This window comes from Leuciscus leuciscus, assembly GCF_965113295.1.
Source record: "Leuciscus leuciscus genome assembly, chromosome: 8".
In the NCBI taxonomy this organism is placed as follows: domain Eukaryota; kingdom Metazoa; phylum Chordata; class Actinopteri; order Cypriniformes; family Leuciscidae; genus Leuciscus; species Leuciscus leuciscus.
Window position 1 is genome coordinate 38053281 of NC_138732.1, and position 246656 is coordinate 38299936.

The 246656-nt window shown below is 38.6% G+C and overlaps 6 protein-coding genes and 1 long non-coding RNA gene across 7 annotated transcripts; 2 read left to right on the forward strand and 5 right to left on the reverse strand.

Annotated features, from left to right (window-relative positions):
- Positions 1-49504: 49504 nt before the first annotated feature.
- LOC309504987 (uncharacterized protein) lies at positions 49505-55164 on the reverse strand. Its single transcript, XM_082178325.1, has 11 exons — positions 55051-55164; positions 53799-53981; positions 52155-53627; positions 51983-52075; positions 51784-51888; positions 51582-51691; positions 51283-51474; positions 51011-51173; positions 50667-50832; positions 50174-50268; positions 49505-50089 (listed from the first exon to the last, which is right to left on the reverse strand). Exons 2-11 carry the CDS (start codon positions 53953-53955, stop codon positions 50004-50006), a joined length of 2640 nt encoding a protein of 879 aa, XP_082034451.1. The 5' UTR covers positions 53956-53981; positions 55051-55164; the 3' UTR covers positions 49505-50003.
- Positions 55165-55302: 138 nt separating this feature from the next.
- Positions 55303-59392, forward strand: irg1l (immunoresponsive gene 1, like). The gene is made up of 6 exons (XM_082178355.1): positions 55303-55518; positions 55904-55967; positions 56211-56398; positions 56646-56738; positions 57302-57507; positions 58150-59392. Exons 1-6 carry the CDS (start codon positions 55501-55503, stop codon positions 59075-59077), a joined length of 1497 nt encoding a protein of 498 aa, XP_082034481.1. The 5' UTR covers positions 55303-55500; the 3' UTR covers positions 59078-59392.
- A 3003-nt stretch (positions 59393-62395) lies between these two features.
- Positions 62396-70459, reverse strand: glod5 (glyoxalase domain containing 5). Its single transcript, XM_082178480.1, has 4 exons — positions 70126-70459; positions 64197-64349; positions 63944-64099; positions 62396-63049 (listed from the first exon to the last, which is right to left on the reverse strand). The coding sequence occupies exons 1-4, from the start codon at positions 70177-70179 to the stop codon at positions 62927-62929; spliced, it is 486 nt and encodes a 161-aa protein (XP_082034606.1). The 5' UTR covers positions 70180-70459; the 3' UTR covers positions 62396-62926.
- Positions 70460-71388: 929 nt separating this feature from the next.
- rlim (ring finger protein, LIM domain interacting) lies at positions 71389-91447 on the reverse strand. The gene is made up of 4 exons (XM_082178318.1): positions 91307-91447; positions 90340-90534; positions 75578-75682; positions 71389-75478 (listed from the first exon to the last, which is right to left on the reverse strand). The coding sequence occupies exons 2-4, from the start codon at positions 90506-90508 to the stop codon at positions 73278-73280; spliced, it is 2475 nt and encodes an 824-aa protein (XP_082034444.1). The 5' UTR covers positions 90509-90534; positions 91307-91447; the 3' UTR covers positions 71389-73277.
- A 5939-nt stretch (positions 91448-97386) lies between these two features.
- On the reverse strand, positions 97387-168980 carry nexmifb (neurite extension and migration factor b). Its single transcript, XM_082178264.1, has 3 exons — positions 168642-168980; positions 120405-120526; positions 97387-104026 (listed from the first exon to the last, which is right to left on the reverse strand). Exon 3 carries the CDS (start codon positions 103732-103734, stop codon positions 100039-100041), a length of 3696 nt encoding a protein of 1231 aa, XP_082034390.1. The 5' UTR covers positions 103735-104026; positions 120405-120526; positions 168642-168980; the 3' UTR covers positions 97387-100038.
- Positions 168981-181209: 12229 nt separating this feature from the next.
- On the reverse strand, positions 181210-220792 carry abcb7 (ATP-binding cassette, sub-family B (MDR/TAP), member 7). Its single transcript, XM_082178322.1, has 16 exons — positions 220609-220792; positions 217817-217897; positions 217611-217685; positions 215040-215159; positions 210103-210235; positions 205256-205524; positions 203589-203677; positions 203417-203504; positions 197253-197427; positions 196079-196236; positions 195326-195489; positions 194529-194658; positions 189159-189330; positions 188934-189037; positions 187268-187375; positions 181210-181758 (listed from the first exon to the last, which is right to left on the reverse strand). Exons 1-16 carry the CDS (start codon positions 220756-220758, stop codon positions 181543-181545), a joined length of 2232 nt encoding a protein of 743 aa, XP_082034448.1. The 5' UTR covers positions 220759-220792; the 3' UTR covers positions 181210-181542.
- A 10598-nt stretch (positions 220793-231390) lies between these two features.
- LOC309505158 lies at positions 231391-238641 on the forward strand. Its single transcript, XR_014208336.1, has 3 exons — positions 231391-231524; positions 236514-236616; positions 238519-238641. It is a non-coding gene; the product is annotated as an uncharacterized lncRNA (long non-coding RNA).
- The last annotated feature ends 8015 nt before the right edge of the window (positions 238642-246656 follow it).

The window sequence follows — 246656 nt, forward strand, 5'->3', positions numbered from 1 at the left end:
AAAGTGCATCTAATTCGGTAACACTTTATTTTGATAGTCCACTTAAGACATTCTACTAACTATAAGTAACTTTGCAACTACATGTCAACCATTTTATTTTGATGTTCCCCCAAAAGACTACAAGTAACTTGACAACTACAAGTCAACTTATTCTACTAACCCTAACACCTAACCCTAACCTTACAGTCTACTGACAGTCTACTAATACTCTAATGAGAGTTAGTTGACATGTAGTTGCAAAGTTACTTGTAGTTAGTAGAATGGACTATCGAAATAAAGTGGAACTTCTAATTCATTGTATTATTGAATAATAAACCCACTAATTATATCACTTCAAAATATGTCCATCCATTGTTCAAACCTCTTTATCCTTATTAGAGTCTCCTCAGGTGGGAAGTGAGGTTGTAGCTTATGCTTTGGCATATTAAAATGAATAACTTGAGACCTTGAGAATACTGCCTGAGAGTACCATAAACGTTTACAGAAGTCACTTACTGGTCAAAACCTCTGCACATAATGTATTGGCATAATTTTTTTTTACAATATGTTTGTCATTGAATGCTAATAATGTTCAAGCATATATGTTATTCTTTAATTCTGATGAACGTATTCAAGCATCTGAAATGATTTTGGATTTTATAAATGCCTTAAACAGAAGAAGAATATCGTGACCATGTGTGTCTGAAAACAATTGAGAATAATACTTTCCCAACAAGTGATTGATACTGTTTTTGTTTTTTTGCTGCAATTAGTTATATTTGTTGAGATAACTGAAATATCCAGTTGAATTACCCTAAACGGTAAACCTTTACTTGAAGGGGTGTGCATAAGACTGACATGACACCTTCATTATCATGACACGTCATGAATATGAAGGAGGTTTTATGCATGTTTATGACAACTGTCATTCGCTCAATTATGACATTTTTATGCAAACATGACATTGTTTGAGATGACTTTGTTGACATACAAAGTCAGTTGACACGAACCAATACATCATAAACTGTCAGTGTCTTTGTCATGACATAGCAGATAAATTATCAAACTTACATTACATTAAACTGTCATGTGGTTGGTTTTGACATTGGCTGTCATGAGGCCATTATAACTGTGTCATGAATATATTTCTGACCACTTTTTTCCCCCCAGTATTCCAGTATTAGTTATAAAATAATTTGACAGAGTATTAACACTTAATGACATTTTAATGACAAATTAAATTTGTACCACTGGGGGAAAAAAAAGTAGTCAGAAATATAATGTAATGTTAACCCATAAAGCCAAGTAGTTTCTTAAGTGTGATGATTAATCTGCATGTCATGTTTATGACATATTTCTTGGTAATGTCAAGTTGTCATGAAAAAGACACTGACAGGTTATGATGTATTGGTAGACATCACATCATAACAAAGATATCTCAAACAATGTCATATTTGCATAAAAAATGTCATAATTGAGCAAATGACACTTCATGACAGTTGTCATAAACATGCATTAAACCTCCTTAATATTCTTGACATGTGTCATGTCATGATTATGAAGGTGTCATGTCAGTCTTATGCACCCCTTCAAGTAAAGTGTTACAAACTAGACTAAAGTTAAGTGCACTTAATATTTTAAGTCAAGCACAAACACATACTTTTTCATTGTATGTTGTAAGTTGAAACAACACATTATTTCTTATTCTAATGTTGAATTTTAAGTTGCGATAAATAATCAGAGTAATAATGTTTTACAGTGTAGATACACACACACACACACACACACACACACACACACACATACACACACACACACATATATATGTATATGTATATATTTAAAAAAAACAGTCATCATCTGCAGTTTGTCAGTTTACATTGTTTTTATTTTAAATATATGGTTCTGAGCATTATGAGAGTCTGTCTGTGCTCTGAATTAATTTGGCAGTGATGACTGAAGTAAATCCAGTGAATATTTGATCAGGTTTGCTTCATTAGACATAATGTGAAAGTTATATAAAGCAGGTAGTTTATTTCAGCACCTTGGGATTTGTACCTGTCTTTTTTCTTTTTTTTCTTCCTTTTTGTTAGAAAAATGGTGTGATTACTCAACACTGAAGCAGAACAAAACAAAGTTACATAAATGAAAAATGAAAGAAATGAATTTGAATGTAGAAGAATGCGGTCATGCCACACAATGGAAAGAATGCATGAATTGTCTTCCTGGGTGAGCTGAGTAATTGCTTCCTTGTTACTAAATAAGAGCAAGTAGATTTCAAAGAACCAATGGGCAATCAGAGAAAAACTACATAAAAATGTTTTTAAAAAAAATGTTTTTTTTTATTATAATTTTTTTTACTTACTATTATGAATGTTTTTTGTTTTTTTTTTAGTTCTTTTTTTTATAATTTTCAAACAGCTTAGGTAAGATGAGGAAGTAATATTGAAGTTAATTATAGACATCGGTCCCAAACAAATAGGTTCCTCGTCGACTTTTAGTTTTTGGATTTGTTTAGTTCTGATTTAAAGGTTTATTGTCAGGAAGTACAAATTAACCTGGGTCAGATTTCACCTAAAGGAAGTACAATAAGGGGGATTTTTTCAAGTAAAACATTAAAAGGATTTAAAAAGACAACTAAAAGACGTATTGTTTCCTAATGGACTAATACATGAACTAGTCATTATGGGCATGACCTCCAACCGCATCTCTTACAAGAAGAGGTTTCTTTCCAGGAAATCGCAACGAAAATAAAACGTTGATGCATATCAGAGTCAGATGAGTTTGTTTTTGGGTGTATAGCTGAGGTAATGACCCTGCCCTGTCAGTTTATTTGCCTGCCTGTCTATGAATGGCCTCCATTCTATAATGGCTCCTTGAATTCTCAGACTGTGTCATGATGTCTCATGCAGCTGGAAAAACATCCCAGAGCATCATGTTTAAAGTCGCATGAATCTGAGAGTGTGTTCAGTTCGGATGGTACATTCCTGTAGTTCAGTATTGTGTGCTGTATTGCTGTACAGTATGGCCATTTTCTCAGTTGACCAATTTCCTTCATGACTTTTGTTGTAAAGGTTGAGAGAACAGGCACACATGCCCTCTATAACCCAAGCTTCACTGTCTGCCAGTTGCTGAGGCAGGTGTGTAAGGGGCCGTTCACACAGAACACACATTTCCGTTCCAATGCGCTACTTTTCCAATGTTTTTCTATGTAAACACGCGCTAGACGGACGTCTTGAACCGCATTCTAAAATTGGGGCGCTCAAGTTAAAATAAGTTCAACTTTTTTAAAAACGCATCTCTGGATCTTGTGTTTTTCACAGCAAAAACGCGTTCTGAGTGAACCAGCCCCACACAAGCACAGGGTGTGTTTATAGTAACAGGAGGCATCAAAAGCGGCATGTAAATTGAAACTTTGCTTTTATTCAGTCTGAATGGATTTAGGGACATTTTTTACATTTTTAACAATAAGTAAAGTTTCTATTAAACTTTTTCAATGAAGAATACTTTCTGGGAGGAGGAAATGGTACAAAAAAAGCCATGCAAAGTTTCCGCAAGACAGGTTTTGGACATTGTACCTTAGTATCATGGTTTTCTTTGAGTATAAACATAAAACACTCACACACTCCTCTGTGGAAAAATACCTAACACTTCACGTAGCCTGATGCATCATTCTTTCATATTGTAGGAGGTACTGTCTTGTTTAATGACTGAGAGTTTAGGAGTGACTTCATTGTTAGTAAAGTAAAATGAAATGGAAAAATCTAAATGGAAAACTTCAATATGATCTCATTGGTATTTGTTTGTGAATTCTATCAGTCGTCCCTAATCAGTCTATTTGAGTATTAGCTTTTGAAAGCTGTGTTCTACAGTCTTAACATAATCCTACAAATGACAAACAGTCAACATCAACTAACATAAATGATTAGGGCTGTTGATAAATAATAATAATAATAATAATAATAATAAAGCTAATCAATTAATCTAATCAATTTCTGTAACTGATTGTGATTAATTGCACATAACATTCAAATTTGTAATCATAAAATTGTTTTCACATCGACTCTCCAAATGTAAAATATTTGATATTTGAAATATTTGTTTAGTGGCATCTTGATGAAATGAAATAATTATTATTATTTATTTTTTTCTATTTTTTTACAATTAGTAATTATAGCCATTCGACATTACATTATGATCAAAAGCCAGGGTTTAATTTTGTTTTTGTTTTTATCTTTCTTTAACAATTACTGAACATTAAAAATATTTGGTAACACTTTATTTTACAGTGTCCTTGTTACATTTGTTACATGTACTTACCATAGTAATAGCAATACATTATGCATAATTACATGCAACTAACCCTCAACCAAATCCTAATCCTACCCTAACGCTATAGAAAGTACATGTAGTTGCTTAATATTACTCAGTATTTAAATATATAATTACACTGTAACAATGACACCTTAAAATAAAATGTAACCAAATATTCTAACAACTTTTAATTAGACTCTGTTACAGGGATACCTTAAAATGAAGTGTAACACATTTTTTTTTATTTTTTTTTTTATGGAAGCATCGATTCTCTCAATACAATGTCACACCGCACACAGATAGCGTGATCATATCCTGTAGCGCAAAGGATGTGGGGAAACCCCATCACCTAAGCTACTGCAGGAAGTGAAAAAAGCTATGTTGTTTTATGTGCGTTAATTAAAAAAATGTTAACACATTAAACAACATATATTAATCACAGAAATATTTTTTTTCCAGTCCTATAAATTATTCACAATTAAACATCTGCAAACTGCACCACAATGCAGAGGAAACCACAAAGTTACAGGAAAAAGCTCAAAAGCTATTGATGACAATCAATTATGTTGCAGAACAATACAGTTTTAAACTATAGCAATTATAGTAGGCCTACATAACATGACATTGCTAAATTCTGACTCATTTTCAAATAAGACTTAAAATCATCATCAGTAAAAAAAAGAAAAAAAAGACTACCATGAAAGTGTAATGTTTTTTTGTTTTTTTATGTTTTTTTTTTAAACAGTGAGGATGAATGATGTATGAAACATGTATCACATGTATGAAAACAGACACAACACAATAGCAGGATTGTTCTGTTTTATTACTGTGAGTTTTGGAGTGATTTAGTGAGGAAAAAGAAAATAGATTTTTCTGACATATTTTTGGTTGGATGCTAAAGAGCCATGGCTCTAAAGAGCTTATTAAGTATCAATGGGATCTCATTGTTCAAATGTTTCACTCAGAGAAGGGATACAACAACATTTCCCAGGCATTATATGTACATGGAACCCAGAAAAGATAGTAATCAACAAGAGGAGGAAATTTGGAAACATTATCAAGAACAGGGTGTCCTTCTGAAATTAACGATAAGACAAAGAGAAAACTGGTCAGGGAGGTTGTCAAGGCTGTCATCTGTCTGGGCTTTGAGACAAAAGCCTTTCTGACAAAAAAAACACCCAGGCCTGACTAATCTTAGCAAATATATATATATATAGTTTCCCAAAACCATGTAGAAAAAAAAAAAACGTGTCATGGTCTGATCATTTGAATTTTCTGGCCCAAACTGTAAAAGGTAAGGGTTGGCGTAAAGTCAGCTGTAGTCTGTGATCTAGGTTCTTGTTTGTTCCCCTGGTTGTTAATTAGTACCACACCCTTTCTGTTTTTCCTTGATTGTGCCCTTGTGTATTTAAGGTCAAATGTTCAGTATTGTTTATGTTACTGTGGAAACCTGAAGAGATTTCATAGTGTTCTTGATAATGTCAGTACGTGCCATACTTTCTCTACTTGTTGATGACAATCTTGACTGTTCCAAGAAAATCTAATACCTTGGAAATGGTTTTGTAGTGCTTATCTGTGTGAAACCTTTTAACAATGAGATCCGGTTGATACTTCCTAAGTTATTTGTGGCCCGTGGCTCTTGTAGTAGCATCTAACCAAGAAGTTATATGAAAAATCGTACAAAATCAGCTGAGATTTATTTGGAGTTAATCAGAGTCACTTCAGGTCAAGATAGGTATGTAACATTTCACATGAGCTCCGCGATTAGTTCATTCTAATTCTTTGTGATTAGTTTTTTCAGAAAAAAAAAGAAGAAAACTGCTCAGGGAGGCTGCCAAGAGGCCTACAGCAACATAATAGAGTTGCAGCTCCTTCCAGCAAGTACTGGTTGCTCCCTACATGTGACAACTATTTCCTGTATTCTTCATCGGTCTGGGCTTTGAGACGCAAGCCTTTTCTGACTGGAACTTTTTTGCAAAGAAGAGTGAGAAAACAAGTCAAGAAGTGCCAAGCAGTCAGATGTCAGTGCCAAATGTCAGTTTGGTTTTTAATGGCATTGCATACATTGTAATTGTACATGAATTTTACTTAGTGTAATGTTACTTGTTGTCAACAGAATTTGTTTAGGGGGCCATCAAAATAAAGCTAAGCCACAACTTTTAGTATGCATACAAATTGGATGAAATACACACACAAAAAAAAACTGAAGTATATGTAAATGAACAATGGAAAAAGTTAATGTGACAGTGAAAATAGTTGACTCTCTTTGTGGTGGTTCCCGTGTGCCCTGCACACTCATCAGCAGACACAAGTAGAGGAGACCACCGAAAGAAAACTGTCATTGGCCTCACTGTTTTAATTGATCCAGCTATCCAGCTGCTAAACACTTCCACAATAAACTCCACGAAGGGGCAATTTATGAAGTTTAATCATGAAAAGTGTGAAACTACAAAGAAAAGAAAATGCACAAGCATGAATTTCACAAAATAGATAAATCATCAAATAAATGAGCATTCTCAAACACACAAGGCAAAGAACCAACAACAATACAGTTGTATATCAACAGCATAGATTAATACTTTGCAAACTTGAGTATAAAAAGGTAACAAACATGCTGAATTAAATGCTACATTACATAGCACAGCAATAAAGTACTCATTATGCTCACTAAACAAAATCAAACAGTCACTTACAGATATTGCATTTCAAAGGGCTTTGATAGGCAAGATGAAGCTGGATGTCTGCAACCACATGGAGCACCTTGCACAGCTAAAGCACTGAAGGAATATGGCCTACTTCCTCTTTAAAACACCATTGGAAAACTAAGGAAAACCAAAAATAAAAGTCCTTGTTTAAATCGAAGTTTAAAGTCCACCACACTCCCCTCCTGAGGTATGTAAAGACCTCACTTCTTTTTACTTTTTACACTTTTTTTACTCCAATATCTTATAGGGAGAGTAAAGCAGAACCACTTCTGATATAGGGCGAATAAAGTTTTTCTGCACGCCTTCTCTGATAAATTTCAGCTCAACTTTCCTCACAAGACTATCTTTACTAGGTAGTGTTTTTGCAATGATAGCCATAGGCCACTCATTTCTCTCGGCTTGGCTATCTTTCATCAACACAATGTCTCCTTCCTTGAGACAAGGCTTCTTGTCTTGCCACTTCTGCCTAATCTGGTGAGTGTAGTGAGTGAGTGAATCTTGGTAAAGTGGTAAGATACTCACGGCACCATCTTGTCCAAAATGTTTCTGCAAGATTTTGAACTCTTTTCCACTCAGCCTTGAAAATATCTTTATCTGTAAACTCGCCAAGTGGCGGAGGGATCGAACAGGTTTTCTGGGTCAACAGAATAGCAGGGGTGAGTATTAAAGGAACTTCAGGATCTGAAGATACTGGCACGAAAGGGCGTGCATTAATGATAGCAGACACTTCAGCCATGAGGGTTACAGAGATTCCATCCACTACATCTTGGCTCCTTTGTTAAATGGGAGAATGACTGGGCGATGTGGCTTAAATGAGCAATCGCTCTGATTAGCCTACTCAAGCTGAAGAAGCGTTCAAAACGCTCAGGAGTCAGGAACTTATTAGGCACTGCAGATAGACATGAAATAACTTGTGGTCGGATTTCTGGATCTACTTCAAGATCAATAAGCTCATAGTCCTCTTGAAGCAAGGCGTTTAACCCTCTGGGGTCTAAGGTGTTTTTGAGGTCCTTGAGATGTTCTGACATGCTCTGACATTTGTGCTTTTTTCAGTTACTTATAAACATATTAATGGCAAAGGTGTAATTACACTCTATTTAGCACAAACAGGGTACCATAATATGTGAGCAACATGTATGTACATGTTTGTATTTTTGAGAGAATAATGTTTATGCATGGTTATTGAAAAAACAAAAAATGAAAGTTTCTGAAATAAGGCCACAAAACACATACTAAATATGTGGCCATAAGACTTCTGAATAATGCATTTTGTCGCCTAGAGTTTTTTTCTTCAAAATGATGTGAAAATCATCCTGCTTAATCATTCACATAAAACAATACATTGATTTAAATTTTGTAAGACACTTTTTGTTTGGAAAGGCAATATGCGGGTGGGCGTAAACGATCCAACACCATCATGAATATTGAGTGGTTCACACCTGAGAAGTTCACACCCATAATTAGCCTTTCATTCAGGTGTGTCACTGAGCCACAAGAAAGAATGCAAGGACAAAATAAATAAGTATATATACTTCATATATATATATATAATTGGTTCACAGTTGGAAACACAGTTGTTGTTGTTGTTGTTTTGTTTTTTTTTACAAATTGTGCTTGCAAATTGTATAATATCCAAGGTAAACATTTCTAGTAATAGTGCAGTTAATTGTTCTCACTGTATTTTCAGAAAGTTTTGGAATATATTATCTACCCAAATGTGTCAATAATAAAGCACAATAAAAATAATTTAAAGAGAAGGCTTATATTGACCTTTTAAAATTTTGTTTACATCTATCCTTGTATATATATATATATATATATATATTTAGCTATTTTATTAAAAAAGGTTATACAATTACAACAACAATTAAAATGTTAACAATATTTCCAGTGTAATCTTTCTTTGTAAAAACTAAAGTATACATTTTATCATACGTATTTCAAAGTTAAGGATTCATTAGTTTGAATATAGCCTACATTGGAACAAGCACTAGGCCTACAATAACATCTTAGTTGATTAACATAAATAACATTGAATAACATCTTTTACAGTATTTTAGTAAAAACGTTATAATCTATCCGATTTTTACTCATCTCTGTATAGCAAAAGAGTTTGGTAAAAGCTGTTCATTCATTCACACACAAAAATCCGATTCATATTTAAACAGTATTTTTGCCAGCTGTAGCTACACAACAGCGCGCGCATCTGTGCATTCATTCATTCACACACAGAAACGCGATTCATATTTAAACAGTCTTTTTGCGTGTACAGACACTTGCGATTAGAACAAAGGAAATATTGAACTGACCTATTCCTCATCGGGATACGTTGATCCTCGAAATGAAACTTCCAGCACTTCTGAGGTAAATTTTCCAGGATTATTATTAAGATAGTATTATTCCTCACAGCGTCGTAAAGTACACGAGTCTGAAAGTGAACTCGCGGTGTGTGTTATCCAGCTGATGTGGGTGTTTCACAGGTTTGTATGGGATCGCCTCAGATAATTTGCGTTTGAATAGCGCGCACTCTCCGTGGGCGGAGTCACATTAAAACTTAATGAGATGAGATGAGAACGACTGACATCTCTCTCTTTTCATACATATTACATAAACTGTGAATATTTGTTTTTTATAAAAAAATACTTCATTTAAAAGAAGAGAATTCAAGCTTCATGCCTGTGTGTCTGTATGCCTGTTTGACTGAGTATTCGCTGAGTTACAGTTCATTTTCGGACGCGTTTCAGAATGGACTACACTGACAGAGAGTAGGCAGAACTCGCATCATGTTTATTTTTCTTTCTTTAAGCACAACACTTTGTTTTTATTGTGAGTATACACACAAAAAAAATGCACACTTAACAGGATCGATTGATGTATGAAACTTTTTTGTAAGATCAAACTCAACAGAGTATTTTGAGTCTCTCTTGCACTGATAAGAAAAAAAAAGCGAGCCTATCGCGCCGGCGTGATAGCCGACCTCAGGGGGTTAAGGTGGAGAGTTCAAAGGAAATCTGGCCCTGTAAGCCAAGTTGTACTACTGAGATAATCAGCTGATACAGATCTAGGGCCCTATCTTGCACCCAGCGCAAGTGACTTTGTACACCGACGCATGTATCATTCCTATTTTGCACCTGCGCAAAGAGGACTTTTCCCTCCACAGACGCACGTCGGTAAGTTAGGAAATACTAAGAAGAGGTCAACATCTTTGATATCCACATTCCGAACTTCAGGATGAAATGCCTCAATCACTGCAGGTCAATTAGAGATTATTTTATGTAGCCTAAGGTTTGCTATTGCAAGCATGTCTTGAGTTCGTTTCAGAGCACTAATTGCTGCGGTTTCATTGGGAAAGGATTTCAGAGCATCATCAACATAGAAATCGTGTTCAACAAACTCTTCAACTTCACTGTCGAAGTTCTTTTCTTCCTCTTATATGGATCTTATAAACCATATATGGCAACAGCAGGAGAAGGACAACTGCCAAACACATGTACACACATTCTGTATTCCACTATTTCTTTACCAGGGTCATTGTCTTGATACCAGAGAAAGCGCAGGAAATCTCTATGATCCTTTCTGACTAAAAAACAGTGGAACATATGCTGAATGTCAGTGGTAATCGCCACTGGCTCTCTACGAAATATTAGCAACACTCCCAGGAGGGTATTGAGATCTGGCCCCTTAAGTAGGATATCATTCAATGAGACTCCATCAATAGGTGCACTGGAGTTGAAGACCACACGGATCTTGCTTGGCTTCTTCGGATGATAAACACCAAACAAAGGCAGATACCAGCAGCACTCTTGGTCTTTCTTGAGTGGGGGAGCAATTTCTGCATGTCTGTTAGAGAACATGTTCTCCATAAACTCAAGAAAATTAGCTTTCATCTGAGGACGTTTGTCCAAAGCATGACGAAGTAAGGACAGACGGTTATAAGCATACTCTTTGTTATTTGGAAGCCTTCTTCTGAGAACTTGAAATGTCAAAGGAGCCACCCAGCCATTGGATTCATCCTGGTAGAACTCTTTGTCCATTATGCGTAGAAACCTGTCATCATCCACTGACAGTGCAAGCTTGTGATCTCTGGATGTACGAACAAAGATTGATTGGCCTAGCTTCTCACTTGCACATGTTGCTAAAGCACTTACACCTTTTGATGTAAGATGATCTTGAAACTGAAGTTTGGTGCCATACTGCTCTTTTACATGGAACTGACTTTCACAGGGCCAGGAAAAGCTGGGGCGGCCACTTTCAAGTATGGAGGTCTTAAAAACATCTAGTTTTGAGCAGGTCGATGAGCACCTCCAAGACACACGTCTCCAATAACTACCCATCCAAGATCTAACTTTTGAGCAAATGGAGCGTTGTGTGGACCATTAATCTGTTGACGGACCTTGTGGACCCTAATGAGGTCCCTACCAAGGAGGAGGAGTATGTTAGCATCTGGGTCTAGGGCTGGTATTTCATCAGCAATATCCCTGAGGTGACTGAAATGACGTGCTGCATCTGGGGTAGGAATTTCAGAACGAATGTTTGGAATCTGATTGATTTCTAGCAGTGTAGGAAGATGAAGGCTTACACTCTTATCCAATGATTCCAAAATGTAGCCACTTGCTCTCCTTCCTGTTGTCTCTTTTAATCCAGCACATGTCTTGAGTGAATATGGAAAAGAAGATCCTTTGATTTGAAACTCTTCAAAGAATTCTGTTCTTGCCAATGAGCGGTTGCTCTGTTCATCCAGAATTGCTTACATTATTCTGGATTCTGTTTTGTTACCCACAGGATAGAAATTAACCAAACAAATCTTGGAACATGCTCTAGCACTCTTTCCAGCTCCACACACTTCAGTACACTTTGATGTTACCTCCTGGTTGGTTAATTCACTTTCCTCCCCGCCATCTTCTAAGACAGGAGAGATGGTTTTCCTCCAGGGTGCTGGACCAGGATGTAGAGCTGACACATGACGATCACTATCACATTCGGTGCAATAGATTTCAGCTTTGCAGTTTTTTGCCCTATGATCTATAGAAGAACAGCACCTGAAGCATACTGAATATTCCTTAAGAAACTGTTTGCGATCTTCAAGACTTTTTGCTCTAAAGCCTCTACATATTTTTAGTGGATGAGGCTTGTCATGGATGAGATAATATCGTTGAGGATCAACAGTCCGTATCCTGTCCGTAGCGTCTCTTGTTTCAGACATGTTAACTTGGGTTTTTAATGAACAGCTATAGAAGCTTGCCTGAATTTATCTGATCTTTCTCTTTTTTCTTGTGGCGGTGCTGAAGGAAAAATGGCAAAGCTGGGATCTGTTCTTGTTTTAGCTTCTGAACAAATAAAGTCAGCAAACACAGAAAATGGTGGGAAGGCCACAGAATGTTCTCTCTTGTACTTCGATCCATACAATATCCATTTTTCTTGGATATTATAAGGAAATTTTCCTACAATCGGGCTCACTCCATGAGCGGTGTCCAGGTAGGACAACCCAGGAAGATAGCCATCCAGCTTGGCTGCCTCTAGCTCTGCAAGCAGGTCTCCAAGATCACGCAGCCTATACAGATCTTTACCTGATATTTTAGGGAAGCTTTTCAATTTGGAGAAGAGAGCTCTTTCAATTGCCTCTGATGAACCATACATTTGCTCTGGCCTCTCCCAAGTAATTTGTAGACCTTCAAAAGGGTGCCTAATATGAACTGATTTTAGTCTTCGTTCCTGTTCAGGTGATTCTCTTCCGATATATTTGATGAGCAAATCCATCTCTTCCTGTGGCTTAAGGTCAAGGTCTGCAATGGAACTTTTGAAAGATGATCACCAAGCCCAATCATTTACAGGTTTATCATCAAAAGAATTCAGTCCAGAAGTTACCAACTGACTGCGTGCAATGTATTTGGCCAGGCTATAAGTGTCTGACATATGCTTAGGACTACGTTGTAAATTACAGCTAGAAGCTTGCTGTCTTGCATAGTCTGCCGTGCGTTGGAGGCTGATCTCTTTGGAAAACTCTGATGCTGATACATGTTCTACTTCTGTAAAGGCTGCTGCTAGAATTGCTGCTTCTGCTATGGCCACATATTTTGCTTTCTTTTCCTGCAGTGCCTCTAGTGTTGCTTGAAGTCAGGCTTGTTCCACTTTAATCTCAATTTCTTTCTTTGCATGAACCGCTCTTGCCTTGGCTGCCTCTGCCCTTGCACAAGCTTCCGTGACGGCTAAATTGGCCGTAGAACTTCTTGATGAAGTAGAAGATTGAGAACTTGAGCAAGCATCATCACTTTCTCTGTGCATGCGATGACGCAGTGATGATTTAGATTCTCTTGAATGCATGATCTCTGTGCAGGCTTACAAACAGAGATATTCCTTTATCTCTCTGATAGATGCAGTTGTTAGACAGGCATCCCCTCCATCTTTCCAATTTTCTGCTTATCTTTTCACTGTCACTGGCCTCACTGTTTTAATTGATCCAGCTATCCAGCCGCTAAACACTTCCAAAATAAACTCCACGAAGGTGCAATTTATGAAGTTTAATCATGAAAAGCGTGAAAATGAAAGCTTTTGCATAAGTTCTGCCAGGAAGACTCAATTGTTACGTCACTTTACCTTCTCATCTTTCCAATCATATTCTAATACTCGTGGTATAAAAGATTGGTACTTACACACGTTTGAGTTCGCAGGTGCTGACGCTTCCATTCACCTCCATCCTCCCCACCACCTCCAAGACGGATCCTTCTCTCCATCCTCCCCACCACCACCACCAGGATGGTCCCTTCCCATACCTCACAGGGGGTCGGCTGCGCCCCTGCGTTCGTCTTCAGGCAGGATATGCAGAGTCCGGACCCTCGGATTGCAAGCTACGGACGGGGCCTACGCCAAAGAACTTTATTGCTAGTTGGGCTGTTAATAAATGTATAATTGTCACAGTATTTATTCTCCCGAGTATTTCTGGTAGAACTACAAAGAAGAGAAAATACACAAGCATGAATTTCACAAAATAGATAAATCATCAAATAAATGAGCATTCTCAAACACACAAGGCAAAGAACCAACAACAATACAGTTGTATATCAACAGCATAGATTAATACTTTGCAAACTTGAGTATAAAAAGGTAACAAACATGCTGAATTAAATGCTACATTACATAGCCCAGCAATAAAGTACTCATTATGCTCACTAAACAAAATCAAACAGTCACTTACAGATATTGCATTTCAAAGGGCTTTAAGGGCAAGATGAAGCTGGATGTCTGCAACCACATGGAGCACCTTGCACAACTAAAGCACTTGAAGGAATATGGCCTACTTATGGCCTACGTATAAAAATAAAAGTCCTTGTTTAAACCGAAGTTTAAAGTCCAGCACAGAAACAAACACAAGACGACAAACTGAATGACGAGCATGTTCTCTGAAGTCTGCCAATTCTCCCAAGCACCTATCAATCAATTAAAGCTTTATAACGGACACACACGATCCAAAAACACATGCAATAGAACAGACCAATTATTATTTGTATTTTTTTTTAGAACAGAAGAGTCCACAATATCACATATTTACATTCTAAAAAGTGTAGTCTTGACAGATCCTGAGCGCATACTAAATTTGAAAATCAACATAGTATCTTGTGCATACATCATCCGACAATGTCTGTAAACTGACACTATATGGACAGAAAATCACCAAATCGTCGCGTACATAAAGTGGTTGACGATAGTGTTACCAACCATACAAACAGTTACACAGCCGTTTAGCAGCTTCGATAAATCACTGTCACTATTAACTGCCGCCTGTCACTGTAAACTCTGGGTCTTGTGAGCCTCAAAATAACGGTGGACATAAGGCTCTGAGGGCCTTTGTGCTTTAAGCATGTTGTAGTCATGCACATTTCAAACAACAGTTGCTTGAGCTGCATTTCCTGAAACCTTCGTAACGCTACGTCATTCTTAAGTTATACCTTAAGCTGTACCTTATCGTTAATACGTGTTTCCCGAAATGTTCTTAGTTAAGTATACCTTCTGTAAGTCATACGTTCGGAAGGTTGGTCTGGGGTGCGTTCTCCGATAACGTTGTCTCTTAGCGCGCTACGAAGACTCAAAAGGTACACCTTAACTACAGGTATACCTTTCCTACGTGTGTTCTCCGAACTATACCTTAGGATGTTGCTTAAGGTAAACCTTCTTAAGTTCGACCTTAGCAGGTGCTGTCCATGGTGGAGGCGCTGAATAGGTTGATATCGATGCCTCGATGATCGATTGTGCGCTCTTTCCTTCACAGCGGTATAGGTAAAGTATTGAGAAAACAATGTTCTTAATAAAGAAGCGTTTTAGAAATAGTACAAACTGCATTTATCGGGGTTCATTGAAATATGTACATGCAGAAATAAATATGAGTATGTGTTTAGCAAGTGTGCAATCCCAAACCCTCACGGCCATAAGTGTGTTAATGTTCTCCACAACGTATGCTGATTATCCACCAGCCATGTAGTTGACATACACTAACTGGCTCCGCGGACGGCGCCGTCTTTGATTTAAAACAAGTACTCGCTGTCTCGCTGCCATAGCTATAAAGTTTGTGTAAACTCATCTTTCTTTATATAGACTCCTAAGCCTTTTCTGTCAAATGGTTCGCCAGCTGATGTGCCTTAGGATAGTAGCCTAATTAAAAAAAGCTAACAACCATTAGTGTATGGAAACTTTATTAATGAAAACACTTCCATACACTGGGTGTAGGCTATAACAACATAAAAAACATAAAAGTATTTTATGTGTAAATTTTTTAAGTACAGTAAAAATGTAATTTTAATACTAAATCAGATTTTATATTAAATGTTCATATAAAATTTTCTATGTGTAATTAAACTGCGATGTAAAAAACCTTTTTGCGTAGTGGTGGCCACTAGCGGTATGAACCGTCAGCAGCGATAAGGTATAGCTAAGAGCGCTCCAGACCAACCTTACGAACGTATGACTTACAGAAGGTATACTTAACTAAGAAGGTTTCGGAAACCACGTATTAACGATAAGGTACTTCTTAAGGTACAACTTAAGAACGACGTAGCGTTAAGGTAGTTTCGGAGAACGCACCCCTGGACCCTTAGCTTTACCTTATCACTGTTTACACGTGGCCACCACAAAAAAAAAACAAAAAAAAAAACATCTTTACATCTCAGTATACGAATATAATTCTGAATTTAATACTCCCAGTATTCAATTAGGCGAATTCAAGTGTTTTCATGCACAGAATAAAATTGTAATTACACTGATTGTTGTTAACTTTTTTAATTATATTAACCAAAGGTACATCAGCTGGTGTAGCAGCGGCAGTAATGTAATTCGACTACGCCACCCCGAGATCTAACCCGGGGAACTGTAAGTAACCACCAAGGCTTCTATAGAATTAAGCAATCAGGTTCGGGCACTGAACAAACAGAGAAATGTTTCCATACAAAAAAAATAAAATTGTATTGATCAAATTCACAGCAAATTCACAGCAAAAATAGTAAACACTCTGAAAGCTGACGTCAGCATATTCCTAAAACACTACACTCTGGGTAGAGTCAATACCATATCACAATATATCGAAATTCACAGCAATCCAATGGAGATTGAACAATTCATCATCATCAATAAAACACAATAATAAATAGCAGGATGTGTGAATTAGTGTACTGACATGGAGTCTCTCTCACACACACACACACACACACACACTCACGAGACCGAGCTTGAGGCTTACTGGTGGGCGTCCAGCGACTCGGGCATGAGTATCCAAATAATCCAACCCAACGCACGTGCGCAACCACACAACCAGCACAGCAACAATCACACTGTGAAGGTACCAACACTGCACACCAAAGAGGGCCCAGCACCTCGAGCACGCCGTCCCCACCGTCAGCACTCAGCTCCTCCACATATAACAAGGACAGAATAAACAAAAATTAACTACAGGTCATAATTTCACACCAGAAATCAGACTAACATCACAATAACAAAAACAAAATAACTTTACCAACAACAGCAGGGGCCTGTACCATGAAGGTAGCTGAACAAACTCGGGGTTACAGGATTAGTTTTGAGTTGACAAAACCAAACCGATGCAATCAGGCTTTATTGGTACCATGATGCAGCTCATCAACTTTCTCTGTCAACTCAGGCTTTGATCCTTAAGCTATGATTACTCCACGCGCGTGCACATAAAAGAGTGACGTCGACACTGAACAACCAATCGCGGGTAGAGCGTGAGCGATATATTTTCCCGCGGAGGAGCAAGAGATAATCATTCAGAATTACGATGAATTTAAATATGTATTTCAAGCTCGAAACAATACGGTCTCTGCTGCCAAAGCAAGAGAATTCTGTTGGAGAAAGATTGCTGATTGTTAATGTGTAAGTTAAACAAATACGTTCTATATTTATGTAAAATGATGTATGTATGTGTAGCCTATATGTGTAATGTAGCCTATAGCCTATTTTTATAATATATAAAAAATGATACATGCACATTTTTTATATATTATAAAAATAGGCTATAGGCTATATTACACATAGGCTAGACATATACATAATTTTACATAAATATAGAACGTATTTGTACTACTAAGAAAGCTAGGGAATCCTATCATAAGATTAACAGAATAATAATAAAGATTTAAAATAATTCTTAACATGTATTATATTGTATATTACATTTGTGCAATTTGCTTTTTGAAAAAAATAAATAAAATGTGTTCATGTGATGTCACCCTATCAATATATCTTACCGGCAATTTTATAAAAGCCCTCTTTATGGACATGGCCGATTAATGTCCGGGGAACACTATTAATGAAACTATTCATGTACTCCTGCAGAGCGAGGACCACCTTACGAATGGTTAGACAAACCGTGTTTTCCCCTATAGCTTCTGTGCATCACCCACCGTGCAGGAATGTACCACTTGCAAAAAAAAAAAAACGCAACGCAATATTTGCAGTACAGTAAGTGCATGAATTCGACGTGTTAAATTCTTTATGTGCGGCTCAAGAAGTTCGCAAAGATAAGACATTCCTTCCGCGGAAAAGCTGTATCTTTCATACAAGTAACTATCAGGAAAGGCAAGGGGATTTTGTCTGGCTAAAAACTCTTTCTCTACGAAGTGCTAGTCAAACAATTTGCGCTGAGATGTCACAGGATTTGGAAGAAAAGGTGAAGTCATTGCAACAGACACTGGGAATAAGTTACGTCACCTATATGTTTCTTTGCTCTCAGCTGATTGGTCAAACTTCAGTCTGAGATCTTGAATCCAGAACATAACCTGCCCCGGAGCAGGTTAGCCGTGCAGCGTAAGATACCATGGCGACGAACACCGATTAAAGCCAAGCTACTTTCATAGTACCTAAAACCCAGGGTTGGCGGAAACTAAACTGAAACATAGCTGGCTAGCCACCTAATCCGGCTTCATGGTACAGGCCCCAGCAGTACTGATAAAGTAAACAAACAACAACAAAGAAAACGAAATATTACAAAACAACAGTAATGCTAATCAATGAAATAAAACAAACAAAGGGACAATGAAATAACATTGCAAAACGACAATAATGCTAATAAATGAAATAAACAAAAAAGGCAAATGAAATAACGTTACAAACACAGTAACACTGATAAATAAAATAAACAAACGAGGCAAATGAAAGCAAAACAATAATACTGGTAAATGAAATAAAAAGGCGAATTAAATAAACTTTACAAAACAACAGTAGGCCTAACTGATAAATGAAATAAACAAACAAACGAGACAAATGAAACAACCGTTAAGAAACAAGGACGCACAACCCACTCAAACGATCACAATTAAATCACGTAACAAACACATTCGTCCGTGGATAACTGAATCTGAGGGCAGATACTCAGTCGGCCACACAAGTGGCCTATGATGCAATTTCTTTGAAAGATGAACTCAGTCCATTAACTTGGACTCGGTGAAACAAAGTTCCACACATAGACGTGCATTAACAGCACAAAGCAAAGCAGCAGTTTCCCCAAGGCAGGTCGCAAACGCTTCCTTGCGATGGTAGCTATCCCTAAAACACACAATAATAGTTCTATTACGCTACCACCCAAATAAGGCAACCACATAGCCCAAATGAAAAACAACTTACCTGAGCAACAGCGCGCTGACACACGAATCTCGCAGGCAATGCACAGTGCGCGAGTCAAAAGTAACACGTTATTCCGTTCAATCCGATGGAAAACGGGGTAGCCGCAACAAAGCAAGGAATTCTATGGAAAATTGGAATCCCACATAAACCCCAAGCAAACCAGCAACGGTACAACATTTGCAAATGACCTCTACATACCTGCGACACCACCAAAAACTGGGTGAACCCAAACAACACGAGCCTCCAGCGTCACGCGCTACCAGGGGTAACATGCTCCTCCTGACATGATTGGCCACCACGAGCCAATCGTGAACCGGCTAGAAAGAATAAAGCCAATAACCAAATAGGGAGGAGGGACTGAATCCAACCACAGTCCATCCTGCCACACTGGCAAACCATTAGGCAGTAAAGGCTTAGGAGTCTATTTAAAGGGAATGATTGTGAATGATTGCTCAAACTAAGGCAGCGATACAGTACAGTGAATAGTTGTGCTAAATGAAAGACGGCGCAGTCCGCGGAGCCCTTTCAAAGGCCAGTGAAAGCATACAGTCAGTTAAGCCCTATTCGGACGCCAATTGTTTCTCATTGGGTCGTACGGTATTTTTAACATTTACAGGGGTTAGTCTGTGATTTTATTGACATCCAAATCCAGAATGTCAGTGTTTTTCCCCCACCACCCACATAAAAATCTCCAGCCAAATTACCTAGGCTACTGTTTTTTGACGAACACCAAGGTCATGTGGTGATTTAACTGCCGTCTGAATCCACATCTCTTAAGTTTACAAGACGAGATCACTTCAAACTTCACTGTTTAAATCCTTTCTGATTACTGCCGAGCACCGTACGTACGATGTACACTTTTATTACTGAAATGCTGGAAAGTATCTACAAGAACAATATTTCATCACAGCTCCACCTCAGTGAACAAAAAGGAGAGAGAAGAAAGCACGTAAACAGTTGTAATGGGCTGTTATTTTGGCAGCAATATATGATACAATTTTAAAATATGTAGGCTAGACTATAGTTTGGATTCTTTTTTATAATATCCCATTAATCCTAATAAATGCAATTTCCACTATTTCTGAAGTGATTATTTTATAAAGTACATCGCTTTCTCATATAACGCAGCGAAGCAGCCCCTGCATGAGTGAATAATTGATTCTCGAGCCATCGATATCAACAAATTCAGCAGCATCGCCACGGACAGCACCGGGTAATGTCACACAACTTCCTAAGGTATGGTTCGGGAGAACACGCCTAGAAATGGTATACCTTTAGTTGAGTTATACCTTATACCTGGAGCAGCTCGTACAGTGGCTCAACGATCCACGAAAAGACCTGAATGAAGGTGCGGTAGTTGCTGAGGAACATCAACAATCGCTGAAACTCTCCAACAGGGCTTTTGCTCTTTCAGGGAGAGGACTGCTTCTAGGTCTTTTGGGTCGATGCAGACACCATCCTCTAAAACTAGTCTTCCCACAAAACTGACCTTTCTCTTGAAGAGTTCGCATTTTGCTGTCCACAACTTTACTCCATGATCTCTCAGTACTTCGAGGACCCTCCTAAGTCCCTTCACATGGTCGCTGAACGTTTTGCCAAAGCAAAGTATGTCGTCAAGATATGGTATATATAATTCATCTCTTAGTGAGTCCAGTATCACCTCTGTATTGCAGCTGGTGCATTAGGCAATTCGAAGGGTATGTGCACCCAATCATATTGTCCCCAAGGGGTTGTGAATGCAGTAAGGTGTCGAGGTCCCTCCGCCATGAATCCCTGATGGTAGGCCTTTCCTTCTTCTAGGATTGAAAGCCATCAGTAGCCTTCGATGATGTCCTCGATCCGGGGAAGTGAATGTCGGTCTGGGACTGTCTTCTGGTTTAACCATTTGTAGTCTAAACACAGTCTCAGGGTGCCATCTTTCTTCCAGTCGCACAATATTGGGGCTGCATATGGAGACTTTGACTTGACCACCCAACCCTGAGCTAGTAAGTCCTGGATGTATTATTTCACCTCCTTATAAAGGGCTTTTGTGATGGAGGCAAAAACTCGCTGAACAGGAATATCAATCATCAGGTTAATCGTAATCTGTAAGCTTAAGATACACCCAATATCATCCTCCCCGTGGGCAAACACTTTGGATTCTTCATAAAGCATTTATTTGACTAATTTCTGCTGTTCTTCTTCCAGGTGGCTTACATCAATAGGTGGATGCTACAAGCTGTCTGCCCTGCGGTCATCCTCCTATTATTGGGAACCGGGATCTTCTTCCCATCTTTAGGAGTTCTGCAAATCCACATAGACCATGCTCAGTTACCTTCTTTCCCCTTGTTAACTGCTCGACTACATTAAACCCCAGCAATGGCGGCTCTAATGGCATCTTACCCACAAGGAAAGGCACTTGAATAGCCATACTTGGATCATCATTCCTGGGCAGGTTCACTGTCAGTTCGACCCATCCTTCGAATGGGAGGGGTTCTCCATTAACCCCCTGGGGTCGGCGGTATCGCCGGCGATACCAGCTCACTTTTTTTCTTATCAGTTCAAAAGAGATTCAAAATACTCTGTTGACTTTGATCTTACAAACAAGTTTCATACATCAATCGATCCTGTTAAATGTGTATTATTTTGTATACTCACAATAAAAACAACGTGTTGTGCTTTTTGCCAAATGAAGAAAAATAAACATGATGTGAGTTCTGCCTACTCTCTGTCAGTGAAGTCAATTCTGAAACGCGTCCGAAAATGAACTATAACTCAGCGAATACTCAGTCAAACAGGCATACAGACACACAGGCATGAAGCTTGAATTCTCTTCTTTTAAATTAAGTAATTTTTATTAAAAAACAAACAAATATTCACCGTTTATGTAATATGTACTATGTAATATGTAATATGTAATATGTCGTTCGCATCTCATCTCATTAAGTTTTAATGTGATTCCGCCCACGGAGAGCGCGCTATTCAAACGCAAATTATCTGAGGCGATCCATACAGACCTGTGAAACGCCCACATCAGCTGGATAACACACACCGCGAGTTCACTTTCAGACTCATGTACTTTACGACGCTGTGAGGAATAATACTATCTTCACAATAATCCTGGAAAATTTACCTCAGAAGTGCTGGAAGTTTCATTTCGAGGATCAACGTATCCCGATGAGGAATAGGTCAGTTCAATATTTCCTTTGTTCTAATCGCAAATGTCTGTTCACGCAAAAAGATGAATAAATATGAATTGCGTTTCTGCGTGTGAATGAATGAATGCACAGATGCGCGCGCTGTTGTGTAGCTACAGTTGGCAAAAATACTGTTTCAAAATGAATCGCATTTTTGTGTGTGAATGAATGAACAGCTTTTACCAAACTCTATTGCTATACTGAGATGAGTAAAAATCGACTAAAAAATCGGATAGATTATAAAGTTTTTACTGTAAAATACTGCCACATCAAATAAGCTTATAATGTTGCCAATTTCTGCTCATATGAATTTAATTACGTATGATAAAATGTATACTTTAGTGTGGCGAGGGGGGCGTGGTTTTGCGAAGTCTGTAGCGGGAGAGAGAGGACGGAGCCGAGCGGTGAGTAAGTAGGTCAAGTGCAGATGATGAACACCTGTGTCTGATTGCAGTAATTGGCGTGGAGAGACCGGATATAAGCCGGCGGGAATGAGAGAGAGAGAGAGAGAGAGTTAGACTGGGACCTCGTCTGCTGCCTGACACCACGGAGAAATCATCACGAGAATCTGGATTATTGATTTGTTTTGTGCTGTGCTGTTCGCACGGTGAATGCGCTCTGTGCGCAAACCTTTCTTTGTAGAACTTTTTGCTTTAATAAACGAGTGTCCCAGTCTCGCCGACCCCTGTCTTCTTCCTTCCCTTTGTCTACAACACTGAACCACATCACACTGGTGCCGAAACCCAGGAAGGAAGAAGATCGCCGCCGCCGTACAGACTTCGCAAAACCACGCCCCCCTCCCCACATTTAGTTTTTACAAAGAAAGATTACACTGGAAATATTGTTACAATTTCAATTGTTGTTGTAATTGTATAACCTTTTGAATAAAATAGCAAAAAAAATAAATATATATATATATATATATATATATATATACAAGGATAGATGTAAACAAAATCTTAAAAGGTATAAGCCCTCTCTTTAAATAATTTTATTGTGTTTTATTAGTGACACATTTGGGTAGAGAATATATTCCAAATCTGAAAATACAGTATGAGAACAATTAACTGGACAATTACTAGGCTCATTAAGTATGCAGCCTCATTATGCGGGGGCATTGTCTCCTCAGGTGTGAATCACGCCCACTCGCATATTGCCTTTCCAAACAAAAAGTGTCTTACAAAATTTAAATCAATGTATTGTTTTGTGTGAATGATTAGGCAGGATGATTTTCACATCATTTTGAAGAAAAAACGTACTCGGTTACTAACGTAACCTCGGTTCTCTCTAGAGAGGAAACGAGTACTGCGTAAATCTTACGCTAGGGGAAAATCTCTTTTCCGCGAGATACTGAAGCCAAAAAATTATCCTTAATTTTGAAATAATGCAAAACGCGTTGCGGCAGCATGCAGACACAGGCGAGACGGCTTGTGCGCCTATTGGCTGCCCTGCGGCAACTGCAGCAGCCTATCGATAAGGCCCACTCGTGACGTCAGCTCCAATGGGGGCGCTTCGCGCCCAATACGTCACGTCCCGCCAGAATGGGCGTGGTCTAGGGCTATAAACATAGCTTCGAGAGGCTAGCTCACTGGTTTTTCATCGCCGAAGCGAACCAGAGCGTGTGCAGGCACGGCAAGATACGCAGTACTCGTTTCCTCTCTAGAGAGAACCGAGGTTACGTTAGTAACCGAGTACGTTCTCTTACGAGAGGTACTCTCGTACTGCGTAAATCTTACGCTAGGGGAAACAGTGTAAAACGCCGTGCATGCTAAGATCCAGCACCAAAGTCCCAAGGGCAAGTGCCCGGGCTCATATAGTACATGATCATAATGGACTCACAGAGAGCCCAGGAAAGAGTGGCTAGAATAGCATCATTCCTGTAATAATATAACATCTTATAAGGAGCAGTTATACTGATGATGTGTCGTACAGTCAGGGCGACCCCCGGCCTGGACTGACGAATATAGTGGGTCTTACATACTGCCCATAGAGCTGCGCGATCCAACAGCGAGCATTTGCTCAAGCAGTTTCAGTATTCTGGCCCGAACACATCAGGGCAGACAGTACCGATTTTAGACCGAAAGCAGCTTAGCCTGCAAGGCGGGAACCTCTAGGTTATAAAACCTTATGAATGTAGACGGGGAGGCCCAGCCTGCCTCCATACAGATATCTTGCAAGGCAATCCCACTAGACCAAGCCCACGACGAGGCCACGCCTCTCGTGGAGTGTGCTCTGACTCCAAATGGGCACTGTAAGCCCTTAGAGGTATAAGCCAGCGCTATAGCATCAACTATCCAACTGGATAGGCTCTGTTTCGACACGGCAAGTCCCTTAGAACGTCCGTAGAGTGAAAACAAAGAGCTGCTCTGTCTGTCTGAAAACAGACGTGCGAGACACATAAGCTCTTAATGCTCTGACTGGGCAAAGGAAGCTTGCGTCTCCTTCCTCGTCAGAGACCGGTAAGGCTGACAGGGAATGACCTGCGCCCTAAACGGTGTGTTGAGGGATTTTGGAACATAACCGTGCTTAGGTTTGAGTATAACTCTTGAGTCATTAGGCCCAAACTCCATACACGTCGCGCTTACTGAGAGCGCGTGTAAGTCCCCTGTGCGCTTCACTGAAGCGAGAGCCAGAAGAAACACTGTCTTGAAAGACAGGTGTTTAAGATCAATCGTCTGTAAAGGCTCGAATGGGTCACCTTTCATGGCTTCCAGCACTGTAGAAAGGTTCCATACAGGGACTGAGGGAGGCCTGGGAGGATTCAGTCTCTTAGCTCCTCTAAGGAAGACGATGACTAAATCGTTCCTTCTTACTGACTGACCCAGCGTTGTTTTTGAGAACGCTGCTATGGCCGCCACATACACTTTGAGCGTGGAAGGGGTCCTGCCCTTGTCCAACAGCTCTTGTAGGAAGGAGAGAACCTCCGTCACCCCACAGTCTAGGGGCGATACGCCACAAGCTGTGCATCAGCTGGAGAACACTGACCATTTCGAGGAATAGAGACGTCGCATAGACGGAGCTCTAGCCTGCGTGATCGTGTTTAACACTCCGCTTGGGGAGGTCAGCGGGTACCCGTTGATGGCCCAAACATGAAGGGACCACAGCTCTGGGCGCGGATGCCAAAACGAGCCCTTGGCCTGAGAGAGGAGGTCCCTCCTCACTGGCACTGGCCATGGGGCAGTGCTTGCTAGCTGCATCAGAACTGGGAACCAGGGTTGGTTTTTCCAGAACGGCGCTACGAGTAGCACTGAGCATCCTTCTCTGATCCGTTCTATCACCTGAGGCAGGAGAAAGACGGGAGGAAAGGCATAGAGCGGGCGGCGGGGCCATACGTGAGCCAGCGCGTCCCTGCTCTTGGAGAAAAATTCCAGACAGTGAGCGTTTTCTTGAGACGCGAACAGGTCTACTTCCGCTCTGCCGAATTTCTTCCACAGCAGCTGGACTGTCTGTGGGTGTAGAGGCCATTCGCCTGTCGGAACATTGTTTCTGGACAGTCTGTCCGGTCCTACGTTCAGGAGCCCTGGCGCATGCGCTGCTCTCGGCGAGAGCAGGTTGCGCTGAGCCCACACCAGGAGGCGTTCTGTCAGCCTGTGCAGGTTTCGGGACCTGAGGCCGCCCTGGCGATTTATGTAGGACACCACTGACATGTTGTCCGAGCGGACCAGGACGTGGTGTCCTCGTATTTAGGGACAAAAACGCGTCAGTGTGTTGTCTACTGCCAACATTTCGAGGCAGTTTATGTGTAGAAGCTTCTCCCGTTCTGCCCATGGGCGAAGAACGGTCTGCCCTTGAGCAGTGCTCCCCATCCCAAGGTGGAGGCGTCCGTAGACACTACCTTCACACTCGAGGAAGTCCCCAGGCTAACACCTGATTGGTACAAGTCGTTTGCTTTCCCAGGTTTCAGAGCTGCGATGCATTTCTGATTGACCTTGAGACGAAGCAGACCGGAAGCCCACGCTCGGCGCGGTACTCGCGCTTTCAGCCAGAACTGTAGCGGGCGCATGCGAAGCAAGCCCAACTGAAGTACTGATGATGCTGAGGCCATGAGACCTAGCATCCTCTGAAATTTCTTGAGCGGGACAGATGCGCCGCAGCGGAAAGAGCTCGCTGCGCGCTGAATGTCTAGTACGCGCTCTGGTGACAGTCGCGCTATCATAGACAGCGAGTCCAGTTCTGTGCCCAGAAAAGATATTATCTGTCTGGGAGACAGAGAACTCTTCGCCCAATTGACCCAGATTCTCGAGGTGATCGAGCAAAATGGTCCTGTGCTCTATGAGCACCGAGTGAGATTGAGCTAGAATCAGCCAATCGTCCAAGTAGTTCAATACTCGCATGCCCTGTAGTCTGAGGGGTGCGAGCGGCTAGAGACAAGCCGAACGGTAGGACTGAGCACTGATATGCCTGGCCCTCGAAGGCGAATCTCAAACGTCGCCTGTGACGTGACGCTATTTGTATTTGAAAATATGCGTCTTTCAGATCTATTGACACAAACCAATCTCCTCGGCGAATGTGCGTGAGGGTTTTTCTGGTCGTGAGCATTCCGAACTGTTGCTTTGCAAGCACTCTGTTCAGTTGCCTTAGATCTAGTTTGGGTCTGAGACCCCCGTCTTTTTTCAGTACCAGGAAGTATCTGCTGTATAGCCCTCCTTCACTCTGAGCTTGAGATAAAGGCTCTATGGCCCCTTTGCTCAACAGTTTCAAAATTTCGGCTCGAAGTAGGTGGTGCTACTTCTGTTTTTACCGTAGCTTCGACGCGCGTCACATAGCGGCGAGGGCGTCGGCGAAACTGTAGCGAATAGCCTCTTTCTATAATGTCTAGCACCCACTTCAAAACCCCCGGGTAGCCTTGCCCATGCATCTGCACGAATGGCTAGGGGCTGAATGCGGAGCGCGCTCTGGTCGCTCAGCGACAGAGGGGCTTCGGTGTGCTGTAACATAAGCGTCGCGCTTCGAGGCAGGGGGCGCGCTGATAACGGCGGGCAGATTGCCCGCGCTCGACTCCTTTGCGGTGGTCAACCGAGAGGGGAGGGCTGGGCGAGTCCCGTAGGACCTGTCATGTCTATGTGTGAATGTGGGCGCGGGATAGCGGGCACATTTACAACACTGAGAGCATTGTTCGCCTGAGCAGAGCGAATGCACGTTGGTTTTGTTTTTACAGAAACCTTGAGATATGCGGAACGTAGTGTTTGTGGGCACTGGGCAGTGGGCACATTTACCACGTTTAATGCGCAATCGACCTGGGTCGATTTCATGTGCGCGAGCCCTGTGTGACGGGCTGTGTTTCTGTGTAGGAATTTCGTCTACATTCGTAACACCATCGGCCGTGGCCGGGACACCAGAAAATACACTCTTATGGGATTTATCTGGGTAGCCGTAAAAGCGGCGTTTGTGTGCAGGCAAGCGGGCTATTTCGCCGACTTGTTTACTGCAGAATACACTGGAACAGTCGCATTTACTGGAACTGAACGAGCGAGAAGTTGCCATAGAAACAGAAAGCGTCAACATGCTGGCGTTTGTTTGCAGGCGTGCGTGTATTACAGCAGGCTTGTTCACTGCAATATTGACATTTCCAGTCGTCTGAACTTCAGAGGCGGAAACCATAGAAACAGAGTTTGGGTGCAGGCGAACGGGTTGTACCACGCGCTCGTTGGCTGCAAAATACACATCTGCAGTCGCCTTTTCAGGGAACTGCCAGAGCGAGAATTGACGGCAAAAAGTGTGTTTTGCCGGTAGACCCGGGATTCGATCGCGGGTCTCTCGCGTGAAAATCTGACGATCTACCACTGGACCACAGAGGAAGACACATAGATATTCAGTAGCGCGAGTATTATCAAAGAGCGTCAACATGCTGGCGTTTGTTTGCAGGCGTGCGTGCAAAACAACAGGCTCGCTCACTGCAATATTGACATTTCCAGTCACCTGAACTTAAGAGGGGAATGAGAAATGTGTCAGGAGTGGAGGTCGGCCCGGCCGCAGCGGGGCTAAAAAACACCCTTTTCTCCTTTCGCCAGTGACGCACGGGAACCATAGAAACGGTGTTTGGGTGCAGGCGAGCGGGTTGTACAGCGCGCTCGTTGGCTGCAAAATGCACATCTGCAGTCGCCTTTCAGGGAACTGACAGAGCGAAGCATTGGCGGCATAATATATCTGCCGTTAGACCGGGATTCGAACCCCGGTCCCTCGTGTGAAAAACCTAAGATTCCGCCACTGAGCCACAGGGGGGGAACACAAAGGTGTATAGATGAATGAGCATATAAAAGAGCGTCAACATGTTTTCTTCGGCGTTTGCTTGCAAGCGTGCGTGTTACAACAGGCTCGTTTGCTGCAATATTTATATTTCCAGTCGCCTAATCAGGGAACTGAGTTGTCTTTTCGCCGGTGAGTGACGCGTGAATGGGGCGCAAGGGCAGGGTAGCTTTCTTGTAACGTAAAGAAAAACTAACCCCGATCGTCCGCTTCCAGCCTCCCTTGTGAACGGCGCAGTTTGCGCGGCTCGAACAGAGGGAGAGAGAAAGCTAGCCCCGTGACCGTCCGCTCCTGACATCCCCTGTGAACGGCGCGGTTTGCGCGGCTCGAACAGAGGGAGAGCAGGTATCATCCCCCAAGCAGGCAAGGCAAGCGGGCGCACCGGCGAGCTTTGCGGGTTGGGGGGGGCGGAGGAGCAGTCTCGGAGAAGGATGCCAGGTGAGTCCTCAGAGTCACCAGGCAGTAACTGGCTCGCAGTGAGGGCGGTCGCCGTCAGCGAGCGCGAGCGCGAGAGCTGCGTGATCCTCAGGAAAGGGGCGTCTTGAAAAAGACGCCCGGCTCTTTTAGTGCAATGAGAGTGTGTGTCGCGGCCGCGAGCACACACACATACACAAAACACAGTAGCAGAGAAAGGATATAACGCCGGATAGCGCAGCAGGAAGGCGACTGAAGGCGGCGCGGCCAGCGGCCTCAGAGTGTCGACTCGTCCCGCTGAAAGGCTTTTTCAGACGGCGCGGCTTCTCTCCGGGTCCAGCGATGCGAGAGCTTCGCTGAAGAGATGAAAAATCAGTGAGCTAGCCTCTCGAAGCTATGTTTATAGCCCTAGACCACGCCCATTCTGGCGGGACGTGACGTATTGGGCGCGAAGCGCCCCCATTGGAGCTGACGTCACGAGTGGGCCTTATCGATAGGCTGCTGCAGTTGCCGCAGGGCAGCCAATAGGCGCACAAGCCGTCTCGCCTGTGTCTGCATGCTGCCGCAACGCGTTTTGCATTATTTCAAAATTAAGGATAATTTTTTGGCTTCAGTATCTCGCGGAAAAGAGATTTTCCCCTAGAGTAAGATTTACGCAGTACGAGAGTACCTCTCGTAAGAGAACTCTAGGTGACAAAATGCATTATTCAGAAGTCTTGTGGACACATATTTAGTATGTGTTTTGTGGCCTTATTTCAGAAATTTGTAGTTTTAGTTTTTTCAATAACCATGCAAAAATACAAACATGTACATACATGTTGCTCACATATTATGGTAGCCCTGTTTGTGCTAAATAGAGTGTAATTATACCTTTGCCACAAACGTGTGTGACTAGCGTGTGTGTGTATATTTGTTTGTGAGAGAGTGTAAAGTGAGTTAACGTGTGTGTGTGTGTGTGTGTGTGTGTGTGTGTGTGTGTGTGTGTGTGTGTGTGTGTGTGTGTGTGTGTGTGTGTGTGTGTGTGTGTGTGTTCTTTGTGTGAGAGAGTGTAAAGTGGGTTCTTAGTTCCTACCTCACTAACTGACATCCCTCGTTGGTCAAATATTGTAGCTAGTTTTGTCATTCACATAGCAATCACTCTGAACTGAATTTGGCATCAACAACATGACTTTGAATACCTTATTCTAGACCAATACATACATTTAAACAAATGGTGTTGGCATTAAAGGGATAGTTCACGTCAAAATGAAAATTCTGTCATCATATACTCACCCTCAAGTTGTTTCAAACCTGTATGAATTTCTTTCTTCTGCTGAAGAACACAAAGGAAGATATTTTGAAGAATGTCAGTAACCAAATAGTTAACTGGACCCATTGACTTCCATAGTTTTTTTTTCCTACTATGGAAGTCAATGGGTTCAGTTAACTGTTCGGTTACTGACATTCTTCAAAATATCTTCCTTTGTGTTCTTCAGCAGAAGAAAGAAATTCATACAGGTTTGAAACAACTTGAGGGTGAGTATATGATGACAAAATTTTCATTTTGACGTGAACTATCCCTTTAACATGCCTTTTGAGACTACTACTTAGACGACCTCTGTTTTGATTATGTAGACTTTTTTTTTCTTCTTTTATGAACAGTCAAGTCACTCACTCAGAGGTTGATTTACTATAGTAAAAATCTGAGGCTGCATTTGTCCTGACATTGTATCTGATCCTGTGCTAGATTCTAGAAATAGCACCAGTGAAGCAAGTCCCACCCAAGAAGATGGACAAGCCAACTAGTGCTCAGGATTTCTTTGCCACAAGGATGTACAACGACAACTCCCCAGAGCAACGTACCAAAGAGGAGGGGATAGCACAGTGGATAGGCCGCACAGGACTCCCAGCAAGAATTGTTGAAGATGAGGAGTTCATCGCCATGATGGAAAAAATGGACAAAAAGTTCAAAGTGCCAAAAAGACATAAAATTTTAAACTTGATTGACAAAATGTACAAAGAAGAGAAAGAAAAAATATCAAACAAAAACTGGCCACAGCACGCAGAATAACTACAGGGTTGGATATTTGGACTAAAAAGGGGCTTACAGCATCCTTCCTGGGAGTCAGCGCCTGTTACTTCAACCCTGAGGAAAACAAGGCGGAACACAAACTCCTGAACCTGAAGGAGATGGTTCACCCTCACACCGCAGTGTTGATTAGTACACTTGTGGAGGAGTCAATGGAAGAATGGGGGATCCCCAGAGAGAAGGTCCTCACAACGATTACGGACAATGGCAGCAATATGGTGGCTTCGTTCCACACACATGCAGAAGTTGCCACAACTTCTGAAGAGGACTCAGAGGCAGAGCACGACGATGACTATGAGCATCTGGAAGGGGAGGATGACAGGTAACGCAAGTCTGTGTATGAAACTATGCTATTAATTCATAATCAGAATCCGCTTTATTGGCCAGGTTTACAAGGAATTTGACTCCGGTTAGTCTTTGCTCTCAAAGTACACAACAAACACTTTACATATAAAGAGTAAAAACACAAGGGGAACGTAAGAAACATAAATAATACTATATACAATTTAATTCATTCAACATTTATGTAACTTGTCATGTATTTTTTATGAATAAAAAATAATTCATAGAAATTTAAAAGATTAAAAATTATGCTATTAATTCATTCAGCATTTATGAAACTGGTCATAATTTAATTTCATATACATAGAGACTAAATAAGTTCATAAGAAGTTAACTACTAAAGCTATATCATTTGGTTCAATAATGTAAGGGCTAAAATGGTTAAATATGTGCATTTGTTTTTTCATGTAGATACGACTACGGAGCCATAGAGAGGACCCCATGCGTGGTTCACACTGTACAGCTTGTAGTGAATATGGTCCAGAAGGAACCCCCAATCCAAAGGCTGTTGGAGAAAGTGAGGCACTTGGTGAACAAATTTAGGAAGTCATCTGTCGCCACAGAGCGGCTGCTGCAGAAGTGTGCTCTGGTTCTGGTAAAAGACTGTCCCACCAGGTGGTCAAGTTGCTTTGCTATGATGTCGCGCTGTCTTGAAGTCAAGGAGCACCTCACAGCTGTAGCTGAGTCCATGGGCTGGGACAGCCTGCAGCCCAGTGAGTGGCAAAAGATCGGGATGCTGAGAGACCTTCTTCTGCCATTTGCGGAGCACACTAAGTCACTTGAAAGTGACACTCAATCACTTTCCCTTGTTGTACCAGCACTCCTGGATCTCAAAAACCACCTGTCGGAGTTCTCGCTTGCACATGGGCGAACCTACAAAGATGCAGCTACTCTGGCTCAGAAGATGCTGTCCAGCATGGATAGGCGCTTTAGTGTGTTTCTCGACATAACGGCTGACAACTTCTCACCACTTCCTGCAGCAGCATGCTTTGTGGACCCTTGTATAGCTGAAACCCTTCTGGAAAATGATGACAACAAAGTACAGAATCTTGTCAGAAAGGCAGAGGACTACATTGCTCATCTTGTGCCACAAAGAGTGCAAGTACGAGAAGAGCAGTGGTCCGATGATGAGCAAGTTGCAAATGCAGGTACAGGGGCTCCAGAGTCAACCCCTGCAAAACGGTGTAGATTTAAATTCTTCAGTGCTAATCGTCCATCGAGGCCCAAGACAGCCAAGATAACAAACATTAGGCAGGAGATTTTAAAATATAAAGAAGGGCTGTCCGAGTCGCACAAGACTGCTGCTACTAGTGGTGAGGTTGAGGAATCCGGCATTGAGTATTGGTTAACTCAGTGTTGTTCCACTGCGTTTCCAACACTGAAACCCCTGGCCTTGGACCTCCTGGCGATGCCAGCCTCTCAGGCATTTACAGAGAGGGTCTTCAGTGTAACTGGTTACCTCTCTTGTGGCCGCAGGAACAGGGCTAGGACCATTTTGGAAAGAAGCACTTTCCTCAAAGTAAACAAGCCTAAGTAGTAGTTAATGGCTGGCCTGAACAGAGATACAAGAAGCATGCATACTGTACACACACACACACACACACACACACACACACACACACACACAGTGCTGGTTATTTGGTTCAGTAGTTGGCATCATTCTGTTTGTTCTTTTCTGTTCTGTTCTTTTCTATGCAGCCAGTGCTTCCATCTCTAAGGTCCAAACCATTTGTAGTGTTATATGCAAAATCTGACTTCAGTTTACAATACAAGTAACAGACACACACATTTTATTTGCACTTTTTAGTATGTTATTGTAGCTCAACTATTCAAGCACCTTGTTTCTCTTTGTTAAACTTGAATGTATAAATTTTTTTCTGGCATTGTCATGTGATGCTATTTTATTTAAATTTATGTGTGTGTACTTCTAACATGCTTGGTTGGTAAAATAAATATGTTGTAAATTCAAATCAGAGCGTCTTGTCTGGAATGGAGGTGTTCTTGAGTCTAAAAGGAAACAATAATATTTAAGATAACCTTGTTTGAAATGGGTTTGGCTAAATGAAAATTGGTTGTGTCTTTACTACTAGGTACTTACACTATATTAACTAGGTTAAATCGAATTGCATCACTAAAAAGAGACTAAAATACAATTTTCATTGACTAAAACTAGACTAAAATGTCATCAGTTTTCGTAGACTAAAACTAGACGAAAATAGTCATGGATAATTCTGACTAAAATAAGACTAAAATGCTCAGACTTTTAGTCGACTAAAACTAGACTAGACTAAAAAGAGTATGAACCTGACTAAAACTAATAAAAACTAAAATGACAGCTGGACACAAAGACTAGACTAAAACTAAAACTAAAACAGGCCGCCAAAAACAACACTAGACACCGACAAGGTGGATATTCTAAACAGAGTGTGCCAGCCTCACGTTCGTGACAGAGGGACAGCCACTTCTCCCAGCCCAGGTGACTATAAGGATGCAGCAGACTCGAAGTCGACAAGCTAAACAGGGCTTCTTCTGGAACAGACAGAATGAGCACTTCAACAGTATACAATTCTCACAGTTGTTGCAAGGGGACGCACACTTCTCACAATGTAGGTGGGTTACAAGGATACAGCAGACTCGAAGTCAACAAGCTGGACAGGGCTTCTTCTGGAACAGACAGAATGAGTACTTCAACAGTATACAATTCTCACGGTTGTTGCAAGGGGACGAGCACTTCTCACAATGTAGGTGGGTTGCGGGGCTGCAACAGACTCGAAGTCGACAGGCTGCACGGGGCTCCTACTAAGACAGAATGGATACTGCAGACAAGCATACAGTTCACATGCGCTGAAAGGAACGAACACTTCTCACAATGCAGATGAGTTGCAGAGATACAGCAGACTCGAAGTCGACGGGCTGAACGGGGCTCCTACTGAGACAGACAGAATAGATGCTGCAGACAAGCATACAGTTCACATGCGCTGAAAGGAACGAACACTTCTCACAATGCAGATGAGTTGCAGGGATACAGCAGACTCGAAGTCGACGGGCTGAACGGGGCTCCTACTGAGACAGACAGAATAGATGCTGCAGACAAGCATACAGTTCACATGCGCTGAAAGGAACGAACACTTCTCACAATGCAGATGAGTTGCAGGGATACAGCAGACTCGAAGTCGACGGGCTGAACGGGGCTCCTACTGAGACAGACAGAATAGATGCTGCAGACAAGCATACAGTTCACATGCGCTGAAAGGAACGAACACTTCTCACAATGCAGATGAGTTGCAGAGATACAGCAGACTCGAAGTCGACGGGCTGAACGGGGCTCCTTCTGACACAGACAGAGTGGATATTTCAGACAGAGCGTGCCAGCCTCACGTTCGTGACAGAGGGACAGCCACTTCTCCCAGCACAGGTGACTATGAGGATTCAGCAGACTCGCAGTCGACAGGTGGCAACGAGGCTTCTACTGAGACAAACAGAATGAATGCTTCAGACAAAGTATACAGTTCACATGCGTTGGGAGGGATGAACACTTCCCACAGTATAGTTAAGTTGCAGGGATACAGCAAACTCGAAGTCGACAGGCTGCACGAGGCTTTTACTGAGACAGACAGTGAACATTGCAACAGGGCATCTCCTCTCCTATTAGCGCAAACAGAGGGGTTAATTAAAATCCCAGATGATAATTCTTCAGCATCCAAACAGTTAGAACAGATCAATGTCACAGAACTCTCACTATTGGCAGTAGACCAGCATAACACAGGGAGAGTGCACGGCAGAAGGGGAATGTATCTTCCACACACACGGCAATTCCACTTCAAGCATATAATATGGGGGAAACGTCAATCCTAGGCACTGCAAACTCACTTCACAAAGTGCAATTTAAAGCCAACACTCACCCTTGGGTCTCTGTGCGAGGGGGCCGTGATCATCAATACTGCTGAGGATGTTTTGGGATGTTTTTCTTCACATATACAGGCAGAGTTCACATCACCATTTTTAATGGAGGGAGAGATAAGAGATCGGTAATGAATCAATACAATCCACTCAGTGATATTTATGATCGTGATCCAAACACTCCAAGCCACATGCAATTACGAGACTCAGTTCTCAGTTACTTAGCTCTTCTCCAATGCAAACGGGGTATTTCACTCTCCCTCTGTTGTCCTCAAGTCCCTCATCAAGCCAACACTCTCCTCTTCATTCACCAATACTCCAATAACTGCAACCGCCCAATAAAACGACTTCTCACGGGGGAGAAAGACCACACCAACCTTCTCTCTCTCCTGCTTTTTATCCTCTCAAATGCTGACTGGCTTCTTCCAAACTCTCCGAATAAATTCCCCACACCTGCTGCCAATCTGTTAGGGTCGTCATGACAACAGACGCACACACAGGCCTGGGGACGGAGTTTCACTCATAAGTGTCCCACCGGAAACACCGCTTCAGCGGAAATAAGTTCCATATGCTTTGTCACATCGTGACATAATTATTTGGGAGTCTCAATGTCATTCTGTTTACCACACATGAACTCCTGGAAGAGCTCAGAGTTACCTCTCTCGCTCAGATGCAACTGAAGGAAACTCTTTAACTCTGAGATTTTCAGCACCACTCCTTGTTCACTAACTTGTCCTTAAAGTTTCCTGGCTTAATGACGCTCAAGACCCCTGTGATGATATCATTTTCACTGCGATTGGCTGCTAATCCCTCATCTATTTGCCTGGTTACACTTATGTAGCCTATATCAGTAGTACTGTCACTAACACTTACAGTGTACTTAACGAGAAAGTAATATAAGGTAACTACATGGGTTAAGATTAGGTTTAGGGGTAATTCCAGGTCTAGTACCTAGTTATTACCTGGTTATTGTAATTACTACAATAAATATAAATGGTAACACTTTACGATAAGTTTCATTAGTTAACATTAGTAAATGAACAAACAATGAGCAATACATTTGTTATAGTATTTATTAATCTTTGTTAATGTTAGTTAATAAAAATACAGCTGTTCATTGTTTGTTCATGTTAGTTCACCATGCATTAACTAATGTTAACAATACAACCTTTAATAATGTATTATTAAATGTTGAAGTTAATATTAACTAAGATTATTGTTCATTCTTAGTTCTGTTATTAGACAGTAATTAAGCACATTTTACATATTTACATATTAACACGTGAAGCTATATCAAAGTCTTCCCTTCATATGCAAAATAAAACATCCTTTACATTAAACAGCAACTAGAAGTGCTATTGAAGCTGATGTTAGTTGTAATTTTTACTCGTTCAAAGATTTGGCTCTTTCACTGGTTTCTCCTGCTGGTATTTCCTGCTCCCTGGTTTCTCCTGCTGGTATTTCCTGCTTCCTATCCTTCACAGCTCCTTGTTTGTTCTCATGGTTGTTAATTAGTACGACACCTGTTTTTTCCCCTTAATTGCGCCCTTGTGTATTTAAGTCTTCAGTTCATGCAGTTCCACGTTCGGTATTGTTTGTTACTGTGGAAGGCTTAAACGATTTCCTAGTGTTTCTCATTTGTTTAGTAAATAATTTTTTGTTTCATCCTTTGTTCGTGTGAGTCTTTAAATGTGACAATGTGTGTGCACCCTTTTATAGTTGGGTACGTGTTTAGAATTAACTAATCGTGAAACTCATGTGAAATAGTACACACCTGTCTTTACCAAAAGTGACTCTGATTAACACCAATTCAATCTTAGTAAGATTGAACGATTTTTCTGACATCTTCTTGGTTGGATGCTACTACAAGTGATTTGGGCCATAAAGAGCTTTTGAAGCCTCAAGGGGATCTCATTGTTAAAATGTTTCACACACTTTAAAATCCAACAGTGATTCTAACTAACACTTTTTAGTTAACTTTACTTAATGTCTTAACTTAATTGTAAAAATCTAGTAATCTGTACTATTCACATACTATGCTTTGTTTACTAATGGCGCTTTTCCATTACCAGTACCAGCTCGACTCGACTCGACTCGGCTCGGCTCGCTTTTCGCTCCGTTTTCCATTGCAGATAGTACCTCCACAATAGTACCTGGTCATCATAGCGACGCCGCAGGAAACTGCCGTGACTTATTCTTTTACGCGAGACACACCTGCTACCCACACACACAGGACAATGGAGGAAATCGAGTGTATGCTGTTTTTGGATGTTTTTGTTTTTGTTTTTGCTGTTTTTTATTCAGGATACTCCGTCTGGCGCGTGCAATGATGACGCAGTGAATAGTGACGATTCTCTCTGACCAATCAGCAGTCTGCCGTGTTTTCACGTCACATTTTAGTATCGCCTCAGCTCGCTTAGAACCTCGCCGGAGGTGGTACGAAAAAAAGTACCTGGAAGCAGGTACAGGTACAGGTACAACTTTTAGACAGTGGAAAACCAAACAGAGCCGAGTCGAGTCGAGGCGAGGCGAGGCGAGACGAGGCGAGCTGGTACTGTGTAGTGGAAAAGCGCCATATGAAAACCCAAGTTAAGATTAATTGATTGGTTTGAGTGTGGTTTTTGAGGCGGGGAAAATCTTAATGGACTTTTCACTCTTTTCCTCCACTTCTGCAGTTATTTTTCTCTGTTTGCATTCACTCATTTCCCAAAGTCATCTTGAATGTTGCAAATTTAATACAACTGAAAAATTTGAGAGAACATCACATAAGCTGACTTCATAAATTGATGTTGATTTTCCTAAAATGTTTTTAGTCACCATTATGGCGATTAGTGATCCCTTTGGTTGGGCACTTGGAACTTCATTTATGCTATTGTAATTATCGTCCCATTGATGCAGCGATTGCAACAAGAAATCAGTTATTCGGTTTCAAAGGAAGAGATTATTTATATATACAGTGGGGTGAACAAGTATTGATACACTGCCGATTTTGCAGGTTTTCCCACTTGCAAAGCATGTAGAGGTCTGTAATTTTTATCATAGGTACTCTTCTACTGTGAGTGACGGAATCTCAAACAAAAATCCAGAAAATCACATTGTATGATTTTTAAGTAATTCATTTGCATTTTATTGCATGACAGAAGTATTTGATACATTAGAAAAGCAGAACTTAATTTTTGGTACAGAAACCTTTGTTTGCAATTACAGAGATCATACGTTTCCTGTAGTTCTTGACCAGGTTTGCACACACTGCAGTAGGGATTTTGGCCCACTCCTCCATTCGGACCTTCTCCAGATCCTTCAGGTTTCGGGGCAGTCTCTGGACAATACGGACTTTCAGCTCCCTCCAAAGATTTTCTATTGGGTTCAGGTCTGGAGACTGGCTAGGCCACTCCAGGACCTTGAGATGCTTTCTAGATCTTTAGTACAGTGGGGGATGTGCAATTATCTGGTTGGTCAGTTTGAATGTCTCACAGTTGGGTTTTAGTCACATGGTCAGGGAAAGGATAAAAGAAGGTTGAAACTGTTGCCCTGTCTCTTGGATGCTCTGGCTTTCTTCTTCTCTGGGTCCCTTTCTTAAGGGCTCTCTCTCTTTACCTCCTCCTTCCTCTCTCTCTCTCGCTCTCGCTCTCGCTCTCGCTCTCTCTCTCTCTCTCTCTCTCTCTCTCTCTCTCTCTCTCTCAGGTAACATTTTTTCATATATGCTGGGTAAGATTAATGGTATAAGTTATCATCATCTCATACATCTATTTTGTAACTATTTTAAGTGTAACCATAACCATATTTTGTCATTAAACCTTTTCAATTACAACTAATGTGCTAACGAGTTTTGATTTGGTATTGACTTCGAAGTGCTACATATTGCAATACAATATCGCCACTCTCTATAGCAACGCTCTCCCACAAATATTAAGCTATTGTAACTGTGCTTATTTCCGTAGTTGGTATAAGTGGCAGTGGGTGGTATAGACAAGAAATGTGCAGTTTTCTACCATCTTGCTAATAACGTTTCTTTAGTCATTCGGCAGTTCTTGCAGCTTGAACCACTGCAGGAAATCCATCCTTACAGCTTCTTAAAGAAAAACTAACAGGTCTGTGAGAGCCGGAATTATTACTGGTTGGTAGGTGATCAAATACTTATGTCATGCAATAAAATGCATATATATATATATAATTTATGTATTATTATGTGTATATATATACTGTATATGAATGAATGATGTATAACATAACTATATTTCATGTCAATTAATGATCTTTTATCATTTTGTTGCTAACACTTATGTCCTAAACACCTTGTGAAACTTTTAATTGGGTTTATATAATCCCTCTATATTTGTGACAATCTTGCAATTGATCATACTTGAGTCACACAGACTTCAACATTCAGCCTGCAAAACACAACAATGGTAACAATTATATTTTATTTAAAGTAAATTATCAAGTACTCTCTACAGTTATTTTTTAGTTACTAGAACTCTTGTGTAAGTACTATTCCTATTTCACTTTACTTTTTTTTTAAGGCAATCGATTTGCATGCTTTTTTTAAGCACCAGGGTGGGAATTATACCGCGGCCATGGCCGCCGTTGCCCTACACTTTGGCCTTCATGCCCAGTGAAAAAAAAAATCATTGTACGGCCACAGTGGCCTGTGTACCCTGGCCCTGTCCAAGTTCCATGTATAAAGCGCCAGTGCGGCATAGTGGGCTTGCTTTGAATTACAGCGAGCCACCCAAGTAGTCTCTGAACTTCAATTAGTTCGTGGATTCGCGTAGGTGCAGTGTCATAATCACATCGATGATCTCACGCCTCAAAACAGCAGTGCAAGAAGCATGTAACGTCAGCACCAACAGAAGAACGACACTCAGGTAAGCATTAGCAAACGAGCTAAGCCTGTTTGATATGATACGTAACTGATTAATGTGGTAGGATTTGACTGAACGTAACACTTAGTATTACCGGTATTTGCCATTTTTGCATGCTGAACTAGCAAGCTAGCTGCTAGCTACTGTAGTGGATTTTTCCCTAAACCCAACTATTTAGAATAAAACTGTTGCGTCTACTCATTGACACAGAGCGTCTACAAATCGACACTTAATAACTTTTATACTCCAGCTCTTGCGTCTTCAGTCGACAACTGGCCGAGTCTCTTAACCTAACTTACTTGCTTCCCTAAACTGACCTGCTGCGCAGCAGAAATTAACAGACAAACATCAGCAAATGTCCTCTAAATGCTTTAATAACGGCCAGGAGATCTTCCCGAGCAGTTCTCAGGGAATCTCTCCCAAGAAGCAAGGGCCGGAGGATCTCAGACAAATTCCATTGAGACTCCCACCGTAAAACACATATACAACAGTTTTTATAGAATCGAGAAAACAAATAAGACTAACATTGTCACCTTCAATATGATTGGTTCAATTGGTTCAAAAGCCCCAAACTTTTTCCTCTCCACTGGCACAAGCAAACTGTTTTAATGATGACTTCATTCGTTAATCACAAGATTCTAACAGACTGTCTAGTTTCATTTCCCAAACTATGTTATTAATACATACATACATACGCACACAGTCAAAGTTTTCCATTGGTTTTGTCACAGTACATCCTGTTCAAATTGTTAGATGTTAAAGTTATAAGGTTAGATGTTAGAAACATGGTTAGTTTAATATACAGTTTAAAATTTCCACGACACTACTTAGGACAACAAACATCTCCTCAGGGGGAAAAAGGTCGGCGGCTGCAGCGCCATTTAGCATTTAGTTTACTACCTGAGGCTGTGAATGTAACGTTAGCTAGTATTTTTCCTGCTAAGCCGTATTGATATTATAGCCTACATGACGGACGTATGTGGTGTTACGTTGAACTGAACATCTACGTTTAAGAAGCACTATTTGGTAGGACTATTTAGAACTATTTGTAATCAACGTCTCGCTGACGTTAGCAAAGAGTATAGAAGCCCAAGAGGCGAAACTCTGTTGTGTTATGGGTAACAGTCTGTAGATGGCGCTGCGGAGGCGCGTCCGCCAATATGGACTGAAAGCTGCTAGGAGCACTTCACTTCAATCAGTTAAATCAGCCATTCTTTCAATTAGTTCAAAGGATCAGTTCTATCATCATATGATCAGTTCTTTCAATCAGTTCAAATGATCAGTTCTTCCAATCAGTTATTGTTCATTTTCAGAAATCTATACAAAACTTGAACTTTGTTTGTTCAAATCTCTACCAGTGTAGAGGTTTTGCTGTTTGTTTTTAGAAATCTATACAAAACTTGAACTGGCTAGTAGCTGGCTAGCAAGTTGCTGGCTAGTAGTACACTAGTTTCCGAAAGATGTTCAGAGATCTTTTTTGTTCATGTGTGCATTTGCTAGATTACACATCTTTTTGACTAATGCTTCCATTCTATGTCAATGCCTCTTCTCTCACAAAAAGAAAAAAATACAACAAAAAACTTCTCATACACAAATGCACACACAATAGATGGTGGTGTCTGATTAATTACTGAGATCTTATGGCACCACTTCCATTTTAGTACTGTTTATAGTTCATGTGTGCACTTGCTAGATTGCACATCTTTTTTGTACCATTCCGCCTGTAATAGGACATTCACAGATTGTTTTTGTTCTTGCCATTGAAACGTTCACTGTGTGCACTTTCACTGAAGATGTTGAAAAAACAAGTTGTTAATATTTTTTATGATATTCTATGTAAAAGATTAACTGTCTTTAGAAATGTTCATTTATAATTTTATTTATTTATTTATTTATTTATTTTTCCAAATCATATGGTGATGTTCACTCATTTCAAAATCAACATTTGAATAAATATCTTACTGTTTGTCTGCCTATATATTATTTCATGCATTTCTGTTATTCATAACAAGGAAAATGCATAATAGAACATAAATATTGATAGATTAGAGGTTTGCAGTAATTTTATAATTGTATCTTTGCAAACCGTAAGTGGTAGGCTAATGAAGCCGATTCGGTGGGGGACATACCCTTACGAAAAAGTACTATAGGAATCTTATAGTGTTTTGGGACAAAATATTATAGTCATCTTATAGGAATACTATAGTAATTTGGGACATACTATAGAAGTACGATAAGACTACTATAGAAATACTATAGCAGCTTTAAAATAGTATAGAGGTATTACAGAACATCACAGAAGTATGTTATGTTCTGTAATACCTCTATAATATCCTAGAGCCGCTATAGTATTTCTATAGTAGTCTTATAGTACTTCTATAGTAATATTTTGTCCCAAAATACTATTTTCCTAAGGGTAATTAGGCCATGCATAACCAACACAGACGTAACATTTTCTGTCATTTAACGTCGGTCATCCTCAATGTATTTTAAATTGTTTTCATATTTAGATATGACGGCCAGAAAAAATTAAGTTATGTTAAGTTTTTGTTATGTTAAGTTGGTTCAGTGCCATTGACTCCCATTATTTTTCAACGTTTTCCTTCAGTTTTCAGTCCATAATGGCGGCCGCGCCGTCACGTCATGGGGGCAACTGTTGCTATGGAGCGTTCTATTGAGTTTCGCCTCTTGGGCTTCTATACTCTTTGACGTTAGTGCTACATTAAACTTATGCTAGCTGCAGCTAGAGACTTTTAAATGATGGGTCGCTAATACCATAGATATCATATATAAAGGCTAGATGTCTCGTGCGCGCTGCTGGCCAATGGAGGTCGACGTCCGCACGTGGTGGCCATCTTATCACAGGGCCCTCGCTCACTCGTTTAATGGTGCATGTACTTTTAAATAACCATAACTTGCTCAATTTTCTACCGATTTTCAAACGGTTTGGTTTGTTATAAACGTCAGAGATGTAGTTATGACACTGCATACATACACTGCATACATATGAATAATTATAACATACATGTTCAAGCATTCGGAATTATAGCCACGTTAATAACGTTTGTAAGTAACCAAACCGTTTGTAAATCCGTCAAGATTTCAGCGAGATAAGAGGATTTGTGTGTATGCTGATCACTCACCTTAATTCACAGCTTCACTGTGACAAGATGGCCGAACGGTGATGCCGGAAGTGACGGCGCCATAAGACATCTAGCGTTTAAATATGATATCTATGGCTAATACTGTCGCACGTCTTTTCCAGAAATGCCAAGCTTAAAGGGATAGTTCACTTTGAAATTAAATTTTGGTATGTTTTAGCTTACCTCAAGGGCATCCAAGATGTAGGTGTCTTTTTTTTCCGCAGTAGTTTCAATTTTTATATTTTTAGGTCAAACCGTTCTTGTCTGTCAGTCATATAATGCAGGTCGATGGTCACTGTCTCAAAGAGCATGCACAGAGTCCAAATTAAAACAATTCCCCATCGTCCAAATTAAACAATTCCCCATCGTAAGTACACATTGATGGCCTAAGACACGAAACGAGCGGTTTGTGTGAGAAAACGAACAGTATTTATATCGTTGTTACCTCTTGTACACTGCCACGTCCAAGTGATCTGAGGGCGCGGGCGAGTATAGATATATACAATAGAAGTCGCCTTGGCTACTGCAGTTCATTGGAAAGAAACCGTAGCCAAGGCGACATCTAATGTATATATCTATACCCGCCCGCGCCCGCGCCCTCAGATCACTTGGACGTGGCTGTGTACAAGAGGTAACAACGATATAAATACTTATTATTAAATTATTTTCTCACACAAACCGCTCGTTTCGTGTCTTAGGCCATCAATGTGTACTTACGATGGGGAATTGTTTAATTTGGACGATGGGGAATTGTTTTAATTTGGACTCTGTGCATGCTCTTTGAAACAGTGTATACCTTCTGGATGAAATGGTTCTCTCTCTCACACTCACATGATATAGAGGACTGAATGAATATTTTGAATGCTTTTATTGGCATTTGTGTTGTTTCTGAATGCTTTTATTGGCATTTGTGGTGTTTCTGAATGCTTTTATTGGCATTTATGTGGTTTCTGTTGTTGTGTGAGGGTGTATACCTTCTGGATGTAATGGCGCTCTCTCTCTCTCATTAAAAAAATGTTTTTTTTATTAAAAAATTCATAATCCATGTCTTATTCCAAATTAGGATGTTATGGTATCAATCTGAATGGGAAAACCATCGAATTGTACTCAATGGCCTTTGTGCCCTGTCATATGGCCTTGGTGCCCCCCAAAAAAAAAAAGGTGGAGGCCAAATGGCCTTGCCCCTAAAATTACATAATTCCCACCCTGGTAAGCACAACTAATTAGATTTTACAGTGCAGATAAGGCATACAAAAAAATTGTCATTTGATGTAGGCTACAATGAACGCAGTGAACATATTCATCAACAATTGGAGGAAGTATGGCAAACAGTGACATTATCAAGAACATGGCGTCCCTCCAAAATTGATAAGAAGACAAAGAGGGAACTGGTCATGGAGGCTATCAAGAGGCCTACAGCAACATTAAAAGAGTTACAGCTCGTTCCAGCAAGAACTGGTTGCTCCCTACATGTGACAACTATATCCTGTATTCTTCATCGGTCTGGACTTTGAGACACAAGCCTTTTCTGACAAAATAAACACCCACGCCTGGCTATTCTTTGCAAAAACATATATCAAGTCTCCGTAAACCATGTGAACGGTCTGATGAGACCAAAATTGAAGCTTTTGGCCCAGGTATGTTGGGTGCAAAAACATGTTTGTAAACTAAAACCACACCAACGTTCATATTTATAAAAACAGTCTTTGACATGGAAAACTGCTTAGTCCCACGTCAGGTTCTGAGCAGATGTACACACTTTTCCTTGTGGCAGAGAGTCAGAGAACAGCAGGTATTTGGAAATCTAAGCAATTCTTGCCGCTCGCCATTCTCAAGTAAAGCATCTGGTGTTTTTTATATATTAATGACATTAAGGCAGAGATGTGAAACCATTCAACCACATCAGGAAGAGAGGCGTATGCACATTTTTGTGATTTTGTTCTCTGAATGACATATACTCACTTTTGAGAGATGATCGTAAGATCAAAAATGGGACGTACGCACATTTTATAAATGAGGCCCCTTGAATCTGCTAGAAAGCTGAATGAAGAGAACCTGCAGCTTTCAGCAAATTTCCAAAACACACAATTTAATTTAACAAAAGAAAGGAAAGGAAAGCAAAGCAAGATGAATGTTTTGGAATGGCCCAGCCAGAATGGGAAAACAAGTCAAGATGTGCCAAGCAGATAGACTTCTGTCCAAACAGACTGAGTGCTGTAATAAAATCAAAGTGCTTCAAATAAATATTTGTTCAAAGCTGTGCACACTTACGCAGTTAGTTATTCCAAGTTTTATATTTTTATATTTTTTCTCTGAAATGTGTCACTTTGGTTTTAAATGGCATTTAAATGGTTGTCATTTTTACATAAATATGCAAAAGTTCTGATATCTTCAAACTTTTGTATATTGTTTTCTGAACATGTAGTGCAATGAATGTTTTCAATTGTTATGTATTTTTCCAGTAAAACTTTAGAATACTGTTTTGTCATTATTATTATTTTTTATTTAATTATTTAATTATTTAATCAGGGACAGTACACATTAATAGTACATAACAATTTGTAAAATAAGCCAGATTTAGCCAACACTAATTTTCATCCGTTGTCCCTTTTGCAGGTTGATGTTAAGGACATACAAAACACAACACAAGACAAAAAAAAACACCATACCAGAATATCTATAAATGTTCACAATTTTGATTCAACATTAACCATATTTTCAGCTTTTTTGAGAAACCACAATGACCTGTTATCGGCAGTTATTAATGAATAACTACACAGGAACAAATGAGTAATGCAATATTAACATTCTAGTAACTACTATTTACTAATAACTAATATGTCACATCACATGCGTACACTCTGCTGACACGTCAGGGCTGTGTTGTGGTCATGTCTAGGAGCAGTTAATTCATCTGATCTGGATACTGCCCGGATCCGGCTGACTACAGTAAACCTCGGGATAAACGAACATTTAGCTAACATTAGCATAGACGCCATTTTTCTTATGATGTAACGAGTTCATCAGGTGTTATGGGAAGTGTTCTGGCTGACCTAATTTATGCAGTCTAATTTTACATGTAGAAATTGATCAAATGTTATGTGTATGCCACGTTAAAGAGATGTGTTTTTAGTCTAGATTTAAACTGAAAGAGTGTGTCTGCTTCCCAAACACTTCTAGGAAGACTGTTCCAGCGTTTTGGTGCTAAATAGGATCTATCACCAACAGTTGATTTTGATATTCTAGGTATTATCAACTGGCCAGAGTTTTGAGATTGCAATAGACGTGAAGGACTATAATGCGTTAAGAGCTCGCTCAAGTACTGCGGAGCTAAACCATTTAGTGCTTTGTTAGTAATCAGCAATATTTTTAAATGTATACGATGTTTAATAGGGAGCCAATGCAGTGTTGACAGAACCGGGCTAATATGGTCATACTTCCTGGTTCTGGTAAGAACTCGAGCTGCTGCGTTTTGAACTAGCTGTAGTTTGTTTATTAAGCGTGCAGGGCAACCACCCAGTAGAGCATTACAATAATCTAGCCTTGAGGTCATGAACACATGAATTAACATTTCCTCATTTGTCATTGAGAGCATATGTCATCATTTAGACATATATTTAAGATGAAAGAATGTGTTTTTACAGCTGTCAGGAATGTGTCTTGTTGTCAAAGAGCACACCCAGGTTCCTAACTGATGACGAAGACTTGACAGAGCAGCCATCAGTCGTTAGACAGGTTATTACGTGCGGGGGGGGTTTGGTCTAATAATTAGAATCTCTATTTCCTATTACTTAATTCTAAAAAAAAAACAATCATATTATCATACCTTCCAGAGGACTACTAAGAACTATACAGGTTCAACATTAATGTAAATAATGCATAATGTGTAATTCATTCTAAAGTGAAGATCATGGGAACCCACCAGTAGTGACTCAAGTGTTACCAAATAATATCAGAAGGAATTGCAGGAATTGGAATTGCTTTTCACTATAGAATACTAATCCAAATAATTAGTAATTCCTTCTGAAGGATTTGGTAATACTTGAGTCATTATTGTCACATTATGAATTTGTTTTTGTCATGTTGTTCTTTATTCTTTATTCTTTATTTCAAGGATAGCCCCTTGAGATGTACCATCTCATTTTCGAGGGGATCCTTACAATAATAACGAACAATACAAAATAATAGAGAGTAAGTATTAAAGATAATTCCAAACACATAAACACAAAGACACATAAACACTCACATGCCCACGTTCACTCCAACAATGCTCCCCAAAACTATCCCCGCACCCCCCCATCACCAGCCAGTATTACACAAACTTTGCACAGACAGGGTATGATAAAATAAATAAATACAAATTAAATAAAAAATATAAAAAATATATCCCTCTGCGAAAAATAGAGGTAGACATTTGTACACATAAGCATACTATACACCCTCTTATAAGTACATCTGCTTGCTTGCACAAGTAAAGTATACAATACATATTTGTACACAAATACACACATATATACAGTACACTGGACAGTGAGTAGTGTGAGTCCTAGAACAGTTCAAAAACAAGAGCAAGATGTTTGAAAATGTGTAATTAAAGATGATTTAAAAATATGAAGAGAAGTGATCGACCTAAGTGAGGAAGGAAGGTTATTCCAATCTGATGGAGCTTTGAATTTGAATGCACGACGACCAATTTCTTTACTGATTCTAGGTGTAACTAGAAACAGTTGGTCCGTGTGCCTTAGGCTGTATTGAGAGCTGAAAGGGATTAAAAGATCTTTCAGATATAAAGGGAAATTAAAATGAATACATTTGAAAATAAGTGTTAACCAATGGAGTTGCCTTCTGAACTTCGGGGCAGGCCAGTTCAAGGACTCATACATTAGACAATGATGGGTTCCATAAGGACACCTGAGCACAAATCTACAAAGACTATTATATAATACATTAAGAGAACGGAGATTTGTTTCAAAGGTGTTACAATAGATCACATCAGCATAGTCCAGTATTGGGAATATCAATTGTGTTATAATTCTTTTCCTGACTTCTTGTGAAAAGCAGTCAGCAGAACGATAAAGTGATTTCAGACAACCAAATATTTTCTTAGTGATCGAATTAATATGGAATTTAAAGGATAGCTGGGAATCAAGCCAGAGGCCACAAGCCAGAGGCCTAGATATTTAAGTTCTTCAATTTTTTCTATTGTTGTTCCATCAAGAAGGCTAATAGACCAGTTACTTAATAGCGAAGGATCAGGTCGAGTGCAAAACAACATGTTATATGATTTTCTCTTTTTAGAGAAACAAAGAGCAGATTTGTTTTTGTCATGTCTTCTGTTCCATTCATGCCTGAGTTTCATAGTTTTCTAGTATGGTAATTGTTCCGAATATAAGACAACCCTTATTTCAAGATGTACTTTGAAGGCCTTTTAGAGTCAAAATCTTTTCTTTTATAGAAAATTCTTTATTTGAAAATAATTTTCATATTGCATTTTTTTTTTTATATTTAAATGTTTAATTTGGCACGTCTTATATTTGGAACAATATGGTAGTTCTGTTATTTCTGTTCCCTGACTTTTTGTTCACATAGTTACACATTGTTTGATTCATTCAGTTCAGATGTTCCTTGTTTTTTAGCCCTTGTGTTTGCTTATACCCTCAGTTTTGGTTTGTTTCTTTGTCTGGCGTTAGTCATATTTTAGATGTGTGGTGTTGTTTTCCCTTGCAATTTCTTGGATTTAAGTTGTTGGATTTAAAATAAACACTCTTGGATTTGTACTCCTTCATCTTCGAGAGTGTTCAACACAGCAACCGTTGACGTTACTAGTGCGTTTCCATTACCTTCACTTTAGAATTAATTATACATTATGCATTATTCACATTAATTATGAACCTGTATATAGTAGTTCTTAGTAGTCCTCTTATAGGTGTGAAAAAACAGTTGTTATTGATTATCTAATAATGAACTACCACATTCGACTAAGCACTATTACTTACTGATTCCTTAATCAAAGTTTATTGTTAGCTAATAGTAGTAACTGTAATGTTAATATAATATTATACGGGACAGTATTCTGAAGTGTTACATTTTTCCTTGTGTTCTGTATATTGTTCCATGTGTTTTGTTTGTCTTCACTGATTTTGTTTGGTTCTACTGCAAACAGCATGAAAACTTGGCATTGTGAAGTCATTGTATAAGACCAACTTTGATGTTCATGACAAAACAAATCTTCATATACCAATATTTTATTAAACAGTAATCTCATGCATACAGTTTCTCATTTCGCAATATACACAAAGCATTCTTTACAAAGATAATATTTAAATGCATTTTCATTCACTCTGGTTGAATTGCTTGTTGATGTTTACTCTTAATCAACAAAGGAATGATCCATTGAAAGAATATATAAATAGCAATAAATTAAAAGAACAGTTCAGTATTACAACACATTTAAACCTTCAAAACCATTGGCAAACATACAGTAAATTCACACAGCACTACAGTAACAGGTTTATGTAGCTATAACGCTCACTTAATATGAGCTTTAACATTGCTCACGTAATGTCTTCATGGTGATACTTGCTCAGAATAACTAATAATGCATTTGAGCAAGTGCGATCAAAATTGACTTGTTTACATGTGTCAAAGTTTTCTCTTCATGTGCAAAATAAAACATCCTTCATGTTAAAGACAATAATTAGAGGTTGAAGCTGATTTTAGTAAAAATCCTATAGCATGTTGCTTTTTACTCGATCAAAAATCTGCCTCACTTTCAAAGCAGGTACACAACCTTCACGGAGAATGCTGATCGTTCCTGGAAATGAACAAAATGCATGTTATTATTAATAATGGATTATATATATTACTATGATATAAGCTCTTTGGGATATCAGTTTACCTTCATCAATTTTGAGGCAGTTCACTACAGTTGACGCAATCACCTCATTAGATTCTCCATCACACAGGACTCCTTCAATCTTGTGGCCAAGACGGCTGTTTCAGGACAAAAGAAAACAATGCTCCAATTAACCCTTGAGACCAGCAATCAGGCGACACTGCCAAATCTAACATGTGTTTCTATTGCAAAATTATTGTTTTAATATAAAATGTCACGACCAGCAGTGAATACATCCTTCCTAATAATAAAGTTGGCTTCTTTAATATAAGAGGTAAACCTTTGATCGTAGAACACACTGCTAATTGTGCCTAACATTAGAGTATTGTGGTTTGTTGTTTCAAGGTAACAGCCTGAATTCTGTAAAATCTCAAACCTTAAGTTTGGCTACATTATTTATTAATTTAATACAATTCCGTGTACAATGCATTTGATTTGTGGACTTTGTATTCCTTCACAGTAGCCTCTAACTATTGTTGGGGCTTTTTAAACTTACTTGATGACCATATCATGATGTGTACTGTCAGCTTCTCCACTGGGATTGGCTGATGTAATGGCCAATGGACCGGTGAATTCACACAGGTGAGCAGTAGCAGTGTGGTCAGGTACTCTTATCATAATGCTTTCTCTGGTCCCCACACGGTCGTATGCAGGACCCACACCTGTGAACAATAGGACCATTGAAAATGATTGGAGATAATAGATAATCATTACAGATTCCTGAAAACGTTCTCTCAGTAAAGTTTTAATTTGGTTTGTTGATCCCAAGATTGATTAAAGTTAGAGTTAGGGTTAGGTTAGGTGTAATTACAAAATGTTAATGCGTGTTTAAAACCTTACCGAGTTTGAGGAGCCAGTCGCCTTTCGGGACAATGCAACTAATGCCTCCCGGGTAGACGTTTCTCATGAACTCCCACAGCAAAGGACTGAAGGGAGGTTTGGCTGCCACAAGTTGCTCCACACTTGAGATACAGATACAAATTGGCTTTTCTGCAGGACGGTCCTACCGAAGAGAAAGGTTTATGAGTCAGTGGGTCAGCTGACAAAACGCACAGGCAGCTGATCATTTGTAAAATAATATTATGTTTCAAAGTGTTTGTGTTGCCGTGTACTTTGATACTGTAGATCTTCTCAATTGCACTGGGGTTCTTGCATGAAGCAGCCAATGCATAGACTGTATCTGTAGGGATACCACACACTCCATTGTTTTCCAACAATTTTGCAATCTCGAGGAGTCCGCTGGTTTCCCGAGACTTAGCAATGAAACATGGATATGTGGTCTCAGATTTCTTCTTTTTCTTGTCCTTCGAAAAAAGCAGATGTTAATCAGTAGGAAGGTTTTGTCTAACCATGAATGTATAACATAATTAAACTTCACAAGCACTTTGTCATCATTATTAAAATATAATACCTTGATAAGGGAAGGTCCAACTGGTACCAGGGTCTTGGAGAAGATGGCATTCACAAGGGATGCTAGCATGCCATACAAACATATGATGGCGAAAATTGCTAGCATAGCAACTAAAGAAAGAGTTTCAAGAAAATGTGAGGTAACTTGTACACATTGTTTCATTTCTTTACAATCCTTTTCTTAACAAAATGTATTTCTGTACCTTCTAACTGATAGGGTAGTCTTCTAAATGTAGAGAGGAGAAAACAAACTATGATGACCTCCATGACAGTGGTCAATGCCAAGAGAACTAGATTGCCATAGGTTGCTGTAAAAAAAAAAAAGAAGGTCCAATTCACAATCCTTTAAATGGCAAAAGTCAGAAGTGAGGATGTATATAATGTATTAGTAAACAAACCTACCAACTAGAATCAAGAAAGCATTAATGACCAGGAATGCTATTGCCCCAGCTGCAAATCCGTTTGCTGACTCTGTGGATATTTGCAAGCGATGTCCTGCAGGAAAAAATATGAATCTTAGAGTTCTACCCAAATTTTTAGCCAAGTATTTTTTTTTAATCTTACATTTTCATACCTGCAAACCTAAACCAGCTCCAAGTTGCCCAAATAGCCACATAGAACGAGGGAATGACAGAGCCAAATCTCTGGCCACCTAGTACTTGTAGTCGACTGACGTAGGCCTGGATAATAGCTCCTGGGATGAGTACCCAGGGAACAGTGAGGTCGAAAAACGCCAGGCCGGACTGACTGCTGTGAATGGCTGAGAGTGCGGCCACTCCATTGCAAAGGTAGAATAAAGCATCGGGGAGCTGTGCACCTTTATCTTCAGGCTCATCCAGTTTAGATCTCTTCAGGTAACTGAGATATTTCTGCAGGGATTCAGTGGAGACAGGCTGGGGTCCAACTGGAATCAAGGACTTCTCAGCAATAGTGTTGATGAGGCGTGCAAAAGTGCCGTAGAAGGATAAGAGAGTGAAGAGGGAGCAGGTCACTCCAAAAAAGATGTAGTACCTGTCGATGGGAATCTGGGAGATGGTTGATATGGTCACCAGGACAAAAAATGAATTGTGAACTAGCTCAAGAGTGTCTTTGTTTAGACTTGCCACGCAGAAAACCAAAGCAGCAGACAGGAAGAACCAGTTGCCAACCATGGCATGCCTTACTTCACCAGCTTCAGTCCGGCCAATGGTTTCTGTAACCACAAACTCTTCCCAGGTCTTCACCAACCAAAACACGCAGTGCAGGCCAAACTTGGTTGCATGGTAGCAATCTTGACGCAGATATGCATAATAGCTTGATAGAAGCTGAGCAGCAGAATTAATGCTTATCCAGATGGCAGCTACTGGGATCGACGGGAAGTAGCCAAAGGCGTAGAATGCGAATATAAATGGTGAGACTGTGTCGCAGAAGAATCCCAAGGCCATAGGTTCGGCATATTTTGTGTTCTTCTTCTTCTCTTGGCCCAAGCTTTGGGAGCTGCTAGCATTGGTGGTTCCTAGGAGCAGCACATTAAAGAGAGGGTTTCCAAAACCCTTCAGCACGTAGCGTTGGGCCAATCCCTTGATTAGCAGTGCTGATGAGCCATATATGGCAAAGAGCAGGATTAGGAGCTCCAGAATCCCAGAGACCACTAAAGCCCACCCTCCTACCAGACCCACAGCCTCAAATATCAGTGTGAGGGTGATGGCCCCAAACACAAAGGGCATGATGTAGTTTACTGTTGCTGAACAGAAGGCCAGTAGAAAGGAAAGCAGGATGTAAGGTACCAGCCCAGCTATGGCAGACTCCTTGATGTACATTGGAATGTCGGTGTTATTGACACTAGTGTTTGTGAGCAGATTTTGAAATGTGCTGTTTATCATTGTTGATTCATTTAATAGGTTTGGACTTTGTTGGTTGGCACCTAGAAAAATTCTTGTGGCCCCATAGCTCCCCCACAGAGCTGCGTATCCTACAAATGACGTTCCACTCAGATGGTCATATTTTCGGAAAGACAGCAAACCTGCCACAAGCTGACACAGTCCACCAATCAGAATGAGATGAACACCTGTATAAATTGACATAAGATGCAAAGAAAGGGATGCATGATGTTCAAGGAAGTAAGCTGTCTGGTGTATTGCACAAACTAAACCAGCAAAAATGCATTCTTTTCTGCTATTAGCATAAAAACGTATAATCTTACAAGTTATTTGTTAAAATAAAATGACAAAACAATGACCTGCTAATATGTTCTCCACTCCCTCTGCAGGAATGCCAGTCCTGGCCCCATGGAAGTTCTGCAGTAGGACCAGGAATGCACTGATGCCATTGGCAAGGAGCCCAAGCACTCCTGGCTCACCATAAAAACTTGCCGGAAAGTCACTCGCCGATGCCATGAACTTCCCCTTAAGTGTATCTTTTGCTGATAGAATTAAGTTGGATAATATATAAATATATGATCATAAAAAATACAAATTCTAACATCTGTGGCAAAATGATATTTTTGATCAGTCAAACATTGAAAATATTTTTTCCTGATTTTATCAGCCCAAATTGATTGACATTATGAATGTTTCCAGGTTAATAAAAGTAACTTATAACTGATTGATATAAGCCATTTAATCAGCATGCTAAAATGTACTTTCTGTGTTCTGTACTTTTAGTGGTGGGACATATATACATCTACAAACATGTCTACAAATAAATTTAGTCTATGTGATATAAAAGATTATTAAAAACCTTCATAAAATGAAACCTGTCAAAGCCTCGTTAAGATGTGCCAAAAGACTTATCTCTTGAGTGAGCACTAAACAGCCTATTTATGGGTGTGTTTAGTTTCATATTCTCCCTCCCCCTCCGTAAGTAAGCAACGTAGTTGTCTATTCAGCAAACAGCTGAGCTGGAGGCAAAAGCTTTTCACATAGTGGATGTTTTAGTTTTCAGGCTTTAAAACTAAAACTGCCTCTCTGACACAGATGTGACTGTTGGCTGAAGATTTATAATATTATGGTCTAGGTGACGGTACAGTTTCATCTCAAACAGCCAGCAGACAGGTGTCATCATACACAGATAGCTGTCTGTGGACAATGCTTGAGGATAAACTCACAGTAAGTTTGAACAGACTTTTATATAAACTTTTCATCATGTTTTTAACATAGTAACGTAATCATAACTGAGTGAGCAATGAAATGTTAATGTTATTGTGTATATTTACAATATTATATGTTCCCACAAAGATAGTAATACCAGAAGTTTTTGACCTTGTGAGGACTTTTTATGAGGAAAACAGTATAAATCATAATAAATGTTTTTGTGAAAATGTAAAAATGCTGAAAGTTTTCTGTTATTGGGTAGGTTTATGGAATAGAATATACAGTTTGTACAGTATAAAAATCATTATGTTTATGGAACATGCATGTACGCGCATACACACTTTAAATAAATAGACACAACTACATTAACATTTAAAAAAAAAGACATAAGAAACTTACCTAATGAGAATCCTTGATCTGTAATGAAGTATTGAGATGCTTGTGAAGAAAGCTTTAAGTTTATAGAAACATCCTCATGGATGCTGGGAGGAGTTACAGTGATGTCAACCAACCCTTGGTCTTGCAAATGATGACATCATTGACCCTTTTCACAAGACAGTTTGTTTCCTGCTGCGAAATCCCACCTATGAACCTAAAAATAAACTAAACTTGGGAATTCCAGCCCTTCCTCAGTTCTTCAGTGGGTGTGTCATCATCTTTTGTGGTCCAGGACTGTATAAAAAAGGAGATTTTAACACACCTGACTCTAGCACATCATCCTCATCGACCTTCATTCATTCCATCTCGACACTGAGATAGGGAAAAGAAGACAGCCTTTCTTCAACTTCGAATCAACAAACACAGATATCAAGCCTCTTCGTATCCAGATTCTGAACAAAAATTGACAACATGCTTTCAGTTGCACAGGTAGAGAACATTTTGTGCTATCATGTTGTCATGGATGTGTAATTTCTAGATTTATGTGTGATTGCTCGGTGTATAAAGAAAAAATAAAGTGTAAGTTTTATAAATTACGGGATTTTTTTTATGAAGTGTCTTATTGAAGCCAAACTGTTTAGAATTAGAGTTTAATTTTTTTTTTTATTTTTTTTTTTTATGTTTCATGTAAGAAAAAACTTTCAGAAAATATTACTAAATAAAGAAGGTTTTTATATTGTATTTGACTAGGCTTTTTAGCAGTGCTTTTAAGGTACACTTAAAAGAGAACAAATCATACACTATACACTAACTAAATATACTGTATGTACATACTATAGAGCTGAGACACTCAAATATAATTGTTTGTACACAGAGATCTACCAGATGCCTGTCTGTTTTTTCTGCTGCTCGAGGACTCCATAAGTCTGCACTAGATGGTGAGCAAGCTCTACTTGTCACAACCTTATTTTCAGTAAACTGCTGTTTGTTAACTCATGGCAGAAAAGAAAAGTGAAAGTCTAGACTTTTATTTAGGGTCTGGAATTTAGATAAACATTAATATAGACTGAATCGGCTAATCTAGGATAGTCACTGGCACTCCGGCACTGGCCACTCACAGTGCTATCCAGCAAAGGAAATTGTTTCAGTGTTCATTTACACTGTCTCTTGTCTGTTTTTAGTGGCAGAGCGTCCTGCCCCTGAGGAAACAGTGACCAGCAGCTTTGGCAGGTTTATTCAGAGCGTACAACCAAGGCATCTGTCACCAATTGTGCTGCAGCGCAGCAAACGCATGATTCTGGACAGCATCGGCGTTGGGCTTTTGGGAAGTAACACTGAGGTGTTTGAACTGGCCCTTCAGCACTGCCAGGTAGGGCACAATGCCAATAGTAAATAATAGTAACCTTTAGAGAAAACAACATGTTTTTCAATCATTGAGAGAAAAGCATTTTTCAGTAGAATTGAGTGATGCCAAGATTTAACAGAGTGCAATTCTTCCCTGGACATGTTTTATCAATGGTGTACTGTACAGAAAGTGATGTCGGACACTTCTAATTTGTTTGTTGATGTATGAATGAGTTGGATCTAATGACCATTCATTTGTCCTCTTCCCCAAGCACATGTATGCTTCTGATGACGTCAGCTTCGTCTATGGGCGCCAAGGAGTGAAGCTTTCTCCAACCCTTTCAGCTTTTGTCAATGGAGTTGCAGTAAGTATAATGAAGTGCATTGTGATGTCATTGCAGTTCTTAGTTTATCTTACACTGGAAATTTGATTCAACATCCTAGACACATTCTCAGTGTTTCTCCAGAAATTCCTGTTCTGCAGATCCTGAAATTAGTATCCAGCCAGACAGTCAATTAAGCATGAAATTATAAACTTGTTTTGTAACATTCCTCATCATTCCAAATGTGGAGAAGAGAAAAAAAAATAACTCTAATAAGTCATGAAATCTCATAAACTTTTATGGTCTACAGCAACATCCATGCTAAAGTCTAATATGCAAACCCTCTAAATAATGTGTGTTTAATCACTAACACTTCAGGAAGTGTGTCAGATTATAGAAACAAGACAGACCGGGTTATTTGGTCTTGCTCATACTATTGATAGTCATACACAGCTTTTTCCTTTTCCCTGTGGCATTTTGGCTACGCTAGTGAAGCTATCTTCTGAGACTATGTGCAGTGAGATTTAGAAACACAAACCATCATCCCAGGACAGCTACAATAAAGAGATACTCTAGACATTGATTGACATGTTGGTTTTCCACAGGCTCACTCAATGGACTTTGACGACACTTGGCACCCTGCAACCCACCCCTCTGGAGCGGTTCTGCCGGCACTGCTGGCTATAAGTGACATGTTGCAAAAGAACAGCAAACCAAGTGGGCTCGACTTTCTAATTGCCTTCAATGTGGGCATCGAAGTACAGGGTCGACTGATGAGATTCTCCAGGGAGGCTCACAACATCCCTAAGAGGTTAGAGTCAATTTCTTTGTCTCATTCTCAACTAAAAGGACTGAGAGCGATAACTATATTTCTAAGTACAGCACAGCCTGAATATGGCAGTATAACAGCATGGGTATTGTCTGAGGTCATAGACAAACAGAGAGCTAGGTGGGTAAGAACACTGCAGATTCCATGTGAAAGGTTGTCAAGGCTCCTTCAGACAGGTGTTTATGCAGAGCAGTTCTGTTTGTGCTCCGAGAATATAGTTAAACACTTATAATTTGTTATTTCCTGAGTACTCTGAAAACAGAATCCACCTGTGTTCTAGAATAATGTCTGGTAGCTATAAAGTGTAAACAAAAAAAATACTGTGATTTATTGAGTACAAGATAATTTTATTGGCGCTAGCAAAGGATATTCATTTTGCTATTACTATTTCAGACATTTAGGGGATTTTACCAGGGCAAACAATAGAAAAGAACAGAGTCATATTTAGGGGCCAGGATGGGCTTGGGATTGGATTTACAGTTGTGGAGAGCTTTGCACAGGCAAGCACCACTTATATTCTGATCAGCTGATAAACATTTAGACAGTTTTGTGGCTCTGTAGTGTCTTGAGAATGGCCAAGCTTGTAAAATAACGACTGTGCTCTTTCTCTGTCTTCTCTGCTAGGTTTCATCCTCCCAGTGTGGTGGGAACTCTGGGTAGTGCCGCTGCCTGTGCTCGCCTCCTCTCTCTGGACCTCAATCAGAGCAGTAATGCACTGGCCATCGCTGCATCTTTGGCAGGTGCGCCAATGGCTAACGCCGCCACACAATCCAAACCTCTACACATCGGAAACGCATCACGCCTCGGGCTTGAAGCAGCCCTGCTGGCATCTCGTGGGTTGGAAGCAAGTCCTCTGGTCCTGGATGCAGTGCCTGGCGTAGCTGGCTTCAGCGCTTTCTATGAAGACTACGCCCCGCACCCCATCCCGTCCCCCGAGAGGGATGAGCACAGCTTCCTCTTAGAGGAACAAGACATCGCTTTCAAGCGCTTTCCCGCACACCTGGGGATGCACTGGATCGCTGATGCTGCCGCTGTTGTGCACAAGACCCTGGTTGGCCTGAGAGGAGGCAGCGTTTCTCCAAATCTGGTGCAGGATATCCTGCTTAGGGTGCCGCTCTCCAAGTACATCAACCGTCCATTCCCGGAGACAGAGCACCAGGCGCGACACTCCTTCCAGTTTAATGCCTGCACTGCCCTGTTGGATGGAGAAGTCACAGTGCAGTCCTTCCACCCAGAAGCCATCCGACGGCCCGAACTTCATGCGCTCCTCTCCCGCGTCCGTTTGGAGCACCCCCACGACAACCCGGCCAATTTCAACATAATGTACGGTGAGGTGGAGGTTACCTTGGTAAGTGGAGATGTCCTAAAAGGGCGATGTGACACCTTCTACGGCCATTGGAGGAACCCACTAAGCCAAGAAAGCCTGCAGAATAAGTTCTGTAACAATGCAGGCACAGTTCTGTCCAATGAAAGGGTGGAGAGGCTGATCGAAGCTGTCGAAGGCCTGGAGCATCTAGATAACTGTAAACCACTGCTAACTCAACTGCAGTAAACAGCTTGGTGCTTTTATTACGAAATGAAACCAATAGTGTAATATGAATATAGAATTTTTGAGAAACACAGCTACTTGTATTTATTTAATAGAAGTACTACTCAAACATGTTATACTCTTTCTTGATGTACATACTGTAGACTAACAGTACAAACCTTCTTATTTTCCTGCTGTGGATGTCTGTTTTCATGTTTTTACAATATTTATTTACATTATTTCACAAAATGACAAAAGTTGAATATATGTTTGTAAATATAATTTTAAAAGCTCTTTTTAAATATCATATAATAGAATCTTCAAGTCAAGTCAGCTTCATTTATATATTTAACAATATAGATTGTTCCAAAGCAGCTTTACAGAGATAATAGGAAATTAAAGTAACAGAGACTGTTTGGCTTTACAGCAACTCTAGAATAAAGTTATTGTCCAGCTAAAGTTAGTTTTGATTGATTCACTTTCGTCGCAACAATCATTAGTTATTAACTTAGGGGCCGCTAACATGACACCGCTCTAACAGAAAACCCCTAACCCCGCTCACCCACACAACAACAGCGCCTGGCGGCTCCAGAACGCAAACCTTGAAATAGGTTCCAAGGTGCAAGCCTTGAAAAAAAATTTAAAATAATAATAATTATCTCTGCGCAAACTTCAAAAACACGAACCCGTGAGAACGCTGACGCCGTGCACATGCGTATTGTGTGTTTAGTCTATAGGTATGAGCGTTTGAATATTTATGTGTGTAGGCGTGTAGTCCTTATTTACAGATTGACCTCAACAAATTACTTGTCTGGCCTTAAAAAATTATAATACAGAATAATTGATCGCTTCCGCATAGCCATGTGAACTGGAACCTGACCTAATCTACACAGCCTAACATTGAATTACAGAAGTCTATAATGTGTTATGTGTATGCTAGGTCAAAGAGATGTGTTTTTAGTCTACCTTTGAACTGACAGAGTCAAGTCAAGTCAAGGTTATTTATATAGCGCTTTTCACAATACAGATTGTATCAAAGCAGCTTCACAGTATTAAATTAAAATAATACAACAAAGTTTGTTTCAAGAGGAATTTATTGATTGATAAAATTTAATTAAATATCCCCAAAATATCCCCAACTGAGCAAGCCAAAGGCAACAGTGGCAAGGAACCGAAAAACTTCATCAAGTGACCTAATGGTCTACAATACTACAATACCTTGTAGTTAATACGGAACTTTAAAGGTAACCAATGTAGTGATGATAAAATTGGTGTTATATGATCATAGTATATGATCTTGATCTAGTAAGAACTCTAGCGGCGGCATTTTGGACTAACTGTAGCTTGTTTATTGAGGATGCAGGACAACCAGCTAATAAAGCATTACAGTAATCCAGTCTCGAGGTCATGAATGCATGAACAAATTTTTCTGCATCAGAAACTGATAGCATATTACGTAGCTTAGCAATGTTTCTAAGGTGGAAAAAGGCAGTTCTTGTAACATATGAAATATGATTTTCAAAAGACAGGTTGCAGTCTAGTATAACCTCCAGGTCTTTTACTGTAGAGGATAAAGTAACAGGACATCCAATGATGTTAAAGTTGTAGAGTGAGAGGTTTTGTGGGCGATTTTTTGAACCGATGATTAGTACCTCTGTCTTGTCTGGATTTAATAAAAGAAAATTGCGCGTCATCCAATCTTTTATATCTTTAACACACTCTGTCAATTTGGATAATTTAGCGTTTTCATCCGGCCGTGATGAAATACAGAGTGTGTCTGCTTCCCGGACAATGTTAGGAAGACTGGTCCAAAGTTTTGGTGCAAAATAGGAGAAGGATCTACCGCCAGCAGTCAATTTTGATATTCTAGGTATTATCAGCTGGCCGGAATTTTGAGATCGCAATAGACGTGAAGGACTATAATGCGTTAAGAGCTCGCTCAAGTACTGGGGAGCTAAACCATTTAGTGCTTTGTAAGTAATCAGCAATATTTTAAAATGTATACGATGTTTAATAGGGAGCCAATGCAGTTTTGACAGAATTGGGCTAATATGTCCTAATATGTCCTGAATATGTCCTGATAATATGTATGTTCAGTAAATATACTGAATATACTTCCTGGTTCTGGTAAGAACTCGAGCTGCTGCGTTTTGGAGCAGCTGTAGTTTGTTTATTAAGCGTCCAGGGCAACCACCCAGTAGAGCATTACAATAATCTAGCCTTGAGGTCATGAACGCATGAACTAATTGTTCTGCATTTGTCATTGAGAGCATATGTTGTAATTTAGACATATATTTAAGATGGAAGAATGTGGTTTTACAGATGCTAGAATATGGCTCGGTGTCAAAGAGCACACCCAGGTTCCTAACTGATGATGAAGACTTGACAGAGCAGCCATCAGTCGTTAGACAGGCGCGTTCATCAATGGTTATTACGTGCGGGGGGGTTTGGTCTAATAATTAGAATCTCTGTTTTTTTCAGAATTAAGTAATAGGAAATTACTAATCATCCAATTGTTTATCTGCTATGCATTCAGTAAAGTTTCAAATGAAAGGTATCAAAGAGCACACCCAGGTTTGCATTCTTAGATCCCAAAGTTGAATGTGATTGTTCTGTGGAACAATTCAACTCTTATCTCCACGAGAATTCCTTCAGGTTTCATTTACAGAGAATTTCCAATGGTCTCATTTCATACATCATTTTCATTTGCTAAGTCTGACGTGTCTCCAAACGCTCTATCAGATCGTAAAAGCAAATGACAAATGTTGCAAAAATACACGTCCTACTGATCCTAACCTTTGTCTTCATACCTAAATCTCAGTTGGCCAGACAGTGATTTGTCTTTTCTAAATTATTAAACTATAGTCTACTATAAAAGTTCAGCATAAATGTGTGCTACAAACGAACACTGTGATAGTGAGTATTCTCGCTTTTTTTTTTGATGCCACTGATATTTGCTGTTTAGTAAGTTGTAGGGGAGCAAAAAAAGTGATGACCTCCATTCCCAAAACCTTGGAGTACAAATGAGAAAATTGTTCAGGTCCCGAACAGTGAGCACTAGGTGGTCCAGATGACTGATGTGAACTGGACAGGAACTTCTGAACCGGACTGATGACAGTCCACTGACAACTGACTGGATGTGAAGCCAAGAATCATTTAAATGAACATATTGAAATTATTATTTGTGATTAATGTGTTTGGCAGAATATCACAAAAATGAATACTTTGCAATTTGTGGTATTTTTTTATTTATTTAGCATTACTGTAACAAGAATCTTAATGGTCCTAAAAGTAGTTTAAATTTTCTTTATGTAAAAACATAACATAACAAGGACATCATGGTTGTTATTTGTTGTATTGCCTTTATTATGATAGTAATAATAAAAAATCATCATCATCATCACTAGACCAATAATATCATGACATATTACCATTTAAAATTAATATTGTTAATATTAAAAGTATTATCATTATCATTTAAATTAATTCTTTTTAACATTATCCAAAGAACAGAGGAAGATAGAATGAGTAAAATGGTTTAGGATTAAGTGATTATAGTCAGAATCTTACAGAACTTAATGGCTTCAAATCATAATTACAATTTAAAATCACATACAGTGTCTCAGTACGTGAGGATTCGTGCTTGGCCCAAAATGGTTTAATTTTGAGGCAACCACATAAGGAAGTTTTTAAAAGAAGGAAATATTAGTTCAGCTGAAAACACCATGAAAGCAATTAGCTAAGGTGGTTTCGGCTGAGCAAATATTTCCTTCTTTTAAAAACCTTGATGGGAGTTTTTCATTGCTTTTAAATAGCAATCCATTTATAGAACGATTTCTATTCATCCTTAGGCAATGATACAACGCCTCCTGTCTATTGTTGGTAATTGGACACTTCAATCAAGTTGTTGTCAGGGTCACGGAAATAGAGGGAACTGATGGGACCCACAGCGCCAGTCCTGTCAACTGGGCCTTCCTCTATTGTCACGCCACACTCCTGGAAACACAACAACAGAAAATCAGAGAATTTATCATTCTATGAAAAAACAATCGGTTATACTTCAGTGTTTTGTCCTCTAAAACCAGGGATGAGCACCATTTAGAGCTGAATTTAGAAGGCCTTTTAAATTTCAAATCAATTATTGAAATTGAGTTGAAGTAGGAAACAGAATGCAGAATTAACATTTGAATTAAAGTAAGTAAAATTATAGTAGATTTAAAATTCTAGCAAGTATGAGTAGTTTAAAAAAAAATTCAGCATGAAAGACTCAAAGATGGGGGGTGTTTTAGAAACAGTTGGTTGACATTATTAATGTTTCAAATGTCAATTATAGAAATAAGTATTTTAAATTTTTACATTTTATTTAATAATTAACGTTCACTTTATTGAACAGTTTGTTTTGGCTCTTGAATCTGATTGAGCTCTAAAACAAGAAAAGTTAATTCAGGAAATAAACACTGGTGTGTTGCTCAGAGATTTTGCTTTGGCTTTGTCTGGAAATATGTTTTGTCCGTAAAAATAGAACGATACTATTAAATTGAATAATGTTAGAGTAATTTTTTCAATATTGTGTCTAAAATGTAAGTTATTCAGTAGTAACTTGTTTATAGAACTGCTGTATAAAAGCAATATCACACTCACAATCATGTTGTTGTAATACATTTGACCATGCCTATAATTAATATTAAAAACAACAGCACTCTGTGGTATTGCTTAATTATGAAGCATGGTGGAAAAACTCCTCATTCTCAGACGTTCTGTGGTGCTGTATGACAAAATTAATGAATATGAATAAAAAGTCCAAATTAATAGTCATTGTTTTATTTATTTATTTAGCAAAACTAGTGTTGGACTAATGATTTTATTAGTCAATTTCATTGCAATTAATACCTTGAGATGGGCAGAAACAGTTGTCAGAGGGGTCTTGGTGATAAGGCACAGGTCAGCAGATCCTGGTGTTGGGCTTTTGGCTTTCGGCTCAAACTCCTTCCCAGCCTGATGCAGGTTGATTTTCTGCTCTCCAAAGCTCAAAGCTTTACGGTCACCCTGGAACACACAGTCTTGAAGTGATCGGTGGGAATACTTATACTTTGCTGCCACCATGTGGTATTGTTCGCTGTGTGGTTTTTGTGTGAAGTTCTACCTTAAAAGTGATGACCTCCATTCCCAAAACCTTGGAGTAAAAATGAGTGGTTTTGTTCAGGTCCCGAACAGTGAGCACCAGGTGGTCCAGATGACTGATGTGAACTGGACAGGAACTTCTGAACCGGACCGATGACAGTCCACTGAGAACTGACTGGAACATAGAGTTAGAGTATTGAAAATATTATTTGTGATGAATGTATATGGCAGAATATCACAAAAAAAAATTTTTAAATGTATATAACAAGAATCTTAATGGTCCTGAAAGTAGTATACATTTTCTTTATGCAAAAACATAATATATAACAAGGACATAATGGTGGTTATTTGTTGTACTGACTTTATTATGATAGAAAAAAATAATAATAATCATCATCACAAGAGAAAGAGTGCTGTTGTCCTAAACATTCAATGCGTTTTATGGCAGCTATAGCAATAGTATGCTAATATGCTATTCCTAATTCAGCGAGTACGACAAGTGTGCTAAAGTCACCATGAAATTAAGATCTTATTTTTTTTACAGAATATTGCAGTGTTTATTATGAATGATTTATCATCTGTCCACATTATTATTATTATTATTATTTTACATTTATATTCCCTAATAATCTGTAATAAAAAATGTTAACCTCCTCTCTATGGGATTACAAATTTAAGAGTCTGTTTAAAATTAGTTGATCCTACATCCTGACATTACATCACATGAAAAACTAAGGTAAACTACAATGCATTGGGCATTCAAGGTGAACACGATGGCAGATTTCACGAGTTCACACTTACATGTAATCAGATAGAGTAAAGATTATGTGTATTTGGCGTGCTGTCCGAGGGGAGGGCTCTTTTTTCACACACACAAAATATACAATAAAAATACATTGTATGCCTGCCTTGGACAGACTTGATGACTGCATCAACCAACAGCACGTTCTCAATAAAGAATCCTGCTGAAGATACATCAGAGTCTCCTGGGCCCGTATTCATAAAGAATCTTAATGCAAAGAGTAGCTCCAAGTGACAAAATTCTAAGAAAATTCTTAGAAATGTGGGCGTTTACTCTTAAAATTAAAGAAAAAATCCTATTAAAGAAAAAAGTAATTCAGAAAGCATCTTAACCCTTAAAAGAGGTCTTAAGGTCAAAATTGTTAGGAGCACGGACGAGGACTTTTAAGAGGCTTAAGAGTTTCTTTAGCAGAGGAGAACATGGCAGAAAGACGAAGAGGGAGAAGAAATGTGTTGCAGACAATGAATAACAGTGAGTTAATAAGACTCTATAGATTAGATCGTGCAGGGATCATGTTTGTGACTGATCTTATTAGAGACGCACTAACATCTCCAATACAGCGCAAATGCCATAGCGCCAGAAATGAAAATAATCACTACATTACGGTGTTGGGCTTTCTCGCCCTTCTTGGTTTTGATTCCATGTTTGATACATTAAAACCAACATTCAAACCACCACTTAAATAGACATGCCAGCAATCAGTGTAATTGGAAAGAGTAGAACAATTTTTATCATTCTAAGCCAATCAAATACCTTATAGGAAATTAACAGCATGGTAAATAAAAAAAGGATTTATATACACATATAGGCTATAGTGTGTGTGTGTGTGTGTGTGTGTGTGTGTGTGTGTGTGTGTGTGTGTGTGTGTGTGTGTGTGTGTGTGTGTGTGTGTGTGTGTGTGTGTGTGTGTGTGTGTGTGAGAGAGAACGGTCAAATAGGAAAAATTACGCATGTAATTTCAAAGTGAAGGCTTAGAATAGATCAATAAAATCAATTATAAAATCTTATAAAATCAAGCACCTAGATTATGAATGCAGACTGCATTGTGCTTGATTAATACACCTGTGGAAAGGGACCGGATGAAATCCATGAATACTTAAAATCACTCTTTTTTTCCTTCTTGGACAACCAACCAATCACAGTCTTCAAAAGATTGTGTCATACATAGCAACGGGGTCAACCCCGCCTCCTTACTAAGATGAACGTTTTTGTCTTTTCCTTACTCAGAGTTGCTCTCAGATCAGTCCCGAATTGCTCTTAAGCTAAGACTCCTACGTAAAAAATTTTAAGCTAAATTAAGAGTTTTCTGAGAGGATTCTTAGAATCTTTATGAATACGGGCCCAGGACTCTACAAGACCCCAGAAGGTGTCCTGTAGTTTCACCGCAACAATACATTTGCAGCAGATCCTTCAAGTCCTGTAAGTCGCGAGGTGGAGCCGTGGACCGAACTTGTTGGTCCAGCACATCCCACTGACGCTCAACTAGACTGAGATCTGGGGAATTTGGAGGCCAGGGCAACACCTAGACCTCATCATCAGGTTCCTCAAACCACTCCTGATCAATGTGTGCACTGTGTCAGGGTGCATTATCCTGCAGACTTCCACCAGGCAACACATTGTCATGAAGGCTGTACCTGGTCTGCATCAATGTTTAGGTAGTTGGCACGTGTCAAATTTACGTCCACATGAATGGCCGGACACAGGGTTTCCCAGCAGAACATTGTCCAGAGCATCACACTCTCTCCACCCGAATCCTGGCGCCATCCCTTCCCCAGGTAAACGACGCACTCGTACACGGCCGTCCACGTGATGTGAAAGAAAACGCGACTCGTGACCTTACACTTCTCCAAAGTCCAGTTCTAACACTCGCGTGCCTATTGTAGGAGCTTTCGACAGTGGACAGGGGTCATCATAGGTACTTCGATTGGTTTGCAGCTGCAAAGCCCCATACGTAACAGAGTACAATGCCATAAGTCAAAGTTGCTCCGATATTTATTCCTGCCCATTTACAGCAGCACATGTCAGATTTGTGGATTGATACTATTCAGAATGTTTCATCCAGTTCCTTCCGCTTGAATATCGAGATACATCATGCCGGCATTTGGCACAGTTGTTGTCTGTAGCAGACTAGGCTACAAGAACAACCAATATAATGTAACAGTCGGGTTCTGGAAGTAAAAATCCAATTTATTTTCTCCATAGGGGAATTGATTTTTAACAGCCCCCCTGCGATGATCAGACCCCCCAACCCCGGAACGTGATTTAAACCAGAAAGCAATTTAAACCAAGGGGGACACACCCCTGAAAGAGATTTCAAACACAAGTCCCCTGAGAATTATAAAAGCCCCCCAAGTCATGTGTCCTGCTTCCAGGACTGACTTTTAATGCTAACTTGCAAGCCTGTAAAGTAGAGTTTCTCAACAGGGCGTTTGGAGAACATCGGGGGGGCACTGGAAGCAATATCTTCGAAAGGGGGGCGTTGATGTGTTCTTGGGGGGGCATTTGTTTAAGGCGCGTATATGCCAAAAATTGATGAGATGAAACTTGTAACTACTTGCCATAGGCGTAGCCACCTAAAAATAGATGCAGAATTATTATTTAAAGTCATAATAGAAAAAAAGAAAGAAATGGAAACAAAGAAACTCAGTGAACATAAGGCGGTAAAAATTCATGTGGAGTTTTTATATTTATAACATATAATACAGTTAAGCAACATCACACGATCAAGTGTTTTCATTACTGAACGATTCAGCGTTTTGAACAAACCGTTTGAACGAATTGTTTGAATAAATGGCTCAATGACTCATTCATTAAGACGGTCACCTGCCGCCACCTACTGGTGGTTTAGTTTTGTGTTTAAAAGTATAATTCTTTCCAATTTTCATATTTGTATATTCAAAAAAATATTTAAAACAATCGCATAACAGTATTTAATGCAGTTATAATTTTTCAGTGTATATTATTTAATTTGATTGGTAACAGCCACATAGTGTCTTATTATTCTAATTTAATTGATTGATCAAATTTAAGAATTTAAAATGAAAGATGAAGCATATATTTAAAACGATTAGGGAAAATGCTCTTTATAATGGTTAAAATATCATAAATATGCAGATTTAAATATGTCAAAGCTGACTGAACACTGATGAGAATATTGCTTCAGATTCAGAATAAATTATATATATTTTTCTGGACAAGTGAATGACCGATTTACTTGTTCGAAAGACAAGCATATGAAAAGGCTTAATGTCGAGCTCTGAGTTATATTTTATATAGTATTATGGTTATGTGGTGAGCCTGAGTATAATTTTACACATCGGCCCAGTCTATTCTGTAAAGTTAGTGATACGCAGAGTCAGGTTTTTTTGCACATTAATCTGAAAATAAATGTGGCACACACAGTTTTTCTTATGCACACCCAGATACTCTTTTCTGGCTACGCTAGTGCTACTTACAAAAGAAAAAAAAGTTTTTTTGGACACAGCGAACGTTCCAAATGCGTTTGTCCTTTTATCAGTAGCGCGAGAGTGTGGATCAAGTGTGTCAGAAACAGTCAGAATCACTGATTTTAATGGGTTCTATGCGCTTTTGACACAAAATGTCGCGTCGTTCGCATCCAATGTAGAGTGTAACCTGCCTTAATGTGAATTCTTCTTGTTTGCTGCTTGTGATGATGGTTTCAATGGCAAATTTATAAAGCATTTATTTAACACATTTTTTTGTGCTTTTTTTGCTACTTGGAAACTAATGATAATGATATTTTAACTATCCAGACAAATCAAATCTGTTATGTTTTTTAAATTATATATAGGCCTTTTGGTGAATAATAACAATAATTAATAATAATAATAATATTAATAATATACAGTATACACTAAAATATATATTATAAATAAAAATATATAATATTAGATTAAACATAAGATTTAAATATAGATTAAAAGTTTTGGGTCGGTAATGTTTTTGAAAGAAGTCTCTTATGCTCACCACTGTATTTATTTGGTCAAAAATACAGTAAAAATTTTATATTATTACAAATAATAGTTTTATTTGAATATATTTTAAAATGTTTGTTTCCCCTCTTACTCCAGTCTTCAGTGTCACGTGGTCCTTCAGAACTTATGCTAAAATGCTGCTCAAGAAACATTTATCTGAAAAAGGTTGTGCTGCTTATTGAAATGAGGAATATGTGGAAGTATTTTATTTATTTTTTTCAGGATGTTTTGATGAACGAAGATTGCAATTGAATTTGAAATCGAAAATGGAAATGTGAATTGTTTTAAATTAAAAATTTTGCACATTTACAGAGCATACCAATATCATAAGGCCAAAAAAGCTCAATTTTAAATGGAATGGACTCATGACTTAAAGATGTAAATCAGCATGGGGTTTCAACATATTTTTCAAAAACAGGATATCTTCTAAAACTAAGCGATAACACTCCATGTATGTATGTAACCTTGAATGTGTAAGCATACTTGGCAATATATAAAGCTCTTTCTATTTCTGAAGAACATTTTTTATTTTTTTACAAATTCAGATTAAATATTCGATTCGAGATGATTCACAATAAAATTTGCGATTTAATAAACAATCCGATTTAAAACTTGTCTTAAATAATTTTGAGTCTGAATCCGTGAAGATGAAAAACAAACAATAATTGTATATGGCAAGGTGTACCATTGCTGCCCAAATAAAATTTTCCAGGAAGTGAAATTAAACCGGTTTAACTCATGAATATTAATAAAACACACACGTCTTTTAGTATCCTTCATACAGTGAAGGATAGCCTACTAAAAGGTTATTCGAAATGTATTTAATATTCATGACTGAGACAAGACTTTCACATAAAGTCAAGAAATGTCTAACCAACGTCAGCCTTTTGAGCCAATCAGTAGAACCATCACTTTGAGACGTCACACTCCGTAATGAATATTCATGAGCCAAGCCTTCATAATAGTATACAGGATTCAAATTCACTTCCAGAAAACTCACATTTTTACTGTAATAAAACATTACGAATCAGTAAGTAAGTAATAGCTTAGTCTCATGTAATTTAATGAAATTGTTTTCATGGGCTACTTTTCATTCCAGCTTTCTAAAAGAAACTAGGAAGTAATTATCAAACTAAAAAGAGAGATTTTGTTACCTTGCTGTGGGTCGAGTAAGAACGCAGGAAAGTACTGCAAACGCGTAGAGCCATTTTAGCAGTGGAAAGTCAAATGAGACTGACGATATCACCTGTCCTAACCTGTCCGGAATAACAAAACCATAGAAGCAAGTCCAACTGGAGAACGAGAAGCGCCAGACACCCTGCCGTAATCACTCTATTACACACGCCAACGAGTGCAACATGTAGCTATATATCATATGAATAAAATAAACAATGCGGCCCAGAAGATCTCTAAATAATAGTTACATATGTGAACGATGTATTTTCAATTCAAAATCTGTTAAAGTTTCTCCGTGTCATTACTGTAAGTTATCATCCTGCTACTGAAGTAGTGCACATAGCCTAGATGGATAGATCCCATGGTATCTATTACTTTTCTCAGCGCTGCTCAGGAAGGGCCAATCTCTTGTGGTTCCCAAACCAGGAATAGTCACGTTTGCCCAGTCCAATAGATGTAAAAGAGCACCCTTCACAACTACAAATAATATTTTCTAATCACGCTATTTTCAGATTTTTATTTATTATTTCTGAAAACTCTAGGACTAACGTAGTCTTAATTTGTAACAGGCTGTTGAAATTACTAATTTATCATAAAACAGCACAGGAACATTAATTTGCATGATCTATTCTAGACACAGGACATCGGTTAGTTTAGAGCAAATATAATCGCAACATAGAAAAACACCATAATCTTCAATAGCGTCTATTGTTCATCGTCTGGTTTACTGAAGAAAAAAAGAAAGAAGAAGAAAAAAGACTTGACAATTGTTCTGCTATATTTCCATCAAGACTGTCTTGTGGATTTGGCTTACATAGAGCAATGTCAAATCTGAAAACGTGGTCTGGAAAAGTAGTATATGGGACCACATACATATCGTCTGATGAAGAAAATATCACATCAATAGACCCGCAGTATTTCATTGAACATTTCATGATCAAAACATGGAACCGTGATCGTCAGTTTCCATAAAATTATGCATTAAGAGTAATGCAACAGTTACTTCTTTAATTATCATTATCAGTCACTTCATTAGTATAATTTGGCCCAGTTGTATCAGATGATATGACTATACTGGAAGGACACTGTGCATCTCAGATGTAATGTGTGAATTGCATTTTTGAAATGGTAATATTGTGATGTTTTGTTCTGTCTGTTTGAAAAGGTCAAAAAATGCAGTCATGTCATATTAAGTTAAAAATAATTAACATAGTAAAAAAAAAAAAAAAAAAAAAAAACAGTCTTGTTGCTGTACACTTTTTATTGTAATATACAAATAACATTATGGCTTGATGAAGCCAGAACAAACCGATCATTATGTTGTAGCAGAAGGTGTGCAACATCTGTGCAAGTAAGCACTGGTGTGGTTACAAGCAAATGTCACCTAAATAAACCAAATTGAACTCAAAATAATATTGAACATTTCTGGAATATCATAATTATTCATTAAAATACAAACCAGAACATGAAAACTTATCCAGAATATATACGTGTGTGTGTATATATATTGATTTATTTTCACAGCATCACGTTTTTGAGATGTTCAAGGGAAAGTATTGCTAAATTCGATTCCTTGATAGCAGGGCTGTATGATTCACTTTACGTTTCTTTATTCCACAGCAGCACTTAACATGATGGGACACCGGTGAGGCCACAGAGAAATGGTCAGGTGAGGAAATCATTTTATTCATTTCAAACACAGCAAACTGGAAGCTAGTCAAAATATTGACTCAAAATATAACCTATAAATATGCTGACAAAATTAAGAAATTCTATTGAGTAACTCGCTCTTATAATACATGACCTCGGAACTGAATGCATTTTAACAATGGTTGGCTTGCTTACAATACATGAAATGTTGATGTAACTCATGGTTGAGAACATTTTGCTTGAGGTTATTCTTCCAAGTCAAAACAGAAACAAAGGAAACAGATTTCATCTATTGTTTCTAAATAACACTGCATTTTTTTTTACTCGCATGGGAATAAAGAACCTTAGCTCCCATATGAACCAACCATTACATAATGAGAAAAATAATTTCCTCCTCAGAGTAAGATAAATGGTGCTATTCTCAATGTACAGAACTGTTAGAAAAACTTCCATTTAAGTCTTCATTTTAAATGTTAATATTTACAGACTACAACATACAAGTCAATTTGTCAAAACTTCCTTTACATTTTCCTTATTAGCATTGCACAACATTGCCTATATGCAGCCAAGTTTATTTCTTAAGATATATGAAACATGTTTGAGTCAGCTAACTGATGCATTATTGTCATTTGGGAAGACAGGCGGAAATACAACCTGAAACAACATAGCATATTTACAGCCTTTTTTGTTTGTTTAAAAAAAAAAAAAAAAAAATGTCTGAGCATATAGTTTTCAAAACCAGTATTGCAGACCACTTTCAAATGCCAAATCAAAATCTATTCTATACAGGATGACAAATTCATTAAGACCTACTCCATGAATTTCCTACTATTGTCTGCATTTAATCATTTATGATAATGGTGCAATTGGTACAACACATACTATGCTTTCATACCAACACGCAACCAACTCTGTATGAAACCAAAATAAGTTCAGATGCAGCACAGTGTGACAGTTCAATGTATTTTTTCAATTGAAATGTATTTGAGGATGATGAGCAGAATGCACCATTCTGATCCTTAATGCAATTCCCGATGCCCTACAATATTATCAAATCATTAACTTTTATTAAAACACAATCTTTGTAATGATCTGATAATACTTGCTTAAAATACAACTCAAATCTCTCTTTTTAGTACAAAAGTATATGTACCGCTCAAAGGTATTTCTACATTGCCCCTCATCCTATGATTCTGTCAAATGTTGCTCTTTAATTTATGTAAAAGATAAGGGATTGCAGCACGGTCTTGATCGGTTGTGTCTTGCACCAATATTTATTGTAAGATGGGTCAAAATACACTGATGTATAGTTTGTGGGGGAAGATCTTGGCACCAGCAAATCTGATAAAACTTAATGACTTCATATAGGATGTATGGAAAAATCTCAGTAAGAGTCCTCATATGAATAAGTAATAAATGTAAAAGGAAGAGAGGAAAAGAGACATGAAACCTGTCGAGAGTGCCACAAAACCAATTCTGGCTAGACAACACTCTCGCGGTTGGTGGAAACAAGGACCGCTCTGCGGCAAATAGGGCAGGTTGAGTTCTCTGAAAGCCAGCGGTCGATACAGTGCACATGGTACTCATGAGAGCAGGGCAGCTTTCGCAATTTGTTGCCTTCAGCATACTCTGTAATGCAGACACTGCAGGTTTTAAGTGCATCGCTTTCACCAAAGTTTCGCATTGATAGGTTGTCAATCTGCTCTTTGGTGAGACCTCTGGGTTGGTCATCATCTTCCTCGTTGAGCAAGAAGAAGTGCGCAAGTCGCAGAAAGGGCAGAGATCCAGTTTCATCCAGGCTGATGGGAGCCCGTTGTCTGCCTCGGTTCTCCCGAGGACCAGCAGCACCGGGAAGTCCACCTTCCACTTCCCTTTCCTCTGTCCGTGCCTCTAAACCACCCTGGTTCGAGACTCCATGCCCAGGAAGATGGGAATCCGCTTCACTTGCAGCAGTTTCAGTAGAAGCATCAGGGTTACCCAGTGCATCAGTAAGGTCTGCTGGTGGGCTGTCTTCACGGTTCGAGTCTGGATAGTCCGAGTCCATAAAGTAGCTAAGTTCACCGAAGCCAGTCATGATTTGACGAATCATAGACTGCAGAGCCAAAGAAGTGGCTTCACCAAGTCCAGCATCTGAGATCCTCCGAATGGGAATGCGGATAGTGCTGACGTATGTTCTCACTCCAGCCCGCTCAGAACGGGAGAAAGTCCGACGGAAACCCCCGCGCTCAGTCTCATATAATAAAGTGTTATTGGAGGTCTGAGAACGAGACCTTGTACGGTTAGCAATGCTGTCTCTTTGGCGGTACTCTCCGGGACGCACCCTACGTACCTGCAAATCCAGCATTATGGTTGGAGGACGACGACCTGAGGCTCCTGCTTCCCCAGCATTTGTCTCTCTTTCCTGTGGTGTTCCAGGTAACTCAGGTGCTGCTCCCAATTCTTGAGTTTCCATATCCACGGTGCTCTGCCTAGACAAAAACAATTGTCGAGTCCTTGAGCTTCCCTCTACCTGGGGCTCAGGCAGGATCTCAGGATGGCGAGAAGGTATGCCATGCTGAGTAGGCGGAAGCCCATCCAATCTTTCAAGGTTGAGCGGTGAACGTCCTCTTGCAGTACGAGCCCTTGTCCGTCGCTGCTCTGGGCTTCTACTGCGAGCCCTTATTTGACCTCTACGTGGTTGCTCCACTGTAGGCAAGGTTGGGGGAGCCAAGGTTGGGGGAGCCAAGGTTGGGGGAGCCAAGGTTGGGGGAGCCAAGGTTGGAGGAGCCAAGGTTGGGGGAGCCAAGGTTGGGGGAGCCAAGGTTGGGGGAGCCAAAGTTGGAAGAGCCACGGTTGGAGGAGCTAAGGTTGGGGGAGCTAAAGTTGGGGGAGCTAAAGTTGGGGGAGCCAAGGTTGGGGGAGCCAAGGTTGGGGGAACTAAAGTTGGGGGAGCCAAGGTTGGTGGAACTAAAGTTGGGGGAGCCAAGGTTGGTGGAGCCAAGGTTGGTGGAACCAAGGTTGGTGGAACTAAAGTTGGAGGAGCCAAGGTTGGGGGAGCTAAAGTTGGAGGAGCCAAGGTTAGGGGAGCCAAGGTTGGAGGAGGCAAGGTTGGGGGAGCTAAGGTAGGGGGAACTATGGTTGGAGGAACTATGGTTGGAGGAACTATGGTTGGGGGAACTATGGTTGGGGGAACTATGGTTGGGGGAACTATGGTTGGGGGAACTATGGTTGGGGGAACTATGGTTGGAGGAACTATGGTTGGAGGAATTATGGTTGGGGGAACTATGGTTGGGGGAACTAAGGTTGGTGGATCTGGTGCATTAACTTCCCCGTTTAGAGACGGGGTACTAGGAACTGCCAGCTCTGGCTCTACTATAACAGCCAGCTCGTCTACCACTGGTTCCTCAACCACCTCTGCAGTCTCCATAAGACTCTCCGGCTCAGACACAGGACCATCTGCTCTTTCCTGGCCCCCTTCCAGCCTTTCTGTCTGCGTTTGCTGTTCAGCTATGTTGCGGTTGACATTGATCTCCAAGCTGAAACGGAAATCACCACTGTTGGGATTGGTTTGGCTCACAGCCCGCCATGACTGGTTACCCCGGTAACCGCTCCTTGTTGTATTCCCTGTCTGTCGTACTGTGTTGAGCCAGTCAAGAAGGGTCTCACCGCTGGGGTTTTCTTCAGTGCCCTCCACCTCTGTTGCTGAGAATAACAAGAAATTATTAAAACAGGGCAGAATCACAAGTAAAGTCACCTGGATATGGATTTTTATATACTAACAGGGCAATTTAGTTTACTTACCACCAGGCCCCTCCCTTCTTTCCTCAGTGGTGCCATTGCTGGGCGACTCAGGGCCATCCTTGACCTGCCGAAGGCGGCTCAACAGTTCATCTGCTGTAATTTCACCTAACCAAGAAACATATTAGTTAGAATTATGACACCAGAGAAAAAGTGGGTATTTTGCACAGATGTGTAACCTAGGAAAAGTCAATCAGACCGATGAAATGTATTGATTACTGTTGTCCATTCCATACAATTTCATACATGCAAATTTTCTATGTCAAGACCTCTTAAAGATAACCAACTTTCATAGGCTATGAACATTTAAAACAGTCTTGTTCTTTGGAGAAAAAGGTTAAAAACACTGACAACACTTCTTGCACTGAGAGGAAATTCCAAATGGTCATTCAATAAAAGGCTCTCTAGAAATCTCCTCCCTCTAACACCACCTGCCTCTGACTAGCAACAGCATGCTGCAAATCATAGTTCACTGGTGTGACTTGAAGTCTATAACAAAGTCCCAACCAAACTTCTGTTTCAATGGGAAATAGAAAAGTGTACTAAGCTCGTCACCAATGGTGGTTAATGGGGTTAAATGTGAATGAACAGGATGTTTTAAGAATCAACAATACTCAAATTATTTTATTATTAAATGCATGGCTTGCACAAAACAATTGGGATACACTTAAAAATACACAGTATTCTTATACATAAAAGAAATGTAGCAAAACACTGCATATCCAACTTAGCTGCTGTTAGTTGTTAAGACTATGAATGTCTATGTTAACACACAATGAACCAGGTTGGAAATAACCGATAAATAAAACAACATGATAAAATGTTTACTATAGTATGTAAAAATCAAGTTCAAGTGATGTAATTAAGCTTGAACAAAATCAAAAAGTCATGAAAAGATCATCAATGGAGAGAATGCAAAAGTACTGAGGAAGGAATATTACCTGACATACCATACAGCTAAACCATCAATGGGTTTTCCTGCATTGAAAATACTTTGGTGACCACCAAAATTAATCTTTGTCCTCACATTCTGCAGTACCAGCACCCGCTGCGCTGATAGCCAGCTGTTTTAAAACGCTTCCGTGAGAGTTTGTGTAAGCGCTCTGTGAAAAGCATCAAAGGTTTCTATTTACATGTTTTTGCAGCATTGAGCTTTGTAGCCAATCACAGACATCTGTTGAGCATGATTATTAACAATTTAGAATGATAAAGAAATATTCAGGACTGAAAAAATAAAGAGCGGGACGTGCATGATGTTAAAAAGATGCGGTGCTCGTGCTGACTGACTGAGATTCCTCTCTCAGACAGCATGCAATGCCGAATTCAGTGTTCTTCCATGGCTTATTGCACTTGAATGGTCAAATGCCCCCAATTCTCAAAATGAAACCAGTAAACACCAGATGTGTGTCAGTATATTAGACCTCTGCATTTGGTCTTAAAGTGACAACAACCTCATAAACCTGCTGCTGTGTGAATGCTATTAAACTGCAAAAGGCAAAAAGAAAAATCACTCACTGCTCTTGACAATATATTTTGTATCTTTAATAAGAATCAGCTTAATTCATACAGTGAAGACGTTTATTAAAATGTTTTTGTCTTTTATCAATTACATTTGTCCTACTGTTTGTAATTTTTTTTTTTGGAAACTTTATTTTTATTCTTTATCCTTTTGAAAAAAAGAAGAAACAACAAAACAGAAAAAAAAAAAAAACAGCAACAACAACAACATACAATCACATCTAAACAAGACAGAACAATCGTTTGGTCACATTGATGAAAGTATATGTCAGATGATACATTGTGTTTACGACTTCATGACATGTTTATTGACCAATCCATTTTTCCCAATACTGCAACTTATCCATCTGTAGGTTTAAAGCGAAAGTCATCCCCTCCATATTTTGGACACCGGTCATAATGTCCAGCCATTCAGCCTTTGTTGGGGGTTCAAATTGTAGCCACTTTCGTGTTGCAGCTTTCTTGCTGGCTGCTAATAATATATTTAAAAGGTACTTGTCTTTCATCATCAAATGAGCTGCTAAGTTGCCCAGGTAAATTGTATAAAATGAGCAGTCAATTCCATCACCAAAAATAAAATCTATTACTTGTATTACCTCCTGCCAATATGACTGAATGGCTGGGCAGCTCCAGAATACATGAAAATGGTCTGCCAGCTGTTCCCCACATTTCCTCCAACATAGACCATTTCCCTTCTCACAAGTTTGAATAGATTTTAACTTGGGGGTTACAAAGTATCTAATAAGATTTCTTCGTATTGTATCTCTTTATTAAAATAAGTCCTATTTTGTAAGTACCTAAAAAAATCAAGTTTTCCCAGACCATATTTATCAGAAATCTCCTGAAAGCTATCTAATTCTCCCTTTGATGAAATTGAACTTAAAGAGGTGATGCCAAGCCTATACCAGAGCTGAAACCTCCCATCAGCCCTTGCTGGTTTAAAGTTGGGGTCGAAAGCAACCCATCTTAATAGTCTAGATTGTCTTTCAAGTAACGGTGATTTGCATTCTTTAAACCAGATTCTAAAAGGAACCTCCATTGATTTAAATTTTTAGAATACTGTTCATATAAAGGTTTGCTACCCAGTACTGATTGCAATGGTACAGTCAGCTGCGAGATCTCCAAATCCTTCCACTTTGCTATATATTCTGGGTTACAGCAGCATGCTAAAGATCTTAAGATGGGCTGCTTTGAAATAATCTGATAAACATGGCAGTGATCTACCCCCTTTCTCTTTCGGTAGCTGCAGTGTTTTAAATTGAATTCTTGGCCTCCTACCCCCCCATACGAAGTCCATTTATCCCATTCAGTAAATTGTTGTAACAGAACTTCGACTGGTAAGGATTGGAAGAGGTATAAGAGTTGGGGGAGCATGTTCATTTTTACTGTATCTATCCTGTTATGCATCTGTAAGGGCAGTTGGGACCACCTATCTATATCTGATTTAATGTTCTTACTTAAAGGGCTATAATTGCTATCAAACTATTTAGAAATATCCTTTGTTATTATAATCCCCAAGTACTTAATACTTGATGAATTCCACTTAAATTTTAATCTACTCAGCATGTCATTCTGAGGGGTGTAGTTATAACTTAAGATTTGTGTTTTTTGAACATTTAATTTATATCCCGAGTAAGTGTCAAATAATTTAAAGATGGATGTCAACCTAGGGATACTAACCTCTGGTGCTGCAACAAACAACAAAACATCGTCTGCGTACAGACAAATCTTTTGTTCGAAACCTTGAACCATAATTCCTTTTATCTCCTGTTCTTCTCTAACTGACTGTGCTATGGGCTCAATAAATAAAGCGAAAAGGGCGGGGCTGAGAGGGCATCCTTGACGGCAGCCTCTTTCCAGGTTAATACTCTGAGTGAGATGCCCGTTGATCCTTATTCTAGCCTTTGGTGATGAATACAAAGTTTTAATGCATCTCAAATCCATCTTTAAACCCAAATCTTCTCAATGCCAAATACAGGTACTCCCAGAACCGAACCGAGTCAAATGCCTTTTCGCTAACCTAATTACAACTGTTCTGATGTTTTCTTTAGTGACATGATCAATTACATGCAGCACCCGCCAAATATCTAGAAATCCCTTAACTAAAACATAACGGCCCTCTCTATCAGTAAATTCAGAAACCACTTAAAAATTCACACTATTAGAAATTAAACATTGCTACCCCTCTTCTTTTTCCTTTCTAATAGGATGAGTAAAATACTTTCTTAAACCCTAGTTTTTTGTGTGTGTGTGTGTTCTGCACTGTTGAAATGAGTCTCCTGCCAAAATATATGTAACTTTTCCTTTTTCATCTTTGCAATAGCCTTGCTTCTCTTAATTGGATTGTGTAGACCATTTACGTTAAGCGAAATCACCCTATATTCCTGGCATTGCATTTAACCACAGCAAGACACAAGGTTTAAGTTTGTAAACCACAATATTGGTGACCAAACCTGAACTGTATTCGAACTGCAGAACAAAATCAGAACATCACAACAACAAAAAATAGACCAACAAATCAAAAAACACAGGTTTCATACTCCATTATGAAGTAATAACCACTTCGTGATGTGGAGGGAATAGTCTAGCAGCTAACCACCAGAGCCTCCCTTCAGTGCAACCTATAGTACCCTCAAGGATGTACTGTATATGCACTTAGAAACGTCAAAAATAAATGTATTACCCATACTTATCAGTCAGCTATATTCTCATTAAAGGCTAAGGGTGATTGTATTCAGTTAAGATGGGTATTTAAACTCCAACAGAAGTGAAGAATCAGCATTAGATAGATACATACAATAGGGAAAATATAATGAATAAAGAATAATAGACTTGTGGGGATGTTAAGATCAACTTAAAAGACCACAGGTAACTTAACCTAGTCTTTACTCACCACACATTGAGGGCATTAAACATTGTCCCTTGGTGCAAATGTCATTAAAGCATTAATGTCCATAACCAGACAACTGCCTCATTTGCTCGATAGTTTTAACTCTTATAATGCAAAGTCACTTAATGGTCTGTTGTCTCCTGATTCCATTACCTCTAGCTCTATCTTGGCCGGTGAAAACTCCGTAGCCAGACGGCCTTCCGTGCTTTTTCTGCAACCTCAGCAGTTTTCTCCCACTCAATTGGGAATTCTTCTTCAGGTCCTCTGCTGCTTCCGCTGCGTTTCCATAAGTAATCGGCCCACTGTCAAAAAAGACTCGCAGTTTCGCTGGCGGCAGTGTTTGAAACCGTATTGTTTTTTCTCTGAGAACCCTCCTGATCTGCGTTTACGCTTTCCTTTTGCTAGCGTTTCTGTAGGAAAGTCATGATCGAAGTAGATCCTTGTGTCGCTGTGGTAGATCTCCTTTTTCTTCCACGCAGAATGCAGAATCATCTCTTTAATTTTAAACTGCTGGAAGTACACAATCACCGATCTGGCTTGCGCCTCTCTGGGCGGTTTGGGGCCGAGCGCTCTGTGGCATCGTTGTATTCCAAGGTCAACATCAGCAAGGGGTTCCAGCTCTTTTCTAATAAAGTTCTCAATGAATTGTAAGATATTGTTTCCCTCAGTTCCCTCCGGGGTCCCGTAAATGCGAACGTTGTTACGCCTTGAGTGTGCTTCTAAGTCCGTTAGCTTTAACTGCATACTTTCCTGAGCTTGTGACTAGCTCAGTGCGTCTCTAAAGTCCACGGACCACTCTTCAGCATCGACTATCCGAGCCTTGGCCTCACTCTGTCAGTAGTAGTTTGTAGATCGGTTGCGACCTCGTTAAACTTCTGGTAAATTTCCTCTCGAATGTCTGCTAGCTCCTTTTACTCAGTTACTCAGTTCAGTCTTCATCTCCGTGGACATCATCTTTATATCGGTGCGGATGGCGGCGATGTTAACTTCCATATCCAACAATGTTAATTTAGCATTTTGTCCATGCGCGCCATTAATCTCTCCTTGTTCATCGGCCATGACGCCCTCAGTCATTATTTTCTCACTCCTCTCCGCTTTCCCAGACTGCTTTACCTTGCCTTTCCTGTATTTTTCCCCTTCCATCATTGATTATTCAAAAATTAAATCTTAATTATATTCAAATTGGGGAATAAACTCCGACCGAACAGGAGTGCAGGATTATGCGGACATATGCTTCGGCTTACCACCGGAAGTCCCCTACTTTGTTTTTTTTTAATAACAAAAATAAAATAACAAAACTATTGTGTGATATATATCATTATTATGAAATAAAAATTCTCATATTGTGAAATAAGATCATACCGTCATATCGCCAACCCTTAGTGACATTAATGATTATATGCAGCGTAACCACATTTACCCCTGGCATTTAATGTGATCAAGTAAGATCTGATCGTGATCCAACCACAGAAGGCACATTAATGTCAGGTGCAAAGGGAGGAAAATGTGTAACAGTTTATAAAAAAATCGTTTCAAATGGCATGGTACATGTATTTTTGTGATACACTACCTCTAAGATACTTTTCAATAGTATAATGTCTTCTAAGGAAGTTGGATATGCAGAATTTTGCATCAAACGTGAGTTTATAAGCTAAATTAATCTAGTCTTTATGCAGTAGCTGTCCAGAAAGACTCTAAAAACCACCAGACTTACCAGGACAAGAAATGTCCATTCAATGTCATCTTCTGGCAGGGCGCACGGCTAAAGGATGCTCCAAAATAACATTCCTTTCAACTGTTCTGGGACATAAAAGGATTGGGTGGATTCATAAGTTTGTTTACTTGTTTATGAGCACATAAACAACAGGCAAACCATTAAAGTAAAACGCAAAGCTAAATGGGAATATGTCTTCTAACCAAAAGACCTAAGAAGGGAATCGAAAGATCTGTGAAAGACCCTGTTATATCGAACATTTCAGGATCAAAACAGCGAGACAGCTGAGTGCGTTCTGGTACTTAAAAAGATGTACACTATATGGACAAAAGTATTAGGACACATCTCTTAATTACTGATTTCAGGTGTTTCAATCAGACCCATTGCAAAATGTAGTCTGCATTTACAAACATTTGTGAAAAAATGGCTCGTTCTGAGGAGCTCAGTGAAGTCAAGCGTGGAGCTGGGATAGGATGCCTCCTTTGCAATAAGTCTTATTGCTTGATACTCCCAGCTTGATACTCCACGGTCAACTGTATTATTGGAAAGTGGAAGCGTTTAGGAACAGCATCAACCACGTAAAGTCACAGAGCGGGGTCACCGATTGCTGAGGAGCATGGTTCATAAAAGTTCATAGGTCGCCAATACTCTGCTGATGCCACAGCTGAAGAGTTGCAAACTTCCACTGGCATTAATATCAGCACAAAAACTGTGTGCCGGGAGCTTCATGGACTGGGTTTCCATGACTGAGCAGCTGCATGCAAGCCTCACGTTTGCCCATATAGTGTAGCTCATGTAGGCTAGTGTGATTTGACTTGACTCTCAAATTTATTGGGGCTTGAGTTCAGTTCAAAACATTCAAATGCATAGCCGTGGGAACATATTTTGGGGGCGGTGCTGTGGTAGAGTGTTTTAAAGAAAATCCTAATATCAAACAGCCCAAACAAGAAGATGAACATACAAATGGATGAGGACAGAGTTATGTGAGAATGCTCAGAACTTATGATACATTTTAAAAACAGCACAAAAATCTGCATCCTACGATCTTACCTTATGAGACTCACTCAGGAGTTAGTGCCAATTCACACAGAAAGAAAAAACGTTCAAAGCAAAAATGAAAGACGCGGGCAGTGTAACGGAAAAAACGCAAGGTCTCGATGTGCGTTTTAGTTTAACTTATTTCAACTTGAGCGCTGCGTTTTAAGAACGCCGTGTCATGCGCGAGACGCGAGCGCAACAGTTAACACGGCTAGTGCGTTCACAGAAAAACAATGGACAAGAAGCAGAGAGAAAAACATGTTATGTGTGAACAGCCTCTAATGCCGATGAATGCCTTTAATCAAGACATCTTTATTTAGTTCACCACCGATGTCTGAGTGAACATGCATCAAATGAGTGTCAAAAGAGTGCTGAGATGCTGGTAACCAGCGTAGTCACATCACTCACTTCATGCGAGATCGGCTTTTGAAACAGCCTATATTAATTTCTTAAAGACCATATTTGACAATATAAAAACAAAAAAATCTTTAGAGTAATTTTATAAAAGGTGGTTATAAAATTTTTAAACATGTTAAAAAACAAAAAGTTATTTAAAGTCGTGTTATCTTAAATTCTAATGAAGTGACAGTAGTGACATCATAACAGCTGTCATCAGGGGGTGCAGCACCCTCAGCACTCCTAGTTACCGCGGCCATGTTCAAATGTGTTATGCTGTGTTCAGTGATGCACTGAAATTTCAGCAAACAAACAATAAATGTTGTTTCGAAGCTCTTTAATGTGGTGACAGATTAAATTTGGAGCGTGGAGCAAACATAAACCAATCTACTAGTTCTAGTAGGGCTGCACGATTAACTGCATCACATAGATAAGAATCCTGTGGTTTTTAATTAAATATATGCGCAGCATGTTTTACGTTAAAGCATTGGAGTGGCTCGATCGCAGAAAAATCCTGGTCCATCTCTGCAAAAGCTGTGAGATTGACATGCATTTATTTGGGAGAAAAAAAACCCGCCAAACATTGGTACAAACTTGAAATGACAAATTTACAAGCCTGTTGTCCAACAAAAGAGAACATTTAATGACACGCTTTTACTCCACTCACTTTATAAACATCAGTCGAGCATCTGAAATAACTACAGGGGGTAGTTCACCCAAAAAAGTAAATTCTGTCATTATTTACTCATCCTCGAGTTGTTCTAAACTTATATATTTTTTTTTCTTCTGCTGAACTTAAAAGATGATATTTTGAAGAATGTCGGTAGTCACCATTTCTTCTTGCCCAGACAGGCCCCATCAACTTCCATTGTTTTGTTTTTTGTCTCCATACTATGGAAGTCAATGGGGCCCATCAACTGTTTGGTTGCCCATATTCTTAAAAATACCTTCTTTTGTGTTCGGCAGAAGAAAGAAATACAGGTTTACAGGTACAGGTTTACAAAAAACTTGAGGGTGGATTTTTTTGGGTGAACTATCCCTTTAACACACATCACACCACAGGAAAATCTGATCAAATAATCTATAGAACCAGAAAGGATTTGCTTTAGGATTGTTGGAAGGGCAGAACCAAAACCGGCCAGATTATCTTGTAAATAACAACCTATTTAGGAAAAATAATACTTCTCTGTAAGGAAATTTAGGTGTTTTTCCATGTTTTCCTCCAGTGTATAGATGTACAGGAATTTGTTTTGTTTTTAGATGCATAAGATTTTTCAGCCAAAAATTTAAGCAATTGTCAGATTTGTTTTATCAATTTAATATTTTATAATAAAAATGCACACCTTTCTAATTGAAAGGTGTGCAACACTGGCTGAAAGAAAATCAAATATGTGGACATTGAGTTATTTTTGTTGTAATGTATTTTCTGTGCTGGATGTGATGTGTTGTTTTGTGTAATGTGGTCGGGATTGTGTAAAATGTTAATGTTAGTGTTTATAATGTATTGTCGCATGATTGTGTAATTTACACTGTCGTTTTTTACAAATTATATATTTGGTATATGTTTTTAGAAAGGCCTGACCAGGGACTGGAGTTGCAAATTAGCCTATTGGCTAGAAACCTTTTATGCAACACATTTACACATTTTGTTATGGCTTTGTCTATGATAATTATGTATATAATAATGTGCGCTGCATTGTCCCTGACAAATAAACTAATAATAAAATAAAATAATTATTGAATATTTTAGGCTTTTTTGTAAAATATAAACGATAATAATAATAATATATTTATTCTTAAATACTCTTAGTATTATATAGTGAAAGTGTAACAATACACTTTCACACAATAGTGAAAGTTACAATAGCAATATTTCTTATTTTGTTTAACATAATATAATATTTTTAAAATAATAATCATGATCATAATAATTATTATTAGTCATATAAAAACAACTTTTGGGATAAATTGTGCAGACCTAAAAACAAGCACAACAAACAATGTTCTTTATCATTATTTTTAAATTGCATTTTAAATCACAATCTAGAACAGAATAAATAAATAAATCACAATTAAGATTTTTTCCTAAATCATACAGAAATATACATTAAACATCTGCAGATATGCTGAAATAAACAGCAGAACTTACTGGAATGTCTCATATCTCATGTAATCGCTCATGCATTGGTGCATCACTAGAGGTGAATGGTCATGAATCACATGTCAAATATCATTGGTTCTCATCACTGGCACCAAACGTGGTGTGATGCATTGAGACACCAGGTTTGAATATGTTTACATGTGAGTAAGATGAGAGTGACAATGTAATGGGAGATTTTCTGTGTATAACGACTATAATATAAGGAACTTCGGTCTGTTCCTCGGCTAGCAATCGACTTCTAACAGCACACAGTAAAGACTAGGGCTGGGCAATTCGAATATCAACGATATCAAAACAAATTTGCTGACGATATAAAATTATAGAATATCGAGTATATTTGCTTAAAAAGACAGTAAGCCAATTTCACTTCCCTTGTTCTTCTCATGCGTGACGGCTGATAGGCGCTCCCTTGCATATTTGTGTAAAGCGTTTTGTGAAGAGCATCAAAGGTTTATATTTTCAATGCGTTTTGCATTATAGCCAATCACAAACATGTCTGTTAAGCGCCACAAAATGGTCAATCAGAGGTGTTTAAGTTAGACAAAATACACTCGATGCCGCTCAAAACGCTGGAGATCGTTCAGCGCGCCTCACTGACTGTTCTACACATTCACAAATCCTTTCATTATAACCAACAAAGTGTAAACACAATGTAAATAAGAGATTCAATGTGCAGTATAGACAACTTCTTTGATTATAACAGGGTTTTACTCAAGAGGGCAGAGCTGCTAAAGTGTTTGAGGGCTTCAGTGATTATAAAGGGAAAACTCACTTTTTGTTAATAACCAATAAAAAATTTCATTTGGATTGACAACCATATTTAAATGTGAGATTGAATCTGAAAATGCAATAATTGACAGTGATAACCATAGCAACGATAGGACCAAAAAAAAATCTGATAACGTATGTCACGACAGATGCACGTGCATTAAGTCTTGGTGTGTAAATGAATAGACCTGCCACTTGTTCTATTTAAAGTGTTTCTTTGTTCGTCAAAAAAAAACTTTGTAGGAAGATTACGCTTATTGCTAACTTTTTTAAAAAAGTGCTGATTATGCAGTAAACATTTTGTATGTCCTTTGTAACAACAGCTGTTCTATTCAGATTTCAATTTTTTTCGAGAGCAAATGCAAAAACATTGATATATACATCTTCAAAAATTTGGAAAATATTGGGTAGCACTTTATTTTACAATCCTGTTCAGTGTTGCCCATGTGCACACTAGGGCTGCACAATTAATCGCACTGAAACCACACGCGATTTGGCAAAGGCTCGATTATTTTATGCTCAGCTTGTCGGTGAAGTACGGCTGAACTACGTCATTCCAGGAAATCCCTATCACTAGAGCTGAATAAACAGAAGATTGAAATGCTCTGATTAAACATGACTTATAAACACACGACTGCTTTATTCTGTGTAAGAAGCACATCATCTCACTGAAGGATGAGCTCAACTGTCATCATGAAGTGAGTTATGCATGTTATTAAATGTTGTCTTTTGTTGGAGGTTATTAAATGCTTCTCAAAGCTGTTTGACGCGTGTTGCTTTTTCAAATGCATGTTATAAGTGACTCAAACTCACAGCGCTTTAAAGGCAGGGTAGGTAGGATTTTTCTAAAAAAAAAAACATTCCAAATTTGTTTAAACTGTCTTTATATACCAATACATAATTAAAATGTAAGTACTCTGAAAAAGAGAGTATAAAAATCGAGTCTCTGTAGACCTTTTAATCTGCAATAAACACAGCTCATTATTTCCATTCACTCCACCCCTCCCTTCTGAGCTCCTTCCAAAGCCACGCCCCCAAAACACATGAACGCGCGACGCCAAACGCTCAGGCTCAGCTGGAAGACGCATTTATTTACTTATTTACCTGAGACGAGTGGAGAGGAAGGAGCGCAGTGCATGCAGTGACATCATGTCAGAATCACATGTAATAAAATACCTAACTTTATCACTATAAATATAAACAAATAAGATGGCTTTTAGTAGGCTACTCACTATCAAGCTAGCATATCGATACTGGTAAAGTTTAAAATATATTTTGTTTGATTCGGTAACGAGCTATATTTAGACTATAGGTAACGAGCTATATTTATCAGGCAAAGCTAAAAACATTTTGCATTGATACACGTTTTTCCAGTACCATCAGTTACACTGTGATGAAGCTGAATTTCGTGTAAGATTCATAATAGGCTACGGTGTTTTGCATGTAAGAGTTTCCATGATGAAAACATTGTTGACTCTGATGAGGACTAACGTTACACTCCGGAGACCGCATCGTCGGTTCGAGAACAGGTCCGGGGTCGAGGGCGAAGCAGAGGAGGTCGTTCAAGAGTGCGGGCAACCAGGGTCCGAGGAAGTAGTTTTTTGCCTTGGCTGACTGCATATGCAGGTGCTTTGAATTTTGAATGCTCTTTCTCTGCCATAATTTTACTCTTCGTAGGTTCCGCGCCTCTCTTGCACTCCTCAAATCAAACGGGTGCGCGCGCATATGGGCAGATCTTGTAGCAACAGGGGTGGTAGCCATGGTTGCGAGAGTGAGTGACAGTCGCCCAAACCAATCAATTGTTTCGTCCCGGATGGAAATAATGAGCTGTGTTTATTGCAGATTAAAAGGTCTACAGTCACTCGATTTTTATACTCTCTTTTTCAGAGCACTTACATTTTAATTATGTATTGGTATATAAAGACAGTTTAAACAAATGTGAATTTTTTTTTTTTTTTTGAAAAATCCTACCTACCCTGCCTTTAAGACGGAGCAGCGTTTACAGAGCCGTACATCAATGACAAGCTGCGCATAAAAAAATAAAATAATCACAGCCTTTGCGATTCCATAATCGCGATAAGCCAACTTGATTTAAGTGCGATTACATGTAAATTGCGATTAATCGTGCAGCCCTAGTGCATACTATGTACTTATCATTTCAATAGTAATTACTAGGTACTAACCCTGAACCTAACCTTAACCCATGTAGTTACCTTCTATTACCAGTCCTTTCTCAGGTAAGTACACTGTACACGTACTGTAAAATAAAGTGAATCCAAATATTGAGATAGAAATTATAATAGCTGCATCACCAAGCCCTAGTATGGGCTACTTTGTTTCTTTTTTTGTCATTTTGAAGGGGTCACCAGTCTCGTATAGAGCAGGGTAAAGACCAGCACTGAAATTATGTAAAATGTCTCCTTTGATCTTTCACAAAAAAAAAAAAAAAATTAAGTAGTGAAATAATTATCATTTTTATTGATCAAACCTTGATTTGAGAATGACTTGTTTTGTCCAACCATGTTGAATGTTAGTAAAATAAGTGTAAATGACCTCAGAGGGTCTATAATGAATCCATGAAGTTCTACCGTATACTAACTACCACTGAATTCTGCAAGTCTCATGAGAGAGATAAATATGAAACTGGATGCAGGGAAACCACATCGTTACTCAGTAAAATGAAATGCGTGGCTAAGGCAAAGAGGATGCAATTCACACTTCAGTAACACTTAAATACTGAGAGGAAAGGAACCAATAAAGGTCAGCGGCAATTACTCTAACATCTCATGTAGTCTGTATATTTGCTCTAATAAGCCAGCTTACCTTATATTTGCTCCTATAAGCCACTGACTGAACAACAACAGGAACTACTATTTCTGCTGCACTCAATTAATATGACCCTTTATGTGGTTTAGGTTTTAAGACCACATCAAGAATATTGAAACTAAGCTTAAATTCCGTTCAATTTAAAATTCAAAATAAATAATTTCGCAATAAATAATAAACATTCCGTGTCAAATCAACCAAATTTAGTAAACTTGCCCGGCTGAAATTTTTGATTTTGTTCATATAAATAGTGATGAAAGCCAAGATATCAAATGCCATGAATAAATATATTTATTGGATAATCCACTATTTTGTAGAGGGGGTCAAAATGACCATTTTTGGAGCCTGAGATTTGGAGCCAGATTACAGGGAGTGAAATGGCAGTATAATTATTTTATTGTTTACCTATTAGTTAAATCTGCTGACTATATGCATATATACAACTTTCAATGAACTTTAATTTTGTAAGTTTGCTGTATATATATTTTTTTTAGTTATTAATACTTAATCAAAACAACCCAACTGCAGTTTGGTTGATATTACTTGGAATTACAATAAAAAACATGATTCATGAAATTTTTTTAAAACGAGGTTATCCGTTTTTGCAAATGAGCCCTTTAAAATGAACTTTTCTTTTGGTGTCTTCATTTTTAAGGCTCTATGTGGTTTGATCCCAGAGATAATGGGATCCCAATGTAGCTCCACAAGTAAACTGTTAAATTGTACACATTTTCAGTGCTCAAAATTTGTGGTTGACCAATATTATCATTTTTTTCAACATTATTTGTTCTTCCGACATTCCTCTTTAAAAGAAAAAAGAATCAGCTTTATACAAAGTCACCCACATTTGGTTTTTGACCACTGAAAATGAGTACAATTTAACAGTTTGCTCATGGAGCCATATTGAGATCCCAGTATATCTGGGATTGAACCATATAAAGCCTTAAAAATGAAGTCAACAAAAGAAAAGTTTAAGAGTGGGAATCTAAAACCATACTGATATTTCAATTACTTTGAGTTATAGGCATGCCAACTTTGGAAAAAACACGCATCTCCACATTTATTAATTGTCACCATTGGTATATAATGCAACATTGCTAAAGACAACAATTAACTAACGGACCTACCCCATCTATGTGTAATAACAAAAAAAATGATGCTGTCATCTTTCTAAAGTCATTATATCCCCACTGTAACTTGGCTTTAAATTATAGGTGAAAATAGCCATTTTGACCCCCTCTACAAAATGGTGGATTACTCAGCAATGGCATTTAAAGTCTGTCTTCAGGAAAAAAAGACATGAACAAAATTAAACGTTTGAGCCGTGGACCTCTGGTTGAGTTGACAAGGAATGACCCTGCTCTTACACATGACCAAAATGTCTCAATGAAACCATTAGTTGTTGTTTTCACAGTAAAAAAAAAAAAAACATTTTAAAAAACCAATTGATTTACCAGGCGTGCCAAGCAGATTGTTGTCTCTCATGAGCCTATAGTCTTCCTCACTGAGATTGTTGACAAACTGGTAGAAGGCCTCTTCTCTGTCCAGACGGTCCCGCTGTCTCCGGCGTTGTGTTTCAGACTGATCACTGCTGCCCTGATCTGCATTATCCTGACCCTCCATCACTGCGACCCAGATGTCAGATCCAACTACAACACAGTGGCAATCAGTCAAAACACACACACACACACACACACATACTGACCCAACAACCATTGATTTCAACCCAACATGAGAAGTATGTGACTATATAATAAATGATTATAGCAATCATCCAGTGCCATGGCTTCACTATATGATAGCATCACCATCATATGGCCACACAGTTACTATACGTGTCTTTTTCATGTAACAAGTACTAAGAAAATGGTTAAAACGTGACTGTGCTCGGTGACTAGAATAATCTTCTTAAAAAACGTATTATTGTGAGTTAGGCTGTGATCTCTCGAGTGTCTCTGTTCAGATATAAAGAGCTGACTGAAAACAAAATGGCATCAGCGAGCTAAACTGGCTAAAGCTCGGGAATCTCAAGGAAAACAACCTTTAACTTACGTGTGTCCTCGATGGTACATGCAATTATTACATTGACTGCATTACCAATGGAAGCGAATCCATTAAGGTGCTATTAAGACTAATATCACTAATATTACAGCAACGGTATATTTCGTAATGTGTGACGAAAAAACTCTCGCAACCATGAACTGGGGAAACGGGTGAAGGCTAATGTTAGCTGTAGCATGAGCTCCAGCTGGGCTCAAGTTAGCTCGCGAAGCCTATGGAGAAACGGCTCTCTGGTTCATGCTAAGCTAAAGCGAAGCTAATGTTAGCACGGCTACGAGATAAAAACAGCCAGCGAGCTCTCCGTCATTTCGACGACCACAATAACTGACTGGTGAAATAAGCACAAACACAGAAGAATACCTTAATGAACTCGTCGAAGCCTTATCTAGTAACAGTTCCCTTATCTGCCTTGTAGATGTTTATAAGTCTTATTCTTGACAGCTATTCAGGAGTACATTTTCTCAAGCGTCTCTTCGGCATGAATCTACTTCCGGTGTGCGGAATTGTGAGAAAACGTATTACAACTTAAAAGTCCTTATTTAACGCTGAAATAGAAACTCACGTTATGTCAACACCATGTTGTTGGAAGTAGCGTTTGTGCCATGCCAAAGAACAACTCTATAAATCACTGTACAGTCACCTCATGTCGCTTATTTCTTATTTTGGCTAAATATGTACCTCCATCCCACTCTCTTTTAGTAGTGAATGTTTCTCAGAGATAATATCAAATACAGCTCTGGAAAAAAATTAAGAGACCACTGCAAAATTAGCAGTTTTATCTGTAATTATTAGGCCTATCTGTTTGAGTAAAATGAACATTTTTGATTTATTCTACAAACTACTGACAACTACTTGAGTTATGCCTCCTTCACAAATACATACCTGCCAGATTCTAGCCTTACTGAAGAATGAGGGTTATTCCACCGAATATTGAACTTTTCCTAAGTTAAAACATTAGACATGTGTTTTGTTAAAAAATTTATATAAACTTGTTTTCTTCGCATTCTTAGAGGTCTGAAAACATGGCATCTTTTAAAAAAAAAAAATTATGGTGACCCGCTGTCATTGTTTGCAAATAAATACTCTAAATGACAATATTTTTATTTGAAATTTGGAAGAAATGTTGTCATTTGTTAGTAGAATAAATAAAAAATGTTCATTTTACTCAAACAGACGATAAAATCCAGAGAAACTGCTAATTTTGCAGTGGTCTCTTAATTTGTTTCCAGAGCTGTATGCCCTACCCATAGTTATACTGCTAAAACATTATGGACTCTTTCAATATAGTCATTATTACACAAAATAACACTGAAATTAGTTTGTCAATGTCTGTCCAAAATGACAATACAAATGCTTTTTTTTTTTTTTTAAGTTCACATGCTGATTAATTGTTTTAACATTTTGTTTCTAAACATCAAGAGCTTAACTTTTATTATGAAATTGTAAAAGAGATACCAGAAACAAAAGCATCAACATATTCATCAACCAGGAACAATATTCTTGGAAGATATGATATTTAGGTTCAGTATGAGGTAAAGTGAAATCAATATAATTAATTAGCTATTTTACAGCTAACGTTTCCCCCTTATGAGTGCTAACATTACCCGTACACCAAATCAAGTCCCGCCCTAAATTTATACTCAAATATAAGTCACAATAAGGAAGAAAAGACAATTGCAACTTAGGTTTCATGCTGACTTTAATATTAGCAAGGAGTCAACATTATTAGCAGCGCCTTAACACCATTTCAGAAGTAGACCTAAATAATACAAAACTAGTACAGGAAAACAAAACAAGAACAATTTTAAAGTGATAATAAAAAGTGTTTGTGCTACAATTTTTGTGAGCAATGTATTGGTAAGTTCAGAGTACCTGTGATCAAGGAGTAGCCTACAAGTTTTTTATTTATTTTTTTGCATGAGTTTTATAGTTAGAAAAGAAAAAAGAAAAACAGGGAGAAACTATACCCCAAAAATCAATCTTACTTTTCACTCCCTATTATTATGGGATTGTCAAAGTTTTTTTTTTTTTTTTTTTTTTTTTTCATCTACTGAATTTTTCGTCAACGATACCAGGGACACCGAAACACCGGGGAACATGAAATTTGGTGGGCATGTAGCCCCACTAGACTTTTACGGAAAAATTTCGTTTGGTCCCCGGGGAAAATGCAATATTATTCTGCTTTAATCGCCCCTATCTTCAGTTGAGATGTTCAGAACTGCACCATATTTCATGTGTATGATTAACTTGACATCCTCTGGGGGTATGCTAAGTTTCGTAGAATTTCATCCATGGGGGGGTATAAAATAAATTCATTTATGTGCACATTTAGTGACTGTACACTCATCGGCCTGTAGATGGTGGTGTTGAGCGAAGGGTTGCTGGTTTAGGATGATACTGTCACACACACACATGCAGGAATACAAACAAACGCAAGCATGCACACACACTGACATCCACACGCACAGACACACACCCATACACACACATACAAATCCACATGCTCAGACACACACACACAAACACACACGCGCACACACATGTACGCACGCATACATACACGCACAGACACACACACACACACACACACACACACACACACGCACACACACACACACACACACACACACAGACACACACATACACAAACACACACACAGACAGACATGCACATACTACTACTTTTTTTAGGTATATACATAAACACGCAATACAGCCAAATTGCTCCACGTCATTTATTTTTGTGGAAAGCCAGTGCAGGCCTGAGCGGCGGTCATATTTTGTACCGCCATGCGGTACATCTTGTTTGTATTTAATTTCTCTTCTCCTAAACACAAACATATTTTCTCACCCTCATGTTTCTCTTTCTTCTGTGGAACATAAAATATGATATTTATACAAAAGTCTTTGGGTCCGATCGACTTTTAAAACATCTTGTGTTCTAGAAGAAGAATGTCATTCAAGTTTTGACACACAGACATTTTAATTTTTGGTTGGGTATTTAATATTAGCCATAATATTACAGTAAGCTTAGATTTTAATGAAAAAGATCTTCATAACAGTCAAAAACATGAATTCCTGAATGATCTCAATAAATAAATGTACTTAAAAATGTTGTTCAAGTGGTTCACCCTTTGAAAATCCCATCAGTCCAAGTTAATAGCATGTTGTTCGTCAGAATTTTTGTTGGTGTTGTTATTGTTTTGAATTAAAATCATTTTAACGCTTTGTTATTGATTGTCAAGGGTCAAAGTCAGCGCTTCTCTACTGGAGGGTTGTGTGACTCATCTGAACATTGTTTGCACATTTGTTCTGGGTCACAGAAAGCAGGCAAATAAATGCAAATCAGAAATGTCATAACTCTGCATAGAATAATAAAAAATGAGCTTACCCGTTAAAAAGAAGGAGCTGAGAAAACACTTTCCATGTCATTTGTTTGTTGATATCAAAGTCTGTGTGTCACACACCTGATGGCTCAAAACATTGTGCAGGAAATATGAAGTTAGAGGCAGTATGTCTGGCACAAACACATAATGCCAAAACAAATAGGATTTAAATAGGCAAATGCTTAAGAGTGATTAGATCATTATTGCAGTGATTATTATGTTTCTATCATGTTATATGTTTGGCAACAGTTCTTCTAACTCTAATTGATGGAGTGTTTTTCATTTCTTGAACAACCATGTAGGGAAGACACATCATGGCCATATTCCAGGATGACAATGTCAAGATTCATCAGGCTTAGATTATGAATTGTGAGGAGCATGAAGAATCATCTTCACACATGAACAGGCTCCTCAGAGTCCAGGCTTCAATTCATTGAAAGTGTTTGGGATGTGCTGGAGGAGACTTTACAGAGTGCTGGACTCTTGCATTGACAATACAATATCTTGACCAAAAATGTATGTACCTCTTGATGGAAATAAATGTTGTGATGTTATTTTCATCAAGAGGTGCATACATTTTTGGTCAATATCTTCTATATAGCAATGTAGTGGGGTCTACGTTTTTTTCAGTTTTATTTGGATAAACATGACACAGGGCTCTCAAGTGTCATGCATTGAGCGTGACAGTCACTCATTTCGGTCTTTTGTCACGCACTCCCGCCACACAATGTATTTCTCACGCGGAAAAACTATTTATAATATATTTAATATGCCACAGCGCCCAAAATGTCTCTGGCTGCGCCGCTCTCACTATGGAACCGGCAGGAATCGCGTCTCCCCTGGAGTTCTTAATCGAGCCTGCCACTTATCAGCCAAAAAAAAAAAAAAAAAGGTGTGACTGCAGTAATGGTAGTGGAAGAGAGGGGGTACGGCACTCTAAAAACCACTGAACCACTGAACTAAGGAAAAGGGGTATGTAGAATTGCACAAGTGCTACTGCTAAAGAGTGCAATGTCAATACAGCCTGTTACCTTAATTTAAATTTCTCATAAGCTTAATTGAATTGGCCTATAGAGAGAAAAATTATGACATTTTTTGTCTAAAGACTACATATAAATAGCTACCAAAATTAATGTCGGTAACTGCAGTTTGACTAAAATGAAAGGTGGCAAATATTGCTGTTTGAGAAACAACATCTGCAAAGTTACTATGCTCAAAGTTCAAAGCAAAGGGAGATATTTGCAGTTAAAGAAATTGCTTTTTAAGGACTACAGCAAACGGCTGGTAGAGACTACGACATTCCTCTTGGGTTAGTGACATCCCCAACCCTAAAATTTACATAAACCCCGCCCCCAGAACACGATTTATAAATTATCAAGACAGAATATGCTAATCAATGACTAGAAGATAACTACACATCAGCTTCATAAATTCATCAACTAACCATTCAGAAATGTCCTGTTGCTTCTACATGTTGTCACTTCTTGAGTCTCTCCATCATTGTCTGACTCCGGTTTGAACATAAAAGGCTACCATTTAAAAAATTTCAGTGCATGTCTGTGTGCGGTAAAAGGACACAAGCTCTTGAAGCTCCGCCCACTGTGCCGGGAGCAGCAGCTCATTTGCATTTAAAGGAACAGACACAAAACGGTGTGTTTTTGCTCACCCTCCAAAAGTGACAACTTTAACATGCTATATAAAAATATCTGTGGGGTATTTTGAGCTAAAACTTCACATACACACTCTGGGGACATCAAAGACATATTTTACATCTTGTGAAAAGGGCATTATACCACCCCTTTAAAATAAACTATGTACTTAAAGGAATAGTTCGCTTAAAAATCTAAATTCATGTCATCATACTCACCCTCAAGTTGTTTCAAACCTGTATGAGTTTCTTTCTTCTGCTGAACACAAAAGAAGATAGAGTGAGGAATGTCGGTAACTAGACAGTTGATGGACCCCATTGACTTCCATAGTAGAAAAATAAATAAATTCCTATTCCTTTAACTGGTAACCAATGTAGTGACTTCAAAACTGGAGTAAAATGATCTCTAGTTTTGGTCCTAGTTAAAATTCTACTATGCTTAGAAACCCCATTATAGAAGCGCATTATAATCAATGCGAGAGAAAACAAACATGTTAATTAACTTTTCTGCAGCTGAAAGGGATATGAATATTAAATGAATTTGCAAGGATATTGCACACACACAAAAAAAAAGAGGGGTATTGCACTTTGAAGGCATTTAACTGTTCAAGAGGGAAATAGCCTGTGGGAAGAAACTGTTCCTGTGCCTAGATGTTCTAGTGCCTATAGTGAACTGAGGCGCCGTCCTGATGACGACCGTTCAAATACTGTGGCCGGCGTGAGTGGAGTCTGTGATGAGGTTACCTGACCTGTTCAGGTACAGGTCCTGGAGAGCAGGGCACATAATAACCACAGCATAATTATTTGCAAAAAGCAGACAACATAAAGAGTTTACTCTTTCTAAATACCTCTTTTTGGTGTTTTGTTTTACCTTCCTGGAATAACAGTTAGTCTTAAATGCATTTGTTACTCTAACTAAATAGCCTACTTGAATACATTACTGACAAGTTATTCTTGCACGCAATGTCCCAAACTATGTGCATGGCCTACCTCATATAAAAGCATTTCACTGCACAATGTCACATTCAGATGCCTATAAAGACTTAATTTCTACTAAGTAGAAAAAAAAACAATGGCTAGTTCTTATAGGGACGTCCCACACTATATGCACACCTCCTATGAAACCATTTCACTGCAGTGTTTTGGAGAAATGTCACATTATTCCACTACAGACGCCTGTAACGATATCCCCTATAAGAAATTATTAGAAATTAGGACTTTATATGCCAACATATACTTTAACAAACGCTGACATATAGTACAATTGAATGCAAAACTTACTTAAATAAACTTAACTTAAACTTAAAACAATGACATCCCCTATTATCATTTTTGTTCACATTTATTTTAGGCATTAACTGTGTAAACAATCATGGAAGAAATGTGACAACATTCAAAAGGCAGCATTCAAAATCTTCTTTTAATTTGTATATGTACTCCATAAACATTATTACAAAACTCAGCAAGTTACCAATATTACATTTCACCATACAGGCTTGATCACAAATATTTAAAACCTTTGCAACAGATACAACATAAAATAATACAAGAATAATTTACAAGAAAATCTATAAAACAGCGAATAGTTCACAATTTTTGTCTGAACTTTTTTGCCTATATGTGTTTTTCACAATAACACAACACTCTCACAACAAGATAATTTTCCTCTTACAAAACTTGCAACAAAAGGTAGAGTTTTATCCTTTTCATTTTTTTGTTTCTTAATATTTTGGTTTGTAAAACCAAAAGCTTGTCATTATACATCCTTTTCACTGCCTACAGAGGCACAAAAAAGGTTACTCACACACACACACACACACACACACACACACACGCACGCACGCACGCACGCACACACACATACTAATACTTCACAGCACTTTCTAAGAAAAATATACACTTACAAAATATCTTACAAATTGGCACAGAGAAAAATATACAATTTTTTTGAGATGTCGAGAGTCCCTCTGGTATCAACTCTAGACAATATTTATAAAGCTTGATAATTTCTCCAACAAAAAGGCAAAAGCAATTCCATTTAAGGACAAAGAATTGTGTTGTGAATACATCAAACAGAACCATATATTGTACATTCATAAAGAGAGGAGTAGGGTTTTCAATTCAAATATTCCCTGTTTCAGAATTTCTGGGAGAATACAATTACCTTCTTAGCACCAGTAGGAGGAGGCAGCTTAACAGTGGCACATTGTAAAAAACTAGAAGTACATTCAGTTGACAACAGGCAGAAATGAGAGAAGGCAGGCAAGTCGGGCGAGCGGCCCATGTGCAGTTTCCCATCAGCATCATCCTGGTGCTAAACATGGCCGGCTAGAGGCAGAGGGGGCGGAGTGAAATCTTTCTAAGGTAAAAGCTATAGGTAAGGCATTACTTTACCTGAGATATCCTCCTAGAGCAACTCTTTTAAATCAAAGGTGTCATCTACAAATCCATATGTGGTAAATGCCAATGTGCTTTTGAAAGGACCAATTTGGTTTCAAAGGTTGAAATTTTGCAACAATAGCAAAGCAAATGTGTTAATTATGTGCCACTAATAAAATTTACAAAAAAAAAAACAAAACAAAAAAACAGCATGTTCAACAAATTTTTTTTTTTTTAATTTCACATATGAACAACTTCTTGTTGTCAAATGAAATTGTTAGCACGGGATACTTAAACATTTATGGCAAACCGGAAGGCAAATGTTTAAAAGTGGGTTAAAGGAAAAGAGGCATCCTTTACACTTTCTTAATTATCAAAAGTATTCAATGCAACAAATACGCAAAATATGGAACATTATGTTCCCAGTCCCTGTTACAGTAGATTGTGAAATGATTGCTTACCAACTGATACCATCCTCTATTAACATTATCTGTGTCCACCTTTCTCATTTTTTTTCCTTCTGTGTTTAGAAGTCAATCTTTTCTTCTCTTTTAGTTTCTAAGCAGAAGTAATGCTGAGGTACATTGAATTTGGCAAGCAAGGTGGGAAAAGTAAAAAAGTTCAGAGTTTAGTTGTTTTGGTTGAGTGGTTGTACCACTGTCAGCTGCAGGTGCTCTTCAAACGATAGGGTGCCCAAAGAAGACAGACAAAACAACTAACCAAAAAGAAATGTCAGATATTGTTAAGTCTTGAGAGAACAGCCAGCATTCATTAGGATAGTAATTGCAACAGCCAGTATTCATACAGATTATAAATGTACACAGATCATTTATATTTGGGACACGAATAGAATTCATGTTTCGCTTTAAAGAGTGCATTTCTGCACAGTGTATACAGTACAGATACTGTAAAAAAAAAAAAAAAATGATGCATTTTGGGATTTCCATGGCATAGAAATGTCCATCTAAAACATTTTCCAGTACAACTCCTGTAAAAAGCATAGTAGATAAGAGAAAATCATAAGTACATTCCAACAGTAAGAAAGAAATTAGAACAACATTAATCTGATATGTCTTCAATACTAAATGGTCCCATTGTGTACTGATAATGTTTAGGGATGTACCAAGGATGTTGTTATCTTAGACAAGGGGCTGAGCATATTCACACTTTAAAAAAGTCAGGCAGTAAAAGGGTAAAAAGAGAGGAGAGGGCATCTGTTTCAGCATACATAATCAAATTGGGAGCTTGTTTCACACAAAGACATTTTAATAGCTACATGTTTGAAGAGAGAAATATAATTACATGAGGGCAGCAAGATTCACTGAGAACTGAACAAAAAAAGGTCCAAAAAGAGAATTTGCACTTAAAGTTTTTCCTTTTCTTCAGACAAAAACTAATCAGCAACTGCGAGGGGGGAACAAAACAGCAAAAACAAGAATGCAGAAGAAAAATGCAGCCATGGTCGTTTAAAATCTCAATCAAGCCTAACACAATCAATCAATAGGTAGTTTGCGAGTACAAGAAGTTTCTCATGCAAGATATCAATATCCTCTTCAGGGGCAAAAAGAAGGAGGGGGTACTAAAGAATAACGTAAATCCATGCATCTCTGGTCTTGAGTCAAGAAATGAGGAGGAAGTGGGAAAGTGAGGAACGTGCATCAGCAGCTAGATATAAAATGTTACCTCAGTTTCTCAAAAGATGCCATTAATGATATGTCCTTATTTGGGTCTCGTTCTGGTCGCGTGCCCTTTAGATTTTCAATCCGAGGGAATTTTGCACTGGTTTTGTGACGGTACATCTTTTTGTGCGCAGGCCCATTTACACCAGGAACGCCGAGGCTAGGCTTGTCAAACACATTACAGCCCAAAGCCAACTGAGGGAAAAAAGGCAGGGGGGCATTTAACTTTGCCTGATTTTTGCCACCTTTTGTCCCACCTTTTCTGCCTTTTGTGCCCCCATTCGCCCCACAAGTGCCTTTCTTCTTCGGGTCAGATGAAGTTCCTGCAAGGATTTTGAGAGTTTTTAACTTGAGGCTGTTAGCCTCTGAGGGCAAGCAGACATTTGCTGCAGGGCCCCATATTGGCTCAACAGAAGCCATCATGAATCTCTGTACTTCGGCCATCCCTGAGACAATATTTGACAAGATGTTGGATGGCTCTTCAAACTCTCGTTGGTCATCGTGGGCTTGACTTTTGCTCTCTGAACAAACTATTCCTGTCCATTCCTCAGAGCCACTGTCCTGTAGTGGATGAGCAGCGCCCTCAGCCTGGCCTTTACCCCCCTTCTCGTCCAGTAAAGCCTTTAACTTTTTAGATGCTCTTGATGTCTGCCGTGGAATTTTGCCCTTTTCTGCCTTGGGAGCTCTTGGGGCTTTGCTTTTTTTGGTACCCTGCCCTGCAGTTTGTTTGTTGGTATTTTTCCTTTTTGCCTTGGTCCCCTTAATTACACTCGTCATATCACAATCAAAGTCAGCAACATTTTCCTCCTTCGTCCCCAGGCTTAAGTTGTCTTCAGCATTAAAAATGTGCAATTGATACTCATGACCATCTACTGAATATCTAGACAGATCTCGCTGCTCGATCATTTTGCAGTTCCAGTCCACGTCTTTGATGCATGACATCTTAGCCCCATCCTGGAGGTCAGTGGCCTTCCCAGCTATCTTCATCTCACGGCCCATAACTTGAGGGGATAAATTAGGTGTCTCTGGAGGAGAGAGTTCTGACAATGATGTGTGTCTGAATTTATCGGGAGTGAAGTTGGAGATATCCAGCAAGTCTGTGGACTCCCTCAGGGGTGTGATTGCTTCGATACTCTGCTGAATCACCAGTTTGGGACTGCAGTGGGCCAGAAAGTTCTCATTCACATCATCCTCACCATCTTTCTCGCAGGACTTAAGACTCAGAGAGCTGTAATTGCTAGAAGTAGCTGACAATGAGCCAACTGAGTCGAAACTGATGAGTCGGCCGTTTTCTGTGTGCAGTGTGGCTCTTTGAAACTGTGGCTGCCCCTGACATGCCTGAAACTCAGCATCAGAAGGCAATGGCTGCTCAGGCATGTAATTCTTTTCATAAAGCATTCTGTTGCTCTCCAGACTCAGCTGGCTATAGCCTGACACAGTCAGACTCTCAGACATCGGCATAGCCATCTCTCCAGTGAAGCTGTTGGGTTGGATCGCAGATTCAACAATATCTGCAGCACCAAACTGCTGGTTGGGACCAAGCTGCGGGTGCCACATCTGTGTAAGAGTTGGACAATTCTGGGGTGACTGTTGGAGCTCTGATTCTGATGGTGGAGAAAGGACACAACTTTGTGCTAGCTGAATTGAGGTGAATTGCTGCTTTTCCAAAGAGAGATCCAGTGAGTGGTGGGTCTGCTGAGGGAAAAACTGGATGCCAGTGCTACCTGAAGAATCAGAGGCATCTAACAATGTTTGCAGGTAGCCCCCTGGGATAACGGAAACACTTGCAGCCATATTCTCAGACGATGCCTCTTTGTTAGTAGAGCAGGTGGTAGTCACAAAAGCACATTTTTCAGAGGCATTAGCTGTTTGACTCTCACACAAATGGGGACTGTGTGCAGCTGGGCTGACGTTTTTATCTTCAGAACCTCCTACTGAGTCCATATTTTTCTGCAGCGAGCAAACTTCTGTCAGGTCTGTCACGCTCTCGCTATTCTCCACAAGGTCTCTCATTTTCTTGCTCCTAAGTCTGGCTTCGCTTCTGAATTTCTGTATTCTGAATATTTTATTTCCTTTTCTCCCTTCCTCCCTCTCTTGTGATCTGCTCTTCCGGGTGGCAGTGTGTATGATGTCATTTGGGTCTAATGTGCTTGCACAGCTGGAGGCTATTGTTAATGGCATTCCCATGGAGGCAGTTTCATCTGTAGAAGCAACCTCCTGCCTGGGATCAGAGGCAAAGTGGCCCTGGCTGTTGGGTGATTGCTCCACAGTATGAATTCTCTGAATTCTAAGCCTGTTTGCTAGCTTGTATTTCCTTTTTGAGGGACTTGAACTAAAGGCATGATGGTGAGAATTGTGTTTACCTCCTGCTGCCAGCTTAAGCTGTTCCTCTCTTTCTCTCTGTTTCTCCTGCCAGAAATCTTTCAGAGGTGCAAGCTTCTCATATTTGTTGATTTTATCCTCATTTAAGCTTACTGTCGTGTCAGCTGATTCGATTCTGCCCAGCTTTACAGCCATGCATTTGTCGCCTTTGAACCTGTTGACAATAATGTATTTGATTATTACAGGTGGGTCCTTGCGAGAGTATTTTCGTCTCTTTTTAGGGCACCAGTCAAGATCCTCTTCTTGTTTTGGACCAATCGGTAGTTTCTCTCGCTTTTCAATGTTTCTTTCGCCATCAGTGGACTCAACATAATACAAGTAGTCATCACTATACCTAACTTTTCTCTTGGCCCGTAATCCATAGTTCAGATGGTTTGAGCAGCTTGCATTCTTTCGTGAGAACAAGTGTTTAGGCCTGTTGTCTTGGAAGGTGTCAAGAGAGGAAATGGTGGAGGAGCTGTCATCACTATACTCCCCTGAGTCTTCAGCTGAGTTGCTTGAATCAATGAAGTAGTTCATTTTGGGGTTGTAATCGGGTGTCTGCTCTATGGAGCAGTCGTTTTCATCCCCTTTGCTCTCATTTTGAAATCCAAGCTCCTCTGATTTTGGTGGTAGATCATCCACAACTCGCTTTACCCCACTACTCTCTTTCTTTGTGCAGTTTACCAAGACACTTGGGAAAAAGTTGAACTGGGTTTCTTCCTGCAGAACATTGGTTTTCTCCCTCATGTTGTCCTGGAAGGACTCGTAGCGGATCTTTAGCGAGCACACGTCACTGCTCAGAGTGGAATCATCATCATCATCAAACATGTAATTGCCCACGTCCTCCTCAGAGAAGAGATTTACGGATAACTCGTTCTTGGAGCAGAGATCCAGCAATTCCATCTTACTCTCGCTAATAAAGGACTCAAAATAGCCCCAGTCCTGATTTGGATTGGTAAGCAAGCCATCGTCTCCATTGCACTTGTCTAATAGCAGACCCTCATACAGGTTTTTGGAGGCTGAATCATCTAAGTCTATTTTCTCTGTGTCCTTCTTCTCCACCAGCTGGGTTTTGGGGACAGGAAAGCTCAAAAGCTGATCCGAGAGGAGCGCTTCTCCATAACTTACTGCTTCACTTGTGCTCATACATTGAATGTTGATATCAGAGATAGGGCAGGTGGTGTAGTCCCGGGTCATGTCAGCCATTTTGAGGTTGATACTGGCCTCTACATTGGACAAATCCTTGGTCTCAATAAAGCAGCCCGGACAGGTGGGACTCTGCTGAGTCAAACAGTCCTGTGTGAGCCCAGGGATGCTCGCAGGTTCTATCATGGTGAAATGGATCTGATTGCGGTCTTCTTGGAAAGGCCCAGGGGGCTCAAGCCCTTGGCAGCACAGGTTGTGAACGATATTGAGTAGTTTGAGGACTCATCAGTTAGGTGGTTCTCTAAAGGAGTCCGTGTTTACAGTGGCCGTGGTAAGTAGTGCTTCTTTAAGGCCAATTTAACACTGCGGCAGTACGAATTGCCTCTCTTCTTGCTCTCTGCAGCAGCTGTGGAGGATGTGTGTAAGGCAGCATCTGCGACACCATCCAGCTTTCGATTACTCTTCAGATTATGTGATCCTAGAAAAGAAAAACAAGCACAAACATTAATACTGGTTAAAATATTAATGAATACTACACTATTCCATTAAAATAGTAATTAGTAAAGCTAATACAGCTAATTTTAAAGATGACTGTAATGTTGCTTGGCTGGCCGTAAATGCAGTGAATCCATGATAAATCCCAAGCACTAACTTGCAGTTATAATTAAATCCACTGGGTGGCACTGTGGAGCGTGTTAAGTTGATTGTATTTGATCACATAATGTTGTCGCCTGCCTCGCAAAGTTTGGAATTACTTAGATGAAAATTAGCTAACTAAATTATCTTACAAAATGGAATTACTTTTGATCAAATTAATTAATGAATCTGCATTATCATTATATCATCACCACAATGAGAAATCACATGAAATCCAAACAGCAGTCGACTGAGGAAAGACAGCTGTCCATCACTGCATTCACGATTGCAGGCAAGCCCAGCTGTAGCGTGAGTGATCAGAGATGATGACTTATCTGATAACAGAATTATATTGAGACATGTGCTTCCTTTAAGTTTCGTTTAGGGAGACAGGTTAACACAGGTTAGCACACCGTTATCTGTGTCTCTGAAGCGTCTGTCAGCGGCTGCGCAGCGTGTTTTCTCACGAGCATGTGGATATAGGCTAATTGTTTTTCTCAACATGAACATGAAACAATATAAATGGTAAATGGACTGCATTTATATAGCGCTTTCACAACCTATGGCCACCAAAGCGCTTTACATAGCCTCACATTCACCCATTCACACACCGACGGCGGTGTCAGCCATGCAAGGCGCCATCCAGCTCGTCGGGAGCAGCTGGGGTTAGGTGTCTTGCTCATGGACACCTCGACACTTGGTCAGGTGGAACCAGGGATTGAACCACCAACCTTCCGGTTTGTAGACAACCTACATGAACCACTAAGCCACTGCCGCCCAAAAAATACATTCTTTTTTGTATAAACATGATAACCATATGCTGACTCGAGTGTGTAGGTTCTGTATGATAATGGCGCAGTCTGCTTTATTAGCTTTTTTGTTCGTGCTGCTTGAGCTTAAATGCTTTTGTTCTTTATATTTTTTGTTTACACATATTTTTAATGTTTTCAACTAAAAGAAATCCTTAAAATATATTGTAAGCTTGTTGTGCATATTGCCTAATCGTAAGCTTGTTAAATGGTAAAAAAACTAAAAAACTAAACTAAAAAAAGGTTTAAACTAAATTAAACGTCATTTAAATAAACGAATATTTGAATACCAACATCTACACCTTGTCTACTGACCACGATTCAACTTTTTTTTTTAAAGTTGCGGTCGTTGAAAGCAAGTCGTTAAAAAAAGTTGTGTGAACAAACGATACTGCGGTGGCTGTTGCTGTTAGCGGGTCATATCGTATACCCCCAGAACACTTGGAATACATGACACGTGTCACATAGGATCATTCTGGGTCCATAAATGAAAGAAGGGGAAACGGCATTAGAACAACACCAGGGGCCGGTTGCATAAACCTAGGGTGACCATACGTCCTGTTTAACCAGGACATATCTGGCCAGGATTTCGAGATCGCCCAAAATGCCCGGGATTCGGCTTTTGCTTTCTACAGTCACCATTCATTATGTTTACATTATTACATTATTTGACACTGACACGTACGTGCCAACTTTGCAGGTCATGCATTCTGCTTCACACGGATCCCGATCGAGACGAAAACACAGGAATTTTCTTAGCAATGCTAGAACGCACATCAACCGATCACTTGTTTAGCGTTCATGTAAACACTACATTTAGATTCACCAATCGGAATTAATTCAGTCCTACTGAATCAAAAGGTGTGCATGTAAACAAAAAGAATGGCGACGAGAAAGCAAAAGCCGTATCCCGGATATTTTGGGCGATCTCGAAATCCCGGCCGGACATGTCCTGGAATATGGTCACCCTAATAAACCTCTAAGACTAGTCTTACAAGTTTATTTTCTTTAAGACGGTTCATAGCTTTTTTTAATCAGTTACATAAAAACGTAGATAAGCCTACTTTGATACCGAAAACTAAGACTGACTGCCCCTGACTAACTGCTAGTAGGTCATACTAGAACTTAAGACACTGCCTTAACATTATGGCTATGTTTATGCAACCGGCCACAGGGTGAGTAATTTATGACTTATTTCTTTTATTTTAGTGTAACTACCCCTTTAAAGCCTCTTACAGTGCATGTTGAAAATTCCGTCACCAGAATGTACCGTACACGCGCCACCTGATTTTTTTCTTTTGTTACCAATATTAATTACTTTGTGTGCACAGTTCGCACATGCACATTGAATTTGTTTTGCAATCGGCTGTTCCACAAGGTGGCAACACTGGCCCGAACCATAGTTGCACAGTCGAAAGCGGAAATAAAGACACTGCAACATCAATAGAAGCCCACATTGACAAGCATTTGTGTGATGGGGTTGTGAGAGCCATAACTTTAGTTTAAAAGAGTACAAATACATTTTTATTGGTCATAACTTCTGGAGAACAATAGCGCAGACACTGGACAAAGATTAAACTTTCTATAGCACACGTGTCGACCGCCTGCATTCACGCATGCCATCAAATGGAGTACGCTTTGAAAGGTTATGAGTTCAACTGTACAGTTTCAAACTTAATAAGAAAACAAACATATAGGATTGAGTCTAGACTTGCATGCTGGTCCAGAAGCCTCAGCTGTTCAGCAGATCTATACTGCTCTAAGCTGTCATACCGGAGCATTATAGGGAGTTCTTGTATGCTAACTAATTGCTTCTGACATCGGGCGGTAACTTAACAATTAGCCGCCACATATGAAACAGAAATCTGAAATCTCTGACCGCTGTGACCGTATGAGTGAAATGTTGTTAGACTCTTCTAGGGATAATGTGTTCTATCAGTATCAGACAACGGACCGGACGTCATGAATCCATGGGGAAGTACAGGAAAGCATAAGGGCTTAGCCTATCTTTTGGAAAGTGTCATTGTTCTCATACACCTAACCTCTGTCAGACTTGCTGAACATCCTCTGGCTTGTTGTAGCGTCAGGACTAGGGGTAAAAAAAAAAAAAAAATATCTCAGATGCATCATGATTCTCTCTTCGATGATTCTGAATCGATTCTTAGTTTAGTTAGATGCTCTAGAAACAGTCATATTCTGCTTGCTTCCAATTCCACACACACACACACAACTTCCATAAAATAATCTTCCATACAGTTCAAAAAGGTTGAAGCAAATTACAAGGGCAATCACAGGCTTCATTGCACAGGATATGCGCAGTGAGAAACGTGCACTTTGCTTGATGTTACATTTACAAAGCAACAGGAAATCAGCTGACTGACAGCAGCTTTCAAATGCTCACGTGTGCTTTGTGAAGAGCGTGTGCGTCTCCGTGTAAGAGAAAGCGCTATACTGAAAGCGCTCTTTGTTTATTGCTTGTAATATGTTTCTTTGTTCCTCTTTTATTATTTACTATTTGCTTGTATGTTTTGAAGCTATAGTCAGTTGAAAATTTTTATTAATTTATTTCTTTTTTTAAATGTACTTATAATTACATAAGAATTTAAATAAAAGAAATTGTACAATTAAATGTAAGATTCAAAATCGGTAAACAAATTAGTTAAAATAAGGAAAATAAAAAAAATCTCAAGAATCGTTTTGGAATCGGATGGGATTGTGAGGTGCTTGAATATTCCAAACCCACAGGCTTATCTTGCACTAGAGAAGCGGGAAAAATATGCCCAAATGGGACTCCTGTTTACCAAACTAAAGATTCAACTCTGCTATATTACGGTATCTTCATGTGGCCTTGAGCTACACATAACCATCAATAACTACATTACTGTAAGAGGAACACAGATGGTGAAATTGGATCATGAATATGATTATAAGCCAGTTTTGCTTTTCAAATTTGAAAACCACAGATCTTGGACATCTTTTGCGGCTAGTCATGGAACAAAAAAGGTATTGTCAGTGGAGATGTCAACCACTCTGACTGTCAAGGTCCACAATGACAGATTTGATGATGATTTTTGGGTGAACTATGTATGCTGCACACAAAATGGAAAAGGCTTTCACAAAATTGCATCCTCTGCTTTACACAATATTCAGGAGTCAGACTGCACAGGGTTTAATCAGCCTACTGGGACACAATCATATTTACTATCTGCTGCAATGCGCACTTCTGAGGAAGAACTAGTTTCTGGATTTGATAAAGATATATAAGAGTTTTGTTTGCTATCTTCAAAGTCAACTGTATATTGTTTTCTGTCAACTAATCAATACTTATTACTTCTGAATGGAAGGATAGTCTCATTAGTTGAACATACTGAGAGTATATCATTGTCTATATCACAGTATGTTATGGCAACTGCTCTGCCCAGGCTCATAAAGCACTGCAGCGTGTGATAAAAACTGCAGACTATCACCATTACAGCCCTCGCACCACTGAAAGACATCTACCACCAGAGGGTCTATGAGAACTCCCAGCATCACCGAAGGCCATTCATACCTTCTGCCCTCCAACCACAGTCTAGTGACACCACTGCCATGGCTCCAAAACGAGGATTTCGCAGCGATGCCACAGAAGAACCATTTTGGTTCCCCTTTCAGTGCCTTTCAGTGACCAGTTCTTAAAAAAAAACGATTTCTTTGTTGTTAGAACCTTTAAATTTGACAGATAATCTCCTCATTATGTGAAAGTGACTTCCCATCCACCCCAAGATCCCACTGTTCCCAAAACATAGACTTCACACATGCTATACTTTATCATCTGCACTGCAAAGACATGGCAATAAAGAACTTGACTTGGTTAGTAGTTTTACATGATAATCACTTCTTGTGAGTGAGTTTTTGACTACAACAAAGTCTAAAATGGACCAGAATTCATGCTGATACTCATATGTTAATGTTAACTCACAACTGCCATAGAGCCATTTTCCGGCTTTTTATTATAATCTTTCTAAACCCTGTAGTGCTCCTCACAGCGATCAAAAATGACATATTTTTTTCCCAATGAATGTACCATTTATTATAGTTCCATAATGTTTTTTTTTTTTTTATGTAATATTTACATAAAGATTTACATAAATATTGACATATTTACAAAAAAATACTATTTTACATTTTTATATGAAATGTAATATTTACCAAATCATGTTTCACTCTAAAACGGTGAGAAAATCAAAGCCATATATGTTTTTTTGTTGTTGTTTTTTTTCAGGACCATTTAACCTTTTCGAATCATGTCCATAATTTTTCTTCCCATAGAAAGTGTTACAACCATTACCAAGTTTCAGGAAGTAAAAAATTATAAAAACCAAACCGTAAAATGTTTCTGCCAAAAATAAACCACAGAAACAAGAATCATTATGAAAAATGTAATGTTAAGTACTAACTATAGCACAATATGCTTCTTTCCTTTCTTACAAGAACAGAATCAATCAAAAACTTTCTTAAACTGGACAATGACTTTCTTCTAGATTTGCTGTACAGCCAAAACAATCTTTGTTGCATTAATTTCCTATTATCACTGTAAAGCTGCTTTAAAACAAACTGTATTGTAAAACGTGCTATATAAATAAAGCAAGGAAATCACATCACACATCAGCAGCACATAGTCTTACAGTAATTTTTTGCCTGTGCAGTTTAACATTACACTGTGAGGCTGCACAACTTGGGGGAAAAAATCGGATTGTGGTTTTTCTGATTATACTGCAATTGCGATTCAAATGCAATTTTAAAAAACAATTCCAGGTTTTCAGTGCCTGTTTGTGCTGTTCAATTTGTCCCATTTTGTCATTATATATAAATATGGCTAATAATTATGGGTTCAAGCACGTTGTGCTGAAACCCTATTGTTATTGTTAATTTTCCCATAATGCAGCATTCTCAATCTAAAAGTGATCAGGTAGACCGAACCGTAAGTCGTAGAGACTTGAAACTTTGAGGGCTGGTAGTACTTACACTGCCCACGTCGTCACCAAAGACGCGCCCCGAATGGCCTGACGGGGGCGCTACAGTGGTCAAAAGTACGAAATGGCTCATAACTCCTGAACCGTTGGCTCAAGTGTCTTATATCGTTGGAATCCTTGGCTCAAGGCAGACAAAATGCCTCGGATTTGCTCGTCAACCTGGGAAAATTTTCGGGTATTTGTTTTTTTTTCAAAAACCTACTTTGGCGAACTAGTCCTAGGTTTATGGCCTGAGTCTGATTGTCAATAGTTATCAAAAAAAAGAGGACATTTCGGTTCATGGTCCCTAAGGGCCGTCAAAACGTTCCAAGTGGGAGGGAGACCCTTTTACTAAATTGGCTATAACTCGTGAACGGAACGAGATATGTTCACCAAACTCAGCACACCTGTAAGAGCTCATTCTGTGGTCGCAGCAACTGGCCACTTGGTGGCGCTATATCTGTTAAAAAGGTGTCAAAATGATGTATTTCTATTGCAAATCCCATGAAATGGCTGAAAGCGGCCCCTCTTCCTGCCTATCAGGCTGAAACTTTTATGGACGTCGGGCCATTGGTGGCGCTTTAACTGTTATAAAGGTAAAAAATGCTCTATATTATTATCCTATACAAAATGACATTTAAATGACTGAAAAATTGTCTGCTCTACGCAGAACTTCACCAAATTAGCTGAGCACGTGCGCCATATTATTCTAAAGAAACGTGCAAACTTTTACAGAGATCGGGCCATCAGTGGAGGTATTACAGTTTTAAAGGTAAAAAAACACGCTCCCATGATGCAGCATTCTCCATCTAAAACTGATCGGGCAGACCGAACCGTAAGTCGTAGAGACTTGAAACTTTGAGGGCTGGTAGTACTCACACCGCCTACAACGTCACCAAGGCCCGCCCCGATCGGCCTGACGGGGGCGCTACAGCGGTCAAAAGTATGAAATGGCTCGTAACTCCTAAACCATTAGGCGTAGGCTCAAGTATCTTATCGTTGGAATCATTTATTTGCTCTGAGGCAAATTTTTAGTAATTTTGGATTTCGTGAAAAACCTACTTTTGCACACTAGTCTTCGGCTTTTGGCCCGATTGGAACCAAACCAGAGCAGCAAGATTCTCTGGAGTCTGATTGTCAATAATTATCAAGAAATTAAAAAATTTCGCTGCGAGGTCGCTAGGGGGTGCCACAATGTTCTATATGTCAGCGGCCACTTTTACAAAAATGGCTATAACTCATGAACGGAACTAGATATTTTCACCAAACTCATGTATGAGCTCAATCTGAGGTCACTTGAAAAAAATCGCGATGATTAGCCACTTGGTGGCGCCAAAAAATATTAAAATGTCTATAACCACCCAACCATCAGCCCAAATGACTTGAAAATTGGCATGCGCTGTCTTTGTACGAGGTGCCACAATAGTCTATGAGGACACTGGCGTATCTCAAAAAACATGACCGCCAATGAAATTTGAGTAGCTATCAGACAAGGTTACCGTAGGCTGATCGGAACGAAACTCAGTGAGCATGTTCAACTCATGGCTCTGTAAGAATTTTTAGAATAAAGAACTAGTTTTATGCCTCTGTAATCACGTTGCTTTTCCACACAATATTCATGTCATTTGCTCCATAGACAAAATAACAGCTGAAAAGTAATGTCAAACTAATAGCTTTCTTTTGTGAAGCAGGTGATGTATTATTAGTTTTATTCATTATAGTAAAACTGTGATTCATATGCTGATTCTAGATCTCTGTGTGAGTCAGCATAATACCACAGAGGATTTTAAATCTGATTGTCACAACAATGGATCTTACAGAATCACATTTCTACTATAATTAATAATACAAAACTAATAATAGATCACCTGTTTAAACAAAGATTAGGCTCTGGATAAGTTCAGTGAATCAAGTCACTAAATTGTGAGTTTTATCATCAAAACACAACCATCAACACCTGATTATATTTTCTTTATGATCCGATCTTGTGCCACAACAAGTGTGTTTTATAAACACAGTAACAGCAGCCAGAGAAAAACTTGCATTATAAATTCAAGGGTCAAGAGCCCAACTAAAGCAAACACTGATCTCCATCATGGTAACTTTAGTGAAACAGTAAATCATCAACATATAAACCTCTATTAATTCTCAATAACAACTTCTGTAGACGCGTGACAGAAATAAAGTCAAACTGGTTAGTAATAAGTGAAGCTGGTAATGCTGTTTGTGGAGTTGTTTAATCTTCCTCTGCAGAGATCTTGAGAGATTTGTTTCTCTTTCGTTATTTCTCGTTCCTTTAATGATTCTGCTAGTTAACAGCAGGAGTTCTTCACTAATGTTCAATCATCACTTAATGAATCACTTTAATCACTTAATTTCTTGACTGCAATGTATATCTTCTTTTAGTGACCTCAACTGAAATAACTTCAGAGTACTCATAACTATTGGCTTCTAAAAAATTTAATAAATTAAGGTAATCGGTGTCCTCAAATGTTATATGAGTTATTGGATTTGACTTTGTGTGTGATATTGTGAGCTAACAGTAACTGCAAGTTAATTTAAAGTTAGTAATTTCAGTGATTTTACTCAATATAGTGAAGTTTCAGTTATATGAAGTATTTAAATGCAGTTTAGTTTAATTGTGCATTAAGAAATATCCTTGTTTTAGTTGACTCAATTAAAATAAGTTCAAAGTACTCATAACTATTGTTTTTTTATCAAATTAATTGAATTGAGGTAATCGGTATCCTCAAATGTTTTGAGTCAGCTGAACTTGTTGGGTTTTACAGTGTGTGGCTAATCGCTACACCATAATGTAAACATTCTTTATTCATATGAAAATACTAAAATATGAAAATCACACACAAACCATCAACCATCTTATTCGTTTGTTTATTAGCTTCTTATTTCAAGTGTAGAAATGTTTCTTTGGATCGTTCTTCACAGAGCACAGGGCAAGGAAATGTACAGGACAGTGTCATGCAAAGGGCAGGATAATGGTTATGTTGACTCACGTACAATGATTGACAGCTGTAGAGATCAAATGAACATGCAACGAGTCAAACTGATGCAAATTAGGAAGAGGAGAGACAGAGCTCGTTCTGAACGCTCTTTCAGCTCTTCAGATCGCATAATTCAGTGGGAAATAAATAAAAAGGGTATTCTATATGACAAAATATTTTGCAAACCTGCTAATAAATCAATATTTGTTTAAACCTGTATAATCTAAACCTGCTCTGAGAACTACTGATTGAGCAAGTCACTGACCCAAGACTGCAGACAAATGCAGCACGGTTAACAGCATCGAATATGAACAGCATCTGTGACATACCACTGAATATCGTTTTTTTTATTAATCAAACAACAATGTGTACAATCAGTGGAAGTCTAGTGCAATTTTACATAAATGTATACTGCTTCAAGTAGTTCTTGCAAAAAAAAAACAAAAAAAAAGGCAAAATTGCAAAAACTCCCATTTATCGCAAAAACGTTTTTACGCTCGCATGAGGTGGTTTTTCAGGCAATTCGAAAAAGAAATATTTAGCAAAACTGCAATGGAAACAGTTTTTGCGCATTTACAGGTCACCTGACGTAGATGACGCGGTGTGTTTGGACAGAATACGAGATTCTAAACCTCAAAGAAATGCCACAATCAAGACCTCGAAGCAGATATGAGGGAGAAACACCCAGAAACACCTTATATGTGCCGCTCACGAGTATAAGGGTCGTTCCTTACCATTAATGCTTGGAAAACACACATACATCTCCGTCGATTAATAATAATGGCTAGTGCAGTGGCTGGGATATAGTACATAAACCTCCATTTTGTAATTATTTTACTGATCGCGAGAGGAAAAAATGAAGTTTTAGTTTTCATAACATTGGTTAATGGAAACGCCGTCATTTCACAATATTTTTTGTCGACATTTAGAAGAAGAAAAAGAAAAGAAAAAAAAATAGCAAAAGTTTTGTGCAAATCTGTAATGAACTGTTTCAGTTTTTGCGCATCTACAGGTCACCTGACGTAGATGGTGCGGTATGTTTGGACAGAAGACGATTTTTGGAATGACTAATCACAAGAGGAAAAAAATTACGTTTCTGTCACAGGACATCGGTAAATGGAAACGCCGTCATTGCGCAATAGTCTTTTATCGACATTTAGAAAATATCGCATTGTTGCAAATTAGAATTGTGTGTTCTAATAAAATTGTGCTAGTGTGTTCGTGGTCGTGTTTCCTCTGAGTCATTCTCCTGGATAATATTTTGATTCTTGGATTAAAGATTTATTTTGAGTATCTCCTTCAACATTCCCTTCATTAAAGCCACTGACCGTGACACTGACCGTGACGTCACGTCAGTTGTACACAAAAAAAAAGGATTATAAATGCTAGCTCTAAAATCTACTAGTATATTACAATACAAGTAAAATAACATTCAATTAAAATATATATACGCACTATATATATATATATATATATATACATACAATGTAGTAACAATATAAACAAAATGCAGCAACATTTTTAAAATTACTAAGAAAAAGAGTTTCTGTTTTTTTCACAGAAAAACGAAATACAATTTCTTTCCCTTTTTAATTACTCCCTGTTTCTTAATTATTCAGGGATGAGAGCGGGGCCAAGAACAGCAAGACGCCACCTTGGAATTATAAGGTAATCTGCATTCTGAGTGGTTTTCAGATATTGAGCTTCAATGTTTTTGCATTCCATTCGATTTTGTAGATAGAACCTTTTTGTTTTCTAAACAAAAAGTCCCAAAATGTACACATCACATACTGAAAATAAGTTAAATAACCTAATTTGTAAGTCGCTTTGGATAAAGGCGTCTGCTAAATGACTAAATGTAAATGTAAATGTAAATAAGAATATGTGAAAACTCAATTTGAAAAACTCAATTTTGACAAAAATGTCAGATATAACCTTATAATTCAAGGTGACAAAGGGTCAAATGCAGAGGAAGGGTTACATTTACGGTTACTTATAGGAAAATAAAAAATTTTAAAGTACAAAATGAAAGGTTGCCAAATCATGTGAAATTGTTCTGTTCTGCCAAGCATTGTAAATATAATTTTTCTATTTGAATAAACTGCAACAGGTGGGTGCAACATAACTAGGTGGGGAAGGATTTTTCCAGTTCATTAATATAACCCTTTTAGCAATTATTAAGCAAAAGCGACAGCATTTGACTGTGAAGACGATAAGGACACCTTTGCGGGATTAAGACCAAAAAGCGCCACTAAGGGGCACAATTCAACATCTAAAAATAAAAATGAAATTGACTTGAAGATTGATGTCCAGAAAGAGGTCAATGCTTGGCAAAGCCAAAAAGATTGATAAAGAGTAGCCGGAGCTTGTCGACATCTGATCAAGATCCGGGTTCATTTTAAACAGTTTAGCTTTTACTTCTACTGTGTAATTCCAGTGTGTGGAATTTCCACCATGTAAACAATACTTTGCAGATTGTTACGTCACATCCTTTTCTGTTATCCTTCACCAGCCATGTCACTAACCAGCCAATGTCACACCCACGATACACCCACATTCTGTTCCCTGACCGTCTGAGGCACACAAAACTCACACCGAGCACTTTCTCCATCTAGTAGCCTCTAATATCATCAGTAAGGAAACCTAGGTGTTTTTTTTTATCAGTTTACCTGGAAACAAAGTCATGTTTACAAGGCATGTTGATGCAGCAAGCACTTCTGCTGATGAAATAATTACAGGATTTGCCAAGTTTGTCAGGTTAGTGTAACCAAATATTAGAAGGAAATTGAAAGTTTTGTTTAAAAACACTGAGTTACTCCATGTCCAGATGCGATGCGACGACACGACACGCAATAAAAGACGTGTTTTCCGTGTTAATCAGAGTTTTTGTCGTAAAAAGCCATGACCGCGATACTATTTTAGTAGTGGTTTCTATTTCTGTGACATCGCGGATGGAGCAACAACAAACAAGGTAATCTCAGGTACTGATCATGTGCTTTATTTCATGGTAAAAGTGTCTAATGTGACTTTGAATATCATTTTGCGTAACCTTTATAGCCTAGCAAATTGCTAGTCGCTGCCTGCCATTTTATTGCATCGTGTCTGGTGGTTAGGACACTGTGTAACATGTAAGCTAGACATCCATTAGCAGAACTGTATATTGCACTTTGTTTTCTGAGTTATGGGAGGTATCTTAGGGCAATTTTTTCTTACCTAATTAAATGTAGCCTACAACGATTGTTAGTCAAATTATTACATTTAATCAATAAACTTATTTAGAAAAATAAGACACTATAGGCCTGTTACCAATCAAATGAAATCAGTATCAACAAAATCTTTGCAATGCAGAGGAAACACAGAAGCTGCAACTGTTTAATGCAGCTCATCAATGCATTTAACCTGCAGTTACAAATGCATAAATAATGTTTTGAATTTTTTTAAATAAAACATTGATGATATATGAAATGAAAAAAAAAGGAAAAGATACTTTAAATATGAAACTAAAACTGCCAGTAGGTGGCAACAAGTCACTGTTAATGAACGAATCATTGAGTCATTCATTCAAATGGACTGATTCATTCAGTAACAAAACACTGTGTTGCAAAACAGTGACACTGGTTTTGTTTGGAACTATTTTGTTGGCGAAACAGAGCAAAGCAGGCAATATTGTGTCTAAAATGTAAGTCACTTAATGGTTTATTAAACTGTTGTATAAAATGGGTGACGACATTACTTAAAAAAAGTAATTTGTTTTAGTTACTAGTAACTTCTCACAAATAGTAACTGAGTTAAATCATAAACTAATTACCAGGGAAAGTAACTATTGCGTAAAAAATGTTAAAATATGTCAAATAACTTGGATGCCCCCAATATTAAATTTGTTAAATGAATGAAATGGACACTAAATACAATAAATTATTAGTATAAAACATTTACACTAATCTACACGATTTTAATGTTGCTGTGGGACAATGAGAGAGAAACCTATTAAATTCAATATATCATTGTAAATATTATCATTACTATAGTGGAACAATAAAACACAATAGATAGAACTTGTAATATTTATTGCACAGACCACAACTGGCCAACAAATAAGTCTAAAAATAAATTATGCTTCTTAAGAAATGTACCATAAATGAATAAATAATAATACAAAATATACATGCACTCTTTGTGTGTGCAAATTAAAATGATAAAATTGTCACACAACTTCACAACTAGTTAGTATCACACAAGTATTTTCTTCCTCACAAAAGTAAACAGTTTAACAAGAGGAGCTCTCAATACACTGCGCTCAAAATTATGCAAATTGGAATTAAGTATCATAAACATTAAATATTTAGTTTTTCAATCAAACTCATGGATGGTATTGTGTCTACGGGCTTTTTGGATCACTGAAATCAATCTCAGACACCTGTGATAATTAGTTTGCCAGGTGAGCCCAATTAAAGGAAAACTACTTAAGAAGGATGTTCCTCATTATTAAGCAGGCCACAGGTTTCAAGCAATACGAAAAAAAAATCCCTCTGCTTAGAAAAAACGTCAAATAGTGCAATGCCTTGGAGAAGGTATGAAAACCTTAGATATTTCAGGAAAACTTAAGCGTGATCTGCGTACTGTGACGAGATTTGTGGCTGATCCAGAGCACAGACGGGTTTGTGCAGATAAAGGCATAATGAGGAAGGTTACAGCCAGACAAATTGATCGGATCAAGAGAGCAGCTGCTAATGCCGTTACGAAGCAGCAAACAGGTATTTGAAGCTGCTGGTGCCTCTGGAGTCCCGTGAACCTCAAGGTGTGGGATCATCCAGAGGCTTGCAGTTGTGCATAAACCTACTATTCGGCCACCCCTAACCAATGCTCACAAGCAGAAACGGTTGCAGCGGGCCCAGAAATACATGAAGACTAATTTTCAAACAGTCTTGTTTACTGGTGAGTGCTGTGCAACCCTGGATGCTCCAGATGGATGCAGTAGTGGATGGTTGGTGGATGGCCACCATGTCCCAGTAAGGCTGTGACATCAGCAAGGAGGAGGCAGAGTTTTGGGGCTGGAATCATGGGGAGAGAGCTGGTAGGCTCCTTTAGGGTCCCTAAAGGTGTGAAAATGACCAAAGTATATAGAGTTTCTGACTGACCACTTTCTTCCATGGTACAAAAAGAACCGTGCTTTCCGTAGCAAAATCATCTTCATGCATGACCATCTCATGCTGCAAAGAATACATCTGTGTCATTGGCTGCTATGGGCATAAAAGGAGAGACACTCATGGTGTGGCCCCCATCCTCCCCTGTCCTCAACCCTATTGAGAACCTATGGAGCATCCTCAAGCAAAAGATATTAGGGTGGGAGGCAGTTTGCATCAACACAGCAGCTCCGGGAGGCTATTCTGACATCCTGCAAAGAAATTCAAGCAGAAACTCTCCATAAACTCACAAGTTCAATGTATGCAAGAATTGTGAAGGTGATATCAAAGAAGGGTTCCTATGTTAACATGTAACTTGCCCTGTTAAGATGTGTTTGATTGAAATAAAATATGACCTCCTAATGCTGCAAATTCAACAAATGACCATTTTCAGTTCTTTACAACCTATAAAATGTTTTCAAACTCTGTTGTGCATAATAATTTGGAACAGTGCATTTAGATTTTTGAAAAAAATACTGTTTTCGTTGGGTGGTTTGTGCAATGAAATTCCACTTACCCTAACGGTTGGTGACTTGAAAATTATACTGACTGTCATTTGCATCGACTATTTAGGAAAATCAGTGTAAAATATCATTTGCATAATAATTTGTAACACGGTGTAATGTCAGATTGTACATCGTTAAAACAACAATTTCAATACTATCGTAGATGATATATCTCCCACACCCCTAGTATGAGCTATTTAATATAATCCCAGGCCTAAGCGGCAAGAAACACAAAATGGGCTGGGTGATAAACGATATAATATCGAGATTGCGATAAAATTGATGTCGATAACGATGATAAGCTCTGGACATTTGTCCTCAATATGGATTAATCTTAACAGCCTGTCACACATCAGAAATAAATGCGACAACGGACATGTCGCTAATAAGTGATTTCTGCGTGTTTCTATGAGTGAATGGTGCGGTTTCATCTGATCCACAAAATCATACACATGTGACGCTCACAGTGTTTTCAGCGCCTGGCGTCTAAAGATATGAGGACATAAACACATTAACTTCATCTCCAGAGCTCCTTTGAGAGTCACTTCACAAGCTTTTCACCGTTTCATTTGAGGAAAAACTACCATCAAATACACTAAAACTGAAAATAAAAGTCTTCACGACAATCCGTCAAAATAAAAGTTTGGTTTAACTTGAAGAAATTATGACAGAAATAGATCACTAAAATGTAATTCTTAAAGCTGCCGTCGGCAAGTCTGGCAGATTGGGTCGATTAGCCAAAATTTTGAATGTTTACAACTCTCATGCCCCTCCCCCACTACCAGCGAGCACCCTCCCATCGAGGTCGTGCTCGTCAGTGCGTCACTGTGCGTGTGTACCTGATTTTCTGTGAACGCGTCCGTCTCTTCAGCATCTATCAACACCATGGACTCGGAGGTAGGCTGCCCTGGCTGATCTATCCATAGATAGCAATAACCGAGGAATTGGAAGCTTGTTAGTAGATTTTCTCTCCGCCATCACGCTTCATGCAATCTCCAGGCGAACTTCAGGCGTGGCGTGTGCATGTGATATTAACGTGCGCGAGTGAGGGGGGATCTGTGGCGTGTGCACGACCTGTGATTGACAGTCAGATCTCACACCCCCCTGCGCTGATTGGACCTGATGAAGCGGGAGCGCTGGATTTTTGCAAAACAAATAACACGCTCCAGGTGGAGTTAGAAGCTCGGGTTTTTTTCTAAAAACACCTTATTTATGTTGTTCTGTCGGATTATAGTGTCGATTACACTGAATATGATCAAAAAAATTTTGCCGACGGCAGCTTTAAAGTAATGATGATATTATTAATTTTTAAAGAATATAATATAACAAAGATTTTTTTTTTTTATCCATGTTTTAATTTATACAGTTCTGTTGTGCAGCATCTTAAATTTTCATTTGATTTCATTTTAAAAGCTTGATTAGATTGTTAAAGTTGTATTAATTCCTTTCATTAGACACCATTTTTGATGAGACATTTTTATTAAACCATAAAAATTGGTATTCAGATTTTAAAAAAAAATTTTTTTTAATGAAAAACACAGAATTTAGGGGAAACTAAAATGGATTTCATGGATTTCATTGAAAGGTAGCTACTCTGTGGAGTTTAATGGTGAACAAACAAGTTGTGTTTATTTTAATTCTCAAGGTCTAATAAATATGTGGAAAGCATTTCCTTTCCCATTAATGGCAAATTAATATCATGATAAATATTGATTGTCGATTTTCTTACCCGACTGGTCCAGTTCGCTGGTTTCTGTTGAGCCCAAAGCCTGCAAGATGATCCGGGCCTGTTTCCTGTCCATCAATGGGAGTCTGTCCTGCTCGTGTGAGGCTTCATTATATCGCTACTACCTACATAAAGAAACACAATGAAGTTTGAGTGCTATGAGGTTTGAACGACACGAGGGTGAGTAAATAATGTCAGAGTTCTTCTGGCTGAACAATGTCTTTAAATTGTAAACTTACAAGGATTCATCAATAATTTCTGTTATACCCACATATCTGAAAGAGATCAAGGGCTAATGATTTCTCTCTCATGAACTAATTGTTTGAAATTGAAAGCTGCAAGGCAAGAAGAGTAAGTAAAGAAAGCAGAGCTTCCATCACCACGGCAACTGCATGCAACAATCTACTATTTTAGGCTCAATTTAACACCCATACTACAGTTGTTAACCTCTGGAAACTTTGTATGTATATATATAGCGCTCAACATATTTGTTTATGGTAATTACATCAAGCCGTCATGATTTTTCACTGCAGGCAAAAGGAACTGGGTGATATAAATCAACTTTCTAGCTGTGACTGAAACAAAGATAAGTGGAGTAACAATATTGTATGGTGCAGAATGACCGTGTAATTTCTAACTGCACACAAGTACAGAAATAATAATGATAATAGTCCAGGGTGGAGTCGAAGGCAGGAGAAGCCATGGTGTTGCCGACTTGATAGTATGCATCCAGGGGACGACCGACGGAGAAGAAGCCACCAATTGAAGTATGAAGTAGTGTTAATTTTGTCAGCTATTTTTGCATTTAGTCTTAGTCCTGACAGTGTCAAATGTACTTTTAAGTTTTTATCATATTTTGTCAACCTTGCCCTGTTTTCATTCAGTCAAGTTTTAGTCGACTAAAAGCCTGGGTGTTTTAGTCAATGAAAATGTAGTCATATTTTCGTCATGCTGCATAATGGTTAAATGTATAATAGGCTAAAGATTATTTTGCTTAAAATTATAATCACAACAATTATTGTCATTTGAGAAATTTATATTTGCATTTGATCAGAATTATTGCACTTTCATATACAAGTACACATCTAGAGAATGTCTCGTATAGTCTCGTATAGTCTCATAGAACTCATAAGCATGTGTATTTTACCTAATCTAGTTTCCTGATTTTTTTCATAGGCTATTTATTATAAATTAACCCATTCTCTACAAGACATTTCTCTCAAATTTAAACGGTGACATTTCTCATAATTCCAAATTACATTAATGTGTTTTATTAAAACAACAGAAAAAAATACTATTTATTGTCACATAGAGCTGCATATGTGCATTTATTAATATAGTCGAGATTCATGTTTGAAATTCGCAGTTTTAGTCACAGAAACCAGCGCAAGCGGCTCGTGAAGGAACACAGACTGGCTGAATGACACTTTCATTTAAGCAAATAATATAATCCATCTCAAATGGAGATCGCTAAACTCCAGCTAACATGTTTGTCTGAGTTTTTGATGTTTTCACTTCTTCAGCAGTGTAGAGAGAGTGCGACGCATGGTACCAGATTGCAAATATTAAGTAAAACATCGGGTAGAAAACGTGTCCTTTTAACAGAAAAACTCTGATTGGGGGATTTAAATTCTTGAAATCTGGCAACCGCAAGCATGAAACCTTGTAGCGGCTTGTTAAACAGGTTTTAGTCATGCTTTTATTTTTTAACTACATTTTAGTCACGTCTTTTTTCGTCAACGATATTGCATGTTGACACAGTCACAGTTATCGTTTAATGACGTTGGTGTCGTCTTGTTATCATCTCGTCTTAGTCATGGAAGAAAAGGTCGTCAACGGATATTTTTTGCCATGATTTCGTTAACGAAATTAACACTACACTGAAGACGACCCTGGTGGAACTGATGAGCCGACGCGACGCTGATGGTCCTGGAGACCGAGATGGAGCTGCGGGGACTAGCGTCTCGAGGTGGAGCCGGAAAACCAGTGGACAGAGGCGGAGCCGGGGAGACCAGACGGAGCCGAAGGTGCAGGCAGGTCGATGGCTGACCTAGGCGGAACCAGATGGACGAGGGAGCCCGGAGAAGCCGTATGGCCGGTGGTTTTCCGTGGAGCCGAGGGAGGGAGGAGCCAAGGCGTAGCCGAAGTGTCAACAGGCCGAGGTGGAGGTAGGTCCTCAATGCCAATGGGAGCTGCAGAGGGGCTGAAGGACAGCAGAGGAGGCGGGCTGAGGAACTGGCAGATTAAGGAGGTGGGAGAGGAAGGCTGGGCGGGTATTCTGGAGACACAGGGGGTGGGGGCAAACAGGAAACAAAGGAGCTACAGGGGCAAGGGGTATAACCTCTCCAAAAAAGTCAATAAGATCTACCTCAAAAATGCCCTTTAGTTCCTCATAATAAGCTCCAGAGGCCAGACTCAACTCACTCACTGCGGCAGGGGTGTGGGCAGGGCTTCCCTCCAAGCCATCGAGATCCACACTCTCTCGACGATCCGCGGTGTTGCTGGCTCGCACACCTGGTCAGATGTTCTTTTGTGGATTGGGCTGCGGGGAGGTGACTCCCTCCAACCTCTTCCTCGGTTTGAGCTCGTCAATCGAGGCGAGGCTGCGATCCATGGTCTGCGGTGGGCACATGCAACATCCCCGTCATGTCGTTTGCCAGTGGTGGATGGGTGGTCTCTGGCAGTGATGGAGTGGGGCTGGTGACGGAGTCATCCTCTGCGGAGCCGATGGTGAAAGGTGCGTTGTTGTTCACCAGCACAAACTCCACGAAAGCGGCGAAATCCCCTTTAAGACCGTCCGCTGGAAGGCGTTCCTTCGATCGCTCGCTCAGGCTCAGCGATCAGGGTAGTGCGTAAGGCACACCAGATGGATGAAGTCCTGAGTGTGTTCTTCCAGCGGACGGTCTTCCTGCTCCAAGCAAAGAAGCTGGACTTTGGGAAGGTCCATGGGAAAACAAAAATTTAAATCAATCGGAAAGAAAAAAATACCACAATTATACTGTTTCAGTCGGTTCTTCTGTAATGGTACGTGTAATAAAGCTCACAAAGATGAAGATAAACAATAAGACATAGACTTTAATGACAAATATACTGGAGACAGGAAAGCATAAACGAGAACCGACAAACACTGAGGGAGAACTGAGGACTTATAAGCATGGACCAAACAAAGGGAACTAATGAGATAACTAGACACCAGGTGTAAATGATGACAAATCAAGAAAACTCAGAAAAATGAGGTCACAGAGAGCAGAACAGATTAGACATGTGACAAAAACTCTCCTCGTGTTTTTTGCATACTTTGCATATTTAAATGTTAATGGCCAAACACATCTATTTTGCTATTTGTATCTTTATAAAGTTGTTGCAGATTATGTTTTTAACGATTCCAATTGTTATCGATTCCTAATTTCGATTCCAATAAGGTAAAAAAAAAAAAAAAAAAAAAAAAAAAACCTATATATCATTCAAGCATTATTAAAGACAAGTAAAAACTTAGAAAAGAACAAATAAACAAATTAGCAATCGCACAAATAAATACAACTGAACAAATATACGATTATTCAGGTACAGAAACTAATAAAGTGTAAAATAACACTGCACTTTATAAATAACACATATATTACAAATATAGTTACAGAAGTTATTCAGTCAAGAACAGCGAGCAAATTTTCTCTTTGTCTTTTATTGTTTGATTAATGTTATTATAGGGACGGCAGCAGGAAAATTAGGCTGCTGTCACTTTAAGAGATGCACGGATCCAATATACTGTTACACATTCATTTTCTTTCTCAGCTGTTTTCATTCACTTTAGACATAACCGACTGTGTTTATGAGAATATTTTGACATTTTTGTGTGTATTTATCCGTTCAAGTGCAAAAAAGACGAGGAAGAGAACTTCCTCAGTATCGCGTTCTATACAGTATGAGAGGTATGCACAGTATGCACGTTTTGAATGTGACCACAGCACAGAAAACAGCACGCGGGTCTTCTTGTGCTTGAATGGTTTAAAGTAATATTAAAATGCACACAGAGAAATTGATAGGAGAAATTTAAATTTAAATTTTGTAACAAGTATCTAAACCTTTCTACCTAACCGTCTGTCTCGCATATCTGGCATGCCTAGTTTTTTAGCACTTTTTATTTGTGTTTGTAGTTCTGAACCGAATCCTCCTCCAAAGCACAATGGGTTAATATTAGTCGTTAGAGTGTGAACGGATCTGCACTTCGAATTTCCACCAGAAATGGTAGACCATCAGGGTACCTTTGGGATACTCATTTCAGAATACTATGATTTGTGAGTCGGACACAGTAATTCTAATTCCGACGGATAGTATGCGAATTGGAATGCAGCAAGAGACTTCTCCGATTGAACAGTCTCTCCTCAGGATTATGGGTAATGTACTTTAAGAAGTAGAATTCACACTAATATGTAACTTCTATGGTAGCATATATCCTCACTGAACAGCCTCAGAGTTCATGGTAGGTTTACACATTAAAGCCTTAACTGCCTTTGATTTCGGCCCTAATGTTGATGCCTTCCTTCTGGAAGACCCTTCATGTCAGGAGCGAGCCTTGATGCCTTAAAAATACTGCTTAGTTAGGAGCTCTTACCTTGTGGAACAGAGCTAATTTGTCTTTAAAGAAAGACAGTCAAATCTCTCTCTCTCTCTCTCAAAAAAAAAAGCGAGCCTGCACTAACATTTGGACTGTGGTTAGTTGGCACCAGAAACTGCCTGAAGCATTTGAGAGGGAAAGAAACAGTTGAGCTATTATTCTCCTGTTGAATTAAATGTCAGCTTACGGATGTTGATTGTACTGAATATCTCCGGCTTATGCATTTAAGAGTAAACCTCTCTCCGGTGATGTGTTGAATGCATCTTTGTCCCAGTACAGGGTACTGTAGTGGATGGCCTAACATTGCACAGGTCCGGGAGGTCCCTTTCCTTACAGCTGTTATCATTTGACATGAATGAAAACGAGACTGTGAGGGATAGATGTAAAGTTTTGTTCAGTGAGATGCAATTTTGTATGTATACATAAGTCATTGAGCAGAAATCGTGCTGCTTATTGGTTTGTGAGATAAAGACAGGTTTGTGAAGGTTTGTGAAGCCCACAGAGGCTATGAACTTTTATTGATTCTGTCTTGTTTTGATCTTGATTCAAGTCAAGCAGCTGTTCCAGATAAATTCAGTATATATTTAATTTTAATATAATATAATAATTTACATATAGTACACTGGACACATCAAAGTAAACAATATAAACTGGAACATTAGTCTTTCTGAACGGGTGCATGATGATGCTGTAGAGTCCTGTAGAGTCCATTGTAGCCCGTAGCATCACAATGGCCCCGTTCGCTTTGACGTGTTCATGACATGTTTAATCTTTAAATCTAAATGCAGTCAATTTTGCCTGGAGATCACCAAGTCATAAAGCTGTTGGTAATGGTTATGTTCATATACATAAACTCCAACCATTAGCCTTTTTTCTCATTAAAATTCCACATGCACAATGAAAACTCTCACTGTAAGCCAACAATTATTGTCTATTTTCCTTTCTCCAAAATGTTTTTTAGTTTAAGTCTTCTGATCTCTAACATTTCCTGAGCTTCAAAGCAAGAACATATCAATAAATCATTGCACAGTACACAGCAACTAATACTCATATAACTATATAACTCACAACTAGATTCAGTGTTTCTGGACTTCAGTTCAGGGGAACGTGTTAAATGTCTCATTAATTAAAACACCTGATTCAAATCATCAGCTTGTTTTGTGTGATGAACCCTGGTTCTGGAGATCTATACCTGGAACAGAACAAGATTATCTACATACGCTCAACCTCTCTAGAGTAGGGATGTGTCCTATACTAGTATTAGTCCACTAGACACGATAAACCGGTAGAAATGTTCGATTATCGTCTCTATCGCGGTGATACTCATGTGATCATGCAGTGCTGCATCGTCTTGAAAGTTTATCCTTTGCATCTTTTTTAAGAATTGGCAGTTTAAAACTTTTAAAGAGGTCATATAATGGTACATGCACTTTTACAAGTTGATTGTACTGAAATGTGTGTTGGCAGTGCCTGTACACAACCATCATAAAATGATAAAAATCCATCCAGTGTTTTGTTTTTTTAATCTTCATATATGTATTCCCCTCTCTCAAATCAAGCCGTGCGATTTTGTGACGTCACAAAATCGACGCCCCTCCCACGATTGTTGATTGACAGCAGCGTTTCAACACAGACCCGCCCTCGCTCGTGAGCGAGCTGTCAATCATAGTCCGCGCGGACCGGCGCGGTCATTGTTGAAACGTTGGAGCACTGTCTATGAGCAGAATGGCGTCTAAGCGATTGTGGTGTTCTGTTCTTGGGTGTATTAAGGAACACAGCAGTCATTTTGATGTTCCTGCTTTACAAACAAGGGTCAGTAACGTTATAAAGCTGGTTTTGCTAAGAAGCTGCTCCTAAAAAAAAAAGATCGGTACCAACTATTCGTGTTCCTGCTGCACCTCCAGAAGAACTGAAGTGAGTGTAACGTTTTATTAATATTTATCTTAATCTTTGCAAATAGCTTGCACGCTTCATGATGAATGCGGCTGTTTACACTCAGGGTACATTACGGCATGTTTTCTATGTACGTCGTTCTCAATATAATTCATAATCCCACGTTTATAATGAACAACGCGTTATGGTTATTGTGTTATTGTGTTAGAAACGGTGTCCGCACAGAACAGAGGGGCGGGGTCAGCAAAGCTCATTATCATTTAAAGACACATGCACTTAAACGGCATGCTGAAAACAGAGCTGCTTTTGACCAGGTAAAATGAGTGTTTTCTTACAATACTAATGAGAATTTTTAATTAAAGTATATTACAAACTTTTAATTTAGACCCTAAAGAATCATATTAGCTTGTACAAAAATGGCATTATATGACCCCTTTAAAAAGTGATTTAGCCGTTCAAGCAATAAGACAAACGAGAACCCAATTCAGCTCTCGCACGCTAATCTGACAGAAAGCCTATCACATAGTGTGACTGCTCAAAGTTTATTGTGCTTAAACGCTCAAATACACAAAGTTATGTCAAAACGCCCATATTGGCTAGTATCCACACAAATACAGTCAGCTTTGTCTTAAGTAAATGTTCGACACTTGGAATAGAACCGGACGTGTATCAGTATATTAGAGCTGTGCATTTGCTCTTAAAGTGACAGCAGCCTAATAAACCTGCTGTCGTCTGTGTCATTAATGTTAATCAAACAACAAAAGACAAAAGAGAAAATCACTCACTACTCTTGATTAAATTACTTCAGTAGCTTAAATAAGAATCAGTTTATATTTAAATCATACAATGAAGATGGTACAGTCCTTTATTATTGCATCTGATTATTTAATTTCTGAAGTATTTCTTACTTCTGTTAGATCTAGTCTGCCTAGATTTACTTGACAAAAAATAAATAAAAATGTAATATCTGTTGTTTGTATTTGTCCTGATAATTTAGATTCTTTGTTCTCATTTTATTATTGACATTTTATTTGTCTTGAGTATCCTTGAGAACGTCTCGGTTACATATGTAACCCTTGTTCCCTGAAGGAGGGAATTTTATTATTTGTATTTTTACTGCACATTAGCTAGGCTAGTAATAGTTTTTGTAACAACCTTATTTCCAGTAAAAGAAATAGCTTTATTGTGATGTATATATTGTTATAGTGAAATAACATTACTCACATTGTGATAATATTGCCCACCCCTACATCTATTCTAAAAAGGTAATAAATAAACCTCTCGTTGTGTTTCACAGACAAATTCCCACTGAGTCAAAGCTGTGAATGTAGTGTGCTGTTGATCTGAGAGCTGGAGGCAGGCGGACAGGTCGGGTTAAATTAACCATCTGTTCTCATATACCTCTCATTATTCCTCTGCTGACATCCGCTGCTTTAGAGAGGAGCTTTCAGTATCTCACTCCATAATATGCATCTTAAAACACTCAATGTGAATTAGTCCATTGTTCTTCAGAGGCTCAAAACCAAATGCTTATGTGTTTGAGGACTACAGGGCAATAAAAATGTCCCATTATTTTCCATAAAGTGCAAGTGGGACTGGTAATGGGTAGTAATTGTGTTTTTACATAATTTTTATGTTCTTATAAAAATAAATAAAATAAAAAGTACTTTTTTTTAGAATCATTATGGTTTGTAAAAAAAAAATTTTTTTGTACTTTTTCCCCTAATACTTTTAGTACCATATTGAACAAATCTCATTATTTCAAATAAATAAATAAAAATAATTGAAATAGAAAAGTGTTTATACAAAATGGTAATATTTGATATACTGGCTTTATGCTGATTTAAAGTGAAACTGTATTACAGTACTGAGAATCAGTACAGTTTTCATTAAAAACAAGCATAAAAAGTACATATTGCAGTAAAGCAATTTCAGTGGAAATGTGCTTAAGTGTCATGAAAATAAAACAGCTATTATTTTATAACAAAATGATAGCTGGAATACAGTATGTCTCACTGAGGACACTGCTGATGTCAATTTAACCCTGGAAAAAAAAGATATTACAGCCACTTGCAGATGCAAATTAGCCTAAGGCTAACTCTGGTGTAATGCATTAAATGTTTACATTTATGTTTTCAATTACACATGGTCCCTTTTAAATAAATAAATTCAATTCAACTTGCAATCTACAGCAACTTTCTGACTGCAAATTCTAATTGTGTTTCAACACGTACATATATGAAATCATTGAGAAACATTGTGTCGAAAGATTCTGACAAGCAATTAAAGAGAAGTAAAGAAACTGACGCATGTACTAACAATAGGTTGAGACGTGCCACTGAACTCCACAGTTAGCATAAGAATGCAAATTGTCCCTGTACAGTTTGTACAGAAATGATTTGATCTTGATTTGTCTGTTTAGTTGTTGTGCAGATCAGATTGTTCCTCTCGTCTCCTATAAAAAGCCTCTAGCTTCACAGAGATTGCTGCTCAACAGATTTTTCTCACTGAAGTGACACCTCGGGGGCCGACGCACTGCTATCGAGCAGATTGGGTGATTTCAGGCGATTGGTCATCTTCCTCTCGGTCTCTCGGCTGAGGAGATCCAGCGAGGTGTTAAAAGTTGATTAGGTGTCTAAAGGTCATATAGCCGAAGCTGTCACTATCACATTGGACTGCAGTCACAGACTTAATGAGCCGAATCCTGCTGTATTTACTTAATGGAGCCCCGGCACGCTGGAGACGAGCCTCTTTCGAGAGACATGCTCAAATTGACAAAAAACCCATCCAGAAAGATTATTGACAGCTAGTGCAGCAAGAGCCAAACAGATCTGAATCTTATGGTTATAACAACATCCTTGTGATAAAAAGGTCAGTTATTATTATACTGAATGTATAAGTGGTGTGGCCGACTGAACCGCAGAGATCAGTGTGTTCAGTCAATGTCCACAACGCGTCACACAACATTACTTTCACACGCTGTTGCTCATTGTCATCAATATTGTTTATCTGACATTTTTCTGCTTGCGCTTTAACACATCAGCTGCCGAGGAAACATATCCAACTGTGTTTTTTATGGAAAAAATTTGTGATTGCAATAAAATAAAATAAAAACTAGTTTGCTGTGCTTGTTTGTAGGGCTCTAAAATATTGTCATTAAATATGGCTATATAATAATAATAATAATAATAATGTACAGATCACTCTTTACAGTTTTATTTACATCATTTTTCTCATATTACCTTTATTTAATTTTCATTCATTTATTATTTTCTTAAATTTTACTTATTTTTTATTGTATTCTTTTTTACCTTTTTATGATTACTATTTTGTAATAATTTTTATGTAAAGCACTTTGAATTACAACTGTGAATGAACTGTGCTATAGAAATAAACTTGCCTTGCCCTGAATAATAATAATATTATTATCATTAATAATAATAATAATCATTATTTATTTATAATATATATATATTCAGAGCAATGATTATTATTATTATTAATGATTAGTAATTTGTATTCGTTTTTATTAAATAATTAATTATTTAATAGAAACGAATAAATGTTACTATTTACATTTTTGAATGTTAAAACAACATAGTATATTTAATATTTACTAATATCTTAATTTCTTCATTTACAAGTCATATCACATCTTTTCGGTTTTATTTTGAATAATCATGCAACTACTGCTATTGCACAGGGTTAGTGCGACGTAACTCTTCCTGCACCATTTATTATTTAGTAAATGCACTTCAGCTTGTCAGCCGGTGGGTGAAATTTACTTACATAAAACTCGAACCATATCTCGAACCGCTCTTAATACGAGGAGGTATCCGTCTACATTAGTAAAGAACAATGGGTGTAAAAAACAAAACTATCACTGTTTTGTTCAGCTAACATCTATGTTCTCTCTGGAGTCTCTTCGTTTCAGATGCGCTCGAATCACGTGTCGGGTCTGACAGTGATGAAATCTGCTCTGAAAAACACTTCATAATTGTCCATCAGGATGTGGCCTGAGACTCGAATCTATCATCTCGTCTCACGAGACAAAGGATCTTCATTAATCTGCTGCTTTTTCCTCCAGTGACTTTTGATCTGACTGAACCCTTGACTAATTCAGCCTTTTGTTATGTATCTGCTCGACTGGTGCATTATGGTCCAGAAGTACATTCTCATCCTGCCTTGGTCAATCTTTACCTTTTATCTTTTCTGCTGCACTATTGCTCAAAGCGTTTTAAATCTATACCGTTTCAAAACAGAAAATGATTAAATAGGAGGAGGAAGAAAAGCACTTTCTGAGATGTGCTGTCTTTGGCCAGGAACACGCAGTACGCAGACACAAATGCTTGGCCAACGTTTTACATATCAGCATGTATTCATGAGTTGCTGTGGTGGTAACAAACCTCAGTACTCAAGGGTGCAAAGGTCCTCATTAAATATTTGTGCCATTAACTCTTTCCCAGATAGTGTGGGTTTAGTGTGCGTTCAGGGCACTGCACTTTGGGACAGTGTGGCGCACTTCCTTCCTGACGCGTGAACGCATGAGTGTGTGAGATTAAAATAAGTGCGTCCCAAAGCATAGCATGTTGAAAAGAGTGTGTCAAAAGTCCTCGGATGGTCTACTATTTCCGGTAGATTTTTGAAGTGTGGATTCATGCTCACTATAACAGCTAATATTACCCACAACCCATTGCGCTTTGGAGGAGGATTCGGTTCAGAATTACAAACACGAGTAAAAGACAAAAAAAACTATAAAACATGGCGGATATGCGCGACAGACAGTGAGAGGTTTAGATAAAGGTTTGAGTGGCTAATAATCAAAGTTTAACCTGATAAAAATATTTATCTAATGTTATCCGTGTTATATTTCATCTGCAATAACAATGTGGACTTTTATAAAGAGCTCCCGCTGATAGTCTGTCCCAAAGCTTGTCTACTCTTCTGCTATGCACTCAAAAGTAACAATTTTTATTCACAAAAACAGTACATACTTTAGAGCGTAGTATAAGTAGGCGGATTGGGATGCAGCAAAAGGTTATCTGTGCTGCATTCAGTCCACTTTTAGACACGCACTTGCGAACTTCCCTAAGCACTTCCCCTCGGGGAATCCCTGCCGCCATTTTGAAGTGCGTTCCACTTCGTGAAGTGGACGAGGGAAGTTTATATGGACAGACCCTCGTTCCCTCGATTTTGACCGAGGGAGCGAGTCTGCTTCAAATGTACACTTCAGGCACCTATATGTCCCACAATGCAGTACGACTGTGACGTCACCACATATCTCGTCTAATCACCACCACACAGACAACTCTATGATGTATTAATTATTATGTTTTAAATTTAAAACAACCCAAACACACTAATAAACATTTGGATGCTGCATTAAACAAATTATTAAAGGGAAAAAAATGTCAATAATAAATCAACTCCACAGCTGATTCCAAGTGACCAAGGGCTTAGGACGTTCCAGTTCAGCCCATTGCAGTTTCCGCCAGTAGTGGGCACTCGCAATGACGTACATCAGAGTGAACGAGACGAAGGGAAGTTAGTGAGTGAAGGGCATGACAATTTTGGACTGGAACGCAGCACTGATATACGCAGATCTTCTTATTCGCTTGTTTTTGGATCTGGAGATTCAGTACTCTTTCAGAAGATGTGTAACAGCGCCCCCTACCGTGCTGAATTTCAACTCCCTGCTAAATAATTACGCCCCCATCGAGGAAGCATATACATTTGACATACATTTTTACATGATTTGTTACATTTAAATCCTTAACGTATTTTGTCTTTTACATAAAAAAAAAACAACAACCAATTTTAGATAAAAGCACAATGTTCGTGCTTTCCCAGGTGAAAAAGACGTAGTATTAAATGTATAAAAAAATATACTGGAAATTCAAGTAGTATGTTTATAATACATTTGTATTCCCAACACGCTTATTTTAAGTGCATTACAAATATACTGAATTGCATTTTAATACATTGCTAAAAAGTGTACTCGAAGTACATTGGTAGTAAATATATACTAGTTACACTTTTAAGAAATATACTAAACACAAACATACTTTTAGTGAAGTTTTAGTGTATTTACAGAAAACATACTTGTGTTACCATTTAGAAAAAACAAACTGGATTTACCCTGTCCAGCAAAAACAGAGCCACCTGAATGTCGGATTGGAAGTTCTCGCCACCTTTTGAGCGCTTTTCCGATGTAAATTCGGGACTTCGCGTTCCTTTTCCTATTCTTTGTTATTTGTTCATCGGAACGTCGTCTCTTTGGTCGTGTGTCGGCCATATCAAAATTCTCAAGAATATACTATTTTAACGTTAGTCGTTGTTAGGACATCTCTCATCTAGCTAACTTCCCTCTTCATGCTTCTCTCTCCTCCACTCCCCACACCCCCCTTCATGTGCATGCGCACTAACCCCTCTCCCCCCACCCCAAATCATTCTAGTTGGTTATTGGTTATTTGTTATGTTTCGTGGTCCAGGCTGGGCCAGTTTGTTTTTGTTGCAGTTTGTGGAGCCTGGGCTGTCTACAGAGACCGCGTTTCTTTACAGTGTGTTCAGGGGACAGGCAGCGGGCGGATAGTGAGGAGATGTTTGCTGGATGTGACAAAAAACAATGTGGCCAAAAAACGCGTGCCATTGCTTGGAGTATCACCTTTAAAGTATATTTTATGTGTACTTTGTGTAATAACATAGCAAAATGATTAAGCTTTTAGTGGGTTTAAAATATATGTACTTTATAAACGCTTAGGCCTACTGCAATATATTTTAAATATTTATGTATTGATCATTTTAATATTTTGAATTTTTTTTTTACATTTACAATGTACCAACTTATAATATATTATAAACATTTGTCAACTATTATTAAGCATTGCAATAAGCATACCTAAAATTAATATATTGTTCACTTTTATTTGTTTGTACTTGTAAAAGGCTGTTGTCCATTATACGTTTGTACAACTTGTACTAATTCCCACAAGGATTTCAACAGCATAATATTTAAGAAAAATGAAACAAAAGCACGCACATCAGTCTCAAAAGGGTGCTCGACTAAGAAACCAACAAGTAGAAAATATAAAGTCGGCAACACCTAAGCTCCAAAATTATCAAAAATATTTATTTTCAAGACAGCTATCGCATAGCGTATGTTACGTTTCGAGCACGCAGGCTCTTCATCAGACATCAGTAAACATAACATACGCTATGCGATAGCTGTCTTGAAAATAAATATTTTTGATAATTTTGGAGCTTAGGTGTTGCCTAGGGTGACCATACGTCCTGTTTAACCAGTACATATCTGGCCAGGATTTCGAGATCGCCAAAAATGCCCGGGATTCGGCTTTTGCTTTCTACAGTCACCATTCATTATGTTTACATTATTACGTTATTTGACACTGACACGTACGCGCCAGCTTTGCAGGTCATGCATTCTGATTCACACGGATCCCGATCGAGACGAAAACACAGGAATTTTCTTAGCAATGCTTACACGCACATCAACCGATCACTTGTTTAGCGTTCATGTAAACACTACATTCAGATTAACCAATCGGAATTAATTCAGTCCTACTGAATCAAAAGGTGTACATGTAAACAAAATGAATGGCGACGAGAAAGCAAAAGACGAATCGCGGATATTTTGGGCGATCTCGAAATCCCGGCCGGACATGACCTGGAATATGGTCACCCTAGTGTTGCCGACTTTATAACAGCATAATATTTGAAATGCATCATAAATAAAATTTCCAAAGATGTTTAAAAAAGTTTTTACTTGTTTAAATTCAAACAACACACACAACACACGTGACTAAACCTGATTGGTTCCAGAGCCGTTGAATGGCTGTTATTGGTTCTTATGATAACGAGCTCGCACCTCATAGCTTCCATTTATCAGATATGCTGTGCTTGCGTCATCTCTGCTTATGTTACTTGAATGTGATTAGATTTAGAAGTCTAAATAAGAAACCACATGATTCATATGGATTAGGTGATGTTTTTTGCGATTAACTTTTTGAAAAGTTTTGGTGAATCGTTTATCGGATTTGGAGGGATATAAATCTCTCAGGTTTCATTAAAATATCTGTTTTTCTTTCAAAGATGAATGAAAGTCTTAAATGGTTTGGAACAACTGAAGGGTGAGTGATGACAGAATTTAGAGTTTTTTGGGAGGAACTAATTAATAGGAAACACAGTGTTCGTCAAGTTTGCATGGCGTGTGACATTTGGAACCTCATTATTTTGTAATTCTAGGTAAGATTTGTTTTAAATCAACGTTAATTGTCTGTGCCAGTCATATTTTTTACACAAAGTGTAACAGCACGTCTTTTTCAGTGCAGCTACATTCAATCTGACCAATCAGAGCCAAGCTTTTCAAGTCTCCGTCGAAGCAGAAGTGAAGTGTTGAAGATCTGCCCTCAGAAGTTACTGGTAAGTTTTAGTTGCTGTTTGCATAAATAAATCGCTCATTGTTACGTTTTTTTCCTATGTGGATAGGTCTAAAGACTTTGATAAATCTGTTTAAAATCTATGTGGAGACATTTGTCTGTCTTAAAACAACTATAAAACATTGTCCAATGCATCTAAAACACAATTAGTCATTATAACATGTACAGCATTACATTAGCATTCTTTTTATTTGCAAAATGAAGCTGTGTATTTATTTACAGTATGTTTTCCTGAACAATTTGGCTTCATTGTTATGATGTAAATGAAAGTTTGAAAAAATATATATCATGTATATGTACACAATATACATATCATTTATATATTAAGATTTTTTTGTGAAATATTAATGTTTGTTGGTTCTCAGACGAGCTGCTATAGAAGAAAAACTGAAATCTGAGTGCAGAGACAAGCGAAGAAGAGAGTAGTAAGATTCTGTCGGTCTTGACAGGAAAATTATAGTAACATGTCCATTTCAGGTGTCTAATTGTGCTGCCTTTGAGTCATTCATGTAAAAATCTGTTTATTTAATTGTTTTAAGCTGAAAGTTGTCACGGCATACAATATTTTGCACAACTTCTAATTTCCTTAAATCTTTGCATCAGAGGTGAAGAGAGTGCATGTTAGCATGACCACAAAAGACACACGTTCATGGGAAATACCCTAGGTTTAAATAAACCACAATTATCAATATACAACACACCCTCTAATACTCTATATACTCTATAATAACTATATCAGTGACTTTTTGATAAAGCAGTCTTCAAACACTACAGTGTCTGAACCACAAGCCCTCAGTAGTGGAAAATGCGAGTCGTACTTGAAGACTTACTTGAAGTGACATTCAAACTCTTCTGTTTCTTTGGTTCAGACGTTTGTAGGCCTAAGTTTGAACATAACGCATTATTCACTTCTGCACATTGTTTTCCCGTAACTTTGTGATGCTTATTTATTTAGTGACGCAATATTCACAGTGTACTTTTCAGTAATACAAGTATAACAGAAATGTTCTACACAAAAATGTATAAAAATAGCTCTTTCATGTATTATAATGTATTCTGTTCAAGAGATTATATATGCTGCTGTACTTTTTTAATGTACTCTAGGTATTTATTTTGCAATGCACACAACAAGATAGTATATTAAAGTGTTCTTGATTTCAAAGTGTGTGTCTTATTTATATTAAACTATTTTTGCACTTTTAATATACCATTTTGAATACTGAATAAAACAGCTTTATAATAAACTAGTAGTGTAATGCTAATACATTTAATGCTATTGAAAGGTTCTTGAAGCACATTAAAATGAAGCTTCAAATATATTCTAACTGTAGTTTAAGTATGAAAGTATATATTAAATGAACTGTACAGAAATACACTTAAATTGCACTAAATGTACTTGAATTGGTTCCATTTTAGCATAATTTAATATATTAAAATGTATTGCGAATAGCTTGAAATTGATCTTAAGCATAACTTATAAATAATACACTTAATATACTTGAAGATGTTTCAAAATAATACATTTACTATGCACTTAGTATAGTATAATTGAAATATGTGACCCTGGACCACAAAACCACATGGGTCAATTTTCTGAAACTGAGATTTAATAAATAAGCTTTTCATTGATGTATGGTTTGTTAGGATATGACAATATTTGGTCGAGATACAACTATTTGAAAATCTGGAATCTAAGCAAAAAAATCGAAACATTGAGAAAATCTCCTTTAAAGTTGTCCATTTATGTTTGTGATTGTGCTGCATTCACTCACAAATATAAATGTTTTATATATTTACGGTAGGAAATTTACAAAATATCTTCATGGAACATGATCTTTACTTAATATCCTAATGATTTTTGGCATAAAAGAAAAATCGATAATTTTGACCCATACAATGTATTGTGGGCTATTGCCACAAATATACCCATGCGACATGTGACTGCTTTAGTGATCCAGGGTCACATATATTAAGTGTGTTCAAAAAAGCACAATTTAAATATATTTCCTTTTCACCTGCGTTTCTTATCTTTTTACTATTCCTCTATATTTATAAGAACTTAAAAAGAAACTGTAAATAAAATGTGTTATGTCTTGTAATAAAAAAAACAACAATTAATGTTTAATCTTGACATTTGCAATCTGTGGCTCTTTCAATCAGAGCTCAGTACTGATTAACACACATATTAGAGTTGCTAATTAAAGAAAGAGGCATTTTAATAAACCCTAGTGTAAACCCCACGTGTGCTGGAGAGGGTCTGTCTGCCAATTAGAGGAGCTCGCTGCATCTGAAGTGTGACTGGAATAACAACAATTCTCCAAATGGCATATTTCATCTTGCTCTCCGCCGCGTGGCACGGGGTCCACAACGCAGCCTCGCAAAAATTTGGTGCAAGGAGGCTCCCAGGCAACGATTGAGCCAGAAGCGGATGAGTGACACGCTCTCTCATATCTGCACTCCAGGGAAATAACCCCGTAATCCAGCATGCACTATTACACTGACAGGCAACGGGCTTCGTCCGGCGAGGATATGAAAGCCTCTCTTATGATTCAAATAGCAGGAAAAGTAACAAAATGAGAGTGACGCAGTAACTAAGACTCGAGCATGGCGTCAGTGACTGAGTTGTAGGAGCTCAGAGGACGTCTGTCGCCTCAGTGTTTTCCTGCTTCTGCTCACACGGCCCTAACAACCTTTCGTTTTTCCACGCCGCACTTCTAACGCTCCCTTCCTGGCTTTCCTCATTATCTTTTGAACTCTGCGCAAGTGACAAGGAGAAACAGAAAAGGTATCGCTGGTATGTGGGCGGCTCTGCCTGTTTGTCTCCAACAGGCCACCGAATCATCGACACGTTCGAAATCAGCTTAACTATGTGGAGATGCAAAGCTTTTTTACAGTCTCTTTTGGTCACAAATAAAAAAATGCACTTAGTGGAAGTCTATGGGGCAAGACATTTTACTGAAATTATTCAATTCATTTAAATACTTAATGTACATTGTTGTTAAGAATAGCTAAATAAATAAATAGGGGTGTAACTATATATCGTGTCGCAATATAACGCAATACAAAATGCAACAATATGTATCGTGGAATGGATAGTGACGATATAATGTATAATAATGCAATGGGGGAATATTTGTGGGTCCTGATAATGCCAGATTTTTTTTTTTTAAATATATCTAGTCAGTGAAAGAGTTCAAGCATATTCATCTACAATAATTCTGTATTTCATCTTCAGAATCATGAATATTGTTATTCTGGTGTCTCTATTGTCCTGTGCTTTGGGTTTCCAGCACCAAGTCCAAGCCTAGTCATTTACTCACACAATGTAATGTCAAATTTAGCATTTTAATCAACAGTTCTTTTTTGTAAACCTTTTAAATGTCTTGAAGTATCGCAATAATATGGTATTGTGAGTTCAGTATTGTGATATGTATCGAATCGTGACATGAGGGTATCGTTACACCCCTATAAATAAATAATACTACATAATCAAATAGACCCCGTATCGGTATCGCCCCCAAAATCATGATTACATTTTTTTCCTCAACCACTAAAAGGATCATTTGAAGAGCTTCACACCACAAATAACACATTTCTGTAAAGAAAAATCATCTATAAATAAAAAATATAAATATACAAGTAATTTATCAGCTTTACATGTCTGATTTTAAACCCTCTGAAATGGCTCGCTCCATTATTTCCTATCCGAAGTGCATTTAACACTATTTGGTTTTACAAACTAAGAGTCTAAATTGTTTTCTGTGGTAATTGATAGTGTGTCACAGATGTTGCCGGGAGAGTTTAATTTGTTTTGAACCCAGAGTATTCCTTTAAGGAACGTTTTTAAAATGTCAGGCTGACGCATTACGCATTGTGGCGCATATCCCGCGTTGACATTAATTAACTGCACTTAGCAATGAGGGAAATCAGGCCTTTGCGTGTTATGTTGTGTGAAACAACCCACTCACAACACTGGCTTTTCATTCTGGTCCAAGGGTGGCCGTTTCTTCATCCGACTCCAGTTAAATCACTCAATGGGAAAGGGCGCTTGGTGCACGAAATGTGCTGCTAAGCTGTCCCTGCACAGTTTGATATTATATTAGCATTACAAAGGTTTTCCCACCATCTGTGACACACAGCCAGGGGGAAGGGGAAGATCGTTTGCTTGTCATAGGCAGAAAATTGTTGTTTCCTCAAGAATGTGACACAGGATTGATAGAACGGGAAGAGCTGTCTTTACACGACACAGGTGCTGTTACAGCGACACGCAACTATTGCAACATCGTTTAATTCCCCAAGAGCAACCGGAGGGCTGATAATCAGTCCAAGCTGGCACACGTGAAATCATTGAAGACAATTAACAATGGAAAAACAGCGTTTCTCACGTAGTGTGAGTTTACATGCATTACAGATAGGGAGGTGAGCTCTACTTGGCACCGTTTCTTGATGCAGAAGAATAGACTTGGCACTTCCCAATGCATCTCCACTACGGCCCGTTGTCACTAGCCTCTGGTTTCATGCCAATCGCCTACTTGTCGGAGTGAGATTTGCCACAAAGAAGCTGGCAGGCCTGGGAAATACTGCTGATGGAGCGCACTAATGCAGGCCTAGCCTTCGGGTACTTGGACCGCACCAGAGAGCAGCCTGAGTCAAAAACAGGCTTTACACATGCAAAATCTGCTGTGGGACATTTTGTGGGTGCAGAGTTTCCCCGGTGTTGGGGGAGGTTATGAAACATGGCGATACATTTGAATGACTGCTAAAATGTGTGATTCAGAAATAATAACCGATTCCAGATATGCCCCCATAAACAATGTAAACAAGTCATAACTCTACCATCGTGACAGTATCAAAGCTGGCGATACCACAAGTTTTAAGTTTTATCCATCACACCATAAGTCCACAAGTTTCAACATATTCAGCAGTGCGTTACTGAACAAATGAGTCCAACCCTGGCAAGACTTCATTCATCAGATTTTAAATAACTAATAACAGCCTCGCATGGCAGCGCCGGTGGATCTTCAGATGAGCGCAACTCATCTCTCAGTGAGTGAACTACACCGCTTATGATTAACACGGGACTTATTAACCCTATAATACAGTTCAGTGTGGCTCTCACGTTATATGACGTGGAAGTAGATTTGCTGTCCAGTGCGGATCTGTTCATACGGCACAGAGAATGTGTTTGATAATGTGCAGGTGGATAATGATAATGGTTATGCACAGTTATGTAAAGAAAGTTCGTTTTAGGACCTGGTTATGCACATAAATGCAACCGCGTTAACTCATTCCTCGCCAGCATTTTCTATAAAAGTTGCAATTTTTTAAAAATCATTTTCACAAAGAAAGAACAAAAGAGAGAACAGAGCCTCTGTCCCTCTAACATTATTCTAGCTTCATTCAATCTTTTTTTTTAATCAACACTTGTTGGTAAGTTTCCTTTTTTTTTTTTTGCAACATTTTGAACAAAAAACTGAGAAAATCGAAAATCAAAAACCGCCCCCTACCATATAACAGTGAAAACTGGAAAATCTCATCAACGGCAGGGAAGCGTCATCATAAATGACTAAAAAAGTAATTGCGTGTAATTTATTTCAGTGGCTAATGCTGTGATGAATATGAACAGTGATGCATTTCATGCAAATCAACATATTTACATGATCAAAGTCATCGATTACAACATGTTGTTCCAGCCCTAATGAGATTAAATGTAGAAAAGTGTCCTACCTCTCAGACAGAGCTTAATTTGTAAATTAACAATTACCAGATCAAAAACTGTGAACGACACTGACCATACAACTTCACAAAAGTCACAAAACAGTGATAAGCGCATTAAACACCAGTTTCTGCACAGCCCTACACAGCCTGGAGTCTTACTCTGTCACGTATATACAGCTAAGTCGACTCGAGACCAAATATCATTCAGTTTATCAATGGTGTTCTCTCTTACCGATGGTGACATTGCTTCTTCCATTACATTGATTTCTGACTGATCTAACTCCTATTGCTCATGCAAGCTCTCCTGATTAGTTTTAGCAGAATTGTCCAGGGTGCAGTCCCGTCTCCTCAGGATCTCTTCAGATCAGAAACACAATCAGCTTTACTCGCGGATTTGAAAAGTCTCTTTTACATTTTGGCGATATTACTTTATTTTTATTTGAATAATTCATCAAGTATACACACGTTTTTGCGTTGTTAATGCCGGATCGTTTAAAAATAAATACTGGAACACAAAAATCCAAAACCTGACATTTCCCAGAACAGGATACGGCACAAATTTAGCACTGCTATAACTGCACTCACACCCCTTTTCCACGAAAAAAGAACTGGTTTGGAACTGGTGCTGGTTCAAAGTTGGTTCAACTTGCGAACCTTCTCAGAACCTGTTTGTTTTTCCACTGACTAGAGAGCCCAGCGAACGACGTCGTTACGTCAGTGTGTACGTTGCCATACATCTTAGCTTTCCTAGAAACGCTTGCGCCAACTTCAAGCATAACAATTACAATGTTGGACTACATCGTCTTTCTGCAAATGTTTGTCCTGGCTTTGCGATCCTATATTGGGGTCAGAAGACGACGTTTAGAACACATTTGTGCTGCTCGTCTGGATTACTATAGACGGAGGTTACGTTCGAGAAGAAGTTCGACAATAACCCCGCCCCCAGCCCCCGACGTAAGCATGACGTGGTAAAAGAACGGTTCTAGTCCAGCAAAGAGTTGGTGCCGCTTTGGAACCAATTTTCCTGGCCGAGAACCGGTTCTTTGGCTGTCGAAACACAAAGAACTGGTTTGCGAGTAGGCACCGGCTCCGAACCGGCACCAGCACTGCCTTGGTGGAAAAGGGGTATGAGATGTTTCTCCTGGGAAGAAGACCTCAATAAACTCCCATGTCAGAGATCTCAATATAAACTCAAAGATTTTTAAATCAAATTCTTCCAAGAACAAATGTTCTAATCTAAGCCATCCACATTCGTTTTATAGCTCTATACTCTTAGTGTCAATAGTGGTGTCTCTTTAGGAATGTAGGAGAATTATAGTTCATCTGAACGTAACTGAGAAATGAAAGATGAAAAATGAAAGAACCTCTAACCTCTTGTTACTGTTCACAACATACTCTGACCAATTTGCTATACAGGGATAGGCTTTCAATTCGGGAACCTACACTATTGAAAATCAATTCTATCAATGAGACGTTTTAGAGAATCTCAACCACTGCAGCACAACAGATGATTTAACATGGTTTACAACAATACTGCAACTGTGCTGAAAAATACTCCATTCAACATGGTTTAATATGGTAACTTCTAAACTTCATCTAAAATGTTGTATTGTTAAATATCAATCCTCTGAATATGGAAGCAAATGTGGGTTAAATTAGGCTTCAGTGGATTCACTGCACTGTGAATATGCTGTATTTTAATCCACTGAGCATGTTCATGTGTGTGAAGAATACAGAGATAAAGCAAGCGAGCGAATATGTGCGTGTGAAAGCGAGAGATGTGTGAATGAAGGAAGGGTTTGATCCAAAGCAGGCTCTTCTCCTTCTGTGCTGCACATACAGCATCATTAGACACGCGCTGTGTGCATCTACACGCTGGCAAGGAGAAAACAGAATTAAAAGCAATATCTGGATTTTCATCGTTTGATGCACACTTATATTCAGCCATCCTTCATGAAGCAGTCGTTCATATATGAAGCCTTTATGACACGAGAATCCATTGCTGGCAACCTTATTCACTGCAGATTTGAAATGTCACAGTTAAGGATATTTAAAGTACTGTGTGAAAAAACCCTTAAGTGATTTGACTTTAAGAGTATCCCTGAGGGGGAAAATCCCTGAGGTAAGGGATTTCTTTAGGAGCGTTGCAGCGAACATCTTAACTCTCACCCTAAGTGTTTATATTTAGAATTTCGCAAACCATTACAATGGAGAACAGGTTGCTTTAGTCACAAAATCTCCCACAATAAACAGAACATAACTATAACTATACAGCTGTACTTTAATATCTAAATTATGCAGATTAATTAACAAGGGTCGGACGGATGACACAGAGCGTCCTAAAATTCAAACGAGCTTGTACGACTCTAACGGACTCAAAGTCCTCCCGCACCACTCTTAAATTACCCTGGTAATCCAGAGTTCTCGCGAGAGCACTAGTTGAATTTGCTCAGCGAGTTACTCTGGTGTCGAATAATGATGCTCATTAAATATGCCCCTCTATCTGAGCTGCACCAATCACATCGGGTTATCTGATATAGGCGGGCCAGAGGCGAGCTAAAGATGACGACAGCGCTGCGACGTCAAAGTCATTAGTAAACATTGAAAGATGGCTATGGATGAACACCAGTTGTTTGAAACGGCTTCGGCCGCTACAATGAACGAGTTAGACTTGGCTTTTTATCTAAAACAGGAACAAAAGGTGCCGCTCGAAATGTTCCTTTGCAAGAAGGACGTTTTTGCTGTTTTGCCGACCGGATCCGGTAAGAGTCTAATCTAGCCATAAGCTCCACTGGTAGCTAAGCGCATGGGGCTTATTGTTGTGATTGGTCGTAGTGTTATCCAATTGCGTGCAGTGAGATTTTCAAATGCATGCTTGGTGCCGCCCCTCGAGCTGGCCGATTTTCATTAGTCGACGCCAGACCATTAATCTAGATTTAGGTCTGGATTTCCAGGCTACTCTTAAATGATATTTGTCCCAAATTGTTGTTAGGCTTCACCCTAAGCTGAAGGATACATTGTTTCTAGACATTTTTTTACAGTAACAAGTTTATTATTTGAGCACTCGTGAAGTCAGTGATCGGTCTGCGTTTGTAAAAAGCCAAATGCAATTGCTGAAACTGCCCACCATGACAGGGTATTCAAGTAAACGCAATTTTGATTGTATTGAATGGATAGTTCACCCATTATTTACTAACCCTCATGTTACCCCAAACCTGTATGATTTTCTTTCTTCAAAATATTGTGGAAAAGGTCTCAGAAAGTAAATGGGGTCCAAAACAACATTATATGGATAAAAAACACTGGGGCAAACAGTGGGAGTCGGTGAGGGTTTTTTTTGTCATAGAGGATTTTAATGACATGAGGGTGAACAAAAATGTTTGTTTATACATATGTATATATGTATTTCTATGACAGGAACTATTTAAATGTTGATATTTAAAAACAAACAAACAATAGAAACACAATTATGTAATTATTAAATGTTTGTTATTATAACGTTATTATTATAAAGAAAATGAAATGTGAGTAGCTTATACAAATCAGTTAATTGTATCTTTTCATATTTTAGTAAAGCACCAACTAGAGTTTCCTGTATAGTTTACAGCAATATTTAATTTTCCTTGAGAAAATTTGCCATGTACTTTATCTGATACACACCCCAATGAAACGATATCAAAGCGAATTGAATCGGAATCGAATTGAATCGTGAAAATTGTGTCAATACCCAGACAATCCTATTAAATCCACACTTGTGCTGTGCATTCTGGCCATTTCACACGGCCCTGAGAGAAAGCTCATCTCCTCTCCTTCATCCAGCTCTGACTGTGACAGACAGCTGATAAAAACAGCCCTCTCATTTGGAGAATGATTTTAAAGAAAACACTGCGAGAACAGAACACCCAGCCGGCAGAGCTGTCAGCGGTAACACCATCTGACATTCATCTTGTGCATTTTCAATCACTGGTGTATTGAGCAGAATACAGCCTATCTAGACCGTCCCAAAACTTAGTGAACCGCATACTTGTTGGGCGAAATCCCAACATGAAGGCTCTTCCAAAAGGAAAGCAGACACATTATGTTCCCTTCAAAGATAACAATATTTACAGAAAAGGTCATCCCAGATTGCATTGCAATCACCTCAGTGAAAGAATGTAAGGTGAGAGAAATGTTGATTACACTGATAAACTACTGGTCAAAAGTTTGGAAATTGTGATTTTGTCATCATTTACTCGCCCTCATGTCATTCCAAACCCGTAAGACTTTCGTTCATCTTCTAAACCGGTTCCGCCAGTTCACTAAAAAAGAACCGGATCAATAGAACGATTCATTCGCGATCTGGACAAGTTATCGTAACATTAAGCAAAGCATGCGTTTCTGACAATGCATATTGCCCTTGTATTTCGTTTCAACCTTTTCAAACTTTATAGAAGATGATTTTAAGGAAGGTTCGATCAGAGAATCTCAACTGATGTTTAGGTTTTGTTCGTGTATTTTCATACTCATGTTTCCAGTTAGTTATGTGTTTCTCGTATGATCATGTCATGTGCTTCCCTCGTCTCTTATGTGTGTTCGACTTGAAGTGGCGCAGAATATGACATCAAAGAGAGATTAGAGAGCAGATCCACATGGTTTCCAATCGCTCTCGCAGTGCTGGGTCATATTCCGTTTCATAAGTCGAACACCGCTATATGCTGATTGGTTGCTCATGTCATGTGCTCATCAGTTCTGTTTGTCATTGGTTCATTGTCTTGATCATGCTCAGGTGTTTCTCGTTAATCATTCGTCTTTGTGTATGAATAGCCCTCGTGTTTCATTGTTCCTTTGTTTTCTGTACCGCTGTTGGCAACAAGCAATTCAAAACCATCATGGCAAACAGTGCACATCTGACTCGGCTAAAGGAAATAAACCATTATTTATCTGCCAAATTTTCTTTTCAGCCGATAACGATAACACTAAAAATGAACATATATCGGCCGATACCGATTTAGTGGTCGATAAATCGTGCATCCCTACTGTAGAGTCTTGTCTGTTCAGTACTGTACCTCAACACAGAATAAAAAAAACCCTATCTGTGAAGATAGATAATCACAAGAAGGCAATGTGGCTGAACATTTCCAGGTGCCGCCAGGAGAGAGGAAAAAAAGCAGAGCTAATTGTGATTCTGGTGATTCTGAAGCAGCTGGGCTGAAACGCTGGGGGTGTGTGTGTGTGTGTGTGTGTGTGTGTGTGTGTGTGTGAGAGAGAGAGAGAGAGATGAACACAGCCAAACAAAAGCTTGCACAACACCGAAGATCTGCTACCTGCACCAGCAATGACATACTGGCAAGGGCAGACGTTCTGTTAAATCTTATTACCATATGTGCAAAAACACTCACACAGGAATATATCAGAACATCGGAATTATCAACTAAAGTCCCCCTGGAGTCAATAATTGTATCCCTTAAAACTCATCTTTGATCACCAAAATTACATATTTAAGCGTTTTTTCCATGCTTTAAAATATCTTGAATGTAACTCGACACCCTTGCCTCATTTAGTATACGTTGTGCTATGAATATGCAAATGAGCCCCGCCTCCACTCACTCAGCTCAGAGATCCACTCGTTGACGATCACACGTTGATCTGATTGGTTACAAGGTAGTTTGTGACGTCAGAAACACCAGCGATTTCAAACCGTGTTTTTGAGACTGTCTTTGGTTCACTGCAGTTTTAAAGAGAAAATACTCAGCAATGGAGTCGACTTATGAACTTACACATGGTTTGTCTTAAAGCACGTTAAAAACACCACATAGACATATAAACAACATTAAAAGCTTGATTTTCACCACAGGGGGACTTTAAAAGAATAATCTGTCATCATTTACTCACCTACATATTGTTCCAAACCTGTGTGAAAAAGTAGATGTTTCTCAGTTGAGTGAATAACAAATTTCAGGCATTTTCTCACATAAATCTTTGACTTCAAAAGACTTATGACTGCTTTCATAATGCTTGTTTTGCCACTTTGTCACTTTATGCCTAAAAGAGCAACGTGAACATTCACAAACAGATAATTTGGTGGAAAGATAACAATCGGTTACACTTCACAGTATATCAGGTGTCTTTTAACTACTATGTACTTGCATAAAATATTATAAGGTACAATGTTCTTATTGTGCTCAAGTTGTTTTGCAAAACACTTTTGCTGCTATTGATGTAGGATACTGCTAAGCGTAGGGATAGTGTTGGTGGTATAGTTGTATTCAGTAGCGGCTCCTGACCGTAAATTTAGGTAGGGCACATTCTGGGTCTCAGCGCTTTATGATAAACATTTAGTAAGTTTAGTATTCAAATTGCTGAGACACACTTTTGGCAGAGGTCTAACATCCTTGCGTTATTTAGCCTGAGGGTGGTGCTCTAATGTTGACTGACAGGCAAGTAAACAAAGTCATGTCTATTCTCAGAACAAACATAAAACAAAAACAACAGTACTATATATTCCTTCAGCTGAGACACTTTAGATGTGCACTATTCGCCATTATGGTTTTGAATTGCTGAAATATGATTGGAATCTTTTCAAAAAAAGGAAAATACAGTAAAGTGTAACATGTGCAGCGCAAGTCTGTCATAAGCTACATAAAATTATAATGAAAACATTATAATTGTGTTTGGGTCATGGCTTTTAATGGTGAGACTTTTGTTTTTGTAATCAGGCTCTCAAAAATTAGATACAAATTTGGATTTCGATTTATCGGCCGATTTATTCGTTATCGGCTTTCAAATATAAAGAATTATCGGTTATCGTATCGGTCAAAATTTTCATATTGGTGCATCCCTATATTTTGAATAAGTAATTACTTCATGACCGCTAAATAGTATGTTTTATATAATACCATGCTGTCATTATCATGTGATCCACCAGCATCAGCTGTGTGTGTTGCTTCACTGTCATTCACAATCCTCTCCTGTGGCCTCATGGGATAGTAGTGTCCATCGTATGCACACTTCAGAATCTCACTGGAAGTAGATCATCCGGGGCTTTCTGCCAACTCTTTTACAAGTACTGTGAATTCTGACATACTACTTTTGTCACGTACTGTTTTTCGCCTACTATATAGTAGGGAAGTATGTGATTTCAGATGCAGCCCATGTTTTTGATGAATACTTTGATAGGGCTCTGCATCACCTGCCCAAGAAGAACCGCAGCTGGTTGTATAATAAGTGCATTGTCTCAAACAGCTAATTAGTACATAGTATTTAAAGACACTTAACCAGAAACTCATATTTGTTTGGAACAACATGAGGGTGAAGAAATGATGACAGGATTGTCATGTTTGGGTGAACTTTACCTATAAGAACGGGTATCATCCAGTTCACATCTAAATGGAGATTTATATACGCAGCTATTCTGAGCTCTGTCTCGAGTTCACTGTCATTCGTGAAGCAGTGAGAAGCGGAGAGAAAAGTGTGTGTGAGGCAAGACCTGTGTGTGTCTCGTGTCAGAGCTCTTGCTGTGATCTCCAGTGAGAGGGATCAATGGCCTCTCCTCCTCATCCTCATCCTCATCTTCATCCTCATCACATCACACACTCACTCCACACAGACCACAGCATGTAATTAAGGATATACAATCCATAAATTATAAACTACAAGTCAGCCGTTCCACTTGACTACACCGACTTATAAGTACATCTATTCATGTGTGATAATGACAAGTGACTGCGACAAACAATTATTCTACTAACAAATTCGTCAAAATTATCTCTAAATATCATAAATTGTCTTGATGTAAAATCACCAGTGCTCTTATACTGAAAACGAGGTCAAATGTACAAATATCGTTTCACACTTGTGTTTTTCCTGAGACTAACAGCCAGCTCCATCATGACTGGAAATCCACAACATCTGAGCTTCTAAAACGAGCTCACATACAACTGAAGTTCATTATAAAGGCATGTCGGCGCTGCCGGGCGGAAAGCTTGCATCTCCATATTTATTTATTTTTTATTTTTTTTATCATTACTATCGGTCAGCCTTTACGTGTGTCTTTGGGTTTTGCAAATATTTAACCTATGAAACGTATTTAAAAATTCTTGTGACTAAACCTCGTAACTTCATTGGATCCTAAAACTGTCAGTCAAACCTCATAACTCCACCCGCCTCTATAGTGAATGAAGTGCCTTACATAGTTTGGACCGTCTCTGCTTGTTTGCAATGCAATGGTAATTAAAGAACTGGTTCTTTCAATAAGTACAGCGTATTCTTTACTCAAGAAACACTACAGAGGCTTATGTTTTAAGTATTTGAGGAGCGGATAAGAGTGTCTTAGTCTAGCATTTGTCATAGCCAGTCCTGTTTGCCCACATAGCTAACCAGTAAGTTGATGAAAACATAATGCGATGCGCTTACTGCCTCAGACGCAACCGAGACGCTTGTCTAACTTTGACGCCTCAGAAAGAAATTTGAACAGACTTTGTGTGCACTGAAGATTGTTCAAGAAAGGTTTAGCCTAACCATTTTTCTTTTCTTTTTTTTCATTTAATTTTCCCATTTTTCCATTGACGTGTAACCTGCACTAGAGACTGATCTTGTAATTGTGTTTACTAAGAGTCAAAATGTTTGCAAAATGTGCATACTCTGGGTCAAGAGCCTAAATCACCCTCCAAAGGACTCCCATTATAACGCATATAACAGCAGAATATAAAAATTCAGGACACATAATTGCATAACTAATGCCATCCATCACGTACAATCTCTGCTTTAATTTGTGTCTTGTGGGCAATGCTGTCTGCGGCCCTCTCTCCATTATGGACGACTTCTTTTCTTTTGTATATTTTGCTAAGTCGTGCTCCACAGATAATTACAACCATTCAATTAAATTCACAAGCACTTCTGCTTTTGTCCTGGGTTCAGTCCTGTGCTACAGCTGACAGAGACTGGCTCGATTTGACAGACCAAGGACATCAGATCAGCCGTTTTCATGTCTACAACACAATCATGCACTGGCGAATGGCGATTAACACGCGAGCGCTGTAGTTGTGCTGCGTCACTTGCCTGCAGTGTATATAGGGTGTGATATTTGCCAGTGTTCAAATCCATACAAACACCAGCGACTCGCGTCACCACTCTGTCGCTGACATGCCTTTACGCGCCTACTGTGATTATTTTTGAAACCTGACTCAAACAGCAAATAACCCACATGGTTTTGAAGCACGAACAATAAAATATGACTGACTGCATCTTTTTCTGGTCGCTGTCTTAATCTGAGAGTATTTTACCCAGATAACTGGTCTTTTTGTTTCAACACTGGGAAAAAAAGCATCTAATTAACTGGTTTTCTTCAAGTCAAAACTATTATTTAACATCTCTGAATCAACCGAATTTTATACCAACAAAACTAATTTATGTGGGATAAATCAGGTATAAATAGCACTTTAAGATAACAGCTGCAATTTACCTCTTACAGTGAGGAAAATTATACATGTATCCAAGGCTGCTTTTGGAAAGAAAGAAAGAAAGAAAGAAAGAAAGAAAGAAAGAAAGAAAGAAAGAAAGAAAGAAAGAAAGAAAGAAAGAAAGAAAGAAAGAAAGAAAGAAAGAAAGAAAGAAAGCAGTATCCGCTAATACAGAAAGATTTCATATTTCTGTGGTCTTTAGGTCTTATGGTTATATTTGCAAAAATAACACTTATTAATTAGTGAGCTAAAAACAAAGGTAGGAGCAGGGCCTCAATTCTACAATTTATTTATTTATTATTACTATACATATCATCGATCTTTAATTGTGCACTCGTTTTAGCTTTTTATTTAGATTACATTTACCATCATCTAACATTCACTTAAAATTTTCATTTTTAAAAAAACACTATTAATTTAATAACACTGTTCATCTTTAGCAAATCGCAAAATGAATACCCATTTGAACACCCATTATGTTTAAATTCACGTGTATCATTGGGTTTTGGTGTTTTCTCTTTCAGGTCAAGGACAGTCATAGTGAAGCGACAGGGTGAAGACAATCTTGCTGAGCAAGTTTAGTTAAGTTGATTATACTTTATTTGGTAACTTTATTTTAAAGTGTCCTTGTTACATGTTACTACATGTACTTACTATAGTAATAACAGTAAATACATTATAATTACATGCAACTAACCCTCAACCAAATCCTAACTGTAACTCTATAGTAAGTACATGTAGTTAATTAATATTACTCAGTACTTAAATATATAATTACACTGTAACAATGACACCTTAAAATAAAGTGTAACGCTTTATTAAAAGGTGACGTAGTTACGTTACTCAAATAAGTACAATGTAATATTAATTAACTACATGCACTTACTATAGAGTTACAGTTAGGATTTGGTTGAGGGTTAATTACTTATGTAATTATGCATTTACTGCTATTACTATTGTAAGTACACGTAGTAACATGTAACTGCATCATCTTATAATACATTGTTACAGTTAAGTTTAACTGTCAACATGGTTAAAGCCTTTGTTTGACATTAATTATATCACATCCAATGAAGGGCAGGCATTTGAGTACATATAGAGTATGTGCAATATTTGCAAAGTGTAGAGCATATTTCTGGCCTTATTTCCCATATGATCAAAGCACAGCACCAGTCATAGATTTTCTAGCTTAACCAGTCGATGTTAATCAATATCTACACACAATGCAGATCATTACTATAAGAAGGGAAATTATATTGTCCGTCCACAACATTATAGAAAAGAAAGTGCTTTGGGGAAAGAGGATTCTGGGCAGTTCTTCAAAAGGAAACGGCAGGCTCTAGTTCTTCGCCCTGCAGTAATCAGGAATATTGATTGGTGGGTGTAGATGCTTCTCCAGGTCTTTGTGCAGGAGATGGAGGCATGCATATCATCTGGAGCTTTAGGGGCGTTTACTCTAAGACAATCCCACTACCGAATGAGCTGATGAAAAGCCACTTCTTATTGAGCTCACCCAATCAATGATAGCATACAACCCCCAAAACAACACCCTTCAAGACCCAACGGGGGCCAATTCCCACTCCCACAGCGGCCCGTGACTTCGTCAGCTCGTAAAGGGACGTGCCATTTTAGGCTTAGCGATGGCCAATTAAAAGAGTCCAGTGCGGTGTGTGGGGGGTGTGGGCATCCCATTAAGTGGATAAGGTTAATGAGTTATTTGTATGGTTGACGTCTTCTATGAGTTGGAAAGGTTAGGCGCCTCTACTCAGCTGCCCTTTGGAGTTGTGCTGAAAACTACCCCATTTACACGCTCTCCCAAGCAGCCATAATGAGGGTCACGCTGGTCCATGTGTACGACTGAAAGCTCCTGGAACAAACAAGCCACTCGGAGACAAACATAAAGTCCCACTTTCTCTAAACCAATCTAGCAACAGGACCCCTCTATATATTCAGAGCACTAGTTTTAGGATGCATTTGAAGTCAATCCTAATAGTGCACATCCCTAAAATGTGTTCCCTTCAATACCACATGGATGGTACAATAACAGCTCACAGATGCAAAAAAACCCCACAAAAAACACACACACACAAAAATCACACAATATGCTTGTCGCTTCCATCCGAGTGCAGTGTCAGTGTGATATTATTCAACTGACCGCAAGAACGACATGACTTTTGTCAGGTCTCTCATGTCAATGGGCAGCGGGTGCTTCTTAAGAGCAAGTATTGGACAAACACAAACAAATGAGGCAGCTTGCAGTGACTCAGTGCTCTAATGAACCAGTGTATTGACTCACTGAATTTGCGCTCGGTCTAAAATGTCTATGTGGCTCCCAGCTGCCACTCTGAATACCAATTACTGTGTGCTTACAGAGGGGAGGGGGGGGCAAACACAGCTAGATCAGAGCTACCTTTACAGTGAGAGAGAGAGAGAGAGAGAGAGAGAGAGAGAGAGAGAGAGAGAGAGAGAGAAAGGACACTAAAACACAAAACAACAAGAAGGTCTTTGCAGCTTCCAAGAAGTTATTTTGAAACGGTGTTGCTATTTGACGAGCAGCTTGAAGACTGCGCCGTTCGGGGGTCTGTTTTTGGTTCATGGATACTAAAACCAACTTGATTGTAATGTCCCTTGTGTATAAAGGATCTGAAACAGGGACCTGTCTCTGGATGCTGGATTTTCAAAAGTATGTGAAGCAATTTCCCTAAACATGACGCTGAACAAAACAAACTGTGATTGGTTGCTTTACATGTCAGTCAGATAATTATGGACAATTCTACATAAAGAAACAGCGTTTTTGTTTCTTACATTTCTTTGTATATTTATTTTTAATTAACATTCTTTAGATACAGTATATTTATGTGTTCATTTATTTCTTATTTCGGCAGCTTTGGCATTCCCTTCTATGGAGTCGAGCCCTTCAGCCGTCAGTCTAGGTCTGGCTATAGATACAAGAATCAGGTTCTGCATGCGTGTTTCTAATACAACAGCTGATGGCAACCAACAATATGTTTACTATACGTTCAATATGAACGTAATCAATCTCTTGAAAAACAAATCCTCTTTTGGAAAAATTGTATAAGTATATAGATAGAATAAGTGATTGTTGTTTGATTCCACATAAAGATTCTGGTTCGTTAACAATTCAATTAATGGTTCTTTTTTTTCACGGAAAAATATTTTTAGGAAAAAAACAATCATCTGCGTAATAATGACATTTCAACTGAACAGACTTGACAAATCAAAAATGAATCCTGTACATTTCTTTACTTTCCGTAGACCTGTCAGTAATTGGTCTTTTAAAGGGATCATTCAAACAAAAATAGAAAGTCTCAGTCCCCATTCACTTTCATTCCATCGGAAAAAAAGTGTGTCATTCTTCCTGCTCTATGGAAAAAAAGAAAGCTTACAGGTTTTGGAGTGACAACAGGAAGTTTGGGGTGAACTATTACGTTACCTATAAATGAAAAAAATACTAAATAAAAAAAATGTGGAAGGTAACATTCATTTCATTCATGTTTATGATCCACTAAAGGTGGAGAAACATGAGAGTCATTCATTCATGAATCGAACTGCACTGCTCATGTTTCTGTAGATCCAGAGCTCTTGATCAGTAGTGTTTAGAACAGTGTTTGTTTACATCGGCAGAGGAATGTATTTCCAAAAATAGTAATGAAAGCATAAGTCATTTGCCAGGCAGTATTTCTGCAATCAGTTCTGAATAAGAATCTGAACAAGAATAAGTTATCAGTTCCCAACCCTATTCCCATGCGATTACGACTCCTAGATATGAACAGCAAAACCATATGACGCATGTTTTGTAACAAATAATTGCCCAGGTGATCAGGAACATAAAAAAAAGCTACTAGTAACAAATTTAGAGGACATACTGTACGTGGTAGGGGTGTAACGATACCCTCATGTCACGATTCGATACATATCACGATACTGAACTCACGATACCATATTATTGCGATACTCCAAGACATATCGTAAAAGGTTAACAAAAAATGCACTGTTGATTAAAATGCTAAATTTGACATTACATTGTGTGTGTAAATTAATAGCTTTGGACTTGGTGCTGGAAACCCAAATCACAGGACAATAGAGACATCAGAATAACAATATTCATGATTCTGAAGATGAAAATACAGAATTATTTTAGATGAATTTGCTTGCACTCTTTCACTGACTGGATATATTTAAATGAATGTAAGCCGCTTTTTACAGGTAACATCAGACATTTGGCATTATCAGGATCCACAAATATTCTCCCATTGCATAATTATACATTATATTCAACATTATATATAGCAGTTTAATTTAGTGCTGGCACTAAAACTCTGAAAACTTGAATTTTTTCCTCACACAGTAATTTTATTTGTTTATTAACTGTACACAATACAGATTGTCACTATCCACGATTCATATTGTGGCATTTTTGTATTGCGATATATTGTGACAGCTGGTCTGTGGTGTGCGTGGCCATTACATGTAGCATGTAAACATCTCGTTTAGCTCAGGAAATGAGGAATTTGAACAGGTTAATCCTGCTTGCGTGTCCTACTGTGAAGTGACCACAGCAGCCGTCCTCATTTCTCCTGACAACCCTAATGAACATCCTCACATTCTGCACGATACCACTAATTCGAGAAATTTCCAGCACAAAGACATAATTAGACAAACTAATTAGACGCAGTCTTCGCTGCACAGAGATCCTCCGCAGTTCAAGTTATCCGCCTACCTGGCGTGTCCTAAAATAGGCAGGAGCCGTCAAGAACATATATGTTAATTCTGCTCGGCAAACACGCTTCGCACCGTGTGCATGGAAGCGTGAGCACAACCGTTACAATGTGTCGGGGCAGCAAACATGTTGATCCGTAGGTTTTCCGTACAAGAACGAGACATATGGGAAAGACTTGTTCATTACGCCCAAGAGTGGAAAGATGCAGTAATATGAATCTCTACAGAAGCATTAAACGAGAGTCAATAGCAAGGAAGGCACGTATGGATATTCGAGTCTCTGGAGAGTTAATTATTTATCGTAAATTGCCCCTAGAAGGGCTTTAAAAATGTTCCGTAGAAGGGAGAACCTGAAATGAGGAGAGGCCGGGGAAAGTGAGAAATGCCGTACAGAATGAGACGTAATTGATTTTAAATGTGACGGGGGAAGCCACGGTCTCCAGAGAAAAGTGGAGCTCATCGCAGCGGAAATGGCAGTGGGAACGCGGCTCTATGAAGATTACAATTAACACTCCGGCAGTATTAAATACTCTGCTAAAATAGACATTAGCAAGAAAGAAAAAAAGTGTTACGTGAAGCTTTTCAATAGAGAAGGGAGAAACGGAATATGTGAACATTTCTTGTTTGGGGGCTTGAAGTTCTGAAAACATAATTATTACAGCGTAAATTCAAGAAATGTGGATCAACATTACAAACCTTGAAAAACAATTCCCTGGATCAAGCTGGATTGATTTTACTAGACAAATTCACGTCTTCTCATGAAATAAAGTCAAGTCACCTTTACTTATATAGTGCTTTTTACAATACAGATTGTTTCAAAGCAGCTTTACAGTGATAACAGGAAAATAATGCAACAAAGTTTGTTTCTAGAAGAAAATAGCGTCATAGTCCAGCTTAAGTAAGTTCAGTGATGGTTCATTTTTTTTGTAATTTAGTTCATTTATATACAGTATACAGCCGCTCTGTAGAAAAGAGTGATGTCATTGTCCAGCTCAGTTCAGTTCTCATATAATGGTGTTAATGCAGGCAGATCAATATTATTGTTGAATATTAAGTGTCCCCGACTAAGCAAGCCAAAAGCCATCAGGTGACAGAATGGAGGAGAAAAAAACCTTGGGAGAAACCAGGGCTGTGTTTCCCGAAAGCATTCTAAGCCTAATGCCGCGTTCCAGGCAACCTGTAACCCGTGTTTTTCCAACTCGTAACTGGGAGTACATCGATCTAGTACGAGTTCACGGGTGGGAAGTCACGGGTTTGACTGCCGTTCCAGTGTACTTTCACGGGTATAAGGTTGGAAAAACACGGGTTACAGGTTGCCTGGATTGCACGGCATAATGTAGAGAGCATTGGTGGCAATTGTTCTACGATCAACTTAAGCTTACGATGCTTTTGGGAAACGCAGCCCAGGCTCAGTCGGATAGTGTGTGTGCATAACCACTAGTTTGGGTAATGATTCAGGGATGTGCCAGCTCGATGAATGGTGCAGGATGAGGGTGGGACTTCTCGTTTGTCCTGACCAATGGCAGTTGAGGAGAGAGGATGAATATCGTCTAAACATCTAAAGCACGCTTTGCCAAATAGAGGCTTGTGTATTAGACATATTAGAATTGTAACTTGCAGTGTAAAATGTTTTGTCGAAATGGGTTTGGCTGACAAAACAATCCCTGATCTAAGGTAAGATGAACAATCTACAGTAAGTATTTTAGCCCCAAAACTGCATCTATAAATTGACAAATCAGTAAGAGAGGGGTTCATCCAAGATTCTTGCACAAGCCTGATCCTTCAACCTTCAATCTTTGTTTACAATAACTCATATTTATTTATTTGTAAACGATGTGCCGGCTCAGTGCATCTTCATTAAAGTATTGAACTGACAAATAGGAGCAGGAGTGAGTTTGTGCACTAGGCCTGAGTGTTGTTCTGCTTTGGCTTTTCCCATAAGCCCTATTCTTGAGTCAGAGCCCCAGGGGCGGCTGATTTAACACGCCTGCTTGTTGTGAAAAACAGGTGCATGTGCACGGCCTGTTCATCACTGGTGTAGCTACATTAACTCTTCCCTAAACATTCACTGTCCTGCAAATAGGCTAGTGCACTGCTTCAGGAAGCTTATAAGGCAGCATGCTCACTCAAATTAAACCTCATAATGCATATTTATAAATAAATTAAACATTTTTAGACTAACTGGGACTAGTCACAATGTGCAAGTGCATATTGTTTCCCTATTGGTGGTTTGATTGCTTCTATTGCTCTCCTGATCTGTTAATCACTTTGCATGAAAGTGTCTGCTAAATGATTACATTATCAGAAAATTCACACCCAAAAATGTAATGCCTATTATTAGATAGCCCAGTGAATTAAATACTTCACAAGTGAAAGGTACTTTATCTCACTTGATTATTTTCTTACTTAAAGCATGATGTAAACAAGCCAAAAACAATCGAGTTAAAACAAGACACAACACATTAAAAACTAACATTATGAAATGGATATTGATGATAGCTGATGTACAAACATTAGATGAGTTATATATTAATGCAGCAAGTTGCTCAGCAACTATAAACTACCTGCAATTACACTGAATCTACGTGAGTGGCACAATGCATCAAAACTGAAGTGTTCCCATTAAAATCAACAAAGCACCCATCTGCAACACTGTTTACATGCTAGACATGCCGGCCACTTCTACTCATCGATACAGTGATCAATAGAGTTTACCAATAGCATGTTGATAAGATAAAAATGTAATGAAGTCCCTTTAAGGCAAGTCATTTCACTCGGCGGCCATCTTTGAAACGAGTGCAGCTCCTCTCTCTTTGAATGGGGAAACATCAAATTCTCCAAAACTGTTTCTAAATGCTTGAATCATGACAGAAAACGAAATTTTTCAGGCTGGATTAAGCTAATGCACATGCGCAATGGAAGCGCGCCTGACTGTTTCTATGGGAACCGGAGCTTCTAACGGCAGGTGCAGTGACGCGATGACTTTACCAATCAGCGATTGGCTCTTGTTTAGAAGGCGGGACTTATTCCGCCATATTGAGCGTTGCACTTTTCCCCATTCAAAAAAATATGAGTGATCTGTCTTGTGTAATTCTATAGTCTTTGGTAATACTCTTACAAGTACAATAAATAAATAGTGCAAAAAACGAAATACTTGTTAAAATAGTGAGTTTTCAGTATTAAATTTAATATATAGTTTTAATCACCAATTTGGGATTGTCTTTCTCATGAAGGACACATGCAGTACTGCCTTAGATATTGGCCAAAATGAGATCCATTGCAGAGCATCATGAAACAGCCCTCACTTTTGGGAGCAATGCCGTCTAGGAAGGCAGCTCAGGTTTTCATACAGAGTCATTGTCATCGCTAGCTCAACTGAATCAGTCGGTGACTAAAGCGCACAATGACCTCGGGTTAATGTGTGAGTCAGACTAACTACAAGGAACACGAATTTAGAGTGGTGTTATTAATACAATTATGATTAAATACGCCACATCTTAGTGATTTGACTTCCTACAGATTCATCAACGCTCTACAAATGAAGAAATTAAGCAAATTTGAACCTTAATAGAAAATTAATTGGTGGTGCTGAAGGCGTTGGAGCAGATACACGGATTAATAATGAATAAAAAGGAGTTTTCCTTCTCTTCCTCTCCTGGTTTGGATCTGTTGGTGTGTTTGAAATGTCTTGAGTCCAGTGAGGTTGTTCCAGTGAGGTGGAGAAGCGAACCCTTGACAGGTCCCAGTGTGACACCGCATGCTGATGACAGCCCTGTCTGCCAGCTGGCTCAAGCTTCCCGGCCAAGAATGAGTCTACAAACAGGTGAAAGTCTCGCTGCCTACACTGAGAGATGAGACACCGTTTACAGAATAGGTTCACAGTGGGACTAGGAGCGATGGTGGTATGCTGTGCAATCAGAGTGCAAAAATGTATGCATTTTTTTCATATTTAAACCACCAATTATAAGGAAACAAATCACAACGTGTCGTAATTTTTTAGCAGTGTGTCACTGAGAAATGTGGACTGGCTCATTACATATAGAATTTGTGAAAACAAGACTGGGGAGTGAGCCTTTGCAGCTGCCGACCCAAGGTTATGGAAGAGTTTACCACAGTATATTAGATTATCATCAACCCTTAGTGAGTTTAAAAGGCACTTAAAACCAGCTTAGGACTTTAGCTTTTGATCATATATGAGTGTCGAGGAACTGTTCTCACAGGTATTGGTTTTTAAGAGTCAGGAGATTTTTTAGGTGCATTTAAGACTTAAGAATCTGAGAGTATACATTTTACATATTCTTTATTTATAGTTATTTGTGTTTGTTATATTTTATTGTTTTATTGTTTGAGCAGCACTATGGTCAACATTGTTGTATTATCATGTGCTTTATAAATAAATTGGAATTGGAATTGGAATATACGACGCTGCAAGTGACCCAATAACATGTACTGTTACATACTGGATATAACATGCGAGGAAAATGGGCAAAATATACAATACAATGTAAAAGCCAGTAAGAAATGTCCTCACTGCATTTAGCTGTGATAAACACGTGGACAAAGCATGTGTTAAAAGTGTTTAAAATGATACTGGCTTTTCAAAACATCCTTCAAAGTTCTCAGTTCTGAACAACTGAAATCATTTTCACAGAGTAAAAAGTCAAAGGACTTCAAAACATGATACTGCCAACCTCTCTGAGAATAAACGAGTTTAACGCTTATCATCTGACAGCCATACCACATGAAACAGACTAAGGGTGCGTTTACATGACAACGAAATGCTTAAAACGGAGACGTTTTTCCTTTGAGTTTTCCGCGTTTCCATTGTCAAAATGATCCCCATTCACACACGAAAACACCTAAAAACACTATATTCTGCTGCCGGGCCATTAGATGGCGATGAAACACTATAGACTGAATAAGTACTACGCATGTGCATGACATAATCATCTTCAGAGATTTGCGTTTTTATTGTTTACACGGAGACCGTTTTCTAAAACTTACATTATGAAACCCGTTTTCAAAAGTTTGCGTTTTCAGGCACCAAAAACACTGTTGTTGTGTAAACAAACGGCCAAAACGCATACAAAGTTTTATGTTTTTAGTTGAAAACTGTTGTTTAAACCGCCCCTAAAACAATTTCCTACTGCTCCACATTACAATACATTATACTATCATTAAATTACACCAAGAATATACAATATTTGGTCTCACTTTATTATTTTAGGTGTCTTTAACTACTATGTACTTACATCAAAATTATTTTTAGGTACAATGCACTTATTGTGTTGATGTATTGTAAGACACTTGTGCTGCTATTGAGGTGGGATACAGGGAAGGTTAGGACAGGTTTAGGTAGGTTAAGGGTGGGTTAAGGTGTAAGGGAAGGTCAACAGTGTAATTATGGATGTAATTACAGAAATTAATTACAGCTGTAACTACATGCAGATATTTTTAAATTTACAGTAAGTACAATGTACACAATAAGTGCATTGTATCAAATGATTCATTTAAATGTTAGTGTAATGTAAAGTGGGACCCAATATCCTTACTATATATACCAAAATAAACAATGTTTATCTGTTTTGATTGTTTTTGGTCTTCCACTAATGGGAAGACCATTCTTTAAATGCATTGGAATTTTAACCCATGAAATAAATCCAAAATGGTCACTTATTCCCATTTATTCCTTTTGCTTGACATCTAATTACATACAAAATCTTCCCTCTATAAACTGACCCTACAGGGGCTTGAACTCAATACCCTCTGTAACAGCCCTGATCACCATCAAACCAACCTTTTAAAAATTGGATGAAAGAGACGAGCATGAAAGATTATTACAGTGCTCATTTTTGGCGCTCATTTGGTGGTGTTTAAAGATCCTGAAACCAGAGCCGCCAGCCTCAGAGGCCGAGACACACAAAGACTCTAGTGTCACTGCAGTCCACTGATGATGGGGGGTTGGGGAATGGAAACGCCACCGAGCACACAATTAAAACCCCCAAGATAAAGCAGGATCTCTTTCTGTGAAGCCTCTATATATAATGCATTATAAAGCTATTTTAATGTATTATGAAGGCATATAGCATTCATTACATTAATTACGTTATTTGTTGCATGTGTCGCTGCAGTTCGGAAATGAAATGTCTGGTAAGTGGCGCTAAAAGATTAAAGCTCTGTTGCGCTGGGAAATAACACACCGCCTATATTAAACCCGACCCTAAACATAACCAATAGTGTTAACGAAAGCAAACGAGAGATAAAAACAGTACATTTGCTGAAGCAATCATGCCATTTTAGCTTGCTTCTTCTACAAAGCTTTGAGCTCTTTTAATGTGATTGGTGTTTCACAGGACTTGCTTCACAGAGCACTGCTGTACCAGGTGAGCTTCCGAGCAAGTTTACTACAGTAGAAAAGCCACACGTATGGAGCTAATTATGTGATGTAAACGGAAAAATGTATTAGTACACAAATCACTATGGTAAAAGTGTTTTGAGGCCGTAGTATTGTGCAAGGAATCACTAATCTGACCCTTATCATAACTGTGAAAAAGAATCTTTTCACGAGTTTTGCAAAAGAAAATCATGTATATGCATGTTTTTCTAATGAGCCTGGGTTGATCTAAAATATATCAGTAAAGTCAATTAATCGGCTGCCATTTTGAACCGGCATAGGCCAATGACCAAATTTGCTTGGTGGATTTACTGAAGCTTACCTTTGAGTCAGTTTCGAAATCCACTGTCATCCTCATCAATGCATAACCAACAATTTTGAGGAAATTTAGATATATCTATAGTTTGAATTGGATATTGAAAAACACATACAGCTTGACTACTTATGTTGATCATGTGTTTTGACACACTTGTTACTCTTTTAATAGGTATAACTATTATTTGGTGACCATTAAATTAATATATTACCAGTAAAAATGTACAAGTCCAAAATTAACTGTCTTTTGTTTTGAATTGAGAAAATGTATAGGCAATAAATACTTCCTACTGGCCATTAAACTTCAATTTTTATGCTAATATTTCATTGAGTTTCGTTTAGGTGGAATAACATCAAGAATGTGCTCTGTTGGTGTTAGTAAAATGTATAGTAAATGTAAATGTACATGTATAAATGTAACAGCTAGAAAAAAACACTTTTGTCTTCCTAGCTAAACATCAGTTTGTGACGTTTTCAGTCACTGAACTTTTCTGAGGTCGGCTGTTTTTATCTCTGACAAAAATGCAATTACAATAATATTTAGTGTGGAGACGACCATTCACTTTGTGATTTTGCCTTCTGCTTCGATGAAATCAAGCGCTGTGTTGCACCTGCAGTCATCTCTACGTGAATCACCACTGTTGACAAGCGTCTGCGTCGCACATGGCTGGAATATGATTTCATCAAAGAGCTCTTGACCACAGCCACTACAACCCAGCAATTTACATACAGCGTAAAACCACCATAGCATTCACATTGAAAAAAACCCCGCTCCATCAAGAGCTACTTCAGCCGAACAGCTCTGCTTATTCAGATGTGTGCTTCCACACCAAATTCTCACATCATGCAGATATGTGTGTTTCTGTTCAGTACAGATAGAGCGTATTCCATGTGCATGGGATTTTAATATGGTTTTAAATGTGAGGGAAACAAAGACGTGCGCTTTTAACATGTGCCAAGAATGAGCAGAAAGATGTGTTATGTGCCAGAAAGAGAAAGTATACAGCTTTCCTGAAGGCTTTGCTCACACTGTAACAGCATGGGGAACTGCACCAAAAGTCAAGCATGGCTGAAAATACCACCGGCTAACATGGCTAAGCCGACTCGAAACGTGCTTTAGACAGGCAGCTTATGTTTTGAGACCGTGATGTCCAAAGGTGTGGTTTAGATAGACTGCTCGCTAGGTCTTGAGACCATGATGCCTAAAAGTGGCATAGACATTGACAGCTCACTTGATTTTAAACCATGACGCATAGTAATGTCATCTAGGTAGGCAGCACACTAGACTTTATGACTATGGTGCCCAAAAAATGCTATGTTGGCAACTCACAATTCAGTCTAGGTAGGCACCTTACTAGGTTTTTTTCAGACTGTGGTCCCCAAAATCCACTTTACGTAGACAGCTGACATGGTATTTTATACTAAAATGCACAGAAATTCTGTCTAGACAGCTCACTAGGTATTCAGACCACGATGCCCAAAAATACTGTCCAATTAGGCAGCTCTACTGAAGGGTTCACTTACACTGCAACACCATAAGAAAAGCATGGCTAATGCCCAAAACTACTAGAAGCATCTCAGTAGAGTGCATTAGTGCATTAGTTTTCAGTGGCACTGGCTCCGTATTTTTCCCCCATTCATTTTTCCCAAAGGGATTTTAATGAAAGTTTTTGTTAAAGCATTATAAGCCACAAATCAACCAAACCAGCTAGGTTTCGATTTGAAGCAAAAAAAAAAGTACTTGAAAATCAGACAAAAAGAAAAAGGTACAAGATGGTGAACTTAACAGCGTTAATGAGGAGAAGAACTGCAATCCCATGAAGCATTGTAAAGGACATGATCGCATTATTATCGCATTATCGCATATATATATATATATATAAAATCAATAACCTTAAAAATATATTGTTTCTATATATATAATCAATTTATTTAAATGAATAGTTTTATATTTCACCATGTTTTTAATGCGATTATGTCCTTTACAATGCTTCATGGGATTGCAGTTCTTCTCCTCATTAACGCTGTATATATATATATATATGTGTGTGTGTGTGTGTGTGTGTGTGTGTGTGTGTATATATTTACCCTATATATATATATATATATATATATATATATATATATATATATATTATATATATATATATATATATATATATATATATATATATATATATATATTGAACCCCTGAAGACTAATTTGGCTCTGGTTCCTTCAAGATTTTCCTAGGTTTTATAATTTTTTTTAATATTTTTTTTATGAGTAAAATAAAGCCTGTGGTAAACATAACTTGATGATACTTTGACCTTTTGTTGTTTCGCACCCCAAGCTGTCTTATCGAGTTTTAACATACTTTTTTCAAAAATAAACAACTGCTTCAAGATTCACGTTTTCGGCTACGGGTGTGTGTAATTTACGTTGTAGAACAAAACGTCAGAGTATCGCCAAGTTATGTTTACCACAGGCTTTATTTTACTAATAAACTGAAAAATAAACTTATAAAACCTCATTGGAAAATCTCGAGGGAACCAACGGCGAATTCTAATAGTTTTCTGGGTTCTGACATCATCCTGCACCGCTCTATTACATCATTTGCAGTGCGTCACGAGAGAGGGAATTTTCTCTTCTGGCACGATTTGCTCGCTGCGAGTCATTGGTGGAATTTTCTGCACAGCATCATGGGTAATGTAGTTTTCACCATGCATTTCACTTTTAACCACAATTACCTTAAAAAATAAGTTGAAATAATGTGAACAGATGGCTTCAACAGAAGCATTTAGCACTGATTAACGACCTCTGAACTTTGTCTATTAAAGGTTTTAAGTTCTGGTTAAACATCTTTATTTTTTTAACTTCCAGAGCCCGAATGTTGCACTTTCTTGTCATTTAGAGAACAAAGTCAAATCAAAAGCAAGACATTTTAACAGGCCAAACATGAATTATTATTAATATCTCTGGCTCCTGAACTTTAGCCTCAGGTGAGCCGGTTGGAGAGTCTCAGGAAGCCTGACGCTGAGGCCTGTGCACTGGCTGTGTCCCTCAGGAAAAGCCTGAGCTCTCTCCCCCTCCGGCCATGAAAAGCAATCAAGGAGCGGAACAATCTCCCATGGACCTCACCTCTGTTTAATTACAGCGCCGTCTCACTGAGCTTATCCACGCTCCGAGAGAAGACATGCTGCAATCTGACTCAAACACAGAGAACACAGTCGCTGAACATGAAGCATGTAGCGACCGAGTGCTACTGATATCAGTGTGGACAATGCAAATCATCCAATGATTGGTGGACCTATTTTTGAATGATTTTAATAACTAGGAAGCAGTGTGACTGAAGGCTATTACAATTTTTAATGGCGGTTAATCACCATTTTGTACGATTCATCGCACACTTATCGTGAAATTAAGCATACACCCTTTATCTTGTTTAACATGTTTATTTTGTCATCATTTGCTATAGCCAGCAACCAGATTGAAGGGTGACTCTCACAAAACTGTATTTTCTGCAAGCTTTTTATAAGGTCAATAGGTGTCTTTTAGGGGTGTAATGGTACACGTATTCGTACCGAACCGTTTCGCTACAGGGCTTACGGTATGGTTCACTTGTGTTGCAACATTAAGGTCTCCTGTTTGGGAACACTTGGGTTTCCCAGTGAATTACGGAAGCAGTACTCAACGAAAACAGCGTTGTAGCCTAACCACCATTATCCACCAATACTCGCAATAAGCTCTGCGTTTTGCTCCTTGCGATAAGAAACAAAGTGTCATCTTTCAAATACTGTCCATTTTATCACGTAATTAAACAGAAAAGCGTATCATATCTCGTGTAATCGCTCAATCAGTGTTTCAACGGTGGAAAGACATCAGTAAAACAGCTTGTAAACAATATCCCACGCCACGTAGCATTACGCCATTCACCTCAGGAAAGTCCACAGCTTGAGTGTCAGCTAGAGAAATAAACTCTTTCGCTAAATATATACACCATATTAGCCTATATATTTATTACTTAACCTGTTAGTGATGTCTTGATTATTTAATGTAGGTTTAAATAAATCTGTCATAGAAATGACAGCTACTGTATAAATGATTACATTTCAACAACGAATTGGAGTAAAAACATATCATTAGATTTCGAAGTTAATGCAAAAACGTCCTTATGTGCAGTTTACGTTTGCATACAATTTGTTATTTGAGTGTTGATTGTTCTATCTAAAAGTAAATAGCAACTGAATTTAGGCTAACAATTTAGTCTGTTGTTCACCTTTAATATTATAGTAATGAGCAAGTAAGAGCTCACAATATAGTTTACAGCATTAGCAGAAATCATTTGTTTATCCTTAATAAAGTTGTAGTTATAATTGAATTTATTTAAAGACAGAGACACAATTTGATCAGTAAACCACTGTTTAATAAAAAAAAAAACAGTGACGTCAAAACCGAGGAACGTACCGAACCGTCAGATTCGTTTCCCATTACACCCCTAGTGTCTTTACAAAAAAGGACACTTGGAGACTCCCAAAGGGACACCAAAAAAAACAAAATGATGTTAGGAATCCATATAATTCATAAATGTATGCACACCAAAGCACCCATGAAAAGAATTTACAGGTTAGCTGATCGCAAACAGAGAAGTGAAATCGGGTTAAAGAAATTTCCGCCATTGGAAATGCTCTCGATTTCTACGTGATCTACGTGATGCAAATTAAATTATTTTGTCATGTTCATGATTTAGAATTATATATATACTGTATATATATATATATATATATATATATATATATATATATAGCTGATAACAGATAAACGATAGCAAATAACATAAACCCCCAAAAATATTGAATTCAAATGAACAGAATTTTGCACAATATTTATGCCAAATTCCATTAAAAATATTTAAAAACAGAAATCACGTTGATTAGACGAGCCTATTAGAACTGACAACATTTTGGTGCAGTGAGCAGTTAATCAGGCATTAATAGCAGCTAATGCTGATAATCTCATAACGACTGAATAACGGTGATTAATCTGCCTGGGTCGTAACTTGGTCTCACTAATTGAAACATACTCAAGTTTCCTGTGAATCATCAAGGTAGTATGTTCTCTACTCACCACAAAACCACTTAGCAAAACTGTTGTTGTAATGTGGCTAAGAAGGGATTTTTCCCACTGCAGTAGCTTAGTAGTAAAGAAGCTTTCAGAAATCCTTTAGGCCGAGGTCTTTCAATTAAACGAACAAAAACAATACATTCACAACGACAGCGACGATGCTTGCAGTCCAAGGCAAATCAATGCAAGCGAGTAATGCATGAAAAAGAAACATAACAGTGGAAATAATGAGTGGAATTAATGGAATGCTGCAAAATAAAGGGTAAAAAAAATAAATAATAATAAATAGAAACCAGACCTGGAATGTCATTAAATCAAAAATGATTGAGAACAAATACAATGTGGGGGTGGAAGAGGTTGTTCAACACAATTTCACTTAAATGTTATTTCTCTCGCAAACTGGTTCAATGCCATCTGGTCACCTCAAAAACACTCATCCTTACAGCCATCATCTCAGAGGGCATTGTTGAGAAGACCATAGGGAAGAAAACCAGCAGACGCTATGACTAAACGCAGGGGAAAAAAGAACGAAAGAAACACACTAGTCCATTGATAGACTTGTGACTCAGTGAGTGAGCGGCACAGATTGAGCTGACATAGTGCTCAAAACTGCCAATGTATTCAATCAGAAGAGATTCAGTTCTTTTATATGACTACAAACAAACAGTCGTCACCACATCATTCTTCAAATGGATCGTGCATCAAGCATCTGAGACACATGCTTTAGTCTGCACACAGTCACGGATGGGCACTAGGTTTGGAGACCATAATGTCCAAAAATGCTGTCTAGGTCAGTCATTAATTGTCAGGCAAGAGATTGTTCTTGGAAGCGAAAGAACTAGAGGTTGATGAGACAAACTGCATTTCCATACTGTTACTGAATAATGACAATAAGTTAATGAACTATTATGCATCTCGAAGGGACACAAGCATAATGTATTTTAGGACTCAGTTTTTCTATTGAAAAATTGCCTCATATTTGTTTGATCTACACTTTTTGGCACAAGACAATAAGAGTATTAGGCAAGAATGATCCAACACTACCTAGATAGCATCATTGAGCATATTTAAAACTGTGCCTATGATGGAGAAAATATGAAATCTAAGTAAGCAATCGACTTAGGTTGACCAAAAATGCTGTCTAGTTAGGAAAATGCCCTCTATAGGAAATCGTAATGTCCAAAAACGATTCCAAGGCTCAATGGGGTTTTTTGTTTTTGTGGCACCATGAAGTCCCCTAAAAATGTCTAATGCAGCTCTAGAGATCATGATGTTCCACAATGCTGTCAGTGTAGGTTGAGTCTCTAGTGCCCAAACATGCTGTCTATGGCAGCGCACTAGGTTTTACGACACATGCCCCCCCAAAAAATGCTTGGTTTTGAGTCAAGTGTCAGAAGTGAGCAGGGTTTCATGAAGCCAAAAGTAACATTAATACGCACATTATGAACACCTCCTCCTCATCACATCTCATAATATCAATATGCACTGTATAAGAACAGTCATGCAATGCATGCATAATTGGCAAAGTGGTGCGTTTTCGTCCGTATGTCATGCAGAACAGCACTTACCCATTCTTTATGCTGCCAGATAGTGTTTATTTCTTAACGCCGAGTTCTTTTGACCACAATGTTGAAATAATTTCCTTTAATCAGAGGCACTTGTGCATGTTTTCGCGCATCCCGGGCCTCCAGTGCGAGCGCAGGTGGACGCGCCTCCCGTCAGTGATGGAGAACAGCCCGCGGATTCTCTCTCCTCTATCGCTCCATCTGTAAGGACAGCGTCTTAAAAGACCACTCATCGGCTCCACCGTGTCTCCATCTGTGCATCAGCCGCTGGATGCTGCCATTGTTCGGGCTGCGGGGTCTCGGTGTGGTGGTGGTGATGGTGATGATGGGCGCAGTCTCGTAAGCGCGTCTCTCCGGCTCCGGCGCGTCAGAGTGCGCGCGCCCTCAGTGCTCAGAGGCTCGTGACGTGTGCGTGAAGGGGAGGTGCTACAGGTGAAAAGGCCACAAAGTTTCGATTCTCATTTTATCAAAACGGAACGTTACCAAACACGCAATACAAAAACATAACAATGTATTGTGACTCTGCTGGTTCATGTTTCTAAAAAATGCAGATGATGTATAATCTGCTTAGATGTGTATTTAATAACGTAAAGGTTTTATTGAGAGGTCAGGGGTTATTTATACATTAATACATTAATACAGCTTCAAACACTTTTTTACTGATGAAAATGACTTTTATGTCAAAAAAAAAAAATCTACTAATATGACTTGGTAGAACACGTGTTAATTGCAAATATTACAATATTAAAACCTTGTCAAATAAATTACTCTTAAGGCCCCTTCACACAGATTTTTTTTTTTTTTTTTCAGCTGATGAAAGTTAAAAACATTGACAGCCAATCAGAATCCATCCTGCTTTAAAGCGCTTCTGCATCTTTTAAAATGGCATGCAAAATTCCAGCCTGCGCTTATATTAAAGATCCACTGAAGTGCCTTGAAACGCACAGCATTATTCAATGTGTTGATGTAATTTCCTCTGAAACAGGAAGACGGGGCGGGGCATATTGACTAGCTCCTCCCCTTTTTTAAATAGCCAAAAGCATTTGGTTTATATCACAGCCCGGCCAGAACCATTGAACTCGGTAAAGCCGCAGTTTCCTCCTAATCTCTAACCATTTCTCCTCCTAATCTCCAAATCGTTTTAAAATACAGCATTCGGTGCGTAATTCAAATGGATCTGATACGTTTTGTGGTCTGCGGCGATTCGCACACATGATCCGCTCTGTGCTGTCGTGTCTCTGGACAGGATCTTTGGAGGTTCACGTGACACTAACATGAAAATAGACTTCATTCGCCCTTATGGAAAGCATGCTTACACTGTCTAAATCATTCCCTAATCCCTATATAGTGCACTATGTGTCATTCACCATGTAGAAAATAGTTAATGTGTGAACAAATGACCGATTCTAGCCGCAGCTTCAGCATCTATTTATAATGTAGGGGGCGGAGCCTCAGATTCTAGAAAGCATTTGATTGGACAGAAAATCTGATGAAAAGCTGAAGTGCAGAGTGATGTCTTCAAAACCATTGATCCATATTGGCGGAAGTGAGAGATTAAGATTTGAAAGCTTATATCTTCTAAATGTGAATTGTGTCATTGTTTTGGAGCACACTAGCTTATAAATAACAGTAAGGCTAACATATTCATAAAAGACAAAAAAAAAAACAGAACAATATTGTGCGTTGGTGTGGACTCTAATCTAGTTTGTTATACTGTAGTTATCTTTATACTCACTTAAAGGACAAATCCAGTGAAAAATGAACCTAGGGGTAATTAACACATGGTTACCGAGTCGATCGTTCCCTGAGATGCGTTTTCATGATAATCGAATATAAAGTGTTTTATCTTTAAAAACAGATTAGCTCATAACAATAGTATATAGGGCACAGAGTAAGTAAAAGTAAATCGCTAATTAATACCACTAACAAGGCTCAAAATAGCCTCACACTAACACGGTAGCATAATGAGGGTCCATACATGCAAACCGAAGCATTGAGAACTTTGTAAGTGTACAGACAGTTTAATAAGAAGATACTTTATAAAGACAGTACATTACGCGTTTACATGCAGGATCCATTTTGGAAAACAGTCTCGACTAATCGAGCCACGAACGCCGTGCTACGTTAGATTTCACTATGCGTAATTCCTATCGACCAGCTCACTTAGCGCGGCGTTCGTTGCTCGACTAGTCGAGACTGTTTTCCAAAATGGATCCTGCATGTAAACGCGTAATGTACTGTCTTTATAAAGTATCTTCTTATTAAACTGTCTGTACACTTACAAAGTTCTCAATGCTTCGGTTTGCATGTATGGACCCTCATTATGCTACCGTGTTAGTGTGAGGCTATTTTGAGCCTTGTTAGTGGTATTAAATAGCGATTTACTTTTACTTACTCTGTGCCCTATATACTATTGTTATGAGCTAATCTGTTTTTAAAGATAAAACACTTTATATTCGATTATCATGAAAACGCATCTCAGGGAACGATCGACTCGGTAACCATGTGTTAATTACCCCTACCCCTTAATTACCTCATTTTTCACTGGATTTGTCCTTTAATGATGTTGGGTTAAAAATAACCAAACGAGTAACCCAAATATGGGGTGGTATAGCATCTTCCCAGCTGTGGGTTAATTTGAACCCAACACACTGGGTTAAAAGCAGGTTGGGTTGAAAGTAACCCAACAGTTAAGTGAACTATTTATTTTTATTTATGACATTATTTTAATAAATAAAGCACACGTTGTTTTCAAATACAGATTGTTTATTTGTATAAAACACTAAATATAAATTACAAACTAAATATTGGAGAGTCTAGAATTTAATACCACGAACCATGCGCTGTCACTTTAATTCAGCGCGTGCAGCACAGCGAAAATAGACTCGGTGTGGAAACGATCGTTGGACTGCTGTATACGCACCGCTCCTGGAACGCATTGCCGGACCGCATCCGCGTGCAGTGTGAAAGCTCTAATCTGTTAATATGGGTGCGGGAAAAAAAAGCACCGCATACGCATTGCAAACAGAGTATATGTGAAATGGGCGTGACACTGACGCTTTTTTTGTCAGTGGTAGAGTACCGGCTACATGCGAAAAGTAGCGGTACGCAAGAAAAAGTGCAGGTACGCTTTGGAGTAAAATGCAGAAGTGCCGGTACTGCGTACCGGTGAGTACCGCCCCACTTCGAGCACTGTATAAAAGACACCTGTCCACACACTCAATCAAACAGACTCCAACCTCTCCACAATGGCCAAGACCAGAGAGCTGTGTAAGGACATCAGGGATAAAATTGTAGACCTGCACAAGGCTGGGATAGGCTACAGGACAATAGGCAAGCAGCTTGGTGAGAAGGCAACATCTGTTGGCGCAATTATTAGAAAATGGAAGAGGTTCAAGATGACGGTCAATCTCCCTCGGTCTGAGGCACCATGCAAGATCTCACCTCACGGGGCATCAGTGATCATGAGGAAGGTCCTCACCTCACTCGATCAGCCCAGAACTGCACGGCAGGACCTGGTCAATGACCTGAAGAGAGCTGGGACCACAGTCTCAAAGAAAACCATTAGTATCACACTACGCCATCATGGATTAAAATCCTGCAGCGCACGCAAGGTCCCCCTGCTCAAGCCAGCACATGTCCAGGCCCGTCTGAAGTTTGCCAATGACCATATCTGGATGATCCAGAGGAGGAATGGGAGAAGGTCATGTGGTCTGTTGAGACAAAAATAGAGCTTTTTGGTCTAAACTCCACTCGCCGTGTTTGGAGGAAGAAGAAGGATGAGTACAAACCCAAGAACACCATCCCAACCGTGAAGCATGGAGGTGGAAACATCATTCTTTGGGGATGCTTTTCTGCAAAGGGGACAGGATGACTGCACCGTATTGAGGGGAGGATGGATGGGGCCATGTATCGCGAAATCTAAGAGCATTGAAGATGGGTCGTTGCTGGGTCTTCCAGCATGACAACGACCCGAAACACACAGCCAGGGCAACTAAGGAGTGGCTCCGTAAGAAGCATCTCAAGGTCCTGGAGTGGCCTAGCCAGTCTCCAGACCTGAACCCAATAGACAATCTTTGGAGGGAGCTGAAAGTCCGTATTGCCCAGCGACAGCCCCGAAACCTGAAGGATCTGGAGAAGGTCTGTATGGAGGAGTGGGCCAAAATCCCTGCTGCAGTGTGTGCAAACCAGGAATGATCTCTGTAATTGCAAACAAAGGTTTCTGTACCAAATACTAAGTTCTGCTTTTCTGGTGTATCAAATACTTATGTCATGCAATAAAATGCAAATGAATTACTTAAAAATCATACAATGTGATTTTCTGGATTTCCGTCACTCACAGTTGAAGTGTACCTATGATAAAAATTGCTTTCTAAGTAGGAAAACCTGCTAAATCGGCAGTGTATCAAATACTTGTTCTCCGCACTGTATGTATTTAACCCAACAGCTGGTTTATTACTAGACATTACCCAGCGATTTAAAAAAATGACCCAACATCTTTTGAAAATAACCCAACATAGTGACCCAATATGCGAATATGTGACCCGATATGGTTGTTAAAAAAAATAACCCAATGTTTTTTACTGTGTAGTTATCGTTCTAGGTGTGAACAGCCTTTAGACCAGAAGTGTTGATAGATTAAACAAACACATGTGACACAAGGCAGAATCGTGAACAGATATTTTAAAGTTATCTACAACTGATGTAAAAAGCTATTGTGTGTCAAAAAACTAAAATGCTGAAATCCAATCTGTGGTTTTGAGCAAAGCAGCATATTAGAGGCAATCGCTCAAAGCTGCAGTTTGTGTAAGCGTTGCCCTCCTGCCGTCTCGGTTTCCATTGTGTGATTCCCAGCCTACGTATAGAGACATTATCCTGGTAAACAGAGAAATATAGTCCTCATTAAGCTCTGATCTCTGGAAGCCGCACACACACATCACTGTAGACATGGACATCTGTGGATGCTAAGGTTCAGTTGGCCTTTCATCACAAACCAGCTCAACTAACAAACGCTTCTACAGTTTAACCACTTCAGCTGCCAAATATTCTATAAGAAATGGCAAGGACGTTGTTCTTCATCACAGTTACAAATGAGTAAGAATCAGCCCAACCAATTTAGAAATGTCCATTTTTATTGTACTTTCATCTACTAGATAATTAACTGTAAGAAAAGTAGACTAGAAGACAAGCAAAAGTCAACATTCCAAAATATTTGATCGCAGATTTTTGTAAGTTCGGAGTTGAGATGAGATGACATACAGGGCACTGTATCACTTCTAAATCCCAGTCAACATATGAGGGTCACACATGGTGGATTATTCTTCGGTACCAAGTGGGCATTGGCCCAAAATGGGCATTTTATCTGGGGCAACTTGGGTAGTTCCCAAAAAGCTCCCTATGTAAGTCGGGTCACTATAAGGAAATGAGTGTATGGGCTCAAAAATCAGAATTACTGGTCAATCTCTACATTTACCAACTCAGCACCAATCATGCACATTTGCTGTGATTCTGCATAATAATGACACTTTCCTCAAATAAACCATAAGTTTATCACAGTCTGTTGCATACATTTAATCATCTGTTGTGCCAGTCTAATGATATTATTTATTATCAGCATTGGTTCTAAAATGCCACGATTGATGTTCATTGTCTATGATGTGGAAGTGTCTGTTGGTAATTTGCTGTTATGATGTGTCGGCTTACGTTAAATTTGGTTGGTTTTGTGTCATACATTTTGCAACCTGTCCTGTTGTCACATTAATTCCACTGAAATGCACACCCTGATTGTGTGATGATGCAATTATTTGTGATGAGGATTTGCATTTTATTACATTTTGTTTTATTTTGGTGATATCTCTCTGATTGCTTGTTTCATTTCTTGTCAAAGGTAACTTACAGAAGGACATGGTAATCTGGGCGGATTTTTGGCTGTTTACTTTTTTTCCTGACAAGGGAAGGGGATGAGAGGGCCACGGTTTAAGAGTTACGGTTTGCTATTATTACAGAATATCTCTGGAAGAAGATTTGCTTGCAAATCACTGACCAGGTGAGAAGTAATATGAAGTTCTATGAATATGCGAATAAGCCCCGCCTCCACTCACTCACAGCGGCTCAGAGATCCACTCGCTGACGATCACACGTTGATCTGATTGGTTACAAGGTAGTTTGTGACGTCAGAAACACCAGCGATTTCAAAGCGGTGTCTTTGGTTCACTGAAGTTTTAAGGAGAAAATTCTCAGCAATGGTGTCGACTTATGAATTTACACATGGTTTGTCTTAAAGCACATTAAAAACACCACATAGACATATATAAACAACATTAAAAGCTTTATTTTCACCAAAGGGGGACTTTAAAGGGTTCCTTTTAGAGGTTCCCATCATGGGATCACTTTATGGATTTAGTTTTAATTAATTAAAGGTAAAGTATGTAGCTTCAAAACAGGCTGAATGAAGAAGGCGAAACGAAAGGTCTTTGAGATGTCCTTTCAGGGAGCTTGGTGACGTGGCAGCCGAGATATGCAGTCTTGAGACCCCGATAAACTATAAATTAAACTATCCGATAAAGTACTTTTTTGTTCTTCGCTTAGGGGTAAAACAAAGTTTGAAATACGTGATCAGCGATATATACCGTTTAGATGAATATGTAAACGTACACTTTCCTCTCAGTAACAAAATAAACACAAAACAAAATTGAGAAAAGGGAGGAGGGAGTCCAAGATGGAGTCTTGCTAACTTGACTTTCGCCGAACTTTGCTGACAAACTTTTATAACGGCATAAATATCATTCTTTAAAGGTGCAGTATGTGAGATTGACAGCTAGGGGTTGAAATGGGTAAATATTGGAGATCGCTGTTTCCCCCGGTCCCTCCTCCCCAGACTCGACGCTCACGCGGGTTGCCAGATTGAGGACACGCAACAGGAATGAGCGCAATTGACAATGGAATGCGAGGAGACTTATACACTGTAAGTTGATGAGTTGATTTATTGATTTATGATGAGTTGATATCGCGTTTTAATATGCTCTCGTTCATAGAGATTTTTTTATGGGTGCGGAGGCTTTTTAGGTCGGGTAGAATCTGTGATCTCTAACCCAGTCTGTTCGCTGGCTTCAGAGGCTGCAATACGCTGTGTTTTCCACCAACTGGCAACCTGTGGTGGAGAAATACTATTGGCTGAACTGGCAGTGGGCGAGATCACACAGACCAAAACAACAACAGACATTCTGACACGGAAAGCTAATTTCAAAGTAAAATAACTGGCTGAAAAAGTGTTTTTCAGAGAAACGAGTATGTGAACTCAGCATATTTCCTAAATATCTGCAAACATATTATGATATTTGTATGCTTTAGTACAGTAAAAAAAAAACTAAAAAAAAAACTTACATACAGCACCTTTAAAGTATTTTTTGAGCAAAATCATCCACGTCTATCTTTCTGCTTTCTCTGTGATTTGAAATATTAAGTCGACCGCTGACAAAATGAAAGATATGTGGCATTTCATGGCAATCCGACAAGATGTGCTTTCACACAGCTATGCGTCTGAGGAAACTCTGACTGGGGCCAAAAACACTTATCCCAGCTAAACCTGCATCCAAAAAGAGCAAGGCAGATGATGATATCTTACCAGTTATCTCAACACTCTCTAATCTGATTAACATTCTCTTACACCATAGAGAAAAATGCCCTTAAAATTGAAGGTTTGAAAAAAACAGTGGACTTCTTATGTGCTGAATTGAATGACATCAAAGGCAAAGTCAGTCATGTTGAGATGAGACTGAACAATGAACACTGAAGAGAAGAAGATGGGATTCCGTGAACAACGTCTCACTGACTTGGAATGATCCTCCCGTCATTGGAGAGAATGTCGAGCGAAGTCTATCCGTATCTGTGAATCGACGTTCCCTGAGAGAGGAATCAGCCTAGCACACAAAACACACACAGTTCACTGCATTGAAGGAGGCTCCAGGATAGTCCACGACCTCCACCCATCATTATTCAGTGTTCTTGGTGAGTGGCGAGGACGTCTGCATTTCTTCACACCAGTCAACTTCGCTTCACAGAGGATCTCATGGATTCTGATCGGGAAAGAAGAGTGGCTGCAACCCTACTTACACTGACACACACAAATACACTCTCTAGTTGTTTTTGTTGAAAGGAAGGGCTGTGTTGTTCTCTGCTTTTCACCAAATCATTTGCACACTCATCATTTATTTTCTTTCTTTTTTCTATCCGAAGCCAGCAGCAACATTGAGAACTCCAGTCTCCATGTTTAGCATGACTGCCACCGGCTCGCTGTGCAGGACAGTCGTGCCGAAAAAACTATCCTTCCAGTTGGGGAACATTGTCAGAGCAGAAGGAAGTCATTTTTCTAATCTTGTACGTGGCTTGAGTTATGCATCCTTCACAAAGACAGATCTGCCAGATTCTAGCCTTCCTGAAGAAGCACCAGAACATCACCAATCCTCCACCAAACTACACAGTGTGTGAGAGACTGTGGACTGTAGGACTCTCCAGGTCTCCATCTAACCATCAGAGGACCAGGTGTTGGGCAAAGCTGAAAACTGGAGGAATCAGGAAGATCTGTCTTTGTGAAGGACGCGTGACTCAAGGCACGTACAATATTACCCTGGAAGAAATGATTGCTTCATTCTGCTCTGACAATGTTCCCCAACTGGAAGGATTGGTTTTCCTGCAGGACAAAGCTCCAATCCACACAGCCAGGACAATCGAGCTGAGGATGGAGGAGCACCAGATCGAGACCCTGTCATGGCCAACACAATCTCCATACCTGAAGCACTGAACACCTCAGGAACGCGATCAAGAGCTTCACCAGCCATTAAATAAAGACAAACTGTGTGATGTTTTTCACCAGGAGTGGCATAAAGCAAATGTGCCTAACACAGCATGTGACCGACTGATGGAGAACATGCCAACACATGAAAGCTGGGATTGGAAATCAGGGTTATTCCACCAAATATTGATTTCTGAACTCTTCCCAAGTTAAAACATTAGAAATGTGTTACGAACGTAAACTTGTTTTCTATGCATTATTCAAGGTATTTTGAGCCGTTGTCATTTTCTGCAAACAAATGCTCTAAATGACAATATATTTATTTGAAATTTTGGGGAAAAAATGTTGTCAATAGTTTGTAGAATAAATTTTAAAAAAATCATTTTACTCACACAGACGATAAATCCAGAGAAACTGCTAATTTTGAAGTGGTCTCTTAATTTTTTTCCAGAGCTGTATATACATATAAATACATTTAGACCACTTAACTTAATGATTGCTATCAGGATGTCAAGAGGCTTTTAACCAACATGACAAAAAATGCTTCTGGAACAAATTGCCAACCCTGCCTTTAATTAATTTTGTTTTAATTATTTTTTTTATTTTTTTTTATTTTTCAAATCAATGTTATGAATTAAACAGCTTGTATCACTAGGATTTTTTATTTTATTTTTAATAAGCAGTTAAACTTGTAAGTATATTCAATCATATAAGACAATTATCCTTCTAGATCCTTTTAGCATAAAGTGTTCTTTAAAAAATGTGTCAAGAACCCTAGCGTTCTATATAGAACCCCACTTTTTCCCCGAGAGTGTGGGACTTGATTTGATCCAGATCTAAAAGTGAGCTGAAATGCTATGGTTAAACAGATATATGTCTGTTGGTCAACATTAAGCAACAGTTTATGTTTTCAGTATGTTTCAGTTGGAGAAAGATATTACATTGTGATGAAGATAACTGGACTTTTTTTTTTTTTTTTTTATATCCAATAACATGCACCGATGAATTCACGTTAACTTATATATTGCTTTCTGTCTTCTGAATGTGAAAACTATTTCAACAACACTTGTGTTTTTGCATGGCTCATCTGCAAAAGTAATAGGAAATTTCACATGAAAAGCACCTGATTCTGTAAACCTGCCTTTTGCAAAGCCCTGAAGAACAGCGGGAAACTAAGAGCAGAGCATTTTCTTGAAGACAAGCCAAAAAATGACCATGATGTAGAAGCACATTAGGCTTGTCCACGTCCGCAAACCCCCATCTGAGTGGCAGCAGGGTTTGAGGAAGGCTGTTCTAGTTAAGGCACTTATAAATGCTGAGAGCCTCTTATTCCCTTTCAGACAAACATAAGAGCTCGTCCGGAGAACGCTTTCTAAGACCCAAAGAATGCATTCAACCGGTCCCACAATGTCAGAAAATCTCAGCTACTAATGCTCAAATATACCATTTGATTGATATCTGCATATGATTCATCTTGCTCTATATATTCCAGTGTAACTCATCAGATTTTGCAGACACAGGAGGTGTGCTGCGAGGACATTAATGAGAACAGCTTGAACAGACGTAAAGCAGGATGTGTTATTTGTGCTTCTCGCACAAAAGCTGAGAGGGGGGTCGAGGCAGGCTTTCACGTGCCCGGGGACGACACAATAGAAAACCTGCAGATCCCATTTGTGGAAAACAAGTGAGAGGACGAGTGAGGGTGTTCAGAGCAAATGGAGCTCAACCATAAGGACAGTTCAGTTCATCTACAATAATGAGGTGCTGTGCGTTTAAGAACGAGCTACAGGACAGAAGCTTATATAATGAACTCCTAATGACTAGAAAATATGGCCTACGATCGTATGATCTGCATTATAGTGTAATTTCCACCAACCCTAGTCAATATCTGAATGCATGTAATGTTATGAAGATATGCTTATCATTTCCCTATTGCCAGTCTTTATTACATTATTACGCTGTGCAGTTTTTTCTCTCTCTTTCTTTGCTCTGTAAACATATGGATTTCTGCAGGTCGTTTCGGTGAAACACTGAACATCTGCACCTACACACACCATCACATCTGTAATCATATCATATCAGCACAATCAATCATTAACTGAGAGGAGAGCAATTCATCAACTCTGAAACGTGCCACAAAGACATTCCAGCTTAATATTCAATTATTTGTAATTGTGTTTTTTATATTGTGCTCTGAGTCAATGAGAAACAAAGATGTCAAGATAATGGAAATTAAAAAGGTTTAAAAATCTAGATGTTGAAATGTCACACGTGTAACAATTAGATATAAAAGTTTTTCTAACATTTTGAATACTTACGAGTCTACAAATCTTAATGATTAATTATTCTTTTATTTAAATCACAGTTGAGACACCTAGTCATACATATAAACATATTTTTATTTGATAATCAAATGAATTAAATGCATAATGACAATAACTGTTTTCCTTTTTTAACAGTTTAATTTATTTATTTTTCAGTTTGATTTTATTTATTTCCAGTTAATAATATTAGTGCTTCAACTTATCTCAGTTTATATTGTCAAGGCAACATTTCTAGTTTTTCATCTATCATCTATCTATCTATCTATACCACCACCTCCTTCACTTGGAAGAACTCTATCTTTCTATCTATCTATCTATCTATCCATCCATCCATCCATCCATCCATCCATAGTATATACTGAAATAAAGCTGATATAATGTCAGTGTCAAGGATGCATAAAAAAAATAATATGATAAATATTGCAGGAAAATCTGAATCAATATTGTGTCCCATATAAAAAGATATATTATAGAACCTTAGTATAATTCTTAAAAAAAAAAAAACATACTTCCCAAAGTGCTTACAAATCTGGTGTGACTGCCTCTTAAATGTCAGAACTATGATAACCATGTATTTCATACGCTACTTAATGCATTTTTTTTTGTAAAGCAAGAATATTTGTATAAACATGATGATAAACATGGTCAACCTGCAGTGTCCCACCTTACCAGTATTCACCCTTTGTTGTAAAACAAAACTGCATTACTACTTATTTTTAAATGAAATCATAAACCATTAAACAATATATATATAACAAACCAGCTCCACCACAATAAGTCCAGCCTTTTAATAAGTTTTTCTTCATTACAATCTCAGGCTGAAAACACCTCGACACTTTAAACAAAAGTCACACTTTAGTTTAGGGTCCAATTCTCACTATTAAATATTAGCTACGACTTTTGTCTCAGTAAACTCCTAGTTACTGCTTATGATTAGTGAGGTAGTTGTTAAGTTTAGGGATCGGATGAATTAAGGGATGTGGAATATGGTCATGCAGAATAAAGCATTAATATGTGCTTTATAAGTATTAATAAACAGCCAATATCATAGTAATGTGCATGCTAATAAGCAACTAGTTAATAGTAAGAACTGGACCCTAAACTGAAGTGTTACCCCCAAAAAAACAAAAACAAAATTAAAAGGTTCATTACAGAGGTGCATTCAAGTTACTGTATGTATGAAATTAATTGTAATGTATTTTTCCAGGCAAAACACGTCACATAATTGACCCACTTTATTCACCACACGTATTCATCTCAAACTCTCACATGAATGTATTTGAGTGACTTTAGAAATGTTACAACATCTTTCAAACGCACCTCTATACATTCATGGTCTAAATATACATCTCATCAAACACAGACGTCCTGTGGCCTGAAACAATGAACGCTTCTGCCAATCTGACGATGTAGATGAAGTATGATTAACTGAAAGAAATCATTCTCAGACACTCGGTGAAGTAAGTTCATTTAATACAAGTTGTTAAATGTACATTCAGACTCAGATTTGGTATAAATTAATATTGGTTAAATATGAGACATCAAAAGGTGTCAACTCCAAAATGATCCATTCTCTAACACACTTCAACAGACAAAATATCTATTTGATGATATGTGTGCTATATACAATGCGCCTCAGCACTCTGAGACAAAAATATTGCATTATTAATATGTACATACCCATAATAAAAACAAAGAGTTCCAGATGACACGCACAAATCTTTTAAAACAGGTTTGAATCACCTTGATGCGTGTGTAAGTAAAGGCATGGCATTGGCCCTGGAGGTTCTCAGCACGAGCAGTTCCCGCAGCCCTTCACGCTGTTCATGATCTCCTCCTGCAGTCTCTTGCGCTCCTCCTCTTTCTGGGACATGCGCTCGGCTACGGGCTCAGGCTTGCCTCCGTCAGACAAGATCCTGCTGTTTTGAGTGTTCCACAGCTCGGCGTACAGACTGCCCTGTGTGTTCAGGAGAGTCTGGTGGTCTCCGCGCTCTGCCACCTTCCCCTGCGTCACGCGGATGAGAAGAGAAAAGAGAGAGTCGGGTGAAAAACACAGGTGGAAAACAGGAAAATGTCTGGCACGAGTTGTCTCTCAGTTTGTAAAAACTGCTCCATTGGTTGTGACATACAAGGAATGTGATGGAGGGCAATGTTAAGTTCAATAGCGAGTAGATTTTACTTGATAATAACAGGTAAGTCGTACAGAGCAGTAGCAGTAAAGTTTACTTAAAATGTGTTAGTGCAAATTGTTACGAGGATTTTAGTAAATCCCACAAGTTATTTTTTTCGACAGGTCTCAGGCTTGAAATCATATTCATATAGAGCTAATGCATTAAAGTTGTATTAAGTTACTGTGGTATGAAGCAGGGTGGGGCCGAGAGCCGTGGGAGAGGAACGAGGCCGGTGGAGCGAATGCTAATGAGAGACACCGGCACGACACACCTGTCTCCAGTCCCACGGAGGAGTGACGACAGTGAAGGGTGAGAGAGGGCCAGGCCTGGGACATTTTACACTGCTGTTTTTATTATGCTTATTTGACACAGTTGGCCTCTGCCACTCCTTTCTTTGTGTTGTTTGTGTTTATTGTATGGATAAAGTTACATTTAACGTTTACCGGTTCCTGCCTCCTTCCCTGTACTTGAACTTTGTCAGTTAAATTCACATTCTTTTATTTCATTCTAATAAAACAGCTGAAAGTGCTGAATTACTACTCATACAGGTCACTTTATCTGACGAAGTAAATTATTGGGGTAATGCAGAGCTGTTTTACTTGGTCAAAACAATCCTAATAAAATAAATTTGAGCGCGCTGAAAGCTATGTCAAAGTTACATAATATAACAATTATTAGTTTTTCTGTTGATTAAGCTCTCCAAACAGTTGCTCACCTGTTTAATAATACACAATATATTAAAGCGTTTTTTTCCATGGATTCTATGGAAGTAAAATCGGAAATCAAGTGGACCGCAAATGTGATGTCATTGACAGGCGAAGCAATGACAAACCGTTACACTGGTTAAAATTTCGGATTTCTCTGGATTTAAATATTGTTGGAAACATTTGAGAATGTAAGTATTTAAGTCAACAAAATATATAATATTGTTCTAGTGGTTTTTGGATATTTTAATTGGACTTAAAGGCACAATATGTTAGATTTTTCAAAGTATACTTTGTTTATTAGCGTACGCTAATGTATGTGTACAGTCGAACGCATAGCCTTTCAAAGTAGTTGTGTGGATACTGTCATTCGCAATCACAGATTCTACTTTTTGGAGGTATGACCAAAATAAGAATTTTCACCGGATAATGTTATCTGAACAAATAACCACTTTTGTGCTGACCAACTAACGTTAAAAAAATTGTTGTTCTCAAATTTTTAATGTTAACAACAACAGCATTGCATGACTACATTTAGTGTGTATTAGGGCTACCTGTAGTTCAGTTTCCATTTCTGTGCAGTCTAACTTCTAATTGTCATACCAACTTACCGTTTTGAATCGAGGCAAGCAGATCGTTTTGAACACTGGCTGGTTATGGACTTGCTCAAATTTATTTTGGATGATTTTTAACCCAAAAAAGTTACAGACTGCAGCTTTAAATAAAAAGTCAAAACAGCGCAGATGCGTATTCAACAGATTAGCGGTTTCAGAGCCATTCGCAATCAATACTGTACATTTATGACAATAGATTGCTAATAATCTACTTCTGATGAATTATTACAGTTTACTTTATGATTTTATCATCATATATGCTATGGATGAAAAGTGCATGATTTATCTCCCTCATCTATTTGAATGAGCAGCTGAAAGTAGTAAAGGGCAGACATTTCAAAATAAGAGTCCTGGTGTATTTTGTGCATGCTTATAATTAAAAGTCCTGCATTACACAGAACTTTTTTTTCTGGTTATTATCGGTTACACAAACTACAAGCCATTCAATTTGTTAAAATTTTAATAATTAGGCTATATTTTGAAGCAGAACTATTTAAAAATCTACTGTATTTTTTCGTCTTTAAATTTTGCTTGTAAAAGTCTCCTCATACACCTTTATTAAGGAAAAAACAAATGATTTTTAATTGTGCCCCTAAAATTCTTTATGCGCTTCCTATTTTCTTCTTCAAAATAGCACGTGCTCCTCGGGAAAAATCTATCTTAAATAAGCCAATATAAGAACATGTACAACAAAATAATGGCAAGACATGCTTTTCTTTTGATTCTCTGTGGGCTGTATGCAAAAAACAATATACAACAAGATTCCCAAACAAATGATTTTTTATGAGGCGGTTCTTTTAATGAATAATTCAAAAAGGTGAGTTTGAATTATTTCACTGAATTGAAACCATCAGAGCCAGTAACGAAATCAACATCTGACTCGCTCACTGAATTTAATTTCTTTTCACCCTGTTACTTTATTTGATCCCATTTCATTAAATGAACATTTCTTTGTTTTTACGAACGGAGAGTTAAGCCTGACAATCGGCGGCACGTCACATACAGCTTAACCAGAACATTCATTTAACTTTCAATGAGACTCGTTAAGACCCCGCAAGGTTAACAATAATCATCTATTTTTCCACCAGGGTCGTTGTGAGAGAACAGCACCGATGCACAGCAACGTTCTGATAAACACACACACACACACACACACACACAAGGAAGAAACCCTGAGCGTTTATGCAGGCTTTGCCTTAGGATCGTTTCAGGAGGCCAGAGGGTGTTTTTCAGCATTTAAATCTTGGTTTCTTTTATTGATGCCTTGATATTCCCCAGGATAACGCTGCCTGCAGACAGAGAGACTGTGCGGCTGCATCCAAATTGGAAGAACTGGGCAAAAAACAAGAGATTTAGGGCCATGAAGGGGCACTGATGGAGAGAGAGCGTGTGCATGTTTGAGGAAGGTCTAGAGAGAGCAGAAAGACAGCGGTGTGGGCGTTCATGCAGCACTGCCTCTTAAAAGACTGCCAGCAACAAAGCAAAGTATGAAATGAGCTTGCACAATGACAACTGAATGCGTCTCCCGGCTGTTTGCTAGTTACTTGCATCAATTACGACGCCACTTTTGCCAAGCAAGACTCAAACACTGATAGCATTTTTAGCCGCCGTGTGGTTTACAGCTTGAATGCCGTGCAATTACAACCCTTTTTAGATATTGCTGGGTGAACGCAACGTTTCACAACAACATTTGAACGCGAGGTTTTTCCATCACGTGCTCCACCCCCACACCCGCATCCAGATTGAAAAGGTCTCCACACATGGGAGACAAACAAAGGTGTCGCTGAGCATTGGGCAAAAGGTATTTCCACTGTTAATGAGCTAAAAAGCAAGCGCCACACGGCTGAAGGCGCTGTGAGAATGCTCTTTATAGTCATGAGCGTACAACACCAGCTTCAGAAGTGTGCATCAACTCGCATACTTCTACTACACACTAAAAGGAGGAATAATCATTTTGAAAAGGAAAGCTAAAAGTGCTGGCACTTCGGTACCATACCAGTCTTTCTACAGTACAGACCCGTTCACATCAAGGACAGTAAAGAACAATATTGTCAGAGTGAGTTTGTCACGGAATCAAAGAACTATTTTTTTCCAGCTGATAAACGATAAAAACATTGACAGCCAATCAGAATCCATCCTGTTTGAAAAAGCTTGAACATTTAAAGCTGGATATGATAAAACTGCAGCGCTTATAATAAACAGAACAATATTCAGGTCACCTGACGTAGATGTTTGGACAGAAGACGAGACAGAGTTCTTCATTTAACTCATAAAAGACAAAAGTATTATGGGAATACTGGATTCTAAACCTCAAAGAAATGCCACAATCAAGACCTCGAAGCAGATGTGAGGGAGAAACTCCAAGCTCCAAGTATAAGTCTAAGGTCTTTCCTTACTATTAATGCTTGGATAACACGCATACGTCTCCTTCGATTAATAATAATGGCCAGTGCAGTGACTGCGATATATGTAAACCTACCAACATCCGTCGCCATGATGTTTGGAATGACTTATCGCGAGAGGAAAAATAAAAAGACGTTTTAGTCGCATAACATCGGTTAATGGAAACGCCATCATTTCGCAATAGTTTTTTGTAGACATTTAGAGAAAAAAATAAAATAGTTTTGCGCACCTATTGACAAACTCCACACCCGTTTCAAGGGCACATTTGGAGGATATAGTCATTGTTTCATAAGCTCTGTTTCACCAACAGACTGAATGTCCAAGGTCACGTGGGCAGTGACAGCAGCGAGAGAGCTCTTCTTTAATGCAATGAAGGACACAGAAGATGTGAATGCTTTCTTCCAGTCCATCTGAACATCTGAAATTACACTGATCACACCACTTGTTTCCGTGTAGACCAGCAATCCAAGAAGCGCCACCAAAAACATTTGCACCTCAATGCAAAATACAACAATATATGCAAATATATTCATTTTAATCCATCATTTTAAACAATGTTATTGTTTAATAACATTGACATGCCTTGGTCATGCTAGTGCTGCTTTAACCTCCATGTGAAAAGCAGAGCAGACACATTACATAAAGGCGATTTTAGGACGCTGCGAGAAAACGGGCTGTGTATGACATGCCTTTGTCGTGATGTCATCCAACTTAATGTACATGTCGACATCTTAACTGCATTCACTAGTGACTAGTCGATGCATTGGGTTTGGCTGAACAGTTGAGCTTGATCTACACGTGGCGACAGCAGAAGGACCATCGTTTGATCAAAAACTGCATCAAAAGCACATCATTCTCTTTCTAGAATAACCTGAAATAGTCAAACATATAAATTGAACCTGGATTCCTGCAAAACGGATGTCGCCCACAGGCTGACAGACACAATAAGCGAGTGTTTCTTTGCAACATGCATGGCAACACAAGCAGCATGAATCCTTCAATGGAGCAATGTGAGCTTTTGTTTCTCGCCTGCATCATCTCTCCACTCACTCACTCTCGGGTCGACGTCATGCTGGACTGGCCAGAAACAGGACAGATGTCCTGCGTCACATGTGAATTCTACAACTACTACACAAATAAAACTCAATAGTCATGCAATCCTTAATAATTTCCAGTCCCGCTTTCGTAAATCAATTTGCTTAGATTTTTCGGCACTGTATTGACACGTCAGATGAACATATATTTCCTGCATACATTCAAACCACAGAATAAAAAGGAGCGGACATTTATAGCTATCATTTTTTACATGCACATTGTAGAGTAAATAATAAGTACTTCTTGTAATGTAACTCGCTATTTAGGTGAACGTTATAAATTGACCAATAATCATTGGCTGCACTTTAAAAGGTCAGCAGTCACTGGGGTCAGGGTTCAGAATTGACTGAACTTTGACCTGGTGGTAACACTGTAGCTTCAGAGTCGAATTCATTGCAAAATGTTGGTGTGAAACTTCCGTTTTTGGGATTTAACACTATTCTTGAATTATGCATTCGCTTCCTGAACGTGATTTCTGTATGTTTCGCCATCTGTCACACATATTTAAAGGCTTCAGGCGAGCTTACCTGGTTTAGCACAATAATCTCATCTGCATCCACAATGGTGGACAGCCGGTGTGCAATAAAGACAGATGTTCTGTCCCTCACCATCTTCTTCATGGAAGTCATAATATTCTGCAAAAAAAGAAAAAAAAAAGAAGGTGTTTGAAAAGTGTTGTTTCTCTTTTATCCTCACTCCTCTGAATGAGAGCGCAAGGTTGAAGTGATATTTTTCAGATGTTTCTTTCATTAAGGAACCGTCTGCCTCATGACAGCAACATTTCTCTGCAATAACAAGCTCTGATATGATTGACAGGATTTATATGAAGACCTTCTGACAATAAGATACATTAAAACAGGAGAAAGCCAACAGAGCAAACACTTCCTTGACTATAATAAGGCATAAAGCCTCATGAAAATGAAAAAGCTTAGTGTAAATATCAAATGAACTGTTCTCAAAATAGGGGAAAACTAGCAGTATTGAGCAGATATTCTTTCTTCAAAGATCTGTTGGTGATCTACACTGCTATATAGTTTTTAAAAACGAGGCAGATAAACCTAGCGGCCCGGTCGATCCGATGGTTCAAACTGCCCTGACAACATTTGGCTCAGTTGCAAATAAATAAACATAATAGTTGTTGTTTTCATTGTTTTTGACCCATGTTACGCTGTATTCTAATAAATATAGTATGACACCAACATTTTAGACATGTGACTTATGTGAATAAAAGCCTAAATTAAAATCTGTTGATCATATAAAGCGATCATGTCTCTTCAGAACATTTTTACTAAACCAGTCGATTTATATGGATTCGTTTTCTGATCTCTTTAAGAACTTATTTGTGTTTCAAAGATGAACGAAAGTCTCACAGGTTTCAAATGATTTGAGGGTGAGTGATTAATGAGGGAATTTAAATGTTTGGGTGAACTATCCCTTTACGACCATATATGATTATTGATACACATTCGGTTCCGGATTCACGAAAAGAACTTAAGAAATGTCTTAGGAACATTCTTACAAACTTCTTAGAATTTATCTTAAGTGCAATTCTTGAAAAATTCTTATGTTCTCTAATATTTTCTTAAACATCTTCAATTTTTTTCTTAAGAAAATGAATGGCTTATTGGCTTTGGTGTTATTTGATTGAAAGGTGGGTATTACTGAAGACTTCCCGAATGAAAAACACCTTTATATAAGCACACAGACTATTTTTGTCCGACTAGCTTAATGGGATTTAATTACTCAGCGCTGAGATTTTAATGCACCATGACAAGGTAAAATTAAAAGGGCCAGTGTCAAAATGCAGAGGTCTTTCCCATTAATTTGCGCTGTCTTTATTGCGCTCTTTCTACAGTGAATGCGTCCTGTATCGGTGTGCTGCCTCGCTAGCTCTGGCCAGAGCCGTCCCCTCTATGATCGATCTGTGCCCTTTGTCCACATTCCTGGTACTAGTGATATGCATTATATGCAGCTTGTATTATGTTGTAATGCTTAATCTTTAAAACAACCCAACAAAGTTATTAATCATCTTACCTCTGGGGATTTGAGACAGGTTGGAGGTTATCCTAACTTTAAGAAGTTATTTACGATTATTTTTAAGAGCATTCTTTTCAGGAATATTAATACTCCTTAATTGTCTGGTATTAAGGAATCTACTATCTATTTAATTGCTAAAGAGTCCAAAGCTCTTACCTCTTCAGTGATAGAGTCTAGAGAAGATGTGGCCTCGTCGTACAGCAGGATGGGAGGGTTCTTGAGGATCGCCCGTGCGATGGCCACACGCTGCTTTTCTCCACCTGTCACAACACAACATGCACCAGATCACTCAAGAAGAAACTAACCCTAGTCCTCTAAACCCAAGGTGTTCGTCTTTCTTTTCGGAAATACTCCTGAGACAAAGAATGGGGCGTGTAGTACCTGAGAGCTTCAGGCCTCGTTCTCCGACCTGCGTCTCGTATCCGTGAGGCATTCTGAGAATGGCATCATGGATTCCTGCAAGTCTGGCCACCCGGTACACGTCCTCTGCTGTGGCGTTGATGTTTCCGTACAGCAGATTGTAAAATATGGTATTGTGGAAAAGCACAGCATCCTGAAATTATATTTACATTTGATTTCTCAGTAGATGCTTTTAAAACCAACAAGGCATAAAAATAAGTTTCATGAATTTATTTATTTTTCCACAGCCTCAAATTAACTCTGATTATGGTTCCCATGGTACTTTACTTATAAAAAAGAAACTAGTTTCTAATAAAGATTTCTAAAAAAAAAAAAAAAAAAAAGGAAAAAGGACAATTTTCGCTGTTGCATTTGTTTTTTAAGGAGGTGATAATCTGATAGTTCTTAAGCTGTTTATACTTCCAGTAATGCCTAGTAATGCTTGAGAATGACACTCACGGATGTTATTCCGTGCTGTAGACTAGAGCTGCATGATTAATCGTTAAAAGATCCCGATCCCGATCCAAAGACCCATGCGATCTTATTCCTAAATGACAACGATTCGCCTGTCTATTAAACCTTTGACAAGTCCAATCATAGCGAACATTCAAATCTGCGTTCACGCTGTCACTGAACCAGAGAAAGCAGTTGTCATGCATGAAACTTCACAAACAGTCTTTCGACAACTCAGAATCAGTATTTCCGTGTTACAAATGTTGAAATTATATCAGAAGTTCTGAGATAAAAGTTTATAGTGTCTACAGTAGCGATCAAAATAGAGCAAATCACCTTTTGAAAGTTAATTGACACTTCAAATGAATAAGATTGTATCGATTACATCGTTATGCCAAAAGGTGGCGACAAGTGACTTGCATTTATTTGCCTTGAATCATTATTTCAAGAGATTAATTTAAAGGCGCTGATTCATCCAGTAAATGAAACAAGTGAAGGATTTATGAGCAAGTCATTGAATTATTCATTCAAACCGATTTCTTTTTTAAACATCTTAACTGAAGCAATAAACATTGTCAGAACCTCTAGTACATTCAGAGCCGCCTTAACCTAATGTTAGGCCCCGGGGCTGAGAGGTTTTGTAGGCCCCCCATCCCCTCGATTTATAGAGTCTCATTTTAAAAAAAGTGTAATATCTAGGTAATCTACATCACAAAATGCATATTTAATTTATTTCGAGACCTACAACAGTGAGTTTTTTTTAGGGATGTCCCGATCCGATCATGTGATCGGAAATCGGGCCGATCACGTGTTTTCAGACTCGATCGGAATCGGACTTTACCTCCCGATCAGGACTCGGATGGGATATGTATATATATTCTCATTATTTTTTAACACATCTATAGTTATGCGGTGGCACAGAGTTACGCCGGTTTCACACTGCACGCGAGCAGAGCGTAAGCAGCGCAGGAGCAGTGCGTATGGTGAGCAGGAGCAGGACACGCGCGTTTTGCTTTCACACTGGCAGCGTTTGTCACGCGCGGCTGAACCGCGGCGTGTGTACAGACAGAGTAGTCTATAATGGATAAGTTGGCATTGCTTTCTTTCGTTTTCAAATACATTTAAGAGAAAAGACTTGTCAAGAAGCTTATTTTATTAATAATTTCATTTATATAACTTTTGGTTCATCTTTGTTTTTATTGTTCTGGCAACAAGTTTGTTTTTGGACATTTGTTTTCTTTTTAAATTGCTGTTGGTCATTTGATTGACTGTTTAAAACACAATAGATATCATCAATGCACTTTTTGGATAAAACTGCGGTGTATTTTGGCCATGATCAATGCATTGATTGATTGTCACTTTAATTCAGCGTAAGCGGCGCAGCAAAAATAGACTCGGCGCCGAAACGATCGCGGCACTGCTGCTCTGCTCCTGTTAAGCGCTGCCGTGCCGCCTCTGCGTGCGGTGTGAATGCTCTAATCTGTTAACATGGGCGGCGAAAAATCCCATGTTAAAATACTCTGCTAACGCGTGCAGTGTGAAACCGGCGTAAGAGTTAGGAGTGCTGTTCCTAAAAGCACATTACTGGCTTTGCAAACACTGTGGCACTTTTATATTTTATTTGTTTACATGCCTGCCGGGTATTTTAAGTTGAGGTGCTATTTGTTTATATATTAGACTTTTTTTATATTTACTGTTGCACTAAAGTCCAAAAGTGAAGAATTTATGTTATTTATGACTTGATTGTTCAAGCTACCTCACAGAAGTGCTCTGTTTGTTAACAGAGTTGTTGAATGTTAAAATAAGGTGAATTAAATAAAAAATAAGGAACATCCTGGATCTGTTTTTTCGCTCTTCTTTATTCTTTTTTTATGTATTATAGAAGTATCGGATCGGGACTCGGTATCGGTAGATACTCAAAATCAAATGACTCGGAGGCAAAAAAACCTGATCGGGACATCCCTAGTTTTTTTATATTGTTTTCAATTTTAATATTGTTATTAACATATCACTGAGCACATAAACACAAGACACTTTATTTAACAACCACACACAGCAACTAAATTTCAACTTTATGCAAATGAGAAGCGATTTTCGCGAGCGACAACCAATAGGAAAGAAGCCTTTCAGTGGAGCTCAGCTCCCGTCACCGTCTCGAGTGCAGTGCAGGCAAGACAGAAGAGTTCGAGGGCGATTTCAATGTTCTATATGATTTACTGTAACTAACCACAAACATAGATATAATAAAATGATGCATGGAAAAGAAACTGTCGACAGTCTCAGTGAGTTTATGCTGGATTTAGCGCGTAAATCATTTTGTTTACAAATTAGACGCTTTGCAGTTGTTATATACATGTTAAAGATTTTATTTTGGATGTGTTCATTGTGATTATATTGGCTGGGTTTATAAAATTGAAAGGATCATTGCTTGGTACATTTGCAAACAAAGCTTGTCTATTTCTAAATGTAATCGCGTGCATCGCTGATGATACTGTCCGTGTGTTGAAAACAACTTAGATTAAACACACTCGCAACAGACACACCCCAAAGCGGAGACGTTACAGCGTTGCCAGCGGCACTGAGCGGACTTTTGCCGCTGTAGTGGACACGCACCGTAACGCCTCAGTCGCGCCGCGGGACCTCTAGACGTGGGACCTCTAGACGTGCGTAAACGCGTCTTTGCATTGACTTAACATTGAAATCACTCGCGCCAGACGCTCTATTCGCGTTTGGTGTGAACGCACCATAACAATAACATTAGAGCGACAACACTACCAACGCCCACAAGCGACTAGCGACATACAGCGACAAAATCTGACAAGTTAAAACAATATGACCTATTCAGCTCATCATGAACCTGAACATGGGAGGCCCCTGAACTTGGGAGGCCCCTGGGCTTCAGCCCAGGTAAGCCCGTGCATTAATGCGGCCTTGAGTACATTATTTGTTTAGTTGTGTGTTGAATCTTGTGAGAATCATGATCTGTATGTGAAACAAAAAAAAAAAAGTGATTCTCAGTTCATCCAGAATCATGCAGCTCTACTGTAGACAGCGAATCAGCTTTCTTGCCGCTAAAAACAAACATTTTGGAGGGAACATTTACACAACGACGCAAACTTTTGAAATCGGGCTTCAAAGCCATTATCGATTTTAGTCGCTTTTCCGAAACCTTGTGAACGGTGATCGTTTTGACAACGTTGTCGTCTGTATAGACATGTGCCGGTATTCGGTAATGCGATAAATCGCGGTAATGAATATGCACGATATTGTTATCGCGGGCACTTCAAAATACCGTGAAAAATAATAGATCCGAATTTAGATTTTTAGAACGCGCATTATAGCTTATTTTCCATCAACCGCTTAAACAAACTGCGCGAAACACGTGCGCACTCTGATGTAAACAATCGCCACGTGTATAAGCATGCGGCCGGTGCGCACTTCTAGTCTAATGTAAACAGTCCTCACATGGAGAAGCAGCATGGCGGAAGGAGGAACGCCGCCACCTACAGTCTATGGCCGCCGCCGATCTATCCGGATCCATCCCGCTTCTAAAAGCAGAGCTGCCAACTCGACGCATTCAGCGCGAGACTCCTCACACGCTCACGCCACACATCCGTTTTCTCACACAGAGAAAAATCGCGGAGCAAAGAGGACACGAAGACCGTCAAACAAGACATAGCAGGTTACTTTTGATATGAAACAGGAGAACAATTGTGTCACAGAACGTTACATTTAAACTATTTAATGACCAGCAGCATGTTAGATGACTAAAACATATAGATAAAGAGGAGTATTTTGCTGAATATGTGCACTGCACTTTTTTACATATTTATTATATTTTTACTTGTGTCATTACATAATTGTTATTATAATGAAAACTGCATTATATTTGATTTAATTAGTTATTTGTAACCTTTAATAATACCAGCTGATAGGGCTCTATATGGTTACATGGCATTATGTGAGATATTTTTTTTCATGAGAAAAAAATAACATGTGGGCTATCTACTGTAGCCTTCCTAATATTTATCCAAAATAAGTCAATATTGAATCAAGATTTAAATCAAATCCCAAGTATTGAATTGAAATCGTTAAATTTGTGTTAAGGAATACAAACAGTAGCCTACCAGTCATTGTACCATGTAATCATTGTAACATGTTGTCACTAAACTTAATAAAATTCAGTTTAGTTACCAAATGTTTTGACAATCACAATTACACCTTGTGATGCAAGTTTTATTTTATTTTTTACATCCCCCCCCAAATCCATCTGTTTCTCATGTGCAATTAAAATACCGTGATAATACCGTATACCGTGATAAAAGATCACTCAATTAATCGCAGCATGAAAATGTGATACCGGCACATGCCTACGTCTGTACACGGAAAAAAAAAAGCTAAGAAAAAAACCCCCAATGTTTTTAGTACATAGTCGTCTAAACATAGCCTAAATATAAATGGAATCGATACATAAAATGCTTAATATTTAAGGTCAATGAGAAACAGCGAGTGCTTCTTTGCCATCACAGCTGTTTATCTGCAGTGAAAGCACAAGTCTATCTGGGTTCACAAAACCATTCAGGTTTGAAAGCATTCAGTCGGCATGCCAAATACCCCCGTATGTACACAGAGACAAATCATGAACTATAGGAAAGTTGCTGACCGCTAAAATAACCGACACTACAGGATGTTGTGACGGATCATGTGCGCTTCAATGACTTCACTCCATATTGGTTGACGTTGCAGAGTCGCTCTTCATTTGCATAAAGTTAAACACATCTCAACTTTGCCACGTCGTTGGACACGCCTGTATCCTGTCGCCGGAAATCTTCAGCTCTCCATTAAAATGAGTGTGATCATGTGGCTTTATGGCTGGCGGTGTGAACGGCGAACCCTCACCTGCGGTATGACCCCCACAGCTTTCCTCAAGCTCTCCAAACTAACATCACGAATGTTTTGGCCTGCGATGTAGATGTTGCCCTGCTGTGGCTCGTAGAAACGAAAGAGCAATCTGACAATTGTGCTCTTCCTGGAAAAAATTAAAAACATTCTTAAAGCACGGTCTCAACTGTGACCAACATAAACACACTTTGCACGAACTCCGTACAAAACAGGACTTTTCAATTGTTCTGTTGTTTTAAAGGCTCAGCGAAGTTTATATCAGCTATTGGCAAAGAGTTTTAAATGCATTACATTTTTAACAACTTAAAATATAAAAAACTGTGAAAATGCATCGTAGTCTGTGAAAACTGTCCGTTTCAAACTTCGGTTCACCCCTGAACAGAGAAGAGCTCTGCCTTGTACATAGTACATCTGAGCTTTAAATGTTGGTTGGCATTTGCTGATAAACTTATAAACCCACAAATTAAAATGTGCTTAATTTTTCTCTCAAAACTTTGGTAACAGGGTTAAGCTCGTCAAATGCTGATGACAACTGTGTGTAAAGCAAATGGTATGAGATTATATACTTTGACTTCCTGCCATGCTTTAAAAAGTGTTGAAATTATGAAATTTCAATCATATCACAGTTTTAAACGGCAATAATCAAACTTATCTAATAGTTCTCATAACTCTTGCCTTCACTGTTGTATTTCTAAGAAATAGGGCTCCAATTTGTACCCTATTGTGCCAAGATCAGAAGTTCAGTGAAAGCTGAAGGTAATATAACGCAAGTAAATCTTCCCAGGAGCACTTACCCAGATCCACTGCCACCAACAATGGCCACCTTTTTCCCTGCAGGGACTTCAAACGAAACCCCGTCAAGCACCTTTTGTCCCTCCAAGTACTCAAAATACACATCCTCAAACCTGATGGTGGCTTCCTGGGGAGCAATGAGCAGCGGCGGGGCCATTTCTTTCTCCTTCAGGACACAGAGGTTAAAAAAAAGAAAGAAAACACATTTAGCAGTCTAAAGTGTACATTTTGAGGCTTGAAACAAAGGAGTTTCTTCTCAAACGGGTTTCGACGACAATCGATTGTAATGGCGTCGTCTAAAACAATAGATCTCGGCACATTTACTCTTGAATTCTACACACAGATACGTTAGAGAAATCAAATTAGGGTCTTGCAATAATGGCTTGATGGGCAGTGCTGTCATGCGGTGAAAACCATTACTGATCGCGGCGAACAATCAGACAGATTTTATACACGGTAATTACAGGCTGCATTCGAAATTAGCCAAACGAAGAATGAGATTCATCAACCTCCCCCACTAACGCCATGAAAGACAGGAAACACTCAAATGTTTTCAAAATCAAAACAAATACTAGGACGAACGACATGCTTTAGAGCTCCAAATTGTAATATTCAAATATAAAAGAAAGCTCTTGTCGTGGTATTTTAAAAAGCTCTGACATTTTAGGACGGCTAAAGTGAATAATACAGCACCATTCACAGGGTATTCCTTTCACATTAAAATAACCCAGTAAAGCAGTGAAGGCCTAGCACACCTTTATTTTCGTGTCCACGTTGAGCAGCGTGAAGAGCGTGTTCATGTCGATGAGGGCCTGTCTGGTCTCTCGGTACACGGTGCCCAGGAAGTTGAGTGGCAGCGAGAGCTGGAAGAGCAGCCCGTTCACCATCACTAGATCTCCCACAGTCATGGTCCCTACAGCAGAAAGAAGCCAGAGTACCTATGACACCCTGTTTACACAAACACTTTCACACCTGCTTTAATAGAGGGTATGCACTGACGTCACTTTCCCGACGGATCTGAGCGGCAGAAGAGCTGCTGTGTGACTGCGTTTAACAGGGGAAACTGAGTAAATCAAATGATTATCAGTTTAAACTAAAGGTTGGACTCGTTATAAGTGTTCCTTACAACTTACCAAAGATCCAGTGATCCATGGATATTGACATGCATCCAGGAATCCTGTTTCCTGACATTTATATGTGCCTGGTTTCGACGCCGGGGAAATACATAAAGCAACTTTGCCAGTGAACGCTTTATATAAATATAATATTTGTAGGTCGAAATCCATGTGATCACTTATATCAATGCTATATATTATCCAGCCTTAAAACTTGTATAGTTTTTTGTCAGTGTTTATTTAAAAATATCCAATTATGCAGAATATACTATGGTACATATTTAATTGATGAGTTGTCAATAAAATATATAGGGTATGATTTTACCCCTAAATTGAGCATATTGACACAAAAAAACTGCAAATTCACGTTTCTCTGCCTGGATCCAGTTGTTTCTGTGAATTGCAGCGATTCATTCGCTTCTCTGTTCTGAAGCTTTCAGCAGTCTGTAAAAATATACCTCAGATTTCTTGTAAAATCTAGTTGTACAGTCAATCTCAAAGCTCTTTCCCGATTTAGATGTGTTTTTGGCGGCATTTACGCTGAAAACCAATGCTGTCGCTCAGTCTTTTTGCCACTCAGTGTGTGTAACCGCAGTCACTCCGGCCGACGGTGACGTCACACGCATTCCCTCTATTGGTTGGATTGGGAACATTCAGCTCTTATTTTATCATTGTACAAGTGCATGTTGATGAAGCACTACAAAAAAAGCTATCCGGTTCTAGAATTTGAACCCATTAAGGTAAAAGACTTCAGTACAGCCCTAAAGCTATTTTGTGTATCTAGTGATGGAAATGTGACATCACTGATTTTCACCTGCCATTATGCCTTTGCTTGCCAGCACCATAATCGCGGTGAGGCCGACGGTGAAGATGGCGCTCTGACCGAAGTTCAGCAAGGCCAGAGTAGAGGTCGTCTTCAGAGAGGACGACTCGTACACCTTCAGGAAACCATCATACCGCTCAGACTCATACTTCTCATTGTTGAAATACTGAAAGAGAGAGAAACAGAGAAAGACCTTGAGAAAAGAGCACAAAGAACTGCTAAAGCTACTAAAGAAAGGTCATGACAATGACCTGTTTGAACACGAGTCAAATAAAACGCATTCTGTAAGAGCAAATCCGTCGTTTTGAATTTTACTTGATATTTTAGAACTAATTGGAATCACATACAATGAATACAATGCCAGTATGCAGTGACATCGAATGGTAATAACCATGGCATTTTGGCATTTATCATGCATAACCATAGTATATGATTACATTCATATACTATGACATTTTCATGCCAAGGTACTAAAAGAAACATGAGATAATCATTTTTATTCAACAAAACCAATAAACCCTTTTAAGTGTCATCATCTAAGCAGTTCTCAGGCCTCTGGGATGTGAACTGAAGCGTGTAACAGCACCCATGCCACATGCTGCTGATGCCTCAATCACATATCCAGATGTCATTAAAGCTACAATTGCATCTCTCCAAATATCAGCAGCTGAGTAAACCACAGGCTAATGCCTTCACAGGCTCGGAGATGAGGCCGAGTGGCTCAAACATCTGACTCTTCAGCGGGGAGAGTGACGGAGTGCAGACAGATGCAGAGAGCGTGTGGCTCTGAAATACAAGTGCGCCACGATTAATTAGCTCTGAAATGTGGCGAACGGAGGAGTGGCGATAAACAGAGACTGTTGTTTATGTGGAGGACAGAGACAGGATTATGAAGAGCACCAGAGCAAACAAGATTAAAAAAAACTGAGCACTGCTTTTCTCTCCCAACACATTTATATACGGGCACACATCTGGCCAAACGATAAAGCTTCTAGAGGTCGACCGATTTATCGATTGCTGAAAGAATCTGTTATCGGTAAACGTTATACCGATAGTTTTTCCGGGTTGTGTCCATTACTGTGCGCTGTCATTATACAGTACGAGAGCCAAAGCCAAGAGAGCCAGCTTTAGAGGCCAAACAAAAACTGTCACTGACACCTCGTGGAGTTTGTTTTGACCCGCATCTTCAGTTTAGATCCGGATTTAAAACAGACAATGAAACCGTGTGTATACAGAACACCACAGTACATGCTTTCATATGATTATAAAGTAATTCATTTATTGACTGGATGTTGCATTAGTAGAGAAAGAACAGCAGTATGTTTCGATCGAGGCTGAGGGGACGCTAACATTTAGCCTAGTTAAAACCAGACCATTCTCAGTAGTAACTGAGTTATGGTCTGGCAAAGCTTCATTAATAACTCATTTCCAAAGGGGCGTCACCAACGGACATCACTCAAATGTCTCTGGGCGCAATTGGATAGACCTAAAACCAATCAGAGCGATCGTCATCGTGTAAAGCCATATGCTGCGTCCCAATTCGCCTAAGTTACACTACGCCATAAAAGTATGTACTCTCTTTTTGTGAAGAAAAGGTATTTACTTTTGAATGTGTAGCAAAAAAGTAGGCAAGCTGTGGGACACACTACTTCGTCATCTTTATCGGACGGATCTGTCGCGTGCGTCCTGTCACGTAAACTGCCCTGTCAATCATCTTGTCACAGTTAAAATCCTCTATTAAATCTAATTTAATTTCCTACCGTTTCGGAGTGAAATGTAGTAGCATGTTCATCTGCCAGTGGGTCTTTCATGGAGACTGTCCTCATGTGTTTGCAATTTGAATATAATAATGCATTTAAAAGTTGATGCGCTTCACCAACGGACGTCGCTCAAATACCTCTGGGCGCAACTGGATAGACCTAAAACCAATCAGAGCGATCGTCATCGTGTAAAGCCCGCCCCAACGTTTCTGATTGGTGCCGCGATTTCGACGGATTAGAAATGGGCTTGAATGAGCTCTTTGCCAGACTACTTGCAGAGCAAATCCAAATTTGCCGGAAGTTGTCTGGGTTTTCCCAGGCTAGCTAACATTAGTACCTCGAGCAGTTAAACAGTGGGATCTGCTTGCATTAGTTTATATCCAGCTGGTAATTTTAATGCATTCCTTTGCAAGCAAAGTTGCATATTTAAAGCTAATTGACATGTTCAAAAGCTGACAGAAACAAACGAATTGGAAATGCATCTGATTTCAGTTCTTTTTTTTTATCGTCACTGTAATACATATTTTGACTAGATAATCATCAAGTGTTCTAACACAGAAGCAAATAAAGTGTGAAAGTATACATACAATGTCTATTTTCAATGCTATGGCCTTTGTGTAGATATTTAAAGATGATCTTTAAGCATGACTGTTTGGATTTATATGAAATGGTATGACACTTTATAATAAGAGTCCCTCTGTAACATTAAGCTTAATAAATGCTGTTGAAATATTTCTCATTGACATAACATTTACGAACGCATTTAAAATTTTTAAAGTTGTATCTGTTAGCATTAATGCACTATGAACAAATGTGAATGAATAATCGGTTACCGGTTGACCTCTACATAATATATCAATTTCACTCAAATGATTCATTTAAAAACTACTGTGTGTGTGTAGCTCGAAGACGTAGAGCTTGATTTTCATCAAAACTAAAATACACAAAGTAACTGTTAAAGTTGTGTCTAAAATGTAAATTACCGAATACTAACTACTAGCTTATTGAATGTTATATAATAGCAATGTCACACACTTGTGCTTTTAGTTGGAATATTAGCACAGCATATGGTATATATAAAAAAAAAAAAAAAAAAATCTCTCTCTACTGTGGTGTTAAGGAGATAGATGGTGCATCTTGTTAGCATTACGCCGATAATCTCAGCGCCTTTATGAAATCATAACGGACAGCTCTCCTGGACTGCCATGACATTCAGAACATTTCATTACAGCTCATCAAACTCAGCTAAGACTCCTGTGCCAATTATCAGAGCAAGCGAAAAGCAGGATTGTTTCGCAAGTGTGTCCTCTTTAAAGACGTGCAATAGTGCTGTCAGAAAGAGTGTTTAGAGAGAAACAGACAGATATAGGTGCTGGTGTAACGGATTTGGAGTGGGTGGAGATCTCATTATGCATGCACACTGGCTTAAAGTGACATTAAATCCACATGCACTGACGGCAATGACAGAAAACAAAGCTTGGCACAAAATATCTCTGCTCTTGAACACAACAGACTGAGATGAAGGGCAGAAGATCTGAGGGGTGAGACAGAAACAGAGCACAACAGCTGTTAGGAAATAAGATACTTGTATGTCAAGGTCTTGAAGTATTCCTGACACAACACCTTTCACTGATTACAACATATTATACGACTGCATAATTCACTTATTAATTCAAATGTGTCTAACTGAACAACATTGCATGTGGAAACTTAAGTGACATTAATTTGCAGTACAATACAAAATGTATAAATATGATTATGAAGAGATACACTACCGTTCAAAAGTTTGGGGTCAGTAAGATTTTTTAATGTTTTTAAAAGAAGTCTCTTCTGCTCACCAAGGCTGCATTTATTTGATAAAAAAACTATAAAAAAAAAACTGTAATATTGTGAAATATTATGACAATTTAAAATTACTGTTTTAAACTGTAATTTATTCCTGTGATCAAAGCTGAATTTTCAGCATCATTACTCCAGTCTTCAGTGTCACATGATCCTCCAGAAATCATTCTAATATGATGATCTGATGCTCAAGAAACATTCATTATTATTATCAATGTTGAACACAGTTGTGTACAATTTTTTTTCAAAATTCTTTGATGAATAGAAAGTTCAAAAGAACAGCATTTATTTAAAATTGAATATTTTCTAACATTATAAATGTCTTTACTGTAACTTTTGATCAGTTTAACTCATCCTTGATTAATAAAAGTATTGATTTATTTCATTTCTTTCCCCTAAAAATAAAATTCTTACTGACCCCAAACTTTTGAAGGGTAGTGTTTAATGTTACAAAAGCTTTAGATTTCAGATAAACGCTGTTCTTTTGAACTTTCTATTCATCATAGCATCATGAAATTAAAATGTAAATAACCGTTTTCAACATTGATAATAATCAAATGTTTCTTGAGCATCAAATCATCATATTAGAATGATTTCTGAAGGATCATGTGACACTGAAGACTGGAGTAATGATGCTGAAAATTCAGCTTTGATCACAGGGATAAATGACACTTTATTGTATATTCACATAGAAAACATATATGATCATAATGAATAATGAAATAATGTTTTACTGGTTTAGATACAAACCAATAATGCAAAAAACAACAAAAACAAAAACACCTTTTTTTAAAACAGGTTATTTCCCAGAAGTGACATCAACAAATAATTATCTGTGTGTCTTCCAAAAATCTTGTCGCAAATGATCAAGCCGCTGCTGAGAGCTGCAAACCTGTTATTTGTAAACTTTTTCCATTTGTTAAAATAGAACATAATTATTATTTTTTTATTACATTTTAATTGTAAAAATTGCTGTAATTTAAAGGGATAGTTCACCTAAAAGTACAATTCTGTCATCATTTACTCGCCCTCATGCCTTTTGTTCCTTTTCGGAATAGAAATTAAATGAAAATATTTTTAATATTATCAAAATTTTCAGTCTATCCACTGAAAGTCAAGGCAATCCGCATTTTCAAGCTTCAAAACGTTCAAAAGACATTGTAAAAGTAATCCATGTTAATTGGTGACTGTTTGAGACTGACAACCACATTTACTTAAAGGTATGATTCTCAAAAAGACCTTAGTGACAATAGTGTCTGAATCGAGGAACCGAAGTCAAGTCTGTGTTCTATTCGTGACTATCACATGGATCACATTATTGAAGACATCCATAAAACTGGAAAGTCTGATCATGAAACGACACAAGAGTCCAATCAAGGTGCATGTTCATCAGTCAAATCTTAATTAAGAGCAGCTTTTATCTCGGAGTTAGGGATGCATGATCAATCGTGCTTTAATCGTGATCATTTCTGCTTCTCGATTCATCAAAAATAACCGTTGCAATATTTTCCCCGCTGATTATTTGTTTTGAAAATGTTTTCCAATTTAGACATTTCCATTATATTGGATTGGGAAGAAGCCTCCACTATCGTTCCTGCTTGGGGTTGCCAGATGTCAAGAGATTAAATCCCCCAAATGGGGATTTTCACATAAATGGATACATTTACTGCCGTGTTTTACTTAATCTTCTCAATCTGGCAATCATGCACACGCGCTCTCTCTGCGCTGCAAAAAAAAGCTCTAATGATCCGATAACATGTTTAGCGATGTTCATTGTGAAATTCTGCTCGATTGAAAGTGTTATAGGAGTCTTCACGAGGCCGCGTGTGCGAGTTTCTGCTACTAAATGTGCGAGCGAACCTTCTCTGACGAACTGTTATAAATCCAAACATCAATCTCGACCAAATTGTTAGCGATCATGGTTAATTAATAAATGCAGTCTGTGCAATCTCTGTGCTTCAATACAAAGTACAAATGAACAACTTAGAATTAATATTGGGAATTTAATTTTACATGTTTTAGCTTTTGAGAGAAGCTTCTTAAGGTTTTACCAGTTTGCATAATGTAAAGCAGTTGAAAACTACATAGCCGTCATCGGCTTGCAGTGTTTAGCCATTTCAAAGATGAAAATGACTAAAAGAAATAAAAAGACGACAAGTATTGTTCTGTATAAATTTGCATTTGTGGAGCGATCTGAATCTGTGGTCTGTCTCATTTGAAACTCTCTATATATATATATATATATATATATGTGTGTGTGTGGCCTGTGCGCAACTCCAGTAGAGAGACTGCCTGAATATGAAACCTTTGAATGACACAAACGGCTCATATCGTCTTCTCTGCAAGCAAACGAAACCACACATGAAGACCCACAACACACTTATGTGCCTCTCTAATACTGTATGACATGGCAGACAATTAGTGATCCAGCAAAACGCAATCCCTATCATGTTTTTTGCTAGAAAACAAGCAAACAAATAAAAAAACAAAGTTGACTTTACTCAGGCGTGTCACAAATGTTGCAGTGACAATGCAGATTATGATGTGACCCACCTTAACGGTCTCATAATTGAGGAGAGAGTCGATTGCAGCATTTCCAGCCTCATTATCAGCCTTATTCATCTGGATCCTGAACTGCGTCCTGATCAAAGACAAACGAGTGATTAGTACAACAGTTTGTTAATGTAACAAACAACGGCTGCTATTTGACAGACACATACAGTACCTCCATTGTGTGAACGCGACTGTGAATGCGCTGTACGCTGAGAGGGTCCCGAGAGTGACCAGAGCAAACTGACCCCCGCATTTATAATACTGCAAAGAAACAGCTGTGGGTTATTAAAAAAAAAGAGCAACATGTGTTTATATACGACACACATCGAGTCTCTAGAGAGCAGCTACATTCATCTTCATAATCTGCACTTTTACCCTTTATTTTCACCATCTAATGGAGAGTTACAAATGGAGGTGAGCTGTTAGAGCCAGTGTTTCTGGCATCACTGAAATATTTGGCGCTAATCAACCTGTGGATGTGAATATCAGGCACATCAGCACATGTGGGACACCACTATACAAGATTATCACGGGTCCTGGCGTTAATACCTCCTGTGACCGTATTTCAATGAAACTTTGGATGATCGGTGTCATGTCTCCTTATGTGCTCATCTGGTTCTCAAATGATCTTTTCATTGAAGAGGAAGATTATCAATGAATAAATAACTTGCATTTCATTCTATCCCTTACACAAAGCTATCATTTGACTTCAGGAGATTAGAAAAACAGAGCTGGACTTCCGGGCTCGGGAACACTAGCATTAATGATGTGTTATACTCAAGAGTGTCACACTACTGATGAAGTCTCATATTAGCCTGGGGAACCAGGAATGATTTTTATTCTATATATTCACTGTGATTTAATACATGGTCTGGTGAATGTCAACAAAAACAGTCATTTCCAGTACTAATTTAGTACAGGAATATCCAGTGAAAATAAAGACAGCGCATTTCATCATAAAAACTGTATTTGACTATCTATAGTTGTAGTGTGCTTGTTAACACAGACTCAGAGTGTTTTAGGTCACATACATAACATTGTCCTGCTGATTATCTCTAACAAAAACAACATCTCAGTTTTAAAGACTCCAAGCTTTATACACTAAACTGCAACAACTGAAGGAAAATTAAATTGATAAATTTCATGCATTAGTATTAAAGTGACAGCAGCCTAATATTCCTGCTGCCATCAGTGTCATTAAAAGAAAATCACTCCCTCATCTTGACTGAATAACTGCTGTAACTTTAATAAGGATTAATCTATATTTTATTTATAAAAAGGAAACTATGCAGGGTTATTTTACATTTTATTTCAATTTCTGAACTTTGTTTAGTTATATTTATTTGTGCTATTGCTAATTTGCTTATTTGTCCTTGTATACTTGACTTTTTGAAATTGATATGAGTTAGTCTAGTTATACTTAATTGTTCTTTAAGCTGCTGTTTTTTGTTCATAGTATTCAGCTGCAACAATGTTTTGCAAAAAGACAGAATACATGTTTGATATCTATGGCTGACTTTTTTTTCTTCTTTTTTTTACCATATTGTAATCGAAACTGGGAATTGATAAGAATCGGAATCGATAAGCAGAATTGGAATTGAAATTGCTCAATTTCAAACAATACCCCAACCCTAGGTAGACAAGTCCCTTTTAGTCATGCGTCAATTATATTGGACCTCCAAAAAAGTTTTGGTCAAAAATGAAAATTAATTTCCAGCTGAATATTTTCAGCCCAGTTAAAGGGGAGATTTGGTGCTCTTCATTTTGTCCAAGACTCAAAGAACAGACTTTATCTGTGGTAGAACTGTGGTTTTATATGAAGATTTCATTTGGACTTACCAAAATGCTGCTGACTAGTATCATTTCAAAGAGCGTAGGCCCCAGGTTAAAGACCAGAGCACTGAGCACAAAGCTAATTCCTCGAGTGCCGCGGTCAATAGCTTTGGACAGCGCTCCGGTCTGCCTGCTCAGGTGGAAGCCCAGATCCAGGTTATGAAGATGGAGAAACACGTTCTTAGCTATCCTCCTGATGGAGCTCTGAGCCACTTTCCCAAACACTGCGTTCCTCAGCTCATTGAAGAGAGCCGCTCCGGCACGGGAGACACCGTCTGAAAACACACACACACTTTCAATTAAATACTGCCGACAGAATGAAAACTTAAAAGTACAGAAAGGAAAAACAGCATTAAGTGTGTGCCAGTTAATTTACGTAGTTGCTGGATAAACAGAGGGAGTCACTGCGTGAGGCAGAGACGACTGCCTCTAATAAATCCTAATATATTGGAGGCAGTCGTGGCACTCTTAAGCCCGTTAATGACAAATATGAAGAGCCTAACATTGCATGCATGCATGTTAACAAGCTTCACAGTCATAGACAACAGTGCACTTCTTCACTCAAGAGCCTCGTTAAACCAGCCAACATCCCGTCACATATGGGTGCAGTTTAAACACTTCTTGACCCATTAGTATATCTGACTCACTGTATAGTAGGGCTGTGCGATATGAAAAAAAAAGAAAGAAAAAAAACAATCATGTTTTTTGGACCATATTGCAATGTCAATTTTAATCACGATTTTGAAACATTATTTCTCTAGACCTGCGAAATGTTTTTAACTGCAAATTTAAACGGGTTCTGTGTGAATGACCTACTCTGTTTCGCCAGAGTACATAATCTCTCCTGTATCCTGAATGTTCCACGGATTTTTTTTTTTGTTGGCATCAAGTCCTTATCCTGGCCTGAATCCCTTCCCTGTTTCTGAGCTTTCTTCCATGTTGAACCCGCTCGGTTCTGTCCTCTACGGTTTAGAAATAGAGCATGGTCACATCGTGATTTTATTTGATCTTTTATCGATTAATCACATTGCCCTACTGTAAAGCAGCTTTCCAACATTAACACAGTATAGATAATAAGTGCCTGATATCATTTCAAACTAAATTAAGGAACGAACAAAGCTCATTTGGAGTTGTGATGATGGTTCAAATCAGCTCCTCATTGCAAACTTTCCGAAAAACGTTGCGCCAGCATTTAAACGCCTCTGAACTGACATTGGTCCATGACGACTGCGTAATAGGTAGTGGTGTTGTAGTGACTTGGGATGTGGGCATACTGTAAACTTAACCACTTATTTTAAGGTATTTAAGGCCCTGTTTACACCAGGTATTAAGATGCGTTTTGGTCGATCGAATCACAAGTAGACGAGGGAACCAAATTCCCGTTTACACCTGGTGTTTTAATCTATCTCTTTCTTTTATGGCTGTTTTCATATGCGTTTTTGACTACCTCTGGAAGTGATCGAAAGTGGACAAGCTTTAGATCCCATTTACACCTGTATTTAGCGTCGTCCACTTATGATCCGATCGACCAAAACTCATCTTAATACCAGGTGGAAAAGGTCTTTGTTAAGCTGTTGGCTGTTAAAGGTGCTATATGTTTTTGTTTGTTTTTACTGTACTAAAGCATAAAATACAATAATAGGAAGAAGCGAAAGCAAACAGCAGGCAGAGGATTCTGCCTTTTTTTCCAAAGCCTTTCGCAAATGGCCACAATAGCAGTGTTTCCATTACAGATTTGCGCAAATCTTTTGTCATATTTTCTAAATGTCGATATAAAAAATATTACGAAATGACGGCGTTTCCATTAACCGATGTTATACGACTGAAACTTATTTTTTTCCTCTCGCGATAAGTCATTCCAAACATCATGGCGACGGATGTTGGTAGGTTTACATATATCGCAGTCACTGCACTGGCCATTATTGTTAATGGAAGGAGACGTAGGCGTGTTATACAAGCATTAATGGTAAGGAAAGACCCTTATACTGGGGAGAGGCACATATGAGGTGTTTCTGGGTGTTTCTCCCTCATATCTGCTTCGAGGTCTTGATGATGTTGTTAAGAATCCAGTATTCCTGTAATACTTTTGTCTTTTATGAGTTTAATGAAGAACTCTGTCTCGTCTTCTGTCCAAACAAACAGCGCCATCTTTAAAGAACGATCGACGTTTATGTATGTCAGGTGACCTGTAAATGCGCAAAAACTGTTTCAGTTGCAGTTTTGCAAAATATTCCTTTTTCGACTGCCTGAAAAACCACCTCATGCGAGCGTAAAACTCTTTTGGGAGTTTTTGCGAAATTGAAACGTGTTTACATTGGGCGTATTTGCAATTCGTAATTTCAATTTGCGTAATTTGAAGGGTAATGGAAACGTGGCTAATGACTTGTCCAAAATGACTACACGAGTTAAAACACGAACACACTGGAGGGCTGCGTTATAGTTGAAGTTGTAATTATAAATTAAATTGTGATTCTTGAAATTGAAGAACTTTACAAAACTGACAGTTCTTTAGGTGTAATACTGTAACACTGCTCCAAAGCAATCTGTATTATATAAAGCCCAATATAAATAAACATGACATGAATGGTGTGTGGAATTGCAGAGCTGTTGCAAACATCGCTGTGATCAGATGCTTTCTTAACTGTAGGAAAGCACACATCGCATATTTACATGCTCATCTAAACGTCGCTCACAGCTGTGCTGGAACGTTTGCATACATTTTACTGTTACTTCCTTATTTTGTAATAGCTCACGCTTATTATGGATGCGTCAAGATGGTTGACTAGTCATCCAACAACCTACTAGTCGATCAGTGAGGTTAACTTATCAGTTGATTTAGATGCATGTAAAAAAGAATTTAGACATATAAAGCTGTGTAATTACACAAGGCTGGTTTATAATCATTAATTAGTTCATTTTTAAAAAATGATGTTAGAACTCAGATTTCAAGGGTCAAAAATGAACTTGACCTGAACATCCGATTAAGGTTTTATTTGCTTGTGGCATTCAAAACCACTCTTAGTGCATCACACTCCCAGCTTCAGGATGAATAGTGCCTCGAATACAATATCAATCAACACAAATTCTGCACAGATAATCTGTGCCTTGCAGCGCAACACAAATCACACAAGCAGCAGCACGGAGAATAATGGTCTGTGTGCACAGGACCTAATGGCTCTCATTAAAACACACAGTTATGGGAAGACAGTGAATTTTCATTTTAAGACACAATGACTTGCTAAGTGTTTAGTTACCATTAGTCATCATCTTCGTTTATCTTTATTTAAACATGCACTTGGGCTCCATTCAGTGGCACACACTGACAACATCAACAGAAGCAAACTCTGACTTGGGCGATGTGTAAAAAAATAAGATACTCGTCTTAAAAAAAAATAAAAAAAAAATTTGATTATATCATCTACCCAAGCCCTGCCCCCTCCCCCGCTGGAGACAACACACACCGTAAACACACATCATGTTGAGTTTGGCTGCACTTTATCTAATGATAGCCTGCGATTCGTTTAGTATAATTTAATAATTGAAACGTCAAAGGTTTTACTTTGGTTAGTTTGAGCTTTTAGGTTAGTTTTGCTGTTATGTTAGTAATTTAATTGAATTAATTTAATAGTAATTTCACTGTTCTTATCGAATTTGTGTTTGAAATGAATTTCGTTTCGTGAAGAGAACTGTTGAATCCAATTGAACAGAACAGAATCCAATTTGGTGATTGTAAGAATGATAAATGCATGTTGATGTCACATAGCAATTTGCCTATTTTTTTTCATAAGGTCTGATGTTTTCTCTTTCTTTTTGGCAGTATCGCCTTAGTAGACACATTTCATGATGATAAGTTTAATTTACTTAAAGTCCCCCTGTAGTCAATCTATTTATCCCTTAAAAGTCATCTTTGATCACCAAAATTACATATTTAAGCGTTTATTTCCTTGAAAAAATATTGTCATGCTTTAAAATATCTTGAATGTAACTCGTCACCCTTGCCTCATTTAGTATATGCGGTTCTGTGAATATGCAAATGAGGTCCGCCTCCACTCACTCAGCTCAGAGATCCACTCGTTGACGATCACACGTTGATCTGATTGGTTACAAGGTAGTTTGTGACATCAGAAACACCAGCGATTTCAAACCGCAGTTTTAAGGAGAAAATACTCAGCAATGGTGTCGACTTATGAACTTACACATGGTTTGTCTTAAAGCATATTAAAAACACCACATAGACATATAAACATTAAAAGCTTGATTTTCACCACAGGGGGACTTCAATTATAATGTGTATTATGTAGCGATGTTTTTAAACTTGTATTCAAGCTATAATAATGTATTTGTTATTCGTCTAAAATTGGGGATTAAAAACAAATTGGCTCGTTCTGCATGGAAAAGCGGTAAGGTTACTTTTTCCTTTATGGTTAGAGTTCCAAAGTCGATTATAACAAAATAAAAATTACAGCTTTATTTAGAAACAGAAGTAATTAAAAATGATATTTTTTATCTACAGCAAATTATAATGCTCGCGTTTCTTCATCCATTTGCAATATAACTAAACATGTTGCAAATGATAGAACACGTGTGGAAGAAGAGTGATATGCAAATGTTTGGCAAGTACCAAATATGAAAGTATTGTTATCGGACTCGTTCTGGTGAGGAGCCAATGAAATGCAAAATTAAAAATTGCATTAGAACCTAGAGCAGACGCATGCATGACAAAACGCATTACAATGAATCTAAAAAGCAATATTGACACAAGGTTTGCAGGAAAGGTCAGATGGCATTTAATATGCAGCACACTTCCCAAAATGAAGTCAAACACCTGCCAAACAGGAGCAGGCAGAACTTACAGCCAATCAGAATAGCCGTTGCCATGGTGGCCACCGTGTTTGGCGCATCGCTCAGGTTCAACATGTGTCCCGACATCTGGTTCAGGTCGTCCACCGCATATTTAAACATGAAGGGCACCATCACATTGGTTATCTGGAGGACAAGCAGAAAAAAGCAAAGGTTGATGTGAGCACACCAAATGTTGTTCTGTGTTCTGAGTGCACTGATGGGCAGAAGCTCAGCACTGCATTAACAGCAAGCTGTGTGTGTGTGTGTGTGTGTGTGTGTGTGTGTGTGTCATCCTGCAGACTTGCTTGATGCATCCACTAATGGAATTGAAATGGTTATTAAAGCTAATTAAAAGCTCCCAGAAAGCTGCTGGGTCGTGCCAATAAACAGCAGCACATTAGCCGGACGACATTTGCCTTGAATTAGGCCTCACTGTTGCTCACCCCTTTTTATTGTATATGACTCATTTCAGGTGAATGGCAAACATCTACGCCACACAATGATGAATCTCGAAGGCGAACGGCACGCAACCGGTCAAGTCCTGCTCGTACTTTACTCTGAAGATGATATTTTGTTTTGCATCATTTATTTTCTACCCCAATTCCTAAATGACTATAAGGCAAAAATACTGATATACAGTCAAACCAACAATTATTCAGACACCAGATATAATTTTTTATATTTTTTTTTACAAGTGGGTGCAGGACACTATAGTTCATTTATGTAAGTGAGGATAGCAAAATAAAGTAAACTGTGACACATTATACCCAAAAATTCTTCATACAGTGACTACCAGTAAACTTTATAAAAATTTGGGACCAAAAATTATTCAGACACTTTGACCTGACCATGTTTTGCTTGAATGTGTTTTTTCTTTAATTGCTAATGCGACCTTTTTACACCACAGACTGAACAAAATTAAGCATTGCTTGGTAATTGGTTGACCTAAATTGGTATTATCTAATTGTGTAGTTAAATTTAACAGCTGACATCTATTAAACCTAATTCATCTGTGAGACAGTCTAACAGAAGGATGGACAAAACCAGTGACATATCACCTCATTTGATAACTCTTTATATTATAGAGTTTTAATGTCATTTTATTAACATTTTCTAAACTATAGCGAATAAACTGTGATAATGTGAGAAATGGTGAAGCAATTAAACACTAGTAGGGCTGCTTTGTGTCTTGACAAAAGAAAATGAAGCAAATGCGAGACAACATAGCATTGACCCTATAGGACAGTTCAATCCCAAACCCAAACACTTTGGTGTGCCGTGGAAAGACGTCAGTAAAACGGCTTGTAAACAATGTCATGTAACATCACATTTACCTCAGAAAAAGCATATCCAGTGACCATAAACTCGTCAGTCAGCTAGACAAATTAACTCTAGAGAGGAGCATTTTGTTAAATATATGGACCATATTACATATTCATTATAATTTTAAATGTTCTTCAATATTTAATGCATGTTTGAATAAATCTGGCAAGTAATTTTAATTTTAATTTTTCTATCTGACTAACGAGTTTATGGTCACTGGATATGGTTTTTCTGAGGTAAATGTGACGTTACATGACATTGTTTACAAGCCGTTTTACTGACGTCTTTCCACGGTTGAAACAACAACAAGTTTGATAAGTTGTACTCTATCTTTTAACACACTTTCAGATGCTCATTCATGTTTATTTCACGCTGTAACTGGTGTTATTAAGGCGGAAGAGAAGATCATGTGCTTCTCTTGAGCTGAGCCAGAGCGATCTGAATTTCATAAGCAAATGGACGTAATTTGAAATCTGAGACTTTGTTTCATGTCAATAGTAACAAAGCACAAAGATTATATCGATTTATTGGATAGGATGCTACAATGTTCCATTCATACATCAACTGAAAACAGGATGACTAATCGATTCTTGGGATTTAAGAATCGATATCGGTTCATAAAATGAGAATCGATTAAAATCGAGAAATCGATATTTTTTACTCAGCCCTACTAAACATTCCTCATTTATCTGTAATATGCTAAATTGTTATTTATACAGTGATCCTGTCATTCAATGTAATGGATGATACTTTGGTGTCACAGAGAATTTGCATTACACTGAATGACAAAACTTCTACTTCTACTTCTACTTCTGCTTATATTGCAGGCCATCAACTGGCCACCCATATCAAACGGTGAGCTTGACCAGTGGAGTTAATCACAATTATGCACATCTACATATATTTTTTTTAATATATAAGTGTTTAGCCATTTCACTGAATGACATGCGTGTTTGTAAGTTAGGCTAGCAGAGCATGAAAAGGTGGATTTATTAAATATTTAAGAGCAATGAACTCACTTTTCTGCAGCACCACACGGCCTTCAGGGTGCCATTTGATGATGTCACAGACGTCAATGACTATCTGTCTGACTGATTATCTGACTATCTATCTTTTTTATTTGATTTCAGAAAGGCTTCTTGCTCCTGTCACACTGAATGATCTCTTACAAACTGCCTTTTCGGTTATTTAAATACTTTCAAAAAATAAGACGGCATAGTCCTTTCAATATTAACACAGCCAACACTTATTTGAAAATGCCAAGAAAACAAATATATTTTTTTAAATATGTTTATTTAAAGATGTAATGGTAAAATCAAAGTCTGGACTATTACGCTGAATAATTGCACACTTTGGAACATTATTACCCCCATATGTTGACATTATATTTTCACAAAAATTATTTGAAATATTAAAGTAGACACTTTACTTGCATTTAACATGTTTTTAAGCATGTAAAATTACTTTTGTAAATTGTATTTGATGCGGACACAAAAATGGTGATGTCTACCATTTAGTAGTGGTGCACGATATATCGGCCGCCGATATAATATCGTCCGATATGGTCATTTTTTTACACATCGGTATCGTTCCGATGTCAAAATATGGCCGATGTGAACAGGCCGATATTTGACGTGTGAAGTTGAAGATGAAGTTGACGATGCTGACTCGCGCATCTTAGCAGTAGTGAATGTGCCTGAGATAAATACACATTTCATACAGATGACATAAGCAGAGAACAGTCTGTTTTCTTTCGTTTTGAATTGTTCTGTTTAAAAATAGACATTTCAAGCTTTCTATATTATGTCTCCGGTCTGTGAGGCAAGTAGGTTTCGGTTAATTTATGAGACGCGCTCCAGGTTCACGTGCCGTCGCCTCCATGTCCTAATTAAATATTTTCTACTATATTTTGTTGTAAATTGCAATGGCAATTGGTTGATGAAACATTGATCAAAATTAAGATACAATTAATACAAAACGAAATTAAATTTAAATACAGGCTTTGTGCTTTCTGTTTGAGGTCTCTGTGAAAGTTTTAAATCAGTCTTCTAATGGCGCTTTCAGAGCGCTCACGTCCATAACGGAGAACTGTCCCATCCGTAACATTGTTAACGCAGTCCAGTGCGACTTATGTTTTTTTCCTCTTCATGACACATTTTTGACTGATCGTTTTTTGACTCGTAGATATTTGAATATATTGCTTGATATTTGATACCCGTTCGAATTAGATTTTTCTCAAAAGTGACAGCACGTGTGATTTGTGGATTACTGATAAGCGCGAGTCTGGAGTAACAGGCGTTTATTTATTCATTCTCAGTGTTGAGAAACGTATAGCCTTCATGTGTTACGTTATTGTGTTAATAATAACTAAAGTAGCCTACCTAATTATGTTACATATTTATTTTGTGTGAAAACTAGCGCGTTCGTTACTTATGGATTAAAAAGTAGGCTACCGTTGTATCAGTGCTGCGCGAGCTCTCTCTCTCACAAACACGGACGCGCGCACACACAGAGAGAGAAGATAATTGTAAAATGAAAAATTGACGGGCTAAGTTAAAATTTTGTTCTTGCTTGTTTTTTTCTGTCAAAATGTCAGAAAGCATTTTGTATTATCCATCCGTGTTTTTAAAATTCGTTAAATGACGGACGTTTTACTGTTAACACAGCCCATGTGTCGGATTCGTCTTAAAGCCTACTTGTTATTATTTTTAGAATAAGTGATTCGTTATGCTATTATTGGACTCCTGTCTATTCATTGTCAACTGTTTTCTATAAATATGTTTGTATTGGCTAACATTTCGCAAAGACAGCACGTCACAAATAGAAGCCCTTTTCCGTGTGGTTAATTTTTAGTATCATATTTGGATATTGGAATAATAAATTAAGTAGCCTATCTTAATTGTACATTGTTAATTGTTCCTGTTTTTTTTTGTTTTTTTACTGTTTTCTAAGGGTTTATTAATTTTAGACAAGTTGACCAGCACACATTATATGAAATGCAGTATAATGCATGTGTGTCGTATATGTGACATATTTTGCACACAGGTTAAGGTGCCCAATATCAGTCATTTCTAAAGTAAAAAAAAAAAAAGTTTTGGAAAATAGCTCTTTATTTGATAATCATTCAAATTTGTTTTCTATACAGAGATATCGACATCGGTAAATATCGGTATCGGCCATAACAACAATATTAATATCGGTTATCGGTATCGGCCACAATTTTCACATCGGTGCATCACTACCATTTAGCATAAAGGCTCATCTCCATTAAACTTCACTGAAGCGCTGGCGCGTCAAACACAGACCGCAACAGAATGGGAGCACAATAATTCTGACTCAAATGTACAGTTTGCTCAAATATTTTGCACTTCAAAACTGCCAGTTCCAGCAGTATTGACAGACTTTTTAATGTAGAGCCAGAGTTTGGTCAGTAAACAACTGTTTAATAAAAATAAATTTTGTTTCTAGCCCCTGCTGTACTGAAAGCAAGCCGAACCGTGACTTCAAAACTGTCAACCGTGATTTTAAGTGTGCCATTACACACCTAAGGCACAACATGTCAAAACAGCCTGAATGTTACATTTTTGTCACAAAACTAGAAGAGTGGTGGGATAAATGAACGCACCTTGGATCCAGCGAGCAGACCCACTGATATGGCCACTCGAGCACGGAGGTCGGGTCTGTCTTTGGGCCAAACATACATCAACATGGCTGAGAGAATCTTCGTTGAGTTCACTTCCTTCAGCTGGACACAAAAAAAAGAAAAGTAAAACATTTTTTAAAGGGTTTCCCAGTTTTAAAATCCTAAATCTAAAAAAAAAATTAACAATTTAATTAAAAAGTAAGAAAAATGTTGCAGAATTTGATCACCAAAATTACATTTAAAATTCTTCATGCCTTAAAATATCTTGAATGTAATTCGACACCCTTGCCTCATTTAGTAGGCATTTGAATTTGCACATGGTTTGTCTTAAAGCATATTAAAAACACCACATAGACATATAAACAACATTAAAAGCTGGATTTTAACCACAGGGGGACTTTAAAACATGCGTGTTCAGGCCAAAACAAAATGTATCTCAACATCCCAATCATTTTCTGTAATACTCTTGTACTCTTCTGTAATAACTTGCTGGTTGTATATGATAATGTGACGCTGTATCAACATCTGCAGGAGGGGGCAGCAGAGATCCACAAAGCTGATCAAGACTGCTCAGTTCAGTCCACTGGTGAAAAGATAACCAGCACATCTACACCACAAGAGAGCAACACGACGTGCCAACCCAGACTGTCCACATTACAATCAAAGCTCTCTGCAAGCACACTAATTCTAGTTTATCACATTTGTTAGAAGTGTAGATGAGGTTACTGTACGCAAAGAAAAGTATAAACCACAGACACCTGTGAATATGGTGAGTTTTGGTATGGGAACATGTAAATCCACTTAAAATAGGAAACATCTGAACTTTACCATATCCAAATGATCCAATCATACGCAAATGCACTCGATAGTTTGAAAGCTATAAGAGGAAGAGGCTCTGTTTGTTTTAGATGAAATAATTATTGACCATTTGCACTTCAACGTTCAAATAAATCTGCACTCAAATACTGGTCACGGAGTAATCAAATGAGGCTGTTACATAATCTGAACACTCTTAGCAACGAGGACTAGACAGATCTGAACCTGGTTTACCTTTTCCGTGTAAATTCAGTGCTTTAAGCTCACATTTTTCTGTTTTAAAGGGATACTCCACCGAAAAATGAAAATTCTGTCATCATATACTCACCCTCATGTTAATTCAAACCTGTATGAATTTCTTTCTTTTGCTGAACAGAAAGGAAGATATGAAGACTTCAGATGCAAAAGCCTCTAAGTGCCATCTGAAATTTCCTTCTAGAATGATCATTTTTATCAAGCTTGTATGTCTATGTTCAGTTATTTCACTTTTATGGCAATGAAAATGACCTATTAATTGTCATTAAAGTGAAAATACTGAACTTAAATATACGAGCTTTAAAAAAATGCTAATTTTAGAAGAAATTTTCAGATGGCACTTAGAGGCTTTTGCATCTGAAGTCTTCATATCTAGAAGAATGTCAGTAACCAGACAGTTTTAGATACCATTGACTTCCATAGTATATTTTTTTCCTACTATGGAAGTCAATGGTATCTAAAACTGTCTGGTTACTCACATTCTTCTAGATATCTTCCTTTCTGTTCAGCAGAAGAAAGAAATTCATACAGGTTTGAAACAACATGAGGGTGAGTATATGATGACAGAATTTTCATTTTTCGGTGAAGTATCCCTTTAAGGCTTAAAAAAATAAAAAACAAAAATATATAGAATTAATTTAAAATGTAACAATAATAGGACCCTATGTAATCAGTTTTATTTCCCCCGAAATTGTGTTTAAAATGCTCAGTTTTATGATTAAAAGGGGTCCTATAATAATCATCATTTACAGGTTTGTACTTTTGTTCAGATGATCTACCATAATAGGTTTAAAAAACTCATTATTTGTCATATAATTTACATTGTTGCAGCATCTGTTTTTCCCCTCGTGTCACTGTCAGTCTTTACATCGCTGCAGAACTAGGGTATGTGGATTAAGACACCTATTCATCGCCATGCACTGATTAATTCCACGTTGTAGCGAGAAAAAAACAAAACATTGTGACCAAATCATGTGCTGGTGCGACCAACTGAGAAAGTTGGTAGAACCAGTGCAACCAGTGGAAAAGTTAGTCTGGAGCCCTGATTGGTTGTTTTTAAATAAACACTGACAAAATATATACAAGTTTTAGGGCTGGACGATATGATGATATATATAACATTGAAATAAGTGATCACATGGATTTAGACCTACAAATATTATATTTATATAAAGCGTTCACAGGCAAAGTTGCTTTATGTATTTCCCCGGCGTCGAAACCAGGCACATATAAATGTCAGGAAACAGGATTCCTGGATGCATGTCAATATCCATGGATCACTGGATCTTTGGTAAGTTGTAAGGAACACTTATATCGAGTCCAACCTTTAGTTTAAACTGATAATCATTTGATTTACTCAGTCTCCCCTGTTAAACGCAGTCACACAGCAGCTCTTCTGCCACTCAGTCCGACTGAGGGACGTGATCCGGCGGGAAAGTGACGTCACACACAAACCCCTCTACCATACACACAAACCCTTACCACATTTTTGGGATCTGCACTGAGGCCTCCGCCTGCATTCCCGTGCCAGCACTGTCTCTCTGGAAGATGTAAATGCTGGAACACACCAACTCACATATTAACACTTTTCCCCCCAGCATTTTAGTTATTGAGATGAAACATGCATCGATTTCATGAAAAATCAAGCACAATGTCTTATATTAGCCACTATTTTAATAAAGACTTACTTTGACCGCTTCTAAGATCTGTCGGCTGCTCTGACCTCTGCTGTTGGCCCATGTTGATGACGCACTCCGCTGACTTGATAGCTGAAAGAAAGTGAAGAAATATGAGATATGAAAATACATGGGAATCAATAAGATTCCTTTCACACTGCATCTCTACTTCCCCTCATAAGCACATTTAGTTTCCCGCTTTGTATTATTCACTCACCATTCTCCTCAAGTAACTGTTCTGGATCCCAAAACAATCAATTTCTCTGAAAGTTGCAACTGTGTCATGCTTTGTGAAATATGACATAAAATATGATTTGTGCCATAAAAATATATAGATATTTAGCCTATTTATTAGTTGAATACCTGTCAGTTATCTATTGAAGGGCTGTACATTCTTCGGCTGAATCTACACACACAATTAACTGTTTACCGTAAGACATCTTGACTAAAGGGGTCATATGATGCTATTTTAAAAGTTCATTATTTTGTTCATTGGTTAATGGAATAGGTTTAAACATTATTTTTTAACATTCATTATTGCAGCTCCTCTATTAGTCTGTCAGAAACACGCCGATTTCCACAAAGCCACTCCTTCTGAAAAGCTCAGAGTGCTCTGATTGGCCAGCAGACCGAGTGCGCTGGATTGGCCAAACACCTCAGTTGCGTGTGGGAATCTGGGAAATGTAACGTCCCTTACCATAAACACTAGCTTCAGCTTCCAATCGATCGGAAACCAGTTTTGAGCAGAATATTTCGCAGTGGAAAGCCAAGCTTCTTCTTTTCCTTTCAATGACGGTTGGCAAACCCACTTGAAGGAGCATAATGCCCCCTACTGCACATGACAGATGACGCAAAATAAAGGATCGGGCTCAGGATAGCCGACACAGGTCAGTTTAAAAATGCTTTATCGGCCCCGATACCGATCCTTGAGATCTGCTCGGGACATCCCAGGTAAGTGGTCTGTGTTTATAGCTGGCGTTGTGCTGTCCCAGGTTCAGCTGTCCTCTGTAAAATGTGTTGTGCACGAGCAAACTATTGGGTTGTGCTGCTCAGGAACAGCTTTATAAATACTAAATAGCCTAAAGCTTAACCTCTGAAAGCAAAAGCGCAATTCGCATCCAAACATCATGACAACACTACAATTCACTGATAAACTTAATACATTTGGTTGTCACAGACACCTCACACTTTAGTGCCCAATCCTGCTCTCTACACCAGAGTTCAGTAAGTTACAGAGTAATTCTACAACTGAATTAATTGATGACAACCGCACTTACAAAAGTTCTATGTAGTTTGTATGGAGACGAACTTCTTGTTAATGGTGCATTTAAACACGCATCAGAGATGTGTCTCTCTTTGCTGTATATGTGCAAGAAAAACCACAGTGAGCGTGGCTGAATCTTTACTCGTACGCACATTGACACTTAAAAGACACTTTCTGGTAAATTCATGACTTACACAACGCAAGTACGACAATTTCATTTGCTCTTTATAGTGCACTGATATATAGAAAAAGGCCTTTTATTTCTAAATTATGTCAGATTTTGATGTAAAAATCATACTAACATTATAAGCGTACATAAAGAAAAATCTAAGTTTGTGACCCATAATTCAACCCTTGGCTTGTGCATCAATTCAAAAAAGTTACTCTGAGGTTCTTAGAGGACAAACATGTCTGTCTAAAAACTACCATAAAAACGTGAAGCTTCAGAGCACAGACTTAAGCTTTGTCTCGTTTTCAAGACGACCCATGGCCGGTTTTTGTTGAAGTGAAAAAAATGCAGTTTTAACGGGTTTCAATGGGGACATTTTTGTCCCAAGTGTAACTATTTTCTGTACCCAGTGTAAAATAGATTTATTAAAGGAAATGAGGGTGAAATAGTAAAATTCCAATTAAAAAATACACACTTGTGCCAGAATTTATACAGTTGGCATTAATTTAACACGGAAAAAATGCCCCAAAAAACTAAACTGAAAAAGCCTAAAATGTCCTTAAGGATGCAAAAGGGTTAAGATTGACCAGTTGACTAGTTGTTTAGACAACTCAACAACTAGTAAAAGTAATATATAAGCTAGTTCACACACTCCTACAGGCCCTAGTGTTGAATCACTCATATCGTGCAAACTTGGTTATTGCCCATTTACCAAAAAGTGCTTGTGACACTATCATTTCTATGTCTTGACCGTAAATCATACTGCAATGCAATCACAGATCTTTTGCACACCAAAAAAATACTATACGAGTGTTTTTGGTGTAAATGGAGTCTGTCACGTGACTCTGATATGAGCTGAAAAGAGGGCGGGATTCAGTCTTATCTAAGCACACATGTTGTTGTATGTGTTACTTATATATCATGTGACCTACAGGTTAAAGGAGTTAAGTCCAAACCAACAGCTAAAAGTTGAGTTAAAAACAACAAATTAATCTACAAACTAAAGTGAACTAGTCATGTGACATTACATATCAGAATACTGCAAGTGCCTCCATATTAGCTAGCAGAGATGAAGACATTTACACAACAGAATAGGGACAATTTCATTAGTCACGATGAACCACGTCAACTTCCTACTTAACAACAACTCACTGATCTATATAATGACATTATAATATCATTCCATATAGATCAGTGCAACAACTACACAAACAGCACAGCACAGAGGTGTATGGTCAATACTTCTGCTGTATGTGACACTATATAGTGTAAGGCGGTGTTTGTAAAGTTTGAGGACTGCCCTTGTGTGCTGGTGTCCTGAAGTGTGTGTGTGTGTGTGTGTGTGTGTGTGTGTGACAGAGGTGAATGTACCTGATAAGTGCTCCGCTGTTTCCGATGGCTCGTCGCTCGGTGGTCGTGACAGATCCACGCGTGAACAGATCGACTCTGCTGAAGCAACAGGGATAATTTACGCCTTTGAATGTGAAATCCACATTTCAGCGGGACCAACAGCGGCGCCATGCTGAACCGAGGGGCTGAGGCGACGTCATGCGTGACGTCATTTCCGCTCAGCCGCGTCCTGTAGCCACTAGAAACACGACCGTGGGTTTCGTAGGAAATAAGGAAGACAAAAACCGAAACATTATATTAATACTTTTATTTAGCAAAGGCGCGTTTAATTTATAAAAAATAAAACCGGTAAAGACATTTATTAAATTAATAAATATTACAAAAAAGTTATTTTTATAATACATGTTGTTCTTTCTAATAATCAAAGAATCCTGGAAAAAAATCACAGTTTCCACAAAAATATTAAGCAGCGCAACTGTGTTTAATATTAATAATAATAAGAAATGGTTCTTTAGCATTAGATTAGCATATTATAATGACTGGATCTGGAGTAATGATGCTAACATTTTAGCTTTACATCACAGGAATAAACTACGTTTTAAAATGTATATCACTGTTTTTACTCTATTTTTGATCAAATAAATGCAGCTTTGGCGAGATTAAGAGACAACTTTCAAAAACATTAAAAAACCGTAAAGTGTCCAAACTTGACGGTACTGTAGGCTATATGTATTATTTGTACAGTTTTTACGTCCATAAACAATCAAAAAATACAAATATCTGAAAAAATCTTGAAATCGGACTTTTACAGACCTTTTCTTATAATTATGTCCAATAATATCAAGAATTACATTTTGGGATTTCAAAGAGATTTCAGGAATCATAGAACAGAAAATATCCAAAACCTTTATTTTTAGAAGGTTAAAATAAACCCCGCTCCGCGTCGTGCCTACAACGCCCCAACACGCTCCGCGCCGCTTATCCTACATCCTACATCCTACAATCAGTGTTCGTATTTTGTTCAATTACACCACGACCTGATTATTTATTGATTGGCCCAATTTTCCTTACTTAGTAGGCTACTTGTTTATTTATACAGAACAAAACATTTCTCCACATAATCAAGGTATGCAATATCATAATATAAATAACATAAAGCTAATGCTGGAGTAAGATTTTTATCTCTGTCACTGATTAAATTTAATCAATAAATTCCACTAAAAATCAATGAAATCATTATCACCAAAAAATTAATAAATCTTCTTAATGAGGTTCATTATGTGGTATGAATGAATTTACGCTGTGATTACAATAGCATCAGTATTTTATTAGATTAATACATTTATTAATAGCCTCCTTTTAATATAACATTTTGAATAAATAAAATGATGGAAAATATATTATGTTTAAAATAGGAAACTAAAACCGACAGTAGGTGGAAGCAGATCACTGTAGGTAATCTATTAAAAAGGGGTCCTAATATGCCCTTTGGAATATGGAAACCCAACATTGTGTGTGAGTGTGTGTAATTGTGTGAGAGTGTGTAATAGTGTAATTGTGTGTGTGTGTGTGTGTGTGTGTGTGTGTGTGTGTGTGTGTGTGTGTGTGTGTGTGTGTGTGTGTGTGTGTGTGTGTGTGTGTGTGTGTGTGTGTGTGTTTCTGTAAACGTTTTTTTGTTTTTTGTTAATACTTTTTTTATATACTTTTTCTTTTTGGGGTGTACTAGAATACGTTTTCATGCATGGTTGTTCAAAATACGGGTTGGAGTTGTTTTCGATGAAGAAATGTGTTGTGATTGGTTAGCTGGACTAGTGTGTTGTGATTGGTTAGCTGGCTAATATTAACAAACAAAAGGAATGTGCTGAAAATATTTTACAGGAAGTTTCAGAGTGGTGTTTTTATTTTTTTTTATTTTTTTTTACATTACACACTAACTAAAGTTAAAAAAGTGAAATCATAATCAAGGACCCCTTTAAATATTGAGTCTATTGAATCATTCAATTTGTTCAAACGGTATGATTCATTCAGGAACGAAGAATCGAATTGAATCATTTACTCAACCGATTCGTTCAAAACGCTGAATCAGTGTTGCTCGGAGACGCGGAGCGGTTCTGCTGTGGATTTGTTTGGAAAACAATTTTCGTTGGCGAAATAGAGCAATGACAGAAAATGTAAGTTACTTTATATTAACCTATTGTTTATTGAACTGTTGCATAAAGTCAGCATCATTTGCCATAGTGCTGATTCGGGAAAAACAAACTCCCTAAATAAAAGTCCCCGCTAAACACGGGAACCCAAAAATTGGTAACCCCGTGTATGTGTATGTTAAAGTGTGAGTGTGTGAGTGTGTGTGTGTGTACTGGTAAACCCTACGTTATGAGGACAAAATGTCCTCACAAAGATGGCAATATCCCAAATCCTTGTCCTTATGGGGACATTTTAGTCTACATTATAAATCATACTAAATTATGTTTTTTGTTTTGTTTTTTTATGTACAAAATGCTGAAAGTTTTCTGTGATGGGTAGGTTTAGGGTTAGTGGGGAATACAGTTTATATAGTATAGAAATCATTATGTCTATAAAATATGGAAACCCAACATTGTGTGTGAGTGTGTAATTGTGTGTGTGTGTGTGTGTGTGTGTGTGTTTCTGTAAAGGTTTTTTTTTTTTTTTTTTTTTTTAAATACTCAAGTTTTCCCTCGTTATTATAATTATTGTAAATGTCACTGTTCTGAGCACGGAAGCTGTATGGGTTGGGATGCCAATTTTTCTTTGTTGTGAACATTACTTTTTCTATTGTTTTTGGCTAGTAAGGGAGTCAGTTTAGTATCTGTATTTTGTTTAAACGTTTTTCTTTGATAGGATAATACGTTTTTTTCTAAAACAAAGGTAGAGTCAATTTTGTTTGTTATTTTGGCTTTGACCCAACCCTGAAATTAATTTGCTTCTTTTTGATGTCTTGTGCTGACCTTTACCAATTTGAACAACTTGTTTCAAAAATAATAAAAAGAAAGAAACAAGAAGTCAGGTGTTACGAAGTTATTTATGTTATTCTCCTGGACCCTAGACCTGGGATGTAACAATGTACTTTCAAGATAAAGGTGTGTTGAAGACAGATTTGACTTCCAAAGAAACAGAACTAGAGGCTTCGCTACTCGCAAAGCCTGTAAAAATGAGACTGTTTATGAACTGTATATTTGAAATAGGGATGCACTGGTTGGTATGAAAGTTTGGCCGATATGGATAACCACAATTCTTTATGTTTGAAAGCCGACATGAAGGCAGATAAATCTAAATCCAAATTTTGCTGTAATTTTTGAGAGCCTGATTACAAAAACAAAAGTCTCATTATTAAAAGCCAGGTGTTACGAACTGCTCCGAGACATGAAGGTTGAGATCCAAATGCAGCTTTAATTAAGGGGCAATCCAGACACGTAATCCAATATACAGGCAATAGGTCAAAACACAGGTAGGCCGTCCAAACAAACAAACAAACAAAACAGGCAGGGGTCAGAGGCAAAAGAGTAATCCACGGAACAGGCAAAAAAAATCCAAAAACCAAGAGACATGAAACCAGGGAAAACGCTCGGAAATGCAGTGCAACAACATCACCTTCACAGTGAGTGAATGAGTGAACATGGTATAAATAGGCTGAGACTAACAGGGTAATGAGACACAGGTGAATGCAATCAGTGATGATGAGTCCGGGCAGTGAGTTATGGGAAATGTAGTTTGTGAGGGAGTGATAATAGTCTGGTGTGGAGTGCCCTCTGGTGGCTCTCAAGGGCACTCCAGCTGATGACCGTTACATAGCCCCCCCTCAAAGGAGCGGCTTCCAGACGCTCTAAAATTGTCCAGGAGGGAGGTGGAGCGAAGGCGGACCCGGGGGCGGGATGGAGGGCCAGACCTGTGGAGCGGAAGAGGACCTGGAGACTGCGGCAAGACGGGAGGCCAGGGCGGAGCAGGCAGTGCAGGCGACCCGGGCGGAGCAGGCAGTGCAGGCGAACCCATGCGGAGCAGGCAGTGCAGGCGAACCCGGGCGGAGCAGGCAGTGCAGGCGACCCGGGCGGAGAAGGCAGTGCAGGCGACCAGGGCGGAGAAGGCAGTGCAGGCGACCAGGGCGGAGAAGGCAGTGCAGGCGACCATGGCGGAGAAGGCAGTGCAGGCGACCATGGCGGAGAAGGCAGTGCAGGCGACCCGGGCGGAGAAGGCAGTGCAGGCGACCCGGGCGGAGAAGGCAGTGCAGGCGACCCGGGCGAAAAAGGCAGTGCAGGCGACCCTGGCGGAGCAGGCAGTGCAGGCGACCTGGGCAAGAGCAGGCAGTGCAGGCGATCCTTGCGGAGCAGGCAGTGCAGGCGACCTGGGCGAAAAAGGCAGTGCAGGCGACTAGGGCGGAGCAGGCAGTGCAGGCGACCAGGGCGGAGCAGGCAGTGCAGGCGACCAGGGCGGAGCAGGCAGTGCAGGCGACCAGGGCGGAGCAGGCAGTGCAGGCGACCTGGGCAAGAGCAGGCAGTGCAGGCGACCCTGGCGGAGCAGGCAGTGCAGGCAACCCTGGCGGAGCAGGCAGTGCAGGCGACCAGGGCGAAAAAGGCAGTGCAGGCGACCAGGGCGGAGAAGGCAGTGCAGGCGACCAGGGCGGAGAAGGCAGTGCAGGGACCAGGGCGGAGCAGGCAGTGCAGGCGACCAGGGCGAAAAAGGCAGTGCAGGCGACCAGGGCGGAGCAGGCAGTGCAGGCGACCTGGGCAAGAGCAGGCAGTGCAGGCGACCCTGGCGGAGCAGGCAGTGCAGGCGACCCTGGCGGAGCAGGCAGTGCAGGCGACCCTGGCGGAGCAGGCAGTGCAGGCGACCAGGGCGAAAAAGGCAGTGCAGGCGACCAGGGCGGAGAAGGCAGTGCAGGCGACCAGGGCGGAGAAGGCAGTGCAGGCGACCAGGGCGGAGCAGGCAGTGCAGGCGACCAGGGCGAAAAAGGCAGTGCAGGCGACCAGGGCGGAGAAGGCAGTGCAGGCGACCCGGGCGGAGAAGGCAGTGCAGGCGACCCGGGCGGAGAAGGCAGTGCAGGCGACCCGGGCGAAAAAGGCAGTGCAGGCGACCCTGGCGGAGCAGGCAGTGCAGGTGACCTGGGCAAGAGCAGGCAGTGCAGGCGACCCTGGCGGAGCAGGCAGTGCAGGCGACCAGGGCGGAGAAGGCAGTGCAGGCGACCAGGGAGGAACACAAAAACGACAAAGTAAACAAATGTTTTAAACTGATTCAAGTGTTATAAAGAACAATAGGTAACACTTTACAATAAGGTAAAGTCAGTTAATGCATTAACCAACATTAACAATGAGCAAAAGCTACATTTGTTACCATAGTTATTCTTTGTTAACATTAGTTAAAAAAAATACAACTGATCATTGTTAGTTCATGTTAGCTCAGGTCCATTAAATCCTTCTGAATTTAATAATGTGTTATTAAATGTTGAAATGAACATTAACCAAGATTAATAACTGCTTTAGGAGTATTGTCCATTGTCAGTTTATGTTAACTATAGTGAATTAACTAATAAAGCCTTATTGTAAAGTGTTACCTGTTACAGAATGCAGATCCAGACACAAAGAAATACATTGAAATGTGAGCTTTATTAACAGCACTGAGCAGAATGGAGAATACGGATGAGTATGCAGTTCAAATAGACTTTGAAGAATGAGTAAAGCTTAGTAATGAAGACCTTCCTTGTTTTACAGGTGCAGGAGATCATGGATAGCTGGACAGATGGCTGGATGGACGCACACACCTCTTCGTGTTTGGTGAGTATGCAGGATGATGACAGGAGAGGAATACACTGGAGTACCAACGCTGGAAACAGGTAAGCAGTTCATAGAAACAAGACCAGACAATGATGTGAGACGAGGTGTGTGCTTTTGTAGCTGGCTTGATGATGGTGCAGATGAGGTGCAGGTGTGAGTGTTCAGTACTCTGGTGAAGGTGTGCTGTGTGAATGGCTGATGTGACAGCCTGGCAGATCCGTGACATTACCCAACAATAATAAAGAATCAGAACATTTGCAATCAATGTGTAGGGCAGGGGTTCTCAACTCTGGTCCTCGAGGGCTATTTTCCTGCAGAGTTTAGCAGCAACCTGGATCAAACTCACCTGCTTATTGATCTTATGGGGACATTTTTTTGGTCCCCACAAGGAAAACAGCTTGTAAATCATACTAAAGGTGTGTTGTTGTTGTTGTTTTTGTTTGTTTTTAAACGTAAAAATGCAGAACATTTTCTGTAATGGGAGGTTTCTCCGTTTGCGTGTAAACGAAGGGCGCAAACGAAGGGAAATGTCTCCGTTTTTCAAAATAACCATGTCCGCCAAGGCAACACTTTGCATGTCTTGTGTGGACACCCCTCATGGGTGAGCAGTTGCTCATTATCATTTAAAGAGACATGCGCTGAAACGGGTCGCTGTGAACAGAGCTGTTTTGGAGGAGGTAAAAATGGTGTTGTTTTACACACCCATTGAGGAATTTTAACCAAAGTATACGTTACACACTTTACATGAAGACCCTAAAGAATCATACCAACTTGTGGAAAATGGGCATCCGATGACCCCTCTAAGAGAGCAAACATACATCTGCATTGCCCTTCATTCATGCTATTTGACATCTTTCCTACTTTATCTCTGTCATATTACTTTCTATATCAGTCTTTTTTTCTTTACATTATTTTTCTCAAATTTTACTGTATGTTTTCTGCTGTGTTGTACAAATATGTCTCAATTTGAAGGTGTTTAACGTCACGGGATGACGTTGTGAAGCAGTAATTTTCCATTGTCTTCATGAACACTTGTTGAATTTGTGCTGGTCAGATGAAGTCCGACTGAGCATTGAGAAGTAATTAAGATTATTCTACAAACACTTTTAGTGTCCTGGTCCTTCTCCTTCTCCTGTCCCGGTCTTTTGGGCTGAGCGAAGTTTTAACAAAGTGTTGACTGTTTGTTTTGAACATCAGGAGTGAGAGAGAGCTTCAGCACAACCAGATCTAGTCTAGTTTTCCTGCAGATTAAAGTCTGACATTTCTGACATTAAACATCATGATCTTTAATGTAGTTGAGTATGGTAAGTATGCTTATAGCAAAGGGTTTTTGTACATTTTAATGTAAAAGACAGTTTATACTTAATTGGTTTTCAGTCTTTATTCAGGAAATTTGTCAGTAAATATAGATTTTGTAACTGACTAAATAGACTCTTTAGACTGGATGTCGCTTTAAGTCTATAATGGTGTCTTGATAACAGTTCTACAGAGGTGAAGTGAACTGTACATTTTCATTTTTTAAGATGACATTTTTTTAAGCTAGATTTTGCATGAAGAGAGTTTGTATCTTAACAAATCGGTAGTGTTTAAGCACATTTCAATTGAGTACATTTTAATTGTGTATTTGTATTTCAACATGCGTATGTCAAGCATCTGTTGATTGAACTATTCCATACTGAGAAAAAAAAACGTAATGTTTTTTTTTTTTTTTTGTGCTTTAAATGCAAATAATTGTATGTATCTTTTGGCAGTTAAGTATTTTATGTTAGCAGTGTCAGTATAAAATTGCTTAGTAACTAATTCCACAACTATTCCTATTATCATATAACATGTAACAAATAAAATGATAAACAATAAACTGTTTTTTGTCATTTGTAATTGACAGAATCTTCACACTAGATTTCTAAATGTTGGACTAAATAAAACTTCTCAGTTGAATGAACTATGAAACTAGTTGAGCAAACATATTTTAAAATTGAAGTCAATGGGCCAACTTTTATATATTTTATATTAATATTTTATATTAACTACTAACAAATTATCTTTTTATTTGTGCATAATTTGACAAAAACAGCAGAATAAAAATATTTTATATGTGAAATGTACCCGGTTTTTATGTATACTGTTCACCTCATTTCATTTTGTTGTCTCTTTGGTAACTGGAAACAATAACTTTTGAAGAAATCATTTTCGCTTGATAAATATGCTATTCAAATGTTATGTTTTTTTTCTTTTTTTTCGGTTTATCATAGTTTTACAATGAATTTTCATAGTTTTAGATTGAAAGTCTAGAGCTGGCAGGGTAAATCAAAATCTATATATAAAAGTAAATTAAAACATTCACACGTGATAAAAAAAAAGAAAAGGTTCATGTAATTGTTTGAATCAACAACTAGAACATTTAAATAACAATTTCCATCCTCAGGATTTCTGGCGCGGCCTTTGTGACGCCATAAGCACTCAGTCAAGAGTTCGGTGAGTGAATGCAGTGTCGAGAAGTGAATCTGCTGCATCGCGCGACATCAGAGGTAGGAACAACTATATTTACATTATTTCGCCATTAGATGGCGGCAAAGACGGTCTTTATGAGACAGTCTGTCAGAGGCAGATGACTAGCGTGTCAGGGCCTATTTTTTACAGTCTATGGTCAGGGCACGGGAAAACCCCTTAACTGTTAAAAGTTCAAGATATCGCAGCGGACATTCAAACTGATTTTTATTAGGAATATATGACTATATCTACTGTAAATGCAGGTACTCTCGCTTAATCTCTCACAATACTCTACTCTATAAGCTTCAATGAACAATATCAGTGAGAATATTACGTTATGTTTACGTTGCTAAGATGGTTGCTAGGGGTGTTGTAGTGAAACATTGAACCATTGAAGCGATCATTGCCGTGTTTTATCGTGGAAAAAACCCACTAACGTTAATCAGAACCAAGGACTGGAACTACCCGTTTTGTATAGATAAATATACTGCAGATAATGGCTTTATTGGTCAATTGTGTTGTTTAGCATTTATAATTGCAGGATGTTTTTGACTTACATTTTCGTCTTGATAATTTCTCTTGTTTTAATAATTGTTTTTATTTGCTTTGGTAACTTACTATTTTCACAATTTTCTAAACTCGTAGCTCAAAAATCCAAACTGATAACACTAGTAACCCAGCTAACGTTAGTCATTCTTTCAAAACCTGATCCCATGCTTTCATTACAGTTATGCACATTTTCAGTCGACATTATCATTGTTTCAAAACACAAAATGATATTATACAGAGAAACCCTACAGGACTGGAACAACTTGAGGGTGAGTAAATGACAGGATTTTCATGTTTTGGTGAACTAGCCTATCCCTTTAACAGCCGTTAATTTAATAGCAAACAGTGCAATATTCATGTTTTAAATCACCCTCTTTACTGAAATAAGTAACACAGGCTACATGTGCCACTTTAGAAAATACATTTACATTACCTAAATTACGTAACAAAATCCATAATATGTATCTATCATGTGTGTTATCGAAAGATGTGATGACGTTATGAAACTGCCATGAAGTTTTGTGCTAGGACAGTTTGCTGCCAATACAGTAAATGTTCTCACTGTGCCATATGACTGAATCTGTATTGTAGTTGACCTTTATAAGGGTGAGTTACAGTAATGTCTCTACCATGGTAATCTGTTTACGGTATCACATGGCATACTGTAATGTAAAATGCTGTGTTTGCTGACATCTGTCTCCCTTCTTCTGATGCATCTCTGATCAATCTGATGTTATACACATCATTCATTGACTGTTTCTGTCCCTAGTCTATCCTGCTCTGTTCACAAATTGCTAATCTCTCTGTCACACACACACACACACACACACACACACACACACACACACACACACACACACACACACACACACACACACACACACACACACACACACACACACGGCTCAGGAAGAGACGTATACATACATACACACACACACACACACGGCTCAGGAAGAGACATAAATACATGCATACATACACACATGGCTCAGGAAGAGACATACACACACACACACGGCTCAGAAAGAGACATAAATATATGCATACATACACACATACACACACATGGCTCAGGAAGAGACATACACACACACACGGAAGAGACACACATACACACACACACACATGGCTCAGGAATATACATACACACGTGTGTGTGTGTGTGTGTGTGTGTGTGTGTGTGTGTGTGTGTGTGTGTGTGTGTGTGTGTGTGTGTGTGTGTGTGTGTGTGTGTGTGTGAGAGAGAGAGAGTATGTGTGTGTACTTTCAAGATAAAGGTGTGTTAAAGACACATTTGACTTCCAAAGAAACAGAACTAGAGGCTTCGTTACTCACAAAACCTGTAAAAATGAGACTGTTTATGAACTGTACATTTGAAATAGGGATGCACTGAGATGAAAGTTTGGCCGATATGAATAACCGACAATTCTTTATGTTTGAAAGCCGACATGAAGGCAGATAAATCTAAATCCAAATTTTGATGTAATTTTTGAGAGCCTGATTACAAAAACAAAAGTCTCATTATTAAAAGCCAGGTCCCAAACATACAATTATAATGTTTCCATTATAATTGTATGTAGCCTATATGTCAGACTTGCTCTGCACATGTTGCACTTTACTGTATTTTCCTTTTTTGAAGTGATTAAAAATCATATTTCAAGCAATTCAAAAACATGGTGAACAGTGCGCATCTTAAGTGTCTCAGCTGAGGGGGATTATCCATTATTTATCGGCTTTAATATATCAGCCAAATTTTCTTTTCGGGCCGATAACGATAACTTTAAAAATTAACATATATTGGCCGATACCGATATAGTGGCCGATATATCGTGCATCCCTAATCTGAAAGAAATAGACTGTTAGCTTTTAAAGAAAGTGAAAACATTTTTAGACCCTCCCTACACATGTACATAAAGACACTTATATTTAGCTTGATGATCTAATTAATTTCCTCCTTATTTTCTCTCTCCTCTCTTTCTGTTCAAGCATCAGAACCATATGTCTTCATGTGACACTGGGTCCAGACAACACTCAGAGCTTGACCTTCTGCATCAGCCATCATCACTGGAGGAACTGAAGGATATCATCTGTCACAAACTTCAGATTGAGGTTTTTTTTTACTGCATATATTTTTATTATTTATATATCTTTCAGTTTTTATTTCTTTGCTCTTCGATGTGCTTTACACTCTCTACATTGAGAATCCCAAACAATTCTTTAAAGCTGCACAGAAAAGTGAAAGTTTCCAGCTCAAACTGAAGCAGCTGCTCCTCAAAGTTGTTTGAAGATCTAAGGACTAAAAAGTAATCTGTTGTGTCTGTGGCTTTAAAGGGGTCTTAAAAGCCGTTAGGGCGGGCGTACACGGTGCGAGTTCGGACACTTGGGAGGTCGTGAGATATTGCACACGTTGCGAGTCAGTTTAAAGGTACAATATGTAAGAATTTTGCATTAAAATATCCCAAAATCTCAAGGCCAGTGTTATATATTTTGTTAAGTTGATTAGTTACAATATCCCAAATGTTTCCAACTATTTTTAAATAATGAGAAAATTGCGATTTTAACCAAGGAAACGGGGCGTTAGAGCAGGGGGGAGCTGGGAGTCGCCAGTCAATTGCGTCATATCTGCGTTACCCTCGGTTTCCGCTCGTACTGCGTGGAGTCCTGGACAAATGCGGAAGTTGTAGTTGTAGCGTCTATCAAGCAACAAACGTTAGCTTGTTTCGTGCAGTCGTTATGGAACACAATTATTATTTACTGATTGCAGCTGGTTCTGTCGACAAAGCATGCTTAATTTTATATTTTCCAAATGTAGCATTCGGTAATAGTTAAGTTTATGCAAGGAAAGTATTATTGCTTTAGGTTTGTGTTTAGTTTATTGACATTGTTTATCACGTCTGGTGTTTATGGCCATGTAAATAAATATAGCATGTGTTATACATAAAGATTAATCAGTATTTTGGCAAATGATGTGGGCATGTTCGAATGTACTTTTACAACAATTGTTTAGAACACGTAAAACTGTGCAGCGTTATCACAACAATGAATTCGACAAATACAGTAACATCTATGATAACCAATTTAGTATTAAACCTTACTTTTCTTGCTGTTAATTCATTTTAATGAAATAAAAGTGTGATGAGGTTCAAGAGTCAGGAAGAAGACGGGTCGGCGTGACTGGGACTCGTACTTTATTAAAATAAAACAAAACAAACAAAAGTCGCGCACAACGCGCATTCACCGTGGCGACGGCATAAAACAGTTCAAAAATGAGAGCTCGGATCCACCGGTTTTCTTTCTCTGCGTCCAATTTTCTCTCCAGTCTCTGATTCCAGCACGGTCTCTCCACGCCAATAATACTGCAAAAAGACACAGGTGTTCGTCATTTGCACTTGACCTACTTAGTCCCGCTCGTCTTGTTTCTATCTCTCCCGTTACAGACCGCGCTGAACCACGCCCCCCCTCGCCACAAAAAGCATGTCATTAAACGCAACATTTATAAAAATAGAACATCCATGAACATGATTTTTCGATTCCCGTCTGACTGATTTACATCCACGGTGGAGTTGAAAACAACAGTTCCCATCATTCTACGCTCCTTTACATCGTCATCAAGCTACGCCGTTGTTGTTGTTTGGAATGTAGCGCCCTCTAGCGGCAGAAAATGTTGCATATTGTACCAAGCGTGCCGCACAAGCCCTGAAAAGTGAAGCCAAAACGTCTCGATCGCCCCCCGGTGACTGGTCCTAGTATAGGTCATAAGCCCCGCCTCCCTGTGTTATTCAACGGGACGTGAGCCCAACTAAACAATTAAATACACTTCAAATATCTTTTTTCCAAAGGTGGTTTCTTTCATTTGCTGTCGTTTTTATCACGCTGATGTAAGTTCAAGTGTCTGTTTCAAAAATAAGTTGGTTTTTAGTTAGTTACGTGATGCGGTGGTGTAACGTCATGATTGACAGCTGTGATTGACAGGTTCTCTGAGCGAAGTAGTCACTGAAGCACCAACGGACATTTTTTTCGGGATCTTCGGAGGACTGAGGAGATTGTAATTTACTTTATTTTAACAAGCCTCTTGTCGTACTGCAATCAATTTCTTTTAAAGTGTGCAGAATCCACTCTCCCTCAGTGCATTCTGCGAGAGTGAGGGCGGAGCGTTGATTTCACGGCTTTACTTCCTGCTCACTACTGCGCAGGTCTGGTCCCGAGATCGCTACTGCGCAGACTCAAGTTCCAATATGTCAGCGCCATATCGGGACTCTGGCGGCTTCAGTTCTCATCAATGGAAGAGAGCGAAGGGGCGTCGTCCATCTTTTTTTACAGTCTATGTATTGTACCTTTAACTTATAATCGTGTCAAAGCAGCTGGTACACGGCACGACTGTCCTGCATGAATTTTATCCCGAGCCGGCAGCAATCACGTGGGCTTTCGCGCTAAACACAGAGACCGTCATGTTGTATGCATGCAGGCAAAGCTTCAGATAGAAAAATGACATGAATGTGTGTGCAGATGATTTGTTGAAAAGCAGAGAACAGTAGCCATTCCTTTCAACATAAAAACTTGAGAGAGAGAGAAAAGTGTACGTGTGTGTGTGTGTGTGTGTGTGTGTGTGTGTGTGTGTGTGTGTGTGACAGTGACAGTGTATGCGCACGCTGTATGGTTGCTGCCACTGAGGTATAGCCCCATCGACGTGGTTGTGTATGATTTGGCAATAGGGGACAGCTGGTGAAAATCGGGCCGACTCCCCGAATTTTTTAAACATGTTTAAAAATTATCGGGAGGTCGGGAGGTGCTCGTAACGTGCTGGGCTCGGCTTGTAATTCCTCTCACACGCTGCGAGCCGCGACCATGCGAGCATCACCGATTCCACTCGATTTCTCCTGAGTGAAAAAAATCATCTGCGAGCAAAACAAAAATAGTGTCTGTGACTGTTTTGTTGCAACTGATAAGACACAAGTTGTTTTTGTTATTGTGTTTCATCCAAAAAAATAAATGGAGATTCATTTTGCTAATTAAAAAAAAAAATTTTTTTATTTCTTAAAACATGATATATTGTGAGTTATTACTGATAATATATCGATTATCGCCATATCGTGATATTATCGGTATCGTGAACAAAGTATCGCGTATCGTATCGTATCGTGAAGTACCCAGTGATTCCCAGCCCTAATTTCCAGTATTAGCATATTTCCCATATTAGCATATTTCCCCCTCCGCCATATGTATACTGTCCGCCAAGGCAACACTTTGCATGTCTTGTGTGGACACCCCTCATGGGTGAGCAGTTGCTCATTATCATTTAAAGAGACATGCAATGAAACGGGTCGCTGTGAACAGAGCTGTTTTGGAGGAGGTAAAAATGGTGTTGTTTTACACACCCATTGAGGAATTTTAATCAAAGTATACGTTACACACTTTACATGAAGACCCTAAAGAATCATACCAACTTGTGGAAAATGGGCATCCGATGACCCCTCTAAGAGAGCAAACATACATCTGCATTGCCCTTCATTCATGCTATTTGACATCTTTCCTACTTTATCTCTGTCATATTACTTTCTATATCAGTCTTTTTTTCTTTACATTATTTTTCTCAAATGTTACTGTATGTTTTCTGCTGTGTTGTACAAATATGTCTCAATTTGAAGGTGTTTAACGTCACGGGATGACGTTGTGAAGCAGTAATTTTCCATTGTCTTCATGAACACTTGTTGAATTTGTGCTGGTCAGATGAAGTCCGACTGAGCATTGAGAAGTAATTAAGATTATTCTACAAACACTTTTAGTGTCCTGGTCCTTCTCCTTCTCCTGTCCCGGTCTTTTGGGCTGAGCGAAGTTTTAACAAAGTGTTGACTGTTTGTTTTGAACATCAGGAGTGAGAGAGAGCTTCAGCACAACCAGATCTAGTCTAGTTTTCCTGCAGATTAAAGTCTGACATTTCTGACATTAAACATCATGATCTTTAATGTAGTTGAGTATGGTAAGTATGCTTATAGCAAAGGGTTTTTGTACATTTTAATGTAAAAGACAGTTTATACTTAATTGGTTTTCAGTCTTTATTCAGGAAATTTGTCAGTAAATATAGATTTTGTAACTGACTAAATAGACTCTTTAGACTGGATGTCGCTTTAAGTCTATAATGGTGTCTTGATAACAGTTCTACAGAGGTGAAGTGAACTGTACATTTTCATTTTTTAAGATGACATTTTTTTAAGCTAGATTTTGCATGAAGAGAGTTTGTATCTTAACAAATCGGTAGTGTTTAAGCACATTTCAATTGAGTACATTTTAATTGTGTATTTGTATTTCAACATGCGTATGTCAAGCATCTGTTGATTGAACTATTCCATACTGAGAAAAAAAAACGTAATGTTTTTTTTTTTTTTTTTTGCTTTAAATGCAAATAATTGTATGTATCTTTTGGCAGTTAAGTATTTTATGTTAGCAGTGTCAGTATAAAATTGCTTAGTAACTAATTCCACAACTATTCCTATTATCATATAACATGTAACAAATAAAATGATAAACAATAAACTGTTTTTTGTCATTTGTAATTGACAGAATCTTCACACTAGATTTCTAAATGTTGGACTAAATAAAACTTCTCAGTTGAATGAACTATGAAACTAGTTGAGCAAACATATTTTAAAATTGAAGTCAATGGGCCAACTTTTATATATTTTATATTAATATTTTATATTAACTACTAACAAATTATCTTTTTATTTGTGCATAATTTGACAAAAACAGCAGAATAAAAATATTTTATATGTGAAATGTACCCGGTTTTTATGTATACTGTTCACCTCATTTCATTTTGTTGTCTCTTTGGTAACTGGAAACAATAACTTTTGAAGAAATCATTTTCGCTTGATAAATATGCTATTCAAATGTTATGTTTTTTTTCTTTTTTTTCGGTTTATCATAGTTTTACAATGAATTTTCATAGTTTTAGATTGAAAGTCTAGAGCTGGCAGGGTAAATCAAAATCTATATATAAAAGTAAATTAAAACATTCACACGTGATAAAAAAAAAGAAAAGGTTCATGTAATTGTTTGAATCAACAACTAGAACATTTAAATAACAATTTCCATCCTCAGGATTTCTGGCGCGGCCTTTGTGACGCCATAAGCACTCAGTCAAGAGTTCGGTGAGTGAATGCAGTGTCGAGAAGTGAATCTGCTGCATCGCGCGACATCAGAGGTAGGAACAACTATATTTACATTATTTCGCCATTAGATGGCGGCAAAGACTGTCTTTATGAGACAGTCTGTCAGAGGCAGATGACTAGCGTGTCAGGGCCTATTTTTTACAGTCTATGGTCAGGGCACGGGAAAACCCCTTAACTGTTAAAAGTTCAAGATATCGCAGCGGACATTCAAACTGATTTTTATTAGGAATATATGACTATATCTACTGTAAATGCAGGTACTCTCGCTTAATCTCTCACAATACTCTACTCTATAAGCTTCAATGAACAATATCAGTGAGAATATTATGTTATGTTTACGTTGCTAAGATGGTTGCTAGGGGTGTTGTGCAGTGAAACATTGAACCATTGAAGCGATCATTGCCGTGTTTTATCGTGGAAAAAACCCACTAACGTTAATCAGAACCAAGGACTGGAACTACCCGTTTTGTATAGATAAATATACTGCAGATAATGGCTTTATTGGTCAATTGTGTTGTTTAGCATTTATAATTGCAGGATGTTTTTGACTTACATTTTCGTCTTGATAATTTCTCTTGTTTTAATAATTGTTTTTATTTGCTTTGGTAACTTACTATTTTCACAATTTTCTAAACTCGTAGCTCAAAAATCCAAACTGATAACACTAGTAACCCAGCTAACGTTAGTCATTCTTTCAAAACCTGATCCCATGCTTTCATTACAGTTATGCACATTTTCAGTCGACATTATCATTGTTTCAAAACACAAAATGATATTATACAGAGAAACCCTACAGGACTGGAACAACTTGAGGGTGAGTAAATGACAGGATTTTCATGTTTTGGTGAACTAGCCTATCCCTTTAACAGCCGTTAATTTAATAGCAAACAGTGCAATATTCATGTTTTAAATCACCCTCTTTACTGAAATAAGTAACACAGGCTACATGTGCCACTTTAGAAAATACATTTACATTACCTAAATTACGTAACAAAATCCATAATATGTATCTATCATGTGTGTTATCGAAAGATGTGATGACGTTATGAAACTGCCATGAAGTTTTGTGCTAGGACAGTTTGCTGCCAATACAGTAAATGTTCTCACTGTGCCATATGACTGAATCTGTATTGTAGTTGACCTTTATAAGGGTGAGTTACAGTAATGTCTCTACCATGGTAATCTGTTTACGGTATCACATGGCATACTGTAATGTAAAATGCTGTGTTTGCTGACATCTGTCTCCCTTCTTCTGATGCATCTCTGATCAATCTTATGTTATACACATCATTCATTGACTGTTTCTGTCCCTAGTCTATCCTGCTCTGTTCACAAATTGCTAATCTCTCTGTCACACACACACACACACACACACACACACACACACACACACACACACACACACACACACACACACACACACACACACACACACACGGCTCAGGAAGAGACGTATACATACATACACACACACGGCTCAGGAAGAGACATAAATACATGCATACATACACACATGGCTCAGGAAGAGACGTATACATACATACACACACACGGCTCAGGAAGAGACATACACACACACACACGGCTCAGAAAGAGACATAAATACATGCATACATACACACATACACACACATGGCTCAGGAAGAGACATACATACACACACACGGAAGAGACACACACACACACACACACACACACACACACACACACACACACACACACACACACACACGGCTCAGGAATATACATACACACGTGTGTGTGTGTGTGTGTGTGTGTGTGTGTGTGTGTGTGTGAGAGAGTGAGAGTATGTGTGTGTACTTTCAAGATAAAGGTGTGTTAAAGACACATTTGACTTCCAAAGAAACAGAACTAGAGCTTGATGATCTAATTAATTTCCTCCTTATTTTCTCTCTCCTCTTTTTCTGTTCAAGCATCAGAACCATATGTCTTCATGTGACACTGGGTCCAGACAACACTCAGAGCTTGACCTTCTGCATCAGCCATCATCACTGGAGGAACTGAAGGATATCATCTGTCACAAACTTCAGATTGAGGTTTTTTTTTACTGCATATATTTTTATTATTTATATATCTTTCAGTTTTTATTTCTTTGCTCTTCGATGTGCTTTACACTCTCTACATTGAGAATCCCAAACAATTCTTTAAAGCTGCACAGAAAAGTGAAAGTTTCCAGCTCAAACTGAAGCAGCTGCTCCTCAAAGTTGTTTGAAGATCTAAGGACTAAAAAGTAATCTGTTGTGTCTGTGGCTTTAAAGGGGTCTTAAAAGCCGTTAGGGCGGGCGTACACGGTGCGAGTTCGGACACTTGGGAGGTCGTGAGATATTGCACACGTTGCGAGTCAGTTTAAAGGTACAATATGTAAGAATTTTGCATTAAAATATCCCCAAATCTCAAGGCCAGTGTTATATATTTTGTTAAGTTGATTAGTTACAATATCCCAAATGTTTCCAACTATTTTTAAATAATGAGAAAATTGCGATTTTAACCAAGGAAACGGGGCGTTAGAGCAGGGGGGAGCTGGGAGTCGCCAGTCAATTGCGTCATATCTGCGTTACCCTCGGTTTCCGCTCGTACTGCGTGGAGTCCTGGACAAATGCGGAAGTTGTAGTTGTAGTGTCTATCAAGCAACAAACGTTAGCTTGTTTCGTGCAGTCGTTATGGAACACAATTATTATTTACTGATTGCAGCTGGTTCTGTCGACAAAGAATGCTTAATTTTATATTTTCCAAATGTAGCATTCGGTAATAGTTATGTTTATGCAAGGAAAGTATTATTGCTTTAGGTTTGTGTTTAGTTTATTGACATTGTTTATCACGTCCAGAGCATGTGAGCGGAGTGGAGCGGGAGCGAGCGGGGAGCGCGAGCGGGCGGATCTTGGACAGAGCGCAGAGCGGCAATTTCAAAAGGACGGTGCGTCGCCCTATTTCCCGCTCCAATTCCGCTCCGCTCACGCCACGCATCAGTCAAAAAATGCGCCATGAAGAAGAAAAAACATATATAGGCATAGCCTAAGTCGCACTGGACTATAAGTCGCATTTATTTAGAAATTTATTTCACAAAAAAAAAAAAAAAAAAAACAATGTTAAAGATGGGACAGTTCTCCGTTACGGACGTGAGCGCTCTGAAAGCGGCACTAAAAGACTGCTTTAAAACTTTCACTGAGACCTCAAACAGAAAGCACAAAGTCTGTCTTTAAATGTAATTTTGTTTTGTATTAATTGTATCTTAATTTTGATCAGTGTTTCATCAACCAATTTTCTGGATTTAATAAATAAGTAAATATATTAGAAAATAGATAATCACGACACGAAGGCGCCGGCGGGTGAACCTGGAGTTTGTCTCATAAATGAACCGAAACTCAGCGTATAGCCTACTTGCCTGACAGACCTGAGACATATAAAGCCTGAAATGTCTACTTTTAAACAGAACAATTCAAAACGAAAGAAAACAGACTGCTCTCTTGAATCCGTATGAAATGTGCATTTCTCTCTGGGGCGTTCATACTGCGAAGATCACGAGTCAGCATCTTTCCAGCCGACACAGACATAAAAAAAATGGTTTGTTAGTAAACAATTAAAATGTCTCCTGCTATATTTTACATAATCATAATCATTAATTTTGCCGGTTCGTTGTGACAGCTTTTAGGTGCGTTATTGGCAGCACCACCCTTACATGTTACATGAACGCATCAGCACCGAAAACATGGAGATTTTTTTCTTTTGGGGGCATTTTGTTTGTGTTCAGACTTTCTCAGTTGTCTTTAGGCGCGATGTTAGAGGACGCTGCTAATAAAGTTGCTAGTAGCCTATGGCCTACACATATTGGATTCACGTTTATTATTATAGGCTATTTAAAAAAAATACCCCATTTTTTATGCCGTTCGTATCATTTTATTTTGTTGTATTTATCCGCCACACTCCGTGAAAATATTGTCTGATATTAAACAGGTCCGTGACGCAAAAAAGGTTGGGGACCGCTACAAGTGATATACATGTAGATTTTTTTTCCTTTTTTGGAGCGAGCGGGGGGCGATTTGAGTGGAGCGCGAAGCAAACTGCGTTGAGCGCTGAGCGAAAATGAGCGGAGCGGCCTGATGTAGCTTTGAGCGGGGGAGCGGAGGGGTGAACAGTTCCGTGAGCGATGAGCGGAGATTCTCACCGCTCCACTCCGCTCATATGCTCTGATCACGTCTGGTGTTTATGGCCATGTAAATAAACATAGCATGTGTTATACATAAAGATTAATCAGTATTTTGGCAAATGATGTGGGCATGTTCGAATGTACTTTTACAACAATTGTTTAGAACACGTAAAACTGTGCAGCGTTATCACAACAATGAATTCGACAAATACAGTAACATCTATGATAACCAATTTAGTATTAAACCTTACTTTTCTTGCTGTTAATTCATTTTAATGAAATAAAAGTGTGATGAGGTTCAAGAGTCAGGAAGAAGACGGGTCGGCGTGACTGGGACTCGTACTTTATTAAAATAAAACAAAACAAACAAAAGTCGCGCACAACGCGCATTCACCGTGGCGACGGCATAAAACAGTTCAAAAATGAGAGCTCGGATCCACCGGTTTTCTTTCTCTGCGTCCAATTTTCTCTCCAGTCTCTGATTCCAGCACGGTCTCTCCACGCCAATAATACTGCAAAAAGACACACAGGGTTCGTACGTTTTGAAAAAAAACCTGGAAAAGTTATGGAATTTGAAAAATGCAAATTCCAGGCCTGGAAAGGTTTTGAAAAAATAAAAAGACCCAGAAAGTTTTGGAAAAGTCATGGAATTTTTTTCTAACACAGCATAATATGTGATTAATACCAAAACTGTTTAATAAAAAAATATATATTTCGCGTTGTCTTAACGTCCTTATATTCGGGCGGCATAACGTTCAGTTCACTTCCGATTCACTCACTTGTTGCGATGTTGCCTGAGGCGAAGTTATTATCTTATTACATTTTAAATGTTGAATATCAAAATATTCTATTGATATTTTAAAATTTGATTTTTAAATATTTTTTTATTTTAAATATTTTATATTTTATGGAAATGTTTCATAATAACAAAAGAAGAACATTTTACTTGCAACATTTTGAGCATATTTTGGGAATGTTGTTTAAGTTAAAGTTTGTACAATGATCTCAAAATAACATTGTCCCAATGTTTCATAATAACACAATTAGAACATTTTACTTGCAACATTTTGAGCATATTTTGGGAATGTTGTTAAAGTTAAAGTTTGTACAATGATCTCAAAATAACATTGTCCCAATGTTTCATAATAACACAATTAGAACATTTTACTTACAACATTTTGAGCATAATGTAAATACAAATCTTCAGAATCCGTATGATTGTGAGGAACAGATTCAAATTCAGTCAGAGACCGTTAACGTCAAATCCCGCTTAAATTCAAACATAAATTTGCATAAATTAGAAATAAAAAAAATGAGCGCCCTAAAGAAGCTTTAAGACCACTGATCTCTAAGTAGATCAGTATTGGATTGTACCACATAAATTGTCATCCATTTTATTGTTAAACCTCTCAGGGTAAACTTTAACACATATTTTTATTCTTATAATGTCGACTGACATTTTCAGGAATACATAGTCATGGAAATGTGCCGAAAAGTCATGGAAAAGTAATGGAAAAGTATTGGTTAAAATGTGTATGAACCCAGGACACAGGTGTTCGTCATTTGCACTTGACCTACTTAGTCCCGCTCGTCTTGTTTCTATCTCTCCCGTTACAGACCGCGCTGAACCACGCCCCCCCTCGCCACAAAAAGCATGTCATTAAACGCAACATTTATAAAAATAGAACATCCATGAACATGATTTTTCGATTCCCGTCTGACTGATTTACATCCACGGTGGAGTTGAAAACAACAGTTCCCATCATTCTACGCTCCTTTACATCGTCATCAAGCTACGCCGTTGTTGTTGTTTGGAATGTAGCGCCCTCTAGCGGCAGAAAATGTTGCATATTGTACCTTTAAAGGTCCCATGACATGAAATTTTCACTTTCTGAGGTTTTTTAACATTAATATGAGTTCCCCTAGCCTGTATATGGTCCCCAAGTTTCTAAAAATGTAAATCGAGCTTTTGCTATCTTTCTCTGCCTTTGAGAAAATGGAGGCTCATACGCGCTGATCTTGAATCTCCTCCTTATGACGTCATAAGGAGGAAATGTTACCTCCCCTGTCTCTGCTTTGCCCGCCCAGAGAATATTTTCCGCCCATGAGAAAATGCGCTAGGAAGTAGGAATGCGCGCGCGCGATTTTAGTTTGTCCACGAGAGATATCATGGCTTTTGAGCGAGCGAAGCATAACAATTGCTCAATAATTGGATGTACAAATGAACACCAAAGGGTTAATACAGAGCTGGGCTTGCTGAACGTCTGAAACTAAAGTCTGGATCACTCTCTTTGGCTCAGCTACACACCTCGGACAAGTAAGTCAACTAATGATATATAAGTGTGTTGCTTTACTGTTTATGGTTACCTAGATTTTACACGTAGAATGTGGCTGTAACATTAGCTATGCAGCTATGCAGTTTATGTGTGTGAATACACACACTGTAACGCGAGTGTTGTACACGTCTTTGTTATTTGGATAACCGTTTTCCTGTTGGTTAAGTTATATGGCGCGCGCGATATCTGCATTTCAAGATCGCAGAGCTTGATGTAATTGTAATAAGATAAATACAGACGTTACAGATCTCTCATGAAAAGGCAACAGTAGTTTAGCGTTAGCTACATGATAATAACTGTAAACCATCCGAATAAAGTACCGTATCCAGACATAATATTTTAAACTAACCATTCGGAAACGTCCTGCTGGAGCAGCTGAGTTGCAACTTCTTCATCCGTTGCTTCTCCATCTGGATCAGATTCTGGGTCAAACTGAAATGCTTGAAAGACTGCGTGTCTTCGTGCCATTGCAATATATCCAACATAAACATGCACGCCACGGTACCGTTGCGCAAGATGGTCAAGGCCACACCCACCCTCCACCTTGCGCCGCCTTTCTCCTCCTCATTAGTATTTAAAGCTACAGACACCGAAACGGCCTGTCTGAAGGAAGCTCATTCTGGGACTGGCTTGTAGTGGCTATAATTCTGCACCGAGGCTGAATTTTTGGAAAGAGATTTCAGAGACAGTACTAGGGACCACTAAGGCCTATATTAAAGCCTACAAAAAGTAGCATGTCATGGGACCTTTAACTTATAATCGCGTCAAAGCAGCTGGTACACGGCACGACTGTCCTGCATGAATTTTATCCCGAGCCGGCAGCAATCACGTGGGCTTTCGCGCTAAACACAGAGACCGTCATGTTGTATGCATGCAGGCAAAGCTTCAGATAGAAAAATGACATGAATGTGTGTGCAGATGATTTGTTGAAAAGCAGAGAACAGTAGCCATTCCTTTCAACATAAAAACTTGAGAGAGAGAGAGGGAGAGAGAGAGAGAGAGAGAGAGAGAGAGAGAGAGAGAGAAAAGTGTACGTGTGTGTGTCTGTGTGTGTGTGTGACAGTGACAGTGTATGCGCACGCTGTATGGTTGCTGCCACTGAGGTATAGCCCCATCGACGTGGTTGTGTATGATTTGGCAATAGGGGACAGCTGGTGAAAATCGGGCCGACTCCCCGAATTTTTTAAACATGTTTAAAAATTATCGGGAGGTCGGGAGGTGCTCGTAACGTGCTGGGCTCGGCTTGTAATTCCTCTCACACGCTGCGAGCCGCGACCATGCGAGCATCACCGATTCCACTCGATTTCTCCTGAGTGAAAAAAATCATCTGCGAGCAAAACAAAAATAGTGTCTGTGACTGTTTTGTTGCAACTGATAAGACACAAGTTGTTTTTGTTATTGTGTTTCATCCAAAAAAATAAATGGAGATTCATTTTGCTAATTAAAAAAAAAAAACTTTTTATTTCTTAAAACATGATATATTGTGAGTTATTACTGATAATATATCGATTATCGATTATCGCCATATCGTGATATTATCGGTATCGTGAACAAAGTATCGCGTATCGTATCGTATCGTGAAGTACCCAGTGATTCCCAGCCCTAATTTCCAGTATTAGCATATTTCCCATATTAGCATATTTCCCCCTCCGCCATATGTATACTGTCCGCCAAGGCAACACTTTGCATGTCTTGTGTGGACACCCCTCATGGGTGAGCAGTTGCTCATTATCATTTAAAGAGACATGCAATGAAACGGGTCGCTGTGAACAGAGCTGTTTTGGAGGAGGTAAAAATGGTGTTGTTTTACACACCCATTGAGGAATTTTAACCAAAGTATACGTTACACACTTTACATGAAGACCCTAAAGAATCATACCAACTTGTGGAAAATGGGCATCCGATGACCCCTCTAAGAGAGCAAACATACATCTGCATTGCCCTTCATTCATGCTATTTGAAATCTTTTTTCATATTACTTTATCTCTGTCATATTACTTTCTATATCTGTCATTTTTTTCTTTACATTATTTTTCTCTAATTTTACTGTATGTTTTGTGCTGTGTTGTACAAATATGTCTCAATTTGAAGGTTTTTAACGTCACGGGATGATGTTGTGAAGAGGGATGTCCTGATACCACTTTTTCACTTCCGATACGATTCCGATGCCGCAGCTTTGGCTATTTGCCGATACCGATATCAATCCGATATTTTTATTTTATTCTTGAACTAATACTAATAATAATAAAATATATGGAAGCACTTTGCTCAATTAGCCACATAATTAGCCACATAAGTTTTTATGTGGCTAATTGAGCAAAGTGCTTCCATATATTTGGAATATTCCTAATATATTAGGATAGCGCCCCCGCTTGTTTGCCATGCTGCTTCCTTTATGCTGGCCATTTCCTGCAGACCCAGAATGGTTAAAAGACATACACACATCAAAACAAATAAGAGGAATAAAATGGATTAAAATGACTAAGACAACATGTAAACCTATTGTAGCGAGGGGGGTGTGGTTTTGCGGAGTCTGTAGCGGGAGAGAGAGGACGGAGCAGAGCGGAGCGTAAGTAGGTCAAGTGCAGATGATGAACACCTGTGTCTGATTTCAGTAATTGGCGTGGAGAGACCGGATATAAGCCGGCGTGCGGGAGAGAGACGAGCTGGGACCTCGTGTGCATGTACATGTGGCTGTGCTTGTGCACGGTGAATGCACTTTGTGTGCACCTTTTGTTTTACCCCTTTGAGAAAATGAAAAGAAGCTGATCAAGAGTCATCGAAAGAATATTCTGAGTTATTGTGTTTTGTGGCTGTGCTTGTGCACGGTGAAGGCACTTTGTGTGCACCTTTTGTTTTACCCCTTTGAGAAAATGCAAAAGAATATTCTTTCGATGACTCTTGATCAGCTTCTGAGTGATTGTGTTTTGTGGCTGTGCTTGTGCACGGTGAAGGCACTTTGTGTGCACCTTTTGTTTTACCCCTTTGAGAAAATGAAAAGAAGCTGATCAAGAGTCATTGACAGAATATTCTGAGTTATTGTGTTTTGTGGCTGTGCTTGTGCACGGTGAAGGCACTTTGTGTGCACCTTTTGTTTTACCCCTTTGAGAAAATGCAAAGAATATTCTTTCGATGACTCTTTATCAGCTTCTGAGTGATTGTGTTTTGTGGCTGTGAATAAATGGAGTGTCCCAGCTCAAGCCGACCCCTGTCTTCTTCCTTCCTCACCATTACTGAACTGAACCTCATCACACTGGTGCCGAAACCCGGGAAGGAAGAAGATCGCCGCCGCCATGCAGTCCCCGCCAGGTACGCCAATTACTGAAATCAGACACAGGTGTTCATCATCTGCACTTGACCTACTTACGCTCCGCTCTGCTCCGTCCTCTCTCTCCCGCTACAGACTCCGCAAAACCACGCCCCCCTCGCCACAATAGGTTTACATGTTGTCTTAGTCATTTTAATCCATTTTATTCCTCTTATTTGTTTTGATGTGTGTATGTCTTTTAACCATTCTGGGTCTGCAGGAAATGGCCAGCATAAAGGAAGCAGCATGGCAAACAAGCGGGGT

Excerpts from the sequence above, each read along its gene's own strand:
- LOC309504987 (XM_082178325.1), bottom strand. The coding sequence starts at position 53,955 with ATGGCATCGGCGAGTGACTTTCCGGCAAGTTTTTATGGTGAGCCAGGA. Across the intron at positions 51,889-51,982 it reads TGCTTTCTTGATTCTAGTTG|CAACCTATGGCAATCTAGTT; the intron begins GTAGGTTTGTTT and ends TTTTTTTTACAG. Across the intron at positions 50,833-51,010 it reads CGACTGGCTCCTCAAACTCG|GTGTGGGTCCTGCATACGAC; the intron begins GTAAGGTTTTAA and ends TATTGTTCACAG.
- irg1l (XM_082178355.1), top strand. Across the intron at positions 56,399-56,645 it reads TGGCCCTTCAGCACTGCCAG|CACATGTATGCTTCTGATGA; the intron begins GTAGGGCACAAT and ends CTCTTCCCCAAG. Across the intron at positions 56,739-57,301 it reads CTTTTGTCAATGGAGTTGCA|GCTCACTCAATGGACTTTGA; the intron begins GTAAGTATAATG and ends GGTTTTCCACAG.
- glod5 (XM_082178480.1), bottom strand. The coding sequence starts at position 70,179 with ATGGCTCTACGCGTTTGCAGTACTTTCCTGCGTTCTTACTCGACCCAC. Across the intron at positions 64,100-64,196 it reads TGGAGGTCATCACTTTTAAG|GGTGACCGTAAAGCTTTGAG; the intron begins GTAGAACTTCAC and ends TGTGTGTTCCAG. Across the intron at positions 63,050-63,943 it reads CTGTTTCTGCCCATCTCAAG|GAGTGTGGCGTGACAATAGA; the intron begins GTATTAATTGCA and ends TTGTGTTTCCAG.
- rlim (XM_082178318.1), bottom strand. The coding sequence starts at position 90,508 with ATGGAGGGTCAGGATAATGCAGATCAGGGCAGCAGTGATCAGTCTGAA. Across the intron at positions 75,683-90,339 it reads CAATCTGCTTGGCACGCCTG|GTGAAATTACAGCAGATGAA; the intron begins GTAAATCAATTG and ends TTTCTTGGTTAG. Across the intron at positions 75,479-75,577 it reads AAGAAGGGAGGGGCCTGGTG|CAACAGAGGTGGAGGGCACT; the intron begins GTAAGTAAACTA and ends TGTTATTCTCAG.
- nexmifb (XM_082178264.1), bottom strand. The coding sequence starts at position 103,734 with ATGATAGAACCTGCGAGCATCCCTGGGCTCACACAGGACTGTTTGACT.
- abcb7 (XM_082178322.1), bottom strand. The coding sequence starts at position 220,758 with ATGGCGCCGCTGTTGGTCCCGCTGAAATGTGGATTTCACATTCAAAGG. Across the intron at positions 217,686-217,816 it reads AGATCTTAGAAGCGGTCAAA|CATTTACATCTTCCAGAGAG; the intron begins GTAAGTCTTTAT and ends GGTGTGTTCCAG. Across the intron at positions 181,759-187,267 it reads AGATTATTGTGCTAAACCAG|GGGAAGGTGGCAGAGCGCGG; the intron begins GTAAGCTCGCCT and ends CGCGTGACGCAG.